We start from the raw sequence: 253,419 nt of genomic DNA on the forward strand, positions 1-253,419 counted from the left end.
TCTTCAAACAGGCAGAACTTGTTTACAACCTCAGGTCTTCTCATGTTGAATTTTGTGTTGCTCTAGCTTGTGCAGGGTAGGCACTCACTAAGGGTTTGGGATGGGTGGATGGATGGATGGATGGATGGATGGATGGATGGAAAATAAATGGACATCCTGCAACCTCTATGCTTTTGTTCTCACAAACACCACTATTTGTTGACTGCAAGCTTTGGGAAACTTGGATCAATAAAGTCAACGGAAGTCAGAGGATTGGAGAATGTGATTTTTAACAATGCTGAGAATGAGAGGCTAGATGTCAGGCAGCTTCTCATTTGGTCAGGCAGTTCAGTGGAAGATACTGAAATCTTTCCAACCAGAAACCAGAACCTGCCCTGAAGGAATGAAATTGTTAAAAAGCCAAGGTAAGTCAAGACAGGCTCAGGGGCGTGGACTTTCTCCCCAAATAGCACTTCTGTTCCCTCTTAATAAACCACTGTAGCTCTGACAATGATGGAACTTCAGAGCCTCTAAAAAGCCATTATTCACTTTCCAATAAAATAAGTAGAAAACACTGATCTCATTCTCAGTTGCAAAAAGCAGATCAAAATGAAGGATCATCTTGAATTGGGGCTTCCACACACTTCGTCATTTCTTTCTTTTTCTGGAAGTGTAACTTATTTCCAACTGGAACATTTAATTGCCTTCTAGCAACACCTTGAGTTAGGTCATGGACAAGAGAGAGTAGTCCTGGATCACAGCAATTACTGGTTTCTACAGAAACTAGGCAAAATCTTACATGTTCTCACCTCTCCTCTCTCACTTTCTCCAAATTTCAGTGAATCTAGAAGGTGATATTAGATCTTCAGGGTTGGATATCGGAGGGGTCCTTCAAATGGCAAAGCACCGGAGTTCCATTTAACAAAATTGACTTCGTTATTCTCCTTTGGAGAAGGATATTCTTCTTTAACTGCCTAGAGTGGAATGAGAAACTTAGAGTCCAAAGGCAGACTGAGTAGGCTTTGAATCCCAACTCTACCACTGTTCAGCTTTGTGACCTTGGAAGAACCAATTTCTCTTCCAGGAATCACATGTAATGGGAGAAAATAGCAGGGCTAGGAGGAAGAGATATGAGAGACCATATGTAAAAGCACATAAAACATGGTCCCTGGCACATACCAGAGACTTTATGAAAATATCTTCCCTTCCCTCTACCCGAATACCAAGTATTCCTTTCAAAACTCATGCATAAGGGGATCCCTGGGTGGCTCAGAGGTTTGGCACCTGCCTTTGGCCCAGGGCGTGATCCTGGAGTCCCGGGATCGAGTCCTGCATCAGGCTCCTGGCGTGGAGCCTGCTTCTCCCTCTGCCTGTGTCTCTGCCCCGCGCCCCTCTCATGTGTCTATCATGAATATAAAAAAAAAAAAAAAGCATAAGCCCAGACGTATGGTCAGGTATGAAGGAACAACTCTTACATTCCTAAGACAACTTTACAATAAAATGAGCTATTCTCATGATTAGGGCTTTCCATCATAACTGATCAAAGGGCAATAAGCAGTAATGCAAGCGCAGTATGACTCAGGAGCCAGTGTGCCCAGGCTACAGCTACAGACTCAGATTGGCACTTACTTTCTGTATAACCTGTGACAATTTATATAACTTCTCTTTGCCTCAACCTCCTTGCTATAATACTACAACCATCTCTATAGGACTATTGTGAGTATCCACATGAGTTACATGTGACAAGCGTAGAACAGTGCCCACGACATAGTAAATCCCATGTAAGTGTGAGTTAGGATGATATGACAGCTTTGATACACGAAGGTCTGCTTAATGGCAATGCCCACCTGTTCCTTTTTCCTGTCTTTCACAGGTTTCGTTGTTATCCTTCTGTAGCCCAGGGGTGTCAGCACACACTTGGGGTGAGGTAAAGTCTCCCCTTGGTGGAGATGGGGACAGGGCTTAATGATGCAGTGGATGGAGATCAAGTCTAAGTGAATGAGAGCAGGTATGTCCTTTGCTCAGTAGGTCTTGGGCTTCTTGAATCTAGATTTTAGGGAGCCTAGAAGTCTGAGCTATTCTCCTAAATTATTTGCTTTAAAAAAAAAAAGATTTATTTACTTATTTTAGAGATAAAAAGAGAGATAGCAAGAGACAGCAAGAGCAAGGAGGAGAGGGAGAAGCAGACTCCCCTTGAGCCAGGAGCCTGACTCGGGCCTCCATCCCAGGACCCTGAGATCACAACTTGAGCTAAAGGCACGCACTTAACTGACTAAGCCACCCAGACATCCCTAAAGTATTTGCTTTTAGTATCTACCACAAAAAATAGGTAGATGAGTAGGACAAGATGAGTGGGGCCTCAGAGTCTCAGACAGCATGCTCAATTTTGTCATTCAGAGGACCTAGCTTTGGATTGTTTCTCTCTTTTAATTTTTAAGTTAGCCAGAGTAAATGGATTTTGTCTTAAATACCAGCTCCACTCAGTAAGTAGAAGTTGCCTTATTATCAAAGGATTGAGAAAAAGTCTGAGGCTGAATTCACCAGAAAACGTGGCCATGATTGATTGGCATCATTGGCCAGGTGTGAAAGACTGGAGAGGCGAGCACTTGGGCCCGTTGGCCTAGTCTTCTTTGCTCTGTCCAGTCCCACTTCAGTGCCCTGCCTCAACCCAACTAACTGTGGCATCAGAGGTAACCAGACATTAAAAAAAAAAAAATTGTGACTCAACTTGATCTGATAGGGGCCTGTCTCTCCATAAAATAATGGCCTTATCTTATCATGCTTTACAAATTAATTTTCTCAAAATATGTATGATGTGTCCAGTATCTAGATAATCTGTGAAGAGTAATTGATATTCTTTCACCCCACGGTCTCTAACATGTCACTCATAGTCCATGACCTTCAAACCAAAGTACCAGGGAAACCATCATGGGAAGAACACAGGATGTCACATTCTTGGCCTTTATGGTGTGTGTGTGTATGTGTGTGCGTGTGTGCATGTGTGGTAGGTTCCATGCCCAGCCACCCAGATGCCTCCTGGCATTTATGTTATAAAGAGCCACAAGGCCACACTAAACCAGAGAGACAGAGAACTCTTTAGGAGCCTGCACTTTGGAAGTAGACTAGCTGGCTTCAAATACTGCGTGGCCCTTCCGCATTTCCCCACACGTGAGCAAGTCACTTAACCTCTCTGCACCTTGATTTTCTCAGACAGCAGGTAATGGAAGAACAAGAGTGCTTTCCTCACAGAGTTTTGAGCATCAGGTTAAATATAAAAAACTCTTGGACCAGTGCCTAGTGTATAGTAAGCACCCATCAGTGACAGCTGCTATTAGTCTGAGGAATACAAGCTAAAGGGATTTTTCTCTGCCTGCCATAACTTGATAAAAAACTTATATGACTGGGAAAGAAGAAAAGTATTAGAAAAGCTGTAATGGAACTAGATGCTGATGGAATCTTGGAAAGAGAGTGCCTCATCCTAACACCCTCCTCCATTTGGAATTAGAACACCCCCTCCCCCAACTGACTCAGCACCACCTCCTCCCCCAACTGAGTCAGCATCACTCCCTCTCCCATCTAGAATTATCACCACTCCCTCCCACATCTGGAGTCAGCACCAAGGGTGAGAAAGGGGCTTACAATAGAACACAGAAGGGAAAAAATAGGGAAAGATCTCAGAAAGACTTGTGTTCCCTTCCAGACACTTGTGTTCACTCCCCAAGTTGGGCATCCAGGAAAGGAAGTGTGTCCCTAGAGTTGACCTCCCCACTGAGTCAGTGAGGGGTAGGAGTAAGCTGAGACAGGGCCTGAGACCCACCTCTGGACTTCCACAGCCTGCAGGAAGTAGAAAGAGCAACCCATCCTCATTTTTCCCAGGAGCCCATGAGGGGCAGAGTTGGGAAGGAAGAGAGAGCCCTCTGGCCTACATGGTCCTCACACTCAGACCAAAGAGATGAGAGTTGGCCTTTGCCAGACTGTAGAAAATTCATCAGTGGTGTTTTGTGTGTGACTTGTGGGTCTCTGGGAGGTTGGAGGTTGGAATCTGAATGGAGTTTGGGGCAGTTGGGAGAATTAATGGGTTTAGAAATTTGGAGGGAGTCTGTAATTTGAGGGGCTGTTGGATTTGGTTCGGTTTGGTGGATATCAACACTCAATTTAGAAAACGGGTTCGAATATGGGGGATTTCACAATGGTGACTACTGTCACCCGAGGGAGGAGGCTCCTTCACTTTTTTCTTTGAACCATTGAACGGCTGCATCTTTTGGACTCCTTACTCCTTTACCCACAGCCCTTCTTTTTCACAAGCTTATTTTCCAAAGGCAAAAACCAGAACCTTCCCACCTCCCCCGCCGCTCTTGCTTCTGGGCTCAGAACACTGTGCAACCATCACACGGGTCAGGAGCCAGCCTGGCTGAGAGATGCCACCTGAGAACAGAGTGCTCCTGGCCTCCCTAGGGCACCTGCTCTTCTCCTACGCCTCCACCCAGGAGACTGGGCACAGGGGCATGAGGAAAAGAAAGCCCACTACCAACTTCAGTGTTCCTACCATCAGCTGCATGCTCTGGAACTGGCCAGGCTAGGGTTCGGGGACCTCAGTTTCTTTATCTGTGACATGAACATATCAGACCCCCTTTGTGGCAGCTTCTTGGGACCTCTAACAGCCCTTGATTCATCGTCATCCTACTCAACGGCACTTCACCTTCTCTTTGCTGCCTCCCACCTCCTGTCCCTTTGACTCCCACTCATCCATGTCACTGGCACTGGGAGTGACCCATGGCCCATCCCTGACAAAGCAGTTTGCCAAACTGGACTCTAGAGAAGCATTCCTGCTGGCTGCTACAGCCTCCCGCCGGCTCCTGCTGGCTCCTGCTGCCAATCAGCAGTGGCGGTGGCATTTGCACAAGGACATTTTTAGAATGAGCCCTGGGCAGAGAGCGATAGGATTGCATAATCACTTCGTTTGGATGAAGGAGAAAGGGGGAAAGAAGCAAGGAGATCTTGGCACAGACGCAGGGTTTTAATGAATTGAGGTAGGAACGCTCAGGGTGGAGAGTCAAGACAAGATACAGGGCCTGGCAAATTTCTCATTTGCCGTGGAAATACGTCTGGGAGCTTCGATGCCCAAACAGGACCGATCATTTCGACTGGATCAACTCATCAGTTCAGTTAGACAGCTGGTCAATTCAATTAACTATTTAATTGTATGGTGGTTTGTTTGGGTATTTTTTTTTTAATCTAACTCATTTAGCCACTGAATGGCTGGTTATTTTCCTAAATCAACTTGTAAACAAGTATATTGGTATCTTTCAAGGGTCTGCTCAAAAGTCATTGTCACTCAGGTTCCAACAGTTAAAAGTGAAAATTTCTGAAACTCCCTCCTGTAAGCTCCTATAATACTAAGTACCTCTCTTTTTTTTTTCTTTTTTTTTTTTTCTAAGTACCTCTCTTGTCACGTATCTTTTCACTCTTAGAATTTAACTCTCTTCTCAGACTAGAAGTTCCTCTACAGTGAGATCCAGATCCAATTCATATCTGTCCCCTTGGCAGTGATGTTTTAATGCCAAGAACATGGACACATTTAATAAATGTTGATGAGTGAGTGCATGAAAAGTACCATGTCAGCATAGTGTGTATCTCTTTAGAAAACTGTTGAGTGCTTATTTACTCATTCATTTATTCAACGATAAATACTGAGAAATTACTATGTGCCAGCTACTTTTCTAGGTAGTGGGGAAAACAAGCAATAAATAAAAGAGACAAGAGCCCCTTGGGCTCACATTGCACTCAACTGATAATTTTTAAACATCAAAATCCCCAAAAGCAAAGTCAGCAGGTGTCTGGGAAGAGTGCATCACGTGGCACCAGTTTGTGATTCCGGCACACACCATGAAACTCTACAACCTTCTTAAGAGAACTGCAAAGCTTGGAATGCCTGGGTGGCTTGGTGGTTGAGCACCTGCCTTCGGCTCAGGTTGTGATCCTGGGGTCCTGGGATTGAGTCCTGCAACTGGCTCTCTGTGGGGAGCCTGTTTCTCCCTCTTCCTGTGTCTCTGTGTCTCAAATAAATAAATAAATAAATAAATAAATAAATAAATAAATATTAAAAAAAAAGCTGCAAAGCTTGTCCAAACTGGTTTTATAACATCTGTCAGTTTCACATATGAGCCACACTTTCGATTCTATTCAACAGGATAATGTTTGCCATCAGCTGGGTGCAGATGACTGAACTCAGCTGGCAGTGCTGATGGCTACTATTTAGGAGAGACCAGTCCTGTGTCGGGCGCTGTGCCATTTGATCTTCATGCCAACCATGGCAGGAGCAGGAAACCAAGGCTTGGAAGAGTTGCACAACTTGCTTCAGGACCCAGCGTGTAGATGAAGGAGGCAGAATTTGAATGCCTCAAAAATGGTTTTCAAAGATGGTTTAACTCTAAAACTTGGGAAAGAAAAATGCTAGGTGTTGCTATGGTGGTTAGTGGACATTTGAAGGATTTTCATTTTTATATTCTCTCCTTTTTCACTTTAAAAATTACCCTTAAGGAACATATATTAATTTGAAATTTTAAACATAAATATTAAAGGAAAGTTTCAGCTATATGGGAATGATGCTTCTGATACGGCTTAGAGAGTAAATAGCAAACTCTAAGGAGTGTTCTGGAAATGTGTGAGCTAGTCCCTAGACTGTGAGTTAGAACTCACCCTGGGATGTCAGTCCTCTAGATGTCAGACAAATGTCTCATTTTTTAAAGTCATATCTTGACTATCTGCCCCCCTTGGGTATGCCAAGGACAAGAAAAGGCCTAGCCACTGAATCAGAGTGATGGAAGAAATGCAGAAATGGGGTTTAGGAGGAGAAGAAACAAAAATTAAAACTGGATCTAATTTCCGGTCCAATGTTCTAGAGAACAAGTATGGCGCCTTGGGAAGAGCACAAATCTTGGAGTTATAAGTGACATAGTCCTGAGACTCAGTTTTCTCATCTGTCTGATGGGAATAATAACACCATATTTCTCAGGATTAAAAACATATCTGCAGTGCCTGGTACCACTTGGTGCATCTTGGGTACTCCTTCCACTATTTTATTCCAACCCAGCATTGACACATCTGCAATAAAGAACAATGACATTGACATCTACTTCTCATATCTTCCTGATTCTTTTGTGGACATATCTATCTCCCACAACTTCTGGGGGTTTAAAAAAATAGTGGAGGGGGATTTCTGGGGGAAACTAACCCAGCACTGCTCACACCAGAAAAATCCCAAACAAAGACAAGTGACAGAAGCACTTTCTTTTCCAAAGCAAAAATACAAGGTCCTTCAGTGTGATGCATCCAGCACTCCAGACTTTGCAAAGTGGCTTTTGTGAAGAATTTCTGGGAGGAAAAAAATATATAGTCACTCACTTCTTTGACCTTAAAAGATGAAACTTAACAGTATTTCACAGGTTCAAAGGATTCTCATTTCTACTCTAGCATCTTGCCCATCTCTTCAGAAAATATAAGTGCCTGTGGAGGGTTTCAAGGAACATCTCTCCCCCAGCTTCTCTGTGTATTGCTGTGATGCTCCATAAAAGAACAAGTGGTAGAAGCCCAGAACCCAGATACAGGAGTGAGCCTGAAAGCAGCATGATAGCCAGAGATGCAACTCCCTATACCAGCATGAAGACTTTCTCCAAACCCCACTTTTTGGCCCCACTGGGATGATGCCTGGGGAATGCCCTTGTCCTTGGTCATCCTTACTTCCAGACACACCTCTCTCTTGCACTTTATCTAATAGGACAATGCCCATCCTGCAAGTTCCCCACACATTCCAAATTCAAGACACACTGGACATTTTTCTCTTTCCCCAACACTTTTGTACCTACTACCCTTCCACAAAGAAGGCTTTCTTTCTTTCTTTTTTTTAAAGATTTTATTTATTTAAGGACATCTGGATGGCTCAGCAGTTGAGCTCTGCTTTCAGCTCAGGGCATGATCCTGGGGTTCAGGGATCGAGTCCCATATCGGGCTCCCCGCGGGAGCCTGCTTCTTCCTGTACTTGTGTCTCTGTCTCTCTCTCTGTGCCTCTCATGAATAAATAAAATCTTAAAAAAAAAAAAAGCAATAGGGAGGGGCAGAAAGAAAGGAAGAAGCAGACTCTCTGCTGAGCAGGAGTGTGATGTGAGGCTCCACCCAGGACCCTGAGATCATGACCTGAGTGGAAGGCAGATGCTTAACTGACTGAGCCACCCAGGCTCCCAAGAACACTTTCTTTCTCTTCCTGGCAAACACCAGCTCCTCTTCCAAGGCCACTTCACCCATCACCTCTTCTGTGCAACCTTTCGCCAAATGCTCCAATCAAATATATGAACTCCCTACTCCAGGCTCTCACCCTGTTTTCTTAAATTCGAAATCTCATCTTTGTTGCATACCATTCTGTTTTGAGAAGAGAGGAGCAGATGAGAGCAGATGCAGGAGAATGAGGGCATTCAGGTTACTGCTATGGAAAACCTTCTCTTCTCTTCACCCTCCTCCTGTATGGAAGAGTCTGCCTCAGAAGGCTCAAGAGGCTTGACCTTCTGCCTCTGTTCTTCCCCATGGTGGTGGAGTGAGTGACAGGGTTGGAGGACTAATCCATCCAATGTCTAAAGAAGCCAGAGGTAGCCTAACAAACACCATGAACAATCACCAAGAACACCAGAGAACACCATGGTCTCTCCTTCCATCTCCTTTGGGCCAGTGAGGAGCAGATTTTTCAGTAAGGATCTCCTTTGAATACACAAATTTGCCCTCAGCTGGGCTCTTCCAAGGCCTAGGCAGGAGGAACTAGCGAGCTCATTTTGACTCTACAACTAAGCAACAACTCCCAAACTAAACTTTCTCATCAGTAAAGACAGGTTTGGTATCTCTTTATTGCCTCATTTTTTTCAACTGGTTGGGAAGTCAAGTGGGGAGAGAGAAGTGCTATATTTTGCACTGCCTGGAGAAGGTTAACAATTGCATAGACAAGCTGGGGCTACGAGATGCATGAATGAACTTATGGCACGTGTCTGTTTTGCTTGCCTTCCTAGCATTTATCCCATCACATTATATCTGCTTGCGATTGAAAACACAGGAAAGGTAATTAGGTATGAAGGCGATAAGCCCAATTTAGAATAGGACATATTTGAGTAAGCAGCTCTCATGCTCTTGAAACAGGTTCATGCTGTAGATATAGGAGACATGGGTGCAAGGGTGGTGGTTGAAGCAGCAGTGGAAAATAGCATTCTCCATATAAAAGGTGACAGAGTCCTCTCCTCCAGTTCCGAGAGCATCACTCTTCCATCTGGAAGCTTCCTGGGGTAGCTGCTGCTTTTCTGGGATTTTTCGTACATGCTGACCTTGCCTGCAAAATCCTGGAGTGGTGAGCCTGCTTCACTGGCCTCGCAAGGTAGATGTACTTTCCCCATGCTCCCTTCTCATCTCCTTTTGGTGACAGTCCCCTGATGAAATTCAAGGCCACATCCAGGACACTTTAGCCAATCTTCTCAGCAAGTCGCTGATTAATTTCAAGGCAATGCTGACCTGCACGTGGGCAGCCATCCTCCCCACAATCATGCCCTCCTCCCAAGCAGAGACATATCCATAGCCCCAGTGCTAATGGAATTCTCCAATTTTTCAAAGTTATGTAAGCCTCAGTCAGTAACAGTCACCTGGCATAAGGACAATGATTTAAGAGAAAGAAGTTATAAGAGAAAGAGATAGGACATCAGACATTAAAAAATAAAGAAAAGTCAGAAGGATGAGAGGAGAAATTGAAAGCCTGTAATTGATGGGAAATAATATAGTCAAATTAACCAAAATGAAGTATCTTCCCTGCGGCTTTGACTTTACTCCCACCTCAAACACCTTGCCACCACCACCATCCCTCCCATTTGTAGCATCTTCTGATTCTCCCACTTTAGGAGGAGCCACAATCCTCAAACCCCCTCCCTTGCTCTCATGGCAGGTGAGACTTCCACCTTGCTCCTCTAGCAAAGGAGAGGCCCATTTGGTTCACACCCTCCCTTGCAACCCCAGGAGCAGCTAATCTAATTGATGTCGATCAGAGCCCCATCCATGTTTCACCGAGGGGCAGGACCAATATGCTAGAAGTTGTCATTTAATAAATCCAGGGTGCAGCCTGCCGTTGGCATTCTTTCACTGCCTGACTCAAAATTATAGGAAGGGTGTCCCCTCTACCTTCCCTCTCCTGAGAGGAACCCCCCTACTCAAGTCTTCTTTTGAGTGGACAGTGAAGGCCTGAAATTTTCTTGGTATTACAAAGTATTTCCACAATGCTGCAGGCAGTCAGCTGGAAGTCTCCTGCATTAGAAGATCCACCTCTCCTTCCAGACAGGCTCCAAAGTCTGGATATGGGGAAGACAGAGAACCTACTCTGGCCCCAAGACCACATTCTCCCAACACGGTTGACCATGAGGCTTACTTGGCATTTTCCTGGCTCCAAAGTTATGTATTTCCTTGATCCTCATTCAACTATCATGGGTTTAGACTTGGCTGAACTACAATAGTAGGCCTCAAACTTAAGCATGCATCAAAACAACCAGCAGGGCTGCTAAAACACTGATTGCCAGACTCCAGCCGCAGAATTCCGGAGTCAGCAGGCCATGGGTGGGGCCTGAGCATGTGCGTTTCTGGTAAGTTCCCAAATTAGGCTGCTGGTACTGATGTGGGGAGCACACACTGAGAACCATTGGATTAGACACGGGAAGGGAGGAAAAGCAGCCATTATCTTTTCATTAATACTCACCACATTTGTAATTCCTCGTTCAAAGGTCTTTCTCCCCCCAAATTCCAGGAGGACAGTGACTTTGTCTATCTTGTTGGCAATTATGTCTCGAGTGCCTAGCACAAATTAGGAGCTCAGTGGTTATTTGTTCGTGAGTTAAATTGAACACCTGTCCTTATTAATGGGGACATCTCTATCATAAGAACATTTGATCCTGCCACAAAGCAGTGAGGTATTATTAACGTAGGTCTCTACTGGGAGGTGCGGAGGCTAGAGACTATAAAACTTCAGAGCGCTCCCTCACCAAAGTTGCAATTGTGCTCCTGGGCATCGCAGCCCCAGTGTGTTCATTTGCATGAAGACTCACCCTGGGTTCAAACAGGAAGAGGGTGAGAGGAACAGAAGGAGATATTTACTTGCTTAACCAGTCACATGAAAGGGTCTGAGCATCAGTGCATCCTGCTTCCAGCCCTTGGTGAGAAAACAGGCCTGGGCATTAATTGTTATGAAAGTTGATGGTGGTGATATGCCTTGTAAATTGTCTGCGGGGTTGCTAACAACCAGGAATGCCAATTGCTCATCAGCTTGTTCGGGGTACATTGGAATGCAGTTCAAGCTGTGATGCAAGAATGATCTCAGAAATAAATCAAATTTGGTGCAGGAAGCCACATCTATATTTCATGTGTCTGCTTCTGCAGGACTGCCTCGGTAATTGGTTTAAAAATATCCATGACATCTGTTGATTCTTCTACTTTTAAGTGTGAATCTTTATCTTTGTCTTTTTTGCAAAAACATTATGCCACAAAGCTGAGAAAGGGGAGAAAATGTTGCAGTAGCTACAGTTAAAGAGCCTTGGGCACTCCCAGCACTCACAGCTCAGATCGATTTGCTAGTTGGTCCAGCCTCATACAGATTCAAAGCTCCCCCAGAGTTTGGGGGAAGAATGAAATAGGCTATAAAGAAACACATGGAATGACTACCTGTGAGCACTCACTTGTACTGTGTCAATAATTTCCCAGTGCTGAAATATGAGTGTTTGTAATTTCAAGTATTCACATGCATATCCCGGAATGTACAGATCCCATTGGAAACACGCAAACAAAGCCACACCCCATCCAGCTTTCTCACTTGCAGAAGTCTTTCTGGAAAACTTCTATTGTACTCTGGCCTCAGTTAAGTCAGATGTAAAATGGAGATGACAACAGAGCCAGAAGTAGGATCAAGATCTGTCTATACCTCTAGTCTGGGCCTTGATGCACTACTGAATCTTGAGTCCATTTCTCATAGCATTTGACATTTTCCAATCATTTCTAAACGTGCCCATAGGTCTTTTAAGATAAATTTCATGCTTTTGCCAGTATTTGGAAGGGCCCTTCCACCTGAAATGCATGTTATTGTGTAAGCCCAACCTCTACCAGACGCCTGGGTGGCTCATCAGTTGAGCATCTGCCTTCGGCTCAGGACATGATCCCAGGGTCCTGGGATTGAGTCCCACATGGGGCTCCCCAGAGGGAGCCTACTTCTTCTGCCTGTGTCTCTACCTCTCTTTCACTCTGTGTCTTTCATGAATAAATATTAAAATCTTAAAAAAAAAAAAACACTTTGTGCATGTAATACCTAGAGCAGTCTCTGTTTCCGAGATGGGCAGACAAGGGTTCTCTTCCTAGCCCTTGCCACCATGGAGGATTTCCCTTAAGCTGATGACTTCCCTTCCCTGGGCCTCAGTTTCCTCCCTTGTCAGATGCGGCGATTGGATTCAGCTGAATCTAAGCTCCCTTCCAGCTCTAGCATGCTGGGAGCCCATAAAAAACAAAACAAAACAAAACAAAAAACAAAACAGGATAGAAAAGTACCTCTGGCCTCTCTCTCTTTCCCACCCCCACCCTCGAGGCCAAGGGGGTTTCGTTTACCTGGCAATAGCAGGTCCCACACTGAGAAACAATTTTTACTGGTAAAATTGTGTTGAGAACCACGAAAAAGAAGTGAATGTCAGATACACTCAAAAGTGCCAGTTCATCCAGATTCCATTTCCCCTAGAAATTGACTTAATGCCCAACAACATTTCAGTTAGTGGCTACATGTCTATTGCTTTCTCCCCAGTGAAAGCAAATAACTTTCCCTGGACTTGGTCTTAACCTACTCCAGAAAGATCTATGCAGACCCAGGCAGAGCATTTGATTGACTTTGAGAACTGTGCGTTGCTAATATTTCTTACATGCTTGTTGGCGGCAGGCAGCAGGCAGAGGAAACAGACCCTGTGGTTTCCCCGAATTAGGCTTGAGTCCTGCTGCTATTAGTCTGCTCAAGCTCTTATAACAAATAGCCATAGACTAGGTGACTTATGCAGTAGATATTTCTTTCTCATGGTTCTAGAGGCCAGAGAGCGCAAATCAAGGTGCCCGCAGATTCAGTTCCTGGGAAGAGCCCTCTTCCTGGCTTGAAGACAGGTGTCTTTTCACTGGGTCCTCACATGGCAGATCACAAGAGAGCCCTGGTCATTCTTCACATAAGTGCCTGGTCCATAGAGTTGTGCAGCAAACTTTTGTTAATGCCAATAGAGGCAAGTCAAGCAGGTCTTCAGGCAGCCATCTTGGAAGGAATCTTGAGAGTTCCTATTAGAAGATTCAGAAGGTCCAGGTGGCTCCACCTGGCTTCCTGCCTTAATGGAAACATCCACTAGAATCCCAGCTGCCCCTGTTTGCTGGCAATGTTCTTGCTTCATCAGGAAAATGAAAACAAGGCAGGATTGGCCTCTTTCCCTCCATCAATCCACTGCACCATGGTGCTCCCAGGACCAGCAGAGTGACTCATGTGTCAGCACCAGTGACGGGATTAAACCCAGCAGTAATAAAAATGTGACTAGCTCTCACACCTGCATTGAGGGGTGTTTAGAAACAAAACTCCTACGTGTTTTCCCAAGGTGCAAGTACTGCTCTTTTCTTGTTTATGTGACAAAGGGAAAAGCGCTTGTGGAGAGGAAGAAAGGAATGTGCTGGGACCTTGAGATTTACTCAGGTGATCTCAGAGGCCTCTTCAATTTGGAAATTGTTTGAATCCAATAGCACCATGCCAAATAGTTTGAGGAGCCCACTTCTTGCCCTCCCTGACTCCTATTTTCTCTGTGCCTTCTCTATAATAGAAACCCTACTGCCCAAGAAACCAGCGTCCAGCTACTGACCAAATGCTGAACTCATAGCATTGCTTTTTTTATGATATTCTATCATTGGTTTGGTCTTCAATTTATAGCTCAAGATACAAAAGCCTGGATAAAGGGGTAGCATGGCAGGGCCCACAGGTGTTGGGGCGTGGGTTGAGCATCCCATATTCTTGTACCCATTATGCTAAATCCCTACCTACAGTATTTGACTCAGCAGAGAAAAGTGCACAATGACACAAGTAGGAGATTACAACCATACCATGGAGAGAAACAGAAATGTTGAACAATGTGTCCTTAGAGAGAGGCAGAAATCTGTGTCTGACTTTCTAGTTCCCAAGTCCATGTGGCCCAATGGCACATTTTTTCCTGCCTTTGACATCCATGAACTTGCCTATCACATCCCCCTAATATCACCCCCCTTGACTCAGGTTGGCTTTAAAGACTTTATAGTTTGTCACCCAAAAAACAAATAATCCAGTCACAAAATGGGAAGAAGACATGAACAGACACTTCTCCAAAGAAGACATGGTGATGGCCAACATACAGATGAGAAAATGCTCAACATTACTCTGCATCAGGGAAATACAGATCAAAGCCACAATGAGATACCACCTCACACCAGTCAGAATGGCTAAAATCAACATCTCGGGAAACAACGGATGTCAGGGAGGATGCAAAGAGAGGGGAACCCTCTTACACTGTTGGTGGAAGTGCAAGATGGTGCAGGGCTCTCTTCCTTTCTTCCTCTCCACAAAGAATCAATTGGTGATTGATTTTTTAAAATAAAATGGAAATTTGATGGCCAACAGACACCTGAAAAAAATGTTCCACATCACTGCATCAGGGAAATACAGATCAAAGCCACAATGAGATACCTACCTGGCACCAGTCAGAATGGCTAAAATGAACAACTCAGGAAACAACAGATATTGGTAAGGATGCAGAGAAAGGGGAGCCTCTTACACTGTTGGTGGGAATTCCAGCTGGTGCAGCCACTCTAGAGAACAGTATGGAGGTTCCTCAAAAAGTTATAAATAGAGCTACCCTACAACCCACAATTGCACTACTAGGTATTTATCCAAAGGATGCAAACATAGTGATTCAAAAGGGCATCTGCACCCAAAGTTCAGTAGCAACACCCACAATAGCCAAACTATAGAAGCAGCCCACAAGTCCGTCAACAGATGAATGGATAAAGAAGATGTGGTCTACACATATAATAGAATACTACTCAGCCATCAAAAAAATGAAATCTTGCCATTTGCAATAACATGGATAGAACTAAAAGGTATTATGCTAATGAAGCAGATCTGAGGAAAAAAATATCAGATTATTTTACTCATATATGAAATTTAAGAAACAAAACAGACTAACATAGGGGAAGGGAGGGGAAAATAAAATAAACAAAATCAGAGAGGGAGACAACCATAAGAGCCTCTTAACTCTAGGAAACAGACTGAGGGTTGCTGGAGGGGAAAGGGTTGGGGGATGGGGTAACTGGGTGATGGGCATGAAGGAGGGCACATGATGGGATGAGCACTGGGTGTTATATAAGACTGATGAATCACTGACCTCTCCCTCTGAAACTAATAATACGCTGTATGTTAATTAATTGATTTTAAATTAAAAATTAAAATGAAATAACATTAAAAGACTTTTGGTTGCCAAGAACCCAAATCAGAATCACAGGGAAGCACAGAAATGACAGGAAGCACAGAATGTGTACCATGCTCTGGAAATCATGAGTCATTTTTCATTTTGCTGAAGCAATTTTGGATTCAACAGGCTTCAGTTCAACATACATTGATTGCATGCCCACGATGGACTAAATCCTTAGTTACTCAACAGACAAAAGTCTGCAAAAGAACATGGATGTCCTGGCATAGAATGTATTACTTATTTGTTTGTTCTCCTATTTGTACCTTTTGCCTCAGCCGTAACAGCCTGGAACCCACTATTGCAACACTCCCCGCCCCTGCTTATGTAGGATCCCTCAATCTCAGTACTCACCCAGGCCTGTGACCCCAGGCAGTGCCTGTTCCAAGTTCTATCTACATAAGTGCCTTCAGAGTTCGTGTAGCATCCTGGAAACTCTATAAACTCTCAGAGATGCAGCAGACCTTAGAGGACATTCATCCATCTTCCTAATGTGCAGGCTGGAAGTTGAAGACAAGTCAGGTAGAGTTACCTTCCCAAGCAAAGCCCACTGTTTGTGGGTGCCGAGCTGCATAATGGCCCAAGTCTTAAATGGAATGGGTTCTTAATAGTAGACATTCTGGATTAGTAGGAAGCCTTAGAAAGCTTTTGAACTCATGCCACAAAGTGTAGAAATTACATTGTCCCCTGGTAGCCATGGAAATCGTAACACTCAGCTATGTCCTATGAGGACATGACAATGGGTTAAGTGTTCTGTGATCCCCTAAGCTCAGTCTGAGGATGCCATGAATTCTGATTGCACCCCCACTTTGGAAGGGGACCAGTTGAATGTCAAATCTCAGAGTTCCTTAGTTTCAAGAAATTTTGAAATTCTTGTGTCATTTTTCACATATTGTAAGGTTCTCCTCAATAGCATCTCTAGCAGGTGGACATCCAAGCCCCACTGAATACCTCTGAATATAAACAGTTTGTTACTTCATGAGTCACCATATATACCCGTTAGAGAGCTCAGATGACTTTCTAGAATGAGTGAAATTTGCCTCCTTGAATATGACAGAGCAGTCCTGCTTCTTCCTCCAGCTAGGTAATATTCCTTCAGCTCTCTGAAAACCTCCCAACAATTCCACTCCTTCCCCCAACATCTTCTCAACCCACATCCCACTCCTTGGCCAGCTCCTATGTGAGAACACACTTACTCTTTTCAACCTCCTTCTCAACTTATTTGTTTTTCTCCAAGAAAAAGAAAAACACCAGACATCAGAAAATTAACTTTGGATTGCCAATGAGCATCCCAGGAGTGTAGAAAGAGCAGGTTTTATCATTTAACCTTCTCCAAGTAAATTAGTACCATTTAGTCTTCTAGACATTACATCCTTTACCTGAGTCTTCTTAATTAATTGGTGACAACTGCAATCCTGGTTGTTAAGGAAATCTATGTTTATGTGGGGCTGCATAATGGGCAAGGATGGACCTTGGGGAGGCTGTCAAGAGAGTAGAGCTATTAGAAGACAAGACAGAGATTTCCATGAGGGCACTGTGTTGAACAGAGAGAAGGGTAGGGTCAGAGTGATTAGAGTCACAATCTAGGAATGCAGGAGTAAGCAATGACTCAAAGGATGAGGGAGAATGACGTGCTGGTCCATCTGGAATACCTTCCATTTTTATCTGCTTATTTCTTCTATGATCACCCTACCCAAGTGGCCAGGTGACACAGGCTGGTCAGACATGGCACAGAAATAGGTTCCATGAGCCAAACGAGGATAGAGACCTAAAACTTAATTTAGACTCACTGCAAAAAAAACAAAAACAAAAACAAAAACAAAACAGTAATAATAAATTAAGCATTCCACCTTTCCTTGGAAGGAATGAGCTGTAATGATCATATAGTCCTATAACCAATTGTCAATGGCTCATCTTTCCAGATGTAAATAGAGACATCTGGAGAATGAAGCCAACACATGGAGGAAAGCTGAACCAGGATATGGTGGGATAGACAAATCCATGATGATCCCATAAGAGCCTCAGGATCAAAGCATTCCTGAACCCACATTTGTGAACCTTAGACACTCTAGGTATATGCAACTGTAAATTCTCATTTTCCCCAAGCCCACCTGCAGTCAAGAGTTCTGACAAATACATGGGTTGAGATAAAAATCAAACAATAGTGACAGGTTTAGGAAGAAGTCCTCAAAGAACTGGCATGAATTGGTGTACAACCTGGTGCACTCTACCAAGTCTAGGGTGGGTGGTGCTTCAATGTATCATTCTAGGACTGGAAAGTTTGGGGTTTCTAATTATCCACTGAAAATTGTCAGGTAATCTTTCAGGAAAAAGAAACTTTCTGACCAAAGAAAAGTAAAGCAGCAGAGCTTCAGATGCTCTCAGAGAGGTGAGCGCTTTCTTCCCTCAATTATTAAGATGCCATGTTGGCATGACAGCCATAGGTCTTGGGCTGATAGCTGAAGCAGTCTCCCACAGCATTCTATTGTTAGGCCCGGGGCAGACCTTAACAGGACTTCATTTCAGCCCCTTTTTATGGAAATCCATTTACTCGTTTAACAGAGATTAATTTAGAGACTTTTGTGTCTCAGGCACTGTGGACGGCATTGGGAACTAGAACTATGAAAGAGCTTAGTATAATCACCGCCCTAAGGGAGCTCACAGTCTAGTTGGAGACATAATTTAATAAGCCATTACAATGCCACTGTGGTGATAAGAGAATATCAGAGTGCCAGGAGAACACATAACAAAGCTATCTGTTTTCTATCACTGTGTATCCATTTACCATAAATTTAGTGTTTAAAAGCAACACCCAGGTATGATCCCAGAGTTCTGTAGGTCGGAAGCCCAGTGGATTGCCGAGATTCTTGACTCAGGGTTTACAGGGACAAAAATCAAAGAATCAACCAGGCACGGCTCTTATCCAGAGGACCAGAGGAAGAATCTGGTTCCAAGCTCATTCAGGTTGGCAGCAAAATTCTGTTCTGTGTGATGGTAGGACTGAGGTTCCCCTTTTCTTGCTGGCTTTCCTGGTGGGCATGGTGGACATGGAATGTTCTCCACCCCTTGAGGCCACTCTTATTCTTTCTCAGGTGGCTTTTTACATCTTCAAACAGGAAATGATACTTCGAGTCTTTGACTCTAACATCGCCCTTTGCCTTTCTCTTCGGCCACCAGCCAAAGAAAGTTCTCTACTTTTATATGATCAGATTAGGGCAACCCAGAAAATCTCCCCATTTTAAAATCAACTCCTCTAGGATTCTAATTACGTTTGTAATATCTTTTCACAGCAATACCTAGATTCATGTTTGATCGACTAACCAGGGACTGGAAATCATCAGAGTATCTTTAGAATTCTTACCACAGCAAGACACCTAACTCAGGCTGTGAGTGTCATGGAAGGCTGCCTGGAGGAAGTGGCATGTGAATTGAGTTGTAAAGAAGTAATAGGAATTAATTATAAATAAAATATAGGGACAGCGAATTTCCCAGCAAAGAATCAAGGGAGATCTAGGCACATAGAAGAATAGAGGGGAAAAAATTCAGAATGTCTGGAGTAAAGACTCAGAAGGATGAACAATGAAAGATGAGGTCAGAGGGCAAAGAAAGGAGACCATCATAAAGGTTCTAGTAAGCTCCACCTCCCAAATCTCATTCAAGTGCATCACGTTGAATGGACCTATGTTAACTGCGGGTATGTCTGAAATAAATGCTTTTCATGTTTTAGCCTCTGCAGGAGGCTGTGTAAGTAAAATGCTTCAGAGCCCAGTACACACTAGGCACTCAATAAGATGTTTGCCTTCTCTTTTCCGCCATCTTTCTGTGTTCTTGCTTCTCTTGAATCCTAATTCACCTATTCATTCTTTCAAAATATACTGATTGAGCACCTTTTCTGCCCGGAGCTGTTATGACAAAAGATACCAAGATAAATAGATAGGCACGTGTGCATCGGAGGAGGCCACAGTCCAAAGGGAAAAACTGATATGTAATGTCAACAAATAAATCACAGAGCATGCAGGTAATATTATAATGGAGGTCGTGGGGTTTGGGAAGCATTCCTTCATAATTTAATACCCAACTTGTATTGTGGATGTGGAATCTAAAATACTCAGACTTGAAGCAGAGAACAGAATGGTGCTCGCCAGGAGCTGGAGGGGAAGGGGATTGGGAAGTGATGGTTGAAGGCGACAAAGCTTCGGTAATGCAAGATTAAATCGGTTCTGGAGAGCTAACATAGTGCATAGTGCCTATAGCCAACAATGCTGTATTGTATACTTAAAATTTGCTAAGAGGATAACTGCTATGTTAAGTGTTCCTGCCAAAAAAAAAAAAAAAAAAATCCTCTCTGGACCTGAGTCTCACCTCCCTTTGCAGAGAAGCTGACAATACCTTCCTCCTAGAGTTGCCATGGGGATGATATGTGTATTTGAAATAAAGCGCTCAGCCCCCAGCTTGGCACATGGTTCAGACTTTTGGAAGTGGTTGCTGATATTATTCAAAGAACCAAAGTTTCTATACATATGTATAAGGATGCATTATGTGTAAGAAATTGCACATTTAATAGTATTCTCTGTGTTCCACAGAGACCCCTTTCTAGATGTCTGTAGACCCTTTTCTGGAGATCTTTAGCTTAACATTATCCTTTGATGGCACCTCCCATAGTAACTGGTCATATTAGACAACACTTCCCTCCCTCCACCTGCACAAATTGGTACTAAGCAAAGTCTCTCACCTTCTTCGTAGACCAATTCTTCAAATATGAGAAGCCTGCACTTGTGATGAGCTTCGCCACCTCCATCCAGAACTTTCCAGTCTTTTTCCTCTACCCTTCCTCCTCTCTTCCCTCTCATCATCTCTGGCTCTTGTTCCCTTCTTTTCTTCTTAGCGATAATCATAATCATTGATTAAGGGCTAGATACACATGCTAAGCACTTTACGTAGATAATGTTAATATTTTCCTCATGACAACCAGTCTGGTGGGTACCATAATGATCTGTGGTCTGTCAGTGTTTGGGGACCATTAAAAAAAGGCTCAGAGTGATGGGGAGGGAATCCCGAGGTCACACAGCTGACAAACAGCAGACCTGCAGTTTATACACTGACTCCTAAGTCATGTTTATCACATTTTTATTCTATTTCCTATCCTAGTATTTCAAAACTACAAGATAATGATCTTAAACTGAATGGTTTAGGTCACCCACCCCCCATAGCCCACATGGTCACAAGTGACCTTTAGCTGTAAAAACAATCAAGAGAGAATTTAACCTAGAGGATCACAAAACTTCCTGACTAGATTATCATTCCGCACCCAGAGAGGTCTCAGGACAGAACCGTCTAGGTTGGCACACAAAGGTCAAGCTCCAAGGGGCTGTGAATGTCTACTTAGTGCACTTTCAGAGCTGAGATCTCACCTGGGTGCTGCAAGATGAATCCCCCCTTCCATCTCACTCACCAGCCCTGCCTCTGACTCTTAAACCTTTATAGGACACATAGATGCCCTGGCACCTCCCATGTGCCAAGCACACTCTGGGCGTGTGTCCATATGCTGCTTTGTAACCTTGAGAAGTGGATCTTTTGATTTCCTTTTCCAATCAGCACCCTGAGGCTTCGACACTATGGCACATAGCTCTTGCAGAGCTGCACACAGAGGTGTACGCATTTCTTCAGGCAGAGGCTCACCTGTGGGTGTAGATTGTACCTTCCTTTCCCCCTGAATCCCTATCCGAGGATACAGCAGGTGCTCAATCCATGTGTGCCATGATGAAATTGGGCACACCTCTCCTCTAAAGACTCCTCTAACAACGGCCTTAAGGCACAGACAGGAAGGAATGGGTTTCATTTATAATGTCTCTAAAGATGACTGTGTCTGTTATTTATTCTTCCTGTGGCATAACATTGTAGCCATTTATCACGTGAGCCAGTTCAGTTATTAAACAGCAGGCCCAGGTACTGTGAGTTATTTGCTTCAGTGTGTCTTTCAATTCTTGAGATTTATGGGTGTGTGCTCCTGAATGCACACAACAGAAGAAGGGAGCCCTATTAAACTGTTCAGCAGTTGATTGTAGGGGTGGGGGAGCAGAGGGAGAGAGCCTGAAGTAATGGGCCTGACTCCTACCTCCACATCCTTATAGCATCCAGGTTGGACCCATCCTCACCCATGTTGAATGGAGTCAAGGAACAGGGAATGGGGTTTTAGTACTTTTAAAAGTACTATTTGCACTGGACAGACCTGAGTTCAAACTCCAGCTTCACTAGATGACCTCAGGCAAGTCACTGACTCAGGTTTATCTGAGTCATCTGTAAAAATGAGGTTGATAATCCCTTGTTCCTGGTGTCATAATGAAGATTAAATGAGATGATGTATTCAGAGCACTTAGCCTGTGTTCCTTTGAGCAAGCATTTGTTCATCATCTATAGTGTAGGTAGGTAGCCAAATGGGCAAATCTCCTTTAGCTACCTCTATTCGTCAGTTCGGCTGTCCTCAGAAAATGCCACAAAAAAAAAAAAGAAAGAAAAAGAAAAGAAAAGAAAGAAAAATGAAAAGGAAATAAAAAAAGAAAATGCCACAAATTGGGTCGTTCACACAAGAATAATCTATCTCGCACAGTTCAGGAGGCTGAAAGTTCATGCTCAAGATGCTGGCTGATTTGGTTCCTACAAATGCCACCTTCCACCACATACCCCCACCAGGTGGGGAGAGCTCTCAAGCCCCTTCTTCTTCTTATAAAGACACCAGTCTTATCGGATTAGGGCCCCACCCTTACGTCTTCATTTAACCTTAATTGCCACCCCAAAGACCTTATCTCCAAATACAGTCACACTGAATGTGAGAGCATCAATCTATGAATGGGGGAGGGGGGCACAATCCAGTCCATAGAAGCTACTCTTGAGAAAGTTGAAAATTATAGGGAACCAATCTGATATTGGAAGGAACGAGGCTTCAAGTTGGACAAGCAGTTGGCAGAGCAATGCCCTTCTTTGTCTACTTACAAACCACCTACTCAACCTAAACATCCAGCTCTGGTTTCACCTCCTCTGTGAAAACTCCCCTAACCTCTCACCTCAAAACTAAATGCCTCTTCTGAGGTTCCATTGGTATTAACTGAATGATGTCTTGCACTGTATTGTGTAACTATGTATTTACTTATTTATTTCCTTCACTACAGTATGAATGCCTCGAGGGGTAGGACTTTATCTTATTCACCTTTGTCAGCCAGGGTTATGACAGGGATTCCATAAATAGTGGATGGATGGATGGATGCATGGATGCATGGAATGCATGGGTGGATGCATGGATAAGTGGATGCATAGATGGATGGTTAAATGTCCCAACAGAATGGCCAAAGGAGATTCTAAGGCTCAAGATTCTCAGGCAGGTAGCTAGTATCAGAAAGCTCTATCAGTAAGGAATCTCTCTTACTTCCTGAATTAGGTTTTAGGGGAAAGTCCTAACATTTGAGAGTAAGGCTGGCAGAGTTTGGCAGGCAGTAAATAGTGCCAGGAAAATACTGAGGTATAAGGTAATTCACCAGAGTTGGAAAGTAGCAAAACCAAAGTAGCTGGCAGAAGCTGGAGTATGGTGAAGCCTGTGCAACCACCAGCCAAACTGTAGAGAATCAACATGAACAGTGAAAACAAGAGACATCAGGCTGGTTAAATAAACCATGACTTGTGGCAAGATTGGTCCTGGTAACTGGAATTGGAGCCCTAGGTATCAAGCTCTCAAGCTCTCAGTTACTAGAAAGAGTCCTGAGCCAACACTACCAGCCCCTGATTTACATGGTAGGCTGGATAAGACAAAGTCTTTCATATTGGCCAAGGGCTGCCTTGGCCTCCGATAAGTGAAGAAAGACTAAGCAAACTCTTCAAGGAGTTGAGGCTGAAGACATTCCCCTGCCTACATACCCTCAATGTCTGTGTTGGGCTGCTGAGACCCCCTGTGTTGGACAAGCTCAGCAGACAATGGTTGATTTGGTCTGAGATGGCTCTCTCTATGGAAAACAGAAAACTAAAGTTGGAACAACCTAAATTTGGAAGAACCAAAGAGTGAATGAAGCAAACCAGCTACCATTCACTAAGAGCCTGCTATGTCCTTGGAGTTATATTCATTGGTCCCATATAGTCTTTCATGTAACTGAATGATCAAAGCCACCCTGTGAGCTGAATATCATACTCATTTTACATTTGAGGAAATAGATTCAGAGACGTTAAGGGACTTCCCCAAAGTCAGAAAGCTAACAACTAGAGAAATTGGGGGGAAAGTCCGTTCTCTACATTATTCTGCATTGTATCTTCAGTATTGTGGGAGGCTGGGCGATACTGGCCTCCATAAAATAGTCTCATTCTAATCCACACAACCTATAAATGTTATCCTATCTGGCAAAGGGGACTTGCAGATATGATTAAGCTAAAGAACTTGAAATGAGGAGATTATCCTGAATATCTGGGTGAGCACATGACATAATCACATAATTGGGAAGGCCAAGGGCAAAAAGAAGGCTAAAGGCATAAGTGAGAAATATGACAACAAAAGCAAGAGGCTGGAGTGATTCAAGGAAGGGGTCATGAGCCAAGGAGTGCAGGAAGCCTTTGGAAGCTAAGATAGGCCAGGAAATGGGTCCTTTCCTAGAACCTCCAAAAGGAACCAGGTATGCCATTACCTTACTTTAGCCCAGGGAAGCTAATTTTGCACTTGTGGCCTCCAGAACTATAAATAATACATTTATGTTGCTTTAAGCCACAGCAGCCATAGGAAACTAACACAAAGAATAAGATAAAAAAATTGAAAGATGAATGCTAAATATTTCTAAAGAAATTCTTTAAAAAGAAAGGTGTCAACTGATTTCATAATGGAAGATGTCATAGAGAATATGACCTCCAACTTCAGCTGAAAAATAAAAAGCATAACTTACGACCTCCTTCTCCTCTTAATATGTCCATTTCACAATACATCCATTTCAACTCAATCGAGACACATTTCCCACTGAATTTTCACCTATTCTTATAAATGTCCTCAATGTTTCCAAGATGTCAGGGCCACTTATTCAAGTATGGCACAAGAAATGAAATCCATTTACCATTCTGGTTTAGGTGGTGACCAGCCAAGAAATCAGAAAGTCATTCAGTGCTCATCCACTAGCCTGGGTGAGAAGTGCATAAGAAATCCTCTTACAACCTTGGGGCACCTGGGTGGCTTAGTCGGTTAAGAGTCTGACTTTGGTCATGATTCCAGTGTCCTAGGATCGAGCCCCACATCAGGCTCCCTGCTCAGGGGGAAGTCTGCTTCTTCCTCTCCCTCTGCCCCTTCCCTCATTCTTGTGCTCTCTCTCAAATAAATAAATAAAATCTAAAAAGAAACCTTATCACAATCTTGATCCTACTTAACCCTTGCCAATAACTTTGTGAATCTGGTAGAACAGGGATTACTCTTAACCACATTTTTTTTTTTTTTTTCATGATGGGGAACCAGAGAAACCTAGTTCTCTGTTTCATGTTATACAAAGGAGCCAAAATTTAAACTCTGAGTCTATGCATTAACCTGCTCAGGTTGCCATAACAGAGTGTCTCATACTAGATGGTTTAAACAACAGAAAGTTATTTTCTTACAATTCTGAAGGCTGAAAGTTTGAGATCAAGATGAGGGCAGGGTTAGTTTGGTTTCTTCTGTGATCTCTCCCCTTGGCTTGTAGATGACCATCTCCTCTCTGTGTCTTCCCGTGGTCTTCCCTCTATAAAACTACATCTTAATTTCTTCTTATTAGGACACCAGTCAGATTGGATTAAATCACTCTAATGACCACATTTTTTTAGCTTATTATTGTGGTTTATTATAAAGGGTATAAATGAACATTCAGATAGAGAGGTACATAGTGCATAGTCTGGAAGGGACTAGAGCACAGAAGCTTCTGTCTCCATGGAGTTTAGGCAATGCCACCAGCCCAGTACATGAATGCATTCACCAACCTGGAAGTTCTCCAAATTCCTTTGTTTAGCGCTTTTATGGAGACTCCACTACATAGGCATGACGGATTAAGTCCTTGGCCGTTGGTGATTATTACAATCTCCAGCCCCTCTCCCCTCTCTGAAGGTCTGAGGGATGACATTGAAAATTTCAATCCACGAACCCTGCTTTGGTCTGGTTTCTGTGGTAACCAGTCCCCATCTGAAGCTACTTATGGGCCTGGCCAGGAATCACTTAATTAGCATTCAAGAAGACACTCCTCATTCTGGAGACTCTAAGCCTAACGACCTCATTTTAATTTAATCGCCTCTTTAGAGACCATATCTCAAATACAGTCTCATTCTGAGATACTAGGGATTAGAACTTCAACATATGAATTTTAAAGGGATGTATTTCAGCCCATAACAGTCTTTAAGGTTTTGGACCTATGTTTCTTTCTGGCTCTATCAAGTACCTCAAAGAATGGCACGGTTTACCTCTCCACAGATAACACCAAATAGCATGAGCCTTGTCAGGGTTAGCCTCCTAGAGTTCTAAATTTCTCCAACACACAGCAAAGCTTCATGGAGGAGATGGGAGGGAAGAGTCTAGGCCATCAGAGATGGAGACTACTGACTGCAATCAAGACATTCTTATGTAACAGATACAGGAAGAGCCCTCTTCTGAAACAATGAAGACTCCATTGTCTGACAAGCAATTTGAACTCACAGAAAGCAGGGATTATGCAGTGAAATCAAAAGGGATCTATTTTGGTGCCTCCTCAGTAAGGGATTGCTCTCTGCTTCCCTGACAGGTGACCTTTAAGCAAGCACAGAGCAGCCAGATTGAGAGGGCTCCTGCCCAGCAGGGACTGTGAGCGATGTGACCAACATGCCAGCCACCCCCTCCTGGGCCAGCACAGACCCCATCACGGTCAGGGGATAAACAAACATCCCTTTATGAATGCGACCCCAGCTTGTCAAGCAATTTTCCAGGTTGATGACTTTTTCAATTAAGTTTTATTCTGAACAATATTTGGAAGCGATACCTGTGGTCCCCGTAAATGAAAAACCAAATTGCTCTGGCAGATTTAGATATTTCATATGTGGACAAAAGAAAAAAAAAAGGAGGAAAAAAACCCAATATTCAAACTCTAGATGTCATAACCATTATGCTTTCAGGCAAAGACATTTTATAGTGTCCCCACACCTTCCTGACACTCTTTTTCCCCAACAGACACATAGACATGTATGTGCACACTTCCCATGATCTTAAATTTCTATTTCTGATTGTGGCAAACAACTATTTTTCTTTCTTGGGAAATTGGTCAAAGTCCTTCAGTTGAGAAAAGGGCAAAAGGCTACTTTTTTGCCAGAAGAAGGGGAAGGAGTAAACTGGAGAACTATTCTTCATCTCTCTTTGTGGCCCCCTCCCTCTGGCCACTCCTCATGAGAGCTGAAAAGAGAATCACTTCACAAGAAATAATATCTAGGGATGCCTGGGTGACTCAGTGGTTGAGCGTCTGCCTTTGGCTCAGGTCATGATCCCAGGGTCCTGGGATTGAATCCTGCATTAGACTCCCCACAGGGAACTTGCTTCTCCCTCTGCCTGTGTCTCTGTGTATCTCTTTTTCTCTCATGAATAAATAAATAAAATCGTTTTAAAAATAAAAAGGAATAATATCTATAATTTAATGAGCATTTATAATATGCCACCCCACTGCACTGTATTCTTCACAAGTACTTTCACATTCAATCTTCACAACAATTCTGTGTTGGTTGTATGGCTATTAGGCTCATTTTTCGGGTAGGAAAACTGAGATTTAGCAACTTTCCCAAAGAAGCAGAGACCATGCTAATGCTTGTGTTGGCAAAATAATACCTGTCAAAGATGTCCATGCCTTAACCTTCAATCCTGGGAACCTGTGACTATGTTCAGGGCAAAAGGAACTTTGCAGTGTGAGTAAATTAAGAATCTAAAAATAGGATGATTATCCCGATTATCTGTGGGTGGGAGGGTCAACAATAATCAAGAGCCTTTGAAACAGGAAAAAAGAAGGTGCAGAGTCAGAGGAGATGTGACAATACAAGCAGAGGGCAGAGGAGTGTGATTGCTGCCTTCAGAGCTGGCACAGGGGTCATGAACCAAGGACTGCAGGCAGAAGCAGACAGAAAAGGAAACTCATTGTCCCCAGAAGCCTCCCCAGGAAACACAGCTCTGCCAAAACTCCTGTGATGTCAGCTCCATAAGGTTCATGTTTTGTTCTAACCTCCAAAACCAAAACATAATAAAGTTATGTTATTTTTAAGTGACTATGTTTGTAGTAATCTGTTACAGAAACAACAAGAAACAAATAAAGTGCCGCCCAGCATTCTCTGCTGTCACCTAAAAGTTGAGCAAAGAAGAATCACCTTCCAGTTTTGTTTGAATCCCGTCATGTTGGGCCACCTAGATGGCTGAATTGGTTCGACTCCGGTCATGATCTCAGGGTCCTGGGATCAAACCAGAGTTAGGGTTCCTGCTCAGCAAGGAGTCTGCTTCTCCCTCCCCCTCTGCTCTGACCCCCGCTCCTGCTCTCTCCCTCTCAAATAAATAAATACATTCTTTATTAAAATAAAATATAAAATAAAATAATAAATCCTGTTGTGGTGAAGGCTCACCACATTCTTTATCTCTTTGCTCCCCTGACAGGCTCAGTGTTAGAGCGAGGTCTGCTGAACTTTTACACCAGCAGCAACAATATGAGTTATTTAGCATGGAGGAAAATGAGGGTTAATTGGGGCGAGAGATAGAAAGCCTGAAACTGCTGGACTGTTGGCTTCTTTAGGGCTGAGTCTTCCTAGACCTGCACCTGACACAGAAGAGACATCCAATTAATGTTGAACAATGGGATAAATGGATGGACAGGTACATTGGTAAATGGACAAGCAGAAAAAGTATAAAGCATTTAGCACACACCTGGTGTGCAGAGGGTGCACAAGAAATAGCTCTTGCTAGGCATTCTAGGTGATGGTTGATGGCATTAAGATCAGTGTATTAGAACTGATCATGGGGATCCCTGGGTGGCGCAGCGGTTTGGCGCCTGCCTTTGGCCCAGGGCGCGATCCTGGAGTCCCGGGATCGAATCCCACGTCGGGATCCCGGTGCATGGAGCCTGCTCCTCCCTCTGCCTGTGTCTCTGCCCCCCTCTCTCTCTCTCTGTGACTATCATAAATTAAAAAAAAAAAAAAAAGAACTGATCATATACTACAATTTCTATTATTTCTACCTCTCCACAGAGTTCCCAGGAACACAAAGATACACATAGCAAATGGGAAATTAAGTACAGTGCTATTTCACCAAGAACCGTATTGGTGCCTGGAATCCCTGTTCAGGGCTCTGGTAAAGACACAGGACTTAGGCTTGTGGAAGATGCATAAAGGATCCATTCCTTTTATGACCATCCTGCCACTCTCACCACTTTTCCTACCTCAGAGAGTAAACCTTGGAACCACACACTCTCAGGGGTGCCTGGGCGGCTCAGTCCGTTAAGTGTCTGACTTTGGCTCATTTCATGATCCCAGGGTCCTGGGATCAAACCCCATGTTGGGCTCCCTGCCCAGCAGGGGGTCTGCTTCTCTCTCTCTCCTCAGGTTCATGTGCTCTCGCTCTCTCTCTCTCTCTCTCTCTCTCAAATGATTAAATAAAATCAAAGAAAGAAAGAAAGAAAGAAAGAAAGAAAGAAAGAAAGAAAGAAAGAAAGAAAGGAGAGAAAGAAAGAAAGAAAGAAAGGAAAGAAAGAAAGAAAGAAAGAAAGAAAGAAAGAAAGAAAGAAAGAAAGAAAGAAAAAGACACTCTGAAGTGTTAAAGCAGGTGAAAATATGACCTGGTCTGTACAACCAGATTCTGGATTAACCTATGCACAGGAACCCCATGAATGGAATGGAGCAGTAGGAACCCACAGCCAGGCTTGGATTCTGGGTAAGAAGTGAAGCTGAGAGGCCTTTCCAAAGAGTGACTTCACCCAAAATAACCACAGGTCATTGTGACATCTTCTCTGCCTAATCAAATCAACTGCTTTTCCTCTGGTGAAGAGAAAGTGTAAGAGGCTTGGGAAGAGACAGGCCAGGCAAAAGAAAAGGGCAGAATTATTACTCTTGTTATCATTATGACTAGTAGTTATGATGATGGATGAATGGATGGATGGGTGAACCCTCTAATACCCATTGATCATAATAAAGAGGAAGCGAAGGCAAAATACATGGAAGGTAGATTCTCTGGGGTAGTTCTGATGAAAAGTATTCATGTGGTATAACAAACTCAAGTGTGGATCGAGCTATACCAATATAGAAAGGAGGGAGGAACTGCTATCACAGGGATACCTACCATGTGCCAGGCAATGTGTGTCATACAGGAAAAGTCTCAAAACAAAGGCTGAATGGAAAACATTATCATCCCATTTTAGAAAAGGAGTACAAGGCTCATGGATGTTGAGCCACTTGCTCAAGATCACTCAGCTAGGAATTGAAAGAACAAAGATTTAAACAGGTTTTCTAGCTCCAAAGGTTCTCCAAAGGTTCTTTCCAAGGTTCCCAACAAGTTTGGGTTATGGTGAAGTTTAGCCAATTGGGGCCAGTCAAAGCAGAACATACAATAGATAACTACTCCCTGTGTTCCCTCAACTGAGCTTCCCATTCTTCAGATATGAGCTGCTAGATTTTCTTGCGAGGAACCACTGCTTCCTGTCTCTGGCCATGTGGCTTGCCCAGAGCTGACCTCTGCCCCTGCTCTAGAGATGGTCATATCCCTTCAGCTGATCAGCCATCACATACTCCATCTCCTTGGTCACAGGACTGATGTGGTGGTGGGGGGGGGGACACGTACAATAGATGTAAATCCTAGAACATTTGTGGAAATTGTTGGAGAATCTCTCTCTCTCTCATCTCATCTCACCTTGATAGGAAGACAGGGAAGAAGCTTGGCCCCATTGGGACCAGCACTAGGGTGAGGCTGCCAGAGCAAGAAGTCAAAGTAGGAGAGAGAAAGAAGAGCTGTGAGATAGAGAAATCTCCCAATGACAATATATAAACACCTAGATCCAAGCTCAAAGCCAGCATTCCTTAGACTTTGTTTAGTTGCATGAGACAATAATTCATTTTGTTTCAGTATATTTGAATTTAGCTTTTGCCACTTACAACAAAAAGTCCTAATACAGAGTGACACTAGAAATATGATTTGGGTTATTTTGTACATTTACATTGGCTTCCAGGTGGTAACTTATGCATCAAAGAAGGAAAGGTCCAGACCTCTGGAAAAGAGTCTGGTCCTAACTGTGTAGAACATCAGGACTAGCCAAACAGGCTTAGTTTCCAGAAGCTATTCAGCCCTCACCAGAAACTGGAGTGCTGGGCTTTGAAAAGAGAGCAGATGCCAGGGCCTACAGATGGCACCATAGCCTAGAGGCAGGGAAGACAACAAAACAAAGTTCACCCCTACCATATGTGCACCACATTCACATGCAGAAAGACTTACTTCAACAGATGGTTGAACTGAGGCAGCTGGTACACTTTCTGCCCCTGTTGGGTTCAACTCATGAACTCAAGCAACCTAGGGTTGCAGATGGTGCCCAACCCCAAACCCCATGATGGAAAGACAGAGGCAGATAAAGGTAGAAGTTGAGCAGTGAGATAGCCAAACAGTAACAAGTACAGAAAGGGAAGAAAAGAGACCTTGGGGTGAGCATACCTCCAAACACCTCCACCAGTTCACAGAGGACATATTGATATTAGAAAGGAAGTAAAGAGTGTATGATAAGGAAGAGCTGAGAGTACTTTCAGGGAAATTAACAATGTTACATTCTGGAGTTTCTAGGATCTGATGATGGTGGTGGGGATGGTAGTGTTGATGATAGTAGTTAGCATAGTGGTGGTGTTGATGATGGCAATGGTGGTGATGGTGGTGTTGGTGATGCTGATGGTAGTTATCACAGTGGAGGTAGTGGTGGTGGTGGTGGTTGTCCTAGTACTAGTAGTGATGGTGATGATGGCAGAGATGGAGTGATATTCACCACATATAAAGTGTTTACTATGAGCCAGGCATTGTATTAGGCCCATTATATCATCGAATTCTTACAACAACCCAATGAAGTATGTATTATAACCCCTATTTTACTAATGTAACAGACTCAGACAGGCTATATAGTTTGTCCAAGAGCATACAGACAGCAAGTAGAAAAATAAAAAAAAACTATCACTCAAGAGCATCTGACCCCAAAACTAGAGCTTTTAACCATTATGCTTGAACTCAAATGAGGCAGAGCTCTTGGAAGCCTTCGGTCTGCTCCTCCATCCCCTATTATGTGCTTTTCACCCAGACCAGGCATAACAGTGATGCAGCACTTTGTGTTTCCCTAAGTTCATAGCAGTTTTCAGCACACTGTCCTCAATGCCTGTGGTTTCTAATCTTTGAAATAGGACAACTCCATTTTAACATCAAAGTATTTTGCTGATCCTTTTTTTTAAAAGATTTTATTTATTCATGAGAGACATAAAGAGAGAGAGGCAGAGACATAGGCAAAGGACGAAGCAGGCTCCCAAGCAGGATGCCTGATGTGGGACTCGATCCTGGGACTCCAGGATCATGCCCTGAGCTCAACCGCTGAGCCACCCAGGCGTCCCTATTTTGCTGATCCTTAAATGAGCACACTTGTCTTTTTAATATCAATGACCAAAAAAAAAAAAATTAAAAAGAGTTATTCTAACAATACACACCTTAAACTATGTGAACAATCACAACAGCATCTATTTGTATTTGAAGAGTAGCCAATTGTATGTTTTATTTAGAAACATTATTTATTGAGACCATAGTCCAGACTTATGTGTAAAGGAATAAGCCAGTAACTCAGAGTCAGAAGAACCCACTACTGACTGTCATCTCACTAGTTCCTTGGGACCTTCCTATAAAGAATATGAAAGTAAATGGTGTTGATCCATTGGGGAATGGCAGTGGGGTCCATGCTTCACCAGCTTGGTGCTGTTCAGAGAATGAGAAGCTTCTGTTTCTCCTTTCTCACCCTTGGAGCTTTTGGAGGTTCCAAATGTTTGGCTGAAATGACCAGGAATTAGGCTTCTCTTCCCACCTCATTTGCTAACAAACCATGTATGTCTGCGCTCCAGGCCCCAACCCCCATCTCAGGAGCTGTGTTTCCTTACCTGTAAAATGAGAACTTTGAGCCAAGATTCTATGGGTCCTCTCAAAGCACAACATCTGATGTTATTTATTCTTTTGTATACGGTGTATTTCCCCAATCATACTTCCTCAGAACCTCCTGCTATTTATCATCAAAAATAACCAGTATGTTAAAACTCAATAAAAACTTCAAAATGAGATTTTTCAAAATATAATATTTTACCAGAGAACTCGTCAATAATGCCACTGCCTTACTGAATCTGTAGAACTGTTCATCATCCCCTTCCAAAAACCAATGTGAGTGTGAAAGAGCAACATACTCTTTTGAAATAGTAGTTTTGACTGTTTTAAGGTTCTGGCCTAATTTGCCTCTCCATCTATAAGAAGACATTAAGTGGTCTCTAGCATGCAGGTCTCACCTAGACCCCTGTCCACAGGATCACCTCTGGAGAATGAGATGCTTCTCTTGATACAGAGCCAGATATAAATTCACAAGGTTTTCAGCTTTCCATTTTTCTTCATCAAAACCCTCAGTGATACAATCCAGATTTCATTCTTCAATCCATCCTCAACACATTGCGAGTCCGAGCTGGCAGTCAGATAGAGCAGTGCTGTTCAAAAATGGTCCACATGTTAACGACGGGAACTGAGGGTAAATATTTAGAAACATTTAAGGCAATTGGATGTCATTGCAATATCCTAGTGTGTGATCTTTTCTCTAGCAATTCCTTTTTTGTTCTAATATACAAAACTACTGGTCTGCAGAAGATGGGCATTTAAAAAATAATACAAACAAACCTAATCCTTCACTGCACGTAGTTTGAAAAGCACTGGGTGGAGGATTCACATACATAATGGTAAATGATGGAACCACTGTTGCAATGAAAAGTTCACTCACTCACAATATTCTTAGCAGCCATGACATTGGGGGGCATGCCTGGTGACAGGAGCACAGGCTTCACAGGCTGGGTGCATGGGTTCAAATCCTGGGTCTGACACTTACAAGTTAGGTAACCTGGGACAAGTTCCTTAACTATTCTTGGGTCAATGTCCATATCTGTAAAATGGGCATATTTACTGGACTTATCTCATATAGTTACTATGAAGATTGTATGAGATAAAGTACATAAACTTGACTTGGCACATGGTAAGCACTCCATGGTTGATGGTAAAGCAGAAGAGTGAAGCATTCCCCCAGATGCTAGTTTGGTGATTGAATAAATTGTACCCCTATCCCTAAAGGAAGACAATGTAAGCAAATAATTCCTATTAGTGGGGTTGGGCTGAGGGAGCAGCAATGGGTACATGAGGGAAGAAAGAAAGAAGGATAACTCTAAGACTTCAGTGGGTTTTACAGACAAGTTTTCTACCTGAATGTGGATGGAAAAGTTCAGTATAGTTTTCCAGGAACTTCCAGGGAAGGGGTAGTGAAATTCCAGGCAGAGAAAAGCGTATTCAAAGGTCCAGGGGTGGCAACATAATGGTTAGTTCTGAGACCCTCAGTAATCCAGCATGGCTGGATTGCAGGAAAGAGTCCGAAATGGTGAGTCCCTTCAGAAAAGGGACTGGGGTTCTTATGGTCCTCCCAGCTTAGCACAGTCCCTGCCCATGGTCTTGGTAAATGCTTACAGGATGAATGAGCTGAACTTCAGATGTGCCATCCTGAGGGGTTGGACTTTGCCGTGAAGTCAATGAGAAGCCATGGAAGATGAGGTGGGGGCTAGAGAGGAGACCATTGTGCCAAATTGAAAGAAGGATTAGGGATGAGGGAGGTGGGGGTTAGGGAGTCCAACCACAGCAGCATACTGAGATGAAGCTGTCATTCTCTTTGGCTCCAATTTACAGGTGAGAAAACAGACATTCAGAGAATTCACTAACTTATCCAAGGACCCATAGTTTTCACAGGGTCCAGGTTTGCTTGACTTGAGTCTCATGTCACAGACACAGACACAGACTCCTTCCTGGCCCTAGCAGCAATACTGTTTGCAGCAAGTAGAATTAGGAGCACAATGACGGGACCTAGCAAAGTTTGGCATAAAGACAATAAAATCATGCATGGCAGGGCCAGGCAGGGTGTCTAGCTCTTGGGAAGTCCTCAGTGAGTGGTAGCCGCAATGGTGACCATGAAATATAAGATGGAAGGGAGGGAAGCAGCAAGAAAAGAGGGGAGCTGATGTAGAGAAGGAGGAGGGGGCCAAAGAGTCATTGCGCAGACTGCAGGAATTTCCAGATTCATGGGCCTGGCACACACTTGGCACATCAGTGCATCTCAGGACCTTTCCCTTCCCTTTCTTGCATAGTTTGCCCAACATCCCTCCTGAGACTGAGATCCCCAGAGCAAAGAAGAAACGAGTCTGTCAAATGGTTCTTCCACCTCAGAATGACTGGACACAGACAATGGCCCCACCTACTGCATGGCCCAGGCACTGCCTCTACTCCTCCAAGGGCCTTTTCAACAAGTCTTTCCCCTAGCCACCACCTGCTGTATCCCTGCCACCCAGCTGACAATAGGCCTGCAGATGCCACTCAGAACGTCACCTCCACCACTCTCTACTGTCTCCCTGTCTCACCACCTCTGCACTTTCTCTAAAACATAAATGAAGCTGACAAATGCTTGAAAAATTCAGTTACCTCGATAGAATCCCAGATCCATGTCCGCAAGGGGAGAGTTAGGGAAAGGATGGAAGCTGTGTCCAATGGGAGGCCCCAGCTGTCTCCAGAGCCAGCTCCCAGTTTGCTAACTCACAGGTTTGCTAACCACTGGAAACCCTTTTCTGGGAAAAAGCCCTCTCACTCCCTTCCCCTGTCTTTAATTATTGAAATTCGACTCATCTCTTCAGTCCTCCTTGGCTTCCTTTTGTTTTTACGACAATGTTTCAATGTCTTTTTTTTTTTTTCAATGTCTTAATATGGCCCAGGAGGCCCTACAAGAACTTTGTATCTTGAGGGGTTCCTTGTAGATGTCACATCCAAAAAGCCGTTTCAGGATTGCCCACTTCATGGGTTTAGTACACCTATTCTACTTCAATGATTGCCATGTTTGGAATTGTTCATGCTTGTCTCTCTTCCATTAAGTGTGTAGCAGTTTCTCTGCATCATTCACTCTTCTGTGCCACACAGAGCATGGAAGCCATTCATTAATAGTTGTTGGAAGAGCAGAAGAATTAATCAATTAATTAATCAACAAATCAACAAGTAGAATACCTGTTCTAATGATGTCTCTGGCACTTACTGATTAATGTATGACTTTTGGCCAGACTCTACACACCTCTTGCCTTAGTTCTCTCAATTCAGCTAGTGATATCTACCACTAGAGACACAACAGTGAACAGAGCAAAATCCTGCCCTCAGGAACTTACATTCTAGAGTGTTTGGAAAGGACAGAAAATTAGCAAGCAATTACAATACACGGTAATTTTGCAAGCCCACAGGAGGGGCTTCTAGACCACTTTGAAATTAGGGAAGTCTTCCCAGAGAATGTGGCAAGTCAATATACAGAAGGACAAACAGTGAATGAATGCAGAGCAAGAAAATAGAGGAGGCCAAGAAGTATAGTGCTGGTCACACTGAGAAAAGTCATTGTATCATGTCAAAAGTGATCTCATTCATAAGTGAGTGCAATGGTGCAGTTAATTGGGAAAAAGACAATGAAGCAAGTGCAGTGTTAAACCTGCCCAGGTGATGGTGTCCAATGGAGTCCTTGTCTTCCTTTCTCCTCTCTCTTGCACTCACTTTCCACAAGAAGCTCCCACCAAATGCACAGTGTCTAAAAGCAACTTCTATCCTCAGGCTCAATGCTTTCCCTCATGGCTGGGTGGGCTAAAAATCAGGAAGATAATGGCAGTCCCCCTCCACCTGGTCTCACTTCGCCTGAGCATAAGTTTCTGTTTCCTCTCATTGGCCCTCCATGATCTTCATCCCTGGTGACTGCTTAAGACAATGATCCAACAGACAATGATCCCAGGGCAATGATCTCCTTTGGTGGTAGAGGTAGATCACCAAATGTGCATTTAAATTTTTTTAATTTTATTTAAATTTAGTTAATTAACCTATAATGGGTTATTAGTTTCAGAGGTAGAGTTCAGTGATTCAACAGTTGCAAATGACACAGTGTTCACCACATATCATGCCCTTCCTAATGCCCATCACCCAGTTACTCCATCCTCCCACCCTCTCCCCTCCAGCAACTCTCAGTCTGTTTCCTGGAGTTAAGAATCTCTTATGGGGGATCCCTGGGTGGCTCATCAGTTTGGTGCCTGCCTTCAGCTCAGGGCATGATCCTGGAGTTCTGGGATCGAGTCCCGCATCAGGCTCCCTGCATGGAGCCTGCTTCTCCCTCTGCTTGTGTCTCTGCCTCTCTCCCTCTCTCTCTCTATCTCTATCTCTGTGTGTGTGTTTGTCTCATGAATAAATAAATAAAATCTTTTAAAAAAGAATCTCTTATGGTGTCTCCCTCTCTGATTTTGTTTTATTTTATTTTCCCCTCCCTTCCCCTATGTTCATCTGTTTTGTTTCTTAAACTCCACATATGAGTGAAATCATATATTTGTCTCTGACTTATTTCGCTTAATATAATATCCCCTAGTTCCATCCAAGTCGTTGCAAATGGCAAGACTTCATCTTTTTGATGGCTGAGTAATATTCCATTGTATATAGACCACATTTTCTTTATCCATTCATCTGTTGATGGACATCTGGACTATTTCCACAGTTTGGCTATTGTGAACATTGCTGCTATAAACATTGGGGTGCAGGTGCCCCTTTGAATCAGTATGTTTGTATCCTTTGGATAAATACCTAGAAGTGCAATTACTGGGTCATAGTGTAGCTCTATTTTTAACTTTTTGAGGAACCTCCATACTGTTCTCTAGAGTGGCTGTACCAACTGGCATTCTCACCAACAGTGTAAGGGGCTCCCCTTTCTCTGCATCCTCACCAATATCTGTTGTTTCCTGAGTTGTTCATTTTAGCCATGCTGACTGGTGCGAGGTAGGTATCTCATTGTGGCTTTGATCTGTATTTCCCTTATGCAGAGTGATGTGGAGCATTTTTTCAGGTGTCTGTTGACCATCAAATTTCCATTTTATTTTAAAAAATCACTTTGGCAACAGCATGAGAAATGGATTGGAGGAAGCAAGCTGAGCATAGGGAAACCAATTAGGAGGATGTTAAAGCAGTCCAGCAACTGATGGTGGTGACCTAAATTCAAGTAACAGCAATAAGGATAGAGATACTAGTGAAGTAGAACTGGTGGGACTCGGTAACTAAGCAAATGCAGACCCATGTGGAAGAAGTTCAAGGATGACTCCTGGTTAAGGTTCTGGCAACCAGCAAACTCTGGGCTAACAACTCAGAGTTTGGCGATGCCACTCACTGAGATGGAAGAGAAGAGCAGAAGCAGAGTGGAGAAAGATGATGAGTCCTGTGCCCCTTTTACCACACCTCAGGTGCCTTGGGATTTATTACAGATCAGTTAACGAAGATAGGAACTGATGCGTTTTGTATAAAGTTGAAAAGAAGAAACTTATAAGTGTGAATAATTAGAGGCCATTTTGAAGCAGGACATCTTTAGTTGCAAAAAAACTATATTTAGGATTGAAAGTGCAAAAAATTGGGACACCTGGGTGGCTCAGTGGTTGAGCGGCTGCCTTCAGCTCAGGGAATGATCCCAGAGTCCCAGGATTGAGTCCTGCATTGGGCTCCCTGCATGGAGCCTGCTTCTCTATGTCTCTGCCTCTGTGTGTGTGTGTGTGTGTGTGTGTGTGTGTGATAAATAAATAAATAAATAAATAAATAAATAAATAAATAAATAAATAAAAAAAATCTTTAAAAAAAAAAAGGAAAGGCAAAAAGTCTTCAGGTCACAGGGGCAAGAGCAGTAAGGAGAAAAGATGAGACTGTGACAGAATTTTGAAAATTTCGGTGGGTAGAAACAAACAATGGATGAGGAACTTATGACCAGGCTCACTATCTAATCAAAGCCACAGCTGTGGGAATGAGGAAGCTGTGTTTGAGAAGCAGTGACTCAAAGAAATGTATTAAAAATTGTTTGCAGCTCTAGTCCAGAGTGCTGAAATTGGTGAAGAAATCGCAATATTGTGTGGACATCAATTCTGGGAATGGAAGTTGTACACATTGGGCATCATTATCTTCCTTAGGGGGTTTAGTACAAAGAACATGCATTTTGGAGTCAGATAAGCTTGTGCTCACATCCTGGGACCACTACTAATGAATGAGCTTTATGGTGTTAGGCATATGAAATAACTTCAGTCTCAAATTCCCTGTGTGAAAATGAGAAAAAGCAATACTTGCAATTTTGTGAGAAATAAATGAGATGGTACACAGTAAACAATATAGGTTCATTTTTTGCTGGTACTCTTTTTGAGTCTGTGTCCATCTACTGACCCAATAAAATATCTGAACATACCACGCTATGCAGAGCTGATACCAATGTCAGTTAACCCTATAGGAGTTCTTCAAGCTTGGGGTTGTAAAAAGAAACCTCCATTAATAAATCTGTAGATACAGACCAAATTGTAACCTTGAGCATGAACATATTGAATATGCTTTAAAAATTGCAAATAATATACAAGGGTCACAGCCAGGTGAGCGTGGTACATGAATCACTTGCTGGCTCTCCCTCACAAGTGGGGAGACCTATACCCTTAGCCATTAGCAGGATGCCTTCTGCCCCAGGTCCACATCCATTTCTGCTGCCCCTGCCCTGATTCTCCCTCTATCCTTCCAGGTCCAGGTGTCAACATCAACTTCAACTGTGTCAGACTCAATACTGAAATTTGCAAGCTTTCTGCAATCGTAGAATTAAACAATATTCCACTGCTCTTGCTTACACTGTAATATTTAAGTGAAATGTTGCCTTGCTTCTCATTAGTATATTCTTTCCTTTTTTCTCTTTTTAAAAATGTATGAATGTCTTTAATTTATTCCTTTGTATCCTCATACCTATTCATATTCACCTGATCACCCTCCCCATGGGCAACTATTCTAAAATTCTTCAGCACATTCTTTTGCATATATGTTTCATTCATGGATCATGTGGCAATGCATATTTTTTATTCTTCTGCTTCTCCCTGGATGGCCATCACTAGCCTATGAGCATCTCAATGATGGGCTCATGCCTTACTTATCTTTGTCTCTCCATGGTTTAGAACAATCTTCCACGTGGTAATTTCAAAAAAAATGCATATGGATTCAAATTCTACAATGTTTCAGAGACTTAAAGATTGCAGGCATACCTTGGAAATATTGGGGGTTTGGTTCTAGACCCCTGTAGTAAAGTGAGTCAAATGAATTTTCTGGTTTCCCAGGGCACATAAAAATCAGGTTTATGTGATTTAGCTTATTGTAGGTAAGTAAGTGTGTTTTTCATTATGTCTGAAAAACCAATGTACCAACCTTAATTTAAAAATACTGACCGTGATGGAGTGCCTGCGTGTCTCAGTCAGCTAAGCATTCAACTCCTGATTCCAGCTCAAGTCATGATCTCCGGGTCTTAAGATTAAGCCGGTGTGGAGCTCCACACTCAGCAGGGAGTCTACTAGAGATTCTTTCTCTCCCCACTCCCTCTGCCCCTTCCCCAGCTCATTCACTCTCTCTCTATCTCTCTGTCTTTCTAAAATAAATAAATATGGTCTTAAAAATACTAACCATCATCTGCGCTTTTAGTGAATCATAATCACGGAAGACGGATTACCATAACAAATATAACAATAATGAAAAGTTTGAAGTGCTGGGAGCATTATCAAAACGTGACACAGAGACAGGAAGCCAGCAAATGCTGTTGGAGAAATGGTGCCAATATACTTGCTTGACTCAGGGCTGCCACAATCCCTCAATTTGTAAAAATAACAACAAAAAACCCACACACACATACAGTATCTGCAAAGGAAGGTACAGTAAAAGGAAGTATGCCTGTACACATGTGAAAGGTTCACAGCCCAATTCAAGTGATTTCCATCTGTGGATGACTTATGTAAACTCAGTAGAAACTCAATGTAAACAATCAATCTGGGCTCTGAGGCAGGTGGCTGGATCTTTTCAAAAAGGTGGGGAGGGGTAGTATTATTATAGGAAATTGCATGTAACAGAGCTGCAACTTCAAAAGTAGAAAGTTATCAAGGATCCCTAGATTGAGGGTATGAGCTACTCTTTTTAACTCTCAAGGACCACAGGATGGATAAGTATGCATCTGTGAGTGTGTGTGGAAGTGAGGGGTTATATGTGGGGTACATGGGCTTGATATTCCTCCAGTAGACATTGCTGTGACCATACAGGTTGTAAACACTGACAAGCATCCAGACTAGTTGATAAATAGCCTCCCTCGAACCTCACCATGCTAGCCCACAGCCCCCTCTCTATCCCCTAGGCTCTTTCTAAGCTTTTGGGCCTTCCTGTAATTCCGTGGTTGAAGAGTGATCCTGTTTGCATAGGTGCTCCAGGACCTGCACAGGTACCTGTCTTCCTGGCTGCTGGCTATTTTGTTTTCATTTTTTGTCAAAAATCAATAAAACTTTTATTTGCTTCCATTCCTTGGCCATTAGCAGAAAACTGGAAAAAGCAAACATGTTTTGTGTTTACAAGGATGAACAGCCTCTTTACCCAGAGAAGATGAAAGCCAAGAAAGCAGACCAATTTGTTCCCGTGATGTAAAGCCGAACAGAAGCTACACCAAGGGTCTGGTGCCTGGATTTTACAGGACACAGGAACCAGGGTGGCTACTTATTTAAAAATTTTCAAAAAACAAGATCCATATTAGGCACAACTTTTTTATGTTTTTTTTTTCTCTTTAAATCAGTAAAAGACTGCATTCGTCTTTTGTTTAGTTTGCTTTTGTATAGATACAATTAAATTATGACACTGCTACCCACCCAAACTCATTTGCATGAAGTTTTACACCATACATACTAATTGTAGTAAAGTTACCCCTCCCTGTTCCCAGGAGTAAAAACCACTCTGGAGGCACCTGGCTGGATCAGTCCACAGAGCATGCAACCCTTCATCTCAGGGTTGTGAGTTCAAGCTCTATATTGGGTGTGGAGCCTACTCAAAAAAAAAACTACTCTGAAAGATAATTTTCACTGAAATCTAACCAAACTTCATACCTGAACTGTGACAAGACTATAAATGATATGAAAAATAGGTTGTTGCGGTTGTTGCTTCTTTCAGACAGGTGTGTGTGTGTGTGTGTGCGCGTGTGTGTGTGATGGTGTCTGTGTGACTCTCCCTCATTTCCTCTGCTTCTTTATACAAGAGGATTCCATTCTCCAGAATAAGGCTTCAGGTGCTTGTTCTAGATTGTTCAGGATCATCATGACTTCCCCATGCCTTCTCCACTTCCTGACCCACACATTTCAGCTCCTAACTACCTGCCAGGTTCAAATTCCTGGTGGCAGACACCACATTCACTTTTCCAGCCAAAGTCACTTTGCTGACTTAGCCACCTTGACCAGGCTGCCACGGTGCCAGGGGAGAGGGAACTAAAGGTCCAGGCTCCTTGGAAGGTATGGGGAGGGTACTGATCTGCACAGGATGGACAGTTTTTGTAGGAATTCATTCTGAATTAATTTGTGGGGGTTCATGCAAGGTCTGGAACATGGTGAAGAGTTGATAAATCCTTTCTGAATCTGATTTTGTGAGAAGCTAGAAATTAGACCAGTGCCTCCAGTTACAACCCACCTGTGACATCGAGCATCATTCTGGATCTTACACAGCAGAAAGGAAAGGTAGGGTTTGTGCTTTATGGAGCTCTTATGAGGCTGAGATGAGAAAGGCTGTGTACATGGTAGTGAAGACACTGGATCTGGGAGTCCATCAGACCTGCTCCTCCACTCCAGAGGCCTGGGGGCCAATCACTCCATGGCTTACATCAGAAACCTCCCCCAAATTGGAGATGGAGTTATTGGAAACTGAAACAACCAAATCTGAGGAAAGCTCTGATATGGGCTGGACAGGGCCTCCCAGCTGGAGATGCTCCTGGGGCTTTCCTTTCAGAGCATTGTCAGCAGATGTGCTTTACGTGCTGGCTTCACATTCCCATGAGGAAGCATCTGCTTGGTTCAGCTTTGGCTCCTCTCTTCCCTAAACCAGCCATAGCCCAGGGACATGGGCTGGGGAGGGGCGGGTTAGGGGCAGCCTTGAGCCCTGGGACAATCGCACTAGGGGCAGATGGCACCAAGCATTTAGCTCACTCCCTGACACACATAATAGGCATTCGATATAATATTTTTTTGCATAATAGTGCTTTGCAAAGTGTGAGGAGCTTGTTTCCCTGTCTGCTCTCATTTTGCTGACCTTGCACCACATTCCACTGGGGAAGGAGAAGTACAAGAAATGGCCCTGCCCCCAGGGATCTTACAGTCTTCAGGAGAAAAACATCAATACATAATCAAGGGTTTGATTTTATGATACAGATCCCAAGTGTCAAAAGAGATAGTGGAACACCTTCCAAAAAAAAAAAAAAAAAAAAAAAGAAAGAAAAAAGAAAAGGTGGTGGTAAATGAAAGAAAATTCTAGGAGACAAACAGGAGTTTTGTAAGAAAAATAATTTGGAAAAAATCAATTTTGAGGCTAGACTGGAAAGTGATTTTCTGTTCCATTTCCTTAGCAGTCTCATACCCATAACAAAAATAGACTTATTTATAATGCCATTGATTGCCTTGTGTATAGAACTAAGAATATAAAATAGAAGGGGGGTACATTCCATTTTGACAAATGCGGAAATAACAAGGAAAATGTACTGAACATTCCTCCACTGCTCCCTCTGGATCTTTTCTGTTCTCTCTGACTCCCTGCCTTGCCAAACAATTTCGTTTTATCCCCACGAATGAAGCCATTTACATGATTTGAGTTTGGCTTTGTTTGTGTATTACTGAGAAATGTCTTATACCTCCACCATCAATTATCTTGAACAATATCATGAGGATATGGAAAAGAAATGTATGAAAAATGCATTGCAAACACACACACACAAACACACACTCCACGATCAGACTATAATAATAAGAGATAAATTAACATTCCCACTCAACTAATTCAGGCTCTTTGCCTGTGTATAAAATGGAAATAGAAACATCTCCTAATAGGATGATAGGGCTGTGCTCAGATTATGCGCCAGCCCGTGGATTTTTGCTAGGACTCTGCCTCTTACCTGCACCTCATATTGTCTCCTGCAGGCATTTCAATATTGCCACATCCTGATTTCCTGCAGCGAGGTGATTTCATGACGAAAGGCCCTGCAGTGCAGCAAGACCAATGGTAACGTGGACATGATATCTTCAAAAGAGGTGGTTGTTGTATAGCTCAGAGGCTGGAGGGGTGTGTGTGTGTGTGTGTGTGTGTGTGCTCACGCAAACGTGTGTGTTATGCTAAGGCTTATTTAAAGCTCTTTATTCAAAGAGCTAGCTTGTCCAGGAAGAATAATTCTGACCGGGTCTTTGCTTGGTTCTACCAAAATAAAACAGCCCACATTTTTCATGCATTATCCTAGGCATTTTATCCTAGGCATTTTATGCCCGTTAAATCCTCAAAACAACTCGAGAAAGTATGTATGATTATTATCACCGTTTTACAGATGAGAAAACTAAGAGATTAGGAAACCAGAGAGGTTAAGGAACTCACTCACATAAAACAGCTGGCACATTCTGAAGACAGGATTTGAACTCCAGAGCTCCTACCCTTAATCCATTTGCTCTGCTGGGAGATGACATTTTGGTGTACCGTCTACACATATGCAGCAGAACCCAAGAGATGATTGTGAAAAAGCTCACTTAAAATACAGTCATAAATTGAAACACTCAATTTCAGATCCTGGCTCCAGACAAAATGGCTACAGAGATCAGCTTGATGTGAAACTTTTCTTCCCTTCGGCCCTGCTTCTTATTAATGAACTTTCACTCCACTTATGCCAAGGAACCCCCTGCTGTAGGGGTAGAAAAGCCATAGTGTTCTGTAGAGGACTGGCCTCCTTTAGGGTATCCTGGCCCTTTGTGAGTGCCATGATTATTGCTATTATATGGTCATGTTGTGTTTATCCTGTGCCAGGCTCTATTCTAAGTATTTCACACGAATTATGCTATTGAAACCATGCCACAACCCCATGTGGATTACCATTACTGTCTTTGTGTTACAGTTGACACACCAACACTTGGGAGTTCAAGGCTGAAATGACATCTTGCATGAAAAGCCCACTCCTCGGTACCTGTGCATAAGAAGCACCTGAAAACGTTAGCAAGTATTATTTCCACCACCAGCATTTGTTATTATTGCTTTTTTTTTTTTTTTTTTTTTTTTTTTTTTACTATTCCTTTAACTGATCTCTACATAGCTTATGGGGCATATGGTTCAGATTAGAACTCAGACCCAAGTGCTTCCAACTTATGCTCTTTACCAGCCCATAATGTCTGTATCTAGAAATCAGCAACTCAAACCGTGAAAGACCTGAGAGCCAGTACATCTGAAGAGTGGTTAACAGCCCACTGGACCTCCACAGTGGCTCAGCGGCATCTAGATGGGACTCAGGGAAGTTAAAATAATATTCTACATTTTCTCTTCCTCACTGGAGCCACTAGTTGAAATTCGGGAAAGGCACTTTGCACTCCACTTAGGGTGCATTGTTGCAATCCATCCCCTGAAATGGGATTTCCTGTATTTTTGTCCTTGGGAGTCTTTTTATGTTTTTTTAAGATTTTAGTTTAAGCAACCTCTACACCCAACATGGGGCTTGAACTCACAACCCCAAGATCAAGAGGCTCATGCTCTACTGACTCAGGTGCCCCTGTCCTTGAGTATTTTTTTTAAGAGAGTTTATTTGAAAGAAAGAGGGAATGAGTGGGGAGAAGGGCAGAGGGAGAAGCAGACTCCCAGCTGAACAGGGACCCGACTCAGGATTCGATCCTAGGACCCCGAGATCATGACGTGAGTTGAAGGCAGATGCTTAACCGACTGAGCCACCCAGGTGCCTCTGTCCTTGGGAATCTTAAAGCAGAAGATATATAACCATTATCAGAGATTCTGGGAAGAATTGCTGTAATGTCATAGCCCAGTTGACTTCAACTTCACCACACAACTTTGAAATTCTACAATTTATAAAGGCCTCTGTGCCGCCTCATAAACTCCCATTCCTTGTCCCAACTCAGATACCAAGCCACTCGCCTTTTCTTTTATCCCTTTTCCATTCCCTCTTTTTCAAGATTCAGGATCTCAGAACTTATTCAGTAAGTTAATGTTGCTAATGTATCCAGGTTCAAGTGAATCAACCTGTTATTCCTTCTAGGGAAAATAAGCCAAACAACCAAAACTCAGAATTGAACACATAAAACATGTTTATTAAAGAACATTAGAAAATATAAGGAAGAGCAGCCTGGGTGGCTCAGCTGTTTAGTGCCGCCTTCAGCCCAGGGCCTGATCCTGGGGACCAGGGATCGAGTCCCACGTCAGGCTCCCTGCATGGAGCCTGCTTCTCCCTCTTCCTGTGTCTCTGCCTCTCTCTCTCTCTCTCTTTGTGTGTGTGTGTGTGTGTGTCATGAATAAATAAATAACATCTTAAAAAAAAGAAAACCCTTTAAAAAAAGAAAATATAAGGAAAATGAGAAAAAGATAATTCACCCATAATACCCATTGATGGGTGGTTGCATAGTTCTCTGGTCCTTTTTTTTTTTTAACTTTTTCAATTTAAAGGATAAATTCTTAAAATTCAGAAAAGGCTCTAAACATAAGCATATTCTGTAAAGTGACAGATTGGAAATTACACATATTTTCAGGGTAGTATACCAACTACCGAGCACTGTACTCTGTGGCAAGCTTTGAATCAGTTAGTAGGAAGACAACCAAATAAATCAAGATCCCTTCCATTAATATGCCCACCGTCTAGTGCAGGAGACCAACAATACAGAGCCTAATAAGGCATGCAGATAAGAAGGGTTATGGTAACAGTAAGCATGTATGGGGTCATTAGGGCTTCTAAAAAGAATAATGGCCACTAAATAATGGTCATCACAGTAACTATCAGCAATCAAAATTTTTACATTTATTTTAGCTGATTGCAACCTTAAAACAACCTTGGGAGTTGGTAAGCATTTTTATTTTTACCTCCACTTTTAAACAGAAACAGAGAAATGCAAGGAAAGACCATGGGCTTTGTAGCCAACCAGACTCACACCCGCCTCTAGATTCCAGCTCTGACCTGACCTGGTTACTTAACATATTCAACTACCTTTTCAGAGTTTTGCTCTCAGATTTAGATATCTCAGAGATATCAATAACGTGCCCCATGCATGGGTAAGCACTCCCTCAAATGCAGCTTTTATGACTGACCAAAGCTCAGAATAAGACAGTGACTTGCCCAAGGTCACACAAGCAGTGACCAGAGCAGGCACTGTGAAGCCTCTGATGCTAATCCTGTCCCCCCCTGGACTGTGCCAATTATAGAGCTTAGACAATCATCTATTGTTGGCAATGGCAGTGCCAGAAATAGAACAGGGCGGTGTGTGTACCTATATCTATATATTTATATAGATACATTTAACATATTTTTCTTTTTTTTCTCTCAAGTATCCAGGAAAAAAAAAAAGGTTAAATCAAAGTTGTCTGATATTTTTTTCCAGTAAAAATCTGCAGCCCAAACCCCCAGCCCATGATGTCAACACCAGAGACTACAATTAGAAGCGGGAATTAAAACCGGGGAGAAATCCATCCTAAAACTGCGAAGCCTGCAAAGTTGCTCCTAGGACACAGCCCAGTTGCCTTCCTGCCTAAGACTCCAACCTCCTACAGACCTGGGCTGGAGAGCCCACCTGGGACCTCTTAAGATAACAGTTTAGCATCTGTTTCAGTTTGGTGGGTAACAAGTTCCTTCTACAGAAGATGTTCATCTTCCTTAGCACCTCTTTAAAACAAAGCAGAAGTGATAGAGAAAACAATGAACAGTGATGGAGAGAAACCTCCGTGTGGACCGGGGAACTGTTTCCCGACCATGAGTCAGCAGGGTAACAGTGTTGTATATCGTGAAGGCACAATGCTGGAAGGATCCACAGCATCTGACAACAACCATACAATCTGGAACTGCAGGGCACCTTAGAGCAGTCATTTAAAAAAAGGTTTTTAGGGGCACCTGGGTGACTCAGTGGTTGAGAGTCTGCCTTTGGCTCAGGTCGTGATCCCGGGGTCCTGGGATCTAGTCCTGCATCTACCTCTGCCTGCCACTCTCCCTGCTTGTGCTATCCCTCTCTCCTCTCTCTCTCTCTCTCTCCCTCTCCCTCTCTCTCAATATACACATATAATAAATATAACAAAACTTTTATGAAATAATTTCTCTCTTTACTATATGTGATGCATTCTAATATTGTCTATTTTAACCTATCCTATTCTTTTTCACTTCCCAATAAGCTATTTCCTCAAGATGCTAATGGATCACAATGGATCACAGTTAATGGTCACTGCTTGTGTGACTGGAGAGGTGGGTGTTGGGGAGATCTGCTTTGGAGAACATCTCATCCAATCCCCTAATGCAATGCCCGTGGCAACTCCTGATTCGCACCAGCATGAGGTAATCTTTAAGAATGTCAAAGTCAGTTTACAGATAATGATACAGCAACAATAAAAATATCCACCTACCGTTTTGAGCACTTAATATGGATGAGGCCCTATGCTTGCTCTCGCAATCTATATGCTGTTCTGTCCCCACAACAACCCTTTATATGGTTCTAGCATCACCTCCATTTTGCAGATGAGGAAACAGAGGCCTCCACCAAACCCTAATAATTTGTCACACACCATTGTCTAATCCATTTGGAGTTCAGTTGTTTGCAGTTGAATGGGGCAGAGGGCAGGTACTGGGCATCGAGGCTGCTGTGATTTTGCCCTGCTTTTTTTTTTAAGATTTTTTATTTATTTGAGAGAGAGAGAGACAGAGAGAGAGAGAGAGACAGAGAGAGCACAAGCAGAGGGAGAGGGAGAGGGAGAAGCAGACTTGCTGCTGAGCTGGGAGCCGGCTCGATCCCATAACCTGGACCTCATAAACTGGACCTTAACCAACTAAGCCACTGAGGTGCCCCTTGCTCTGCTTTCTGTACAGGAAGCATGCAGACCCCAGAATAGCCCAAATGCCAACACTGATCCAAACAAAGCATCTCTTGTCTCCATGCACCTCTCTCATCTGTTCTCAGCCTATTGACTTTTATTGTCAAGGTCAGAAGTGCTACAGCAGCTCTAGGCATCATAATCCCACTTGACTTGCACCTAAAGCAGAAAAGGAAGAGAGGAAAAAGGAGTTTTTCTTCAATAGTCTTGAGGTGGAAAACTCTTTTCTGAAAGACCTCAAAAATTCTTCTGTCTACATCTCCCTGGCTGGATCCCAGGCAGGAGCTCACCTTGGACCACTCGCTGCTGTAACTGCTGTGTCCTCTCAGGCAGACATACTGCTGTTCATACAAAATCATAATTCTATCAGTAAAGAAAGGGCCATGGCTGTTGGGGAGGCAGTAACAATGTCTGCTACGTTGGCTGTTTAGGATCTGGATCTTGCTCACTGCTCCAGCCACATCTCTCCCCTCTTCCTCCCAAGGCTGAATTCCCACTCAAACTGTACTGAACTTTTTGTTTTAGCACTTTTAGCATGCCTTGTCTTGCTAATCTTTGGTCCTTCATTGTACTTTTTTCCTTTGCCTTGAAACATCCATTAGCTCACCCCCATCTCTTATGCCTTGCTAATAACTGCTACCTTTCTTTAAGGTCTTGGGCAAAGCATCCTCTTCTTCAGGAAACCGTGCTTGAGAAAAGTCTGGGTCAGATGCCTCACCTTCCTGTTCTCTCTGCTTGGCTGAAATTGACTGAGTTCAGGGGCCAAGTCTTATGCTTTCATTCCCTACCTGGTTTTTGATAAATGTTTATTGAATAAATGAGTAAAAGTCACTGTTATTAAGTAGAAAGGGCACTCTTTTCTTTTTAAAATTTTATTTTTGAGTAATCTCTACACTCAACATGGGGCTCGAACTCACAACCCCAGGATCAAGAGTCATGCATTCTACTGAGTGAGCCAGGTGCCCCCAAGGACACTGGATTTTAGTATCATCTGTTTTGAGTATGTGCCAGAAACTTTATCAGACATTCATACATCACATAACAAAATTGCAGAATGTATTCATCCCAATTATACTCTGTTAGAAAATAAGATGCAAAGGAATCAAGTTACATGTTCAAGGCCATGTAACTTGGGAATGACAGAGACAGAATTCAAAGCCTGTCCTGATTCTAGAGCCCAAGGATTTTCCACTCTGTTACACTGCTGCCCATTGAAAAAATGCATTAGCTCTGAGTCTCTTCCAGCCCTAGCTTCTGGTAGGAGGGGGTGACAAATACATACATATATTTTAAAGAGGGGAAGAGACAGGGGAGGAACAGAGGGAGGGGCAGAGAAGGAATCCTAAGCAAACTCCATGCCCAGTAGTGCAGAGCCCAACGAGGGGCTCCAAATCACAACCCTGAGATCATGACCTGAGCCAAAATCAAGAGTTGGACAAGGACACCTGGGTGGCTCAGTGGTTGAGTGCCTGCCTTTGGCCCAGGGCATAATCCTGGAGTCCCGGGATCGAGTCCCACATAGGGCTCCCTGCATGGAGCCTGCTTTTCTCTCTGCCTGTGTCTCTGCTTCTTTCTCTCTCTCTCTCTCTCTCTTTCTCTGTCTCTCATGAATAAATAAATAAAATCTTTTAAAAAAAAAGAGTTGGACACTTAACTGACTGAGCCACCCAGGCACCCCTACAAATATTTTTTATAAAGGATCGGACAGTAAATATCTTAGGCTTTGAGGGACAGAGAGCCTCCACCACAGCTAATCAATTCTGTTGTTGTAGCTCAAAAGCAGCCATAGAGAATGCATAAACACAAAGGAGCCTGGTTGCATACCAGTAAAAATATGTTTACAAAAACAAGTAACAGCCAAATTTGATTCCCAGGCTGTAATTTGGAGACCGCCCCCCTACCCCCGACCTGGAGCAATTTAGTTCCTCCTACTTAGCTTTGGATTCTTCAACAGTAAACTGGATGTTTGGATTTTATACAACTAACGTGACTTTTTACTCTGAAACTCAATCATTAATTATTGTTCTGAATCCCAGAAAAATGTCCTGTTACACTCATTTCATTAGGGAAAGGAAGGATAAATGTAAGGGTTTACTCAATTCAAATATGAACAACAACAACAAAAAAAATATGTGTGCTCCAAAAAAAAATATTTTAAAAGAATCAAATAAAAAGTTAGCCAATATAAACCAAAGGCACAAAGAAAGGAAGCTTAGCTACCTGAATGCTCTCCTGTGGGAATTGTTTGCCTTAGCATTTCTACTCAATCAAATAATCTAACACTTTGAAAATACAATCGTTTCATTTTTAGCCTCTACCATCCCTAAGAACATAAGTGCCAGAATTATTCTCATCTTAAATATTGACTCTTGATTTTAGAAGTTTGTAGTTCCTACATCCAGAAGTAACTGTGAATAGAGTTGACAGGGAAGCAGAAGAGACCCCATGAAAGGAAAAACTGTTTTTCTTCTTTGTTTCTTTTCTTGCTTCTCTTCTTGCTCAAACCAGCACCTTCAGGACACCCTGTAATGCTAATAGAGTATGTCCTTCTTGTAAGGGACAAGGGGAAAGTAATTTCTCTAGAATAGATGACCTCTAAGGAAGGACCAGATGAGAAGGACCTGCCAAAGTCACCATGTGTGCATTCCAGACCACCAGAGCTGCTCATCTCAACACCAAGGCCCCCTGGCTCCACGGAGTAACACCTGGGCCCTTGTCTTTGTTCTAACAGACTCCTGGATGCCTGAGAGGACATGTATACCAGACCATCATCCTTGATAAAAGCCCCAGACCCAGAATAAAGACGAATTCATGCTCTGTTCCTTTCCAAGTCTCCCAGATGGTCTCTCTGTATCTTCACTAAACTCTGCTTTCACCTCCTGCTGGCTCACATTCGGTTTCCAACCTGCATGAAGCCAAGGACCCCCTTGGCTGGTCCTGTGGGACCCCCTCTGGGTCCTCAGACTCTGCTTGCCAGCATTTGAGTTACTCATTATAAATCTTTAGAAATTCTTTAATAGATATTTACTCATATCAGAAGACTATTCTAAGTATTAAAGAAGATAATGTGCCTGGCACAAAACCTGACAGAAAGCAGGTGTTTCATCCATTGTCATTATTGGTTTGGTTACTAATATTAGCAGTTATTTTCACCTAATACTGATTCCAGAGGCAATGCCTTATTCATTAGAGGAGTGGTCCTTAACTGGAGGCAAGTTTGCCTTCTGAGGGCTATTGGGCTCTATCTGGAGACATTTTTGGTTATTGCAACCAGGGTTGCTTCTGGCATCAGGGTGTAGAGACCAGAGATACTGCTGAACATCCTCCGATGTACAGAATCGCTGCCCACAGCAAAGAATCACCACTATTATCATAGTAGTGAAGAGAGCCCAGCACAGTTTCAAACCTAACACAGTAGGTTGTCAGTAAATGTTGGTGTTTGAAGGAATAAATAAATGAATCAGTGGATGGATAAAGACAGTCCCATTGAGCAGCCTGGGTGGCTCAGCGGTTTGGCACTGCCTTCAGCCCAGGGTGTGATCCTGGACACCGGGGATCAAGTCCTATGTTGGGCTCCCTGCATGGAGCCTGCTTCTCCCTCTACCTTCTCTGCCTCTCTCTCTCTCTCTCTCTCTCTCTCTCTGTGAATCTCATGAATAAATAGATGAATCTGAAAAAAAAAAAAGACAGTCCCATCATGACAATATTTTGCTTCTGCCTCATACTTTGCTGAAGAGGACTGCTCTATGGACCCCATAACATTGAATTGATACATACATTAGATTCAATGCCTAATGTCAGCTGTGACTCCATGTGTATTGTTCAAAGTTAAACCTCCAGTGCATGGTGTAATGATGACACAATATCTTGGTTGAAGGTCACCTGGGTGGCTCAGTAGGTTGAGCATCCAATTCTTGGTTTCAGCTTCAGGTCATAATCTCAGGGCTGTGAGGTTGAGCCTCACATCAGGCTCCACCCTCAGCAGGGAATCTGCTTGAGATTCTTTTCCTCTGTCCTTCCACCTCCCCTAACCCATTCACACATATTCTCTCTCTCTTTCAAATAAATAGATAAATCATTAAAAAATACGTATCTCAATTGATGCTCGATAAATGGTAGCCAAAGAATAATTGAAGGTAGTCTCTTATGCCTATTGTACGAAATTCATTCATTCAACCATTACTTACTGAGCCTTGCTTTGTCCCACCTCTGTCCTTGAGGCTGTATGATAGGGATCTCCTTCTCACCCTCCATCCCATCCCCATTCCACACCCCCTAAAGAGTAGGATTGCATAGTAACAAAAAATTTCATGTTGCTCTCAGTTTTTCCCCAAACAGGAAAAAAAAAATGTGTGTTGCAAACCCCAGCAGCACAGTGCAGTCCTGCTTGCTCCACATTGATAGGTTATGTGCATTATTAGGGGGGAGGAATAATACGTGGAGATAATTGTGCTGGAGGAGCTGAGGCAGAAAATGCAGGAATGGCAGCTGAACGAGTAAGCACGCAATACCTGGGGAATTCGCTGAGGCTCGGAAAGGCAGGGGAGACTTCAGGACCCCAGGAGATGAAATGAGTGTTGTTGGTAGGTAGAAGAAGCAGTTCCTACAGGAGGCTTTTTGCTTTCTGTTTGTGTTTGTGTTTTTGTCTTAAGCCATTTCCTTAAAGGAAGAGAAACATTTAGAGGAACATCAATTTTAAAAATCTCCCATCTGGGAGATCCTGTCTTTGCAGGAAATATTAACCTTAGATTCATTAACCCTTAGCTGCCTATAGATGTACTGGAATCCATGGTAAGGAGGAAAACTTTTCCCTTTTTCCCTTCTAGGTTCTTTGGTCTAATAGTTAAATTGACACAAGACAGATTAACAGGAGGAAAACAAACTTAATTTTGCGCATACAGAAGCTCGTGGAAAAATGAGAGTCAAAGAAGTGACCAAAACAGGCTGCTTTTATGCCTTTTAGACAAAGACACAATTATTCTTGAAGATTTGACAAAATACAAGGGTTGGGCCTTGCGGTAGCATGCTAATGAAAAAGTAATGATGTTCATTTATACACCCTTCCCAGCCTCAAATTCCCTGTCTCAGGTGGTAAGAGTGATCTCTCCCCTCTTGGTATGGGGATGATACTTTCACAGGAGAGATTTTAAGGGACAAAGGAAGTCAGAGTGTCCTTGTATCTTTTATTTCTTAAGTAACTTTAATTCAAAATAATCAATGTGCCAAGGTGGAATATTTGGGAGTGGCCTAGTCTCTCCTTCACCATAAATCCTTGAGAGTTTATGTAAAGTTATTTTCCAGACCTGTTTTTCACTGGACATCTGTTATCTGATTCATCATCCAAAGAGAAGTTAGTAACCACGTAACCACTGCTCTAGAACTGCTAATTATAGCAATGAATGGTTTTGACTACTTAATGTGTGCTAAGTACTGGAGTAAGAATAGGACACATATTTTCTCTTTTAATTGGAAAATAACTCTGTGAAATAGGCTCTTCTACTGTCCCTATGTTCTGGGTGAGGGGCAAAGGCCTGAGAAGCTCCCTGGATCAGTCTGTAGGGGCCAGACTCCAACCTCAGTGCTTCAAACCCCATGTCCCACTGCTGCCCTACCCACAGCCCACTGGTGCCATGGCTGCCACGGCTGAATCTCATCGGATAACTATCTATGTGGCTTTGGGTGAATTATTTACTGCCTCTTATCCTCAGATTCTTCGCCTCTAAATAAAGTTAGTAGGGGCAACTGGATGGCTCAGTAAGTTGAGCGTTCAAATCTTGGTTATGCCTCAGATCATGATCTTGGAGTCCTGAGATCCAGTCCTGCATCAAGCTCTGCACTCAGCAGGGAATCTGCTTTAGATTTCTCTTCCTCTCCTTCTCCCTCTGCCCCTCCACTGCTTGCACACACTCTCTCTTTCTGTCTCTCTCAAATAAATTAATAAATCTTAGAAAAATAATAGATAAATAAATGAAATATAGTTAGTAATAATAGTCATTCCATAAGATTACCATGAAGACTATATATAAAGAGTTCAGCAGAGTGTGTGTTACATATAAAACAGGTAATAGTTGGTAACTACAATTATATACTCCCACTATTTAGTTTCCTACTACAGAAGGAAATAAGGAAGCACCTTGGCCTATTAATTATTTGGAATTAAAGTTACTTACTTAAGAAATAGCAGATACAAGAAGGACACTCTGACTTCCTTTGTCTCTTAAAAGCAGGAAATAAGTCTCCTAAGGGGAGGTATCCTCTCCATACCAAGACAGTGGAGAGTATCTCACTGCCTGCGACAGGGAATTGGAGGCCAGGAAGGTTGTATAAATGGACATTGTTACTTCTTCATTAATTCGCTCCCCTTACAGATAAGAAAACCAGAACCTAAAGAGAGACATGACTTTCCCAAGGTGACAAGGCCAGATGATCACCATTCCAGGATAGGTGATCCTCAAGCCTCCTACTGCAAACAAGATGTGAGATCTGCTATACTCCATCTCATGCAGCGTCAGAGGGGCCCCTCTGCCCTCACCTGCCCAACCTGACAAGGGCAGTGCAGAAGTAAGCAAATCCAAGGGCAGTAGGAAAAGATGATGTGCAATCCAAACTTCACCATAGACATTTGCAAGCCTTTTTTAAAATGACATTAAATAGCTGCATTCCTGGCTTTTTAATTTGTTCACTGTGTGGTGATATGAATGAAATAATAAAAAGGGAGAGAAGTTGGGGTTAAGTCTTTTTGTAAGAAAAATGCTGATGAAGTCATGACCTAAATCATCCTCTCCACAAAATAGCATGAAAAGACCAAGTAGTCATGGGTTTTGAAGTTCGACAAATTCTAGCTCCAAACTGAGCAAGCTGTGTGACCTTGTGTTTCAGCCTTGCTGACTCTCATGACATGCAAGTTTAAAATGAGGTGAAATGCAGTATGTTCACTACACTGGAATTAAACAAATTTTAATCACATTTATTCAGAAAAATAAATGAGGTGAAATGCCCACAAGGATGATGGCAGGAGAGTCGAATGAGATCATAGGACATTTTGAAAACAGTTAAAGACAGGCTCTGAAGTTCAACAGGCATGAATTCAAATCCTAAGTCTGACATTTATAAGCTTTGTAATTGAGCAAGGTACCACACCTCTGCAAACCTACTCCTCCTCCTCTCTGAGATAACAATAATATTAATAACTACATCACAGAGCTGTTATAAAGATTGGGAGCTGCTAAGAATGCAGAGAACCTGGTAAATTGCCTGGCAAAAATGTAGGTGTTCAATAAATGCTGACTATGTGTACTAAGTCCCTCACAACTTTTTACTGAGCAGAGACTGCTGCTGACTACTTCTGAATGGACCTGTGGATTCATTTGCCCAACATACATTGAGTAACTACCATATGCCAAGTTTTGTGCCAGACTTCTCACACCACCTTTAAAAGATTGGAGCTAATGCTTGAAAAGGAAAAGAAAACAACACAGGATGAAAGGGGACATAAAAAGCATCATAAATATTTAAAGAACTATGACATGGTTTAGTTTTCATCTCAACATCTCCAAAGAGGAAAATGAGGATCAAGTCATGAAAAATTAGGAGATGAAATATATTTGTTTCTCCTATGATTTTCCTGCTGATCAGATCCATTAATACTCAGACTGTTAATCTTAAAAGACAGTGAGCTTCCCATTATCAGAAATAACATGATTTCTTTGCCCTCCATTCCGTGCCAATGGACAGATTGGGTTTCCAAATATGTCACACCATGTCATGTGTTTCTCTGTGACTCGGACAGTCTGTTCCCTTTCCCTAGAAAGATCTTCCCTTACCATGTATACTTCTGCTAGTCAATGCTTAAAGTTCTCGAGATCCTTCTCCAAAGTTATCCTATCTGCTGTGATGCTGTAAGAAGTTGTGCAATCTCGACAAGAACATTGTTTTAACTTTTATAATCTATGCCATCCTTATCTGGCTGCTTTGGGGGCCAGAACTATGTCTCACAATTTTGTGTCCTTTTAGAGGCTGACACTCTGCCTGCACATAAAATCCTCAATCAATAAATGCTGAAATGATAATCAGGAAATCACTGTATCTTGAAAATATTGGAGAGGAAATGTTTTAAAGATTTGTTGATTGATTGGTTGGTTGATTGATTTGGTGTAGGGAAGGAGTAGAGGGAGAGGAAGAGAGAATCTCAAGCAGATGCTGCACTGATTGTGTAGGCCAGTGCAGGACTCAAACCTATGACCCCAAGATCATGATCTGAACTGAAACCAAGAGTCTCACACTTAAGTGACTATGTCACCTAGGTGCCCCAGATGTGCTTTAAATTATTTTACATCACCTCTATTTATGGTCCATGTCAGTAGGATAGACCAGCCCTGTGCTGAGAAACCTACAATCCAAAATCTCAGATGTTGATCGCTGTTAATTTCTCACTCATCCAGAGTTATCCATAGGCTGTAGGCTGGGTAATTCTCCAGGGCACCTGTGCTCCACGCTGTGACCCAGTGATCAAGGATGCTCCATGTTGTGACTTCACCATCCCAAATCAAGGCCTCCATGAGCACTATAGCAGCAAAAGAAAGATGGGAAAATGTCAAAGGTGCTTTTTCCTGCAGTGTTCAAAAAGTATCACACTTCACTTCCACTCACACTCCTGGCCAGAACCAATTCCATGACCTGACCTAACCTCAAGGAAAACGAAAATAGAATTTTCCATAGGCCTAGAACGAGAACTAAGAAACAGGATTTGTTGAATCCATAAGTATCATCTCTGCCACATGGTCATTGAGAGGAAGTATAAAATATTTTTAGAGTGTTATTAATGTTTACTGCTCTTAAAAAAATAGTCTTAGAGCCATTCCAAATATTTACTGAATTAATGCAAATTGCAGAATAGCCATGTACCTAACTAAATCTTAGGTAGGAAATAAAAGTTATATTAGATAGGGCACTTGGGTGGCTCAGTCGGTTAAGTGTCTGACTCTTGATCCCTGCTTAGCTCTTGACCTCAGTGAGGGTCATGAGTTCATGAATTATTTTTATTTAAAAATAAAGCTATATTAGAGAAAAAATTTATAAAATATTAATACAAAAGTGTTGCAAAATAATATACACAGTATGTCTTCAATTTTGTCAAAGAGTGATATACGTTCACAGAAGAAAAAAAAAAAAAAACACCTGGGATAGACATCAATGAGTTAAATCTGGTTATCTCCGAAAGATGGTATTACATGTGTTTCCATTTTCTTCCTTGAGCTTTTTTGTACTTCCTATTTTTCTTACAAGAAAGAATTATTACTTTTGTTATCAGGAAAAAAAGGAGTTTTTCCTTCTAATTTACCAAAGTAATGTACCTGCTGAGCCAAGAAACTATTAAATCACTCAAGAGTGGAATTCTCTTTTAGTGCTTTTTGTCTGGGTACTCCTGGGGATTCATGAAATCCGCCCAAAAGGAGCAGGGCTTTTGCCTTCTCCTGAAATGAAACATCTAAAAATAATATCCTGCAGAGTTTAGACTTCACAGGTGAGAAACATCAACCCTAAATTTAAGAAGAAAAATCACTAGGTTGTGAAAGTGTACAAGCACGGTCTGTGCCAGGTGCTGGGTGAGGGTGGCCGGAACAAGCAGAAGCCCTGCAATGGCTGAGGAGGTCATCAAACCCATCCAGTAGGACATGTGGAGAGGTTTGCAAAAGGTCAGTAGCTTGGGTGCACTTGAGACAAGGAACAAGAATACAGGAGAAGGTGGAAGAGAAATAGGGAAAGAGAAGGAGGAGGAGGCATGAAGAAGAACGGGAAGAGGGAATCAGTGATAGAATGTGGGCAAGGGGTCAAAGGAGAGTGGAGAGAGGAGAGAAGAGGACAAAGGGGAGGAGGCAGAGCTTAATAGTTTGGGTTTTTGCAGAATTTTTTGAGGTTTTTTTTTCATTGGAGAGAGAGTACGCATGCACATATATATGCACACATGCACAGGTGTGCAAACGCGTGCAGAAGTTAGAGAGGAAGAGGGAGAAAGAGAATCCCAAGTAGGCTCCACTCCCAACACGGAACCCAGCCCAGGGCTCAATCTCATGAGATTGGGATCATGACCTGAGGTGAAATCAAGTGTCCAATGCTTGGCTGACTGAGCCACACAGGCGCCTCTGGTTTGGGTTTTTGAAGTCCACTATATCTCGCTCCAGATCTTGTCCTCTGCCTATTACCTGTGACTCTTTCAACACTCTCTCTTCTTCTCATATTTAATTTATTTTATTTACTTGGTTTTAATGCACACAACACATGAACATAAAAAGTCTGATGGTTTCACACAGCTAACAACAGTCCAGCTGCCCTATCTCTAATCCCATCCCTGAAGGAAACCACTTTCAACTTGCTGGGCATTTACTTCTGTATTTCCAAAGGATAGGCCACATTGAAAGTTCTTCTTTTCTTAATTTATTTTAAAGATTTTATTTTAATTTTGTTTTTTTAGATTTATTTTATTTTATTTTTAAGTAATTGCCACATCCAACGTGAGGCTTGAACCAACAACCCAAAAATCGAGGGTTGCATGCTCCACAGACTGAACCAACCAGGCATCCTTGAAAGTTCTTAACTCCTCTTGTTTGATACATGATCTACTGACTTCCTACTAGGGAAGGTGACAATTTCTCTCCTCTTGTATGGCCAGCCTCTGCTTCCCTGCCCCATCCTTCTGACACCCCCAAACACAGAGACACTCACTTCTGTCCCATCTATGTCTCTACTTTTGGTTAAATTAGCATTCTGTTTAATATCATAATGCAATTATAAATAAAGAAGCACCTGGCTGGCTTAGTCAGCAGAACATTTGACTCTTGATCTTGAAATCATGAGTTTGAGCCCCAAAATGGACATAGAGCTCACTTAAATATATATATATATACACACATATGTTAACATATATTTTAACATATATATGTATTTTTAACATATATATGTTATTCTTTTTTTAGATTTTATTTTTAAGTAATCTCTATACCCAATGTCGGGCTCAAACTCACAACCCCAAGATCAAGAGTTGCATATACCTCAATTGAGCCAGCCAGCAGGCTGCAAAAAGTATATATACTGTACAGTTACACTTTCATGGTTATTTGATTTTTTTCTCATTTTTCATATGCTTGATTTTGTGTACTAATGTCTAATTATTCAGGTCTAAACACTGACAAAAATATATTCATCTTTCAATGGTTCTAACACATCCAATGATCTAGAAGCTTCTTCTTCCCTTGGAGCCATTGTTGTGAAAGCCCTCTCTTCTCCCTGGTCCAACGTAGAGAAATCACTTTCCAGGCCTGTTACCGAACCATCGTTCTGGAACAGCCCCTCATCACCAACCTGGGGATTCTCTTTGCTTCTGTTCATTGTTGAGTCCTGTTTGCTCAATGGCATCTTTTTAAAGCTTAGGTTACACCCTCATTTGGGAGAAGCATAAATTGTGCTTCCACTCTTATTTGAGGGAAGCATCCTCAAATTGTATCCTGAAAAAGAGTCATACAAGGCAACTTTCTCAGATCTTGGATATCCCAAAATGCCTTTTTTCCTACTCTTCTTAATTGGTAGTATTGCTGGGGGGAAGAAATTCTAAACAGAAAACTGTTCTTTCTGAGAATGTTTTTCTTATTTATTTATTTATTTATTTGTTTGTTTGTTTATTTATTTTTATTGGAGTTCAATTTGCCAACATATAGCATAACACCCAGTGCTCATCCCATCAAGTGCCCTCCTCAGTGCCCATCACCCAGTCACCCCCACCTCCCTTTCCACCACCCCTTGTTCGCTTCCCAGAGTTAGGAGTCTCTCATGTTCTGTCTCCCTCTCTGATATTTCCCACTCATTTTCTGAGAATTTTTTGAGAATGCTTTTAAAAAGACGCATTTATTTATTTTAGAGAGACAGAGTGTGGAAAGGGGCAGAGGGAGAGGGAGAGAGAGACGCTCAAGCAGACTCCCCACTCAGCATGGAGCCTGACGCTGGGCTTAATCCCAGGACCCTGAGATCATGATCTGGGCCAAAGTCAAGAGTGGGACACTTAATCAACTGAGCCACCCAGGGACCCCAAGAAATTTTTGAAAATATTACAGCATAGGGAGTTTAGTCAATGGTATTGTAATCATACTGTGTGGTGAAAAAGAAAAAGAAAGAAAGAAAGAAGAAAGAAGAAAGAAGAAAGAAAGAAAGAAAGAAAGAAAGAAAGAAAGAAAGAAAGAAAGAAAGAAAAGAAAGAAAGAAAGAACACATTATCCAATTAGCTACTAACTATTGTTTCTGAGGTTGAAAACCCTAACATCCTTCTGATTCCTCACTCTTCCTTTATTCAAACGTTTTGGGGGCTTTTGTCTATTTATTTTCTGTATAACTTATAGAAGCTTTTAGGTTCTCTTAATAGTCCAGACCCTCTTCAGTCTGAGAATGTTTACTCGTCCTTTCTGGGAAACTTACTAAACATTTCTTGGGTAAATGCCTCATCTCTATCTCATTTCCTATTCTAAACTTTCCGTCATTCATATTTGGGACTTGCTGGCCTAAATGCACTTATTTTCGTGTCTCTCCTAATTTCCCCTCATTTGCTTTTTATTCTAGTTTCTGGAAAATACCTTCAACTTTATTTTGCCATCTTATTCTCAGAGTTTTTATTTCAGATTTCCTATTTTAACTTCCAGGGCAACTTTTCATTTTTTGTTCCTTTTCAAACCTATTGTTCTTATTTCATGGTTGCATTGATTTACCTATTTCTCTGAGATTTTTACATATAACTTGTGGTTCTTTTAAATTTTCTCTGCTCCCTGAATTGACCATTTCCTCCAAGTTTCATTTTTCTGCTTGCATCTCTTTCAGTGTTAGCTTTTCTTCAAACCTGGTGATCCTTGGCTGTTCATTTACATGAAGAAGGAGGCACTAAAGGTAACTGGGCAGAGCCTACTGGGTGGTGGCTTTCAATAGGGTGATGGAGCAGTGCCTGGGATTTTCACTTGGAACCCTCAGCTATCCCTGTGTCCAGGTTATTGTGGCAGAGATACAGTTTTCCCAGAGATAAATTCCCCAATCTCCTGTCTAAGAGATTAAATAAACCCAGCTGTCAGCATTCTCACTGCCAAGTGGAAAGTGGATTGAGTTCTCACTGTTTAGGATGAAAACTTTCATATAATTCCACTTGCATCAGCATCCTTGGATTCAGCAGGTCTGATATTCCAGAGTTAAATCTTTCTGGTTAAATACCTCCAGAGAGTTTATCGCCAACCATTTTTTGCTGGAAAGGGGGAACTATAACAATACTAAATAGAAAAAAAGAGGGAGAGAGAAAAGAAAGAAAGAAGAAAGAAAGAAAGAAAGAAAGAAGAAAGAGAAAAGAGAAGAAGAAAAGAAAAAAAAGAAAGAAAGAAAAGAAAAGAAAAGAAAAGAAAAGAAAAGAAAAGAAAAGAAAAGAAAAGAAAAGAAAAGAAAAAAGAGGGCAGCCCCAGTGGCTCAGCAGTTTAGTGCCACCTTCCACCGGGCTGTGATCCTGGCGACTCAAATCGAGCCCCACGTTGGGCTCCCTGCATGCAGCCTGCTTCTCCCTGTACCTGTGTCTCTGCCTCTCTCTCTCTCTTTCTGTGTGTGTGTGTGTGTGTGTGTGTGTGTGTGTGTGTGTGTGTCTCATGAATAAATAAATAAAATATCTTTAAAAAAAAAAGAAGGAAAATACTTTTAACCAATCTTGTTTTCCTGAGGTCTCACTCACATGTGGCATAAAATAGGTTGGATGGTAAAATCTTACACCTGAGTTGGATAATCAGGCTTTGGCCACCCCTTGCCACAAACTCCTAATGTGTGTTTCAAACACAAGCATGTTTCTTGCCTCTGAATCTGGCACTCAGGATTCAGCAAGGAGCACCTGTCCCCATGGCCCCATGAATAGTCCACTGAGTCAAAGCACCAAACTGTGGTTTCTATTAGCATGAAGTTTGGAAACTGAGCAGAAGGAAATGTCTGCTACCTCTGTGCCTGGAGATCAGGGATCCTTAGCAGGCAAGAGACACAGAGATTGATATAATGTGGGTGTCTCCAACATTCTTAGAGGAGGTATGATAAAAATCCACTGACCTAGCTCTGCAATGACCAGTCAAATGGACAGTTATATTAGGAGGAATGTGCTCTTTCTCCAGAACAATAGAAAAATAAATCCCTTAGTAAAAGCCCCAGGAAAGCTTATTACTTTCATAAAATATTTTTTTTCTTTCCTTTCCAATGCTTGGTAAAGATTAAAAACAGAAGACAAATTGCACTGCATTGCTTGTTTTTATGTGTGTGAACCAAAAAATTCTGTAAAGATTCAATTAAAAAAATCAATAAAGTTTCTGAAAGAACTATGAAATCTAAAGTTTCTCAGTATAGAACCATAATGAGGGGGAATGGGGGGAGAGACACAGAAGGCTTGCAGAATCACTAATTAAAGAAATCGGCTAAAATGGAATCATATTTCCCTGAAATGGTTCTGAATCATCAAGTCTGGGGGCTGAAGAAGGGACACAAGAGATCATTTTGTCATCTTCCAATTCAAACACTAAACCAGAAAAATCCTTGTCTGTTCTTTTCCATAAACCTCCAGAGAAGGAAAAAAAAATTTTTTTCACTCTCCCTCGACATTAACAGCCAGTCAGTGAGTCACTGAGTTAATAACCACCGAGCATTTATTTCACATCCAGTTCGATATTAATTGGAAAGAACCTATCTTTGGTCAGGTTCAACACATTTAGGTTGAAATGCCATTTGTTGGAAATTCCTATTACCAGTCAATGGACTACATACTTTCCCAAGTATTAACTCATTTACTCGGCACAACTATTCTGTGAAGCAGTCACCACTATTGTTCTTTTCTTATGAATAAGAAACAGATCTCTTAGAAAGCTAAGCAATCTCAAACCTAGTACGTGAAAGCCAGCTTTTATGATTCGATCTTTTATGTTTCTTCCACCTTATGACATGCCTGCCTTATATTCCAGTTTATTCTCAGAAGGTGGCCTTTTTTAAAAAAATAAGTTCTATGCTCAACTTGGGGCTCGAACTCACAGCCCCAAGTTTCAGAGTCCCTTGTTTTACCAACCAAGCCAGCCAGACCCCCCTAAACTTGCCTTCTTGAAACAAAAGAGTATGCATAGAGCAAACAAGTACAAGAATGTCTTTGTAGGACTTTGTAGATAACAGGGACACCACCCTCCACCAGCTCAGCCATTAAGAAACCATTTGACGTCTCTGAACATGTTGCTTCATTTGAAAAGAATCAAAATGATGTCTGTATTGAGCCACAGGTAGTAAATAAAATGCCACATATAAAAGTGCTAAGTAAACAGATAAAAACACTCAGTGAATATTATCTACGGTTTTCATCTTCTCTAAGGGGCCTCTCCACTCCATCTTGCTGTACTTTGTTTAAACCAGTTACTTCCCTCCACTTGACCTGGTTATTAACTGCTTGGATGTCCAGTTCTCTGACTAAATGTTAAGCTCCTTGAGAGCAGGCACCTCATTTTCTTTTTCTCCTACCCCGCAGTGCCCAGATTGACATCATGTACAGTGTAGACTTGCACAAAGGTGTGGCAAATTGACTAGAGAATAAATGGCTCTCATATACTGTTCTCCAGGCTATCCATGGCATATCCATTTTGGAAAATAGTTCAGCATTATCTGTTGACATTGAACATACACATAGACAGTAATCTAACAATTCCATTTCTGGGTGTATATGCTGCAGAAATGCCTACATATACACAGGAAAAAAGTACACTCTGGCAGCACTGTTCATAATCGCCAAAAGCTCAACACGAATCAAATGCCCATCTCTAGTTGAGTGGCTAAACTGCCATGTTTGTTAATGAAATATTGCACAGCAGTGAGAATAAGTGAACTATAATTACATGTAACAATATGGATGAACCTCATTGACATAATGTGGAATGATGGAAACTAGACACAAAAGAGACCATACTATACAATTCTAGTTACATAAAGCCAATATCAATCGATGTTATTTAGAAGCCAGGATGATGCTTATTCTTTGCGAGGAGTAATAACTGAGAGAGCTCCAGGGAGCTTTGAGGTGCTTTCCAGATTCTGTTCCTTCATCTTCGTGATGTTTACATGGGCCCCACTCAACTAATAAAATAACTGATAAAAATTTCACACTTTTCTGTTTTAAGTGTTTTATAGCAACAAAAAAGGTCTGAGAAATGAATAAATAGAAAAATAAGTCCACGAAGGTGTCAAAAAACAATGGAACACAGTACAAATAGGATTCCATAAAGGTAAGATGCTTGAAGAGACCCAGAATGGTATATATGAGACCTCCATAATCTAGCTGTTGCCTACTTTTCTCACCTCATGTCTGCAATCTGTCCCATATGCTGTGTCCAGCCACATATAATTATTCAGAGGCAGTTTGATTGCATTCACTGCCAATTCACAGCAGATTCTTCAGTCACCTTGCATTGCCTGACCCATTAGAATATGATGCTAAATTCACCCAGGATATGTCTGCTAAAGAATTAGGTCCAAATGTTAGCATAAACCTATTTACTTCCTTTCAAACTATGTGGATTTACTTTTCCTCTTATGAGTAACTCAAGAAACAAAAGAACCCTAACCACTTAAATCACTCACTAAAGGAATTGTTTTTTGTTTTTGTTTTCGTTTTTTTTTTTTTTTTGAGAGAGAGAGAGAGAGAAAGAGAGAGAGCAGGAGGGGGGCAGGGGGAAAAGGAGAGAGAGAGTCTTAAGCAGGCTCTACACCCAGCGTGGAGCCCAACTCAGGGCTTGATCACCATCCTGAGATCATGACCTGAGCCAAAATGGAGAATCAGACACTTAACCCACCAAGCCATCTAGGTACCCAAGAACTGTATTATTTTTAACTAAAGACTGTTGTTACAACAAAAATATTAAACACACAGCAAATAGATATCCCACTTGTCATGGATTGCTGGGGTCTCACCCAAGTGGCCCAGGTCCATCTGTACAGGACTTAACACATCTGCCATCTATTTCCTCAAAATGCAGCATGAAAGGAAACGCAGAAGCCAGGGCTCTAATGGCAGGCTAATATATGTATTTATGTCCCCTAACACCAACAACTCCAACCACTGTCTTTAAATCTTTTATGTTATTTCTGCAAACTTGGATGACCATCATACAAAGTGACCCCTACGATTCTTTGATCAGGTGAAATGTATGATATCATATTCTTTCATTTGCTAGCAGGAAAGGAAGAGCTCATTAATTAGACACCTAAGAAAGACTTGCATTGGCAGCTACCATCTGCAAAGTTGACTGATTGCTTTTGTGGACTTGTAAGATTATAGTAGAAATCAAATGATCTAAGATGTCTAGGGCAAAACTTCACGGGAGGGTGCTTCCTTTGTTTTGCTTTTCGTGAGCATCTCCACCTTATTTTCTTGGCCTGGAAACTGTGACCAGTACTCTAGTCGCAAAGACTAAATTATTAGGACCTAAAGGAGAATAGCACTGTTCTCCAGGGGGGTTTTGGCAACTCTTGTATGTTTATGTGAGTGCACTCTCTCAAGTCCTTTTCTCTTGCTCTCTGATCAAATTCCTATCACTCAAGCTTTTCCTTATAAAAGAGGTTTCCTAGACCATCTCAGAAAGTTCTAGGGGCTCTAGATTTGTGATACCATTGTACTTTGCACATAATTAGATTAAAGCCAGTTAACTCTGATTTTTAGCTACCTGCCCATATCTTTCTGCCCCTACAAAAATCTCCATGTCTCATACGTAAAGGATGATTATCACAACATACCTGTTACTTGCTGTATGCACTAAGCGTTCCAAAAATGTCTGTTGAATTATCCTTCTTGTTGAAGAGAAATTCTCATCAAGAGAAATCAAAAACCTTAGCAAAGTCAAAATACACTGTTTCAATTTTTCTATCACTCTGTCACAGAAAGAAAACAGACTAGTTTGATATATCGATTCTTATAAAGCTCTGCTGTTTTTCACCCCAAACCTTGTGCTCTTATGGCTGCTTAGGAATTGATTTCTGGTGATATATTCAGTTTGGTTTTTTGTTTCACAGTATGACACATTGATGGATCCATATCACGCCACACTATCCCCTCTCTCCTTTCATGGAAATGGACTTTAAATTGCCTTTTTCACTCACTTTGACCACCTCCTCAAATCTTCATGATTCATTTACAATCATTGCTAGTGATTGTAATGTTCCAACTAGACCTCAAGTAAATGCAACTTTGCTGATTAAAATGCATCTCACTTGCTCAAAATGTAACTTAGGTTTCCCCAAGCCATACCAGCATTGTGGTTAAAAACATGATCGTCTTGAGGTGCTTGTGTGGCTCAGTCTGTTAAGCATCTGACTCTTGTTTTTAGCTTAGGTCATGATTTCTTGAGTCATGACCTCTTGGGATCCAGCCCCAAGGAGGACTCTGTACTCAGCGGGAACTTTGCCTGAGGATTCTCCTCCTGCCCCTACCCCCTCACTCTTTCTCTCTAAAATAAATAAATAAGTCTTTAAAAAACAACACAAAAACACGATTGTCCTAACACTAATAAAATAGAATATTACTCACAAATTATTATAAGACTCTATCTGATTCAAACTACTCCCCACACCAGATTCCTGGGGGTCACTGAGGACATGAGGTCCTGAGGTCCTGAGGTCATGAACAACCTGAGTGGCAGCCATGGGCACTGTTCAGAATGACCTGGCACTCCTATATAAACCATTGTATTCCAGATAAAATCCTTTGTCCAAACTCTGCGTTTGCTCAGAATGATGTCTTCTCCCAAAAGACTCCTAGTCCATAGTGACAACAGAATGCTCATGGGCATGTTCAAATGAGCTTTAGATATGACCAGTTATATCTGCATCATGAGTGACTACAGTTTGCAATCAGCATGAGGCTCCCTTCATGTTACATAAAGAGAACTAGCAGCTATACTCTATGTTGTGTCTTCCTGTTTTCCCATGCTTGTAGGTTTCTCTATCCATAGATTCTAGATAATGTTTAAAATTGTTCTGTTTCTGGGACTTCTGTGACCTGGTCAGCTCAATTAGATTCAGTAAGAATTTACTGAGTACCATCTGTATGCCAGGCATTTGCCAGCCCTAGGAATGCAGTGATAAATAAAACAGGAACCCTGTACTCTAGGGTTTTCTAGCCAATTAGAAAGAAATATTTATCATGTGGACTGATAATTTTTATGAAAGTGGTTAAGTACAGATGCCATGAGAGCAAAAAGGGGAAGAGCTTTTGTCAGCTGGGGGTCAGAGGAGGCTCTCAAATGGAATAATGCCTAATTTTAGTGCTAAAGGACAAATACGCACCACCTGAATCAAGATGGAAACTCCTGAGGGTGAGAAGAATATCATGAACTAAGATGCAGAGCATGCAGGCTACAGGATTCTTGGGGAAACTCCAAGTAGTTGTGTATTACTGGATAACAGGTGAAGGATTAGGGAAGGGTAGTAGTAGGAGGTTGTATCTATTTGTGGCTGCTAAAGCTTATGACCATATCTTTATATTTAGTGCAACCCCCAGCTCCAAATCATGAGGATTTGCATCTTCTCTATGGGGTTTGCCAAAAGAAAATGTAACAATCCTAACCACCTGTCACTTAGATAAAAGAAGAGGCATTCTTTCAATTAGTAGAATACTTGTAATGAGAGCACACTAGGCATTTAGCAAAGATAATTTCTGCCATAGATTCTTCTATCATTGGTGACCCCTACCTTCCAAGGTCTTCTATTTATGATTTCTGAAGGTCATTCATGGTTGACCATCTATGCCTCAAAATATCCCAAAGAAAGGGAATTTAGAGGCTGGTATTCTCTTGGTGAGTTGACATACCAGTCCCCCATCTTTGACCCAAGTGACTTGAATAGCTGTTATGTTTGGTCTAAGTTTTCATATGTTGAAAACTGGAGGGCTAGCACTCGAAGCGAATGGGCCATTTACTAATTTGCTAGTCCAAATATGTAGTACAATACAAACAAGAGGGGTGGGAATGTATTAGGATTGGCTAAACACTGCAACACAAAACACGTCAATGGATTGACACAATAATTACTTTTTTTTACTCACCTTATAGCCCAATGTGGTAGACAGGAAGCCCTGTTCCACACTGTCATTTATGTATTCAGGCTTCACTCATCTTGTGACACAACCATCTTCAACAACTAGTCTTCAGAATTTCCACAAAAGAAAAAGAGAAGATAGAATAGGGAAGGTATATAGCTAGGCATAGCATATATCCCTTTTGCATGCATTCTGACATGTGGACCTCGGTCACATAGTCTCAGTTTAACTGCAAGGGAAACATGGAAATATGGTCTTCCTGTATACCCACCAAAAAAAAAAAAAGAAAGAAAGAAAGAAAAGAAAAGAAACTGCTCAGGCTAAACACATAGCATTGTTTCAAACACCTTAAGGGCAAAGAATGAATCAAAGTTGACCACTGTGAAGTTGCTCACTGATGCAAGGAAGCAAAGGGAAAACATGGAATTATTATCCCATTATATCTTTATATTGAACTCTATTCTACTTTCATGGAGATAAAGGCAGGATGAACACACCATCCTAGGCATAGAGAATGGTAGATGACAAGCTTTTATATTTCTGTGTGGGGATATTTACGTTTGTGAGCTCATTATTTGAAAGAGGTCTTCCAAGCTGTTGGGGGAAACTAGAGAATGGAGTATAGAACTTTCTAAGCTCTAAGATTTTGTGAGTTTTACTAACAAATACCATTGCCTGAGAAATAGCCTTTAATATTTTCCTTTCTGACTCTATATTTTTAAGACTGTTGGCAATTACTTTCCATCTAACAAGATTCACATCCATAAGAACACTTGGCAACACCCATCTCCAAGGGCTCTGCAGCATTGGCCATGGTCTCAAGAGAATCAAATTAAATTCAGGAGAAGAATGTACCTTTTTATCATCCAGGATCAAATATCTACATGACAGAGCCCATGTAACATTTACACATAGATCTAAAACATTAGCATCTTGGGGAAAATGGCAGAAAACTATGAAGGTCATTTTGATTCATTACATCAGATTCTTCCAAAGCTTCACAGACATTTGAGCTAATTCCACAGTTTTTATGTTTACCATTTCACTGACTCACTATATTTTGTAGAGATAGCTTTTCTTTAATACCCCAAAAAAATCACAAAACATCTAGAAGCATTAGATATTATACAAAATATAAAGCAATAGTATAGTTTGTGGAGAGTAATTCTATCTCAAGAAATGCATTTATAATGCTGGTTTGGGAGTGGTATTAAAACTCACCTTACAGTCATCATTTTGCATAGGAATTTTGGATCTCAACATTTCTTCTCTTTTCGGCTTCCTGCTTCTACCTTTTGTTAATTATGATCATGAAAATTAATATTTTGACAAACAGGATAATTAACATGTCATTTTCTTACAGTGTTGGCACAGGGATCAAGTGAGACAACATACACATAATCATCTTTGAAAGAATAAAATGTGGCAGTTGTTCTATCACTTGACCCTGTGCCAGCAGAGTGGGCCTCTCTTCACTGCCCTGTGTGCATCAGTCCATGACATCCCTGTCCCCTTGGACTGTATCTATCATGGAATCAGAACTCTGGGATAGAAATGTGTTTGTCATTGGTTGGGGAAAGGAGTACTGTAATAATACAGTGATCATGCGTGATAGATGCGATAGGCACCAGGTAGGGCATCAAAACCAATCCATACCCCATCTGAAGACAGAGAAAGAGGTATCAAAGTCTTCTATCCTTAGACAGGAAGACATTGACTACTTGTCAGTCTACTTTCTTAATTAGGCCCATAGGCTGACAAGGAGACTTTCACTTCTGTCCCAGCTCCAGAAATGTTGGAGAGAATACATCTGATCTGGTCAATCTCTTTCCTTTTACCCCTAGGTGGTTGTGAGATTAGAAAGCCCAATATGTTTTAGAACAGAGCTACCTATTTTCTAACTTTTTCTTTCACTATCTTTTTTGTTTGTTCCCCTGAAAATGGGTTGTGAGACAAAATTAACAATTCTTCATACACTTGGATGGATAAGGGTACAGATCCAATCCAGAGGCAGGTCCTTACATTTAGCTCTGGAAGGAAGTGGGGGACAGAGAAAGAGATTTGAAGGAACTGATTCTCATGATTATAGAGGCTGAGAAGTCCCATGTTCTGCAGTCAGCAAGTGGAAATGCAAGATGCCAATTGTATACTTCCAGTTCGAGTCGAAAGGCATGAGGACCAGGAAAGCCAATGGTGTAAGTTCCAATCTGAGTCTGAATCCAATACCAGGAAAAAAAACAACACCTCACCTCAGAGACAGGAAGAAATAATTCTTTCTGTTTCCCCCTCCTTTTTTAATATTTATTTATTTATTTATTCATGACAGACACAGAAAGGCAGAGACATAGGCAGAGGGAGAAGTGAGCTCCCTGCAGGGAGCCCAATGTGGGATTCAATCCCAGGACCCCTGGGTGCCTCTGTTTTTTCTCTTTTTGTTCTCTCCAGGATTTTGATTTGCTCAGCCCACAGATTTAAGTGTTATTCTCATCCAGACATATCCTCAAACACTACCCAGAACAGTGTTTAACCCACTGTGTGGACCTCCACTGGCCCAGTCAAGATGGCACCCAAAGTCACAATCTCTAATCCTTTGCTAGAGAGTTCTTTGTCTTGTATGTTTAAAGCTAATGGTGAGATCATTGTTTGGCTCCTCATCTCCTCACTACTGGTTAGAACCCAAAGAGGAGAGGTGGTAAGGAGCCAGCTGCAGCAAGCAGAGTGGGACCCTGTGCTGGAGAGCCTCAGTGATCACCCATGAGCAGAGCCAGGAAGGGCAGGTACTGGTAAACCAACTGCCATGTAGTCCTTTCAACTCTACAAACATAATCACATACCTAGAAAAGCAGGTAAATAAGATAATAAGATTATGTCTAGGGGCACCTGCATGGATCAGTCAGTTAAGTATCTGCCTTTGGCTCAGGTCATGATCCCGAGCTCCCAGGATTGAGCCCTACATCAGGCTCCCTGCTCAGCAGGGAGTGTGCATCTCCCTCTCCTCCTTGCTTTGCTCTCCCTTGCTATCTCTGTCTCTCTCTCTCTCAAATAAATATATAAAATCTTTTTTAAAAAAATATTATGTCTAGAACATTATTGGGAGGTGAATGGTACTAAGAGATGTGACTATAGGACAAGAGAACTTAACCCTTGGCACTTTCAGGGGCTATCCAGATGATCCTCCCAATGTATTGGCTTCTCAGTTCCTTGAAATTCTCTCCCGATGATTCCATCCCAACTCCATTTCTCAATCCTGAAAGCTCATCCTCAACCTCATCATCACCCATAATGGCAACTCTGGTTATTTCATGCCTCCACCCTCCGACCACCACCTGCTAACTTCCACTCATTCATTCAATCCCCCTTCCCCCTACTCTGCAGTGTTCACTCCACTGACCCTCCCATTGACTTTCATCCCTTAACATTCTAACCCCCCAGGCAACTTCAATGCTTCAGAACATTAGCATCATCCTGTGGTCCCCTTCAATCCCTTGACACTCCCTCACTTCACCTTCCTCGATAGAAAAAACACAACCTGGTTCAAATCAACCCCTCACCCACTCACACTTGCCCTTGTGCAGCTGGACATGCCTTAAAGAAAAAAACCTCAACCTCTGTCCTTTTAAATCTATGACCAGGAACTCAAGAGGGCCCTTCACATTGCTCAGCAATTATCTTACACTTCCCTGGTCTATTCACTCCTCCGCACTCCTAGAGCACAATTGTGAAACTCCTCTCACCAGATCTTTGTCATCGCCTCTCCTAAGCTCATTTTCAGTGGATAAGCTTGCTTTCTATGTTGAGTAAATGGAAGTAATCAGATGAGAATCCCCACACCCTCGCACCCATCTGCATCTCCCTCTAGTGGGTGATCATGGATGGACTTCCCAAGATCCTTTCTCTTTTTTTTTTTTTAATATTTTATTTATTTATTCATGAGAGACAGAGAGAGGCAGAGGGAGAAAGAAGCAGGCTCCATGCAGGGAGCCCGACGTGGGACTCGATCCTGGGACTCCAGGATCACGCCCTGGGCTGAGGGCAGATGCTCAACCGCTGAGCCACCCAGGTGTCCTCCCAAGATCCTTTCTAAGGCAGTCTTCCTCTTGCACTCTGGAGCTTATCCCTCTCACCTGCCCTACAGCATTGCTCTATTTCTCTCTCCCGCCAGTTCTCCCTCCATCCTAGACCACTGCCATCAGCAGACACACCTGACAATGTTTCTCCCACCTTATTTCATCAACCTTCTCTCTTCTCTAGACCCTTAACCCTGGAGCTAGTGCTCTATGCCCTTGCTCTTTCTCTTATAGCAAATCTCTTTTAAAATATGGGCAGCCTGAGTGGCTCAGGGGTTTACCACCACCTTTGGCCCAGGGCGTGATCTTGGAGACCCAGGATCAAGTCCCACATCAGGCTCCCTGCATGGAGCCTGCTTCTCTCTCTGCCTCTGTGTGTGTGTGAATCTCATGAATGAATAAATAAATAAAATCTTTTAAAAAATAAAATGTTCATCATAGGGGTACCTGGGTGGCTCAGTCGGTTGGATGTCTGTCTTCCACTCAGGTCATGATCTCAGGGTCCTGGGATCAAGTCCCATGTCAGGCTCCCTGCTCAGCAGGAAGTCTGCTTCTCCTGTTTCCTCTGTTCCCCACCCCCCCACACACCTCCCACTTGTGCGCTCATTCTCCCTTTCTCTCTGTTAAATAAATAAAATCTTTAAAAATAAATAAAATAAAATGTTCATTATATTTGCTGCTTCCACTTTCTCTCCTTTAATCCATTCCTGTCAAGATTTCAACCCCCTCCCTCATCAAAAATGTCTTTCCACAGCCACACAAAGATACTTGCATTGTTAATCCAATGGTCAGTTTTCAGCCTTTTTACCAGACCCAGCAGCATCAGTTGACATAGTTGGTTACCTTTTCCTGCTTGACTCTGATGCCTCTTTCTTCATTTGGCTTCCAGGACACCACACCCTTTTGCATTTCTGTCTCAGTCTTCTTTGCTCATTGTTCCCTACCTCTTTTTCCTGGAGTGGCCTTGCGCTGGGATCTTGGTCTCCTTCTCTCCTCTGTCTATGCTCATTTCCACCTGATCCTCATCTTGTCTTGTGGTTTTCAATGCCAACTATATGCCAATAGTTCACAAGTGCATATCTCCAGCCCAAGCCTGTTTTCTGAACACTGGACTTTGTATATTCAACTTCACATCTCTGCTCATTCGTATAAAAGATTCTTAACCCAACATGTCTAAAACTCAACTCCTAATCTTTCCTATCCCCCCAACAAACTTGCTTTCCATTCAGAGACTTCTTTATCTCAACCAATGGCAACCCCACCATCATGGCTCTCCCTTCAAAATATATACAACATTGGATCACTTCTCACTACTCCATCACAGCCATCCTGGTCTGTACCACCATCTCCTCAACACCTGAATGGCTGTAATAGGCTCCCAACTCATCTTCTGCTACCTTTGTTTCCCTACAGTCTATTCTCAACACAGGAAGCAGAGGGATCCTTTTTAAACTTAAGTCAGACTAAATCTCTATCCTGCTCAAAATCTACTATGGGCCTTAACTTTGGAATTCCTAGGAATTTCTTACTATAGCTTTCTGCAAGACCCTTCATGATGTGGGCCTCTGTCTCTCCCTTGGTTTTGTTTGCCCTCTCTCTATTCCAGCCACCATAGCATCTTTGCTCTTCTTTAGATATTCCAGACTTACTCCCACCTTAGAACCTCTGCAGTAGCTGTTCCCTCCATCTGGACTATTTCTCCCTAGATAAGCCCATGGCTCACTCTCTCACCCCCACATGTCTTTATTCCAATGCCACCTTCTTGGTGAGGCCTACCATAAACACCTCTCCAAAATGGCATTCACCTCTCTTAAATTCCCTACTCCCTCACCATATTCTGCACTTTCTTTTTTCTATAGCACTACTACCAAACATCCGGTAAAATTTATTTATTATGTTTATAATTTATTTTGTTTCCCTCGCCCTGGAATATAAGCTTTCAAAGAAAAATTATGGTAATAGCTTTTGTTCACTGATGGATTCTAAGCATTCAAAACTGAGCCTGACACATATTAGATAGTCAGTCAATATTTGTTGAATGCAAGAAGGAACTCACAGATGCACGAATAAAAATAAATAGAAACTGGTGGGTAATGGGAATAGCAGTGAGGCAGGAAGAAGCCTGTGGAGAAAGGTGTCCAGGGAGAAATGCCTTAGGAGTGCAGAAGCCAAAAGACTTTTAAGAACAAGGGTGCATAAAATTAATTTTTCTATCATTTTTTCACTGCACTATTGCCCTCTTTTGGTGGTTAAAAAAAAGGCATGAGTTCTTTAACACTTTTCTTGAGAGGTGGGGGAGGTTTGTGGGTGCTCCTACCAATAGGGTTTGGCAACTGTGAGGGACCTATGGGACCTCTGAGGCTACATCACACAAGGTCTTGCCCTTTCTGACTGGTCTCTCAAGTGCTTGTTCTGGAGACATTCCGTCTTGGAATCCAGCCACCCTGAGTGAGAAGTACTAGGCAGGGCAGAGGCCATGGGTAAGTGTCCCAGTGGACAGTCCCAGCTGGGCACAGCTTTCAAGTTACACACAGATGATTCAGAGCCTCTGAACCCCACTCTGTTGAGAGAGTCACCCTGAGTTGAGGCCTCACATATCGAGGAATAGAGAAGCCCTCTCCACAGTGCACTGTTTGCATTACTGATTTTTTTTAAAGTGAGCATAATAAAATTATTGCTGTTTCATATCATTAAGTTCCAAATGGCTCATTACATGGCAATAGTAACTGGGACAGCCCCCATCCTCCAGAGACAAACACATGACCAGTGTGACTGGGATGTAAGTTTTTGGAAAAGAATCGGTGAAGGTAGTAAGTAAAGAACCACCTAGAAGGTGAAATTAATTTAGAGGTAAGAGTCTGCCAGGAGCCAAACCTGAGGGGCAGCTGTGACCAGAGTACAGGTCTCTAGAAAGTAGCAGAAAATATGAGGAAAGCAAAGAATTGCCCCCAGATGGTGAGGTTGGTAGGGGCTTGAGGCCACTGATGGCTGGTGACCACAGCCTGGGTTCCAGGAGGAAAGTAGAGGGTTTTCTATGTTCGTGCTGATTCTACATTAGTTATCAACTAGGACCCAAGTGCAGGATGTCAGAGATCACCCCAGAAATCCACTGTGTCCACTGGGTGACCTTATGTCTCTCACTGTAAATCAGGGATTCTTTCCCCCACTCTTCTCTCTGCTCTGTCTCTACATCTAATCCCGACAGCAAAAGAGCAGAAGCAATCAAGTGACAGCTTTGAAGGCAGCTCTCTGGGTCTGATTATCCATCATAGAACAGGCCACCACCCAATTTCCAAACAACCAGTGATCCCTCATTGCTTCGGAATGCCACCAAGCCCTGCCCAATATCATGGCCCCAACATTACCGGTTTTCTCTCCTACCACTTTAATGCCCATTGCCTTTCTCCTTCTACCCACACATATTTGTTTCCTCTGCCAGCAATACCCTGCGCCCCACTTACCTCATTCTGTAATGTAGTCATCTGTGAAGGAATGTTCTCGGCAATGAGCACTAAAATCCTAGTGTTAACCCACTCACAGAAACCTCAATTCTCAGACTTTTTTTTCTGCTTTATTCTGAAGTAAAAGCAGGGAAAAGGATGAAAGCAAACCCATATCAGGGAAATTGTTTCTAATAAGTGTTTCCTTGATTCTTCTCCAAGAGCAGTTTATGTTGAACAATTTCCTGCCTCCTGTGGGGCTACACTGGCCAATCCCTCTCTCCCACCCCTTCTTCCTTGAGCAGTTCCTCAAAATGAGTCACAGTAACCAAGGAAAAGGTTGATATCACAATTATCGGGGCACATGTTTGTCCTTTTTACCCTAACCTTGACACTTGCCCAGGTAACACACACGTGAAAGGAGCACACACATGCACATGCACATGTACACGCATGTATGCACACACACATGACAGTGTGACATTATCGTCCTTGATATATGATGTATTGATTGTTGTTGTTTATTGTCTGCTTCTTCCCCTCCTGTCACCAAATGGCAAGCTCCCTGGGACTTCAGGGATTTGCCTGCTGTTGCATATCTAGTGCATAGTATTCAACACATACTAGATTCTCAACAAACATTAATGAATGAATGAATGATGAATGGATGGATGGATGAATGAATGGATGGATGGATAGATGACTGAATGGAAGAAACAATTCACTAAATTTATAATAGTAGGAATGTTGCTACTTATTAATTATACAATCTTAAGTAGGACCTAAGTCTTCTAATGAATAATGATGGGTGAGTGAGTGGATGAATGGATGATGGAAGAACCCACTTGAGTCATAATAAGTAGAAGTTCTGCTATTTCCTAACTTCATGGTCTTAGGTCAGAACTTAAACTTCTCTGGGCCTTAGTATTTTCATCCATGAAGAGTGCACAGTGGCATTTTAAAAGGAAAAAAAGTTATGGAAGAACTAACTCTACTCATACCTCCATGCCCTGCTCCATCACTGTGGAGCCATCATCACTGTGGAGACTACCTGTTTCTCCAACAGCATTTGACACTCCTTTAGATTCCATCTATGCTTCTGTGTCCTTATCACCGATGATCACTGAGCTCTAAGAATGTGCATGGAGAAGAACAGAATTTAAGGACTAAGAGGAGATATCCCCAGAAGGCTAATGGGGGTCAAGGAAAAAGCTAAAAATGTACCAGGCAGCATTAGAAGGCCTTTCTGAGAAAAGGAAGAAAATTCACAAGAAGAAAGGAAAATAGAGAAGGCAATAAGGAGAGAAAAGCAGTACATGGAGCCTTGACCTTTTGAAATCAGAAAATTATCTGCATGAGAGTGGCAGATTTTTAAAATATTTTTAAAGATTTATTTATTTATTTATTTATTTATTTATTTATTTATTTATGAGAGAGAGAGAGAAAGTGTGCAAGCACATGAGCAAGGAGGGGGCAGAGAGAAGGAAAGAATCTCAAGCAGACTCCCTGCTGAGCAGAGAGCCCAACATGGGGCTCAGTCCCAGGACCCTGAGATCATGACCTGAGCCAACTTCAAGATTTGGATGCTTAACCAACTCAGTCACTTAAGCGCCCATAAAGTGGTAGCCTTTTTAGTGCAAGGAAGGCACAGGGTGAGGGAAGAAGAAAGCCCCATGGACATTAGATCCCCATGCAAAGGATGGGAAGGTCATAGGGTCATTCATTACAACAAGAGCACAGGAGGGGATGCTTCTGTCATTGATCTTCCTGTGTTCCAGCAGAAATACCAGCATTTACTTACTACATGAGCAAACTATCCAGGATGCCAGAGGCAGGTCTCAGGACTCAGCACAGCATGGAAGCAGAGGGACCCTATCCACCCAGCACCGATACCGCAGTTGAAGAGGAACAGTGCCACCCAGTGCTCTGTAGCTTACACCTGGCTAGCTCTTAACATACTTTATGACTGGAAGAATTTGAGAATCTCTTTTAGCTAAAACATATTTGGGGCTGAAGTGTAAACAGTTGATTCTTTGCCAAGTATAAATGATACAGTCATTCGTTTTATGCCTTGAGAGAGGAAGAATGGATTGGAAAAGAAAAAAAGAGGGTAAGAGGGTGTTGAGAGTTCCAATTACGGATCAGGATATAGCCCTGCAGAGACTGTAAAGAGAGGCAGACAACACTGAAAGGAGATCTCAGAGGCTTCTAATTTTGCAGAGGGCTGTCATTCAATCCGGCAAGGTTAGACGGAGAGTATGTAGTGAGCTACCCATTGTGCTAAGGCTTTGAGGGTGCCAGGGGGAGAGGCCTGCCGAAACACCCATAATAAGAGTAAACAAACAAGGTCTGTGGGAACAGAGAAGGGAGCAATTAACTTGACATGTATACTAGAATAAGGTGCCAGGCAACCAGGGTCCTATTCAGCTCTACCATTCCCTCGCTGTGGGCCCTAAGACAAGTTACCTTAAATCTCACTGAGCCTCAGTTTCCTCTGTGAAAATGACAACGGTAATATTGACCATACCACATTGCAAGGATTAAAAAATGTAATTGAAAGAACCTAACGCAATGCCTAACACCTACAGCTATTCACTAAATCTGAACTCCTATTACAGAGGAGACTTCACGGAAGGTTTTATTGGAAAGTGACTTTTGAGCTAGATCTCAAAGAAGTAAGAGTTCCATTTTCTTGGCTGAAGAACTCTTATCCCCCTTAATTGAGGAAGTGACTCAAGATGGATGTCCTTGAAGCAGTGAGGGCAGATCAATGCGGGTACCCCTCCCGCCAGCCAGATACATGATTTCCTGCACGAGGTCTGTGGGAGACAGCTGTCACAGGCAGATCACCCAGACCTCCCACCGAAGAACAAGCAAGTTACCCCTAGCTGGAGACAGCAAACTTTCTGTGGCCAATCACCCTCCTCTGCAGAGCCATGGCTTGAGAAGGGAGCCTCCAGTCTGAGGCTCTGTCCCAGAAGGCCTTCCCAGACTGCGGCTGAAAACTGCAGGTCAGGGAGGTGTGTATTACAGACACCATTCTGGCACTTTCTGAAGGCGATCTGCTCTCTACTGGATGGAGAAGGCATCGTTACTGCAGAAGATCAATCTGATTCTGTGCCAAAGATGCTTGCTCTCAATTAGCACCTGTGCTTTCCTAGCTGGGGTGCAACACACATTCAAGTATTTCTCAGCTCTAACACTGGAATTTGCAGGTTCTTCCACAGTCACAGGAACACTCCAGGTAAGAGGAAATAGGTACGTGTTGTGAAAATGTGAACAGGCTTCCTTCCCTACCCGCAGCCAAGAGCTGGAAACCCGGTTCTTCGCATCTCTGTCTTGCTCTCAGCGCCACCTACAGTTCCATAAAGGTGCTTTCTTTTCCTACCTGGGAGATCTTTTCCCCAGTACAAAACTGATGCTCTTTCACAACCAAGAGAAAGAGAGATCCGCACGCACTGTCCTCCGCATCAGAATATGCCAGAAGAAGTGAAAGTGACACTTTAAATCTAAGAGGCATTTTATTTCTAGTTAGGAGGGCAGGAAGAGACATCAGAGTAAAGAAACACATTTGTGAACATATGGAAGTTACATTTAACCTGATATGAAAACAATTGAGCCGAGCAATAATGTTCACCTCGTGTTATTAGGGTGCTGCTAATACTGCACAGCTGAAGGGGATACAAATTTTGCCCTCACAGAGCCAATTTCAAGACAGACAATTAAATACAGAGTGATTATGTGATCAAATTATAAAGAGCATGGGAAGGAGGCCTCAAGAAGACAGATCTATCAGAGTCTGAGAATGGGGTCGGGGACTCTCTGAGTAGAGGGCTTAAAAAGCTAGATGGATGGGGCACCTGGGTGGCTCAATGGTTGAGCATCTACACCTTTGGCTCAGGGTGTGATCCCGGGGTCCTGGGATCCAGTCCCACATCAGGCTTACTGCAGGGGGCCTGCTTCTCCCTCTGCCTGTGCTTCTGCCTCTCTCTGTGTCTCTCATGAATAAATAAGTAAAATATTAAAAAAAAAAGCTGGATGGGTAAAGACAAAAAGAGGGGAGGGAAGAAGTGTTCATTTTGTGGGGATTAATAGGTATATTTACGGGTGTCAACCAAACCAGAGGACATCGGGGAGCTCCCCTAATTCACTGGTGGAGGAGGAGCCCCAGCTGTACAGCCTGTGTTCTATCCCCCCACACCCCAGTCAGGGCTGAGTGGACTAGGGAGCAGCACATTACCCAGCCTGAGCTGGGAAGGTAGAATTGAGACTTCGAGGTTTCCGATTGGGAAGAAAGGTGACATCTAACTTGGAGAGTTAGGTGGAGAAGCCATGATTTGCTGTGCAGGTAAAGCAGAAGAGGAAAAAAGTCTTCTCTCTCTTGGGTTATTGTTTTTTCTTCCAAATTTTTTTATTGAAATTCTAGCTATCTCCTGGGTTATTGTCAGAGCCTCCCAACAGGTACCCTTGCCTCCTTGGCCTCTTCTACAGCACTGGGCGATTCTATCCCGACTTTAACCAGATTCCCTCAGTTCTCCCCTTAACTGTGTCATAGCTTCAGCCCCAGAGTAGAAGCCAAAGTACCTAAAACAATTCAAGAAACTTTACGTGACCTCCTCCAGAATCACCACTACGTCTCCCCTCTAATCTGCTGACTCATCTCCCCCATTTCTCACACTGCTCCTCCTCCCTGGCCTCCTTGCTGTTGCTCTAAATGCTGCCTCACAGCCTTGGTGTTTGCTCTTCTCTCATCCTAGAATTTCTGACTGGAGAGGTCCATGTAACTCACTCATTCGCCTCCTTGAAGGTTTGCTCAAATGCCAACTTTTTAGTGAGATACCTCTTGACTCCTCAACTAAAAATTAAAACACTCTATAATGTTCCCTCCCCCTGTCCCTGCTTTATCGTTCATTCATGGAACTTACCACCGTCTGACATACTATAGACTCCCCTTATTTAGACTGTATACTATCCGGCTTTGCCCCCATCGCCAACAACAACTGTTGTTAGAACATGGGAAAGAGATTTTAAATAATTGCTTAGCTGATTAATTAATTAGTGGAGTAGATGGGTGCGTGGAGAAAGCTCTGGTTGGGTCCTAATTGCTTTCCTAGCTCCTAATTCACCTGCTCCTGACTCCACCTGCCATGGTGTCCTAGGAAAATCTCTGCCACCTTATGACAAATTCTTCTTTTGTTGCTAAAATAATCTCAGTTGATTTTTGTCATATGTGCAAACTAAAAAGTCCTACAATGAGAGAATAGTCTGAAGTTGCTCTATCTGAAGTAAGTTTTCCTTTAAATATCCTGAAGCCTTGCTCCCTTACTTCACCTACGTCTCTGGTCGAGTGTCTCTGAATTGCAGAGGTCTTCTCTGACCACCTTACCTAAAATAGCAATCTCCTAGGGGTGGGGGCGGGGATGGGGTAACTGGCTGATAGACATTAAGGAGGGCACTTGATGTAATGAGCACCAGGTATGATATACAGCTCATGAATCACTAAATTCTACCCCTGAAATTAATAATACATCATATGTTAACTAACTTGAACTTTTTTAAAGATTTTATTTATTTATTCATGAACGACACACACACAGAGAGGCAGAGACATAGGCAGAGGGAGAAGCAGGGTCCATGCAGGGAACCTGACGTGGGACTCGATCCCAGGACTCCAGGATCATGCCCTGGGCTGAAGGCAGGAGCTCAACCACTGAGCCACCCAAGTGTCCCACTAATTTAAACTTAAATAAAACAAAGTGAACAAATAATAAAACAGCAATCTTCTAGAATAGATCTCAAGAGTTCATGCCACAAAAAAAGGTAACTATATGAGCTGATGGATCTGTTAATTAGCTTGATTGTAATAATCAGGGTACATGTATATCAAAACATCATATTGTATGACCTAAATATATACAGTTTTTGTCTATCAAAAATAAAATAAAAATAAAACTGGTAAATAAAATAAAATGGCACTCTTCTGTCTCCCCCTCATAGTCTATTCCAACCCACATTATACTTACCTTCATAGCACATGTGGCTAGCCTGATAATATATTTATTTATTTACTGCTCCCTCCACTGGAAGGTAAACTCCAGGAAAATAGGGACACATAGGGCTTTTACCACTGGATCCTCAGTGTTTAGAATCATCTAGCAGACAGCTCACACTCGGTAACTGTATGCTCACCTATTCCACAAATGCCTTTAAAATGCCCATCACTGGGGCACCTGAGTGGCTCAGTGGTTGAGCTTCTGCTTTGGTTCAGGGTGTGATCCTGGGGTCCTAGAATCAAGTCCCACATCGTGCTCCCATGGGGAGCCTGCTTCTCTCTCTGCCTATATCTCTGCCTCTGTCTGTGTCTCTCATGAATAAATAAATAAAATCTTTAAAAAATAAATAAAATAAAATAAAATAAAATAAAATAAAATAAAATGCCAATCACTGTGTTACAGGTACTATGGAAGCACATGCCCTGCAGGAACCTACATCCTAATGGTAGATTTTTGTTAGCTATGAAATGAATGCACTTAGAGGTGAGAAACATATGGAGCGTATGTTAAAGTGTTGCTGGACCTGAAAGTTGAGATGAGAACTAAACTTTGGGACCACTTGGAGGTCCTAGTGGGTTATAGAAGACTTTGGTTGGTTGCTTCCCTAGCATCTACCTCCCACACCCAACAAAAGAATACAGATTTTCAAAAAAAAAAAAAAAAAAAAGAATACAGATTTTACCCCTGGCAAACTACCCTACATCCAGTTTCAGCAACACTGTTTGGACAGCTCTAGGGGCCGTATCTAAATAGACATAAGCAATCAGCATGTGACCCGTTGGCCACCAACATTGATTTTCAGAAGAGCATGTGACTCAGTTCAGTAAGGCTGAACTTACTGGTAAGTAAGAACTTACTTACTAGTAAGGCTGGAAGAAATATTTGTTGAAGTTTTGGGGCAAGAAATGTCTTTTTTCCATAAGAACTACAAGAAAAGTAATTTCTCTTCCTGTGGATACCAGGTTGAAGCTGAATGTTTCAGAACTCTTGCAGCAAACATTGCTTCCATAAGCTAAAGAATGAACAATACAAGGTGGCATATGGAGGACAAAGCAACATACAGAAAATGGCAGAGTTCAGAGAATTGCCCTGATGATATCATAAACCCCTGGATCAGATGGTCTGAAGCACAAATTCTGACCTTTTCTGTCTTATAAGCCAATAAACTCCTTTTATGGATTAAGCCGATTTTTATATTTGCCAAACCAGAAAAGGAATACATGCTTGTAGAAACATGAGAAATAGTAGAGATACATAAGACAAAGCTGAGCAGCTTCTCTTATATTCCCTTCCACTCCATCCTCTGAAATATTAACAGATGGGTGTTGCTATGGGTTGAACTGTGTCTCCCCCAAAAAAACCATATGTTGAAGTCGTAACTCCCAGTATCTCAGAGTGTGACTATATTTAATGATAGGATCTTTTAAAAGATAATTAAGTTAAAGGTCGCCTGGGTGGCCCAGTCCGTTAAGCATCCAACTTTTGATTTAGGTTCAGGTCATGATCTCAGAGTCATAAGATCAAGCCCCAGGTCAGGCTCCATGCTCAGTGTAGAGTCTGCTTGAGGTTTTCCTCTCCCTCTGCCTCTCCCCACCCATAAATTAATAAATTAATAAATAACAGGGTAAGTTAAAATGAGGCCATTGGGTCAGCCCAAAACCAATGAGGTTGATGTCTTTATAAGAAAGGAGATTGGGACAAACACACACACAGAGGGAAGACCATGTGAAGATATAGAGAGAAGACAACCATCTGCAAGGCAAAGAAAGAAGACTCTGAAGAGACCAATTCTGTCAACACCTTGGTCTCAGACTTCTGGCTTCCAGAATTGTGAGAAAATGAATTTATGTTGTTTAAGCCACTTAGTATATGGTACTTTATTACAGCAGTGGTAGCAGCTAATACACATTTGTATCTTTCCACAGCTTTCTCCTTGCTTCCATCTAGACTTACAATGTATCTACACATAATTATAGTTTCTGCTTTTGTTTTTATCAAAAGAGTCATGCTGTACTCATTATTCTGCAACCTGTTTTTCTCACAAAAAACATGGGTATTGCTAAATATCAGCTGAGACCAATCCATCTGTATCTGTTTCCTAATTTTTAAGTGCATGTACATGTATGTAAATATAGTTTTATACAAATGCAATCATATACCTAAGGTGTTTGAAGGAGGAAATTTGTTTGTTTTTCTGTTTGGTTTGCTTGGGTTTTTTTTTGTTTTTTTTTTTTTGGTACTGTTTTCTTACTTTCTCTTTTTTTTCTGGGACTTGTCTCTTTCCTTTTCCCTCAGACCCAAGATAAACCAAATTAACAACTTTAAGTGTGTCCCGGAAACCATGCTTTTCTCCGAGCCTTGTAATCTTTTCATTGCCTAACTCCTATCATCCCAACCCAACTGCACAACCCCTAGGACATGATGGCTATAGCACAACCCCTAGGACCTAGGACCTGATGGCTATAACGCAACCCCTAGGACCTGATGGCTCTAACACAAAAGTGTGGTTTCATCCCAGCCCATGAGTGGTTCACTTCAAATGGTTCATGGAGGATCCCATTATTCCTAAGGACTCAGGGGTTGAAATGAGAGCCTTGGCTGTGGATGTTGCCCAAAGCCTGGAGTGGAAAAAAGATGGCTGACACCAAGAGATCTTTGAGATGATTGTATTTGTTAGCACACAAGAGACACCTGCTGGAGACTCTCAGGATTGTTTGGAAGAGCAAAAGAATGCCGTGGCTCCTGGACATCCTGTGGTAACTGGAAAGCCCTTCAAAAACTCTTTTGTTCTCCCCAGTTGAACTCCTCCTGCTTGACAATTGCATTTAGGTGATAGTAGAGAAATGATGCCACTAGAATAGTAGTCTTTGAAAACAGCTCAGATGCACTGGTGATTATCAGCTGATGCTGGTTGTGTGTGTGTGTGTGTGTGTGTGTGTGTGTGTGTGTGTAAACATGACTTATCTCTGTTAATAGCAAAATTGCACAACAAAATTCTTGTGCCCTTAGAGATCAGTAAAACATAAGAATAAGATGAGAAGTTCCCATTTATCTTCCTTTTAAAGAGTTAAGTTATTGAACTAGTTCTTCACTTTGCTCAAGGTGATCTGCCTTCAGTAGGGCAAAGGCAACACAAATCAGAAAGATTCCAGATCCAACAAAGCACTGTGAAGAAAAGGGTGGAATTTCACATAGGATGGCCCCCACATATATGCCATTCAGAAACCAGCTTTGTGGCTGCTGAGCTCACACTATTTTATGTCACACATCAGCACACCATCAGCCAGTCTGTATCCTACCATGGGTTTTATTTTATCCAGAAACATTCCACCTCTTTCTTCAGCTGTTAGGCAAATGCTCCTTTGGGCTCAAACACACTTGAAATATCATGTATTTAAGAAATGGAGTGTTTAAAAAAAAAAAAGAAACGGAGTGTTTTACAAATAGATAAAACAAACTTCAAAAGAAATCCTGAGTAAAAAATATGTACAGGTTATGCATGTGAAGTGTAAGCGGAGGGGAAAAAAATCAGTATTAATCCTCTCAAACCATGAGTACAAATTAGAATCATAATAAAATATGTTTGGGGACACCTGGGTGGCTTACTGGTTGAGCTTCTGCCTTCATCTCAGGGCATGATCCCAGGGTCCTGGGATCAAGTCCCACATCGGGCTCCCTCTGCCTATGTCTCCGCCTCTCTCTCTTTCTCTGTGTCTCTCATGAATTAATAAACAAATCCTTAAAAATGTATATATATATATATATAGTCAATAAAACAGCAAAATAAAAGTTAATGCAGTGTTGGTGAATATGTAGGGAAACTGGATTGTCATACACAGCTGATGACAGGGTAAATTACTATAAGCTTTTTGAAAAGCAACTTGATCATAAACAACTTAAACATACGACTACTTTTGACTCACAACGCTATGTTAATGGATATTAATTCTGATATACAAGTATTTTATTGTCTTAGAAAGCTGCTCATAAAACATGAGGTTTTGAAAGCGTGAGTGAAAGAACCTTATTATGTTAGAGAAAAATATCTGTGTATGTGCATGCATGCCCACATGACACATGCCTAAAGAAAATTCTGGAAGAATGTACATAAATTTTAACAGCAGTTATTTTATACCTTCCATCTTTTTCCTTTTTCCTCAGCCATCTTCTGACCTCATCTCCTGCACCTCATCAGCACTCCAGCCATACCAGCCTCCTCACCACTCTAGAATATACGAGGACAGTTTTGTCTTGGTGATGTTCCATCGATTTGTTAGCCGGGAACCCTTTCCCTTTGGATATTCACTTGGTTCCCACCCTCACACTCTTCAAGGCTTTGCTGAAATGCCCCCTTCTCAATAAGGCTTTCCTCTATCCCACAAGTTAAAACTGAAACCACCCCCAATCCAGAGCCCCATATCCTTTTCCTGCTTTCCCTCCATGGAACTTCCCACCATGTAACTTGCTAGACATTTCACTCATGATTTATTATGCCTTGTTCGAAGCCAGCTGATCCCAAGGATAGAAATTTGTTTTCTGTGCTGAATCCTCAATCCTTTGAATAGTGCCTGGCACACACTAGGTTCTAAATACAGGGGAAATGAAGGAATGTGCTTGGTGATTCACAGACAGTGTTATAAAGCTTCACAACCATTCTGGGAGGCAGGCACTCAGTACTCCATTTTATAGGGGACCAAACCAAACCTTAGAGGTAAAAATGTCATTTGGCAAACAAACAATAAGATCAGGGTACAAACCCACAATTACTAGACCTCAAAGCCAAACTTCTTATCACTATGGCTACCTCACCACCATCTTCCCTCCAAAAAAGGCTGGTGGGATTCAGATCATTCTAGCGCCTATTGCACCTTTTATTTATTTATTTTTTAAATTGTGAGAGAGAAAGCGCGTGCGCATGCACACACACACACACACACAAGCAGAGGGGGAGGGACAGGAGGAGAGAGAGAATCTTAAGCAGTCTCCACCCCCAGCACAGAGACAGCATGGAGCCCAGCACAGAGCTCAATCTCACAACTCTGAGATCATGACCTGAGCTAAAATCAAGAGTCTGGCACTTAACCAGCTGAGCCACCAAGGCACTCCAATTATTGTACCTTTTAAAATGTTGCTAGACCCATTGGTAGGTAACCATGGAAGCCAAAATAAGTAAGATAATAGGCTAAAGACTGAGTTAATTGGTAGACCAGTAATTCACCTTGTCAGAGTCCCAGGATTCCTGTTCTGGATGTCTTTAGACATGTCATGCCCTCAGCCTGAACAAAACACTTGGCTTTGAAGTTTAGATATACCTGAGCCCTGGCCTCCCAGTTGTCATCCGTTATCTGTGTGTGAAGCAACTTGTCAGCCCTCTGGGTTTCAAAGTCCTCATCTGCAAAAGGAGATGTATGTCCCCTACTTGCAAGATTAACTGAAAAAGTATGCATTAGGTGCCTACCACAGCGCCTGGTGCTTAGGAGCAAACATGTAATAAATGTTCCCCTTATGTATGCAGCAAGGAACAGCCCAGAGCAGCGTTGGATTTTTTGAGCCTATGGTCAAGCAGCTGGCTAGTGTGTTCAGTATCGCCTCTCAGATGAAGAATGTGTTGGGAATAGGTCAATAAAAATTTCTGGTGCTTTTTTGTGTGTGCCTCAGTAGCAGAATCTTGATAAATTATAACTATTTGCACAAAACTGGATTGCACAAATTAGATATCTTTGTCCATTCTTTGCTTCAACCTTATGCTGAGGTAATATTATTATTACAAAGTGTGAGGGCATTATACTATAATATACTATAGTATATTATAATATACTATATTATAATATACTAATATACTATATATATATTATACTATATATATAGTATATATAGTATACTAATATACTATATATTATAATATACTAATATACTATATATACTATAGTATACTATATATAATATAGTATACTATACTCAGGCTCTTTTCATCTATTACTTACTTAAGTAGATAGTAAAATACTTCTGCAAATAAAGATAAAATATTACAATGTTAGGAAAGTGCTCTCTTTCTTCTTCTTCTTCTTCTTCTTCTTCTTCTTCTTCTTCTTCTTCTTCTTCTTCTTCTCCTTTCTTTTTCTTCCTCTTCTTCTTCTTCTTTCTTCTTCTTCTTCTTTCTTCTTCTGTTACAGCACTCATCAGTATCTGAAGCTGTCTTATTTATTAAATGCTTAACTATTCATTACTTTTCTCACCTACTAGACTATGAGCTCCCTGAGGGCAAAGAGCACATCCAGTTGCATTTTTACTCCTCTTCCTCTAGTTCCTAGAACAGTATCTGGACCATAATTGGTGTTCAATAAATACTTGTCAAAAGAGAAATGTAAAAGGAGAATATGCTTTTCTGAAAAGATTTGACCAGCCTGAGCCTGAGGAGCCATCTGTGAGGCCAAGCTAATATGCTTTTTTGAAAAATTATGTTATTGGACTTCTATTAAAATCCTGAACATATGCTTTTCTGGAAAATTACTTGTCTAATGGAAATATATTACAATTCCAACTTTTATTCTGAGCAACTGACACTGTTTCTGGGTGATGTGGACTCCTCTCCCCCCTACCCCATTTCATCCCCCCCGATGTGGAGAACAAAAGCAAAAGCAATATAGAAAAAAATATTAAACTTCCTTGTAACTTACAGCCCACTGACAAGTCCTTAAGACAAGCAGAGTGACCTTCCTCCAGGAAGCCAACTGCCTCAATACTTTGTTAGAGGGAAAAGACAACTGTAACTTGACACTAGCCTGATCCCCAGGATCCTGTAAATCTACTTTAATATATAAAAATTCTTTTGGAGACTTCCTTTATCTCTACCTTTCCCCACCAAGATATAAGTTAGCAATCATCCTCCAGACATACGACCAACTGATATACATCTGAAGCGTATCATTTCTAAGGTTTTACTAGACAGTAGTAAATGACCTTATCCTAACAACAACCAATCCCTCCAGGACCTAGAAACTTTACTTCCAAATTCCTTAGAGACATATCCTATCCCTAACCCCCTCCCAACTTGAAAGTATATAATCAATCACCTGTCACAACGCCAGTGTGGGTCTTTCTGCCCATAGGTTCTGTCCTGTGCTTTAATAAAACCACCTTTTTACATCAAAGATATCTCAAAAATTCTTTCTTGACCACTTACTCCTGGATCCCAAATTTCACATCATCCACCGAGTCTCCTTCTAGACAGAGGAACACTAGAGAATGGAAGAAAATATTTTTAAAGTATTCCTGAATCTCAACATCCTCAGCAAGTGCTCTTATTCTTTTACTAAATTCTTGCAGATTTCCATTGTTAAAACATGGTCAGATTTCACTGTTGTTCAAGGCTCGCAGCAAGATTACAAATAAATAGACAGTCTAAAAATATCTTTGTACATGGTTTGGAGAGAGATCTTCCAGAGTATCCTTTGAGATATCATTCAGATAAAAAATGCTGTGAGGCTGTGCTCTCATTATTGTGGCTTTATTCTTTCTTCTCATTCACATGAAGGTGAGAACATATTGATGACAAAGATGCCTGTAGGCTTTTGTTCTTCTATAAAGATGCTCCCATTGAGTTCAACAGCTTTCAGAGAATCATTACAAGACATTGTGTTGTTTAACTTCCCGCATCACACAAGGGCAATAAAGGGTTTTCAACACCTTTTTAATATTCCAACCATCTCTCATAGCCTATGCAAGCTGTATCGAATACATTAAAAAAATCGTCCTAATGCATACAAAAATGTTTAAGAAGAAAAACATAGTAAATGGCAGGGGGAGATAAAAATTGCTAAAGGCTCCCTTTATTGTTGCCTATAAAGTTTTAATCAGACGCAATTTGTTGAGCCTGGAATGGGAAGAGAATAATGAGCTTCTATTTTTGGAAGTTATGATCATCAGAAATTCTGACAATACTGATTTACTGCAAGGCATAAAAAAGGCATGGCCTCAGCTGGCAGGGCTGAAGTGCATCTAGTTCCAATCTCTGTGCAAAAGGGATTAGTGCTTGACAAATACACCAAATCTCGCATTCGAGAGCTCATGACTATCTAATCTATAAGAACTCAGATATGGATTTCCTGTTTTTTCCTCATCTTCTCTGGCGTTTCAAAAATTTTAAAAATTGCTCATCGATACAATGGGGAAGAGTCTCCAAGGACATGTAGTCCACATCTTCCTTTCAACCAGTGGGGATATTGAGGCAAAGAAAAGTTTTCTCAAGTTCAATAAACAGAATGGACCCACCAGATGGCAAGGAGCCATTCTACTGTTATTTTTTTTCATTTTTAAAACAATAGAATAAATAAGCAAGTTTAGGAAATCAAATTCTACATCCTACTTAGTAGGCAAGTTTCATCCATGTGTTCACAAAGACTTTTACAACTGTCATGAGAAAGATGGTCATTTTCAATAAAATTGTTATGGCTTGATCATGAGAGTGGATGTGGAGGCAGAAGATAGAAGTCACAGACTTCTAGGAATCTGATTTGGGTAATCCAACATGAGTCAATGCCTTATGAGCTCCATTAGCCCAAGAAAGAAGGCAGGATCTCATTACCACAGCCTCCTTTTTCAGCTAGATTCAGCCATGGGACCTAATAACCTCTACCAATCAGATGCACCAGGACAAGATGTCTATTCAAAAGTGAGCAATAGAAGGAGTCTACCAGGACATGGAATTTCTTTTTGCAGAGAGACTTGGGAGTGAAGTAGTGGAAGTTTAAGAATATAGAGGCTGGCATCCTGCGTTTGAGCCCAGGCAAGATATCAGTAGGTTCTACACTATGAACCTTGCACTGTGGCTTGGACCCTGTTCCTGAATACCTAACTTTCAAGCCTGATTTTCTGGCTTCACTGGGGAATCTCTTTACTACCTGTCACTTTTTTTTTTTAAGATTTTATTTATTTATTTGTGAGAGACACAGAGAGAGAGAGAGGCGGAGACACAGGCAGAGGAAGCAGGCTCCATGCAGGGTTTCCAGGATCACGCCCTGGGCTGAAGGCGGCGCTAAACTGCTAAGCCACTGGGGCTGCCAAACTCCCTGTCATTTTAACACACTTTCTTTGCTGGAGTGGAAGGGGAGCTAGTCTCCAGAGATGGCTCCTCTGTGAGCCTCATCTCATGGTGTCATCCTTCCCTTGAATCTGGGCTAGCCCTGTGACTCCACTCATACCAAAATGTGATGGAGTGGTACTCTGTGACTCTAATGGTAAGTCACTAGAATCCTTCTGCCTTTGCCACTCAGATGGCTTGCTCTTGGGGAAGCCAGGTTTGGAAACTGGCTGCCCCCCTGTTAGAAGCTTAAGCCATGTGGAGAGGCAGTATGGTGTCAGGACAAATCAAAAGAAGAGGTGAGACTCTTTCTGCTGAAAATAAAGAATGTCTCTCTCCTCAGCCTTGGATAATTTACTTTAGAAAACCTGTAATTATAAGTACTGGCTTCCTCTCTTTGGAGTGTATATAAACCCCTTTGAAAACTAGATGGGTCTTTTGTCAGGTGTATGACCCATCAAGGACCTGGGATCCTTTACTTTGAAATGTAAACCTCAAGTGAGATAGCACCTCCCCTGTCCCAGTCCCCAACCCCTGCTCTCTCTCTCCTTTCCTTTCTCTCCCTGCCTCCCTCTCTCTCTCTGTTTGTTTTCGACAGTGGGAACCTAGCTTGATTAGGTACCTTTCTCCAAGTTGCAAAATAATCTCCCATCATAAAGACATCAGAAGTTTGTTATTCCTCTGGATAAAACCAATTAGCCAACACAGATGGTCACCCTCATTACCATGTAAAGTTAGGACGAAATGTTTGTGACAAGTAGTGCCATCAAATCCTCTGACCTGAGGACTAGCTATTTGTTATCTTGAGAATGGGTATGTAACAGGTTGTGACTGCTTGGCCATATAAAAGGGTGCAATTTCTCTTTGCCATCTCTTAGCAGAGTGCCTCAAATATGCACCTCATTCTGGTTTAGTGCTTACTGAACAATAAAACTGGTTTTTCTTATTCTTATTATTATTTTACTACCTCTGCAGAGAGGGTTTCTGGGTTAGAAGATTTTGTTTTTAATTGTGTTTCCCACGAGTAGACACTGGGTTGTCAGCCCAGCTGAGGTCCCAGATGACAACCAGTACCAGCTGCCAGCCATGGGAATGAGCCATCCTGGATGTCCAGCCCAGTAAGCCCTCAGATGACTGCAGCCCTGGCCAATATCTGATCATAATTACATGAGGGATCAAGCCAGACCCGCTAGTTGAGCCAGTCAATCAGAGAACCATGAGAAGTTAACAATGATTTATTGTTTTAAGTCACTAAGTTTGGGGGGAATACATTCTACAGCAAGAGATCACCAAGACGGGGCAGCCTGGGTGGCTCAGCAGTTTAGCGCCTTTGGCCCAGGGCGTGATCCTGGGGTCCTGGGATCGAGTCTCCCATGGGTCCCTGCAGGGAGCCTGCTTCTCCCTCTGCCTGTGTCCCTGCCTCTCTGTGTGTGTGTTTCTCATTAATAAATAAATAAAATATTTTTAAGAGATAACCAAAACGAATGACTCTTGTTCTTGGAAAGTAAGAACTGACTAGTACTAGAACCTCTTCTTCTATGCGGTGAGTGTCTTGGAAGATTAGGGTCCATTCTGTCTCTGAAATTCCCTCTTGAACCTGGTGTTACTTTTTGCATAGAGAGGTTACTGATACCCATCCCTGCTTAAATCATTTTTTGGACAGTGGGGGTTTCAGTAAAGTAAAAACAACAAATCAGAGGCAATACATGCCAATCCAAATAAATTGAATATTTTTATCTAACAACTGCTTCTAAAAACCATTTTCTTCTGTTTATATACTCCACAGATAATTTCCCTGCAGTTTAAAGCCAATACACCCCAAATTATATGCGGACAATTATATGCAGACCAAGACTTTCTCATTTGTTCAGAACCATTTCCAAGCTTTGACCTTGGTTCACTGGGCATTTCATTCCAATGTTTACTTGAGGGGACACCATGTTGGGTTCTGTGCCTACTTTTTTTCCCATTTCAATGCTATAATTGAAAGCTCTCTATTTGTTGACCACAGGGACCTCTTTCACAATACACTGTCAGGATTGGAACCAAATAGTTAGGCAGAAAGAATACTATCTGCAGGGACCCATTGTTCCATTTCTGTGGAGCATCAGCCTCTGTGGAGCCACCTTTGGGTTATGTTTCTACAGATGCATGCTGTCTCTGCCACCTTGACTTTCCACACCTCTGACATATTACTGACTCTCAGGTTTTTTGGTAAAAACAATCCAGATGCTGTCTTTCTGCTTTTTCCAGGATTGATAAATGCCTTTTAGTTGCAATTTAAATTGAATTTTGGAAACTTTAGGCTGGTTTCCTTAGTTGATCTGAAACTTCCTAACATGATTCATCTTCCACACAGAGACTCAGCAAGCAGAGGTTCACAGCTACCAATTTCCCCTTCTTTCCCCCATCCATTTTTAAAAAATTTTTAGAATTATTTTACTTATTTATTTGAGAGAAAGAGAGAGTGCACAAGTAGGGTGAGCAACAGGCATAAGGAGAGGGAGAAGCAGTCTCCTTGCTGAGCAGGGAGCCTGATGGGGGACTTCATCCTAGGACCCTGGGATCATGACCTGAGCCAACAGCAGATGCTTACCCAACTGAGCCACCCAGGATCCCCACCCCTACCCATTTTTTAAAGCCTCATGGCATGAATCAGCAGACCATCCATTTATAGAGAAAGGGTTGTGTAAAGATGTCATAAATGACAACCAGACCACAAAGTCTGTTGCAGGTGACCAGCTCCTATCTGATGGGCTGAAATCTCTCATTTGCCTCTGTTTCCATAGAGCCTGGGATAACCATGTAAAGACGGGAAGTAAAAAGGTTCTCAAGCAATTTGGAAAAGTCTGTTGAAAGAGTGAGTTCCGAAGCATACATCCATGGTTTCAGCAATTTCATCTTCAAAAAGACAAACTATTAGTATGCACCTCCCAGGGCAGCAGAGAAGCCTAAAAAGAGTAAGAATGTAGGCAATGCCCTGAGTATTGTGTTGGCTCCTCACAAAGCAATAAATCAATCAGTGTCACCTTTGATTATTGTCTCATCCAGGGCAGTACTGTGAGCAATGCATTCTGTTGGAGGCACTGTGCAAGAGAGACTTTGCAAGATGTAGAGCTACGAAAAGAGAAGAAAAGGGAAGAGGAGCAAGAGGAGGAGGAAAAGCAGCAGAAGGGAAGGAAAAGGAGAAGACGAATGAAGAGAGGAAATGACCAGAATGATGAAGGGCCTTGACATAATGTCAGATGAGAATTCTACAGAAAATAAGACATCACACCTGGAGAACATAAAGCACAAAGATCATGAAAACCAAAATGCCTCCTGGTTGAGGAAACAGATCTTTGATCGTTTAGCAATTGCATACTTAATGCTGATCTTGTGCCCCGCATACTCAGTCATAAATACAGGTACAGTAACTGCCTACATGGAGCTCATAGTTGAAAGGAGGAGAAATCAATCAAATAATAATGAAAACACGTTTGATGTCCTGTTGTCTTTTGCACATTTAGAGTCCCTTGAATTCCATGGCACGAATTTTTCCTTATACTAAAGCAAAAGGTTACTTCTGAGTAAGAGGAAGGTAAATTAGACATCATTGGTATTTTCTGCTTTATACTTTTCTGTATTTTCCAGATTTTCTATAATTGGCATGTATGTCTTTTAAAAATATATCTTTTTCATTAGACAGATTGTATTTTACTCTCCAGCTGGAATCTTTGGAACCTGCAAAGATTTTTGGTTCCTGTGATCAAAAACTATTTTCTACTACTCTGCATCATTATAACAGCATTTGGGAATTGTAGTTGGTTTATGTGAGATTATACTAAAGTTATTAACATCATATGTCTTAATATGACTGGGGAAATGTGCTTTATTTAATTGTTAGCACAATTATAAAACAAGTAAAGCAGGTCAGATTATGTGAGGAACAATTTTATTGAATATCAGGATAAATAACCGGAGGGGGGGGCGGGGGCTATTCTGAAAAGATTTGCAATTAAATTTAAGGCAATTTTAAAACTGACTTATTAAAAGTGTAAACTCTGGCACCTGTTTCGTTTAGTTTAGTTTAGTAAAATTGTATTAGCTTAACTCTGTGGCGAATGAACAACCATAACAACAAAATCAATGACATTTTTTTCTCTTCTTTTCCTCCGCAGCTCATTCTTCATGCTGTGTGTGTTTGTCTGAATCATCGCATGGTCCCTTATGTTCATACTTCTGTATCTCACCAAGCTTGCCTTGTCTGATACCATGTAGAAGTGTATAAACTTCGATGGTTTTGGACAATTAGTTTGCAACTTAGCTTAATAGCAAAATAGGGAATTCCCTTTGCCACATTTCATGAATCACTTATAGGGTTTTTGGCCAGCTAATCCCCTCTTAAGGAGAATAGATTCCTCTTCATTTTGCTGTTAAATATCTATTCCTGTAGACTTCTTTCCTCTCCACTTCATGTCTTCTTCATTTCCAAATTGCACAGGTAAAAATGCTCTCTCTCTCTCCTTGATAATGATCATTAATTGCCAAACTCAAGGACTTAGTCCTTTCCCCATTAAAGACTTCTGTAAGTTAGAGATTGCCATCATCCTTAAAAGAGCAAGATTGCCCATTGGAGAGGAAAGCTTCACATGTTTAGAAGAGCCAGACCTGAAAGCCCTAACCTTTGTCCTTCTGAACTTCATCTTCCTCCTTGAGAGAGACGATCACTTCAGAGAGATCCAATGGTACCTAGTGTGTTTCCACCTGGAGGTGATCATTTTTTAACAATCTCTTTCTCAATATGACAAAAATGCTTTTACTAATAATCTAATAATCAATGAAATCAAATTTTGATTTTTTTAAACCTTTAATGTAAGGGACACCTGGCTGGCTTAGTCAGTAGACCATACAACTCTTGATCTTGGGGCTGTGAGTTTGAGCCCCATGTTGCATGTAGAGATTATTTAAAAATAAAACCTTTAGGGCACCTGAGTGGCTCAGTTGGTTAAGTGTCTGAATCTTGAGTTCAGCTCAGGTCTTGATCTCAGAGTCCTGAGATCAAGCTCTGTGTTGGGCTCCACCCTCATTGGGGTATCTGCTTGAGATGCTCTCTTCCTCTGTCCCTCCCTTCACCATACGTGCATTAAATAAATAAATAAATAAATAAATAAATAAATAAATCTTAAAGAAGATCTGAAATAAAGCAAATAATTTTAAAAGAATCTTTAAAATTAAAATATCATTCAAAATCAGTAAAATAGTTCAGATACAAACTGAAATGTGCACTTCCAAACACTATTATGTAGCAGAGCCTGCAATTCACTATTTTAAAATTTCAATGCAAATAAAAACTCTAAATTGTTCACTTAGATTTGAAGTCCCTCAAGTTATATTTCTTAGTTTTCATGGTCATGGTGGTATCATTCATTTTAGTTTCACTCTTTGATTGCAGAGATGTGTTATACCACAAGATTTGGAGGTGAGAATTGAACCAGAAGCTAGCTCAAATAATCAGAATCACTCTGAACCTACTCTCAGAATGAACATGTGTAAGTGTGTCCATATGTGTGGCAGTCCATTTCTATAACTGGTAGTTCTTGAAAGTATTCCATATTGATTATGTTTATTAAGGAATATGCGATTAAAATGTGCTAATTACATATAAATTATTAGAACTCACAGTAACCACAGAAATTGATTAGAACTTAGACCAACAAAAAATTTTTTTAGAGAATATGTTATCACTGACATTGTTTATAATAGCTGGCACATGATAATTAAAAAAGCAAACACACTTTTTTTTTTTTTGAGAGAGAGAGAAAACTTGTTTGCATGCACTCAAGTGGGGGTAGATATTGCTGATCCCACTTGAGTGAGAGAGAGAGAATCCTAAGAAGACTCCTCCCAGTGTGGAGCCTAGTGCTGGGTTGGATCTCATGACCCTAAGATCATGACCCAAGCCAAAACCAAGGGTTGGAAGCTTAACCAACCAAGCCACCCCAGGTGCCCCCCTCCTTTTTTTTTTTTTAGCAGACACTTTTAATTAATATATTTTTTATTGTTGTCAAGTCCTCTACAAAGAATGCCTTCTTTTATAACTGGCATCTGCGATGAACCATACCTACCCACTGCTTTTGGTAAGCCAAGGAAGAGGTCTTTTCCAGACCCTCTATCTAATAAGCATTCCCCTAATCCCATTTCTTTTTATCACAGGACACTATTTGCTTTACAGCACTTAACACAATTCATAATTAGATATTTGCTCATGTACTTAACCTACTGTCTACCCTACGACACTGCAATCACCATGAATTAACAATGGTTGGTTGTGTCTATCCCAGCACCCATTGGATGCTTGGCATACAGCAAATACTGAATACATTTTTCAAAAATAAATGAACGCATGCAAGAATGAATAAGTTAAAGTCTTGTTCATTTAGCAGTGGCAAGGGGGATGACATGATGTAATATGGGATTCTAACTTATCCAAAAATAAAGCAGTCTTGTGGCATGACTTGGTGTGCCCTGGCCAATATTCTCACCCTATTTAAAATCACAATATATTGAAGTATACAAATCAAATGTCCATGTGGTAAGAAATATAACCATCCAGAAGGCCAGGAGTTTGTACTGGCCTTAACAGTGCATTCTTTCTTATAGTAAATATAGATAAGAAATCAAACCAAGATTTCTCAATGAACCACAGGACTGCGGCCAAGATAATTAGGTATGTGCTTCAAACAGTACAGTGACTAATTTAGAAAAAGTCCCTAAACGTTGGGAGAAGGGAAGGAATGGATAGATGAGAGCAATGCCTCATCTTCACAAAAGAAGACACAGAGTATTTGAATCTTTGAGCCTGGGTCCCCCTTCCCTAAGACCATTTTATATGAATCTACCAGACATGCCTCTTTGATTCCTCTCTTTCTATATAACATTGCTAGGATTCCTGGGTGGCTCAGCAGTTGAGTGTCTGCCTTCAGCTCAGGGCGTGGTCCCAGAGTCCCAGGATTGAGTCCCACATCAGGTTCCCCACAGGGAGCCTGCTTTTCCCTCTGTCTGTGCCTCTGCCTCTCTCTCTGTGTCTCTCATGAATAAATAAATAAAATCTTTAAATATATAATCTTTAAATATAAATATATAAAATCTTTAAATGTATATATGTATATTTATCATTGCTGATCATTTCCTATGCTGGCTAAAACTCTCTTGTAACTTAATGTAACAGAATGACTACACTCCGTGGGGTCAGATAGAACTGATATAGGACCCTGGCCCTGATACCTCCATGCCTGTTTCTTATCTCATAGGGTGCTATGATAATTCAGTGACATATTAGCCTCCTAGATTAGTCTATTTTGAGAAGTAGTGGCTTGCCTTATAATAATCATCTTAGGTGTGCCCACAGGTGTGATCCTCAGCAGTGAGATGTGTACTGTCCATCTAGGGTAAATTAACTGCATTGATCCTCCCAACTAATGGCCTCTATATATGCATCACCTTTGCCCTATAACATTGTAGTTTGTGTCACTCTGAGGATGGTCTCCATCACAAGACTTGTTTTGACTAATTAAGTAGTAGTAAACTGGACTCATGCCAAGACTTGAGAAAGTGTTTGCACCTTGGTACTTTCTCAGAACCCTGTCACTGTTATGTGAATAAGCCTAAGCTAGCCTATTTGGAGGATGAGAGACCATGTGGATGAGATCCAAATATCTTAGAAAAGGCCATTCATTCTTAAACCAGCCAGTTTGCTGGTAACCCAACGGCTGATCACTTACGCATAGATGCATCTAGCCAAATTCAGTCAAACTTAGCCCAGATAAGAAGAACCATCCAGTTGACACAAAAACTCATGAGAATATGCATGGCTATTGTTTTAAGCCTCTGAGGTTTGGGGTGGTTTGCTGTGTAGTATTACTGCAGCAAACATAACTAATGTACCATCTGTGTAGCAGCTACAGTTGATTGAAACAAGAGGTATACCTGACTCAAACCACACCAATCATATTGTCTTGGGAATTTAGGACTAGAATGAACAGAGAAGAGTTCAATTTGGGTTGCTGGCATTTTTTAGTATAGCAAATAATAAAATTTGAGGTCTGTGGAATGGCCATCTGTAGTTGTGTGAACTACATAGCAAAATAATCAGTCTGCAGAAGATAGGCAAGAGACAGCCATGAGGAAGATACACTATTTCCAATGTTCCTGATTACTTTAATTTTAATTCCAAGTCATTTTGAGCTTGCTGCATCCTGCCCTTATATTCTCATAATAAAGTCCCTCCTTGTGTGTGTGTGTGTGTTTAAACTACATTCAAATGCTTTCTGATACTGTATTGAGCAGGTATTTAGTTGAGCAGTAGTTCTAAGATCCACAATTTCATCAATTACATGATAGGTATATTTGCTTTTCCTATAGTTAGCCCGATAAAGCTTTTTTTTTTTTTTTTTCACCCAATGTGGGGCTTGAACTCATGACCCTGAGATCAAGAGTCACATGCTCTACCTATTGAGACATATAGGCACCCCGGCTCAATAAAACTTTTGTCTTAAATATACCTTACATATATAATTTCATGCATCGCATTTCTTCAATTGTAAAATGTCATCAATTGCAAGATAAACTATGATTTAATCACAGTGTTTTAGGGAGAAACAAGAAACTCAATAAATGTATTTTAAAAATCGATCAATAGAGCATATATTCACCCATATAATTACAGTGTACTTTCTCATTAATTTCACAATCTAAGTTTGACTTTAAGCCTTCTTCATATTCAGCACCCAAAGGTTCTTCTGAATCACATTTGTCTCTCAACAGCTATGTGGTTAATCATGAAGACATACTGGTTTTCATGAACTTGATCTCAGCCTCCATTGCTACCTTTGCTTCGATGGTAGTATTTTGAGGCTAATCAAAGCATACACGAGTTTTAGCTATATTTGTTATCTGATTAAGTTCATAATGATGAGACAACAAAAGACAAGCTGAAGGCAAAAGGCAAACTGACATTCCACATACCCCTCCCCAAAGTATGACTGCCCAAGAACAAAGGAAGGAAAAAAAAAAACAAAAAAAAAAACAAATGGTCAGCTGATAAAGATCACAGTTATAAAGGACATGAAACTCCGTCAGTTTGTTTTCAGGCATCCAAGAACAAAGACCAGTGCTTAGGTGTCTGTCTCTGTGTCCTGAAGCCAGGGGTCTTGATGAGTCAGTGGTTTTGGAAAGTTCATGGGGACCCCACCCAGTCACCTCTTTAATGTTATCTACTATGCTAGAAGACTCCAAAGACATCATTTACTCCTTGACCTTGATAAGGAGGACATGATCTGTTCTATAAGGCATGTATAAGGCAGAGGCCTAAGTCCTAGCAAGAACAGAAGCATGAAAGGGAACAGAAAAAGCAGCTTTTCTGTGGAGTCTCTTTAAATTCCCTGTGTCAGGTGGAAGCACAGGTAAGAGAGCCTAGGCTTGCCACTCGTGACTGGTGTCTGCACCTGGGGTTGGCAGGCTATCTGGAGGACTGAGCTCTTAATCCATGGAAACTGTCACTCTCTCCAGGTACTGTCTGAACTGAGTTGAATTGTAGGACACCCAGTTGGTGTCCAGAGAATAGCTTGTTGATGTGAGGAAAATTTCCCATGCCCTGCCCCATCCTCCCACATCCCCTCCCTCCAAAGTGGTACCTAAAATGCTAGGTACTAGCTAATTCTGGCTCTCGTATTTATTTTACTTACTTATTTACATATATATATATATTTTTAAGTAGGCTTCATGCCCAGCACAGGGATTGAATTCACAACACCAAGATCAAGACCTGAGCTGAGATCAAGAGTCAGATACTCAACCAACTGAGCCACCCAGATGTCCCTAATTCTTGCTCTTTGAAAATCCAAAGACCCAAAAAGGCCTACAGACCACTCAAAGTGTTACTCAAAATATAATCCCTTTATTCTCCAATAAAATATGTTACACAACATTCTGGTGTTACCCAACTGGTTTCAGCCACCTGCTTGTGATATTTTTTTCTTTCCCTCCTTCCTCCCTCCCTTCATTCCTTCCTTCCTTTTGTCTTTCCTTTCCATTATTTCAAAACAGGAATACCACTCCACTCCCTCATTTCATTGGATATAAATAGGGTTTGGCTGTAACTGGGTTTCTGCTTGGAAGACATAAATTCTGGCTTTACTTCTAACTACCCCTCCCCCCATTCAAGATTCAAGGTAAGCAAGAACAGCAGTGCTATTACCTAACTGCAACTCTGTTGCCTTAGTTGAGACAAATTGCATTGGCAGATATTTCTGCCTCTCTCACTCTCAGCTACATAAAAGTCTGGGATGACACAATTTATGGACAAAGATTTCTCATAGGAACTTCACAAGTATTTCAGGTTTCATTGGATGCAATGTTTTAAAACTTATTTTAAGGACGCCTGAGTAGCTCAGGGATTGAGCGTCTGCCCTTGGCTCACAGTGTGATCCTGATCCAGGATCCCCTGAGTCCTGCATCGGGCTCCCTGCCGGGGCCCTGCTTGTCCCTCTGCCTATGTCTCTGTGTCTCTCATGAAAAAAATAAATCTTAAAAAAAAGTATTTTAACTTATTTGAAGACAATATTGTACTGTCACCATTTATTGCCACCTTCTCAAACAAGAGGAAATCCGACAACTATATGGTGTTCACTTACCTCTGTTTTGACTTCGAACTTTCTAATTGATTCTTTCTGGCTTATCTCTTGACTTAGGCAAAAGACCTTATGGACAAAGTATCTTGTGATGAGAACCAGAACTACTCCCTGAAAAGGAAAGGACTTCTCTGATACAGCAAGACTCCATGTGACCCCAAGACAATGATTGACTTGACTTCCACCGCTCACCTGCAGGTCCTCACAGACCTTTGTCCCACATTTTCCTTCTATAAACCTGAAAGTATTTTCGGTACTGTGGAGACAGTCTTTGAGATGTTAGTCCAATGTCTTCCTGGTGTTGGCCTCGCTGACGTAAATCCCCTTCTTGTTGCACCACCATCATCTCTCTGTCTTTGGATTTTGTTAGTGCCCAAATGTGGTGTTTGGGAACCCAGGAGCGAGGTGTTTTGCATTCTCACAGGAGGGCTACAACTGCAAATCAGTTTCCAGTCTCTAAAAGGAGAATCGGTACAAAGCCTATTGACTTTCTTATGAGTCTTTGAAACAGTTGGAAAACGTAATTCCTCTTCTGAAGCATTTCACAATTCTTTCCAAAAGGCAAACTGGAAAGAGACAACAATTGTTGCTAGCTGCACCACCATCTCCTATCCAGCCCTCTGATCTGCTTGTCAGTTGACTCTTTGTACTATCTGTAGTCAGAAATCTGGGTTTGGGGGCCAACAAACCTGAGTTCAAATTCCAGGGCCACTCACCTGACTTTAATCTAAACTCCTATTAAAACAATAGGGCTATTCATCTGCTCAGTTTTTGTGACGATAATGTCAGAAAATGCATGGAAGGTACTTAGCATGCTACTTGGCACAAATTAAGATCTTGATAAATTATACTTCCTATAATGATTTTTTTAAAGATTTATTTATTTGAGAGAGAAAAGGAGAGAATGTGGGGTGGGAGAGAGAGAGAGAGAGACAGAGAGGGAGAGAGAGAGGCTCTCAAGCAGACTCCTTGACGAGCACAGAGCCAAGGTAGGTCTCGATCTCATGACCCTGGGGTCATGACCTGAGCTGAAATCAAGAGTTGGATGCTTAACCGACTGACCTACCCAGGCACCCCCCCCATTAATGATTTCTATACAGTATGGATTAGTTAGATACAGTTGTAATGATAACTAGTAATAGTGATTATGGAGTACATAGATAACCACCCCTAAACTTAAAATAAGTGGCTTAAAAATAACTATTTAGCTCATGTTCCTGTGGGTTGACAACTGAGCCAGATCTCAGTGGAGCAGTCTTATGTTGGTCTTGGCTAGACTCACTCTTGAATCTTTGCTGAACTGATGGATCAATTGGTTCTGACTAATTGATGGTGGCCTCATTTGGAATGGTTGGGATGACTGGGGCCTCTCCTCCAAAAAGGAGCCCAGTCTACACATTTTCTAAGTCTCTGCTTGCACAATGTTTGTCTTTATCTTATTGGCCAAAGTTGTAAGGTCAGCCCAGATTCCAGAATGGAGAAAGTGTACTTCTTTTGGAAGGAGTCAACTGCAAGAGTGTGTATACAGCCTGGTAAAGAAATTCAAGCTATTGTTCCAATCTACCACAAAAAGCCTCTTCTGCTCTTTGATTTACATGTTTGCTTCTCATCTCTATATCCTTTACATTGATCTCCTCATTCCCCCTTTTTCTCCCTCAAATGTTTACTAAGCCCCTAATATGTTCTATATATAGGAGATACAGCAAAAAATAGTATTTAATTCCAGTTGTCATAAAAACATTGTAAAGGAGTCACTGCCGAGAATGTCACTATATTTAAAGTATTTTTTCCCTCTTAGAGCAGCTCCACTACACTCTGTGTTAAATGCTAAAGCTAGCTAGCATTTTAGTAACAATAAGAGATAATGCTTTCCTCTAATTGTTTAAAATGATAGTGTTTCTAAGGAAGGGTTTCCAGCTGTTTTGGCTGATTTAATCAAGAGCTCCTAATTACCTCAGGATTTTGCTCCCTATCCATTTGCAAGTGTCTTTACAAAGCACAGAGGAGGATGATTTTGGTTCATGGAATGTTCGGGGGATTGTGCCTTGCAGTGTTCTAGTTGGCACAGAAAGGGTAGCTAATGACCTTCTGGGTTAGAGGTTTATCCTTTTCACTTGTTCTCATGTGTGTTTGCAACTACTTTGGCTAGGACATGAGTGAGAAAATTCAGAGGGCAATGATCTCAAAACGCATGACCTTGACTGGCAGCAGAAATTGTCCAACTGACTCTGAGTTAGAGCCTCATTCACTTTGCTCAATTCTTTCCTAGGGCAATGGAGCTCAACGTGGCTGCATACAAACACCTGGAGAGCTTTTAAACTAGGTCCAGGCCCAGACCATGCTGCAGACCAACTATATCTGGATTTTGGGAGTAGGACCCAGAGATGAGTATTCTTTAAAGCTCTTCTAATGAGTCCAAAGTTCAACCAAGTTTGATAACTATTGCCTTAAGGTAATTCATAAAATATCACAACACAAGGGAATGTCTCTTGATTTTGAATTTGAGGAAAAGTCCACAGAAGTCATGGATTGTCAAAAGGTCAGGTAAGGGGGAAGGCAGGATTCAAACTCAGGTTTTCTAAATCCAGTGTCTGTGCTTTTTCTATGCCTCCTAAGAACTGGAAATCCCCAAGTCACTATTAAGCAATGGGAGAAATAAAATGGAAATGTATGACACAAAAGGCACATCATTGATGTACATATTGAACAAGAAGGAAAACTAAGCCATGAGAGCATCAGATTGCATCATGTTGGCCTATTGGGAATAATCTTTTCGGAAGAACAAATATCCTTGCAGTTAATTCCTATAAACTGTCAATTTTCTGGCAATTACCTTGGGACACTAAAATGTGTGCCAATTAAAAATGAATTGTCTCCGTGCCCGATTTAGAAATTGAAACAAATAGTGGGCTAAACTGGAAGCAGCTATTTTGGGCAATGTGGCCAAAAGCTAATGTTCCAATAGGATGCCAACGATGATCGTTCTAATATCATTTTAACTGACAGTATCAGGCAGGCATTCTTTCTGGAAGAGGGACCTAAGTGGCTCATGCCTGGGTCAGCAAGACAGGGTATGCAAGTACAAAGTGCTGGGCAGTGTGGGGACTGACAGATGGATAAAGCCCAATTCCTACCACCCCAAATGGGGCTTTAAAAGGGGAATACAGGCAGAGGGTTTGGAAGGGTGTTTGCAAGACAGAAGAAGTGGTCCAGGAGAATCTACCAGTCTTAGACCAAGTCTAAAGAAGGTGGCAGCAGAATTAGTGCTCTCAGAGAAAGAGGGAAGAGGGTGCATAGGCAGAAGGTGATCCAGAGGATTTGATAGGGAAAGGGGTCTGTATGGTAGCTCTGTTACCCAAAGCCCATGTGTAAACCAGGAAAGCACTTTGGCATGTTGTATGCCATCCTGCAATTATGATGACACAATTATTATTTCTGACTTTCAGCCGTCCTTCCCTAGAATCTCTGGCAGCTGATTTAATTTCTGGCAACAATACAAACCAAAAGACCAAGGAGACTTAAAAAAAAAAAAAAAGAACCAAACTCATTATGGGCCAGACTATCTCAGGACTTCTGGGATTTACATCTTTTTTGAGTAGTGTAAGTGGAGATGTCTGTCCTTTGGAAGCATATCCTCCTTCAGCTTACACGGGGCACTGTGCCCTTTGGATCTCCTCTATCTCTGTCTCTTTGGCTCCACACCCTCCCTCAGCAGGTTTTCTCTGACTCCTGGCTTTAGCTTCTGTCTGCAGGCCAAAGTTTCCCATGTCTCCAACCTTGAGATCCTCCATCTGTCTTCAGCCTGGTATGCCCACCTGCCTCAGAACGATTCACTCGGATGTCTCCCTTGGATGTCACTTCCAGCTTAATGTGTCAAAGAGAAACTCACATCCTCTCTTCACACCCTTCCCCTAAAACAGCATTCCCTTTCAACTTGTCTACTGCTTTCTCAGTATCATTCGTTTCCTTATTCCAGCCTTGGAGTTACATAACACTAACAGATGCCTCTCTTTTGCTCCCAAGCCAGCAGCCAACAGATCCCAGGGATTCTTCTGCTGCAGTAAGATTCAGCTCATTCCTTTTCCACAGCCACCACTAAAACCAGGCACCTGACACTCCCTACAGTGTCCATGCTAAGGACTCTCCTCCATGGTTTCTGTGTCATGCTGTCCATTCCGCCGAACCCTGCTTCTGATTATTTAATGCCACTGTCCTCATAGAGAATCTAGAATGGCATCTAATTCCAAGTTTGCAAGGTTGTTCATTACCTAGTTCTATTTTAGCTGTTTTTTTCTCACATTCACTGAATAAATACATACTTTGTTAAACAGTCATTAAATGAAAATGCTCTAGCTCCCTACTGCATGCCAGGCAGGGATACATAAATATGGATAATGGTTTGTGCCCTTTTCTGAAAAGTGCATAGTCCAGTGGTGGAATATAAACACTTGATTAAGACTCAATGGGAAAAGTGCTATCGTACAAGTAAGCTAAGATACTGTAAAAGTCTCAGGACAAAAACATGGGAGCCAGAAAGATGTTATAGATGATAAAAATACGCATCAGTGCATTGGAGGATAAGGAAGTGTTGGCCAAGTACTTGGTAGTTTGGCTTCTACCCAAAGCAAGAGAAGATCTGGTGTTTGGCCACTGTACATACTTTCCTCTCACCAGCTTCCCTGACTCGCTCTTCATTGCTTTCACCCTCCCCAGCCTCGTGAAGGGCTCCCCAGGTCTTTGCTGATTCAAATTCTGCTTTCCTCCAAGTCCACCTCTAGACTCCCTTCTCCCAAACCCTTCCTGGATCTTATCTGCGCCTTTTTCCTCTTCTCCCATCACCGCGCGTTATCATGTCTCAACCAGAGTGCTGGCATCACTCTCTAGGACAAGTTCTCAAATCAAGTATTTATTTGAAGCCACCCCTCGTGTGATCCAGTGCGTTTAGCTCAGGACCTCTGAGTCTGCTTTTCGACAGTTCCCATGTGAATCAGACACCAAAAGACCCTGAACCACTGTGAGAAACACTGTTTTGGATCTTTGTGGCTTCCTCCTGTATCTCCACGCAGGCTGTCCACAGCCCACGGGGCCTAGCAACGTGTGTCGTCTGCTCAACGCTCCAGGCTCCACCAAGTGTCTGCTCAGTTGGGTGACTATTAGGTACAAAGATTAATGACACTGAGTCAGGAAAAGCGGCTCCGTCAAGTGGATGGAACCGCCCTCAACGTGTCTGGAAGTCACCAGTGAAGCAAGAGGAAATGACATCTTCTGTGCTCTCAAAAACCGCTCAGCCTTCACCCCGAGTGACCTGAGGGCGTCTCTAACCAGGCTTCCAGAGAAGCAGAACGCACTGCAAGTTCGACAGCTTTGCAAACAAAGCCATCGTGCATGGCCTCCCAAACATCACCGAGACGCGGAAATCGCGAATGCGCCGCGAGTAAGGACCCAGGGAAACCAACGGGGACCTAAATAAAGCCCCAGGGCGTGAGCACAGAACCCGGTGCGCAGCTAGCCCGGGACACTAACCGCCTTCCCTAGTCCCCGCCCCCTGCCCCGACGGGGCGCTCCTGGGCGGAGCTCGGCCGCGGAGCGGAGGCGTGGCCTGGAGGGGCGGGGCCTGGAGGGGGCGTGGCCTGTAAGAGGCGGGGCCTCTAGGAGGCGTGGCCGGGAGGAGGACGGGCCGGGCGGAGGCGGAGCTCGGCCGCAGGGCCTGGAGGAGGCGGGGCCGGGAGGAGGCGGGGCCTGGAGGAGGCGGGGCCGGGCGGAAGCAGGGCCAGGCGGACGCAGAGCTCGGCCACAGGGAGGAGGTGGGGCCGGGCGGAGGCGGGGCCGGGCGTCGGCGACGTGCTGACGTCAGGGCGTGGGGACGCCCAACGCATCGTCCGGCGCGCAGCGGGGCCGGCGGTGGCAGCTGTCGCTGGCTTCGCTGCGTGCGGCGGACGCCCCGCGGCCGCTCCCTCCGCCCTCCGCCCTTCGCCTTTCGCCCGGTCCCGGTCCGGGTCTCGGCGGCCCGGCCATGGTGCGGTCGGCGCGTCCTGCGCGGCCCCGCTGAGCCTCGGGGCGGCGGCGAGCGCGGCTCGGGGTCACCATGCCTACCCGTGAGTGGCCGGCCGAGGGTCGTCGGGCCGGGGGTGGGGGCGGGGGTGGGGGGGCGTTGGGAGGCGGCGGCCGGCTGGGCGCGCTCTCCGCGGTGGCCCGCGGTGGTGGAGCGGGGCCGGAAGTACCCGCCACTCTCCCAAGTCCCTTTCGCTTCGGCTGAGTCTTCCTGCGGGGCGGCGTGAGCCCATTGCACGGACGGGAACACTGAGGCCCGAGCGTTTAAGGACGCGCGGCCGGTCGGTGGCTGAGCCGGAGTAACGCAGACCTGTGGGACTTCACAGTCCAAGCTCTACTCCAGCCTTTTTGCAGAGCTCGCGGTGGGGCGGGGGGGTACTTTGTGGAAATTGCTGCAAAGAGCTGCGGTCGCGTGGCCTTGTGAGCGGCTCAGGGACCAGGCATCGCCGGGTGGGACGCACGGGTGCAGGGCGTCCGGGGGCCCGGCCCGAAGCCCCTCCTCCAGGCTCGCGGTCTGGACTTCGTCCCCCCCTTCCCCCTCCCTCCGTCCACAACGCCGAAGTGAGGTGTTCTTTGGGGAACTTGTTAAAGGCGCATATGCCCCAAAGTGTGGCTGTTGGAGCACCTGCATCAGATCCACCTGGCTGCTGGTTAAAGAATGCGGTGTAGGGTTCCTCCCTAGGCCCCCCGAAGCTTGCTGGCTTGTTAATAAGCGGCCTCGGTATTATTGAGGGACCCCCCCAACACACACACACACACACCCCGCCAAAGTTTGAAAAACCCTGGATGTGGGCGACGTTTTGGGGCCCCCCCGGGCAGGGCAACACTACTAATGATCCATTGCACAAGGACCCAGAGAATTGCAGTGTGACTGTAAAACCCAGTGGCCCGTAAGTGTCTGTGCAAACTAAGGAGGCTGATGGAGCCTCGGGCGGGAGGAAGCACGATGGTGATGGATTGGAAACGGTTTTCGGTCGGGGGCTCCGGAAGCACCTGCACCCAGTACAGAGGCCCCCAGGCAGGCTCCCCTTGCTTCAGATTCGTGAACTCCTCGCCGTCCTTCCTTGGGGGGGGCGGGGAGGCCGACGGGGCGCTGCGTTTCCAGGTCAGCCTCAAACGCAGGCTTTGCCTACCGGTGGGTAAGGAGGAATTATTTCCTGATATCAGGAAGGTTTATATGTAATGCAGAGGCAAATCATAAAATGATCTTGATGGAACGAGGACTTCTAAGTGCTACCTGTGTGGGGGGAGGTGGGTTTTGTTTTCTAAACACAGTCCTGCGTGTGAGCACACGGTCTTGGATTTGTCTTCGTTAAATATGTCAGCAGTTTATGTTTTCATTGCATTCCTTTAGATGGGGTCCATGCCATTCTTCGTATTTCTGGATTCGTGCCACCTTATCCAGGAATATTTGAGATTAGCATAATCTCACTGATTTTACTGAGAAAGGAAAAGAGAGGGAATAAAGACCTAGTCCTGAAAGTTAAGGCTGCATGTGGGATTTACTGGTAAAATGTCAAGATACATATGCTAAGAAGTTAACCAAAGTTTTAGCTCTAAGATTATCTAGCTTCATGGAGTGGATTTAGGAAACTTGCTTCTTTTAAAACACATAATTTGCAATGCAAATTGGACCGTGCTGTATTTGCATAGTTATGAATGCAGATTTTTCTGACCTGATTGGAAGCAAGTGAAATGTTTGAATTATCTGTCATTATTGTTGATGTTTATTATGGTACAGTTTCCTTGGTACAGCACAAAAGTGTGGCACCAGCTGGTAGTATCCCTGTTGCAGTGCTAGTGTTCGTGTCGCTTTTTGTCTCCTTTTATGGCCAGAATCACCAAAGTTGCTGCGATAGTTGTGGACAGTAGTACTCCTCAGAAATTCTGAGAAATGTAAATTTCAACATAAGCAGAGACAACAAAATTATCACTCTCTTTGGGAACTCTTCTCCCCCTTTTGGGGGGTGTTTTTAGGAAGAAATCTCTCCAAATAAACTGATTTTTTTTTTTTTAAACCTCAGCTGAGTTCAGAGGCTCATTTGTAAGCTCAGCCAGTTAATCCTTAAGGCTTTAGTGAATTAATGTAATGATTTGATGTGGGAGATGATCACTAGGGTCTCTCAGACTCTGTAATTCTGAAAGTGACCCTTGTGCCAAGTCTTAGAATCATTCTGTTCCTGTTTTGTTGCTTATTTGGAATATTGATAGTCTCAGTCATTGAAACTGGTGTTAATAAGCAGAATCTGATGGAGCATGGTATACCCTTGAAGACTAAGAGTTGCATTATCTCATGAATGTTAACGGTAGCTTCATTGGAATTATTTTGGAGAGCCATAAACTCTTTTTTCAGAAAGCAACTACCTGGAAGGATGCCTGATGGGAAGCTGCTGCGACACAGGAACAATTCTGTGGTTATGCCACTCTATATTCAGCCAGTAGTTTGCAATGATCACTAAGCACAGATTTCAAGAGTGTTTTACTAAATGATCTTTTCAAACCTCCACATCTATAATTTGATACATAATTTATCTAAAGGCCTTTATTTCTTCTCGTTTCAAAGGACCATTAAGAAACATTTTGATCTTAAGGATTTTCAGACCCTGAATAGAATTCCAGTGGAAGAAATGTTTAAGTTTCTTAATTCAATTATTTTCTTTTTCATATCAAGAGACTGAGACCCAGTAAGTTTCTGTAACTTGGCTAAGGTCATACGTGGGATAGAATCAGGACCTGAACACTGGGCAGCCCTGGTGGCTCAGTGGTTTAGTGCTGCCTTCCGCCCAGGGCCTGATCCTAGAGACCCGGGATTGAGTCCCATGTCGGGCTACCTGCATGGAGCCTGCTTCTCCCTCTGCCTGTGTCTCTGCCCCCGCGCCCCCCCCCCCCCCGTGTCTCTTGAATAAATATATAAAATCTTTAAAAAAAAAAAAAGACCTGAACACTGATCTGCTCCCTGTAATCCTTAACCACAAGGAGCATAGTTGAAGTTTATTTTTTTTTCCCCCAGCACTAAGTTGATCCTGGTTTAGCCTCTCCCCCAACTTTTTCTCCCTGGGGTTACATGAGGACAAAAGTAAGTTTAGCCAAAACTTAAGTCAGACACGTGCGCTTATAAGAAAATCTAACATTTTTACCTTTGCTTCTGTCTTGTCAGGGGACTCTGGGCAAAGGCCGAGGATTTCACAGATGTGCTCAGTAGATACTTGGTTGTACAGGCACAGACTTCCCTTTTAGTAAACTGCTTGCGTGAAAGAGGTTCCATCACTGACAGTTTGCCTAAAAACAGGTCCAGTAAAATGTTCTCTTTTATGATCTTTGTAAATTATTGTGTATGGCCAAGGGGAACTGAAACTCTTAGTTACCCATTGTTTACTATAAATAACTATACTTTCAGTAATTTGTGGTTAAGGCTTTCTTTTCTCCCTGAGATGTTGGCATTGATATCTGATCACATTTGTTAGGTTATGATAATGTGGTCGTTCCGTGTTTGTTTTTTCCCCCACTGATGGGGCTGATTATATTTAACTTGTTTTTCAGTCCATTCTTAAGAAGGAAGTGCAAAATACTGATGAATTGTGAAGTGAAAGATGGATGCTGGTTGAAATGTTTCCCTTCAGGTGTGCATTGCAAGCAAATGACCTATTCCTGTCTTGGGAGGCTTTTGTGTTGATTAGTTCTCTACGCCCCTCCTTGCCCTCCCACCCAGTACCTATGTGTACTTGCCAGACGTACAGCTGAAGAATTCTCTTACTCACAGTGACCTTTGGCTTGACACTGGTTACTACCAGGTCTCCTCTTTCAGTCTGTTCCCACCCATGGGACATATGACATTAAAGATGGTGTAGGTGGAGGCTGGGGGAGAAACAGCCAGAATTTGGAGATCTTAACTTTAGTCAAGTGAACGTGACTAAAATTGTGTTCAAGCTGTCACAATCACAGAAGCAGTGACTGTCCTTTTCATAGGCATACCAGCCATTTCCAACGTATGGATTACATTATAAAAACTTAAAACTTGCTGTTAGTAATAGAGAATTAATTATTGAATACTGTTGTGTGCTAGGCAGTATAGTTTGTGCTTCACATGATTTAGCTTATTTCTCTTCTCTGTGGGAAGTCCTATTTGACATAGAAATGGAGAGATTGAAGCTCAGGGAAGTTAAATAACTTGCCTAATGACAGTAAATGGTGGAGTTGGGATCAGAACTAGATGGGTCTGACTTCAGAGTCCCAGGTAGGTTGGTTAGGTTTTTTTTTTTTCCTGCTGCACTGCTCTGAGCCAGGCAGGATTGAAATCTACCAGACACTATCAGTTTCTTTTAACACCATTACTTTGCTTAGCACTGTGCTTAATTATGTAATAGGTACTTGGTAAATGTTGAATAAATGAATGATTGCATCTTAACTGGAGTCACAGAAATTATTCTTTGGTTACCAATACCCGAAATAAACTTTCTTCCATTTAAAGTGTTGTAAGAGTTCTATAATTTATAATTAAATTCTTAGCAGGCTTCCCTATAACATTTGTGAGGCCTGAGACAAGAATACAAATGGAAGCTTGCAAATCATAGTCAATCAGGATTTCTCAGACTTTGCTCTGTTGATGTCTTGGATTGGCTAATTTTTTTTGTTTGGGAAGGGGAGGGCTGTTGTGTGCTTTGTGAGATGTTTAGCAGCAACTCTGACCTTTACCCACCAGAGGCTGGTAGTAAATGCCCTTGTTCCCCAAAGTCTTGTCTATGAAAACTGTCTCCAGACATTGCCAGATGCCCCTTAAGGGTCAGAATCATCCCTGGGTTGAGAATTACTGGTTTAAAGATTTAAATGTTGTAGATCAGTCTGTGCCTGCCACCGGGCCTGCTTTCATATCCAGGGTCCCTGCAGCCTACTCCCCAGAGATTGTCTTCTGAAGGCCCAGAGGAACTTGGAGGGCTGGTTGATTCACCAAGGATCTGTTGAGTCAGGGGGAGGGTCTCTCCTGACTCTGATTGGGGATTGACCCTGCCACATTCCTTCAGGGAGCCTGGGCAGCGCGTCCCCTTGGTCCATACTTCACTTTTCCATCTCCGGATTTCCCCAGTTCTGAGTACCTTGTAAAGCTGTACTACCAGAATAGAAGGGTAGGTGAGAGGAGCGAGTCCAGTGTTTTGGGGAACTCTCCATCACTGGGGTTGATTTGGAGTGAGCAGCTTGAAACAAAAATAACTTCTGCCATCCTCTGGCTGTCTAGGCAGTGGTTTTCAGTGTTGCCTCTCTGTTCCTTTCTCAGCCCACAGATCCCTCTAGAAAAAAAAACAAAACAAAAACAAAACACACACACGCACAAAACAGGCCTTTGTTTTGGGAGGCAGAGGCCCCCCCTTTTTTTTTCCGGAGTCAAATATGAAGGTCCTAGTTCTTAGGAGGAAGCTACATTTTACCCATTAACATAGCTCTGCTTTGGTATGGGGTGACCCAGTTGTCAGTTAACGGTGTTTCTGTAGGAATGAAGTGGATCACAGAGGACGAATCTCATTTTATATGCTTTGTCATGCTCTCCCTTTGCATATTTGTTTATTGCTGCCTACGATTAGGTATTATTAGATAACATGATTCCAATTTTTATTAAAGAAGGAATCACTATGCAGGTTTTTTTTTTTTTTTTTTTTGGTGCAATAAAGGTGGCTTAATTAAAGCATGGGGACAGGACCCATGAACAGAAAGAGCTGTCATGTAGATATTTTTATTGTATTTTTGAATCATACAGTCCTTCTGTATGAACAAACCAGTTGTGTTACAAGCTCCACTTTTTTCTTTTATCTTTTTTCTTTTTTCTTTTTTCTTTTTTTTTTAGATTTTATTTGTTCATGAGAGACACAGAGAGGCCGAGACATAGGCAGAGGGGAGCCCAATGCGGGACTGGATCCCAGGACCCTGGGATCACGACCTGAGCTGAAGGCAGACACCCAACCACTGAGCCACCCATGTGTCCCACAAGCTCCACTTGACTGCTTTTGAGGAGCCCCTAGGAAATGAGTAATATGTCTATATCCTATAGTGGTAATAGAAAGGTTTTTATTGGTAATGTTGAAGGAAACTGGTCCCTGGCATTCTCAGAAATGGAGAGGAGGGCACAGAAGATCCTAGAATGTCCGCATCTCTTGAAGGAGTAAAGGGTAGACTAGTAGCTATGAGCTATTTGTTGAGGCTAGGGTTTCTTAAATATTTTTGCATAATGAGCCCTGTTGAGAATCTGATGAACACAGTGATTATTGTTCCCCAGAAGATGCAAATTTTCACACAAAGTTTTGCGTCTAGTTTCAAGATAATCAAAAGCGTACTGAGATGTGTATCCCCTGGAAGAATGGAGATCACCAGAGCGGCAGTTGTTCTTTGGCCAAAGGCTTAGTAATTCAGGTTGTAGAAAAATATCCTTATTTGCCAAATGTATCATGCCATTATTTTTAAAAAATTTGGAAGAGTCTCTGGTTCTAATTTTTATTTTTTAAATTAAAAAAATGTTCATATATTTTATATACTTGTATATATTTTGTATTTGTAAATGTTTATATATATTTTAAGTACTTTTTAAAAAGATGTGTTTATTTAAGAGACAGCATGCATGGGGAGGGACAGAAAGAGGGCAACAAGCAGACTCCCCACTGAGTGGGGAGCCCTACGCAGGGCCCAATCCCAAGACCCTGAGATTGTGACCTGAGCCGAAATCAAAAGTTGGACGTTAACCAACTGAGCCACCCAGGTGCCCCATTCCAAGTACTTTTTTCTTTTACTTTATTTCTTCCTAAAGAAAGAATCTTTCTTTTACATCTTTTTATTATTTTCTCTTACCTTCTTGCTAGCCTGATGAAATCTTTTAATTATAATGTGGGTGAGTATTCAGTAAGGCTTTTCTGAATTCAGTAGATATGAAGAGTGTTAACTTAGGAACTTAAAAGAAGGAACTTAAAAAATGAAATTGAATTGAATTTTATAGCTAAAAGGAACATTTAGTGAAGTCATTAAGAAGAAGGATAAACCAAATGGGTTAAGTGTGCCATTCAGCTGGGTAATGGTGTGGTACTAGGAAGGAAGGTCATCTGAATACTGGATGGGTGTTCACAGCTACATACCTTCATACTGCCTTCATAGGAGTTAGAAGGGTATGGGATAGAAGTGTTACAAAAATCTGTTTTGAAGAATTTAAAGTTAATGTCAAATACAAAATCAATATCTGCAGTATTTATACAAGTCAGAAACAAAACACCAATCCTTCGTGGTTAAAGCTTTGACCTATGCTTATATAAGTCTAGGTACAAACAATTGGTAAAGATTTGGGGGGAAATGATTAAATGATGAATAAAGAAATGCTAATTAAAAGCCAAAAGCATTTTTGGATTGTCAGATTACCAAAGACTTTTTAATAACAGGCCAAGGTGGTGTGGTACAGTATTAAAGGCAGAAGTTTAGGAATGCCTGGGTGGTTCAGTTGGTTAAGCATCTGCCTTTGCCCTGGGTCATGGTCTTAGGATCCCGGGATGGAGCCCTGGTGGCAGCGCAGCAGCCAGCCAGTGGGTTCCTGCTCAGCGGGGAGTCTGCTCCTCCCTCTGCTTCTCCCCACCACTCCTGAGCTTGCTCTCTCAGATAAATAAATAAAATATTTTTTAAAGATTGCAGTAATTTATCGAGTGCTCGAATAATGCTTATATTCATTGACCTAGTAATTTAACTTTTGGGAATCTGTCCCTAAGAAATAACTAAAAATAGACTATAGCAAGCTATACCTCTGCACAGAGATGTTTATCACAGTAATATTTATAAAATGGTGAAAACCCAGAAACTTTAGTAGGCAATAATAGAGAAGTAGAAATTGAATGTGGAACATTAACCATTAAAAATCATACTTTTGAATGTGCTGAGGTCATGAATTGTTTTTATCTTCTTTGTAATTTGTGTTTTTCAGATTTTCTGTAGTTAGCATATATTCTATAATCAGAAAAAGATGCTTCAAGTTTTTTGCAGATTTCACAGAATTTTGTTTAAAAAGTTTAAAAAGCTGAAGTGAAACATTAAAATATTGTCCTGAACTGGCTTTTCCTTTGGCCCACGGAAAAGAATTTTGATTAATTGATCAAATAGTGTTGGCTGTATATAGGAAACCATGGCATTTGTTGTGTGATTGCTATTATCATATGCTAGGTAATGTAAACTTCTTTGAGTTACTTTGAACAGTGGTTGGTGAATAATGTTCTCGAATAGGAAGTAAAATAATGGGGCTTTTTTTTTTTTTTTAAATCATTGGCATTGTATTCTATTCTGGAAGGAGGGAGAAATAATCTGATTTATTTAGTGGTTTAATCATGAAAATCTGAAAGGTTGAGAGCTGAATCATTATGTGTGGGTTCAGTTTATTGGGAGTTTGTAGGGCTTGGGTTTTTTTTTTTTTTTTTTTGAAATGATTGTGTGTTGTAGAATGAACACAATTCTAGGAAGTATGATTATAAAATGAATGTTGGCAGCTTCTCCTATGATTAATATGTCAAACCTGTCAAAATTGTCTCATCATTTCTATTTGTCAGGTTCATTCAGTTCTTGAAATGAGCCTGCTCTCTCGCATGTGCTCTAAGGCAAACAGGAGCTACTATAATTCTTCCTCTTTCCATGTAGGCTCTTCTTTCTTTTGCATATATATTTACTGCTCTTTAGCTTCAGGTATTATGAGATAGCATGATTCTATTTTTATAAAAGAAGGAGTCACTACTCAGGTTTTTTTCATTGTACTTCTGAATGAAGAGTTTGCATTATTCTAAAATTAGGCATTACATCTTATGCTATCCAGTCTTTAGGAAGAACAGTCCTTCTAAATGTTTTTTATTTATTTTGTTTGTATCCTTATTTGGTGGGTTATTCAGCTGTACCTTTTCACTACCTGAACTCCACGGTATTCCTGCTGCGGTAGTTTTCTGGGTAATGCTAAGTGTTCTTCACACCCCTGGTATTTAATTGGTTTTTGAACAGCTGTCTTGGAAATTTGCTATAAAGTTCTTGGTGCTGTGGTTTCACTTAACTTTAAGTGGATCTCACTCCTGCTGGGCAGAGAAAATGAAATATAAGGTTGACAAGTTTGCCACTATCAATTCCTGGAGCTTGATAAACTTTGGAAAAGGTATTATGTTAGGCTAAAGGACTGGCCTAGAAATTAAAATGAGTGGCCCATTTATGAATGAATATGACTTAAGTGGATTTTTGAACTTAGTTATACGTATTTTTATTATAGCTGTTAGACATATTAAGCGGAAAATAATAATACTTCTCAGGGATATTTAGACGCAGTAGAATTTATGTATTTGTGCCTTAGAGGTAGAAATATTTCATGAACATGTGATTAGAATCAACAAGTTTTAAGGACAAGATAGTTGCCTCTTGGATTATTACCATTTGCTATATATGCTTCCAGGAGGGCTTCTGCAGAGAGGAGAGCACTCCAGGCAGATATACGGTAGCAGGGATTTGGGGTCTAAATCCTGTCTGCATGTCTGCATTTCTGCCGTCCTCTTAGCTGTGCTGTGCTGTGCTGTGCTGTGTGGACTGCAGAGGGCCAGCTTCTTCTTCAGTTCACAGCCCCAATTTGAAACCAACTTAAAGGACTTGTCTAATCCTGTCATCTTCTCCCTCGGTTCCATCCTGGTTCCTTCCTTTGGGAAGTTCTTCCAGGTGTGTCTTACTGCACCAGGTTAAGGAAATGCAGCAGTTCAGGTGCAAGAAGAGATGGTGGACATCTGTTCCAGTCAGTTCTATGTATATTACCTTTACAAAAGCTCCATTCCCTGACACAGGATATTTCTTTGTTAGTTCCTGAGAATTTCATGTTCTTGATCCACATCAGAGGGTGGCCCAAGGGGAGCTTGACATACCTTTAGAGCCAGATTTTCCCAAGTGTCTTCGGTGGATGTATGAGCAGGTGGGCTTCTCTGCCTGATTCAGCCTCAGCTGGAGTTGCTCTTGGTATTGTGGGATTCTGCATTCGATTTCAGTAGGGCAGTAATGTTGGCTGCTTTTAGACAATTTGAAATTTGTAGTCTCCGACAGTAGAAAATGCCCTCCGACAAAAATATAAGGTGTTTCAGAATCAAAACCTTAAGAACCTAATGGCAGAACCCAAAGCCATTTGGGCTGATGGCATCTCGCCTGTTCTGCTCTGATGAGCTCCAGAAATGGCGGTGTGTGCTCTCTCCTGGTAGTCCTTCAGTCATAGGTGCTGCCACTGTGCTCTTGGAGTCACTTCCAGCTTTTCTTCTGTTCCCTTTGGATTTCTCTTAGGGATTCATCATCTAGCAGGTTGTTTCATTGCCTACATGTGCCCTGCTAGGTGGGGAATCGAGAGACGACTAAAGCAGCCTCCAGCTCTAAGAATTGTACCTTCTACCTCGTGTAGAAGGGTGTGACAGATGGAGCACGCTCAGAACCCTGCTGTGGAGATTAGGGGAGATGCTGGGGGGGCGGTGGGGGAGCATGAGTGGAAGCCTGAGGAGTCATAGGGGGAGTGTGGCTTTGGGGAAGGGGTGTGAGGAGAGTCATACAGGTGGAAATAGCCAGCAGCCAGTTAAAGTATGTCCTTGGTACTGGGGAAAGTGAAGACTTTAAAGGCTGTCTGTGTGTATGTGTGTGTTTGGTGATTTTGTCTTAACGCATGTATTCAGTCCCTACTATATGTCAATTTTTATGGACACTGAAGATATGGCAAAACCTCATACTGGACATGATGGACATCATCATGGATGTCATACCTGTTCTCTTGAAGCTTAGTCTGATGAGGAAGACAAGTCAGGAGCACATAATTACACTGACCAGACAGGAAGCTTCCTAAGTACCTGTGCCTGTTTCTTTTGCCACCACACGTAGCTTTTGATACAGTGCTTGGCCCATGGTACACATTCCTTGTATATTTGTAGAATGACTCAAATGACTAAAAGGGAAGCACTGGTTGCTACAGAAACACATGCATGAGGTTGGAGGGAGAACAGTTAGAGGTTATCAAGTACAGTAGTGAGTGATGGGCTTTGGACTTGGATGGTGGCAGTGGGGTTGATTGCAGCAGACCAGCCTTCAGCAGACCTTCCTCTGTTGAGGAAGTACAGTTGATGGAATTAGTTGTATGAGGGGTGGAGGGAGGAGGAGTTGAGTTTCACTCTGAAGTTTCAGGGTTGATAATTTGGGTGAACTGCTCTGGTTTGATACGGGGACTTTCTGGAGGAAGAGTGATCAAGAAAATTAAGATGGAACGTTGAGTCCATTTCAGGCTATGATAAGTGTATGATGCCTGAAAGGACTTTCAGAGTGTATTTGTAGGAATGACATTGGGCGAAGTTACTAAAGGATAGTTTTGTAAGGACAGAAAAGAGACTGAGGGCAGATCCTTGAGGAACATGTCCTTTTAAGGATGGAATAGGCAGAGAAACCAAGAGGTAGCAGGTGTGGCATTACTAAAACAAATACCACTGCAACAAATGTGTGACAAGAACTACGTAAGACTCAGATGGCAGTCCATTTATTTATAGTAGCATTTGAAACATTCCAGTATAGCAAGAAGAAAAAAATAAAAGCTAGACAGTCTCTTACTGTTTGATCTGATGTTATGACAATAATTTATGAAGTGTTAGGAAAAAAATTTACCTTAAAACTTAGGGATCTAAGGATGATTGTGTGTCTTAACCATGGTATATGCTGTCCTGTCCTTAAGTCCTTAACTGTCTTGTACTGCTTGCCTAGCTGGGGGAAGAGATTGTCATATTATATTTGGTTGAGAGGATGTAAGTTGTTCTATAACTCCTGGGTAGACATGCTTAATTGTGCGGTTTGCAAGTAGAAATTAAGGCAGCTCTACATATGTAATCTAAAATATTTCATGTAGAACTAAACGATTAACTTATCTCTTGCTGTCTTTTTTGAAGTCTCATTATTATGTGTATTTGTGAAATAACTGAATGATTTGCTGGCGGCAGATACAATACTTAAGTAAACTTGCTGAAGAACTGTTTTATCTCACAGAAGTGAGAGGCATGGGTACCTGAGCTGGCACCTGAGCACCTCTGTTAGCTTTGTGAGCACTGGGCATGATTTTCTTGCCTTACACAGCTAATCCTCCATTTTCACCTCCTAACCCCCAATCCATTCTTTTCTGGGTATTTACTCAGTGTAGCTCAGTAAGCAGCCTCTGATAGGGTACAGCAACATGCTGGTTAAGGGCTGAACAATTATAAAAAAATTAGTTCCAGTATACTTAGCATACAGTGTTATGGTAGTTTCAGGTATACAGTATAATGACTCAGCAAATCCATGTATCACCCAGTGCTCATCAATACAAGAGCACCCCTTAATCCCAGCCGCCTATTTAACCCATCCTCCTATCCACCTCCTCATCTGTTCTCTGTGGTTAAGAGTCTCTTGGTTTGTCTCTCTTTTTTTGTTTCCCCTTTGCTCCTTTGTTTTGTTTCTTAAATTCTACATATGAGTGAAATCATGAAATATTTGTCATTCTGTGACTTCGCTGAGCATACCTAATACCCTCCAGATCTATGCATGCTGTTGCAAATGGCAAGAGTTCATTCTTTCTTTCTTTTTTTTTTTTTTTTTAATTTCATTTATTTATTCATGAAAGACACAGAGAGAGGCAGAGACAGACAGAGGCAGAAGCAGGCTCCTCATTAGGGAGCCCGATGCAGGACTTGATCTCTGGATCTGGGATCATGCCCTGAGCTGAAGGTAGATGCTCAACTGCTGAACCACCCAGGTGTCCTGATTTCATTCTTTTTATTGGCTGGATAATATACATATATATGTATATTTGTACACACACACATATATGTATATACACACATACCACATCTTCTTTCTCCATTCATTTGTTAATGGACATTTGGACTACTTCCATAGTTTGACAGTTGTCAATAATGCTACAATAAACGTAGATGTGCATAAGGGCTGAACAGTTTTGAAAGCTCTGCATCCAGTGGTTCTGAGACATTAATAAGGGGTGAATTTAATGAAGTATAGTTTGGCTGCTGAGCTTTTGTTGGAATGGCAGTTGATTCCACTACTCTTAATTTTTTTTAAAGATTTTTTTAATTTATTTATTCATGAGAGACAGAGAGAGAGAGAGAGAGAGGCAGAGACATAGGCAGAGGGAGAGGCAGGCTTCATACAGGGAGCCTGATGTGGGACTCGAACCCAGGACTCCAGGATCACGCCCTGAGTTGAAGGCAGGCGCTTAACCACTGAGCCATCCGAGCATCCCTACTCTTAATTTTTTTTACCTAAAATTGCATTGTATTTCAACCTTGCTAAACAATTTGAGTATTTCCATAAAAGATAATTTTCCATTTACTCTCTGAATTCTCAAGAGTAAGTTTCGGTAGTTGCAGTAATAAAATGAGTAGTACAGATGTATACAGATTTATAGGTGATTCTTTGTGTATAACATCACAGAGAGTTGCTGATTTTTTTCTTTTGTGCATTAATAATAATGTCTTACTTTTGAACTTGAGCAAAATTTGGTAATGCATTGAAATCTGTGGCATTAGATTTTAGTTTATAATTCATTAAAATGTATTAGAAAAGATTAGATTGCATTCTTAGAGTTTTGATTAACATAAAAATCAACCATGTATACTAACTGTGACCATAATGTGTGTGTGTAATAAACTGAAAGAGGGACACCTTGGTGCCTCAGCCAGTTAAGTGTCTGACTCTTGATTTTGGCTCAGGTCATGATCTCAGGGTCATGATTTTGCTGTCTTTAAATTTGGGATAAAAAAATAACTTAAAATATACATTCTACTTAGGCACATGATTACAGCACTACCTGTTTACTGTTTAATCAAAAAAATTAATCATTGTAATTCTACTGAAAATCTTCAGCATATGGCATAGACACTTTGGGTATTGTGAAATTTATAAGACTCAGTACTGTATATTACATGTATTTGTTCTAAAAATAATCTTGGAAGTTATAAGCATCCCCAACAGATTTAACACTTTTGTTATTCTATGACTAATGAGGAAATACACATTTGTTAAAATTTAAGTAGTTGGGGAATTTTAAAGCTGTTTTGAAATTTGCTTGATATAGTCATATCCTACTTGTGAAATATTCAGAGAATTTTTAATTAAAAATAACTCCCATCAACCTAGTTAACTGAGAAAAGTTTTAGTCATTGCTTTTGGTAGATTTTGCTCAAGTGGGTGACAGATTACTATCTTTTGATTTAAGGGTATATTTTTCTAGACTATATGCTTTAGTTTATTTAAGTAGAAATGGTATTTGTTGGTGTTTTTTTGAAAAAGAGCTTAGCTGAAAAGCTTCAGAAACCCTCATCCCTATATTTTTTCTTATCTGGATTTTCACTGTGTATAATAGGGTAGCACTAAGGTTTTAAACCTGGACCTTAGTATTACAGATAAATATTAAGATCACAATAGATACAATATAGGAAAGAACTGTTTTTTTTTTTTTTTTAAAGAACTGTTTTTTAAAAACACCTTTATTAAGGTATAATTTGCATCCCATAAAATTTACTTGTTTTAAGTGTGTAGAAAGACTTGTTTTTTTACATGAAACAAAAACCTTATGAATTACTCAAGCATTATAAATATGAATTTCCAGACGCCCTACTCTTTCTTTTTTTAAAAAAAATTTTTTAAAAAATATTTTATCTGTTTATTCGTGAGAGACACAGAGAGAGGCAGACACACAGGCAGAGGGAGAAACAGGCTCCTTGCAGGGAACCTGATGTGGGACTCGATCCTGGGACCAGGATCACACCGTGAGCCAAAGGCAGATGCTCAACTGCTGAGCTACCCAGGTGTCCCCCCCACTTTTTTTTCCTTCTAGATTTGGTTCAGTAAGACTCAGTTTGATACATATTAGGAGACTTGCTAAAATTAAAGATCTGAAATTCCAGTTCTTTTTAATTTCCTCATTGAAAAGAAGATACTTTTATCTGTGGATTTTAAATTTTACATAGTATATCTTTAAGTTTAAAAATCTGAAATCATCCAGTATCAGATTACCATAATCACAATACGGTCATATTTGTGGAGGGGAAAATTCATTGGACTTTTTTTCTCTGCCTGCTCAAACTATGATGCAGCAAAGAATTCCCCTGTTGTCATTGCAAAGGGATAGTGGGCTGTAGCTTCAAACCAGTAATTGCTTAGATAAGGGTTTGCTGCTAGAATTTTGTGGAAGGTTACAGAGAATTGCTTCCATTAGGGTCCTTATTGGTTTTGGGACACTTGTGCCAGAGTGCTGTATTGTTATAAGCAGAAACTCACAGTGCATGGTGAGTAGGAAAGCTTTTAAGGAATCCTAGGCAGCAGTTGTCATTTGGCTGCGAGTTTGTGAAGGCCTGGGGTTTTCTCCCACTTTTCCCAATGGTTGAGTGTTCCATGCTGCTCTTGCTCATCTAGTATGCTGGGGATATGCAGTAACTTTTTATGGAGGAACTCTTAAGAATGTAACAAAGCTCATTTTCTTTTTTTCATATAGGTATATTCTTAGGGGCATTTTAGAGCTCAGAGTAACTTAGAAGTAGGAAAAGAAAATAATTTCTAGAAGTGGGGTGTTTTGTAATATGACACATTCTCAGGCTGGGTGTCATTTCTCCATTCTCTGCCATCTGACTTGATTTTGGTACAGTGGTAACAATAGTGTAGTCTTTTGGCAGCTGCATAATATTTTGACTATGTTGCTTTAGTCTCCAAACAAAACAGATTTTTTGTTTTGTTTTGTTTTTAAGCAATCTCACGAAGACAATGTAGTGCATAAACGTTAAGAGCACAGGCTCTTCTTAACTGGATCCAGCGTTTTTAGTTGTGTGACTTTGGACTTTTACCTTTCTGATTCCCTGTGTGTTATTTGTCAATGTATGATTCCTTATAAGGTGGTTGTGAGCATAAAGGAAGATAAAACCAAGAGTATAATAGATAACATATTCAAGATAACAAATATAACATATTTGTTGAATGCATTCTGAAAGAATCAGACTGACTTAAGGAATAAGAGCAGTGTATTCCTGGGGTAGATTAGCCATTTGGTTAGGTCTTCTGGTTTTCTACTATATTTTGTACCATATCCATGAAATCAGAATTTGTGTCTTATGGAACTTGTGTTTAGTATTTGCTATTTTGTTAGTATAGCCTACTACTGCTATAACAAAGTAGCACAAACTGAGTGGCCTAAACAAATTTTTTGGCTCACTGGAGGGTAGAAGTCTGAAATCAAAGTGTTGGCAGGATCTTCCTGAGGGCTGTGAGGGGGGTGTGTTCCAGGCCTTTCTCCCTGGCTTGTAGATGACCATCCTCATATATCCATATGGAATTCCCCCTGTATGCATGTTTATCTCTGGACTTCACCTCTTTTGCAAGATACCAGTCTTACGAGATGAGGGCCCACTCTGACAACTTGATTCTAACTGAATTATCTCTGCAAGACTCTGTCTCTAAATAAAGTCACATTCTGAGACATCGGGATTTAGGACTTAAACATAGTAATTTAGGGGAAGGTACACTGAACAGACCTCTAATAGATGTGTTTGAGACATAAAAGTGAAACTTTTTTGGTTAAAGTGTTTCCATTTTAAAAACTATGCTTATTAAACCTGTAAACTAATGGCATGGTCACTTTCATTTACCTAAACTTTTTTTTTTTTTAAGATTTTATTTATTCATGAGAGATACAGAGAAGGGGGCAGAGATATAGGCAGAGGGAGAAGCAGGCCTGATGCAAGGCTTGATCCCAGGACCCATGGGTCACGACCTGAGCCAAAGGCAGATGCGCAACCACTGAGCCACCTAAGTGCCTTAATTTACCTAAACTTGAGTTACACCTTGCACGTAAAGAAAATTGGTAGGATTGAGCAAAAATTCTTTCCATATCTCCATCATTTTGTATGCTTTATTTTGGATGGGGAAAGAATCTTTGAGTTTGAATGACAGGAATATCAAGGAATAAATTACATTCCTGGGGGCTGACTTCAAGTCATTTTGGCATTTGAGTTGATTTCAGGAATGATACATATCTGGTAACTATAGAACTCACTGGTCTACAGGCTATATGAAATTTTATTTGTTAGTTTCCCAAGGCTGCTGTAACAAGTTACCAGAAACTGGATGGTTTAGGATGGCAGAGAATTCTCACAGTGCTGAAAGTTAGAAATTTGAAATCAAGGTATGGGCAGGGCCCTGCTCCCCCTGAGGTTCTGAAGAAGAACCTTTTCTTCCTGGTCTAGCTCTTGTGTTGCTGGCAGTCTTGAGTTCTTAGTTTGTGCAATATTGCTGATTTCTTACTGTCTTCTCCTGGGCTTCCCTATATGTCTCCATCTGTCTCTTTGTAAGATGTCAGCCATTGATCAAGGGCCTGCCCTTATCCAATATGACTTTGTTTTAACTTGATTAGCTGTGCAAAAACTGTTCCCAAATAAGGTCACATTCGTAGGTACTCAGGTTAGGACTAGCGTATTCTTCTGAGCAACAGAGTTCATTCCACAGAACCTGTTCATTGTTTTAAAAAGTTAGTTTTACTTTTAACTTCCCTCTTTAATCCTCTAAGTATTCCTGACTAATAAATGGACAATTTTGTTACCACAGGTTAATAATGTACTGGAACCTGACAACTCAAGAGAACACTCCGTCTGCCCTGATTACTAACCCATTGCCTTGGTTTTCTAGGTGCAGAGTGAGGCTTCATTTTTTACTCTTTCTGTTTTAATAGTTTGTTGCAAATTCAAGTTCCTTTTGTTTCATGCTTTATCAATTCAGTGTGATGAGTTATGTTTGAAATGGTTGAACCTACTAATTTATAACCTGTAGATTTTATTTCCAGGAGTCTTGTAATTGGAATGCATATTACTTCACTACTGGACACATATCATCTATACCACTTTTTTTCTTTTTTTTTTAAAGATAGACTATTCTGCATAGATAGAATGGCATGAACAAATGCATGGGAAGAAAAAGTTTGGGGCTTGACTTCAGAGCTGTGAGTATTCACAGTTTCATTGTGAAAGATACTAATGATTAATTCGGGAAGTAAGACTGAAAAAGGTGAAAACTGTGCCAGGTTTTCCTTTAAGACCAGCCTGGCAAAGAAGCAGAAATAAATTGGAGAGATCTCTATTTTGGCAAAAGTACAAGTGACTTCAGTTTTTAAATCTTTAAATAAATATGTGTGTATATAGCTAAAATAGGCTATTAAATCATATACATTTTATAAAATAAGTGATTTCAGTTTTTGTAGGTATAAACTGACAGAACTATCTTACAAATTATCTAATTGTGGAGACTGTATTAATCATCTTTTCTATCATATTCTCAATATATTTCTGACATAAGTGAAATATTTCATACTTATTCTTTCTGTGTTCATTTTGCCTTATAAATTTCACAGCCTTTTTAAAAAAGCATATGGAAAATGTCAGGAATTTTTTTTTTCTTTTCACTTTCACAAACTGGAAATGCCACATTCAGATAACTTCTGAGGAGGAATAAAGGCTGTTTTTGTGAGTCTAGATTTGAACCAAAAATTCAGTGGACTTTCTTGTTACCTGCATGGCAAATTAATTTATAAAGAAAGTATTAAAGCATGAAAATGAGGGAAAAAATGGCATTGTACATCATCAGCTAGCTAAGGTCAGCTAATTAACCTTTGCCAGTGGGTAGTGTGGGAAGAACTATATCCTCCAAATCAGGGGAGCCTAGGTGGCTCAGTCAGTTAGGTGTCTGGCTCTTGATTTCCATTCTGGTCATGATCTCAGGGTCAGAGATCAAGCCTTTCAGAGTCCGCTTTGGATGTTCTCTCTCCCTGTCCCTCTGTCTCCACCCCTCCCCAACACCCCCGTCCCCCAACTGTACACATGCTCTCTCTCTCTCAAATACAATCCTAAAAAAAAAAAAAAAATGGAAATCAGTGTCCTCTGACTTACAGGAAGTGGGGATGGTAGCCCACCTAGGTCAATGAAATAGACTTTGAAACTGTCATTGGTAGATTTAGTAGGTTTGTTCTTTCTTTGCGTAATTAAAAATCTAAAGCCTGAAACACAGTGAACATTTTGACATTTAGCTTTTAAGTCCCTGTTGATCTGCTTTACTGTCGATGGCATATCCTGCTAACAGTTGCTCATTTAGATACTCCTTCTTAGGTCATTAAAAGAACATTTAATAGATTGTTTCTCATGAGGACTAGTGTAGAGGTTATTTATTACCAGAGTTTGCTATTAGCTTTTTTTTTTTTTTTATAATTAGCTTTTTATACCAGAGGAATCATTTCCAGATCCTACCATCAATAATTTAATATACTCAGAAATGATACTCATTTACATCTAATTAACAAACTAAAGTTATTTTAATATAAATCTGAAAATCTGATTATATTTTTTAAACTTTATTATTTTGTGCTGTGTAGCACATTAAATGCTTGTAGGTTTAAGACAACTGTCTTAAACCAGATTTTAGTTAGATCTCCATACCATACTTTGTCCTTGAATTTTGCATTTTCCCTCATAGCTATGAATGTAGCTATCTTAAAAATGTTCACTAAGTAATTTTTTTAATCCTTTGACATAGTCAGTAGATGAAACTTATAATTATAGATTCATAATGCCATTTCCCTGATCACAGATTTAGGGTAGGTCATATTTTGTACAAAGTGAAACTTCTCCTCCACGTCTCAAAGATCTAGAGTTTCGAGGAGAGAAAACTATATATTAATATGTGCATTTGTACAGCTTCTGCTAGTCATCATTCTTGTTGGCTTTTTTCTCCTAGGTCCCAAAGCTGAAATCGGCTGGGTTAGTCATTCTGCTACTCTAGGACAGCCTTTGTTTTTCTCAGCCTTTCTGGAATACCATTACCTCTGTTCATTTTCTTCCTGTTGAAAGGCCAGCTCATAGCTCAGCTCTTTCGCAATGAGAAGCTTTTCCTAATCATTTCAGCTCACAAAAATCTTTTCTTCTGATCTCTAAGGAATCATCTGCTTACTTTGTGTTCATGCTTGGCTAAGCTCACTGTTCTCATCCTCTAAGAAGCAATCTTAGACTTTTCTTGTTGGAATTTATTTTCTCATTTCTCTTATTTTTATTAATACTGTTTGCATGTGTGTCTTTTACCCTTTCAAACATATGAGTCCTTGTTAAGTAATATTTTCCACTGTAGATACTTTTAGAGGTCTTTTACCCTTTCAAACATATGAGTCCTTGTTAAGTAATATTTTCCACTGTAGATACTTTTTAGAGGTCTTTTTTGTACCTCTGCAATACTTTTTATATGGTACTTTTCAAATAATTGTATTCATTAATGTTTGTTTGCATTTAAGACAGAAAGCCATGTATGTTTAGAGTGATGAAAGGTTAATCTAATCTCTAGTTTGAGTCTTGACAGCACCTGGCAGACGATCCTGTTTGGAAGCTCTCAGAGAATTGTCAATAATTTTTCCCATTTCAAACGAACAAGGGGTGGTGGAAAGAGAGGTGGGGGGGGGGTGGGGATGACTGGGTGACAGGCACTGAGGGGGGCACTTGATGGGATGAGCACTGGGTGTTATGCTATATGTTGGCAAATTGAACTCTAGTAAAAAAATTTTTTTAAAAAATAATTTTTCCCATTTCTATCCTAAATTCTGTTCTTTCTGAGCATCCCATAATACCATCATTTTTTACATGGTGTCCTTTTAGTATTTGAGTAATACCTGATATTTTAACATTTACTGTGTGACATTCTGTGCTAAGCATTTTTTTTAACTAAAGGAAGGTTTTTGTTAAGTGTTATGAATTGCATTAGCACCCATCAGGTATACCATACCACAGTCCATCTACAGTTAGTCAAACCACAGCAGTTCATTTATGCAGAATCCATGAAGAATCGCAAAACTCTCTTCAGTTAACGGTAAAATACCTACTTAGCTCTTGGAGGCAGCTATTGCATTGTACCTTCTTCCTTTCTTTCTTTCTTTCTTTCTTTCTTTCTTTCTTTCTTTCTTTCTTTCTTTCTTTCTTTTTTTTTTAAAGATTTTATTTATTCATGAGAGACGCAGAAAGAGAGAGAGGCAGAGACACAGGAAGAGGGAAAAGCAAGCCTCCTGTAAGGAGCCTGATGTGGGACTCGATCCTGGATCCCAGGATCACGCCCTGAGCCAAAGGCAGACTCTCAACCGCTGAGCGTCCCTGTACCCCATTTCTGAGCACTAAAATGTGAAGGAAGAGCATCCTGAGAATTACATAGAAATGATTATTAGGAAACTTGGATTTGATTTCCAAGTTCGTAAAATAGAAAACACAAAACCATAAAAATGATACATATATACTTTTACAAAAATATGAATGGAAAAGTTCTAAAGAATAATATGTTTTCTGTAGCAGAAGGAACTGTATGTATTTACAATTTTATTTATGTATTTTTAATTTATCTATCAAAGATTTTATTTATCTGAGAGGGACAGAGAGAGAGCATGCACACATGAGCGGGGGAGGAAGAAGCAGACTCCCTGCTGAGCAGGAAGCCTGACCTGAGGCTTGATCCCAGGACCCCAGGATCACCTGAGCCTAACGCAGCCGCTTAACTGAGCCACCCAGGCGCCCCAAGTTTAATTTTTTTAATGTAATCTCTGCTCCCAGTGTAGGGCTTGAACTCAAAACCTTGAGAGCAAGAGTCGCATGCTCCACTGACTGAGCCAGCTAAGTGCCCCTATGGCCACAGGAACTTTAAAACAAACACAATTTCCAAATCCTCTCTCCTTCCCCAGATTTTGCTAATAAGGCACGAAACAGAGTAATGTATACAGTGAACATACCAGGGTAATGTTGATGCAGCATGGCGTAAAAGTTATGCGTGCATTAGAAATCATGAAATGTACAGAGTGGAGCATTAGTTCAAATACTCTGATAGCTGTTTCAGAGGCTTAGTTTGTTGTTCTCAGATTGCAGTATATTAGTCACAGAGTTTCAGAATGTATTATGTTGATTTTACAGGCCAATAACTGTCTCTTCTGTGATTTCAAGTTTATTTAACTTCCTTGTAAATATGTATTATTATCTATATATAGTTAAGATCAACAGACTGTGCTACTGGTTGTTTTAATGTTATGGTATCACATTTTAACAGTAATGAAATTTAAGAAAGAAGAAAAATTTATTTATTTTTTTATATGATCATGAAATCAAAGCCTTAAAGCCTTATTGTGACAAAATAATGGAAGATGAAGTATTATGGCATACACATGGTGCCAAATACTAAAAATTCTACTGAAGCTAAATACCTGCCTGCTGCCAAAATTTACTTTCTGTATAGCTCAAGAAATACAACCGATTTTTTGTGATAACCAACATTAAATGTTTATGTATTTTAAGTGTGGGTCAAATGCTCTTTTTCTGTTACAGTATTTTGACTATAACTGATGTAATCTAAAAAAGATTTTTTGATTCTGATATATCAGAGAGGACTCCAGATTTCCAAGATTTCATTTTGTTTTCACAGAGAGGAAAAATGTGTATCACTGTAGGCTTGCTTTCTAGACATTTCTAAATTCTTACCTTTGAGCATCTTTCACCCTCTGAGTCTTTCAAAAATGAGTCAACCACAGCCCTGTCCTTGAGGAGGTTACAGACCTTCAAGAGAAATAGATTAGTGGTTAACTATGGTTAAACACAGAGTGGTGGTTGTGGTGGCAGAGGAGAGTGGGCTGTGCCCAGCATCCGGTGGTCATCAAGGACAACTTCCTTGATAAATATTGCCAGACAGGGGCTGGGGTGAATGGGTTAATAGGGGAAAGTAATGAGAGTGAGGCCTGTCCTCTTCTTCATACATGTTAGTTTACTCATGCTTTTGAAGATGCAACATGCAGAACATAGCCTTTTCTACATCCAAGCTATAGATTTGTTAGATGAGCTAAATTCAGATGTCGGTGGCAATGATTAGAAATCTTCTAGGTTTGTGTTTCCCTAACATGAAGTTTCTGACCCTGACAATGTTCTCACACCCTGGATTGAAACATACTGTATGAAAAGTTTAATATTCTTACTTTAGATGAATACTTGGTACCATTGTGGCTTTAGACACAGAAGTAAATGTGGTCAACCAAAATCAATATGACATTATTTGGTTATAGGTGATCTTGCATATACTCATACAAACAAAATGGCTTTTAGTGAGACTTTAGTGAGACTCCTAGTCTTAGGAGCCAGGATAGGTGTATTAAGAAGTACTCACAAATTGGGGCACCTGACTGGCTCAGTTGCTAGAACGTGTGACTTTTCAGCTTAGAGTTGTAAGTTCGAGCCCCATGTTGGGTATAGAGATTACTTAAAAATAGAAAATCTTATAAAAACCCTCACAAATCTTCAGTTAGTTTATAGTTAGTGGTTGGTGTTTATTGATTTGTATTTTCTGATCTCTACTTAACCAGAAATTGAATTTTCATATGTTCATTATTGCAACAAAAAGGAAAAGGGAGCTCTACTCAGCTCTTAGGAAATTTGAACTACTACGACACATGGGAATAACTGAGAGAACAGATAATGGATGTGAGATTACAAAGCTGTGAGAGCCTTATCAGCACCTGGCCTTTTAGAACTTCCTGTTCATCATAATTTCCTGAACATTACTGACAGTACTTCCGTAACCACAATCTTAAAATTGTCTTTGATGATGAAAAATACAGTGCGACAACTAGAATTTTTTTTTTTTAAAGATTTTATTTATTTATTCATAGACACACAGAGAGAGGCAGAGGGAGAGGGAGAAGCAGGCTCCATGCAGGGAGCCCGATGTGGGAGTCGATCCCAGGTCTCCAGGATCACACCCCAGGCTGCAGGCGGCACCAAACCGCTGCACCACCGGGGCTGCCCGACAACTAGAATTTTTGAATTTACCTTTCCAGATTGAGAACTTCTTGAATGCACCTCTTGCATTTCTGGCACCTTACATGTAGAAGGAACCTTATAAGCCTAATCTGATGAGTTGAATAGTCATGAAAAAGTTAAAATGCTCTTTGAATAGTTTGTCTTTGAAAAACTCCTCAAATGTGGAACTTCTGTTAAACTGTATCTGTTACTAGAATTAAGACCAGTGCCGAATTCTTGATTTTATTAGAAGAAATCTCTGCTTTTTTTTTTATACTTGAACATTGAACACCAAGTGCCAAATAAAGGGTAGGGATCGGCAGACATAAAATTTTCTTCTGATTGTTATTTTAGTAGAACCGTTGTTTTTTGATTATCTCATTTTAACCAATTATTTTATCCTTCATTATTTACTCAAATTATAGAACATAATCTAGTTCTAGATTTTGGGTAAAATATTTGTATCTGACTAAAAACTAGTTAAAACAGTAGTGAAATATTACTAGATCCTTGTGAGGGATATTTTGTATTATCTGTTATTTTTTTTTTTAATTTAAAAAAAATTTTTTTTTTAAATTTATTTATGATAGTCACAGAGAGGGAGAGAGAGGCAGAGACACAGGCAGAGGGAGAAGCAGGCTCCATACACCGGGAGCCCGATGTGGGACTCGATCCCGGGTCTCCGGGATCGCACCCCGGGCCAAAGGCAGGCGCCAAACCGCTGCACCACCCAGGGATCCCCTTATCTGTTATTTTTAATAAGAACCTACAATCATAAACTATGTGAACAGTCTTTTTTCCCCTCCATATCAACTGTAGCGTCTCTTGAATACTGATTCTCAGTCTGGATATTCTGAAACTGCCACAGCTGTGATTTATTTTTGGTTAAAATATTTAATCCATCATGAAATTTTAATTGACATTACCATTAAATCTGAGATTTGTTTTTAAAAATGATCTTAATTTCTTTTTTTGGAGTGTTGTTTGAAGTCCTTATTTCTTTTATCTATGTAATTGGTATTTTTGTAGAAGGTACAACATTTGGAAAGCCCCTTTGTTTTTCTAACACTTTAAAAAAAAGGATTAATTTGTTTATTCTGTAGATAGTGTGTGCAGGCAGGGGGTGGGGCAGAGGGAGGGGAGAGACTCTCAAGCAGACCCCCTTCTGAGGGTAGGGCTCCATATGACCCTGAGATCATGACCTGTGCCAAAATCAAGAATTGGACACTTAGCTGCTGAGCCACCCAGGCTCCCCTCTAACTCTATTCTTTTTTTTTTTTTTTTTTTTTTTTAATTTATGATAGTCACACACAGAGAGAGGCAGAGACACAGGCAGAGGGAGAAGCAGGCTCCATGCACTGGGAGCCCGATGTAGGATTCGAACCCGGGTCTCCAGGATCGCGCCCTGGGCCAAAGGCAGGCGCCAAACCGCTGCGCCACCCAGGGATCCCTCTAACTCTATTCTTTTATAGTTTTTACCCATTTTGTTTTCTTTTTGTTTTGTTTTTCTTTTTTCTTTTTCTTTTTTTTCCTACTTCCTCCTCTGCTGATCATCCCTTACATGTTTACTTTCCCCAGGGTTCTCTCTAACTCCTTCCTGTTTTCTTTGCTGACTCCAGCTAGCTGCTTTGCTATCACTTACATGTTTTTAGTCCTTAAGTTTGTATTTTTGGTGTAGATCACCTGCCTACGGTGGAATCTCCTACTTTTACGATTTTACCTCGTTGAGCTTTGACAAAACAGAATTTTTTTCCGATACCCTCCTCCCACCTCAAAATATATCTTCCTCTGTTTCTTGTTGGTCAGTGGCTCCACCATCCAACCATTTCTCCAAACTGTCCCATCTCCTTGTTATTTTGACTCCTTTGTTCATTTGATTTCCTGGTCTGCTTCCTCCAGGTTTGTCTAGCCTTCTATGAGGTTGCAGCGCTTTATACATGTTTGCAAATGAATACCACACTCTTGTTTAAACCTCAGAACTTTAACATATATGGCTTCTGTCGCCTGGAAGGATAATCTTCTCTTGGCCTAATTCCTAGTTTTTCTTTAAGACTTAGTCATTACTTCTTGCAAGAAGGTTAGGCGTTGCAGTACTGTTCTCCCAGAGTGTCCTGGTGTGCTGTAGCTGTTATCACACAGACTTAAGAGTTCTCTCTGTGATTATCTTCCACGACCAGGTCATCAGCTGCTGAAGGCCAGAGACTGTGGCCTGTATTCATATGCTCTGCATTTAGCCTAGGTCATGGTAGGCCTCTTATTAAAAAGCTTGCTAAAAGAATAAATGTGATTGGTTGGGTATATGAGTTTTTCCCAATCAGATGTGCATCTGAGGCATATGTGTGTGTTGATTTTAAGAGGATTGCAATGCATCCTTGTCCCCTTCTGAGTTTGGAACCAACTGAGAGAAATCTAAAAACCAATCTAATGCCAGACAAAATATTAGCTTTGTTGCTAATAAAGCTGGGTCGGAGAATGTGACTTGACTTTTGTCAAGGACTACTTGTCCTCCAAATCTAGACTTTTCAGCAGTGTGTCTAAGGGACATCCCAGGTTGGCAGAGCAGACATACTTACCCAGACTTCTTCAAGGAGGACATCCTGACTCCCAACTTCTTGGTAACCCCATTGTGCCATATAGAGACCGGCTTCCGACCCAAATATGCTTATCACATAGAAGCAGAAAGAGTGACTTGCAGAATGCAGACCTGAAAAAGAAACCCTTAAGAGTTCATTTGTTCTTTCATTCAACAAATAGATATTGAGCACTCACTGTGTTCTGTGTTCTCGGCATTGTGTAAGGAAGTGCAGAGGATACAGATTGGGGGCTTATGTCTTAGGGCATGCTTAATTCCTTCATCCTGACTCACCAGTATAATAAGTCATTCTCATAACAGAAGTCTTCTCTAGAAAAGGTGGGGATAGAAGAATAGAGTCATTTTTCCAAATGTATAGCTATTTCTCCACCTGTTGCATGTAAAATAATTCTGAGGACTATGATAATTTTAAAGACACAGTGGCATGAAATACAGAAAAGCATACCAGACAGTCTTTTAGGAAATGGAAAGATTTCAAAGGTCTTGTTATGTTTTACAAAAAATTTGCAAAGCCTGATCATGATCGTTTGTTTTCCTTTGCTTGCAATACTTAGGATCTTAAAGTTCATTTAGTATGTCACCCTGATTTATTTCTAGCATGAGTCTGCCAAGTATTCGTTTATATGAGTTACTTAGAAAATCTAGTCCACAGGGAGCTATGGTGGCAGCATTTCAAAGTAATGAGGAAGTTCTAGAGATCTCAGCCTCAGCACCAGCTCATTGTTGGCAGTAATAGGTCTTTATCACGTCAGCAGCATCTTCTGTGAAATGGTTTCCGAATGCCCTCACATTTATCATTTCTGTCAGTGTGTTTAGTGCTTTATATGATTCATGTATTGTAATGTATTAGATGGTCATAGCGCGCAGCCTGTATTATAACTTTCTGTCCGTTGCATAACTTAAATAAGGACAGTGTCCCAAGTACCTAAAGGACACGATAAGAAAAAGTCATATACTTCTTTAATTCATTGTACAAAGCAAGTGGTTCTCTAGAGCAGTGATTCTCAAATTTGAATGTGCATGAGGGTCATAGTAGGAAGCCAGGGTGATTTTTGGAAATAGAAATTCCTGGTATCCCATACCTAGAGATGGACTCAGAAGGTCGTGGGTAGGGCTAGAGAGTATTCAGTTAAAAAAATACTCCAGGAGACTGCTCTTCAGATGATTTATAAAGCACTCTAAGAAAAGCATTGACTGTACTATGGAAACACTGTTTTTTGTAGGATTTCTTATGAAGTAACCTCATGAGGAGAATAAACACATTGACACAGTAGAAGGCTTGCACGTATTGACTTCACAGGAAATTGAGGATAATGGTAATTGATTTCTGGTGTGATAGTGTTTATGGTGGAAAAAATCAGCATAATTGGGTATATATAATTCTACTCAGAGACTGAGGGTGAATTCAGTCACTTGCTGTTATTATGATTTTGTTTGCATCTGTCTTTTGTTTTTAGAGAAAGAATCCTTGTATTTTATAACACTGATTTCTTATAATCCTGCATTTATTTGTAGGTCTTGATGTTAGGAGCCAATTTTGTGAGTTAACACATCTCACAATGCCTAGCTTAGTATGTTGACTATTGTAGGCATTTTATAAAACATTTAATTATAAATGTCCAGGGAGTTTATCAGTTAACGAGCTTTATACAAAAATTATTACAAGTGATAATCAATATATTAAGGTAATTATCATATACTAGAAAAATTAAAGCTAGGTACGCTGTATTTTTTTTACTCTATTATTTTTATTATCAGTCTTTTGTTTCTTTTTTTTTCTTTTACCTTTATCTTCCTTGGCTGAATTCTTGCCTTTTCCTCATTTTGTAGCTATAATAGAAAATCTGATTACTTTGTTAGTGCCCTTAGGTATATCCCAGTACTCACTCTAAGAGCACAAGTAGGGAAACTGCAGGTCCTGGTTTGCCTGGAAGGGTCTGGGTCTCTACTGCTGGTCCGAGCATAATTATTAGCATCTTCAGTCAATCTAAAGATACTCAAGTACTCAACACTCCTGGACCCTAAAAGCATCTGAATCAGTGATTTGCAAATTGAGTCCTTGCCTTCACTTCTCCATAGGGGTCCTTCAGCACCTCTGCAGGCTTATCTTTGTGGTGTTAAAATCATGCTTCTTCCTGTGTTTTGATTTCTTTTTTTAAAAATTTTTAAATTTTTTATTGGAGTTCGATTTGCCAACATATAGCATAACACCCAGTGCTCATCCTGTCAAATTCCCGCCTCAGTGCCTGTCACCCAATCACCCCATCCCCCCTCCCACCTCCCCTTCCACTACCCCTTGTTTGTTTCTTTCATGTTCTGTCTCCCTCTCTGATACTTCCCACTCATTTTCTCTCCTTTCCCCTTAAATCCCTTTCACTACTTTTTATATTCCCCGAATGAATGAAACCATATGTTTGTCCTTCTTTGACTGACTGACTTCACTCAGCATAATAACCCTGCAATTTTATCCACGTTGAAGCAAATGGTGGGTATTTTGATTTCTAATTTGAGGATCCTAGACCCCCACTTTCCAGGATCCTTTTGTAAGAAACACTAGTAGCATCCTTATTTTTAATGAGAATTTTGTTTTTATGTGAAATTTTTAATTTGCTTTAATCTTATTTTTGAACTATAGAAGGTTTTGGCTATTTCAAAAACATTTTTTGCCCTTTCAAAATGGTTTCTAAATGGGTGGGACTTCCTGGGCCATTTGTTTATGTGTAGGCATTGACAAAATAAAAACAGTTTTCAAAAAGGCATAAAAAAAACAATATTCCATGGTGTTCGTGAATACTTCTTCATACTAAGGGTTCTTAACAAGAAATTCTAACTAAAGGAAAGTTTTAATATCAGTTTCTTTTGTCTTCTACCAAATTAAAGGAACTTGCCGCTAGTCCTTTAGGTATACATAGATCTCCATTTCTGTTTATCTTTGAAGAATACCGTTTCTCCTTACGGTAAGATGCTCCTGTACTTTTTGGCTAGCTTTGTGGTATATATACACCAAGATTTGCTCTGAAAAGTGGAAAATAAATTTTTGAAGGAAAGCTCCAGCAATCGATTTGTTGAAATATACTCCAGAGATGAAAACTGTCAGAACCCATAATGACTTGGCCACATGTTTCCCTAGTTGGGTATTCAGTCTCCTTTTGAGGATTAGGGTTTTGTTGTTGCTCTTGTTGTTTTGGGGTCAGCTAGAGTCTTTGTTAGACTATAGTTTAAGACTCTTAAAACACATCAGTGCTTAGGATTTTACTTTCTCAGTTCCATTATAAATTCTACACAGTCTAATTTGTCTTTTGCCCTTTCTCTATTTTTCTGGCTTCTAATCATAATTTTTTAATTTATCTTTAACCACTCTATAATTCTCCCCTCCCCTGAAACCTATTAATTGTACAAAGTAAGTATTTATGCAACAGAACCATGGTTTGCATGAGGAAGGTTGTTGCTCACATACTTTTGGTTCTTTTTAAAACATTTATATGTTTTAAAAGAGAAAACGTGATTCTTTTTATAATTTTTTTTTAAAGCAGTCTCTTTGCCCAGTGTGGAGCCAACATGGGGCTTAATTCACAACTCTGAGATCAAGACCTGAGCTGAGATCAAGAATTGAATGCTTGACTGAGCCACCCTGGTGCCAGTCTTTTTCTAATCTTAGCAGTACTACCAACAATATCATAGAAGACATTTAGTATTTTATATGTTAAATAAGGGAATCACATACCATTTTAGTTTTTAATTCTAACTCATCTAATTACTTACCTCTGGAAATTGAGACACAAGAGTGCTGTACCCTCCTTCCAAGACTGCCATCTAAGCACATTTGAAGAAGGCCTGTGGCAGGCAGGGTCCAGGGATACATACGGTCTTAGAAGTGGAGATGAACCACATGTTACATCCTAACCGTGGTGGAGACAGGTATGAGTACTTTTCTTACCTGGTTGCAGCTCTGGTTTCTGTCATCCATTGGATCCTTTCTTATTTCTTGTTTAAGCCAACATCAGATGAAATGGAGAATTGTATTTTCTGGTTTTAGTATTTGTGGTAATTTCGTTCTATATGGTGGCTCCAGGTTTTCAAATGGAATCTTGTAGGATTATATTTTCTAAAACCCAGGATTATTCAATATTGTTTCTCTTTTAGATAACTCTGCTGAGTAATATTTAATTTTTTTCAGTTAAGTATGATAGTATACTATAAACTTAAATCTAAGTTTAAATCTATAAATTGACTAGGGAGAATGTCTATTATTTTTTTTCTTTAAAAATTGTGATAGTGGAGAGAAAACAAATGTGGAGTATAGACAATCATTTGTTGACTCAAAAAAAGCTTTTTGCAAAACCCTGTGGATAGTATATATCTCTATGTAGGTTTGAAAGTATATCAGAAATTTGTCTGCATTGTGCCTGTTGTATAGCCAAGTATTGCCATGTAATGGAAAGAGCAACTTTTTTTACTTTTTTTTATTTTTATTTTTTTAGATTTTTATTTATTGATTGATGAGAGACAGAGAGGCAGAGACACAGGCAGAGGGGGAAGCACACTCCCCGTGGGGATCCTGATGTGGGACTGGATCCTAGGACCCCGGGATCATGCCCTGAGCCAAAGGCAGATGCTCAACCACTGAGCCACCAGGCATCCCGAGCATCTTTTTAAAATAGAATTGAGCTTTAGTTCCATTTATTGCCTTTGTTGTCCTCTTTTTCCATGAGGTTTATGTGCCTGGGAATAAAGAACAAGTAGTGAAATTGAGAACGAAAGGAGAGAAGGTATAGAATTACAAGTGGAAAGAATCGTGTAATAAAATATTCCTCTAATGGATTAAAATCCTCTTAAAAGGAACACTTTCCTGAAGATAAGACTATTTTATTCCCGTTTCTTTGACCCCATATCTAATTAGTCACCAAACTCTTGATGCTTCCTTTGTGCCACCTCCCACGTTTCTTCCTTTTTAAGCTGTGGGCCATTAGAAAATGCATTTTGGTTTTTCCATGTGTCATCCTCCATAGTGATGTTTGCATTGTTCCGTCTGACTATAATTGTCTCTCCCTGTCCCGAGTTTATCTTTATAGTTCAGTGTATTTGTTCTTCATGGGAGCTCTCAGCTCAAGTTCAGTGTCCTTCATAAAATCTCTCTTCACTTGAGCTAGAAGTGCTTCTCTTTCTTTTGAACTTCTATGAGTGACCCTTATAGATTGGATATCCCTTGTCCTTAGATGTTTTCCAAATCTTATTTCAAAATCAGTTTTTAAACCTTTGTCTTTTTACAAAATTACCTTTTTAATCCCCTGTAGTTCTTTACATAGTGGCTGTATACATGTTGAAGGGCAGGAATAACATCCATAATATAGGCTTTATGTATAGCATATACATGTATGTTTATGTGTCTATGTACATTTCTATATTAAGTTTTTGGTACTTGGGAGGGGTATGTATGAGTGGGACTGTAGTATTACTGAGTGTTTTTAGTTATTATTCTAACATTAACTGAATAAGTAACTTGACTTTTAATTTTAACCTTGGAGAAAATATATGTGTTGCTGACTTTTAATAGGGTTCTGGATACCATAGAGCTACAGTTTTTGGAGTGATGAATTTGTAAAATCTTCTGAGAGAGTAACAGTCTGTCCCTTTTCACCTTGATTATGGATGGCCGCCACTAGGTCTAAAAATAAAACACGAATTGTTTAAAGTGATTTAGTGGACATTGTCATCTGTTTGTCGAAGAAATCTTGTTCTGACATGTAGTGTTTTGTGGTGGACAGCGTACTTTCTTGATGATTATTTTGAATCTTATAACACATACCAGAGTAGATAATAAATTTATTTAATCTGTTAGTGAACTTTGGGTCTTCATTTAATGAAGGAACATTTTTTTAAAAAAGATTTTATTTATTTATTCATGAGAGACAGAGAGAGAGAGAGAGAGAGACAGGCAGAGGGAGAAGCAGGCTCCATGCAGGGAGCTGGATGCGGGACAGGATCCCGGGACTCCAGGATCACGCCCTGGGCTGAAGGCAGGCGCTAAACCACTGAGCCACCCTGGGATCCCTCTCAGTGAAGGAACATTTTAATAAATGTCTCCTATATGCCAGACACGCACAACAATGAATAAGGTATATGGACTTTATATCTGGTGGTAAAGGCAGGCATGTATATAAATAAGTATAATAAATTGCAGATATACAGTGAAGGCATAAATGACCTAAATCCTATGATCATAGCCATTCCCATTTAAAAGTATGAAATTTAGTAAGCCCTAAAAATGCCAGTGAATTCCCAGTATATTATTTGAAAGAATTAATTGAGATAATATAATTGCTGTGTAGAAGATACAGATACCATTATATTCTGCTTCTATAGATCACAAAACAAACCTATTTTAAAGTCAGTTGGTCCTCATAATAGGATCCAAGCATTCTTTAACTTCAATGACAATGTTAGTAGTAACTTATTTTTGTTTTAGAGGATAGCTTTATCCAAGTTCCCAGTGCTATGTTGGTGTTTAATAATAGAGACAGTAATTAATAGTTAAACAATGGAGGCTTTAGTAATTTCCAGTTAGATTTAACTTGTCATTGAAAGTATAAGTAGCTTATTTTAAAAGGAGTCTCTATTAATCATCGAAATCCCCCAAACTCGCAGAGCTGCATAGGAAGACAAATGTCATCGCAAACCAGAAATGCTCATCAGTTACGCAGAATTCTCCCAGAACCTTCATGGGCTCATGTGCCTGATTCATCCTTCTGTCATTTCAGCTCTGAGGTTTTCTGTGCAGCTACTCAGGTCCTACTGTGAATGCCTCTGTGGGTCAGGGTGGGTTGGAAATTCATTTTAACACCTCACCATCGAAGAAGAAGAAGGTTGCCAGAGGTCAATACAGTCATACCTGTGTGTGATGAGGACCAGGAGACATTGGTGAATCCTCATAAGAATGATGGTAGGGGAACTCAGAAGAAATTCTTGGAGTGTCTTTAAAAGAAGTGGTTAATTCAGCAGTATGCACAATTTGCTTAAAAATGTATTACATGGCTTCTACATTGTAGGTCCTGCATACGTATATCGATTTATTAGTACCCCTCACCCTGAGAAGTAGGTAGAGTGGTTGTACTCAGCCCATTAATCAGAGTGCTCCATGGGCCTGCCTGTACACTACTGGAATAGGCAGCTTGGTACTTTTGGGGGGTCAGTTTTTTTGTTTCCATCTGTGCCCGTATTCCATTTTTCTGTAGTTACCACTTTGGGACTTCCTGTTTCTACTGGCATATCATAAGCAAAATTCTGAATTCCACCTGCTTCAGGAGAATAGAGGACTCCCTTCTTATGTACTAGAATTAAATGGTAACGGAAGAATTCCTGTTTGTTGTTCAGACTTGCCAGTTGCATGAGGCATGCTGTGATATGCTTAGTCCTTTCGAAAGAGAAAGTTGGGAATGGGTCAAAAATAGCATGGTTTAGGGCTCAGATGAGGAGTTTGTTGGAAGGGATTAGAAGAAAGGATGAGGAGGAATTGAAAGAATGTTTTAAGGAAAAAAGGTAAGTAGCTTTATTCTCCTATTAAACTGTAAAAATCTGCTTTTATTAGACTAGCAACTAGCTAGACCAACTAGCTTTGGTCTTGGCAGCAGAATTTGATATGGATATATTATCAGGTTCTTGATAGCTTTACACTTGATGTCAGCAACTAGATAGATAAGTTACAGTCCATTAGTATCCTCTACTAATTAATTACAAGTGAAGTGAACCAAAGGTACTTGCTGAGCAGTAGGGAAAGGATCCAAAAGCAGGAAGATCGACTAGAAAATACTCTCCTACAACATGAAAGACTACATTCAAGTTCCTGCAGCAGAACTCGACAAGCCTTATGAATTGACTTCAACAAGGGAGTCAACCCCTTTTCTGTGGCTGAGTAGGTCCAGTTATTTCATTTTACTTGTTCTTGTGATGTTTATGAGTTTAGTATTCTCTTCTTTAAGTAGTTAATAATGTTTCTTTCATGATTACTGATGCCACAGTCATTTTAACCTTATGTTATCATCAATATGTGATCGCTTTATAGAAATCTCAATAAACTGAAAAATTTTAATTCTGGTTTCATGTATCTTCTCTAAATAGGTAGCTTTTCATGTATAGTAAGTAGTCAAGAAGGTATTTCTGTTTCATTTTGGGTCTTCTGGAAAAGGTCACTGTGATCATTACTTCCCTGTATGTCGTGCATTCCTAGTCTGGGAGACAGACTCAGTCTTCCAGTTGTGGTCATTTGTCACAGTTTGTGGAGAGCTAAAATGTTTAGTGTAGAAATTGTCTAGTACTTGCATAGTGTGGCATTTACCCTTTGAAGTCGTCTGGGCTGGACTCTGCTCAGCTGTGCTCCTTAGCAACTGGGTGATACTGGACAGATGGCCTCTCTAAGCATGTACCCTTTTAACCCCATACTGACTGTTTGGCGATTTCCTGTTTACTCATGTTTCTGTGAGTAGACCTGAGCTTTCTGAAAGTAGGAGCTGGATATGGTGTGTATTAACAAGTTCACATCTTTTCTAAAACCTCTTTAAACCAATATATAATATCCAAAAGTGTCAATGTGAGGAAACCTAATAGCTCTTAATCTTTTCTTATTGAAAATAACATAATTTTCCATTTTGATGGGGAACTTGAAGCAGTGAGACTTGTTTTTCAGTCCCTTTGCAGTGGTAGCAATTCGAGCGTGCTATATTTGGCCTTGCATTAGTGTTAGCAGAGTATTTGTCTTAATCTTCTTATCAGGTTGCAAGCTTTTTTCATCATTGCATTACCTAGCTTGGTGCTCTGTATAATAACCACTCAGTACATATTTGATTTTATTTCATTAATATTTATCTGAAGTATTTTTATATTGGTTCTGATAGAGAAATACTATTTTAATTGCTTACTGGGCTTCTACCTCCCTCTCCTCCCCGCTTCTTTTCCTGTAATAATAGGACCAGTGTTTTTGTTTTTGGATTCAAAAAAGAGTTCAGGTGTTTTGGTGTTCGTTAATCTGAAAAATTCCCCAGTGGACTCTGGAATTTTTTTTCTTCTGTTAAAGTAGAAAACATCCTGAACAATGGATGGCATTTTATACTACCAGCACGTGGTGCCAACTATATATTGCTGACATTAATTCACTATTTTTAAAATAAGTTTATAGACTCAAGGGCAGGGATCTTGTCTTTTACAGTTTCTTATGTCTGTGGCATCTAGCATGGTCTTAGGCATGTAGTAGGTACAAATTAAGTATTTGGGTATTGACTGATTTGACCACTAGTCTGTGTGGTGTTGTGGGAGGAACATGGGGTTACAGAATTAGACACCAGACTCTCACCCAGACTTGCTGTTGAGTAAGTTACTGAGTCACTTCTGCTGCACTTCTCACGCCTGTAAAGTAATGGGAATAGTACTTCACCTGTTTTCTAGAAGTCTTATTATATATGCACAGTGCTCTGTGATCACTAAAGATGCTGCACACATCTTAAGTCTGTCTTGTTTTTATCACTTTATTAACTCTGTTCCCCTGCACATCTGGACTCAACCTTACTTGTTTTACCCATTGCTGGGTGCTCAGTTGACATTTGGTATATGACTGTGTGCGTAAGTGATGTGTACTTAATGAGTAAAATGAGATCTGGAGAAGTTGTCTCTTGTCATAAGCTTACTCAATGAGATAGTAGAAGTGTGCTTAGATCCGACTTCTCTTAACTTCCAGCTCAAGCAGTCTTACGTACCATGTTTTGGTTTCTAAATACATGCAAATGCACACTTACACAGAGACACACATACCCCAGTTTCATGGAAATAATTTTATAAGACTCCAGACCAGCATTCCTTTTACTAGTTTGAAGGAGAAGAAAACTGATCCCTCTCACTAACATGGGGTTCTTTCCAGATAGCTGATGTGCTTTACCCAAGACCATGTAGCCACTTAAGGGAAAAAATCGAAATGAACCCAGGTATTTTGGATCCCAATCCATTGCTCTTTCCAAGATACCAACTGAAACTTTACAGAGCAGCCTTTGAGCATTTTTGAAATTCCTGGACTTTGCTTTGAGGTTGTTTCCCCTTCTAGCGTAGTTCCTTATATGATGAATTCAGTAGATACACGTATTAATTGTTTTCACCAGCCATGCTGGGTGCAGACTGTCTTTCAAGATTGCTGTGGCTGGGGCTGTGAGTGGATTGGGCCAGGCATGGGAGTGTGGGATTGGAGGGTGCAGAAGCTGGTTGGACACAAGATTAGAAAGTAAGGGGGTACAGATTATATATTTGCTTTATAGGGTGAACTTGGTAGGGGTGTGTGTGTGTGTGTGTGTGTGTGTACGTGTGTGTGTACACACACACGCACACACATACCCCTAAATGATTTGATTTGAAACTTTGGAATAATTCATTAATATATACTCACTTTGGCCTGTGTCTTTGGGGAGGGGAGAGGACATTTTTCATTTTAGTACTGGAATTCGCATTCCTGTTCTCTGTTACTACCAGTTTGCAGTTTTTATTTGAAGTAACTAAGTAATATTCAGAAACGTGAATTTCGGGGTCAATTTACAATATGAGTAATCTTTGTACTTTGTGATTTTATTCTTTTTTCAACAGGAGTGTGTTGCTGCTGTTCTGCTTTGCGTCCTCGCTACAAACGCCTGGTGGACAACATATTCCCTGAAGATCCAAAAGTAATTTGATCTACATCTACTGATCCTTCTCTTTGCTGACCCATCCTTCCCCCCTGCTGACCTCCCTAAGGTTTCCCTAATTTCATTTCTCTACTTTTACCCCTAAATCTCATCATGTACACTGCTATTTTTATATTTATCTTTTTCCCCACCTTACTTTTAAATGACCCATGCTTGCTTGTCTAATTTTCAGATCCTTTTCATAGATTAATGTACATTTGGAATGATGGACAGATGGTATTCTCTTGTCTAGAGAGTTCCTATATTTAATACTTTTCAAAAATTTATGAGCTAGTGCCAGGTTATTTGTACGAAAGGCTAAGAATATAACTGTGAACACTGACATGGTTTTCTGCTCTTACCGAGCTCACAGACAAGGAAATTGGCGATTACAGTATTGTGTGAAAGAAGCTGTGATAGAGAGATGAAGTACCCCGCACTCCTGGAGTAGGTCAGAATGGCGCCTAATGTAGGCCTGGAGAACACAGGGCTGAAGGAAATGAAATCTAAGCTAAGGTCTGAAGAGTAAATAGTTTGTCCACACGGTTTTCAGAAGAGAATTGAGAGGTACAGGAATATTCCAGGCAGTTTGTTCTCTTTTTACTTAAATGCTTTTAAATTTTTATACTGGTTGCTTTATTGTGGAAGATTACTGTTTTCAGAGCAGCTGGATTTGAATGATTTTGTTTGATACTGCCCTAAATTTTCCAAGATTCCTTTAGTCTAGTGTTAAATGGATATGAACAACAACAACAAAAAATACTAGATAGGTTTGATTGCCTTATTTTATCTTTTTTTTTTTTTTTAAGATTTTATTTATTCATGAGAGACACAGAGAGAGAGAGGCAGAGACACAGGCAGAGGGAGAAGCAGGGAGCCCGATGTGGGACTCGATCCCCGGCCTCCAGGACCACGCCCTGGGCCGAAGGCAGGTGCTGATAAACCTCTGAGCCACCCAGGGATCCCTGATTGCCTTATTTTAAATTGTAGCCAGGACAGATGCCTGACTAGCTTAGTCCACAGAACATGTGATTTTTGGTCTCAGGGTTATGGTTATAGGTTCAAGTCTCATGTTAGGTATAGAGATTACATGAAAATTTAAAAAGTGTTTACAAAAAAATAAATATAGCCAATTATAGAAACCTTATTGTTATCTTAACATTAATTTATATATTTCATGATATATGAAATATCTCATTTTTAATCAAATTTGATCTAAATGTTCAGCCATTTAAAAGAGGTTAATCTTACATACTATTGGCTGCCAGATACCTGGATAATTTGTCGCAGATAAAAGCCCTAAGGTATGGTACCTGCCTTTAGTAGCTTTCCATCCATTAACTGATGTAAAGCAACTGCATACTAAGTATTAAATCACAATGCATAAGTCAGTAAGCAAAATGTTAAGTAAAACAGGTGGTAAAGTTTTTGCCTTTAAAGCAGAGAGGTTTTACTATGGATGGCATTCTTTGGGATGCATTCTCAGAGGAAATGAGATTTGTTGAGCTTTGAAGGATGTGTGCCATCTGGAGAAGTGAGATTAGTCTCTTTGTTGCAAGTGAGGGGTCTCAAGAGAAAAGGCAAAAGGGTGCAGGAGAAAGCAAGGGGTACATTTGAGATCAAGAACCTTTGAAAAAGGTTTATATAGCCTCATTGTAGAGAGTGATGGGTAGTAATCTTGACCACAATTTCTGATTTGAAATTCTAGTCATGTCATTTAATAGACTGAATATTCAGATCATTGCCCTGAGGAATCTGGGACACATGGTTACTGAAGATAAGGTGGAGACCAGACTTTGGAGGAATGTGAATGACAGACAAAGCTTCTGCTTTATCTATTTTAACTACTAGGCAGTGAGAGAGTTTTGAACACTTGTGACCATGAGAGTGATGACCCGTAGATTAGATTACATTAGTGATGACAGGTAGAGAATGGTTGTAGAAAGAATCTTTATTTTTGTCAGGTACTGATTGATTGAATGCCAAGCATTTGGATAAGATTTGTTTAAATGGAGATTTATAAAATGATTTTTAAAAAGTTTACGTGAACCTTGGCATACGTGTGGTAATCATACCCATTTGGCTTTATTCATTTTAATTTATCGACCACCAACAAAAAAATATTGTGGTATAACCAAAACAGATCAGGCAGTGGGTGCCCAGAGTGCAGAGGTCTACATATTCTAGTCCCTGCCTTGAAAGAGTGATCCCGTGAAGGGGACAAATAACCAGACCATTTCTTATAATTACTAGCCTTGTGATCTTGGACAGGTGCCTCAGTTTCTCATCATGAAATGGAAATTATAAATAGTATCTATTTCATAATATTCTCATGAGTATTAAATGAGTTAATATAATTCTTTGCTTACCTGTTCTTCCCTAGTGTCTATGACAGTGCCTGGCACATGGTTAGCACTTGATGAGTATTCATTTAATGAGTGAAAAACAGTACAATAAAATAGAATAGGATAAGTACATTGAGCTAAAGAAACGTATAGTAAGAGCCTTGCACCCAAGCTTTGAAGGACATTTGGGAGGGTGCATTGAAGGCCTTTTGGAGGACATTGAGATCTGCAGGATGAGGAGGAGTTATCCAGGTGAGTTAGAGAAGCATCCCCAGGCAGCATTGAGTTGAGTGAGAGAAGTTATGCACAGATGAGTCAAACTATGATTCCTTCAGTGCATGCTGCTTTTTATAATGTTGAAAAGCAGAGCAGTGGTTGCCTTGGGAGGAAGAGATGAACTGCAAAGAATATGAGGAATCCTTAGCAAATAATGGAAATATTTGCATCTTGTATGTATGTATGTATTTATTTATTTAAATATTTTATTTATTTATTCATGAGAGACACAGAGAGAGAAAGGCAGAGACACAGGCAGAGGGAGAAGCAGGCTCCATACAAGGAGCCAGATGTGGGACTTGATCCTGGATCTCCAGGATCACACCTTGGGCTGAAGGCAGCGTTAAACCACTGAACCACCCGGGCTGCCCTGTATTTTGTTTTTTAGTGGTGGTTTTATAGATACACAACTGTCATAGTTCAAAACATGTACTTGGATATAGTTTATTGTATATTAATTATTCTTCAACAAAATTAGTAAGGTATAAAAAAATGGATTAGAGAAGTTGTATTCAACTGATGATGTGTAGGAACCAATACAAAAGGAGAGGTTAAAAAAAACAGGAAAGAGAGAGGCTAAACTATTGGAGCCATGAAAGGCAAATAGTAAGAACATAGGCAAACTGATTTCTCCAAGATGAGTCCTCCAAAAATAGGGCACTTTCACTTTGCATGTGGCATGGTTTCTTAATTCAGCTTCTTTTGACCTTTTGATCCAGTTAATTATTTGCTGTTGGGTTAGCCTATGCATTTTGGGATGTTTATTGGCATGCCGAGCCTGTACCACAGATGCCAGTACACCCACCATCCAGCTGTGACAACCCAAAATGTTTCCAGACACTGCCCTGAGATAGGAAGTCACCCTGGTTGAAAACCACTGGTCTAGAGGGCACTGAGAAAACAGGGGTATTTTGCCAGTAAATTCTAATCCGATGATTTCCATCTTCTCTGAGAGGAAGAAGAGCTCATTTGATGTCAGAGAGGGTAGAAAGGTGGCAAAGTAGCAAGTTTGAGGAAAACCAAGTAGGTAAAAATAGGAGGGACTGGTGATGGAGCAGTGGCAAAACAGAACATCGAGGGGCCAGCTGAAAATGCAGATTGTAAAATTTTTAGTTGTAGAGTCACCATTTAATATAATTTCTATCTGCCTTCCCATGTCCTCCACCAGTCCTAAACAACATTTAGTTATATGAACTATATATGACCAACATATAATAGATGATGTAGATTGATCATTGATTTATTGTCTGAGAGTGAGGAGTACGCCTGTCACCTTTTAGAGGGCAGACAAATGAGAGTTTGCCAGTTCCATACCAGGGGCCTCTTGTTTTCTTTAATAGTGGCTGAGCAGAGATTCATGCAGTTCTTAATACTTTCTCATTTATTAATTAAAAGAAGGCTTTATAATGATAATCAAGTTTTGAGTCATTTTAACATGTTCACTGTTGTATATGTAAAGGAGTAAAATAGGCTTAACAGCATAGTATAAGATTTCAAATTGAAATAAATCTGTTTGAAATCTTTTCAGTAAAATTCATTCCATTCCCTACATATTGCAGTTAGTTGAGCTGTTTCTCTATTTAGGAAAGTGTTAGAATAATTCATTGCATGTGAAGGTATATTTAAATATTCTGCCTAAGTGGGGGCATTTTTTTAACTTTCTGAAAATTGTATATCCAGAATGGTAAATATTTACAGTAAGGAGGTTATAGCCAGAAAGGTTTAGCATAACTAATGGATTAATCGTGAATCCAAAAAGGGGACATGTGAATGAAGCAAACAACACTTAGGAGTACAAAAAATAACTTTGTTGTTCTTATTTTTAGGATGGCCTTGTTAAAGCAGACATGGAGAAATTGACATTTTATGCAGTATCTGCTCCAGAGAAACTGGATCGAATTGGTTCTTACTTAGCAGAAAGGTTGAGCAGGGATGTTGTCAGACATCGTTCTGGGTAAGGAAACTAATTGCTGCTTAATACTGTATCTCTGAGAACTCCTCCTAGGCTAAATCATTCTATGTATTGTTTTGTCATCTAGTCATGCAAAGATAACATGTAGAGGATAAAACCCTGTAATATTTTATGAGGATATGTGTAATGCCATAGATATTTGCAGCTTTTATTACTTTCCTGATGGTCATGTTTGTTTTTTTTTGTTTGTTTTTTTTTGATGGTCATGTTTTAAGAATAGACACATGCAAGCTAATAGAGTTGCCTTTAGCTTAAGCATCCATAAGTTTTTGGTATTTTAATATTTCTTTAATGGAAATAGTAGAAATTGACTCCTTTAGTGTATTTTTACCTATCAGTAGTAGAATAATAAAAGAGAACATTAGGCTCAGATATTAAGGTCCAGAGAATGTAAGTGTGCTAATTTGGAACTGTGCTAGCTATATACTTACCTATAAATAAAGGTCTGCCATCTTAATCCATTCTCTATGCTTAACAGTAGTAACTTGGATAATTTGGGTTATAAATAGTTTTCCATATTCATTTTATGATTCTAGTTTTCTTAGAGTAGTCCATTCTTCGAGTGATACTGGTTTTCTATGCTTCTCTATTGTTACCTTTTAGAACATTTTAGCAATCTAGAATTATTGAAACAAAGTTATCTAAAGTCAATTTTAATTTTTAGTGTAAGCTTTAAATCTGATGAATTGTAAGGTTAAATTTATTAGATGTTTCCTTATGATACTCTATTGTTGCTGGTGATGTTTTATATTCAGATTTACAAACAGATTATATTGGAAACTTTAGACACATTGCTTTTTTTTTTTAATTTTTTTATTTATTTATGATAGTCACAGAGAGAGAGAGAGAGAGAGAGAGAGAGGCAGAGACACAGGCAGAGGAAGAAGCAGGCTCCATGCACCGGGAGCCCAATGTGGGATTCGATCCCGGGTCTCCAGGATCGCGCCCCGGGCCAAAGGCAGGCGCTAAACCACTGCGCCACCCAGGAATCCCAGACACATTGCTTATAGTAACTATTTTGGGTCAGATACAAAGATAGATGGTTAGAAGTCTGGAAATTAGAAGATGTCCATGTTTCCAAAGAAAAACATACACAAAGCTAATGTTAAGGAAGCTCTGAAGAGTTTGGAAAGGAGAAGAAAATGGAGTAGTACAGCATAATTTTTGTACACTTCAGCATGAGGGTTATTATATAATCTGTGATCATTAGTGTTTGTGAGAAATAAGATTTTACTTGGGAACTACTAAATTTGCCTTTCTCTGTTCTGCGCATTTGCATATAATTATTCCAATGAAAAGCACCTAGGAGAATTTAGAGAGCTAGAAATGCTTTGACATTATTTTTTTCTTACACTTAGGTATGTTTTAATTGCTATGGAGGCGTTGGACCAACTTCTTATGGCTTGCCATTCTCAAAGCATTAAGCCATTTGTAGAAAGCTTTCTTCATATGGTAGCAAAGCTGCTAGAATCCGGGGAACCAAAGCTTCAAGTTCTTGGAACAAATTCTGTGAGTAAAACTGTTCTCTAACTTTCAGGTTAATTAGCGTATCTAGACTTGATTTCTTCTTAGAATGTTTTTACCTGATAAAATGCTCTTGTGAGGGACATGTGGACAGACAACGCAGATGTGGGTGGTTAGAACACTGTTCCTAGGGGTGTCTGGCTGATGGAGTCAGTGGAGTGTGCAACTTGATCTCGAGGTTGTGTATTCGAGCCCCACTTGGGGTATATATAGAGGTTATTTAAAGATAAGATCTTAAAAAAAAAGAATAGTCTCTAGTTTTTTCTGTTGCTCCTTGTGAAATATGTGATACTAACCAATCGTAAGGAGCATCAGGAAATCTGTTGGCCATAAAGTAAGTTCTTCAAACTCAGAGGCAATATGATCTTCTATAAATGATCATTTGGTCTCTGTTGTTACTTGCGACTTTCAATAAGTGAAAAGTGAATAAAGTTTCCCCTTCTAAAAATTTTCCAGAACATTTAAAATTTTAATGGTCATTTAAAAAACTTCTGATTTATTTAAAAGTAATATGCTTATTATAGCACATTAGGAAAATCAAAACAATATGAAAGAGTAAACAAGACTCCTGAAATTCCAATATCTAGAAGTAATCTTTCAATATTTTTCTTTTTTCAATATATATTAGAAAGTGGGAAACAAATTATAGGTAAACCTCTGTGTGTTTTTTTCCCCATTTACATTTTTGAGCATTCCCTGATACAATTTAAGGTTTATTTTCATGAAAACAGGGATACTTGGTGTAATATTTTCTGAAACTTTACATGGTCAGTGTGTAGTATGGGAATCCTGACAATTGGAGTCCAGTCAAATCCCTGCACTCTAATGCCAGTCCCACCACTTATTAAAGTGTCACTTTGGACAAATGATTTCACCTCTTGAACTTCAGTGTTCCTATCTATAAACTGAGGATAATGATACATTCCTTACAGGGCCATTGGAATGATTAAATCATGTCAAAACACGTAGCACAGAATATGGGACACAATAGGTAATGAATGTCAGTTTAATGTCAACCAAGTGTAGTATTTGTGACCTTTTTCTAGATAACATGGATCATATAAAATTATTTAAAAACTGAGAACTTAGCTCTGGTGGAATTAATTTAAATTGTTTTGGTATCATAATTTCATTTTCTCACATTGATTCTATCCTTATTTCAGTTTAGTTTTCAGGAAAAAATTGGTAAATTTGGTTGAATCCTTCTTTTGGGTATAGCCTTTCAAGCTGTCAGCCATATCCTAGCAGGTGTTTACATATATTTAAATATGCATGTAAAATATGTTGCTTTGGGCTGTACACAGAAGTAACATATCACTGAATGAATGGAAAGCTAATGAACAAAGAAAATACATAATAAGGAGCCTTAGGGCCAGGTCTGTGACATAGGTAGGGTATTTGAAACTTCCCAAATGTGTGGATATTTCTTTTTTGTTTCTAGAAAGGAGTTAGAATGTATTTTATCATCTCAGTATTTTCTTCTCTGTTGAGTGTACATTTCCTTCAGTTTATGTTCCCTTTCCATGTCCCATCTTATTGGTATGAATATTACTCATTCGTGTGTTAAGTCACAGTTGTCATGGAAGATTTGCTGCTCATGATTAAAGAATAAAATTTTCTGCAGGTTTGGACCTGAGGGTATCACTGAAGCATAGTCAGTATCTAGGAAATGGAGAAGAGCTTTAGAGTAAGACCTTTGCTTCTAGAGAGTGGGATCACTCACTCAAAAGAAACTGAATTAAAGTGTTAAAGTTAATATTTATAATGCTATATTCTTGATTTTCTCAAGTTTATTAAAAAATTCCTTTTATCTATATGTGGCATTTGTGGTATGTGTTTCATTTGCAGCTTATTTGATAGTTCTTGTTAATGTACCAAATAATAGATGAAAGTAAATGTGTTTCATACGTTCAAAAAGGCACTAACATGTTTATATTGGTTTTTGTTTTTTTTTTTTTAGTTTGTCAAATTTGCAAATATTGAAGAAGACACACCATCCTATCACAGACGTTATGACTTCTTTGTATCTCGCTTCAGTGCCATGTGTCATTCCTGTCATAGTGATCCAGAAATACGAACAGAGTATGTATTATTTTACTGTTATGACTTATTATTTTTAACTAGCTTTTAGTGGGCAAGCTATAGTGTTAGTTTACACAAATCAAAACAAATGGAGAACGATATTTTAAGACGGTGAAAGAAAGCTGAGAAGTGATTTACTAATTGTTTTCAGATACAAACACGCTGGCATGCCATAGGTATAATGAATTTTCCTCAGTTTAGTATTGGCCATATAGAGTTAATGGTGTTATTCCTTTTTTATGAGTGTAGAGCCTTAGAAGGAAGAGATAACTGTAACTATCTTACTAATTTCCTCTTTTTTCCAGTTACCATTAAAAATCTTTTTTTTCTCTCCCTAAAGGACATTTTTAAAATGTTTTATAAAATTTGTCTCTGTTATGGGACACCTGGGTGGATCAGTTGGTTGAGTGTCCGACTCTTGATTTCAGCTCTTGTCATGACCTTGGGGTCCAGGGATTGGCAGGATAGGGCTCTCTGTGCTCAGCAGGGAGTCTGCTTAAGGTTCTCCTTGTCCTTCTGCTTCCTCCAACCCCTCACCAGTTCACAGGCTCACACACGCTCGCTCTCTCTCAAATGAATCTTAAAAAAAAAAAAAAAGGGGGGGGGATCCCTGGGTGGCTCAGTGGTTTAGCGCCTGCCTTCAGCCCAGGGCATGATCCTGGGAGACCCGGGATCAAGTCCCACATCAGGCTTCCTGCCGGGAGTCTGCTTTTCCCTCCACCTGTGTCTCTGTCTCCCATGAATAAATAAATAAAATCCCATGAATAAATAAATAAAATCTTTAAAAAAAAAATTGTCCCTGTTCTCAGAGGCTGACATTAACTTTTTAATGGGGCAAAAAGGTATAAAGATTACTTAAAGAAAAGGATATTTTGTTTTTTTGTTTTTTTTTAAGATTGACAGTTTTGTTTTCTTTTAAAATACAGTAGATATGCAGAATATAGTATTTTTTTGTTTAGTATTATGAAGAGTAGTAAACTATACACAGGTGTTTCTCAAATTTTGGTTGAAGTGAGTTTCACATATAAACCATTGTAGGTGAAAAGTGTGATATCCACAGTATTTATGAAAGGACATATTTAATAAGCTCAAAATTTAGGGGTATATGGGTGGCTCAGTCAGTTAAGTGGCCAACTCTTATTTCTACTCAGGTCATGCATCATCTCAGGGTCCTAGCATCAAGCCACAGATTGGGCTCCACACTCAGTGGGGAGTCTCCTTGGGATTCTCTCTCTCCTTCCCCTCCCCCCAAATAAATAAATAAACCTTTAAAAAAAAGTTCAAAATTAATTACTTAAGATGTCTTATTTTTAGGTATGTACTGCCCCCTAGTGAAAGATCTTGTCTTTTGAACATATTTTCACCCAATGTTTTTGACTAATGTTTACAAAAAGAAACTTGAAATTTTTCTAAATATAAATGAAAAAGCCTTATGGTACTTTTTCCCAATTTTGGGTCTTTCCAGAATTATATGATATATGAATTCCAAAATGGCATTTTGTTTGAATCGCTATGAAACAAATCAATGAGTGAGCTAAAATGCTTTTAATATACAGGGTTCAATTTTTTTTCTCTGCTTTGTTGTAAGTAAAAGTCCTTTTGATTTTCTTCTAGCATATTAATACTCCTTTTTTAGATTCTTAGTTACTTATCATTCCCTTTATTTTCAGCAAAACTGTATCAAATAGAATTCAGGGGGCTAGTAAACAGGGCTGAAAACTTAAGATCTTCTTAACATATTTACCCTGCAGAAATGGTTTCCACCTATAAAGTTGTATGTGATAATTTTAAGTTCTATTTTCCTAAGCAGCCTTTAGTTATGGTAGCACTTATCATTAGCATCATAATGATAGCGGGAACACCCAACACTTACTAATTACTGTGTGCCAGTTTATTTTATTTAATACTTCATTGGCTAACCACTGTACATAAATTAACTCATTAACTCCTTTAAGTCCTTAGAACATTCCTGTGCTTTAGGCAAGACAAATTCTATTTTACTGATGAGGAAACTATAAAATTCCTTTAAAGTCATGACTAGAATATATTGGTTAGGCCAGATCCTGATCTGAATTGGGTGCCAGCTGTGTATCTGTAGTAGCTATAGATCGTTCCATCACCATCTGTTGCCCTCCCATTTAGGCTTCTGTGTCACCACGAGGTATCAGCGCCCCCTCCTTGTTTGTTTGTGTGCTCCGTGCCATCTCATGCTTGGTCCTTTCATCACCGAAGGAGTAACAGCAGGCTAACCAAGCAGACACCACAACAGTAATATTAGGCTTGCCTGCTTGTGATAACTGTACGAGAGTCTCTCAAGTGACATGTATAGACACAGCTTCCAGATAGGCAAAATCTGTCTTTATGTCTCCTGTTCACTTTCTTACCTGTTCATTATCCTGTTATCCTGTTCTCCGTTGCCATTCCTGAATGCCTATGTTATGTCCTCATGGGTTTGTAAAGCACGGTCACCCCCTTCCCCATATCTTTCATTCTTCAAAACCTGTAACTATTAGAAGACTATGCGGGGTAAGCTGAATAAACCTCTGTTGGTGAATATTTCCAGTAGTAGCAAAAAAGGCGGTAAATGATAATCAAGGGCAGGAGAGGTTCTCTCCCTGTGTGGATAGATTTTCAGCCATACATATATGTGATATATGTATACGTGTGTGTGTATGTGTGTGTGTGTGTATGTATATATATATATATATATATATATATATATATACATACACACATACGTGTGTGTATGTTTAAAAATGGCTGAGGTTATCTGTACTCCCATTTTGATAGTTCTCATTTGTCACAATACCTTTATGGGAACCTGTTTAGTCTTCCATCCGTGTGGACTGTGGGAAGTGAGAGGCCTTTGGAGAGAAACAGTGAAAAAGAGGAAGCACTGAAGGGTGTTGAGGAAGAGTGAAATCCTGTTTCCACTCACTTCTGAGACTCCTGGGCAAGACATGGAGAGAATCTAGTTCATACTGGTTTGAATTATTATCATCCCCTTAGGAAAATTTAATGCTTTTGATTAAATTCTTTTTTATTGAAAAATAATAATAGACTTGATATTATTATATTTTATGGCCCCTTTAAACTTTAAAATGCTGATTTTTAAAAGATGGTATTCAAAGTAAATCTTGGGATGCCTGGCTGGCTTAGTCAGTATAGCATAGAGTTCTTGATCTTGGGGTCTTGAGGTTGAGCCCTGCATCAGCTGGGGGGAATGGGGTGGGTAGTGATTACATTAAAAATTAAAAAACAAAAACATAAAGTAAATCTCTTTTGGAACTGCCATATCTCTGTCTTAGATTTTTGAGATTTTAATTTCTTAGATTTATTCTGTTATTTTCATTTTGTTGACTTGAAATAACAATATTTATTTGGCATCCATTCTCTTAGCTAAACAGTCAGACTTGTTTAATCTTTCTTAGGACTTATTTTTTTCTTTTTTATAGAATCCGAATTGCTGGAATCAGAGGTATTCAAGGAGTGGTTCGCAAAACAGTTAATGATGAACTCCGGGCTACCATTTGGGAACCCCAGCATATGGATAAAATAGTTCCATCCCTCTTGTTTAACATGCAGAAGATAGAAGAGGTTGACAGGTATTGGATAAAGATATTAGGGTTGAGGGTGGTTACTTTTGTATATGTGTATTTGTGTTTGCTTGTCAGGATAAGCAAGTTTTGTCTTTAGTATTGTATAAATAGTGGTCTCGTAAACTTGAATGAGTTTAAATATGTGCCCTTTCTGAAAAAATTATTCATTTCTAGGCTTAGTAGACAACATATTCTTACTCATACATGTAAGGTTTTATTTCTTTTAGAATAAATTTATACTTGCTGCTTGTTATTGAGCATCCAAATGCTGTTTGAATTAATACTAAAAGTAGCAAATGTGTGAAACAAATTATAGCTGAACATCTGTTATTCTTTAGAGATCCTGGATGCTTTTTCTTAGGCAATTAGAAGTAACCAAAAGAATACTGATAATAATGATTGCTTTGTCATTTTTATAAACAAAAGGTTAGACTGTGTTTCTTATTCTTAAGTATTTTGGGAAAAAAGGAAAACATTTTAACATTTCTTGAGTCAAGTCTGTTCTTTTAGTTGTTAGAACTGGTGCTAGAGTTCTTGCATGCAGCTTTCTTCATTTCCCTTTTCCCCCCCAGTCGTACAGGTCCTCCTCCTTCCCCTTCTGCAACTGACAAAGAAGAGAATCCCGCTGTGCTGGCTGAAAACTGTTTCAGAGAACTGCTGGGTCGAGCGACTTTTGGGAACATGAATAATGCTGTTAGACCAGTTTTTGCGTAAGGAGTTGGCATTTTCCTGGTTATTTGTGGCTGGGCCATACTGATTCTGTGTTCCTTTACTTAACAGAGGACACTTTTTGTGAGCATGCGTGCATTACTACTGGAAAGTGTAGTAGCATTGTAGGGAGAGTACAGGAGTGAACCCAACATCATGTGTTTGAGCGCTGTTCAACCACTACACCAGCTTTTTCCCCTTAAAAATGAAATACAATCATGTGCTTGATAGTATGAGTATCATTTATCGTGAATTTCTACTGCCAGCATTTAAAATGCATATGCACAGTAAAATATTAACAGTGTCCTAGTGTGATACATCTTGTTTAGTAACTTCTATGGTCATTTCCTTCTAGTCCCTGGCTTCTGTTTCTTGACTGGCTTTCTCCACTGGCCAGACTACCTTAGTGCATGTTCACTTCTCTAAATTTTGCCTTATATCTGTGACTGGTCAGAGCAGGAGTATTGACTGTCTTATTGGTATATCTGTTTCCCCCTCAGGGAAAATATATTTGTGAACTTTGAGTTTCTCCACAGAGATATTATCTCTTAAGACTTGTTGTCAAGCTTCTTTTGGTGTTCTAACTCAATTATCAGATAATACATCTACTGCATAATATTTTGTAATTTCTGGCCATTTTTGCTGATTTTTATTAATCATTTGCCCATCATTTTCCCTTCCTGACTGTAATAAAGTCTTAATAGCATATATAAAGTTGTCTAACATCCCAGAATTCTTTATATAAGGCAGATATTTGGGTTTAAAGTTGAGCTTTAGTTATAAGAGTCTATAAACCACAAAATTATATTAAAATTACGAGAATCATTAGGTATCCAAAAAAATCTGTGATTTCCCCCACTGCCCAAAAAAGAAAAATTGAAATCTGTTTAATGACTGGGCTTATGGAAATGCTAGTAAGGAAATAATCAAAATTATGTCAGATATAACTAAAGGTAACTAAAGATTTATTGTTTAGTGTCCAGACCTGCTGATTTAATATTAGAATTCCAGTTTTTATCGTAATACTTTTATTAATTGAGAGGTAATATATAAGGCCTTTAAAATCTAGAGAGTGATCCTGGAAGAAAAAGACTATTAAATTAACTGTACTTGAGGTGGGTAACCTGAAGTGGGCTATGTTTTTTATTGTGTAGAACTTGATGGCCTTAAATCTTGATCATGTGTTAGTTAATTAAGTTGTTAATTAAATATTTAATTATATATTTGCTAGTTAATGAGCTAATTAAATATTAAATGCCCTAAGTAAGATACCAGGTATTTTGGAGACTATATACACAAATAAAGCTTTCCTAGTCCTCAGCAAACTTCTGGTGGATGATTGACATCCACAGTAATTTTAATACAATATGTAGGTTATAAGAAAGGGCCAAAATGTGCTGTAGCAGTTCAAAACAAAGAATTCACGTTGAATTGGGGTTATTGGGGGTGATCTTTTTTGATACTTAGGTGGATAAGCAGATTTTAGCTGGTTGAGATGCATGAGGAGAGGCAGAGACGTGGATTTTGAGAAACAGATTAGTTGATACCATTAACTGGAGTATCAGAGTTGAAAGGTTAGTGTAAAATGACAGATAGTTCAAGCCACACTTTAGGGATCTTATAGTTTTATATTTAAATCTGTATGGAATTCGTGCTTTTAGCTCAAAGATGTGAAATGACCATAATTGTCCTTTGAGAAAGTTAATCAGATGAGCTATGAGGATGGATTTGAGCCAGGGCCAGTATGTTACGAGGTTACTGTAATAAAACTCTGGACAAGGTGGAAGAATCAAAAGTAAATGGTACCATGTTTGAAGAGGTAAATAAAGTTCAGTTTTCTGCCTCTTTAGCAAAGTGGTTTTGAACTTTATAGAAGAGTCATGATACATTTTTAACTTCAGGGGCATTTTACAGCTTCTTTTAATGATAAATGACTCATTTTAGGAGGTTTTGACTTTAACCCTGCAGTTTTTTGTTTGTTTTTTTTTTTTAGGAAAAACAGTATTTCTTTATGTACTATTCTTAAATACTTAAAAATGTATCCTGCTATATTCACTGTTTATTAAAAATGTGATATTCAAAATTTCTGTTAAATTATTTTCCTTACTAGATCAAATAATAATTGAAATAAAAAACCTGCTTGACTGTCAAACTAAAGCATTTTTTTGGAAGTAATTTCCCAGATCAGTTTTCCTTACTTACGAACTATTTTTTGTAGTCATTCATTAACTAGAAATAAATTGCCCGTTAGGAAACGAATCTTTCTTACTACTGGAAGATTTCTATGAGGTACTAATTTTGCAAAGTATGCTACACTGTTGTCATTTTTACTCTTACTTAAAAAAAATTACTTAATATATCATTGAAATACTGTTTTTTTTTGTTTTGTTTTTTTTAAGATTTTATTTATCTATGAGAAACACACAGAGAGAGAGAGGCAGAGGGAGAAGCAGGCTCCATGCAGGGAGCCCGATGTGGGACTCGATCCCGGGACTCCAGGATCATGCCCTGCACTGAAGGCAGGCACTCAACCACTGAGCCACCTAGGCATCCCGAAATACTATTCTTACTGCATACTTTTTTTATATACCTAAAAAGTTAATTTAGCATTGAAAAAAAAAATTATTAGTATAAAGATAAATGATTTTAATAATTCCTATGTAAAATAGTTTTGCCTTTTCTTTCTACTTCCTTTTCTTTTTTTTTTTTTTTTCTCTTAAGTATGCTCCATGGCCAGTGTGAAGCCTACATGGGGCTTGAACTCACAACCCTGAGATCAAGATCTGAATATTCAACCGGCTGAGCCACTCAGGTGCCACTATGGCTATTTTTATATGCAGAGATTTTTAACTTTATATAGTTTAAGGTTTTTCTTTTTCTCTTCTTTCTTTCTTTCTTTCTTTCTTTCTTTCTTTCTTTCTTTCTTTCTTTCTTTCTTTCTTTCTTTCTTTCTTTCTCTTTCTTCCTTCCTTCCTTCCTTCCTTCCTTCCTTCCTTCCTTCCTTCCTTCTTTCTTTCTTTCTTTCTTTCTTTCTTTCTTTCTTTCTTTCTTTCTTTCTTTCTTTCTTTCTTTCTTTCTTTCTTTCTTTCTTTCTTTCTTTCTTTCTTTCTTTCTTTCTTTCTTTCTTTCTTTCTTTCTTTCTTTCTTTCTTTCTTTCTTTCTTTCTTTCATTTTTAAATAGACTATTCATGAGAGAGACAGAGAGGCAGAGACATAGGCAGAGGGAGAAGCAGGCTCCCTGCAGGGAGCCTGATACGGGACTGGATCCCAGGACCCAGGATCACTACCCGAGCCAAAGGCAGACACTCAACCTCTGAGCCACCCAGGTGTCCCAGTATTTCTTTTTAAATTATTAACCTTAGGATTGCCTATTTCATGTTTTGCAAATTATGGTTGTGATTTTTTTTAACCGGACTACGTTCAGCTCAAGATTTTTGAGAAGTTTAATAGATTAGGGTTAAAGTGCCATATATTTAGAGATGTATCTTGGTGTAGGGTATGGTCACTCAGTTATCACAATTACTTTTTGAATGTTTTGAACCTAGAAAATTTAGTCTTTTTTTCTTTCTTAAGATTTTATTTATTTGAGAGAGAGCGCGACAGTGTTGTAGGCATACAGAAGCTGAGGGAGGGAGAAGCAGACTTCCCACTGAGCAAGAAGACTGACGCAGGGCTCAATCCCAGGACCCTGAGATCGTGACCTGAGCCTGAGCCGAAGGCAGATGCTTAGCTAACTGAGCCACCCAGGCGCTTCTTAGCCTTGACTTTTTAGAGCAGACGTAACATTGCTCATTGAATACTAGGGCAGAAATTTTGGGTGCTAGGGTAGCAGGGAAAAAGAGATAAGGATTGAAATTAAAGTTGATGTTGTACATTGTGAACACTGTGCTTGGTGATTTTGTTAGCTTTATCTCATTTAATTTGCACAGTGCAGTTATCCTGTTAAGTGGAGGGTATTGTCATTCATGTTTTACAAATGAAAGGCTATGGCCCATAGCTCTGAACTTTGAAGTTCTTTGCATTGATTGATTCTGTACTTGTAAAGATTTTATAAGAAAATTTAAAAATTAAAATTTGACATTTGGAGACAAAATTAGACATTTGGATATAGAATATCAATAGCTGTGATAAAAGGTAAAAGCTTTTCATGTTTCTTAAAGCTTTGCACCAGAGTCAACAGAGTGAACTGGTATGTTTGACCTTTGGTTGTCTAGAAGTAGCTTAAAGTGAGAAACTGGACATTTCTTTGAAGTCACATTTTTTATTTTATGAATTATTGAAAATTTTGCATGCCATTATATGATGTGTCCATAATTTTTGCATATATAAAAATAAGGCATTTTCTTTTTTCTTCAAGTCTGAGTGAAATTGTTCTTCTACTGAAAGGAATAGTAAGGTGAAAATTTTATATTTCATCTGACCCCTTAGTCTGACTATGCTTATAGATCTTTTACTAGTGTCCATACTGTTGGAATTGAAATATTTTTCATTCGAACTGAATATATTCTGTCCCAGTTCTTGTTTTAGAAGTTTTAGAATTGATTAAGTAGGGCAGCCCCAGTGGCGCAGTGGTTAAGCGCTGCCTGAAGCCCGGGGTGTGATCCTGGAGACCGAGGATCGAGTCCCACGTTGGGCTCCCTACATGGAGCCCGCTTCTCCCTCTGCCTGTATCTCTGCCTGTGTGTGTGTGTGTGTGTGTGTGTGTGTGTGTGTGTGTGTGATGAATAAATAAATAAAATCTTTAAAAAAAAGAAGTGATTAAGTGGAAATTTTTTACTTTCAAAGATCTCACCCAGTTGCATTTGTGACTCTACATTTTCTTTGTTACGCATCAGTGACTCCTCAAAGTAAAACTCCCCACCTGTTTTGCAAAGATAGTAAGAGTAGTAAATTGTGTATGTATAAGTCCAGGACAGTGGTTTTCAGAAGTTAATTATGCTTAAAAATCTCAGGGATGTGTAAGATCTTTGGTCCCATCGTTCTTAGGCCTGGGGCCTAGTAGAGAGCCCTGAAATCTGCCTGTTGTGTTTTTTTAGCCAAGGTGATTTTGATGCATGTGGTCTGAGAAACATGATTTGAGAATCACTGATCTTATAAATTTGAAATTATTTTCCTCTCCCTCTCCCTTTCCCTTTACTACTAAACTTGCAGAAAAAATAGGATCTAGTTGCTGCTTGGTTCCATTGCAGTTTGACTTCTGCTCATGCCAATAGGTTGGGGCTCTTCTTACAAAAGTAACCAGTACACTGGACCTGTAACATTGCTTTGCTTTTCTCCTCCAGAGATAGGAGCAGCGTGTTACTTCTGTGTATTAGATAGCCTAAAGCAACATTGTGACAAATTAGTTACAAATTTAAATATATATAAACACCTGCCAGCATATAGACCAATGGCTTGAAAGGCTATAACCAAAAGAATGATTCAACCAAATTTACCAATTCTTTCCTTGAAAACTAAACTGAAATAAGGATAGAATCAACGTGAGAAAATGAAATTACAATACCAAAACAATTTAAAATTAATTCCACCAAAGCTAAGTTCTTGATTTTAAATGCTAATTTTATATGATTTATTTTGTCTAGAAAGGGCCCAAGATACTACACCTGGTTGAGATTAAGCTGACATTTGTTACCTGTTCTGTGCCATACACTGTGCTACATGTTTTCACATGACTTCTTGTTTAATCATCCCAACAGCCCTGTAAGGAATGTGTCATTACCCCCAATTTACAGATAGGAACACTGAAATTCTAGAGGTGAAACCACTTATGTAAAGTGATAGTTCATAAGTGGCATCTAAATGCAGGGGTTTGACCCCAATTTTCAAGATTCCTATACCAGTGGTAAAACATGGAGCATGACGTTTGCTGAGGTTTTTTTTTTTTTTTTTAAATAGAAAACTTTTATTGGCTTCAGAAAATTCTCACTTATCTCTAGTTTGCTGTCAATTTCTAAAATCACAAGCTTTTTTTTTTTTTTTAAGATTTTATTTATTTATTCATGAGAGACGTAGAAAGAGAGAGGCAGAGGCAGAGGGAGAAGCAGGCTCCATGCAGGGAACTTGATGTGGGACTTGATTCCGAGTCTCAGCTCAGGATCACATCTCCTGGACTGAAGGCGGTGCTAAACTGCTGAGCCACCCAGGCTGCCCTTGTAATTTTTCTGCTTCGAATGGTTCTTAGGAAATATAACATTCATTTTTATATAATATTTAAAGTTTAACATTCAGTTTTTTGGTGTAAAGTTTAATATTTTCTTTTTCTTCTTTAGGAATAAAAGGTTAAATGCTTTTGTCTTAATAGCTACTTTTGGCTAGAATATTTTTCAGTTTCACAAATTAGATATTGTATTAGTGTATGTGTGTGTTTTAACTTGTATGTTTGGTTCTGTTGCTCAGCATTCCTTTTTGCCTTTCTGTTTTTTATTCTGGAATCATTTTTTTCCCTCCTTCTAAAGTAAATCCTCTAGAAATTGCTTTATCGCATGTCTTCATTTTATCCACATTGAAAGTTTTGCTTAGCAAATAATACTAAGCTGAATTAGCAGATCAGTACTCTGAGGGTATTATCCTATTCTCTGGCTTCTCTTGTTGCTCTTGGTGAGTTACCTGGGAATCTAGTTCTGTTTCCTTTAGAGGTGAGTTGTTGTCCCTCTTGGACCTTGTCTTTATCTTGATGAGATTCCTGAACCTGAGGATTAGGGGTTTGATCGTTGGTTGGCTGTTTTTAATTAGAAAAAATCTCAGTCCAAAAAAAAAAAAAAAGAAAGAAAAAATCTCAGTCATTGGCTCCTCAAATGGAGCTTATTCTCATTAGATCTTTGTCCTTCTGAAACTCTGGCTAGAGGCGTCTTGGGTCTTCTCCCTCCTGACCAAGCTCTTAAGCTCTCCTAACACATTGTTTTTATTCCTTTGCTTTTCTCTGCTACATTCTAGGATAAATTTTACATATTGTTTGGGGTGCTAGAGGAAGAATGTAATAAAAAAAAGGAACACTTAAAGTAATTTTCTTGTTAATTACAGGCATTTAGACCATCACAAACTATGGGATCCCAATGAATTTGCAGTTCACTGCTTTAAAATTATAATGTATTCCATTCAGGTAAGGATTGGTTTAAGTATTTATCATATTTATATAAGTAATTTTGATTTTGTGTCAATAAACATATCAGAGTTCTAGAACACTGTAAAATGTACACGTTCTTAATTTAGTTTTTTGTCTCATTTTATTTACCACTTATTTTCTTATTTGCCAAGATGAAAAGATACTTAATAAAAAGAAGTAAAAGATCTCGTGATGCTGTTTATTGTTCATTTATTTGAATATATTTATTGTGTTTATATTTCACTGATAAACTGATATTGGAATTGAAATTTATTACAGTAGCATATAGCTGATAATAATTAGTATTTATTGAGTTTTTACTGTGTGATAGTGCGTGTGTTAACTCCTCTAGCCTTAATAGAACCTCATGATGAGATACTCTTATCTACTACAGAGGACCACAACTTGGTTCTCCTGGAAACCTGAACAGACCCAGGTGGCTCTTAATTCAAGTGGAGATTTTAAGTCCTTTTTTTTTTTTTTTTTTTTTTAAACACATTCTATATTTTTTATGCCCTGAAAAGTCATCGTTCAATCAAAGGAGATAAGATAGTAAGAAAGCAGCATGGCTTTTACTATAGGTCATACCAGGATTCACATCCTAGATGTGCGGTTTACTGGTTGTGTGAACTTGGGCAAATTATTCAGTCCCTCTGAGTTCTAGTTTTCTCATTTCTGAAAAGAAAACTTTAATGCATGCATTGAATGGATCATTTATATTTTTAAAATAGAAATACCATTTTATCAAGTGCCAGTTGTACTAGGTACTGTGTACATAACTTACTTGCTCTCTTGTTTTGAATCCTCATTTTTTATAATAGATACTGTGATTATTCTCCTTTTGCAGATCAGGAAACTGATGTTTAGAGAGGTCAGGTATGGCACTAAAGGGAACACAGGTAGAATGCGAAATCACGGTTCAGATTCTGGTCATTCTGTTCCACAAGGTTTGGTCTAAACCAACCAGTAAGTTAAAGTTAGCATACCATAATGTGGGTTTTTGATAAGTGGTAGTTACTATAAAGCTGCTTTGGATGTAGTAGGATAATATCAAAAATTTATATTTCTAGTTTTATTGAGTCATAATTGACATACAACATTGTGTGGCTTTAAGATGTACAACATATGATTGGATATATGTATATATTGTAAAATGATTACTGTAGTAGTTTATTAAAGATCTGTCACCTTACAAGTCTTTTGCACAAAATAAAGTGATAAAGTCAAAGAATCAATAAATACTTACTGATTAAAGATTAAGAAACTCCTGGTCCACAGCATTTCTCTGGACATAGCTTTAAGTACAGCATGTTTTATAAGTCCATTGATCACAGGTTAAATAGTAGTACCCAGTAGAATGAGAATTTCTGTTTAGTAAGACTTATCTTGATACAATTAAAACTTGTAATAAATTTGTTTTAATTGCTGTTTACCATAAAATTGTTTATGGGAATCATTCTGAAGTAACATTTCTTCCTCTCTCAGCACAGTAAGCTAGCTAGCCTGACCAGGATTTATATCCCTAAGGGGTTACATAGACATAATTTCAGGTAGTTTCAAATATAATAGGGCATTTGTGGTAAAGGGAAAATATTTAAAGCTCATCCTTTGTGCTAAATTGATTTGTTGAAGGTAATAAGGTGTTGTGTTTAAGAGCTGGGCCCTGAGGTTGGGTTAGGATTCACAGCTAGGCCCTCCCTTAGAGTTTCTGCGTGATCTTTTACAAATTACTGAACTTAAAATTAAAAACCTGCCTCATTTGCACTGGGAAGTGTACAGTGGAACTGCTGGTGTGGATAAAATGTGATACTACATATACAGTGGGTAGAACAGTGCCTGGCATCTGCTTCTGAATCAAATGTGTTCTTCTGTTGTCATTTTTGTTTGTTTAATGTTGCAGTAACATATTATTCCAGGAGTCACCAATTAAAGAGTAAGTAATAATGGCTAAATTGAACACGTTTCCTGTAGTAGATACAATTTTAGGTTCCTTTCACAAATGAATTCATGTGTCACAACGATTCTACAAAATAACTGTTTTTATTTTCTAAATATTGTAGATGAGGAAAACTGAGGTTTAGAGAAGTTAAGTAATTCTCTCTTAAGCTGTACGCTATTAAGCTATTAAATGATGCAGCCCAAATTTGAATTTGGGCAAATCTGACTCCAGGGCTTATATTCAAATAACCACCCTATTATGTTGCTTCTTAAAGGCTACACATCCAACAATATTGCTCTAAACTTCAGTGTGAGGGTGAGTTTTACCATAGGTACACAATAGCTCAGTAAAACTGCGTGAGGAACTTTCAGTGTTTAGTATAATTAACATCATTGTAGTTTTGTTCCTATCACTCCATACACTTTTCATCCAAGGTGGAATTCTTGAGCTCTTGTGGACAGGTGCTATGCTTTGCTTAGGATAGCCCTGCTTTATGTAGTTATTAATACTCACTCTCTGAAGTGTCCTGGTTTAGACAATAAGTCAAATTGCCATTGTATTTGTAAGACAGACCCTACCGTGAGGCTCATGCATGAGAAGCATACAGCTTTCTTGGCAAGAAGTTCCGTTTCAGGTTTTGTGTACGTGTGTGTCTGTCTGTCTGGGATTCATCTCTTTTTATGTTACAGAAAGTAAATGTGAAAATGTTTACCTTGGGTTGTTATAAAAGTAGATGTATTGTGATAAATACCAGAAATACTTGATGGCAAATTTGGTTATGTTGATAGAGGTGGAGGGAGATTCTTTTTGCTTTTGAGCAGAGTAGCCATTATGTGTTGGACACTGCTTTTGACATAAAACAACCCATTCCAAAGGCTAGAAAAGTCACCAGTGTCAAAACAGAGCGGTGGGGCCTGAGGGCAAGCAAACACAGACATGGAGATTCAGGGCCATAGCCCATTTTGTTTGTTTTTGTTTTTTTACAGCCTAGTAGTAGACCCACTCGTGACTTCTGGGTGTAGTTACTAGTTTAAAAAAAAAAAAAAAAAAACAACCACCACCAAAACTTTGCTACTCTCTTAAAAAAAACAAGAAGTAAGAAAATATTCATTGTAGTAAACATTTTCTAGCTATCTTATTTTAGATTTAGGCCTCAATATCGTTCATTGTGATTGATCAAATTTATTTATGATAAAATTGCCTTTGTAAAATTGCAAATCTTCCAATATTTCCTTGATTTAAATTTAATCAGGTATACACTGATAACATTTTCATTTTCATTTTCATATTGGCTTTTGATGAGATGGGAGTTTTGACTGTTTAGCATTGTTAGGTATCCATAATGAGAAATAATATTTATCTAGTTTGGGTAAGAGAGAAGTGCTGTAAATATCATAATCTGTTTATTTTAAATATTTGTCCTATTATCAAATTATAAGAGTATATAAATGTTCTTTGAAATTACAGAGAAGTGTGAAGAGAATAAAAACTTGGTATGAATCCTGGGCACTGTCAATATTTAGGTGTATATAATTCTAGTCCTATATATTGTTTTAAAGAACTGATTAAATTTCATTAATCATAGTATTTTGCAACTTTTTTCATACAGGGTATTATAAATGTTTTCTAGTATCCCAGTTTATTCTTGAAAAGTGTGTTTTTTAATGGCTACATATTTTTCTGTGACATGAGTATACGTCTCCGGCAGTTGGACATTTAAGGGACATATGATTTTCCCTTCTTAGGAATTCTATCAGTATGCATATAACTATTCGTACATCTTTGTGTACTGTTTTGCTTCTTTTAGGCTCAGTATTCTCACCATGTAATTCAGGAGATCCTAGGACACCTTGATGCTCGTAAAAAAGATTCTCCACGGGTTCGAGCAGGTATCATCCAGGTTCTATTAGAGGCTGTTGCCATTGCTGCTAAGGGTTCCATAGGTGAGTGTCAGCAAACAAAACAAAACAAAAAAACCTAAAACAAAAAAATTAATGCAGTAATCTATTGTAGATTTTTTTTCAGTAGATACAGCAGTGTATAGAAAACTCTTTAAAAATACTTTAATGTTTTTAAATGTGCTATAATTTCTCTTGAAATTTTGGGCTCCCTTGATGACTCTCAGACTTCTTTAATGCACACTTAAGCCTTTCCTCTATATCAGTCTCCCCTTCCTCCTTTTTTCTTTTCTTTTTTTTTTTTTTTTTAATTTTATTCATTTATTCATTAGAGACACAGAGAGAGAGGGGCAGAGACATAGGCAGAGAGAGAAGCAGGTTCCCTGCGGGGAGCCCGATGCGGGACTCAGTCCCAGGACCCTGGGGATCATGACCTGAGCTGAAGGCAGATGCTCAACCACTGAGCCACCCAGGGGTCCCCCTCCTTTTTTCTAATAAAGAACTTGAAAACCAGTTATGTACTAGACATTTGGGAGGATATAGATCCAAATGTTATTATTTCTATCAAATGCTGTAATTCAGGGCAGAATTTGCTTGCATATCATAAGAAAACCAGAGTGCAAACCAGGCATGGAAAGCGGGTTGGTAAGAGCAAAATAATACATCGCTTATTTGGCTAGAATGTGTGGTAGTGTGGAGGAATTGGTTTTGAGTGTATAATACTGGAAAAGCTCACATTAGTGTTCATTTCCAGGACCCACAGTGCTGGAAGTCTTTAACACCCTCCTGAAGCATCTGCGTCTCAGTGTTGAATTTGAAGCAAATGATTTACAGGGGGGATCTGTAGGCAGTGCCAGCTTAAACTCAAGTTCCAAAGACAATGATGAGAAGATTGTGCAGAATGCTATCATCCAAACAATAGGTGAGTACATTTCACTTTTAAAAACTTTATGTAAAACAGTGATTAAAAAGCTCTCACTGAAGGATATTTGTCTCTAACAGTGCATTAATCAAAAGTGAATTGTAGCTTTAGACTTTTAAAAAACTTACATTCCAAAAATAAACATAATAGGACAAAGAACACTGTATATCCTTCACCCAGATTCATCTGTTAATCCTGTATGCCATTTATTTTATCATTTATGTTGTTTCTTTTCCTCCTTCCCTCTCTCCATTTCCCCATGTGTGCATGTATGTATATTTGTGTGTACATATATATACATTATACACACACACACACACAGATACATACATACATCCTCATTTATCCCTAAACCACTAAGACACTAAGTGCATATGCATCATGGTCTCTTACCATAGAGTATTTTTCCAAAGAATAAGATTCTTTCTTATGTAACCAGAATATACTTACCAACATCCATGAATTTAACATTGACATAGTACATGAATCAGACTTCCATATTGTAGTTTTGTCATTTGACCTAATACTTTTTTTTTTAGAGCATCTTTTTCCTTATGTCCAGGATTCAGTCTAGGATCATAAATTGCATTTAGTTGTAATACTTAAGTTCCTTTAGTCTTAAGTTCTTTTCAGTTATGATACAGTTTTGTTTTTTTATAAATTTATTTTTTATTGGTGTTCAATTTGCCAACATATAGAATAACACCCAGTGCTCATCCTGTCAAGTACTGATACGGGGGTTTTTAAGAGCATACCACCCCCATCCAAAAATTTTTCCTCTTTTGGGTTTGGTGTTTGCTCATTCCTTGGCTGAATGCTACATAAGGGATAAGGTTCTTGGATGATTGCGTACAGAGAGGTACACAGTGTACTTTTGCTTCTCATTGGTGATGTGAATTTTGATCCAAGTGTTCTGTTTCTCTGTTGTACGGTTTCAGTTTTTATCCTTATAAACAATAAGCCATCTTTGAGGATGTGCTTTTAGACCATGTGGATATTCTGCTCTTCACCCAAACCTCCCCATGAATTTAGTAACCATTCATAATTTTTACCTGAACCTGTCTTTACTGTCATGTTGCAAATGGATGGTTTTCAAATTCCGCACTCCCTCCACAGCTGTCAGGTGGCACTCAGTGTTCTGCGGTGAGCAGGAATCCCTTTTTCTTCCCTGTGTATGTATGTAGGAATGCGGGTATTTATATCTTTATTATTGGCATGAGCTTATGGATTTATATTTTCATGCTTCATAATTCATTCTGTATTTATTGTTTTATTTTGGTGCTGAAATTGTCTTAGATTTGGCCAGTTGGAACTCCCATCTTCCATGTCTTTGTAACTTTTCCCCATTTCTTTTGAGCATAGCCTTACTGGTTTAAGCTGTTTCAGGCTCATTTTATATTTCCTGCTGCAGCCATGGAATCCGTCATTTCTCAAAGTGCTGTGGTTTATTTTACTGGGGACTGATATTAGAAACCAAGTTATGGGTACCGATGCCTTTGGCTTTAATTTCATTTTTTTTTTTTTCTTAAAAACATGACTAAAGTACAGTAAAAGTGTAAAGAACTTCCTTTAAAAAAAAATTTTTTTGGGGGGGGAAATAGAGTGATCTGACTGTATTAAAGTAAAATATAAATTTAATTCAAATTTAAGTAAGCACACTCCTATTCTCCTTTAACCTTCCCCTCCTAATATCTTTAGAATACCCAGATCACGTTTTAGTGTCACTACGTGATTTCTGTAATAATTTCAAAATTGAGTTGTATCCCTGGGGTTTAGTGCCTAATTTCTAATGGTTGCTAATAGTTTCTGCTAAAAATAAAGTCATATTTTATTTTGGAGCCCAGTTTATATCTTTTATCTGGATAATTTTTCTGTATGGGGGCTACTTATTTAAGTAGTCCTTTGGAATATGTAATATAAAGTTTCTTTTTTATCTTCTTTCTGAAGTTTTATGGATATGCATATATGCATTATGCATCCAGCATTCAGCACTTACATATTGAATGTGTATGTAGCAGGCCCCATACTAGGATTTTGTGATGCAGGTAGTTTATCTGCTTAGTGCTATACCTCTATTTTACCTAGCTATGATCTTATGTGTGCAGAAATTATCCTCATGAGGGCAAAGGCCCAGGTGTGTCTTATTCAGCACAGTAAAACATAATAGGTGCTTAAGATTTTGGAGTGAAAATACAAAACATAATGAAGTCCAGTATTACCATGGAATCTCAGTATAGCAGAGATATTTTTGGTATTCTTAAACCAATTAGATCAGTGTATAGTAAATGGTAAATGTAACTTTTATGGTGATTCTTAAATTTATTTGGATTTATGGATTTTCTGTGATATTTTAAGATAATAAATCAGCTATTCCTGTCTTCACAGAATTAAATTGCTTTAGTGAATTCCAGTGAATTCACTGTTGGTCTTTCACTCCAGAATATTTATTTTTTCAAGTATTTTATTATAAAATATATATGCAGTAAACTCAAGCAATATTTCTGTGACATAACACATTCAAAATAACATGTGGAAATTAAAATGAGAGAAAAGAAGTGCAGTGTGGCACAGTGAGTAAGATTTTTGTTTAATCGGATTTCTGATTTCCTCAATATTTTCTTTTAGAAGTTTTCAATACTTAGATAGTTACCAGGTTGTGTGGATATTGCTGTTGGACTAGGGAGCAGGGCTGCTGTGCCTTTGGCACTTGAAGATATGAGGCTGGCGGCCAAATTCTTTTTTTTTTTTTTTTTTTTACAGTGATCAAGAACCTAGCTCCCTGCAGTGTTCTTTCCAGTTGGGGATTAGGTGGGGCTCCTCAGCACTTCCACCCAGTGGTTCAAACACAAATAGTGGTCTCAGAAAATTAATTCCTTTCAGGACTCTCCTCACAGTTGATTATGTTGGAAACTTGATGCCCTCATGGTAATGACTGGGTTGCTTGGAACAGAAAATCCGTGTCTAGTTTTGCATGGTGATTAGCAACATATCTAATTGGGTTCTTGGAAAGTTAAAAGTACCTTACAGGGAGGAAAGAGAGAATAATGATAACATAGGCTTTGGAAATGAATAGCCCACACCTCAGGCCTTACTGTTAGCTGTGTAGTTGTTTTTTTTTTTTAAGATTTTATTTATTTATTCATGAGAAACACAGAGAGAGAGAGAGAGAGAGAGAGAGAGATAGGCAGAGGGAGAAGCAGGCTCTACGCAGGGAGCCTGACATGGGACTCGATCCTGGGTCTCCAGGATCACTTCCTGGGCTGAAGGTAACACTAAACCGCTGAACCCTCAGGGCTGCCAGCTGTCTAGTTTTTTGGTTTGAGTTCTTACCCTCTCTAATCCTTATTCCCACAAGTGGTAACTGAGGTTAATAAGAAGTAGTTCCTAGACTCATATGGTTGTTGTGAGGATCCAAATACAAAATAGTTTCTTAACACCATAGATAATGCTCCTGAAGTGTTAGAATAATATACTTTATGTGGATTGCACAATGTTAAGATCATGAGATTTTTGCTTGCTGAAGTGTGTGATAATAGGAAATGACTTTTATCCCCAGATCTAATCAGATGATAAATAGAACAATTTTAGTTTGCATAGATTATTCATTCCTATAATAATAGCTGAAGAGTTAAATTGAAAAACTAATTTATTCTTAAATAAGCATTGAAAATGAGGTTTTTGTAATGATTATGTTGCATTTTGAGAAATGAACAAAACCAGCATGATTCAGTACCTGTTCTCATTTTTCAATGAAACAACAAAGTTTGAAGTTTGAGTAAGTGATAATTAAATGTTTTAAGTCTTCTAGACTAAGAAGTAAAAAACTACAGCAAATACATTTAATATCCACAAGATGTAAGAGTACATGAGAAAAATGACAAGTAAATAACATTTTGTGGGATTTTGTGTGTGTGTGTGTGTGTGTTAGTTGAATTATATATATTGAATTAACCCACTGGGTAGATTGTAAACCTGGCTCATTGTAATGATATTCTACAGCATTTTAGCAATTGTAGGAAGCCAAAGTATTGTGACCTAATTTTTGACTTCTTCACCAAAATTTGGCCTCATTACTGACTTTCTTACCAGAACAAGAATTTAGGCTCACAATATATGAACAAGAGTTTCTTAAGAAACACTACCAGAGGTTTTTTTTTCTGTTTTCTAAAAGTCCAACTCAAATTGATGATGGTTTACCATCATAAACCATATGCAAAATACTTTTTTAGACATTTACTGTTTTATGTGTTAGTCTGTTATACACATCTTACACTATACATGAGTAAATGATTTTGAACAAAAGAAATTAGAGTACCTTAAAAGTTTTTTTTTTTTTTAATTTTTAAAATTTTAATGCAGTTCAAATCAGTGTGCCAAGTTCATTTCAGCTCCTTCACCCCAAACCTGGGGGCAGGGACTGCTTCAGTTTCTCTTTGTGATGGCTGAGGTATAAAGGTGTCTGCTGTATTGAACTTTACATTTCATGTTATCTTTACTTTTCTTGATCTTGATGGATATGGCATCCTTTTGCCTGGCCATGAGCAGAAAGTCCTTGATTTCTTCAATTCCGTGAGGCATGGCTACGATGGGCACAGGGGAGCACACGGCCAGCAGAGCAAGTGACAAGAAGGGAGAACAGAAAAGGACTTTAGAGTAATATATATGACTTAAAGACATTGTTTTACCACATATTGAAAGCTTTGGTTAAAATGTATTATGATTTTGTGTTATGGAAAAATAACTGTTTTAATTAGTAAAATTTATCTTAACTTTATCTTAATATTTTCATAGGATTTTTTGGAAGTAACCTACCAGATTATCAGAGGTCAGAAATCATGATGTTCATTATGGGGAAAGTACCTGTTTTTGGAACATCAACCCATACTTTGGATATCAGTCAACTAGGGTATGCGTATGTAGTTTTCCCTATGTTCTCAAACTATAAATTTTAATATCATCTTGGGCTAAATTTCATCTTAATGTTATAAAATGTTTTTTTTTTAAATCATTCATCATAAAAATCCTATGGAAAACATTATTTTTGTGGCACTAGATTGCTAAGCAGTTGTTTTTGTTTGTTTGTTTTTAAAGATTTATTTATTTATTCATTCAGGGAGAGCGAAGAGAGAGGCAGAGACACAGGCAGAGGGAGAAGCAGGCTCCACGCAGGAAGCCCGATGTGGGACTCAATCCTGGGTCTCCAGGATCACACCCCGGGCTGTAGGCAGCACTAAACTGCTGTACCACCAGGGCTGCCCAGATTGCTAAGCAGTTGTATTACCATTGCCTGATTTTACACAATCAGTTTTCAGAATCAGTTTTCAGTATATCATAAATTCTCAAATTTTCTGTCTTACATTAACTAGATTGAAGGTTAATTTATCCTGGACGTTGTCTATATACATACATAATATGTGGTACGGCTTCAAGTTTCTTATAAAGATTTTAAAGATGAATGTCAGTTTTGTCAAATGTTGACTTATTCTTTGAATTCTAGAACTGAAAGTGATTTTTAAAGATCATATTTTTTGGCTTCATTTTATAGTTTGATTTGATTTTACAACATGCTAAAGCTTTAGTTTGGAGATATTTGTGAGTTTTTAATTTAATAAAGAAATGATAGTCTTATTTAATTTATATTTCTTTGACCACTAATTAGATAACCTTTTTCCATTTGTTAGCTTTTTAAAAATTATCTGTTCGTAACTGCTTATTGATACATGTTAAATAGATATTATGTTTGCCATTTATATTCATGGTAAGTATATTCTCAAATTTGCAGTGTCTTTTAATTGGGGTTGTTTCATTGTGTGTTCATGTAATCGATTGAATTATTGAATTTTCACATCATTTGTACTGTTTTGAGAGCCAATAGCTTTTTAATTTTTTGTCTGAATTTTTTGTTTTCTACATAGAACTCTTTAATTCATATGAAATTGATGAGTATAAAGTGAGTCATGACTTTAGCTGGTTTGGAAACAATGTATTTAATCAAAATGAATAGAGTTTTAAAATTAGGTAATATAAGTAAATGAAATAATGTCAATTTGAATTACTACTAATAAGATAATACCAGTATTTTGTGTATCTTAGGGATTTGGGAACCAGGCGGATTCAGATAATGTTGCTGAGATCTTTACTTATGGTAAGGCCTTTAAAATAAGTGAAGAATACACTTAACATCGTTGAAGAGGTTGAAAAAATAGCTTCACATTATCCACTTTTCTCTTATATTATAAAATACTGCTTATGGTTAGTTTTTTCCTATGGCTTATATACTTAAATTTTTATTGTATTACTGTTTATTCCTCACATCTCCTGTCATCTTATTTATCTTCATAATGATAAAACATACAGAAGATAGCAAGTATTGTGTTTTTATACACACGAAGATGCCTGGGCTCATTGACTTGGAGTAGGAGGAGTGAAAGAGGTTCTCCAAGGACAATAAGCTGAAGACTAGAACTTGGATGTGAAACCACGTTCTTTGTACAAATCATGCTATTTTCTTCATATACTCACCAAATAATGATTTCTCATTTGGAAAATAATTCAACTATGAAGAGCTAAAAAGTAACAGCATATTTAAAATGTGATGACCTCTAGTTATGATTATTTTCATCTTTTTTAAAAAGATTTTTTAATTCATTTGAGAGAGAGAGCAAGAGCATGAGTCAGAGGGTCAAAAGGAGACAGAGAAGCAGGCTCCCTGCTGAGCAGGAACACCACCCCACCCCCATGTGGGGCACTATTCCAGGACCCTGGGATCATGACTTGAACGGAAGGCAGATGCTTAACCAACTGAGCCCTGTGTGCCCCTTATTTTCATCTTTGATTTAACTCTATCTAGTATAATGCCAAGAACAAAGTAGGAGCTGATTATTTGGAATGTGTGTCCTTTCCAAATCTTTTTTTTTTTTTTTTTTTTAAGATTTTATTTATTTATTCATGATAGACAGAGGCAGAGACACAGAAAGCAGGCTCCATGCCAGGAGCCTGATGCGGGACTCGATCCCCGGACTCCAGGATCGCGCCCTGGGCCAAAGGCAGGCGCCAAACCGCTGAGCCACCCAGGGATTCCCCCCTTTCCAAATCTTTATCTTTTAAATTTGTTTTAGGAAATCTTTACATGATCCCTCCCCGCTTTTTTTAAAGATTTTATTTATTCATGAGACACAGAGAGAGAGGCAGAGACACAGGCAGAAGGAGAAGCAAGCTCCCTGCAGGGAGCCTGATATGGAACTCAATCCCAGGACCCTGGGACCACACCCTGAGCCAAAGGCAGACGCTCAACCGCTGAGCCACCCAGGTGTCCTGATCCCTTTTTTTAAATAAATATTTTATTGCTAGGGATTTGTACAGAAATATCTCTTGTGTTTCATTTTTAACTCTGGTTATGGTACTTGCCATATAGAAGTTTTAAATCTAATATAGCCAGATCTGTCAATCCTTTTGTATGTGTTTTGTGCTTTTTTATTTGTATCTTGTTTAAGAACTTTTGCCTACTCTTAAAATATGAACACATTTTGTTTATTTTTTTTAACAGAAGTTTTTAAAATTTGACTTCCCATAGCTAGGTATTTGAAGTTTATTTTTGTATGTGGTGTGAGACTTGAATATGTTTTTAATTCTTCTAGGCGAGCAACAGTTGTCCTACCAAATTCCTTGCCCATTTGTAAAATCACCTCCATCCTGTAATAAGTGCCCAAATACAAATGCTCATAATCATTTGTAATCCTGAATATAAATAGAGACTTCCCACCTGAAATTTCTTTGTTTCTAAGCCTTTTAATTAAACAAATACCCTGAGTAAATCATCTTGTCTCTAATCCTAATTGTACCAGAGTCACCTGAATGGATGTCTGTATGGTATAGTTAAAATGTTTCATAGCATTTTAAAGAGCATTCAGTATGTGCTCTTTAAAAGCTTTAAATTCAGAAGATAGGCATACGTTCAGAAATGTCAAATCAAGTAATAAAATACATCTTTCCAAAATAAAAATGTATTCCTGTTAACCTAAACTGCTTATTTTAAAATAAAAGAATAATTTGACAATTTAAAATTACCATTCATACCTGTACTATTTGCTACCTAATAATACCTTGTATCCACTTAGTACTGACTACCATCTCACAGATTCTTGACCATTCTGAGCCTGTTTTCTGTTACAAAATGGGGATACATATCGATGCCTCTGTCATAGAGATGTGGTGAAGAGGAAATTAATACTCATACAGTGCTTAGACTTGTGTTTGGCACATGGTAAATATGTGCTTTTATTAATTTTATTATTCTTATTATGATGTTTTTATAAAGTCACTAAAGTCCTCATTACTTTTTTTTAAGATCCATTTATTTTAGAGAGAGAGCACAGTGGGAGGGGGCAGGAGAGGAAGAAGAGACTCTTTCTTAATCAGATTCCATGCTGAGCATGGAGCTTGATCACATGACCCTGAGATCATGACCTGAGCAGAAACCAGGAGTCCGACACCTATGTTACCCAGGCACCCCAAAATCCTCATTACCTTATAAATATCCTTTTTGTTTTTCATTCAGACTATGTTCATACTTGCTGTTTCCCTAAATTTATGGATTTTATAAAACAGTTTAAAAAATTTTACCGAAGGACTCATGACAAAGGTTTTTTGTTTCTGTTTTTCTTCCCAATAATCAGGTAACCTCTGGATACAAAGCAAAAACAATTGTTACTGCACTGCCTGGATCTTTTCTGGATCCTTTGTTATCACCATCCCTCATGGAAGACTATGAACTGAGACAGTTAGTCTTGGAAGTAATGCATAATCTCATGGATCGCCATGACAATAGGGCAAAACTTCGAGGGATCAGGTATTGGGCCATTTTGAAATAGGCTTAATGATAATGTTTTTTAAATTCCCACATTAATATATTCAAGTATTATGATTTTTTAAATTTCAGATTTTTAGTTTTTTTTTAAAGATTTTATTTATTTGTTCGTGAGAGACACAAAGAGAGAGGCAGAGACATAGGCAGAGGAAGAAGCAGGCCCAATGTAGTACTGGAGCCCAATGTAGTACTGGATCCCAGAGTCCATGGCCTGAGCTGGAGGAGGCAGATGCTCAACCACTGAGCCACCCAGGCATCCCTCAGATTTTTAAGTTTTATTCAAAGTTTCATTTAATTGGTATTGAGACAATTTAATTATTATATTTTGGTTAATATGTTCAAAGGTCTTTTAATGTACTTTCAGAGATCTCATCTAGTAGTCACTAGTTACATGAATTTTATTTTGGTTTTGCTTTAAACTTAGGAATGACAAGGAGTCAAGATGAATTTATGAAATTCCCCTACTTATCTGGTAATTCAATAGTATCATTACATATAGGATTACTTCAAATGCTCATTGAAATGTGTTAAATATAAATAGTTCAAATTCCTAAGTATAATTATAATTTGCCTAAGAAGACATGATATGTACTAAATGTATTGTTCATTAAAAATTATATATTGTCTCTAGAATAATACCAGATGTAGCTGACCTAAAGATAAAAAGAGAAAAAATTTGTAGACAAGACACAAGTTTCATGAAAAAGGTAAGATTATTTTCTTAAAAATAATGCATGATAGAAGTTATAGCTGTTTGAATTGTTAGTTTTATATTGATCTGTGACCTTGAAAAGAAGCCATTGGATTTTGGAGTTGGAAATCTCAAGCTACCATCTTTAGCTTTCCATATTACCATAACATTCTTGATGGTGTCTCTTCCGGCCTGTGTTTAAGCATTGGTGGATGCTGCAATAGTTCTAAATTCTTGCTTTGAGTAAAATGTTTTCCTGTAATTTCTGTCTGCACTCTTCTCCACCCTAGGCACACACACTGATTCCACTTTTAATGGCTTCATGTTTTTGAAAATACTTATCACCAGTGAATAAATAAATATAATGAGTGTTTTATGTTTTTTTACAGTGTATTTGGCTTTGTTCTGTGCATTATTTGGGATATAAAGATCAGATAGGCAGATCTCTGCCCTTAAAAGTAATATGTACCTAGATTACCATTATGGTCAGTTGAATTTGATATGTCTGTTGGCAAGTAGCTGAATTTAGAAAATCACAACACCTAAAGTTATTTAGCATATTGTATAATCTTTCTGCATATTCTTCATTCAAAGCTTAAGCACTTAGTATTTGCCAGATTCTTTTTTTTTTTTTTTTTAAGATTTTATTTATTTGTGAGAGACACAGAGAGAGAGACAGAGACATAGGCAGAGGGAGAAGCAGGATCCTCATACAGAGCCTGATGTGGGACTCGATCCCCAAACTGGGATCACGCCCTGAGCCAAAGCCTCAACCATTGAGCCACCAAGGTGTCCCTATTTGCCAGATTCCGAGCTCAACTTTGAGATGCACAGCAGTATCTATGACACACTTGCCAACTGGCCTCATGATAATCCCAGTCTTGGTAGATAAGTGAGCCTGGGTCTTTAGAGGTGCAGGGAACAACAAGCAGAGAGCCCTATAGGAAGATAGGTGCAGATATCTATAATCCATGTTCTTTGGCTCATTTCTAAACCATGCTTTGTCCCTGTCAGTATCTTTTATTTTGCTCTATTACTATTGATTTGTGTGTTTCAAGTTAATGTCCCTACAGTTTAGGAAATTTATTTGAAAATTGAATTATAAAATAACAGTTACTGAATTAATGTAAGTAAAATAATTCTTTAAAGTTGGCTATATTGTGTATGAAAACAGTAGCTAATAAATAGGGCCAGAGGCATTAGCTCTTTCCAACTTCTGCTTTTTCAATATTTCCTTATTTATCCAGTTAATGAAAGAAGTTGTTTCTCATAACGGAAGAACTTTTAATCATGAGTAATAGAATGGATTTTGAAAACTCACTAACATTTAGGCTTTGACTTTATATAATGACATTAAGGAGAATTTGGGGACTATATTCATTTTATTTTATCTGGTATGACAGTGATAGAAATAATCCTTCTTTTTCCTTAATTTGCTAGCCAACTAATTTTGAAAGGTTCCAGTTGAACCAAAAGATTAGACTTGAAATTTTGAAGTTGTTCCCTGAATTAGTTATCCTTCGATTTTATAATTTAAAATAACTGGTTAAGCATTTGTTACTGTTGGTATATAACACTTCTTTTTAGTATATTTTTCTTTTGGTGCAATCTGTTCATTTTTTTAAATCAAATTTTATTTTTACTGTTGGACACCCTTTTTCATTTACCTTCCAATTTATCCTGTCAGTCAAAATGCTGTTTGGTTTTCTTAGGCAACTTTAACTGGCACCTTATGGAAATTTCAACAAAGACCTAAAGAAAAAAAAATTGGAGTTCTGTAGTCGGGGGATGATGGACTGCCCTTTGGATATTACTACCCAGCCTAAAACCACTCCATCAGAATGTTTTAGGGACATATTAGGCATTGGGTCTGTGTTTGAAAAACTGGCCTGGGGCAGGAAGCCCTTACAGTTTACACTGGGAGGTGCTCCTTTACCTCTTACTTCCTAATGAACTGTACTTCTAGGTACAAGGAAAAGCTGTTGCTACTCAGTATCTGGTGTCTCATATGGCAGGGCTACTCTCTGAAAGTTGTGATCCTAACAGAATTCACCATGTGAAAGGGTTCTTGTTAACCAGCTGAAAGAGCAATTCAGGGAATTACTTTGCAAAAAAAGTACCAGTTGTTATGAAATACAAAGTGTATGGGCATTATTTAATTATTCTGAAGTGAACCAACAGTGTAGGCCCCCACATGCCCGGCTTGTCCACTGCTCCATGTCTTTCACAGCAGGTAGTAAACCCTGTTCTTTTATGAAAATAGACTCCTTGCTTTGTTTTCTTTACAGTTTGCCACCTAATTGTCCACCTATAGATTCCTAAACAATACAGTGTAGCTTTGTTAGTTTTTTGCATTTTGTGTGAAAGGAACCATATGATGCATATTCTTTTATGTTTTCTTTCATTTAGCTCTATTTTAGTAAAATTCATTCATCTGTGTAGCTGTATAGTATTGCATAACACGAATATACCACAAGTTATCTGTTTTCCCGCTGAGGACATTTGAATTGTTTCTGGTTTGGGGTTGTTACAGAAAGGGCTGCTATGAATGTTCTTGTCCATGTAGTATACCACATGTAACTCTTGTTTCTCTAAGGCCTATAGGAGAGGCTTTGTTGAATAATAGGTTCTTCAGATTTTTTTTTTTTTAAGATTTTATTTATCCACTCATGAGAGACACAGAAAGAGAGGCAGAGACACAGGCAGAGGGAGGAGAAGCAGGCACTGTGCAAGGAGCCCAATGTGGCACTCGATCCCGTGAATCTGGGATCAGGCCCTGAGCCAAAGGCAGACACCCAGCCGCTAAGCCATCCAAGTGTCCCAGGTTCTTCAGATTTATTGGACAATGTCAAACCACCTTGTGAAGTCATCACACTGATTTACACTATTAATTTAGTACATAATGTTAGATTTTAATGTTATCTAATAACTAGGTATTCGGTAATGCTATCTAATACGATGGGTAGGTAACAGGTACAAAATCTACTTGAATTAAAGGAACCTAACATCTAAACTCTCCTATGTGCAAGCTTTAATGTTATTATTTCGGAATCCCAGGATTCAAGCATAGGGTTGGAGAGGGCCCAATACATAGACCATTGTTACAGACCCAAGTATAGAACTATTTGAAAGAAGCAGATCCTGGATTCAGAAGACTGTTGGTCTTGTTTAGTTCGCTTTCTTTAAAGTGAACATCAGATGAACCTGCTGAGAAACGGGCTGGAGTGTTAAGCTAAAGTCCACTTATGGACTTTAAGTGTTAAGCTAAAGTCACTCCACTTATGAGTGAATAGTCTGCATATTAGAATCACCTAGGGATATTTGTGCTTTAAAAATACCTGGGCTTCACTGCTAACCAGCTAAATCATATTGGGGACAGTGGCGAGGGTAGAAGCATGGTGGTCATTCCAATTTCTCAGTGATTGTAGCTTACAATTAGTGTTGAGAACCAATGCAGCAAGTTGAGTTAATTACCACATAGTAATTAACCACAGAAAGTCATAGTGACTTTAAGTGGGGAGCACACTCTTATTTCTGTTAGCTCTCATTTAGCAGTTGGACCTACCTAGGAATGCTTTAAGATAGGAAAAAATTTTCTGTTCTGTATTAGCATATTTAGATTAGTTTGGTTTAGGGGGAAACCTTTTGCAGTCCCTGGAATGTTTCTGTAACCTCTCCCTTGTATAAGGCTTTAGGCTTATACACTAATACACTAATAAGTGTATACACTTACACACTCCACACCAAAGTGTAGCAGAACCTGCAGATGCTCTTCCTTGGACAGCTCCTAACCCACCTCATAGGAGATTGCCTCCAAAGGCAAGAAAGTGTTAAGTACTTTTCTCCTTAGCCAAATTTATTATTTTTTTAATCATTGCCTAGGCTGTATTGCAGAAGTATTTCCCATAACTCTGGCAGCCCTTTCAGCCTTTTCCCGAATCAGTCTATAATTTGCTTTTATCTTTTCAAATTAGCTCTAAAAGCATTTCATTGTTTACACTGGAACTCTTTCTTAGTTGCTATTTTAATTTCTGGTTCATGCTTCAACTCTTACCTTAGTTTATAGTTGTATATTAGCATATTTGTTGATGTTGATAATTGTAATACAATTTGACCATCTGATTAATTAGCTTAAGTTTCTCTTCCATGTTAAGTCCTGTAATAAGAACTACTTTGTTATGTGCCTATGAAATCTATAGTACTTTTAAGCGAAATTATCTTTTTCCTCTGTCACTTCCCTTTTCAGAATGGGCAGCAGCTCTATCGGCACATATATTTGGGCTGTAAAGAGGAGGACAATGTTCAGAAAAACTATGAGCTACTTTATACTTCTCTTGCTCTTATAACTATTGAATTAGCCAATGAAGAAGTAGTTATTGATCTCATTCGATTGGCCATTGCTTTACAGGTATGCTTTCATACTCTTACAATGAAGAAAAAAAATTTTTTTTCTATGAACAAGACACCATCTTTAAAGTGGTGTTGCCTAAATCCAAGGACATGAATTTTAAAAGGAGGTGTGTAGTTTTAAATTGATAATTCTCCAGGTTGTGCTCATATGCATTCTTTTAACAAAGATTGAATGAACATCAGCTGTGTGCCAGATTTGCTCAGAGCCTTGGGAATACTGTGAAGAGGAGGCATCATGGCCCCTCTGCCCATACTCTCAGTCTAGTGGGGAAGAAGTCATTACACAGGCATTACTTATGTAGCTGTCTCACTGGAGTGTGTAAAGGACAGCGTGCAATAGGAATATGTGTCGAATATATATTTTAATGTAAGATATATGTGTGTATTTGTGTACCCCTCCTCCACCCCCTGGAAGACTCCTAAGAAAGCAATTTGAGAGATTGAACTCTCCTGTAAATGGGCATTTATTCTCCTTCCAGAATTCTCTAAAAAATAACTTCTTAAAAGGTAACATTTTTATTAGCACTCCAAACAACCTGCATTTTTTTCTGTATAACTATAGAGAAAACACTAATGGAGCATAAGACCTTGATCTGTTAGCTGCGTTTGTTTTTTATTAAAGGATAGTGCGATTATCAATGAGGATAATTTGCCCATGTTCCATCGCTGTGGGATCATGGCACTGGTTGCGGCATACCTCAACTTTGTGAGTCAGATGATAGCTGTCCCTGCATTTTGCCAGCATGTTAGCAAGGTAAGATGTTTGGAAAGGTCCTTCATCTTGATTTTTATATAAAAATGGCTGATTTTCTTCCACTGCTGATTATTGTTAATTTTGATGATTATATGTCAAATTATAAAGGTAATGCTATAAAAGTATGCATCACCTTTTCAGTAGTGGCTTAATTGAAACTAAAACTACAGCTAGTGTTTATATTTTCTTTGAGGCCTGCTGCTTTATTAGAATTTTTTTGGATAGTGGTCAAGTAGAATGCGTGGTTTTCTTCTAGAATGTCATGTACATTCTTACATAATTGTTTTCCTTTTAAGCCATCATGAATCTTAGTATCTATATCATTTCTAGTTATATTGTTTTATACTATTTTAGTCACTGTTTTAAACCAGTCTACTCAAGCCGAATCTCAAAGGTTGAATTATTGAAGAAAACATTTTATTAGAAATTTGTCTCGTGCAGTTTTTCAGCAGTAACTCATGAAATGGCTACCTGCACAATTTAATATGCATTTCAGAGTTCCTAATTTATGTGACAGAGAAAGTCCACTTGATCTTTGTTGTTTAAGGATACTAGTCAAGGAGAGCCTCATTTTTCTGAAATTGGAAGCACATCTCCCAGTCCATGGTAAAATGGAGGCTTTAGTGCATTCTAAGAAAAAAAACTCGTTTGTTCATTTGACAGCTGCCCTTGGAGATACACATATTACAGAAGCAGAGTGCCCCCTCTGGTTGCTCACAGTGAGTTGGAGTCCCACCTCAGAAGTGCCTTGAGATCTCACACATGCACTGCAGAAGGTGGCTCCAGAGGGTAAGGGTATCAATGGCCTTTGACTCTGCCAAGGACTTTCCAGCATAGTGGCACTCAAGAAAATTACATGTTCTTTATCCTTTGGTAGTAGGTTCAATCAAATATAACACATCATTGTTTTTTACTATATGTACTATTTTATTGTCACAATTTTGTTACCTTCTGAATTTTTAAAATAATAAATGTGTAAATAAAATGAACTCTGCATATGGGCTCTAAACATAGCTTAAATTCCAAAATAAAGTGCTGGTATTTTTAAAAATGTTTAATTTCTCCGTTTTTGGTTTTCCAAATTTTCAGAGCCAGGTCCTAAGGAATAAGGTTATTGATTTGTTTTGTTTTGTTTTTTTGGATATGTTTCAGGTCATTGAGATTCGAACTATGGAAGCCCCTTATTTTCTACCAGAGCATATTTTCAGAGATAAGTGCATGTATGTTAATGCTTTACATTTTAAGGAAGGAACACTGACTTGAGAAACCATCAGTGATGATTATAAAGGAGTAAACTGTTGTTAGATTATTTTCATATATTAAGTATTTCTGTCATTTAATGTATCTGACTTCTTTCTTTGCTATAAAAGTTCTTGTGTAGACTCATCCACACACAGAATTGATCTTTGATGAAAAAATTTATCTTTTTTTAGTATGGAGATATAATTCTTAAATGTAGCATGTTCTCATATATAAATAAGCATTTCTTTAAGAGAATATAATATCCTCTTGAAGACTTTCAATAATAGCTAGCAGTACTCAAAATTGTGGGACAGAGAATATACTAAGGAAAATCTGTATTATACCCTACATTCTACTTTGCTCTTCAAATAAGAACATATATGTGAACAATACTTTATTCAGATCTTGGGACTGTAAAAGCAGTGTAGTATTGAGAGCATCAGCATAAGATAGTATCAGATGGATTGAGAAGAAAGTAGATCTTTATGTGATTGGTCAGGTGCTTCCTGTCACTTCACTGGCTGATATGTGTCTCATTAGCAATCACTGAACTGCAGTTTGATTTTCTTGTCTCAGTTTTAATTAGCATGAAGGTTAAAGCTGAATTTAGTCCTCTTCATCATTTAATGTGTGAATGCCCACAGAATAATTAAGATTGACTTCTCCATTGGAATGTTACTGGAGAAGAAATCACAGCAGAATGCTTAACATATGGGACCCGTACCATGTGTTTTTATAGTCAGATTGGTCACCAAAAATACGCTGATTTTTCTGTTACTAATTACAGTTTTAAGATGTGTTTATATTTATATTTAGGCTTTGATCTAGCATGCTTGTGTTAACTTATTTTTGCTCAGTGATTTAAATAATACTGAATGACTTTGTTTTGATCAACCTGACAGGCTTCCAAAATCTTTAGAGAAGCATGACAAAAATTTATACTTTTTGACCAACAAGATTGCAGAATCACTAGGTGGAAGCGGCTATAGTGTTGAGAGATTGTCAGTACCATATGTACCACAAGTAACAGGTAAGAGGAGGGTAATTGGAACTCTAACTCTGGTGATTATATTTTGGGAATTTTCCCATTAACCCAGTTAGCAATGAAGATTCATTGTTTATGCTTACTTGACCACAGTTTATCAATTGCTTAAGAGCTTTTTCACTTTAAAATTTTGCCCTGAAAAACCTTTAGTAAATCACTTTAAATACATACAATTTTATCATGAACAAATTGAGTCCTTCCTTAAGTGATAGTTTTATACTTAATATATTCTTGTACTTCAAACAGAGAAGCCCATGGAAATCTTTCTTCATTAACCTGTATTGTGTTTGCCTTATGGAAACGTGTGTAAATTGTTTAATGATTTTGTGACTGCTGTGCTGAATGAGTCAGGTAGCTCCTGTCTTGAAAGAGTACTGTGTAATCTGTAAAAGGCCTGCAGACCTTTTAAGTTAAGAATACGTTCTCCTCTGTGCACCATGTATTTCTTTCCTTTCTTTTCATTGCCTCAAATAATTCTGTTGTTTTTAAGGCAAAACTGCATGGTGTCTTGCATTCATTGTTAACAACTAAAATCGGAGTATCTCTGTCCTATGTCTTCATTGTCATTTGATGGTCAAGTATTAGTATTATAAGTATTAAATTTGGTAGAAAACCTAGTTCTTGCTTTGGGGACCTCTCTGTTCTATATGGGAACTGTTTGATTTGAGTTAGGTAGTTTTCTGGATTAGTCACTAAAAATAGCACAACCTTTGTAAATAGCTTTTTTTATAACGTGTATTTAAAACATACATGTTTATTACAATGATAGTTGATAATCCCCTGAGACATTAATGGATGCTTTTGCATTTTATTTGACATTCTATTATATGAAAGATTCTATACCTCATGAGTTCCTTGGGGACTTAAAGTGCTAAGAACAAAACAGTAGTACAGTTTTGTAATTTAAAACTTTTTTTTTAAAAAAAAACCTTAAAAATATTTCATTCTTATAATTTGGATTTAGCTCTCTTTCCTTCAGGCAAAAAGCCTCATAAACCCAGGCACAAGCACAAAGGTAAATAAATCCAAGTGTCAGTTTGACATGCCCTTCCCTCACCTGTCCTCTAGGAAAATAGCTTAATAAAATTTGCCTTTTAGAAATGGAGCCAGTAGCCCATATATTTTATGTAGTTATAAGTTCAGTGATTAGTTCCCTTTACCTTCCCAGTAGCCATAGTGTATTTTCACCCTTGTTTCCTTTTACCCTGTTCCTTTAACTCTTTAACAGATTGGACCCTTAACAAGTAACAATTTTTAATGAAAATTATGGTACTTTTTATTTTTGTAACAGATGGTGTGCTCTCCCTTTAATGGAGAATGGTATTCCCATTCTTAATGCCTCTTTATCATTGACTGGAAGAATTCTGAATATTTCAGTATATATTTAATTATATAACTGCATAGAAATCCCTCACTATGAGTAAGACTTTTTTCTTTTTAAAGGTTTTATTTATTCATGAGAGACTAGAGAGAGAGAGAGAAGCAGACACATAGGCAGAGGGAGAAGCAGACTCCCTGCAGGTAGCCTGATGTGGGACCTGATCCCCAAACCCCAGGATCACGCCTTGAGCCAAAGGCAGCTGCTCAACCACTGAGCCATTCAGGCATCCCTGAATAAGATTTTTCTTTTTCTTTTTCTTTTAGATTTTTCTGATTTATAAAAATTTCGGTAGTTTACAACCAGTCTGTGGCATATCCATCCTGCTTAATGCAGAAAGAGTCCAAGGGGGGGCAGCCCAGGTGGCTCAGTGGTTTAGCGCCACCTTTGGCCAGGGTGTGATCCTGGCGACTCAGATCAAGTCCCGTGTCGGGCTCCCTGCATGGAGCCTGCTTCTCCCTCTGCCTGTGTCTCTGCCTCTCTGTCTCTCTCTCTCTCTCTCTGTGTCTCATGAATAAATAAAATATTAAAAAAAAATTAAAGAGTCCAAAGATGCAGTGATACTTTATAGTATAATCAATTGGTTATTAAAATTTCCTTTTGCTGTGTAACCATCAGATAGTCATTTAAAAAAATACGGGATTTAAGGATATATCAAAAGAAAAAGCAAAACGTATTTGGTTTGTTGTATATCATGCATATACTTGTCATTATTAAAATATTAGCAGCCATTTAGTATGCACTGACTCTGTGCCAGTCACTGAGATAAGTACTTACATTCATTTTCTCATTTAATCCTTAAAATAGTTTGGTGAAGAAGGTAGCATTATCTTTGTTTGCAAATGAGAATAATGAAGTGGAAATTAAATAATTTGAATAGGTAACACTGCTCTTTTATGTACATAAAGATTGTTCAGGGATCCCTGGGTGGCGCAGCGGTTTGGCGCCTGCCTTTGGCCCAGGGCGTGATCCTGGAGACCTGGGATCGAATCCCACGTCAGGCTCCTGGTACATGGAGCCTGCTTCTCCCTCTGCCTATGTCTCTGCCTCTCTCTCTCTCTCTCTCTCTCTCTCTGTGTGTGACTATCATAAATAAATAAAATTAAAAAAAAAAAAAAAGATTGTTCAGTCATCCCTACTGATAATATTTTTTTTTTCATGTATTCCACAAACCTTGACTGAGTGCCTATACTATATGCCAAACATTGTTGTGGTTTTTCAGGGTGGAAAGATGTTACGGATTAAAATCTGGTGGAGAAGGCAGACACATGGTTGAATATAGTGGTAATTGGTTCTAAAGAAAGAAGAATGGTCTACGTAAAGTTTATTGAACTGTTGGTGATTGATATATAATAAGTGGTCCATAAATGTTAGGTGGCTATAGCATTTTTCTTTTATCCCAAATCAACCCAGAACTTGAGTGAGTAGTGTATGTCTAGGAATGTGCTAAATACTCCTTCATGAAGGGGTACAGTAATAACCCTCAGCTAGGTCAGTCAGAGGTGCCAGTGGCTGTAGTAAACTCGTATAATGAAGTATTTATGAGTATTTACAGTTCCAGCTTCTATACAGACAGAAATAAGAATGAACAGGATAGGTAGAAGTCTCTACTTTGACAGAACTGATGATAGTCTTTCTCAACCGGGTTCCTCATTGAGACCACAGAACACAGAAGATTATTTGAGTGACTATTTTCTCAGTTCCCCCAAGATGGCATTTTACCAGTTTTATTCCAGATATTAGGAAAGAAGCAAACCCATTATACAGTTTATCTCGAACAGGATAAATAACTGGACAGTTAAAGCATACCTTTAGGGCTATAATCAGAGAAGTTCCCAGGAGGCAGCTATGACGGCATTTGGTCTAGGTTTGGTGAGCCAGAGATGTCTTTCAAAGGGAACAATTCCGAGGCTGAGCCTGAAATAGGCATTAGGCAAGTGTTTCCTGCAGAAGTGACATCATGTGTGAAAGAATGGACGTAGGCAAGAACATGATTCTTCAGGGAATTAGTAGGAAATTAGTCTACTTGTACTGAACTGGAAAAGTAGGGTTGGGAATTATAAAAGCAGGTTGAATAGTTTGCACTATTGTGCAAGCAGTGGGGAGTCATGGAGTGATTTTAAACAGGGTTAGGCATTGTACAAGTATTACTCTGGTGGTAGTTTAGCAGATTGCAGACAGGTCACCCATTTAGAATGCTCTTCAATAATCTCCAGGAGAGATGACCCTGGCCTGCACCAAGTGAGAATACAGAGAAGTGGGTGAATTCTAGAAACACAAGAAAGAATTTATAAGCATGTGATTGGTCTGAGGGGATCATGAGAAAATCAAAGATTTGTCTGGGTTTCTGTTGTGGCTCTTTGGAATGATGGCCTACCACTACGGGTGAAGGCAGAGAGTATTTTCTGCTTCATTTGCTTTATTATTTGGAGAGTTGGGTGCTATGACTCGGTTTAAGTGAAGAAAAAGATACACATTTCAGATCTAATTGTCAAATGTTTTAGATCTTGGATGATAGAAGAAGGATGGAGTTTTATTAACACAAATGAATAGGAAAAAGTGGCTAGTTTAGGGGATCTGTCTCTTGTTGAGTATCTTTGACTAGTGAGCAACCAAATAGGGGGCCCTGTAAGCAGTTAAGAGCCAGGGATGGGTTTTGTGCGGGAGTTGGGAGGTTACAATGAGAATTATGAAATTAGCAGTATAGGGGATATTTACAGAAGCATGCAGAAAGGATGATTTCTCAGAGTGGAGAGAAGAGAGAATAGACTGGCATGGCTCTACCTTAGCTCTGTGGCTTGTCGACTACTCTGATCTGTGAAGCAGGGACTGTAACTAAGCCTTTTGGCTTAAATTGGATAGATACATGAAAATACCTTTGTATTTTTTATTTGTATTTTTAAAGTACTTTTGAAAAAATACTGCATATTAAGAGGAGTAATTTATTCATCTTTCAGTTGGCATTCTGAATTCTGAATTTAATCTATAGGTTAAAATAGGACAAAATAATACAAGAATACGTCTACTTTACCAAAACCTCCATTATTTACTAACCAGTATCTTCCTATAAAAGTATTTTCATGTATATATTCATCTCTCCTGGTAAAGGTTTTGTTTTAAATTTTGTTTTAAGTAAAAGCAATTGTCTTTTGTATTACATTGACTTTTTATTCCATGATGACAGTAATTTTGGTTTTTTTTTCTGTAAATATTCATGAGCTCTAGATAGAATTTTTAGTTTTTCTACAGAACCAAAAAATTATATCTGAGTAGTGTTAGCATTAAATCATGGCATTTTGAATTCTGTGTAGATAAATTACTTGTGAAATTTCATTTTACCCTAGTTAGATTTTTAATTGAATCTGAGTGGTTTAGCAGCCCTAATTGTATTTCTGATTTATTAAATACAGTGAGGTCAGTTCCTGTATCTCATTTTTTTATGTAGCCATGGAAAATTCTGTTGAGAACAATTTAATGTAGTTCTGCGCCATACTTGTATTCACACAGTTTCCTCTGTTCCTTAGCAGTGCACTTATGTACATCAAGTATAGATACACCAAGTGGCAGCAGAATATCACTGAAGGAAGTTAGGCATAGCTCTTTCTAAGAATTGCTTCAAAACTACAAGTTCTAGTTTGAAACAACGAGAAGAGGAGATGGTCACCAGTGTGAATAGCAGATACAGGAAGTGGAGCAGGAGGAGGGATAGGAAAGGGGTGAAGTCACAGCAAGCAGTGTCTGGGATTTACCCCAGCCAGTCTTGACAGGAAACAGGAGTCTCCCCAGAGGGTGTAAATATCAGACACTGAGATGGTGACAGGGCAACTCTTAAGAGCCAGCAGGATGGTGTAGTCCACGGAGGCTATGGTGAGGCTGCATTTCAGTAGGCTTGGAAAAACAGGTCAAGAACAGACAAGGCAGCCCGTGAGGACCAGGGGCATTATCTTTGTAAGCTCCATTTTAGAAACCTTACTTTCGTGTAAACATACATGATATTTGATTACAGTGGTACCTGGGCTTTTCTGCAGTCACCTGTAAGCAGGTGATTGTATAGGTCAAAAGAAAAAAGTTCTGAGAATATAACGTTAGAGTTTCCCATTACATTTTATTTTCTTCCCTTTAAAAAATGTTAATCTTACATATGCACCCTCTGAACTATGTTCACATTGATTTTTGCCACCCAGTGATCCTTTCCCTGCCCTCCTGCCTCTCGTCCTCTTTTATTTTTATCCTAGACTTAAAGCTGACTTTTCTATGCTACCCATCAGCCTTTGTATGTTAACCTAGAAATCCTTTTATGGGGTTCTTTGCGAGAAACAAATTCCTTATTTTGAATTCTGGTGAGACCTCGACAGTTGACCAGCTGAGAGGGTAAAAGCAAGTCAGCAGTAATGACCACATACTACTTTGTAGCAGTTTCCATTGATGCCATTATGTTTGGTAATTTATATCAAAGTAAATGATCATGAGATTAAAACAAAGAATACAGTGTCCAGGTCCTAGTACTAACCACAAGCAAGAGATAGAGTATTTTCAGTCAGAAAACCATAGCAGAACCATCTGGATACTGTGTCACAGTTGACTATGTATTCATTCATCCGTACCTCCAGCCCTCTTCCAGTAGAACCCGAGTGAATCCTGCATGGTGATCCAAACCAGAGAGTCTGCCACTGGATTTCTACTGTATTTGCCCAATGAGGCATTTATTTACATATCCTAGTACAAGCCCTGGCAGTAATGATGGAAGGGTGGTAGAAGAAGAATCAATCAACTCATAATAGATTTGTGTAGCCAAAAGAAAGAGGGATAAGTAGAAATAACTGGAGTAATATTTGAGATTTTAAGGAAGTGATGTAATGTTCATCTAGGCCTTGAAAGATATGAGAATATGTATTGTATAGTGGGAGGATGTCAGGAAGGCAGGTAATGAAGGATCTCCAGTAGGGGATTCCGTTTGTAGAAAAACATGGGAGGCAGAGAGGCCAAAGCGTGCTCAGAGAAGGGAAAAAAGCACCTTTTACTTGAACACTGGATAAATCAGGAAGCAGTTGAAGTTACTGTTGGTAAGATCTGACCAGAGACCTCAGGATGACTTTTTAATTCACCGAGAAGTAGGTACCTTGACGGAATGAGGTGATATTGTCTGTGCTGTGGTATATGAACATTGCCAATTTTATATTTATTGCAGTGAAAAAGAAACTAAAAATATATGAAAATGAGGAGCATGTCCATGCTCCTAAATCTGTGTGGGTGCATGTAGGAGAAGTGAGTAGGTGTCTCTTGAAAGGAGGCTTTTTGGAGTAGGATCTCCCAGGCTTCTCCTTGTGTTCCTGCTTGGGGATCACTGCTGCGAGCTGACTGGACCTCCCCAACAGAAGTTTGTGATTCTGCTTTGGTGAAGGTTCATTGACTAGTAGAACTCATTCCGTTTTAGTGCATATTTCAATATAAGTGTAAACATTTCACTCAAAAAAAAAAAAAAAAAAAAAAAAGCAGTGAGGCTGTTATCAGTGTCAGGATGGATTAGGTCAGTGATTCTTATCTGAGGGTGATTTTGCCCATGCCAGGGAACATTTGTGAATCCTAGAGACATTTTTAGTTATCATCACTGTGGGGCCAGGAGAGGTAGGGGTAGCCCTACTGGCTTCTAGTGGGTAGAAGCTCAACATCCTGCATTACACAGACAACCCCTCACCACAAGAATTATCTGGCACAAAATGTCAGTAGTGCCAAGGTTAAACCCTGGACTAAGCTAAGTCGTGATAACAAACAATGATAGGTTCTTAATGGTATAAAGCAGTAAATTTTTTGCTCAAACTAACTGCATAACTTCATAGCCTCCATATCTAGAATCCAACCTGATCGGGCAGCTGCTCTCTGCAATACTGCTTGTATTTTATTGGCCAGAACTAGTTACATAGCCTCTCTAAACCACAGGGAAGCTGGAATTGCAGTCCTACTCTCTGCTTAGAAGAGGGTGAACTACCATATTTGATCACCAGCATTAATTACTACCATGGAAGTCTCCCGTGGAGTTGAAGAGTGGTCAGTGAGAAACCTGTTTCTTCATCTGTGCTGGCCTTCTTGTAGTTCTTCATTCTTAACTCTTTCTGTAGAATAACATCACAGTATGTATAAAATAGGATTAGAATGGTGGGGTATTGCCAGATTATGAAGTGACTGTCAGACTCTGGACCTAAGCTTCCCAGCTATTGTTGGGAACATTCTATGTGTGTCTGGATATTGATTGCCTTAGCCCTCTAGGAGCTGGGTGGGGCCTGGGGCAGTCTGAGCCCACAGTGTGAGCAGCCTCTTCCATTTTTCTCTGACATGTACTAAACCTAATTTCAAAAGCTTGGGAAACTGCATTACTCAGTGGGCTGTATTTTAAAATTATAATTAAGACTAAAAATGATTTACTTTGAAGACATCACTATAAGAAATGTAAATGGGAGAGAGCAGTGACATGAGATAGATGCAGAATTTTAATGGTGGCACTCTTGAAAATAAATAGGACAGTGTGAAATAAACATGATTTATTAGAGGTGTTAAAATTGGGTTTAGAACTTGTCGAATAAAATTACTAATAGAAAGTTGGAAATACTGACCTGGAGCTCAGAAGAGAAAGTATACTTACCTAGTTCTGGCTATGGTTGAATAAACCTCTAATCCTTTATATTGGAATATACAAAGTGGCTTCCTATTTTCCAATGAAACCATGACTATTAGATGTTCTCCTAGCACCCAGTGCTTCCCCATTGTACTTCATTATTTGTGTAGCTATTGGCTTATTTTGGGTCTTCTCTGTTAGACTATATGCTGGTTTGAACTATATTCGGCAGTCTGTCCCTAACACCTAACATGGTGTCTAATCACCTAATAGGTTTGTTGAACGACAAAGGCGAAAATTGGAGTAGAAAAAAAATGTATGGATGGAGATTGTAATAAATTCAATTGCCCATGAAATGCTTAAGCGCAAAATGAACCAAGGAATACCTGGTGAACTTACTGGTTAGGAAGACACCCTGTTTCAGAAGAGTGGTTGAAGGCAGGATTATAACTGCTGGGGTTAAGAGTGGTAGGTAGTGACGGATTAGAACAGTTGGTGCAGACCAGACAAGTGAGCAAGTTTGCAGAAGTGGAGAGAAAGTAGATTAGCTAAAGCAAATGAAGAGCAAGTTTTCCCAGACAGGTAGTTGACTTCAGTGAAGGGTCAGGAGCCGTAGAATTGAGTGGCTGGAAAAGGGGGGTGGGGCAAGAGCTATTGACTGAAGCATCAGATCCTTTCAGTCCAGTCTGGTGCATGGTAAACACTTGCACATATGGGTTCCTTCACTTAGTGCACACCTTTCACTGTTTGGGGGAGAAATGAGAGATAATCAGGGCAGTATTTGTGAGTGTTTAGTAAAAATGAAATATATTCCATTTAGATTATATAATTCCTCCTTTCAGTGTTGGCCTTTTTGTTGTTGTTGTTGTTGTTTTTATTAAACTATTGGGGGAAGGGAATTTTGCTGTTCTGAATGCTCCTTTTTGGAAAGTAAAACTAATAACCTAGTTCACCCCATCAATTTTACATTTTTAATTTGATGAAATATAAAAGTCTGAGAACACAGTGCTTTATGTGTTTAGAGCAAAAGAGGACAAACTTTTAATTTTCTGAAATTTTCTGAAATCTGAAATTTTCTGAAATCTGAAATAGGTGAAGTTCATAGATGATGTCCCATATCTAACTATCCAGTAATGGGGGAAAAAACTTTTTGACTTTATTATTTTATTTATTTATTTGTTTATTTTTAACATTTTGATTTTAGATGAAGATCGACTTTCTAGAAGAAAAAGTATTGTGGACACTGTATCCATTCAGGTGGATATTTTACCCAACAGCATTCCTTCTGATGATGTGGTAAGTCGCTGAAAGTGTATGGCAAGGTACTTTCTTGAGATAGATATTACTTTAAAAGAATTTTTTCCCCCTCTATAGTTTGAAACAGGAACAAATATAACTAAATTATCCCCCAAATCAACAGTGCTATTAGTAGATATTAATCTGATTTAGCTTTTAGCTTATTTCTTACATATTTTACTGAACTCATGTTGGCTCTCAGTAAAGATACATAAACTTAATATCGTGTATTATGAGGTTGTTAGTTTTTACATTGTAACTTAGTGTAATAAAAGGAACTGTGTGAAACAACTAAGTTTTTTTTAATCAGTAAGAAATAAGGCCTGTTAATAAATTAGGAGGCTCTCCAAATCCTATTTTTAAAGATTTATGAAACAAATTATGAGAATAAAGGAAATTGTACAATCTCATGTGAAGGCAAATACTTTATAGAAGGCTTCAAAGCCTCATCTGGGAGGGCATATTTTTTTTTTATCATCTGATAGTAACTATAATGAATTTAATGTAGGCTATACTGTATCAGTGCCCTACATACCCTTTAAGAACTGTGACTTATTTGAAATGTCAGAGATTTGATGCTCTCCTCCTGTTTGAATAGAGCATAAAACTGTACCCTCCCTAGTTTTAGGAAGAAAAACCAGCCAGCATTGTCTAGGACTAAACTCCACATGGATCAACCAGAGAATTTTTTGATAGTCGAGTAAAAATGCTGAAATGCCAGCATGTCAAGTCAGCCTCTTCCTTGGGGATTTATCTGCTGTTTGCCTACCTAGGTATTTCATGACTTCTCATGGTACAGTATAAATAGTTAACAGATTATCCATTTAAGAAAAGGGAAAGGAATTTGCCTGAATTCATGCTGTCACAGCCCACCTCACACCCCCCCCCCCCCCCCCCCCCCGGCCAATCCCTGTCAATTAATCTTCAAGAATTATAGCTTTTTGGTGGCCAGGCTCCAGCCATCTAGTTTACATCTTTTTTGCTGTTCCACTCCCTACTAAATAGAACCAGTCAGTTTCACTAAGAAATTATCAGCAGAGTGTCAAGATCATTTAAGAGGCAGTTAGTGTTCATTTTGAGGTATGGTGGGTATAGTTTCTTGCCAGTTTAAAGCTCAAGAAAAATCATCCTCCCTAAATACATCTGTTGAAAGCCATTTTAATGTATATACTTTTTACTAGTCAGGAGGGTATTGTGCTACCTTTGTATTTTAATGATAATGAATTTGCTCTTTCTTTTGGGGGTCGGGGGGAATTAATCTAAAGCCGTAGCTTACACACTTTATCAGGAGTGCAGTAAATATTATTGAGTAGTACTCCATTCTTCTTTTGGCAACCATTGTTATTTAAAAATATATATATATAGCACTTCAAGTTATTGCAAAGAAGTCAGTCTAATTTGAGAAAAATGAAGTGAAGAAAACATTTGTATACAGACTTACTATAGAAAGATTCTCAGACATTTTGCAATTAAAAGTCCATTAATGTATTTTTTAACTTGTCAAAGACCCTGTTTTCTCTTTGCTATAAGTTCTACGTCAGATATGCTGCCTACCAAGCATTTGAAAAATTAAGTACAGTTTATTATAAGAGTCACTTGAGCACATTGAAGTTTCAAACTCAGTTACCATTATGGAATCTGATATTGCATATTAGTAATGATAGTTCAAAAAACAGAAGACAATATAACATTACTTTCTAGGCTACAACTAATTAATAGCATGGGCAGGAGAAATTCACATCAGTTAAGTGTTCACCAGTTAATGGTATAACAAAATATCAAACTGTGAATAAATATATTTGCTAACAATCAAAGAGAAAATTGTTCATTGAAGAAAACATTCCTCTTGTATTTGATCAAAATTATTTGAAATTTTATATGCATAATCCCAGTTAGTCCTCAAATATCCACTGCTTTTAGAGCTTAAATTTAAAAAAAAAAAAAAAAAAGTCAGATTGCTTAGATGAGATCATAGCAAACTAATATTTTCCCTAGATATACCTCAAATTGTTACTGTAGTCTGTTGAAATACTTGGTCCACTTGAGGTATGTCAGTACTGATATTTGCAATTCAAACCTTAGCCCACCATGATCACTCCATGAATTTTCTAAAAGTTGACATATATATACAGAAAGAGATGGATAGGTAGATACCTAAATTAAGACATTCAAGAAGATAAATGGCTAAAATGGATAGAAATGCCTCTGCTTCCACAGATAAGATTATCAGCTTTACTAATAGCATAAAGCACGATTGACGTGATTCTTTGATCTCTGGTGCTCTCAGCATTATGGGCATGATTGATACACATAATGGATATGAGTAAAACCTGAAATCCCCACTTGATTCTTCTAATAGGTAATCGTCAATGCTTGATTATTTGGGGGAATGGATGGAGGATATAAAAATTACATTTTGAGTGCATATGGAATTTTTCTTTGTACAAAAGTAAGTCCCAGTTGGCTAAAAAGAATTGTCATTTATTCTAGGACAAATAGAATCTTGTCTTTATACATATGTACTCCCTGCCTTTTCCCAAATACAAGTAAAGAAACTTGCACGTGTGCTAACGAAACAAGTCTAGCCTAATATTAGAAACTGCTGTGCTAGGTGTTGTAAAATTAGTAAGATACAGTGAAAATAACATAACTACTAGTCTGATTGGAAAAATATAATCAGATTTTATGTAGGCTCAGGGGGGTTGTACAGCCTAGGTTAGAGTTGCACATGTTGAGTAAGGCAAAAGTTCTCAAGAGTCGAAGGAATGTTGAAGCTCCTAGAGGCTGATATCTTTGCACCATTTCTCCCGAACATACAACTGGTGTTCTGGAGAGGCAAACAGACTGTAGTTTGTTTGGGCACCAAGTAAAGAAGGTGGCTTGTATTTACACTGTATGAAAAATATGAATCATTAAACAGTTGGTCCTTTTTCCTTTTTAAATGGGATTCATAAAAGGAAAGGGGGAAACGAGATGGAAGCCAAATTATAGAAAATTTTGTCACCCACCTGAGGGCTTGTGTGTGATTTGGTAGGAAGTTAGGGAAACATCGAGATTTGGGCAGTGTTGTTAGCAGCACTATGATTTTATGAAAGGAGTCTCAGAAGCGTGGCCAAATGAAATCAGGAAGAGGAGACTGGAGCTAGAGAAGCCAGCTTATAGATCCTTTTAATAATCTATGGTTGGATAAGGAGGACCCACAGTAGCCAGGCTGGAGATAAGGAAGGGGGCAGGAGAGCAGTAGCTTGTTTGAGAGTGGGATGGGCATGGCGAAGAAGTTTCAAAAAGGGAGTCTGAGAAAGAAGGTTAAAAACAAAAAAGCAGAGGGACAGAGTGACTGCATTGTGATCATCCGAATTAGGGAAAAGAAGAACCAGTAGAGAAGAGTTCTTGGAATAAAGTACTTTAACTTTCCACTTCCCTGAGATTGGAATGGGTCATAAATTAACACTTAACATGTGACAAGAAGGCTGGCCTCATGGTTCTTCTGTGTCCTTTTCCCTGTAATATAATTGTTTTGCAGGAGTCTCTAAACTCCTTAACCACATATACGAACGACAGTGGGTTTTTGTCATTGAGGTACTAGATTGCTTCTAGGTACAAATAATTAATGAGCCAGAGCCTAATCCTGTATATCTGCTCCAAATATCTAGAACAAGGCAACTGAAGATTCCCGAGTTTAATCTGACTTCAACTAGAAATATGCACCCTCAGTAGAAAAACTGAGGTAGTGGAACTCTTGCTGCTTTGATTTCCAGCTAAAGCCTTTGCATTACAGAGAAGCTAAGGTGCAAAAGCATGAAGTCTTGCTTTCGTTAGTCTTGCTGCCTTAGACTTAGCAAAAGAAGCTCATGAGCTAAAATTAGGGCTGACCAGAGGCCCAGGCAAGTACTCAGGTATCATTTTTTAACTTCTATTCAGAGACACTATAGTAACTTGGGTATATTATTCCCCCTGAAAATGTGCTGGTGCCATAAAAAGTATTACTTTTTATCATAAAGCAGTTGATTCCATGCCTTTTATATATCTCAAAGCAAGAAAGGGGAGAACCTCTTATTAAAGGGTGTTTCTGGAAAATAGGTCTTGGTGGTTGACCTTCAAAGATCCAGAATATGATTAAGATGTTGATTATCTATACTCATTGAATGCTTATCAAAGTAGTGATGATTCTTTTTTTATTTAGTTTTTTTATTTTTATTTTTATTTTTTTTTAAGATTTTATTTATTTATTCATGAGAGACACAGAGAGAGAGAGAGCAAGGCAGAGACACAGGCAGAGGGAGAAGCAGGCTCCATGCAGAAGCCTGATGTGGGACTCCATCCCGGGACTCCAGGATCATGCCCTGGACTGAAGGCAGGCGCTAAACCGCTGAGCCACCCAGGGATCCCCCCCCCCCCTTTTTTTTTTTTTTTTAAGTAGTGAGGATTCTTGCTTTTAAACCATTTTAAGTTTTCAGTTTATTTTTAATTTGTAAACTGTATATGGCACCAAAATTAATAGAGGGTGTAGAGTACTTAGTTTACATATTTTCCCTGCCTTGAATATCTCCAAGCACTGTTCACTTAGGGAAGCCTGGTACAGTCAGGGGGACTCAGATCTTGTTGCACACCCATGACGGGATGGACGTCTGTAATGCAGTGGTGGTTGGGTTGCCTCCAGGAAGCTGCCAGCCTGGCATTAATCACTGCAGTCAGGCCACTGTTAAAACCAAGGGAGAAATGGAGAGTTTTTGATATTAGGGAATATAGTCACAAATCCAGCCAGCACAAAGAAGAGAAACAATTGCAAAAGTTCTTAGATGACTTGTAACCAGGTGAAGCTGTTACTTATATTGACCTTTCTTAACTCTTTGTTTTACTTAAAATCACTTTTCTCTAGGTTAGTAACACTGAAGAAATCACCTTTGAAGCATTGAAGAAAGCAATTGGTGAGATTTTTGTTAACTCTCCTAATGATTTGCTAGCTTCTCGCTTATGAAGTGTCAAATAAACAGAAGCTGCATGGTGTTTCTGCATCGATCTGTAATTGATTTACTCAGCTACGTTTTTTAGACTTTTATGCTTGCCCTGTCTTATCATAGGTGGTTCTTTTTCTTTCTGTAGAGTGACTTTCCTAGAATTGTGAAAGCATGTCAGTGTATTTTATGCCACACTTACTTGGTGGCCAACATGCAGGCTGCACGAACTTAGGAGAAACAGCATATTTCCTTTTGTAGGAAATGGGAGGATGAAAATTCTGAATAATTCTAAGTGAATTAAGTAGAGTAACTTTTAACAGGCACAAAGTAATGTAATTATAAGCGTGTTTCTAATGGGGTAGGAGAAAGGAGCTGGCTGAGATTGTTAGCAGATAGGCATAATAGAGGACCATGTTACATCTTGCTGTTTTATCAGTGAGAACATTGGAGCAGAGAAATGAACAAACTCTTCTGAGATCATGTAGCTAGTAAATGATGATGCCGGATTTCATACCCACATCTAATTGACTAATCTTTTCACTTTGCATAAAGAATGATTTTTTTTTTCTCCTTTGGCCCTTATGGAAATAAATTTTACATGGTTTGCCTGTTTTTAAAATTTTTTAAATGGTTCTTTCAATTAAGTACTAATATAAATTACTACTAGGTTAGTGATATCTTGTCCTCAATTCATTTCTAATTGGTAAAGCTATATAGAGTGGAAATAGACTCTCATTTTTTTTTTCAGAGATGTTAGAATAAGAAAATCAGTATCAAGGAAAGTAGAGTGCTCTAGCACACATCATGCATAAAAGAAAATCTAATCTTTTTCAGCTTAATTCATTAGAGGATTTAAAAAAAAATTTGTAATACAACATCAAATTTACCAAAATAAAATTAATTGAATTCAGTAAGCAATTTTGAGTACCCTTATATAATGTACAGGATATTTTGAGATATTTGAAGATGAATAGGACATGTCGTGGGGTGCGTAGTTGGCTCAGTTGGTAGAGCTCATGACTCTTTTTCGTTCCCCCTTTGTCTTAATTTAAATTCAAGTTGCCAACATATAACACCCAGTGCTCATCCATCAAGAGCCCTCCTCAGAAGCACATGACTCTTAATATTAGGGTTGTGAGTTCAAGCCCCATGTTGGGCATGGAGTCTACTTAAAAATAACAGCAACAAGATAGAACATGTCAAGAAATCTACAGTCTAGGACAGTGGTTCTCACGGTATGTCTTGGACCTCTGGATAGCCTATAGTGGCTCTTTCAAGGGATCCTTCAAGCAAAAAAATTTCATCATAACATTAAGATACTATTAGCCTTATACTGCATCAATTAACATGAATGAAGGAGGCAGTGGTATCACACTAGACCAAGAGTCATCATGTCATATTCTTCACCACACACACATATTTATTTTTAAATGATATTTTATTTCATTTGTATATGTTCTTAATTAATATAAATTATTTTATTAAATCTCAACCCATGGGTACATCTCTGGGAAATACACATAAAGCACTTCTTTGCCTTGATTTGTAAGCTGAACTAGTTGACTTTTTTTTAAAGATTTATGTATTTGAGAGAGAGAGAGAGAAAGGTGTATAGAAGCCGGGGGGTGGGGGACAAACAGGGAGAGAACCTCAGGTAGACTCCCTGCTAAGCAGGGAACCCAACACAGGGCTTAATCTCATGACCTGAGTTGAAAAGTCAGATGGTTAACCCACTGAGCCACCCAGGTGCCCCTGAACTAGTTGATTTTTTAAGGAACGCCGTTTTTAGTTCAAAAAGAAAAAGAAAAGACTAACAGAAAACCTATGGTATTTGGTAGGCATTTTCTGGAAAATAAATGAAGCTGTGACTTTAAGGGAAAAAACAAACCATCCTCACTGTTTTTGCTTCTAATGATAAAATTAGCACTTTGAACAAAATTAAAATTTTAAAACTTTTGTTCACCACTATGAGTTTGACAGCACCCAGGTATTTAAAGATGCTTCTAATGAGATCAGTGGTGGTAACTAACAAATATGATTTTAAAAATACTGTGTAATGAGTCATGTCTACATTTAGACAACCTGCATAAATCACTGGATCAGTATTCCAATTAGCAATAATCACGCCTCGGATAAACCTCATTGGCTATGATACTGCCACTGCTCAAAGCTTGGATCAGTATTTCAGATGACCATTGCATGATGTTACAGAATCATGCATGAAGATTATTCAAAGTGTAAAATTGACCAGTAGATTTTAACCATAACCAGTTACACAATGTTTATTAGGAAGATTTTTTAAAATAGAAAGTTTAATTTTTTTTAATTTTAATTTTTTTTAAAGATTTCATTTATTTATTCATGAGAGACACACAGAGACACAGAGAGAGAGGCAGAGACATAGGCCAAGGGAGAAGCAGGTCCCGTGCAGGGAACCTGATGTAGGACTTGATCCCAGGTCTCTGGGATCGTGACCTGAGCCAAAGGCTGACGCTTAACTGCTGAGCCACCCAGGTGTCCCTATTAGGAAGATTTCAAATTTCATATTGTAACAAACTTTTAAGAAAACTACCATTTCTCAAATTTTGTTGTAGTGTCCAAAAAAGATACCCATAGTTCTGTGAAAGGCTATTAGAATACTTTTTCCCAGTATCTGTCTCTCTGATGCTAGATTCTCTTTATATACTTCAACCAAAATAACACTGACAGTGGGTTGGATACATTTGCAGCTAGAATCCAGCTGCCTTCTGTTAAGCCAAGACATGGAAGAGATTTGCAAAAATATAAAACAATACCACTCTCCTCCTGGAATTTATTTCACTTTGGAAAGTATGGTCATGTTTTCATTAAATGTTATTTATGGTACCATATAATGGTTTCATAATTGTTTTTAAATGAATTAAGTATTCTTAAGGTTTCTCAGTTTTGTATTGTAATCTAAAACTATTAATGGATATGAAAATTTGGCTTTCTTACAACTTTGAAGGATGTAAAGGACTCTTGAAACCAAAAACCTTGAGAACGGCCTAATGCGTGGCAAATAGATTTGGTGCCTGCAGGTCAAATTTAGTTCAAAGTATCTTCAGAAAGAGTGCACAGATCAGGGTGCATCTGCCTCATCTCACCCACGTACCCTTATTTTCTACTGCTTTTACATGACCTAATTTAAACACTTCGGTGTCCTGCCTGGCCTCAGGCACATTTGAGCTGCTTGCCCTGGTCTAGTGAAAAACAGAGTGGTGATAATAATTCTCTGTCATTCAGAAGTGTATAAATTCTTCAGTTTTGTTAACCTGCCACAGTTTTAGAGGAAAAATCGACCTCTGTTTCCTTTCTACCTGCTATTTCTATTTCCGCTTTTTAAAACTAACCGATTGTGACCTATAGATTATCCGCCTCAAAAGCAGCCTGAGTTAAAGAACATTGAACACAAGTGCATTCATCCTATGAAATTCTCAACCAGGAAAAAAACAAAACAGCTAAAGAATTGCTGGGGGGTTACAGTAGACCATTACCAATAAGCCATAAATTAACCCTATTTCCATATTCTTTTTTTTTTTTTAAGATTTCATTTGTTTATTAGAGCCAAGCAGGGGGAAGGGCAAAAGAAGAGGGAGGAGCAGGCTCCCCATTGAGCAGGGAGCTGGACGCGGGGTTCGGGGCTCAACCCTAGGACCCAAGAGATCATGACCTAAGCCGAAGACGGATGCTTAACTGACTGAACCACCCAGGATCATATTCTGAAGCAGATGTTCACACTTATATTAGTAGTATCAAGATAGGCATTTATCTTACTGTCTCACAAACTTTGGTCAGGCCTCACATCATAAAACACGTCTTTTTAAACTGTCAACAAGTGCAAAAGGCTAAAACAGTAAGGTTCCAAATGACTCTATTTCCACTATGACATTCAGTATCAGCAGACTTTTTTTTTTTTATTAAATTTATTTTTTATTGGTGTTCAATTTACTAACATACAGAATAACCCCCAGTGCCCGTCACCCATTCACTCCCACCCCCCGCCCTCCTCCCCTTCTACCACCCCTAGTTCGTTTCCCAGAGTTAGCAGTCTTTACGTTCTGTCTCCCTTTCTGATATTTCCCCCACATTTCTTCTCCCTTCCCTTATATTCCCTTTCACTATTATTTATATTCCCCAAATGAATGAGAACATACAATGTTTGTCCTTCTCCGACTGACTTACTTCACTCAGCATAATACCCTCCAGTTCCATCCACGTTGAAGCAAATGGTGGGTATTTGTCATTTCTAATAGCTGAGTAATATTCCATTGTATACATAAACCACATCTTCTTTATCCATTCATCTTTCGTTGGACACCGAGGCTCCTTCCACAGTTTGGCTATCGTGGCCATTGCTGCTATAAACATCAGGGTGCAGGTGTCCCGGCGTTTCATTGCATTTGTATCTTTGGGGTAAATCCCCAACAGTGCAATTGCTGAGTCGTAGGGCAGGTATATTTTTAACTGTTTGAGGAACCTCCACACAGTTTTCCAGAGTGGCTGCACCAGTTCACATTCCCACCAACAGTGTAAGAGGGTTCCCTTTTCTCCGCATCCTCTCCAACATTTGTTGTTTCCTGCCTTGTTAATTTGCCCCATTCTCACTGGGGTGAGGTGGTATCTCATTGTGGTTTTGATTTGTATTTCCCTGATGGCAAGTGATGCAGAGCATTTTCTCATATGCATGTTGGCCATGTCTATGTCTTCCTCTGTGAGATTTCTGTTCATGTCTTTTGCCCATTTCATGATTGGATTGTTTGTTTCTTTGGTGTTGAGTTTAATAAGTTCTTTATAGATCTTGGAAACTAGCCCTTTATCTGATATGTCATTTGCAAATATCTTCTCCCATTCTGTAGGTTGTCTTTGAGTTTTGTTGACTGTATCCTTTGCTGTGCAGTATCAGCAGACTTTTAATTTAGTGTCTCATGTACAAGGGCATGAATATTTATAAAAGAATTATCCTTCAGGTAGGGCCCTGACGTTGTTTGGTTTATAGCAGGGTGTCCTGCTCCTGCTTTTTTGGGGAAGAGAGAGGTAGTCTTTAAGAAAGGAACTTGTACGATATAGCTTTACCTTAGATTAAAAAAAAAAATTTTTGTGTATCTGCTCTCTAGTGTTACAGACATTTCAAGGATGTTTGGTCTTTTGCTTTTTTCCTTTTAAAACTAGTCTTATAAATTACCTTTATTTTTGATTTATAGATTATTTGCTTTTATGGTCATTGGCAAGGTTCTGTGAAAATCTGTATTCTCTTTAATGGGTCTTTGTAAACATTTATATAGATACCAGTGGAATGGAAGAACAGGAAAAGGAAAAGAGGCGTCTTGTGATAGAGAAATTCCAGAAAGCACCTTTTGAAGAAATAGCAGCACAATGTGAATCCAAAGTGAGTAAGCCACAGGGTAAAAGGGATGGAGGAGGAGTTTTATTTTGTGAACATTTTCTTAGTCATTAGGTGGTAGGTTCCATGCTTTATGCAGATCCACAGAACACAAGGTAATGAATGTATCAGGTAGGGACTGAAAACCCTGACAGCCGCTAGGAGGCCTCAGTGATATCTGTGTGTAGTACAAGCTGATGGAATGCCAGATCCCAAACTGAATGGTGAAGATTATTGTTGCCCTGATACTTTCTGGGCAGTAGTTTTCAGGGACTTAACTGTGAGTGTTTTGTTTTATGTGTCTCTTGGTTTGTTTCTACCAGTGAGACTAGGAAATGGATGAAAGAGGAACTTTACATTAAATTCCAGTGTATGGGACAGAAGAAACCAAAACATGAAAGTACTTTGTACCATCAGCTTCATGGTTTCACTTATGGCTTTCCTCTGTAGACTGTGTTTGTATTAGCACAGATGGGTATTAGGGAAATAAAGAAATCCATTCTTAATTTTTTTTCTCCATTGTAGGCAAATTTGCTTCATGATAGACTTGCTCAAATATTGGAACTCACCATACGGTAAGGATTTTATTACTACAACAGCAATAAAATAACAAAATAGAAATTATTAAACCCCTATATAGATTTGTGGTTGATTATATTTTTAGGTAATAGTGCTTTTCAGTTAGGCAAACACAAGATCACAGAGGTGCTTCCGTCTTGGTGTCATTCTGTTCCCTGGACAGACCTCGATAGGATTGCTTCTAGTGTCTTCTAGCTGTCCTAGCTTTCCTTTTTAGATCATTCCTTCCTTTAGCCTGCTGCCATAAGGAAATCTGGGTAACTTGGAAGTCTCACATTCTAATGATATGTTTAACCAGGTAATTTGTCATATTTAACCATTTTGACCTACAAAAAACTGCAGTTTTATATGGTTCAACCTCACCATTGTCTCCAGGGCAGGACTAATTGTCCCTATGCATACGGCTCGCTTGAATCATTAAATTTTCCTCAGTCATACCTATTTCGGTCCTATTGTAACTTTATGTCCCAAACATAAGGTATCTGACATACTTGATCATGGCATTACCTGCTTGTATCTGGTGGTTCTTAAGTAGAGAAGCACGGGAGAGAGACAATGACAGGTTCCCTATAGGGAAAGCACTTACACAGGTCCCTCTGCCGACCTCCGTGTGGACGCTGGCCTGTCTGAGGGAGCACAGTGGATGAGCTGTAGTTCAAAGCTATGCTTTTGGAGGTTTTTTAATACATCAACTGTGTCTTTTATATATTTAACTTGATTAGCTAAGTCTGTGTTGCTTCAGCCCCAGTATTCTGTAAATAGGAAAGTCAGGTACATGCTATAGTCCACTTGCTTTTTTAGTTCAGCCTTTTTTCTGCTGTCCTGTACAAAGCATGTTTTCATCAGTATCACCTCTTATTCTAGGCGTTTCCCCCTCTGTTCCTGCCACCCCCACTAAGCTAACAATTACTCATTTAAAAATTTTTGGAACAGAAAATCAGACTATAGTATGCGATATGTGATATACCTTAGAATCAGATAAAATTGATGGCTGTGAGCATTTAGTTATTTGATGCCTGTTAATTATAATAGTAATGGTCTATTTTGTAATTGATCTTATGCAACATGTTTTATATGTTACTTTTGCTAATTCTCACCACACCCTTGAAAAGATAAGTAGGTGCTTCTCCAGCCCCCTCACCCCCTGCTTCCAGGTAAAAACAGAGGCTTTATTTAGAGAAATAACTGGCTGGAGGTCACCTGGCTACTGAGTGGAAAAATCAAAATTCAAATCCATAACTGTTCTTAAAAGGAATATTGCTAGAACCCCACCATATTACATTTAATCACATCGTCATAGCTCTGTGGATTTAGTATTTTAGGATAAAAATTATGGCTAATCCTCTTTTATTGATATTGCAAATACTACTAATAACATTTATTGAGCACTTACTACTAACTGTTAGTATTTATTGAATACTTACATTGTTCTAGGCTTTATATTAAGTGCATTATTTCATTTAATATTTATAACAAAAACTTAAAAAAGGTAGTGATTAATTTTACTTGACGAATGTAGAAACTAAGGAACACAGAAGTCAGGTGACTTATCCAAGGTCACCTAGTTGGAAGGAGTAGTTCTGGATCACTTACATCATATGAAGAAGTCTTTTGTTCTTGTTGGATGGATTTCTTCTTGTTCATTTCCCTGCTCTCCCTAACAGACAGAAGGCAGGGTTTGTGCCCTTGAGAAACAGAAGAGTCTTATACTTCAGTCTCCATTGTTCTTTCATTCCCTTGGACCTGCAATAAAGAAAGTAATAAGAAATGCAGAGAAGCAGGAAAATATAGTAAGAGTAGGCAGCCCCACAGATGATCCAGTTACTGGAATTAGTAGACAAGGACAGAAAAATACATACACACACGTACATTAAAGAACTTCAAGGAAGAGAGTCACATGTTTTAGGAGAGAAGAGGAAACTAAAAAAAAACAAGGTCATAATGCAAGAACAGAGTGACACAGTGTGTGAAGGGAAGAATTTCAGAGGATAAGCCTAATGGTATATTGGGACGCTACAGAAGAACACTCTACATTGCTCGTGGGAATGTAAAATGTGTACTTTGTGAAACTTTAGCAATTTCTTACAAAGTTAAACACATACCTGCTCTTGATCCTGTAATCCCATTTCTCAGTATTTACCCAGAGAAATAAAAACTTATGTTCACAGAAAGATACAGACATGAATGTTGTAGCAGCTTTTTTTATAATTTCCAAATGTCCATTAACAGGAGAGTAGATAGACAATAGACAAATAATGATATTCTTAATATAGTGAAATAATATTCAATAAACAGGAACACTTTTTTATGCTAAAAAAATAAACACATTGAACAAAAGACATAAAAGAGTATAGCTTGTATGGACAATTCTTTACAGGCTGTATGTATAACTGTGAAATTCAGGAACAAGCAACTCTAATCGTCAGCAGGAGAGATCAGAACACAGTTGTTGGATGTGGGGATGTGAGAGTAGTGAGAAATTAACTAGGGACACAAAGGAACTTTTTGAATAGCGAACATGTTCATGATCTGTATTGGGATGTGATTATGCAAGTGTATATACATTTGTCGATTCTTGTTGAACAGTATACTTAAAATCTATGCATTTAACTCTGAAAACTATCCCTCAGTAAAAAAAAAAAAAAAAAAAGAGAGAGGTATTACAAATACTGAAATGGGGATTGCAAAATAATTATTAGTTACAGAAGTAAAATAATATGTCAGGAAAGTAGAAACAACTAAATAGCTTAAGAACAGTTTACAGTTAGATAATTATATGAAATTAATATTTGTGCATACATTATTTAAATTCATTACTATACGAATGGTAATGAAAATGTATTCCCATATATTCATAACTATAAAACACTAACTCAAAGAACTATTTATGACTTACATGAAATAATCCTGTCTCTGAAATATGCATAAAAATACTTCATAAATGAAAACTCATACCTTTGAATAGAAAGTATTTTAAAGGCACCAGTTCTCTGCAGATGAATCTTTAGTTTTAGTCAAAATCTTCACAGTTTTTGTTTTTTTTTTATACTTGAACAAATGATGCTAAAGACAGTGTGTAGAAAATCCAATAGAAAACAGTCAAGAAAGTGTCATGGAAAGAAAAACAGGGAGCCTTGCTGGGTAGGAAAGCATGATAGATCTTTGGTATCTACAGTAGGATGGACTTGTGTATAGTTAGGTAGACTAAAGGAGAATTTGAAATATAAATGTCCATGGTTTTCAGGGAAAAGAGCAGGTATTATGTGCAGTAAATCTTGTTTGGACAACTACTAAAGACTTGACAAAGGAGGGAGGGTGGAGGATTCTTCACTATTTTTACCAAAATAGAAAATTTTAACTCTGTTTAGGAAACTATGTGGAAATACTAGAATTTATATAGGAATATTTTTTGTGATTTTAGTCTAGGGAAAGTATTCCTTAGCATATTACAAAGCTGAAAGTCATAAGAGAATGGTATGGATTTTTTGGTACGGTTTTTTTCGGCAAGACAAAACTCAAAACACAAGGTTCAGATTCAAATAGTACAGTTGTGGAAAAGCATTTGTATCATACAAAAAAAAATTAGTTTCCCATACTGATAAGATAAAAACATTGGAGTACAAATATAGGAAGTGGACTCAAATAGACAATTTGTTTTAAAAGAAACAGAGTGGATACTAAATCTTTTGTAGATATCTTAGTGATATATACTACTAGTGGTAACCCCAAAATTAAAAATGAGTGGTTCCCCTTTTGCCTGCCAGATTGGCAAAGATTAAAGAAAAAAAGAGAACAAGTGCACTCCGGTGTTGAAAGTATAAATTGCTAGTAATCTGGCAATATGTATCAAAGTCAAAATTGTGAGTATACTTCAAGAAATTCTGTTTGTAAGACTATAAACCTGGAGACAATAAGGATAAAAATGATAGGTGCATATATCCAGTGGACTAGATCAATGAACAGTATGAAATACTATGCTGTCAGCAAAAAGGATACTATGTGTACACATGAAAGATATCTCTGCTAATGAAACAGAGCAAGCTTACCTGAATGGATGTAGTGTAATCCTACTATAAGAAATTGTACACACACATATTCAAAAGAAAATGTCTGGTTTAGATTTAAGAACAGCTTGATAGTACTACAGTCCTTTCCTCCATAGCCTTGTAGCTAACCAGCAACGATAACGATGCAAGGTGTGTCTCACTCTGCTGTGTGCAGGTAGGTAAGAGAATGCTCTGTGAAATGAACGACTTCCAATGTATCTGTTGACAGTGACTTGTTCTCTTACAGCCCTCCTCCCAGTCCATCAGGAACGCTGACCATTACTTCTGGGCATGCCCAGTACCAGTCTGTCCCAGTCTATGAGATGAAGTTTCCAGATCTGTGTGTGTACTGAGTGGCTTGCTCATGAAGACCTCAGCATAGGAGCCTAAAAATTAAGGCCACACCGAGTTTTCAGGGTTTACTTAATGCGTGTTAACATACTTCTGGAGAATAATGGTGAGACTTCTCTTTAACCACATGCTTGGCGCATACCACATTAGAAATGGTGGAACCGAATGTGATGTGGAGTGCTTTTGAAGATGGATTTCTGTCCTGATAATTTCTTTTGCGGTTCCCGTTGGCTTTTGAAGTTCGACATGTATTGATCTCCCATTATTCCATAGTTAAACAGTGTATTTTAAACTTTTCACAAACATGTAATTTTTAAAAATTTGCCTTCAGAGGGTTGAAGATGTATGAAGTGTCTACTGTATTTCTTCAACATCTACACAACCGCTTAGAAATAGAAGTGCTTTTGTGTTCAGTTATCTGCAAAAGCAAATACATGCAAATATATTGCTAATCTTGGGGCTGAAAAAGTGTTCTGTGGCTTGTTGTCCCCATGTTTTAGATGTTGTGAATATATAACAACATGTGATAGACATTCCTCAACTTGTTTATGGTAATACTCCTAGAATATGACCAACCCTACAATCGCCATACTTAAAAGTGTCTAGTTCTTGTAATACTGTGTTTTCTGCCAAGGGTTTAAGCATTCTACTTGAGAGAAGCTTAGAGCTTACTCTTGGCACACCAAACTGTGCAATATTTTTTTACATCATGAGATGTATTAGTTTACAAACTATACTTTGAAATTATAGTAGTATTTTGCTGTGGCTCCATTAATTAAATGAGATCTATATTTAGTGTAGGGAAAAAAAAGACATTTAAAACAGCTACTAGTTCACCTGTGAAGAGTGTGTATGTTTTGATTTCTATCAGAAGCACATTATTTACATTTTTATATTGTGCATTGTTTAAAATCTTCATAGTCAAAAAATTCTCCAAATGGACTTTTAATTTGTAAATTTCAACTGTTAACCCATAATGCATCTGTTTAGGATTTGTTCTATTACATTTGAAAAGAGTGCCTATGGCTTTAGCAGGCAAGCTAAGGATCCTCAGTGTAAGCTTCTGTTGATTTAAGCTATCAAGATTACATGTGTACTCTACACGTGTGCTCACAGGCCCTTAGTGTTTTCTTAAAATTATGTGCATTTTAGTGAATTCCATCACACAGCAAAAATGAACAACTTTCTTTGCAACTCTTAGAAAATTCTCGTAGGACATTTTTATAGAATAACCTGTTTATAATTATATTGCCTTTTCAGATTCAATTTCTTTTTACAAAGAACAAATATACATATCAAAATTTGTAGTTCAGAAACTACTTTTGTTTTTGTTTGAAAAATTACAGTGAGAATGGCAGGTTATAAGTTTGTGTTTATGATTATTGTGTACCTTTACAACAGAAAAAAGTCAGGAAGTGAGAAAAGAACAAGCGTACCCCATATGTTTTGAATAAACAAGTACAGTATCTTGAAAAATCTTGCAGAAGATCCTGGTCATTTAAACCCATAAAATGGTACTCAGCCCTCCTGGGCAGTGTTAAATGTAGGTAAGCAAGAATAATAGTGGAGATGTTGAATGGCCTTCTTGCAGCTGTCAGTATAACTTTGCCTCTTGATCAGGTAAAAAGTTTCATCATATGATCGGCCAAGTTTTAATTTTTATTTCCCTTTTTTTCTTCTGTATTTTTAAAGAAATCTGTTATTTTTTTGTGCATTAAAAAAAATCTAAGCAGGGGGACATGCAAAAACAATCATCATCCACTTGGATGTCATTTTATAGATTAACACTGTGTGCTTTTGTATGGAAAAAATATATATAATTTAATAGTATAAGTAAAGGAGATCTATATTCATTTGCACTCATGTAAAACAAACTTTGCTCTACAAAATGTCAAGTTTCTGTGCTTTAAAAAAATGCATGTATTGCATGTAAAGGAAAACCATTTGAATTAATGTTTATCACACCTTTCTCTCAGTCTGTTTGTAAACTGTTGTTGTGGGGTTTTTTTCTTGTTCTTGTTTTTAAATCACAGTAGACGTCTGTATATCCTAGATTACTGAGCTGGTCTTGTTAATGATTCCCCAGAAGTGGAGCTTTTCTTTGATTTGTCCTTTCCAGGAGATCGCAGGAAATCCTGCCAGGTAATGGGTGTACTATATTAGAGCCAATTTGGAGACTGAAAGTTTAGGGTTTGTTGAAGTTCATTGTATGGCTATATTTTTGTAGATATTTAAAACTTAATAATAAAACTGTTATCATTCTCTTTTTGCGTATACACTTGCTTCATTTTTTTCCTTGACATTAATTAGCTAACATAAACATTCCTTATATTTGTGTTGCCTTTGACTGCTTATGTAGAGTTTATCATTGGAGTTCGTCTGAATACACACACACACACACATGTGCACACATAACACCCTTCATGCTCCTGAACTCATTAGCTTTTAGAATAATACCACACTTTACCAGCACTTAACATCTGTCTTCATCCTGTCTGAAAATGGAACTCATTTGTCTTTCTCATGCCAATATATGTAATGTATCAAAGTGAGGTTTTTTTTTGAAATGTAAAAATTCACTTTGCAATTCGTGTAAGCAAGAAAACAAAATCAGATCATTTCTGTAGAAGTAGATATTTGTAAGAACTATTACACTTACTAAATTAAGTTTAATATTTTGCTTTAGTTAAAAATGAAGAGCTTTTATAAAAACCAAGCTGCCATGTGGATGCGTCTTCACATAGTGGAAGAATCAGAACGGTAACTGCCATCATGACGAGATGCAGTGAAGGTGGAGCTCATAGTTTGACCAGGGAAAGCACAGGTGCCACCTCTGCATCCATCTCAACCACCCCCTATTGAATACATCATACAGAACCTCTCTCAAAAAAACAAAACAACGGCTCTAGTTCCCTCTGCCACCCTGGTTTGCTTATTCTACTTCCAGGAAGCTGTGGTATAGACGGAGCAGTCTGTATTATGTGCTTTGTCACATGCTTTCTTTCCAGCCTTAACTGGTCAGATCCTATCAGCTGTTCTGATAAATACTGATTTCAGGCACTAAGTTCATATGAATGAAAAGGTAGAGCCAAAGTAGAGCATCACATGCTGCCTCCTATTTCTATAAAATTTGACTTTCCCTTGTGCTTTGGGTCACAGGCTCTGCCTTTGGAGAACTTGGGCTAGGACAAAGGCTTACACTCGAGGATTATTCTGGGCTGCGATCCCAGAAAATCCAGCCAGGGCCTGGAACTGTGAAATGCAAGGAGAAAAGGCTCATTAAGACGATTCATGTATGAATTGTCCATTGCTGTAGGTGACTGGACGTTCTCATAAGGAGGTTCGTGAACTCAGAACTGGCCACCCAGGCGATGAAAGCTGGGGAAGCGTGTATCCTTTCATCCTCAAGGGGAGCCTGTGGGCAGCAACATTTCTGGGTTGAGTGTTTGTGTGTGCTTGAGCCTTGAGTGATTTCCCAGGGTGCCCCATGCTTCCTTCCCAGAGAAGTCCTGTGTCAGAACACAAGAGGAACAGAAGTTTGGAAGGCAGACCTTGTCTGATCCACCTCTATAAACGAGGCAGGTCAAGGCCCGTGTGGAACTGGTTATCACAGCAGTGTGTGGAGTAAAGTCCGATGATGTAGAGTCAGGTAAACAATGCCCAGCAGAGCACCATCTAGTTGGGCAATTAAGGACAAGACTAAAGGTAGGAGCATCAGATTTACAATTTCACACTACAGTCATCTTGCTTAATGAGTCGAGGGATTTTTAAAGGTGGGAGATTTTAGGGCATGTTTGTATGCTCATTAGAGTGATACAATAGAAGAGGATAAATTGGTTTAAGAAGGAAATACTGGGGTGCCTGGGTGGTTCAGTTAAGCATCCAGCTCTTGATTTTGACTCAGGTCATAAATGAGGGTCATGAAATCAAGCCCCACATCAGGCTCTGCACCAAGTGCAGAACTTGCTTAAGATTCTGCAGCGCCCCCTACCCCCATGCATGAGTGCTCTCTAAAAAAAAAGAAAGAAATATATACAGGAGTCAAACCCTAGAGAATACAGTAGAGCATTATACACAGAGCCTAGTTGGAGGGATTGACCTTTGATCCGAATAAGGAACACTTTCTTGTAACAAGAGGGAAGAGAGAGACGGTAATTTTGTAACTTTGGCAGCAGGAAGACAAAGCCATTGCCCCTGGGAACCTTCAATTTTCTCAGTTGGAGTATTAGCTGAGACCACTGTTGCTAGACAATTCTCCATGTGTCTGTGTGGTGTGAGCATGCAGACACTAACAGCCTTTATTCTGGACTGTGTTCTCAAGAATGTGTTCTAGCAAACGGATTCTACTCTAGGAAGGTAGGAATGGTGTCGCCCCTTGGAGCCAAGGGCAGACCTGCTTACTATCCCATATAATGTGTTTGGGGCGCCTGGGTGGCTGAGTCGGTTAAGCATCTGACTCTTGGTCAGCTTGGGTCTTCATCTCAGGGTCGTGAGTTCCTAGGATCCCAGCATGGAGCTTGTTTAAAAAAAAAAAAAAAAAAAAAAGTGTTAAAAAATTTAAAAATTTTTTAAAAAAGTGTTCTGGGATCAAGCAGGCTAACAGCCAGTGTGCCGTTTCGGGTTCCTGAACTAACTCCCTGCCTTGCCTCAGGGCTGGAGGGACCCATGTAAATGCTGACACTCTGCCTACTGCCATTACTAGACAATAAAGTCCTTAGTCTCTGACCCTGGGGTGGGGGTGGGGGTCTCATGTGCTCTGGCGGCTTCCGTGAAATGCTGAGGAACTTAGAAGTTGCAAGGAAGGTGAGTCTCAGACCCTTCACAGTCCTGCAGGATCGTGAGCTGAGTGCAAGCGGGAGGAGCGGGGGTCTGACGAGAGGAGGTAGAGCGCGGAACAGTTGGAAAGCAGAAAAATCAACTTTTTAAGAAGAGGGTGGGCATCCGCAGGAGGTTCTGTGGTTGGGAACCAGAGTGAAGCGGGTCGGCTCGGCCGCTGTCTTGCTCGAGCACCACCTGGCCGCACGGCAAGGCGTGGAGAAGGCACGGTCACCGCACCCGTGGCCGGCCTGGCCCTGGGACTGCCAGTGGGGTGGGCAGCTGGGCCCCAGCTCCGGGCTGCGGGAAGCGGGAGCCGGCCGTCGCCCTCTGCCGCTGGCCGCACGTGGGCTGGCCGCCGGCTGCTACTCCTGCGGGTCTGCCCGCGGCTTCCCCTGGGCCTGGAGCCTGCTTTGCGCCCGTGTGCAGGCCCAGAGGGAGGACATCGGGGTGGGGGGCGGGGGCGGGGGCGGAGGCTGATCTGATAGAGGTCCCAGGCTCTCTCCCTTCCAGTTGTAACCCTTCGCTGACTGCCTCTCCTGTCCTCTGTCTCCCGTCTCCGCACAGGCTTTCCCTCACTTGCCAACTAAACTTGATCTCAAGAAAAAAAAATAAAATAAAAAAATTTAAAAAATAACCTTGCCCTCAAGTTTTTGTCGGGGGGCTCACTTCTGGGAAAGCAGAAGTTCTGTTATAGTACCTGGTGAAAAAGGTACCGATGTGCTGGATTCCATCAAAAAGGGCTCATCACACAAATCCCCTGGAAGGCAGGAAAGGAAGGATGGCAGCTAGTGGCTTGGCATCCCCACCTTTTAGTTTTTGTTTTTGTTTTTGTTTTTAAGATTTTATTTATTTATTCATGAGAGAGAGAGAAGCAGAGACACAGGCAGAGGGAGAAGCAGGCTCCATGCCGGGAGCCCGACATGGGACTCGATCCCGGGACTCCAGGATCACACCCTGGGCCAAAGGCAGGCGCTAAACCGCTGAGCCACCCAGGGTCCCCCCTCACAACCTTTTAGTTTCTTAACCTTGTTGCCAACTTGAGAATATTTTCCTGCCACGAGGAGGTCAGCGACACCAACCTCCAGCGGCTCTGCTCTCCCATCTGGCTGAGGAGCCAGCAGGGACTCTCACCATCTCACTCCCAGACACACGGTTTATGGAGCTCGAGAACCAAAGATGTGATGGGAACCAAGGAGTTTGTGTTCCTCCCGGATATCGAGGGAGATGCTGGTAACAGGCGGCCTTCCACCTGCTAACACCGGAGCACCTCTAACAGTAGGTGCGTGGGTGGATGGAGGGATGGATACCATTTGTTTATTACAATTACCCTGATCTTAATCTGCCTCTGTCAGCAAGGACATTTAAACCCCCAGAACTTCCAGCCACTGGGATAAACCTTATTAAAAAATATATATATATGGACGCCTCGGTGGCTCAGCAGTTGAGCGCCTGCCTTCCATCCAGGGCATGATCCTGGAGTCCCGGGATCAAGTCCCACATCAGGCTCCCTGCATGGAGCCTGCTTCTCCCTTTGCCTGTGTCTCTGCCTCTCCCTGTGTGTCTCTCGTGAATAAATAAATAAAATCTTAAATAATAAAAAGTCCAGGATCCAAGACAAGGGTGAGCAGTAATTCTCCGTGGGGTGGTGGCTATGGCACATGGCCACTTGTAATAACTGGAATGGCAAGTGTGTTTTTTAGGGGCACGGACCAAAAAGAGCTGTCATTTCACCCCTTGGCATACGTCCTCGGGTTATTGGTAACTCGCAGGTGATCTCCTATGCTTGATTAAAATACTCTTTTTTTTTTTTTTTTTGTCCTAATAGAAGAAAGAGTAGCTTTCAGTGATTATGGAGTGGAGATCATTAATTTTGCTCCGTGGCGCTGTCATCTTACATTTGACATCTACTCGCGCTCCCGTATCTACAGCATTTCTTCCAAACAAAACCAAAACCAACACTGATTGGAGGATTTATTGAGCTCCCGGGGCGTGCTGGAGGAGGCCTAGAGCCTCCCCTGGTCTGCCTTCTCCGAGTGCACGTGTGAGCTGGCACACGTCGCGGTGCACGGGGCTGCCCGGCTCTTTGCCCTCTGAGCCTTTGCTGAGGACGGGAGGATGGAGGACGGGGATGAAGGATGAGAGGACGGAGGATGGGGACAGGGACGGAGGCCCGAGGAGCTTACAGGAACCAGAGGAACCTACTGTGGGTGTGCGGGCGGCTCTCCATAGGGGTCTATCTGGGGCCATGCGGTCGCCTGGTCCCCACAGCACCAAGCAACTTGCCCAGGAATCTCCTGGTCCTCCTCCGGCCCTCTGGGTCGGGCACGGCCTCCTCGCTGTTCTCCTCGGAGCTGGAGCCGGGGGAGGCGGTGGTGGGCGCTCCGTGCAGGTGCTCCCCGCACGACGGCCGGCGGCCCTGGCACGCTCGTTTGCCGGCTGACCCGAGGCTCAGGTTAAAGGCGGCAGAGGCCATGCACTCGGCCGCCGTCTGGTCACAGGCACACAGCAGCTGCGCACACAGGCTCCGCCCCACACCTGGGAGGCAAGAGCAGAGGAGCGGCAGTGACGGGGGCACACGGCCAGCCTGACTGTCCCCTCCCTGCATCTTGGGGCCTCGTGACGTCCAGCAGCCGTGATCTCCCCCTGGGAACTGTCCCACGTTCTCCGCCTGGGGAACTTGTACCTATGTGTCAGGACTCCCCCTGACTTCCCAGCTCCCCCCGGAAGCCCCCGGAGCCCCCGGGTAAGGGGAGTATCTTCTCGCAGGCTCCCACCAAATCCCACCTATGGCCCTTCTGTCCCAGCAGGTTGAATGGTCTGCGTCGACCTCCCCCTCCGGCAGGCTGGAGAACCCTGGCGGCACAGCCCGTGTGTTCCGAGCGCTCACGTCCATCCCTGACCCCCATTTCCGGAGTTGGCACCCGGAGCATATTTGCTGCACGGAACCGCTACACCTCCCTTCTCCTCCTCCGTCAGAGGGAACTGCCTCCTTCCCCATCTACTGAACTTTGCCGGATGAGATGTGGGATGCCCAGTGCGACGGGAGTTTCCGATAAATATGTTCAAGTGAGTATGTCCCTTTGGGGTATACTTATACCACGCAATTATTTGTTGTCCGTCCGGCATTCAAGTTAGTGTATTTTTATTTGCGAGACCTGGCAACCTTCCCAACTTCTCGGATGTCTCGGTTGCGTGCAGAGGGGGTGGGAGGGATACCATCCGTGTGGCTCAGATGAAGTGATGTGTTTCCAGGTTCTTGGACACAGATCTGCCTTCTGCAAATATCATTCCTTACCTACAGTTTTCAATGAAGCTAAGGATGGTATTTGTTCTAACTTTTCTCCCCTCGTCTGGTCCTACCACGAAATGTTCATAGACCAGATTTTCTTTTTTTTCTCAACATGCAGACCCTCTCAACTTCCTCCACTGGCCTGCACACCAGCCCCAGACACACGTGTTGCATTCCAACATGAAGAAGCAAAAGGAGGAGGAGGAGGAGGGGACAAAGGCAGGACCCAGAGCACAGTGGACACACACACACACACACACACACACACACGAGCCCACTCCCCCCCGGGGAAATTCTGGGCCTAGTGTCAGGACAGCACAGAGCACGCTCTGCCCTCCTTTCTCATTTGCCGCATCTGGGAAGGGACACCGCTCAGAGCTCACGGGGGGTGGGGGGGGGCTCCGCTGGGTCCTGGGAGCCCCACAGGAGTTCAGACTCCCAGGGTAGTGCTCCTGCACTCAGCAAGGATGCAGCGTGGGCGAAGGAGCCTTCCTCAGCTGAGCAAGTGACACCTCGAGGCACCATGACATCTGACGCTGACAAGAATCTGATCCTGGCACCCAGGCTCTAAGCTCCCACCCATCTCCTCGTGTCCCTGGTGGACGAACCTCAGGTGACCCTCTGGTACCTGTCTAGCTCCCACCTCACCTGGCGCCACAGCCGTCCCCACCCCCACCTTCTGTTCCCAGCCGCCTGGGAGCCCCCCCAACTGCCTTGATTTTCCTCTTTTCCCTTCTCTTGGACCGTCCACACCCAGCGCGGCCATCTGGGAGCCCGACAGCCTCTTGTAAGACCCCTCCTCGCCGCCTCTCCTGACTCTGCTCAGCTCCCCACCCCAGCGCCCTGCTCTGCGAGCTCAGACACCCTCGGCGGCCCCCAGGGCACACCCACCTGCGGGGCGCACCTGCCAGCCAGGGATGAGCAGTCACCTGCTGTCTGTGTCTGTGTCTGTGTCTGCACCACACACCCGCAGGGCTGTGAGGAGCTGTGTCTGCCCTTTGCCTGCCCAGCCCCTGGGAAAGGTGTGTGGGATAGATGGGGGAGTGCGCACCACGTGGCCACGGGGTCCCGGGACGCGGCAGGTACACCTGGTCCCACCCGCAAGGAGGCAGGGAGGCCCACGCCACTGCTGAGGGAGGGCAGGGGAAGGATGGGGGCCTCCCTGGAGGCAAAACGAGATAGGGAACAAGGCCTCACACGGCTCTGTGACACACTCCAGGGAGCACGGCCTTGAACCCGCAAAGTCCGGAGCAAATAGACGCGGAAAGCAGGCCCTGGGGTGTGTGAGAGCGAGGCTGGCTCATGGGGGGCCGGGGCTCAGACGCCCGCTGAGGCTCCCAGCACAGGGAGGAGCGGGGCTCCGCAGGGGGCTCCCTTGGGAGAAGGCTTCTGCTTCTTCGGAAAAGAACCACATGCCCTGAGCCCCCGGCCCAAGGCCTCGGTGCTGGTGGGAGGTCACGCAGAGTTCCTGGCCTCCGCTGAGCCTGGCCCCTGCCGCCTGCCCTGTGAAGGGAGGACTCGGGGCCTCCTCCCAGGTCCGTGGGAGGATGAACTCTGCTCACACACCTTGAGCACTCAGGCCGGCCCGAGGCAGGCACCCCATCAGCTCGGGCCCTTCCCGTTTTCTGTTCCTACCCAGCCCTGACTTTCGGAGGCTGACAGAGCCTCTTAAACTTGCATGTCCTCAGCGGGCCTCACAGTTAGGGAGGGTGTTAAATCCCGTTACAGACGGGCAAGCATCGGGAGGCATGAGGCCTCCGTGAGGCGGCCTGGGCGAGGGGGAGCGCGCCGTGCTCGGGCCCTCAGCACTTACACTTGGCTGTACCGTCCACGCACTCCACCAGCGACCCAGGAAGCCTCTCGGACAGGCAGCCCAGCCTTGTCACCTGCTCCACGCAGCAGTGGTGGGAGAAACAGCACCTGAGACCAAGGAAAAACCCAGCTACCCCAGGGCCTCCTTCAGGGGCTGCTTCTGCCACAATCCCTCCAGCGGTGAGCTTGCACAGTGGGGCCGGATGGCCGTGAGTGGCGAAGGGAGAAAGGCCTAGGGAGGCGGGTGGCTGGGGGAAGGACACAGTCGGCCAGACCCTATCTGACCTGCAGGTGACATGCCCGTGTGCCTGCCATCACCTAGCCCGTGTATTAACTATAGCGAGCCTATCTTTTCCTTGTTTCCAGCATCCACTCAAGTGGCTGATTGTCCTTCAGCAACCCCACCATCCCAAGGGCCCTACGCCTTTTGAGCGCAGAGCCCACCGGCCAGGGGCCAGGACAGTCCCCACGTGCGGTCAGGCTTCACGCCTTATCAACTCCACCCTCGGAATAGTCCTGCAGTTCCCGTCTAGGTTGGCTCCCCCTCTGTTTTGACCGCTGCAATTATAGCGTTGGTGGTCTTTTTGTGGAATGGCCCATCTTGGGCACCGTGCAGCTCCTCTTGGGCACTGGCAGTTTGTTTCGATCTGCTTTGTTCAGTTCAGGTCTAACCATTTGTGCGTCTCCACCACCAAGCACAGTGCCTGGCGCAGAGCAAAAGCTCAAGAAATGTGGGCTGAATGGATACATGAATGAATGAATGAATTCATCAATGCATAGGTTCACTGAAAATTCTTCCAGGAGTGGCAGATATAAAATTTAGTAGTTATACTTAAAAGCTATTGGGGAACCTGGGTGGCTCAGTTGGTTAAAGATCTGACTCTTGGTTTCAGCTCTAGTCCTGATCTCAGGCTCGTGGAGTTGAGCCCCATGTCCGGCTCTGTGCTCAACACCAAGTCTGCTTCAGACTCTCTCTCCCTCTCTCTTTAAAAATAGATAAAAAATTCTTAAAAAAAAAAAAAAAAAAAAAAACGTTATCAAGAGGCTAAGTTCCACGTGGCCACCTGCAGGGCAAACTGAGTGGAGGTGCCAATTTGCCATGTTGGTTGTTGCAAAATAGGCAGATTTGGGGTCTTCTGAAGGGCTTCATGGGTGGACTCTGGGGCAGCTGGGTGGTACTTGTGGTAGAGCTAAAGGAGCTCTAGACCCCATATCGATGGGTCAGGGTCGCTCTGGCTCTGCCCCTTCATAGCCCAATGCCCACAGACGAGTCCGGGCCTCTGCTGCCTGTGACGGTGCCAGCCACCCGGAGTGAGCCACTGCTCTCAGCGAAGCCTCAGGCCGTGGCCAGCAGAGAGGAGGGCTATCACCCCTTCCTGAGGCAGCATGGGCACCTGCCACCCTCGCCTGTGCCTACCTGTCCAGGGCATCCCTCGGCTCGCCTTGTCCTTCTTGCCCACAGTAACAGCCATAAGATTCAAATTCTTCTGGGCATCGGGATGTCAGACAAAAGAGCATCTCTGCAAACTGAGGCATCACCCGTGTGTCATCTGCACCTCCTGGATGCAGGAAGGTGAACCTGTCACAGGCTAATGAGAAACAGGGCTATCAGGAGAGCGGCGTACAGGGGGATAGTGCTCACACAAGCGTGCAGTGATCCGGATGGGTACTGGTCATCCGAGGAACACTGTGTCTTTGTTTCCCATTGTCATTCTTCTGGGAAGATGGCTACAGGCCGGTCCCCCTACCCCATCCCACCCCCCTCTGGCATGATTTGTCTTTCAGAGGGAAGTCTTCCTTGCCAGGCTTCTACGGCTCTGCCCAGACTCTTGGTTAAACCTCCCTGAGGGGTGGGGGGCTAGTCAGGACTGAAGGGGCTCTTAGACCGTGTGTGATTCCTGAATGGAGTGATTGTGACCCACTGAGGTGCCAGCAGCACCCGGCGTCCTGGGAGGCATCCCGGCTGTCCTCTCGGGCATCCTGGCTCCATCAGGTTAGCACACTCTGCCGTCAGAGCTCTGATTTTCTTTCTTTGCCTCTGCCCTTTCCTCCTGCACCCTCCTCCCCACCCGATTCCCCTCCCCCTCTGCCTGCACCTTTGGCCAAGTCCTTCTTGCAGGTGTGAGGCCTCTGGTGGGTTCTCTGGGGAGGACGAGAGAGAAGAGGGAGGGAGGGAAAGCCTGGGGGTTTCCTTCTTTCCAACAACTTAGTGTGGACGGTGCCAAGCTGTCACCCTGGGGGCCAGTTCGAGGGGTGGGAGCACTAGGCCGGCAGGCCCCTGTCCCTGACTCGGCAGTTGGGTGGCCACAGGCACGTCAGGTGCCTTCTATGTCTCACGAGCCACCTGGCAAGGAGTGTTCTAGTCGCACCAACACGAAGAGGTCACAGTGTGATGCCATGGCCTGAAGGCCTTTGTTACTGTCCCATCCAGAGTGTCTCAGGGCCAAGAGAGAGCAGATGCTCCTCTGCCTGTCCCCGCTCACCTTTTCCCGTTGTCTCCTCTAGGCCACTTTTGTTAGATGACGCAGCTAAGCCCAAAGACTTCAAGCCGGCGGGGGCCAAGGTTACTCCTTTTGTCGAGACAACGATGTCTACAGATCCTGAAAATGCACAACGTTATGGCTCATATTCAGCAAGCAGTTCAGGAAGAGATTTGCCAATGGACACACGGTCAAGCCCACATGGAGGCAGATATTTCAGAAGAACAGAGTGTTAGGTGGGTGTCCTCAGCCTGGGCTTACAGATGTCAGGGCTGAGTATCAGGGACCCACAAATGTTACATGAGAATTTCCAGATACTCTGATACAGTGAAGGAAACAATCCACTCAACTGAAAGCCTACGGAATGGGAGATGTGTGCACATGACATATCTGGTCAAGGGTTAGTACCCAAAATGTGTAAAGAACTTATCGAGCTCAACACCCCAAAACCAAATAATCCAGGTAAGAAATGGGCAGAAGACATGAGCAGACATTTTCCCAAAGAAGACATCCACATGGCCAACGGACACATGGAAAGGTGCTCAACATCACGCATCATGAGGGAAATAGAGATCGAAACCACAATGCACTGGTCAGAATGGCTAAAATTAACAGCACAGGAAACAACAGATGTCGATGAGGATGCAGAGAAAGGGGAGCCCTCTCACACTGCTGGTGGGAATGCCAGTTGGTGCAACCACTCTGGAAAACAGTATGGAGCTTCCTCAAGAAGTTAAAAATAGAGCTACCCTATGACCCAGCAATTGCACTACTAGGTATTTATACAAAGGATACAAAAATACACATTTGAAGGGTACATGCACCCCGATGTTTATAGCAGCAATGTCCACAATAGCCAAACTATGGAAAGAACCCAGATGTCCATCCACTGATGAATGGATAAGGAAGATGTCACACACTCACATGCATGTGCGCACGCACCTACACACACACACACACACACACACACGTTACTCAGGCATGAAAAAAGATGAAATCTTGCCAATCACAATGACATGACTGGAACTAGTGTGTATTATACTCAGTGAAATAAGTCAGTCAAAAAAGGACAAATACTACATGATCTCACTCATATATGGAATTTAAGAAATAAAATACATGAACATAGGGGAGGAGAAAAGAAAGAAAAAGAAAAGAGAGGAAAGCGGGATCCCTGGGTGGCGCAGCGGTTTGGCGCCTGCCTTTGGCCCGGGGCGCGATCCTGGAGACTCGGGATCGAATCCCATGTCGGGCTCCTGGTGCATGGAGCCTGCTTCTCCCTCTGCCTGTGTCTCTGCCTCTCTCTCTCTCTCTCTCTGACTATCATGAATAAATAAAAAAAAATTAAAAAAAAAAAGAAAGAAAAGAGAGGAAAGCAAACCATAGGAGACTCTTAACTATAAAGAACCCATGGACGGGGTGGGGATGGGCTAGATGGGGGATGGGCACTTGTTAGATGAGTCCTGGGTGTTATACGTTAAGTGACAAGTCACTGAACTCTACTCCTGAAACCAGTATTACACTATATGTTAACTGACTAGAATTTAAATAAAAGATGAAACAAAAATACATACATAGAATGTATTGTGCTAAAAAAATTAAGTAAATAAATGGAACATAAATATAACGAAAAAACCCCACACAAATACTCCGTGATAAACTTAAATCGGACAGGAGCCCAGGCTAGACCAGCTGCATGACATCTCTCGACGGGCACTGTCCGAGCCCGCCAGGCCTCTGTGTACGTCATGTGTCCTACCACGCGCCCGCCAAGTGGAGGCCTAGCATGGTGTTCACGGATGAAGGGATAAGACTGGTAGAGAAATGAAGCCAACTCCTGGCACTTAGTAACAGAGGCAAGTACACCCACCTCAACTCCCCAGAATCCTGGAAGACCTTCTCATCATAGTCTGAATGAAGTGCCAGGTCCTCATTGAGGCGGGTGATCTGGCCCTGCCTCCCGCACACAGGCTCCCCGGCACGGTCGGTCCATGTCTCCCTTTGCTGTGCATCGGCTGTCTCTGTTCTCTTGGCCAGAGGCAGCGACATCTCCAGCCCAGTCTGGTCCAGCCAGAGGGAGCTTTGTAGGCTCTGCTCTGCCATCTTGCAGACCCAGAGCACTGGGGGAGGCCTGGGCATCTTGGGAGGCCTCTTGACTTGCAGTCTCTTCCCAAACCTACCATATTGGTTTGCATCATGCATCTGGGCTTCTGGGTCTTTGCTCAATGCTCTGTTTGCTGGGGCTTGGGAGGAGGGCTTTCATAGAATCATCCCCTCGGTCTCTAAGAGTTTAAGTCTTTAAGATTTTACTTATTGATTTGACAGAGAACACAAACAGGGGAGCATCAGGAAGAGGGAGAGGGAGAAACAGACTGTCCACTGAGCAAGAAGCCCGATGTGGGGCTCAATCCCAGGACCCTGGGATCATGACCTGAGCCTAAAGCACATGCTTAATTGACTGAGCCACCCAAGGGCCCTGTTGGCTTGCTCTTAAATAGCAGTATGCAGTATCACCCATGGGATATGTATATGAGGGTAAGTTGTTTCAATTTTTCTCTAGGGCAGTTAGGCCACATATGGATACATACATATTGTATGGGTACATACAATGAATGTGCCCCTTGTGCAGTAATTCAACTTCTAGGCATTTGCTGTGACAAATTAATCAGAAGTGGAAGGGTATAAAATGTCTATTATTTATAAGAACAAATGTTAGAAACAACTGGCTAAATGCATTATGGCATTCCACATATTCCACACCAGAAACTATGGTACAGCCCCTAAAAACCCTGTGTGGAAAGATATTTCCTGTCAGGGGAATATCTTATTTTTTGAGTGATACAGCTCAGACCCCAAAGCCGTGATGCCAATTTTAATATAATTAAAATTCATTTTAATTATATTCATGGATATGCTCATGCAGGTGGGAGACATTAGAAGAAAGCACCTTCAGATACTAAAAGCGGCTAACTTTATAACACGGAAGTACGAGTGGTTTAAATAGAAAAGAAAACACAGTTTTCTATATTTTTCTAAATGCATCTCTTTATCAGATAGGCTTCCATTTCTTCCTACTAATGAATCCAACTTTTAATTTCATTTGTCTACTTTGGAGGGGGTGGTATAAAAGTGAATTGGTCCCAATGATTCTTCCATGTTTTATTTTTTAATTTTTATTATTTTTTAAATAAATATTATTTATTTATTCATGAGAGACACAGAGAGAGGCAGAGACACAGACACAGGGAGAAGCAGGCACCATGCCAGGATCCCGATGTGGGGCTCGATCCCAGGACTCCTGGGATCACACCCTGAGCCAAACGCAGACGCTCAACCGCTGAGCCACCCAGGCGTCCCTGATTCTCCATGTTTTAGAACAAACCTGATCTCATACCCGTTTAGGGACAACCATTATTCGCAGGTGGGAGAAGCCAGGGGTGCTTACCTGGAGGGGATGTCGCGGTTTCTGTGCCTTTTTCATCTCGACCTGCTTCTGCCCACAAAAGAAGAGAGATGCAGTGAGTGTTGACTCCAGCCTGTCCCACCTTGGTATCTGGGAGCAGTTCCCATCCCACAGGCACAGGAGGCAACATGGTCATTGCTCTGCCCCTTGTTGCTTCCCAGGGGAGATGGTGATGACAGGGTCACTGCCAATTCAAAAAGATTGCCCTCCCCAGACAGACGCACTGGCAAAGGCAGCTGCAGCCTGCTGGGCTAGAAGCGGGTGTAGCTTTGAAATACTTTAGGAAAGCAGATCTCTCTCTCTCTCTCTCTCTCTCTCTCTCTCTCTCTTCAAATCACATATTTTTGAACAAAGAAAACCAAGACAAAATTGTGGATTCTAGTTCCCTGTTCTGTGGCTCTCAGAAGACTTCTGAACCCTGGTTCTCAGTAAAATGAGTTTGTGGCTGTTTAATTATTACTAGGCTCCTATTGTGCTATAGACTGAACATCTGTCTGCCCCAAATTCATGTGTTGAAACCTAATCCCCAGTGGGATGGTCTTGGGGCTTTTGGGGGTGATTAGGTCATGAGGGTGGAGCCTTCATGAATGGAATTAGTGCCCTTATGAAAGACACCCCCAAGGAGCCTCCTGGCTCCTTCCACCATGTGGGAACACAGCTAGAAGGCGGCTGTCTATGAACCAGGAAGTGGACCTCAGCCAACTTGACCATGTTGGTGTCTTGAGCTTGGACTTCCAGCCTTTAGAACCATGAGAGATGAATTTTGTTGTTCACAGGCGACCCAGTCTGTGATATGTTGTTGTAGCGGGCAGAACGGACGAAGACATACAACATGCCCAGATACAAGATTAAGTGCTTGGCTTGTGCCAACTCCACCACAAGCCCACGAATTAGTACCATGCTCGCCCTCATTCAGAGATGAGAAAGCAAGTGGACGCACCGAAAACACAGGTCACTGGCCCTAGGTCATGGAGCTAGGAAGCGGCAATGCAAGCCCGGACCCAAAGCTGGCTGCCCTAACCTCTGAGCTCCCTGCTGCTTCACTTCGGGCTGTACCACGGAGAGGAGCGATGCTAACTCCCACCACGCTTGGGGAAGGAAGGAACTGCCTTAACCTCAATGGGTCAAAGATCAAGATCACGATGCTGTTATGTGGAAGTCGGGCTTACAACTTTACTGATGATGTGGACCCGCAAAACGTGATCCAGCAAAGAACCAGAACCTCAAAGGTTCTAAGCCGGGCAGATGGTTCTCTTCAAAGTGAAATGCGCAGGTTCAGAACAGAATCCTATGCTGAGGTTGTAACCCCAGGCAAACGACTGCCTCTTGGACTGCGTCCTTCATCTGCCAAATGGGCCTCCTAGGACCGGGGCGGGGGCATCTCAGAGGATATATGGAGGGGCTCAGGAACATGCCAGCACACTGAGGTCCTCCGTGGTGTCCCTGCCTGTTCATCAAGGAATCCGTTTGTCTATTGTTCATCCTTAGTAACTGGTAAATGGTTATCATGAGTGATTAATACGTATTAATAAAGAATCCATGGTTCTTAATCACCACAAGCAAAGTAAATGGCTAGGTCACTTCTTCCGATGACAGCCTGGCCTATGTATGTTTTTGGGTACGAGGCTGTTCCCCACGAGTCACTACCATATCATGGGGACAAAATGAATCTTGCAGCCTGAGGCCGGGTTCAAAACCAGTCCAGCAGGTCTCCTGCTGAACCACCTGTAACTTTTCACCTCCCAGAGCCTGGGTGTCCTACATCATCTGAAAAATGGGTATCCTGTTATCTTCTGAGCCCTGTCTAAGAGCAATCGTCAGAACTGAACGTGTTTATGTAGAAGGTGTGTCTCCATTGGATCCCATGCTGCCCTCCTGTCGCGTCTCCTTGGCTTACTTGTCCTGGAGGGACTGGTTGGTGGGTCAGCTGTGGTCTCAATAGCCACTGTGGAAAGAAACCACTCAACCTCAATTGCCCACCCATCTCAGCACATAAGCCAGGCAGGGATCACCTGTGATCAAGACAGTTTTGGGGCTGGGAGACCCAGGAGAGAAAGCCCATGGTGGCCTGATCAGGAACATTGACACACTGGTTCCCCATTCAGGGGACAAAGGGCCAGATTAGCATCAGGCCTGTGTTTAGGTAGTGCAACCTCTCTTTGGAAGGAAGGGCCATTATGTCCCCTGCTAGAGTGGGTCCTTGGGCATCGCAGCATAAGAGGAAGTTCAGTCTAGCGGTAAAGACAAATGCCATGGAGGCCTTGCCAGCCGGCTCCCAATCTTGGACAATTTCTCTCTCTAACTCAATCTACCATCTCAATGCGGAGGTTATGGCAATGATTTCACAGCCTTGTGTGAGCAAGAAATGAGATCATGTATTTTAAGCAAGTTGTCCAGTGTCCAACATGTGGCTTAAGAGGGCATTGCTATTTTTTTACAGCCACACCAGAATTTCTGAAGACGATGCTGGTTCAGAGTCTTCCCATGCTCTTCTCCTTTAATCCCCTGCCACCCTGAAGGACAGGTATAACCATCCAGCGGCTGGTAAACCATGGCCCAGCCCTCGGCCTGTTTTTGTAAATAATGTTTCACTTGAACACAGGCACACCCACCCAGTCTCTGGCTGTTGTCCTGCTACGATGGCAGACTTGGGTCATTGTGACAGAGACTGTATGATCCAGAAAGCCTAAAATATTTATTCTCTGGCTTTTTATAGAAGAAAAATTGCCAATCCCTGCTTTCCAAAATGAAGAAATTGAAGCTTCGAGAGGTCGAGCCATGCTTCCAGAGTCATCCAACTGAAACACGGAGGAGTCTGGCTTCCATCCTGAAGCTGCCTGATTTCAAAGCATGATCGTTTCATTCCATGATGGTGAGAACAATCACTAGCACTATACCTTTTTCTTTCATAATTAGTGTTTGTCCTACCTTCAGGCTGCCTCCCTTTCTGGTGGACGTTTATGGGCACTGCTGGGTCATGGGTGTGGATGTGTGTGTGTTGGAGGACAAATGTGTGAGTGTACACACTTTCTTTCTCCAGTTAGACTAGATTCCTTAAGAAGCTTATTCTTTGCCCCGTTCCCATGGCCAAGCCACAAAATGATGATGGTTCAGGCTGAAGAGAGTGGAAAATATGCCAACGTAGGGTTATTTTGTTATTGTCTTGTGGGCATGTCCTCAGTTGAGAATGAAAGTGGCCACTGTCAATCATGTGGGAATTGTTGCTGTGCGGGCAGGGCACATGGTGAAGCTTTGGCTTGGCATAGGTGCCACTTCTTTTTCTAGACCTGGAACACAAGACACAGGCTGACTGTGAGCTGTTGGGGATGTGATGCCCTTGGACATGGAGGACAGCCAGAGATGAGCTGCACCGTGAGCATCTGCTTCTGTTCTCATAGCAGCAGCAGCAGAGGACAGATATACACAAACTTCCAGGGAGGTGGTTGTGCAGAGCGATCTCCCTGAGGCATGGGGTTGCCAAACTTGGCAAATAAAAATACAGGATGCCCAGTTAAATTTAGATTTCACATGAAAATAAAATAGAAACCACCTGCAAAAAAATAAATAAATAAAATAGATTTCACATGAACAACCGATCACTTTTCAGTATAAGTATAGCCCACACCAATTCTGGGACATACTTATACTTAAAAAGTATTTGCTGTTCATCTGAAATTCAACATCAGATGGTTGAGGGTGAAGGTCCTGCATCTGACAGTTCTACTGAGGTGGAAATAAGGGTGTGGGAGAAAGCAGAGCACGTAGAGAAGAGCTTTAGGAGTCAGGAGAAACTGAGAGTGGCTCTGGAATGATCTCGAGGTGGTATCAGTGCAAACCCAGGAAGGGGACATTTTAGGGGAGCTAATTGCAGCAAGTAGGTAGATGGTACGATCAAAACGTGGGTACTTGGGTTATACATCAGTCTTCTTGTGCTCACCTTCTCCTGAAAGGACCTTTGCACTGGTGTCTGTGGGCTCTGTGGGAACCACTGAAAAACAAAGTCCCCAGATCAGTGGCTGATGGAACACAGTGACTATACCACATGCTACGGGTCTCAAAGGGACCCAGCAGTCTGGGACTGCTGGAGCACAGGAGGAGGGGGCTGTGAGAGGTGTTGGCAGCCAAGGGCTGTTCGTTCTATCCCAGGCTTCCCCTGCCTCTCATGCATCTCCCAGGGCGTGGGGTGCCCAGCAAGGCCCTGGCTCAGGAAAGACTCCAGCCCATGCTGGGTTCTGACCAGGAAGGTGACACCTGCAGACCCAGGCTGGGCAATGAAAGCCCCACAGACCCCAAAGACTTGTGGCTCTGCAATATGGCAATCTTTCTTGGGAAGACCTCTGTTCCAAAGGGAGGCCGATGACTCAGAAAAACGAGCTCTGGACTCAGAAGATACATAGAGGTAGAAGGCGCACATATACATACTCATACTCATGCATGTACGAACACGTGCACCAACCCACACCTGTGCAACATGCTCCTTTAACCAATGCCACAGCACTGGGGAGGAGACCCCAGCCCCAGGAAAGGGGGGGTTGCTTTGCCAAAGGGCACCTACAACTTCCCGTTGGGTCTGAGAGATCGTGCGAACTTTTGTGACAAGGAATGACAGACAGAAGCTGAACCCTCGCTTTTTGCATAGGATGCGTGTTTTAGGGTAGGAATTATCATTTGCAGAAAAGATACTGCCCTCTGAGAAGCCACCATCTGGGTCCAGGCTGCCCTTTCTGCTGAAGGTTCTGGAAGGCAGAGGAAGGAGCCAGCTGGTTGGCTCGCGGGTGGCCTCAGTGGCCAGGAGCTCACCCAGCTGAGATAGGCCTTTCTCTGTCAGAGCGTTAGGCTTTGTCCTGGTCACACCACACACCAGGGCCCTCACCGAAGAGCAAGCGAGAAGGAACTGGTGTCTGCCTCTCGACTGGATTCAGCACACACCTGTCCATGTGGCAAAGAACAACATCTGCCCGAGGGGCATCTGCTGCTGGATGTTTGAACTGGGTCTATCAGAAGTAATGGCATCCCCTGGCCAGGGAAAGGTGGGGACATCTCCAGTGCCATGGGTTACTCCTGCAGGCCCAGGGGAGGGGGTGTAGCTGTCGGCTCCATCCGTAGTTTGGCCCTTGGGATCCAAAGAAAAGCAGCTTCCCTAGAAGGCCTTACCTCTGGGTGGAAGCGTTGTCAGCTCTTCCGTGCTAGCTGTCTCTGCAAAGAAACACATTGGAAAGTTAGTTGACAGCAGCGGGTTTGGAGAGCATCAGAAGGAGCTGGACTTGCGTCTGAAGATACACCACTGCTACTGCTCCCATAGCAGCTCCCGAACCCGACCGTCAGCCTCACCGCGGGTGCTCCCACCTGGAGGCTGAGCCAGACAGAATGAAGTGTCCAGATGGTTCAGGGAAGAGTTGATACTGGACCGAGCCAAGCATTCTATGGCAGCCTTGTTGCAGGTACACAGCAGGTGCTCACAAGGGTCCCCGGACTCTGCACAGAGCAAGGGCAGAGCAGATTGGAAAATCTCATTTGGAATCCCAGGGTAATGCAAGCTCCTGACCCCGATCTGCCCGCCGAGGCCCTGCTCCTCCTGCAGGTGTCCTATTGTCCACATCGGCTCCGTGAGCTTCGGCTACATAGGCCCAACCTGGGAGGCATGGCCACCCACCTCTCATACACCCAACCAGTTGGGCATTCTATCAGCTCGACTTTTGACTTTTGACCCTTTAGAGCATGACCACATATCCCCACCTCCACGCCCCTACCCTACACTGAGCCCCCCCTCAGCTCATGCCTGGGTTATGTCCCTGGCCTCCTCCCCCTGCTTCCCTATCTACTGTCATCGAGGAGCCAGAACAAGGCTTTCAAGACTCAGGGCGAGCCATGTCTTTCGGGGGGATTCAGAACCCTCCGACGACTTCCCAATCGACCTCAAAGCTGCTGCCCTCTTCCTTCTCAGGGCTCGTCTCTTTCCTCCCTATCACCCCCTTTCTGACTGACTGGCCTGCCTCCCCCACATGCAGGGCTCCTCGAGCCTGGGGGTGAGCCCACCTCCCAGACAGCCACGAGTGGCTTCCTTCTCTGCCCCCAACACCTCAGTCTTTGCTCCATGGGTGTCTCCTCCCAGCCAGCCCTCCCTGGGCCTTGCCCCTGGTTCATTTCCCTCCACGGCTCTGGTCACTGCCTAACACACTCTGGCACTTTGATATTTTCAAGGTCTGGTGGCCATGAGGAGATTTCAGAAGGTCAAAATATCCCCAACATCTGGACGATTGCTTTGCACTAGGTGCTCAGTATGCATCTGGTGAATGAATGGATGGATGATGGATGAATGGATGGATGGATGGATGGATGGATGTTTTCCATGTTCACTGTGTAGTGACTTATGCCCATGCCTCTCCTTACTCCTCTCCCCATGCACCACACTGCAGCCAGTCCTTGCTACCTGGACTTTGGGTGGGGTTAGTTGAAACCTGGGCTCAAATCCTGACTCTATCACTTAGCAGCTTATATGACTTTGGGCAAGTTATTTAATTTGAGCTTTCCTGCCTTCTCTGAAAACTGGGAATATCTCATAAGATGGTTGGGACAGAGGCACCTGAGTGGCTCAGTGGTTGAGCATCTGTCCTTGGCTCAGGTCATGATCCCGGGGTCCTGGGATTGAGTCCCACATCGGGCTTCCTGTATGGAACCTGCTTCTCCCTCTGCCTGTGTTTCTGCCTCTCTCTCTGTAGGTTTCTCATGAATCAATAAATAAAATCTTAAAAACCAAAGATTGTCGGGATGATTGCATCTGCTGGCCATAAAGCCTTTGGTACATAATAGGTGCTCATAGAGGGAGGCTCAAACAGAGCACCCCAAGGTGACATGTACCTCTTCCCTCTGTGCCTTTGCCTATTCTAATTCTTCCATCAGGGTTGCCCAGAGACACAAAATAAAATCCCTGGAGTCACACAGTGAGTAGGGTGGAGAGCTGAGATCTGCATTGACACATGTCTGATTCTTACAAACAGCAGCAACCCCAAACCTAATTCATCCCTCCCTGCCTCTCTTCCACTTCCAACACTGACTTCTTAACTTAGGCCAGGCCCTGTGTTAACTGTTTTACATTTAGCCATGTTTACACGTAACACATGCACCACTGTTTTACACTGAAGCATTTATTTTTTTTTTTTAAGATTTTACTTATTCATGAGAGACGCAGAGAGAAATAGAGGTAGAGATATAGGCAGAGGGAGAAGCAGGCTGCCTGCAGGGACCCGGGTGTGGGACTCGACTCCAGGTCTCCAGGAACCTGGCTAAAGGCAGGCGCTAAACCACTGAGCCACCTAGGCATCCCTGAAGCATTCATTCATTTATTTATTTTTTACAAATCTCTGAAGCAAGTTTTCTCTTCCCCATGTAGAGTTTCCGACATGTGGATTAGCTGCCCTCCAACCACACAACGGGTCAGTAGCAAGCCATCTGCCCCCACAAGCTCCCAGGATTGCTACAGTATAAAATTGTAAATCAAATAACCTGCCAATCAAATATTCTTTCATTTCAAAAAGCATTTATTGTGCATCTACTCCATGCAAAGTACAGATGCCACAGATCTAGCCCTTGTGGGGTTCGGAGCATAGCTGATAATGTCCTCAGTGGTGGTGACGATGAGGGGGACCCCTGGGAGCCCTGGGTCTGGTCCAGGCCTGGGATTCCTGGACTGTCATTGCTATTTCTCAGCCCAGCCCCCGGGGACACCTGGGGATGCTCACCACACGTGATGCTCTTGCTGACACAGTTGACATCTATGCTGAGCTTGGCTGGGTCTTGGGGACAGTCCTTCTCAGCGGCCTCCTCGTAGCATCTTCGGTGCTGGAAGCAGCAGCTGGGGCAGGTGGGGGGAGGTCAAGGTGAGAACATGGGGGAGGGTGAAGAGAGGGGAACTGTTGTGTCTCTGGATGATCCCTGGCAGTGACCTGTTTCAAATAGTGCTCTCTCTCACACACACATGCACACGCACACACGCACACACACTATTTGAGTTCTATTACCTACACGGCAGATGGCTATTATCCTTATGAGCCTTTACACACGTGGGGATTGAGACACATAGGGTTCAGGAACTTGCCAAGGTCAAAGTCGATCACAGAGCGAGGCTGACACTAACATGGGAATCAGGAAACTTTTGCAGTGCACGCAGGTGGTCAGTGGAGACCGAGGTAAAGAATAAAAAAATATACAGGCAGGTGATGGCCTTGGGCAAGTTACTAAGTTTCTCAAGCTACCTACTCAAGAATTTTGGCAGATTTAAGAAAACATCTGCTGCATTCGGGTTCACCCTTTCTCTTTGTGAACGTCACCAGGCTGCCCCCGGGAGGCAGTTTGCTCATGATCCCAAAGGTAGGAAAACGCCCTTCTGATCAGAGGCAACTCACACCCTCTCGTGGAGATGTGGAAATGGGAGAGATCTATTGCTTGATGCCAGAGCCATTATTCCTGAACCACCAAGGATCTATTGCTTTTTATTTAATTAATTAACTAATTAACTTGAAAAGCAGTTGAAGGCGGACTATCTAGTCAGTTAATTTGCTGAGTTCCTACTATGTGCCCAGTGCTGTGGCTCATGCTGGGGGTGCAAAGAAATAACACGGTGCAGACCCACCCCCCTTGAGCGCATGGGGCGGATACCGTGTGCACCCACTGGCCCATGTGGCAGGTGCAGGACAGGGGAGCGCAGGTGTTTGGGGAGCAGGGAGGTTAACCTGGTGCCTTGGGGGCAGGGTGTCCTAATGGAGAAACGTCCAGGCCATCCGAACTATTCCAAAGGGGAGTCCTTCCCACTTCGATGAGAGCGCACCCTCCATCACACTGCTCCGGGCACAGGTATCAGACCAGTGAGGTAGGGACTCCGGGGGTCAGTGAGGTAGGGATGGATTCCGGGGCACAGGGAGATGCAGGTTCAATTCCCCGCTTTCCTACTACTACTGCCGCTGCTGCCGTCACTATGGCTGCAATGACTGTCACTACTACCACTAGTACAGTGCTAGTAGCAGTACTACGAGCAGTACTAGTCCTACAGCTCTCCTAGTATTGCTGCTACAGCTGCCAGCGCTCCTGCTGCTGCGGCTGTTACTACTACTGGTACTATTCATGCTACTACAGCTACCATGACAACTGTTGCCACGGCCGTGGCTACTATTACTTCCACGGCATTACTAACATTGCTACTATTGCTGCTAATACTGCTGCTGCTGTGGCTGTTACGACCATTGCTGCGTTAGTGTTCATACTACTACACCTACACCTACACCAGCAAGTGTTACTGTGGCCATTGCTACTATTTCTTCTACAGCATTACTAATATTGCTACTGACGCTGCTGCTGACATCGCTATTACTGCTATTACTACTACCCTTGGTATTAATACTACGACGGCTACTAGGACAACTGTTACTACCCCTATTGTTACTACTATTACGACGACGATGACGACGATAGCCCTACTGTGACTGCCGCCACGATGGCGACTCCCGCTGTCACCACTACCGCTATAGCCCTACTCTTCCTGTCACTGCTGCTACCGATCACCAGTACTCTCAGTAAGTAAACTCAATAAACCGGACGGAGTCCCAGTCACGTACCGTGTCCTTGCTCACTTAATCTTAAATGATAATTCTATGAAGAAGGTATCACCGTAATGTGTGGCTTCTACCAAATTTTCCCAGCTGACCCTCCCCGCCGCCAGTATCTCTTAGGCAGATCCTTGTTACCGCTCGATGCATCTCAGGTTTTCAATTGTGTCGCCCGTCTCCTGTGCGAAGGTGGGTATCTCGTGTTCCTTTCCTCCCCCGTGTGCAGGGGGGCCACACATCTTTACCGGCCCCTCGTACCTCCTTCACATTCCCCGCTAGCTGTTTACCTCTTCGAAGCAGGGATAGCATTCTGCTTATATTAAGCCCAGAGTTCAAATGCTACTGGTGCATGTTTGTGGAAAATTAAACAGATGCCTTCAGAGTTGCTTTACCCCTGGTGGCCAGGACGGTCTGAAAAATGAATAACTCTCTTATGCTTATGGGTCACCTGGGAGCTCATCTAAAATTCGGACTTCCAGGGTCTAGCTAAAGGTATTCCGAGTCAGTAGGTCTGGGATGGGTCCCTAGAATCTGCATTTAAGCAAGCATTCAGCTGGTTCTGATACCAGTGGGCCCAACTTCGAGAAATACCACGCTGCAGCTTTGCATATCAGACATACCCAGGCTCTTGACAACCCCCAGGAAGTGGGGCGATCACAGAATATGCTGCAATTTAAGGCTGAGGCTACCTGTTTCCCTGCAGGTCAGGAGAACCAAGACATGTCCTGGCAGCTTTCCACATCTGTGCTCTGCCCAAGCAGCAGCCAGGCCTCCGACAGCTGCCCATCACCCCCCCCTGCCCAGGTGTGGCTCACCTGTCAGCCTCATCCACGGGGGCCCCCTCCATCTCGAACCTGCACGCACAGCCATAGTCTTCGAAGTCCCGGGGGCAGAGACCAGCCACACACTTCATGCCACTCACGAACTGGAGCAGCGCGGGGAAATTGGTGAAGACAGCCTGCAGCCAGGTGAAGTGGGAGCCCAGGCAGTCTGCGGATGGCACAGCGGGAGGGGACAGCCGTGCAGGGACTGGGAACCAGGGTTGGGGAAAGAGGCCCTGGGCCCGGGGTTCCCCACACCTCAGCAGCCTACTGAGCCCCTACTGTGTACTCGCAACTGTTCCAGACAATTGCAGGGAGGCGGGTTTATAAGCTGTGGTCCCTGTTGGTTGCCCCCCTGAGAAACGGTCATTTAAATCCTCCTCCCTCACCAATAAAGCTGAAAGGGACTCAGTGAAGCTGAGCCTCATCCCTAAGTCCCTGGAGATGTTTGACACTTGCTCATTCTCAGTTGGTCGTGCTAATCCCAGCTTCCGTGACAGTGAGTGACCTGGGGCTGAGCATGTGACCCAGATCCGGAAGTCATTTAGAGGCTTTTGGGAATTATTTCTTTCATAACACAAATCAAAGGCATGTAAGAGGTCCTTTTGATCTACATCTTCCTCCTTCCTTGAATATGGGTAAGGATGTGCTGGCTGGGACTACAGCAACCACTTTGGCACCATGAGGCCCCATGTCTGAAGTTGAAAAGCCAGTAGGTTTAGTTATAGCAGCGGAGGAGGAATGAGCCCGCTGGGCCTCTGATACCCGTGTTGAGCTACTGCAGCAATCCTGATGCTTTCAGCATCTGTGACATAGTTAAATGTCTCTGTTATTTAAGTCCCTATGAGTCTGCTGAATGGATCCCAAATGATAGAGTCCCCAGCCCTGGAGAACTGTAATCCAGGGGGAAGAGAAGGGATACAGACACTAATAATTTGGGGACCCTACTATGTGCCACAAACTGTGCCGCATGCTTCAAACAGCACAATGGTTTAGGGTCATAGTGAGTCTAGAAAGCATTCACTTGGTCCATCACCCCATAAACTTCATGTTCATCCTGCAAGGCCGATACTATTCTGTGACTTGTATTTCGCAGATAAAGAAACTGAAGGTCAGAGATATGCCCGAGGTACCAACCAGGGGCAACGATTTACCCTACACAGGAACGCTCTTGTGAACAAAAGTGGCAAGAGAACAATTTCCAGTTCCCTCTTCTGGGCCTTTCTGACTGGAGGACCATTAAGTGCTAACGGGGTGACCCCCAAACCCTGATTCTAATGCAGAGGGTCACACGTTGGGGAGCTTGGGGAGGTCGTGGAGTGGTCTGTGAGGACAAGTGTCACCCAGACTGTTCTAGTTTTTCCTGCCCCATTCAAACCTCCTTTTCCGTGTCTTGTTTCCACAAAGCCTAACCAGAAAAATGAAGACATAATTCTGTACTGAAGGAAAAACCGACTCTAAGGTTTGTGTGTGTGTGTTTATATAAATATGCATATTCACTCAAAAACTTACCAAGCACCTGAGCTTGGGCGCATACCTGCCTTCAGTGCTGTTCTCTGGGCAGCACGGTCTAATCCAATAGCATCTCAGAGCTTCTTGCTCCCGTCAGTCCTATGATAGTCTCATTTGGGGGCTACTTTTAGAAAGCTATGGACCATCATGGTGCCCGGCAGTTGACAGTCACATGATAGTTATGTAACTGGTAAGTGGAATACTTGGCACTGTTCAGAATTCTTAGGCTTTATTATATTTCATTATATGCATTTACTGGCTGGGGAGAGAAAATCCAACAACTTTGGTGTTGGAGGCTAAGCTCTGGACACAGAGGGAGCTTCCACCTTGTGACCTGGACATGGCACATAATTCCTGTCACTTCCTCTCCTGTGCAACGGGGTTGCTTTCTCTTCCCAGCCAGGTTGTGGTGTGGTCAAGGCTAAGGAAATAAGGACTAGGAAGGCACCTGGCCACTTGGTGACTCACCCTGCAATAAAAGACACCATGGCTCTTGTTGGACCTGGATCGCAGAGCTCAGAGCTTGCTGGGTTGGCAGGAGCGTGGAGCCCAGAGAGCAGAGCCCGAGGTCCTGGTAATCTGCTTGGATTTCCACACTCACCCCATGCCCTGACACCTGGTGGATGGAAGCGCTTTGGTTTTGGTATTTAACTTACCAAAAATGTCTGCCACATTTTCCACATTTTTAAACACCCCGTGGAAGGCTGTGATATCTAAGTGGAAGGCAGAGAAAGCAAGTCAGAGAGCTGTTGGTTTCTCCCCTTCCCCTGCCCTGTTGCCTGGCCCTGCCCCACCCCTGTGAAGAGCAAGGAAAACCCTTTCTCTTCCTCTAAGGATAGATTTGACCTTGGGCTAACTTTCTAGGAACACAGGTTACCATGGAGACCCAATAAGATGAGCCGGGAGCTGTGTTACCAAGCAACATTGCCCAGTGGTACAGAACACCCTGGATGGTAAGGTGTGTCTGGACTTGGCAGGGACCACAGCTGAACTGTAAATACCTGGCAGGAAGTCGTCCCCTGGGGGCTTCCCTCAGGGTGACACCTCTTGCAGGGGAAGCATGCCTTTTCTGGGCATCCCAGAAATTATACCTATGAAATTGTTGCTAGAGGTAGTAATTCCAATAGAGACTAAAGCTTCTAGGCCAGGGCAGGTCCTGGGGGCTGCTCCATGTGAGCCCCACCCCCCTGTCCCAGAGCTGCTCCCTGGGGGCTCCAGGCAGATGTGCAGATCACACCGGGGCCACACTTGTTGGGGAGGTATGGCTGGCATGGCCTGATGGCGCACAGGGCTTCCTGGCCTTGATCCTTCCAAGTGCCAGGTGTGGCCTATGAATCTTAACATCCACCAGAAGTTCTCCTTGGGCCACGAATCGCACTTCCCATGGAGGTTATGGCATTGCGAGGGAGGTCAGGCGATCATTTGGGTCTGGGTGGGACTGATCACTTTGCTTGCATGGACTCAAGCACAGACAACTCGGTTGACTCAGGTCGCCTCTCTGCAAGTGGGGAGATGAACCCTAATTTCGGGGCTTAGGTGACCAGCTGGGTCGCTGTGCATCATGTTCTTCAGCAGTACCCAGACAGGAAGCTGCTTAAGAAATCTTCATGGTCTATCACCAGGAAAACATCTCCTTCCCAAGGGAACAATTATGGGTCCTCCTCTCTTATAAGCAGAGCACTGGAATGCATTGTCTTTCTCTTTTTGCCTTGCCTTCTAGGAGGCTCCGAGCTCAATTTGAAGCTAAAAAACCACATTTACTTCTATCCCTCTTTCAGCTGCCCTTCGTGTTTTGATGGAAGTCATAATACTTTGTCACTTGGGGGGTGGGGAGTTAGACACAGGAGAGACTGCATAGGGAGAGGGCTTTCAAGTCTTATTTGAATCACTCTGCCTACAAGAGCCACAGCAGTGAGCAGTATATTTCGAAGGGGTCATCCTCCCTGCCAATATCCTAGACAACTCTCTACCCGGCTAGGTCGCCCAAGGAAAGTTCAAAGGATCCTTACTGATATTTTTTGAGAGTCCTGGAGGCAGCTCCCGTGGAAGGTGTGGGGTGTCCAGAGGGTGGGCCCCTACAATCGAGGAGGAGAGCAGGGTGAGCAGGAGCAGCAGCCAGGAGGTGAGGGGACGCAGGTAAATTCAATTCCACGTGTATTTTTCTAGGACCTGCCACGTGCCGGGTCTCTGATGACAATAAGGTGGCGCCAGTGTTTTAAAGAGTAGCCTTCTGGTGGAGGATAGAGAGGTTTGGGGACTTTAATTTAATTTTAGATCGCATGCTTGTTTGGAGTGCCTTGAGATGAAAGATTGGTGGAAATAAGCGCGGGCAAGGAAAGGCCCCCAGGTCCCCGGGAGCCTGGAGTCAAGGACAGGGCTTTCCCACACCATCAGCAAGCAAAATAGCCAGTGGCTCGTAGGGATCCATGAGCGCTGAGACGCAGCCCCCGACCCTGCATCTATCCTCAGTGGAGACACGGGGAGAGGACGCAAGGTTTGAACTGCAGGAGATATTCCAGCAAGGAGCCAGTGGGACCTGGTCCTGCTCCAGCCTTGGTCACTGGCTGGGCTCCGTCCCCAGGGGCCCTGAATGCTCATTACGAAGTAGGGTGTCTGCAGGGAATCAGGAGGGGTCGGGCCGAGGATGGTGTGATATTAGATGAACTTGAACCTGCAATTCTGACAGATGGGAGCCCCTGGTCAGTTAAGCATCTGCCTCACCTTTGGGTCTTGGTCCCAGGATCTTGGGATCAAGGCCCTTGACGGGCTCCCTGCTCAGTGGGGCGTCTGCTTCTCCTTGCTCTCTCTCCCTCTGCTCATACTCCCTCCACCCCACCCCGTCTCTCATTCATGCACTCTCTCTCAAATAAATAAATAAAATCTTAAAAAAAAATAAAAGATCTGATATCACAGGTAAAGAAGCGTGTGAATAGTAGAATAAATGGCCCTGGCAGGTGTGCCGTGGACATGCCAATGTTACGGCAGCCATGCATCGTTATTATTACTACTATTATCACCGACTTGTGCCTCTCCCTGCCCTCTTGCCCCTCCACACCAGCACGTGGTTGCATCGCTTGGACCTCACCTCCTCACCAGCCTCCTCCTCTTTGCCATGGACTTATCTCAGGGACACTGATGACTTTAGCAGGTGCTTGTCTGTGGGAGGGGAGCCTCCCACCCTATGAGCCTCGTGGGCTCGCCCTGGGTCTGGGCAGCCCCAGGCCTCCTCTGTCAGGCCCTCCAGGGATGGGTCGGAGGGGGGGCGGCCGCCCTCCTCTGCACGGCCCCGGCCCTTCCCCGCAGGCCTCCCTCCCAGCCGACGTGCTCCGGGGCTGTGGGCAGGGGCAGCCCCTCTGGCCCTCTGATCGCTCACTATTCAACACAGGGCGATGGGCCCACCGAGGCACGTTCCCTCCTGCCCGAGAGCCATGGGCTGCATGGGGAAGTGCCCTGCAGATGTCCCGAAGGTGGGGAGACCCAGGTCCTCCTTCGGCTCCAGGTGAGCCCCATCACAGAGCCCAGTAATGGCTCTGGCACTTTCCATATTTGGTGTCATTGCCTCCGGAGCGATCTCATTAGCAGACCAGCCCACAGCTAAGAATGTCTGCTGCCCACTTGGGCACCAGCAGGGAGATATTGCTTGGTCCTCCATCGGCTCTTCCCTGGTATCGCCTAGGCCCCCTGGCAGGTGGAGAAGCAGTGGACAAGTGTGCGTCCCCACGCCCCTCACTCCTACTCACATCAGGGTGTCGACACCCACCCATCTCATTAGCAGCTAAAGAAGCCGCCCTGGTTTTTACATTGTTTATCCCAGAGGTCTGAGTTGGCTCGTTCACAGAGTCCAGAGATGACGGGGAGCCCTGGCCCGGGAGGACCGCTGCTCTAAGGGAAGGGAACTAGCATTCCTACCATTCCGGGCTTGCTCTTGCAGGCATCCTCTGAAATCCAGGGCTGGGCCCAGTACCGCGGGGCACATCCTTGTCATTGCCATTTTATGGATAAGGAAGCCGAGACCCAGGGAGGAAGCTCTAGCTTCTTCTGCCCCGGCACCTAAGGCTTCCCTCCCTCTGCCCTTGCCAAGCTCTCCCAAACCATCTCCCTCTTCGGACCTAACTTAATGCTTCTGGGATGCTTATCATTTCCCAGACACCAAACTACTTCTTGCCATCCTGGCTTTGCTTGTGCCATGCCCTGAGCCTGGGGAGCCTGCCCCCTTTTTGCATTACTGACCCTCACGTTTTGGGATTCTGTGCAGAGTTCGAGAAGCCCTACCGGGACCCCACTGTGGGTGGGGTTAGGGGCACCTGCCGGGGCTCCTGTCATGCTGGGACATCCTTCTCTCACTGCACTTATGACCTCGTGTGGCAATGATCTGTTTATGTGACCCTTTCACCCACTAAACTAGAAATGTGTTGAGGGTAAGCACGCTGACCCACTGAGTAGGGTGCAGTAGATGTCTCTCTGATGAACAAAGAGCATAGAGTGGCTGAACTTTACCATCAAACAGCCAGTGTATCAGCCAATGAGTGATGGCCCAGTAGAAGCACAGAACCCTAGCCTCGTAACATTTCAGTGAAACTGGGAGACGTTGTCTTGAGATAGTGGAAAGATGAGGTCTACCGGCGGCTATGAGTGGTATTTCCCAGTACCAAGTACTCTACCCAGAAGATCAACCAGGAAGGCACCAAACCCCCCCTTGGCCCAGCCCCCTTTCCCAGAGGTTCTAGAAGTTGGACATGCAGAGATCCATGGGGAGTGAGAACAAATTTCCCTGCGTGATGTGGGCCAGTGTAGAGCTCTCCGATAAAGGGAGCGTGTGGTGTAGACCGAAGGTCCAAGGGTGTCTCCCTCTCCTAACACAGACCTGACCACCATCCCACCGCCCAGCTCCTGCAAGAGCCAGCTGTCAGTGATGAGAAGAGCACCTGCCCTGGGTGTGCTGAGGAGGCAAAGATAGAGGCCGCTCTTACTCCTGGCATGAGGACAAAGAAACACCCCGGAGAGAGAGGAGCCAGGTAGGGCACAGAGACTCTCCACATTGTCCACACACCCAAAGCCTTGCCTTGAAATATGAGTCAGAGAGCACTGGGGCCTCAGAAATACGGGGCAGGGCTTGCACTGGCTCCCAGCCGGTGACTCAGCAGGTATACTGCAGTGGACCCCTTCCTGGGGGACATGGGGCTCTTCTGATGGACTCCCCCCTGGTGGCCTCGCCAAGTGCTCCTCAGACCCAGCAGTGATCAAGGACGCCCTGCCTTCACTGGCACACATCTGGTCTCTCCCCCTTCCTGGTTGCTGTCTCATATTTTCCCCCAGATGTGTGTCCTCTAATGACTTCTCCAGTCCCAGCATCTATTTCTCAGAGGACCCAGACTAAGACACCACTCTCACCTCTTTGAGACCAGGCAGACAAGCAGAGAGGCCTCAGAAACAGACCTTTCCCCCTATAGTGCCTGGATCAAGAGCTGGTGAATTTGTTGGGTGGGCAGTGTTAGCTCTGTGGTGGTCATACCCTCACCCCTGCGACGTTGAGTCTGCAGGTGAGGTACATTTAACTCCATAAATAAATAAATAAATAAATAAATAAATAAATAAATAAATAAAAATCCACACACACATACATGTTTGCACTTAAATTTTCTACGGTGATAATTTTTGGACTCTAGGTGTTTGTATCTGAGAATAAAACCTCCCAGGACAGATGCACAAATGCTTGTGACAGTTTAGAATAACAATTTTATAGAGAAATTTTATACATAAATAAAACATTTAAAGAGATGTGTAGAAGGTGTTTGGGGGGCAGTGCTGAAGGGGTCATTTTGGTCAAAAGCAAATTCAATGTATTGGAAAAGAAGAAGGACAGAGAAGAGAGTAAGTTTGAAAAATTAGAAGAACAGGTTTTGGTGGGTAAGATCTCATTTTAAAGAGTAGGGAAGAAATTGAAAAGCTGCAGGCTATTTCACAGCCTTATCGTCCAAAAGCAGGCAAGTCGAGACCATAGTTGGCATCTGATCAAGACAGTCGAGGTAAAGGTGTCCCACCTGCGCTATCCCTGAGAACCCAAGTCACGACAAAATGGCTTTAATGAGGAAAAAATCATCCACAAAGGAACTAAATAATCAATAGAAGCCCAACAACTCCTGGAAGTGGGTGTCCACCCTGTCCTGCAGGGAAGGTCTGGAGTCTTCTGTGACGTGCAGTGATTTCTGCTCACAAGCTTCCGGGGACCATGTAAACCTCCGTAAATCTGCTAACTCAGGTCATGGTCACAATAAATTTCAGTAATCCTGGTGGATTCACTGTGGCTCACCCCACTCTCGTGTTCAGCACAGAGAGGGGCACTCAGCGTGTTGGTCCCAAGTTGATGTGAACAGAAGGAGAGAAGGGGAGAATGTCTGGATAAATGAGTGGTGTCAGTCGCTACAGAGTCTGGGCAGTGGTAGGAAGGGAAGACGCGAGCTGGGGTGTTGGAGAGTGGCACCAGGAATGGAAAGAGGAAGGAGCCAGAAGTCTCAGATACGAAGCCCCTACTCTGCGCAAACTTGAGACAACTACCCCGGCTGCCAAGGAGCCTGCTCAGATGTCTCCAGGCTCCTACAGGTGCGGGCCCCTACAGCGTGGGGTGGAGGTGTTTGCCTCTACACCAGACACACCTACGCAGGGGAAAGGGAGCTGCTGCATGTCAAGAAGACTGACACGCTCGCTCGGAGGAAACCAGCCAGACCTGGGACGGTGATCCATGAGCAAAGGGAAGAGGACATGCGCTCTCAGGTGGAGGCGTGATTGCCGACTGGCCACCTGCCTTTAGCTGTCCTTGGATCTCCACCTCATGGCCCATCCCATCCACCCTTCATGCCCTGGGTGGGGGGGAGGGCTCAAAACATCAGCTGAACTAGCCCGTAGCTTATCATTACTGTGTGATTCCCATCACTCCTAGGCAAGGGGATAAAAGTAATAATAAGCAAATCAGATGATGTTTGCCAACAGTCCCCAGTGTTCATAGTGATGATATGCCAAACCAGACAGCATAAAATACTGTCACTCACCGCCACGCGAGGCCGTCAGCATACTCAGGAGGAGAAGCACGATCATAGCGGGAGGCCAAAGGCTGGGGGCTGAGGTATCAACTGGAACAGCCTCCTGGGAGAGAAGTCAGCGGAATACGATGAGGATTCTTTCAGAGATCCCAGGAAATAAGAACCACCAGGAGCTTTGTCCCACGGTGCCGTGCCGTTAGCAGGAGAGAGTCCCCGAAGTGTTTCTGTCCCCGCTTTGCTACCAACTAGCATTTAAGTAATCAGGAGACCATGTTCTCTCTATGAGATTCAGTTCATCCATCTGTAAGGTGGAAACCTAACCGGGCTCTCCTTGCGGACACAGATCTGGTCCTGTTGTGTTAGTCATTTTCCCGTGCTCGTTGATTGTGTGTCAGGCACGTTTGCAAGGATCCAGGGATGCAAAGTGAGGGGAAAACGCTCCTTATCTGTGAGCTGTTCACAGACTAGTGGGGAAGGGAGATGGTCTAACAAGTACTATGGCTTGACTTTTGTAGGGTGAACTGTAGATAACCCACCCGTTGGACTAGCAGGGTGCCCACTACACCTGCAGCGGTCTGACTCCAGCCTTCCTACCATCACCTGACACAGGTGCACATTTGGCGACCGCATGGTGGCGCTGCCTGCTAGCAAACAGTGCTTTCCCGCAGGGGCTCCACCTTCCTTTCCAGTGGCTTCAAAGCGCTTTGAATACTTGGTTTCAGTCCCCGGTGTTCAAGACAGTGCTTCCGGGGACTGCCATGGTGGTGGTGGTGGTGGGGTGGGGGTGGGGTTGGAAGGCAAGGGGGCAAGGTCCAAGCACCTACCACCTCTCAGCCGTCGCTGCCCTGTGATCGGAGCAGCTCCGCAAATATTTAACTTGGGGAGGCGCTTAATGCACTCAAGGAGGTCAACCATGTATTTAATAGGGAAGGAAAAGCATTAAAGACCTGAGAGATTTTTAGAATAATTTTAGCTCCCCGGGGAATATAACTCCATAAAGAATGTCAGAGGCTTGGCTGACTTGTGCATATTCTGCTGTGAAACAGGGACTTGTGCATATTCTGCTGTGAAGCAGGTTTTTTAGAGCCAAGTATGAATGATAATACAGTCTGATCGGGCCACCTCAGTTGACACACACGGCTGCTGGACAGGGTTGTACATGTTGCGCACTGTGCAAAGTTGTTGCACTGAGGGGCATGCAAGGGCTGAAATGCAACCAGTGCTCAACCCCCAAGGTTGCCCTCTGCAGGGCTGCATCAACCTGGGGGAAGGAGGACTCTGCAGTTTGTTCTTCCAGAGGCAGAGCCTGCCCCATGTTCTGGTGGCCCTGCAAATGTGCCGGGGTCACAGTGGGCCACTCTACCTTGTGGGCAGGGAAGGTGTCCCGGAGGAGAAGACATTTGTAGGTCGTAGGATCACTACTCTGAACCTTCCCCAGGGCCTAGCACAGCCTCTGGTGGCTGCAAAATAAATGTTGAATGAATGCAGAGGACAGAATGTGAGTTCTTGGAGGTTCTCGCTCAGCTCAATCATTTTCTTACACTCTGGTTATTATCTTTTTTTTTTAATTTTATCCATTCATTTGACAGAGGGGGGGGCACAAGGAGGAGGAGGGGCAAGCAGAGGGAGAGGGAGATGCAGGCTCCCCGCTGAGCAGAGAGATGATGGAGGGCTCGAACCCAGGACCCCAGGATCAAGACCTGAGCCCAAGACAGGCACCGAACCGACTGAGCCACCCAGGTGCCCTCTGGTTATTCTCTGATGGGCATAATGCTCTGCTTTCACCTTTTGCAGTCGCATCAATTCCGACAGCAAGTTAACATTAGAGGTTAGGAGGGCTCTCTGATTGTTCTGCAGAGATTTAGACCCGAGTGACTCGATCAAGGCCGTGGAACCAGACTGAAAATGTAGGGCGAGCTCCGGGACGTCTCCAGATGGAGAGTGGCTGCCCTGGAAACTCCACGGGGGAGCGGTTGATGGCATTCCAGGGGGTCCTACTCACTCAAGTCATGCCCACAAGACTTCAGCCCATGTCACCACCTGGCACCAAGTCCTATTTGCTATTGTCCCCCAGCACACAATGAGGGAATGCTGGGATGCCTGAGCTCGGAGAAGGTGCTGGAACCATCCTGTGCAAACTCATTTTGCAGATGAGATCAGTGAGCCTAAGAGACTGGCAAGTTATGGTCAAAACGTGCCACTTCCCAGGTCCAGAGCTCATTCTGATAACAGTACTGCTTCCGAGGCTATTGTAAGGACCGAATGAGCTCACCCACCCAGGGTGCTGACAACAGTGCCTGATGGACAGAGGTGGCTCGGAAACATTCGTCATTGCAGCCACTGTGTCTGGCACACAGTAAGGGCACCATAGACAGCAGCCGTTACAATAGAGCCCTCCCCCCCCAAAAAAATAAATAATAAAAAAAACAATAGAGGCCCCCATACCCCATTCGGGTGGAAGCCCCTGTCTGGTGAAATGAAGGAGGGTGGTCAGTTTTGTGCAGAGGATGCTCCTCTTTTGTTCCTGCAAACTCATTTCAGGGAGGCCCTCCCCTGGGTTGTCCTGACGCACGGAGAAGACAGGCTGAGGGTGACGCGTATTGGAATTGCAAATATGTTGATTGGATTTTCAAGCATGTATTTATTAGAAGGCAAATGAGCAAGAGTGACCTTAATACCGATCAAATCTTGACTCGGCTCTGATTTTTTTTTTTTTTTTTTAAGTAGGTTATGGGGAGGGAGGGTCATTGTTGAGTGGGACAGGGCTTCAGCTGGGAAGATGAGAAGGTTCTGGAGGTGGACGCTGGTGGTGGTTGCACCGTACTAGATGCTAGGGAACCGCATACTTACAAGCCGTCCAAATGGTAAATTTTACAGTATGTGTATTTCACCACAACTAAAAGCGAAGTAAGTCATACGCTCTTGAACCTTGCTCCTTTAAACACTGCCTTTCATTTATGGGGTCATTCTTTGTGTCAGGTGCACCACTGAGCATGCGCCGTAGACTGGCTCCTCAGGACTTTTACCAGCACATCTCATTTTCCATGCGGGGAACTGAGGCTCAGAGAGGTCCCACAAGGCTGTGGCCACCTCTGCAGGGACACCACGGAGAACGGGACGAAGTTTTCAAACTGAGCCGGTTCGTCCGAAGGGCGTCTGTGCCACATGTGTGGCACCCACCCAAAACTGCCATCCTGATCAGAAACCCCGAACAAGGGACACCTGGTGGCTCAGCGATTGAGCCTCTGCCTTCAGCTCAGGGCATGATCCTGGGTCAGGGATCGAGTCCCACATCGGGCTCCCTACGGGGAGCCTGCTCTCCCTCTGCCTGTGTCTCTCATGAATAAATAAATAAAATCTTAAAAAACAAAAACAAAACAAAAAAAACAAAAACAAAACAAAAAAGCAGCCCGGCAATCATTTGCTGTACAAGTGTCATGATTTTTTGGTAACACTCGCTTGGCAGGCCCCTCAGGGTAGCCAGCCACTGGCTGCGGTGCGGTGTGATGCTGAGAACCAAGAGAGGGAAATCCGGGTGCCAGCCAGAGGAGGCAGCGCACGCTCAGCCCCGCGCCACGGCGAGGGAGACCCGCATCCAGGGCACGCACACTAACTAGGGTCTCCAGGTGGGAGGGCACAGGGCCACTGCTGACATCAGCAGCCGTCTGTTGGCCAAGCCAGGGGCCCTTGGGTGTGGGGCTGTGTCGCCCTGGAGGAAGGCCCGCCTCTTCCTAATTCACCCAAGGAGGCCTCCTGGGCGGCAGACACCTGACAGCCCTTGAGGAAGTGAGGGCTCCCCCGGGCTTGCCTTGGTCCACGTGCACTATTTGGGGTGCTGGCTCGTCAAGGCTGCCCCCTGATGACCAGTTCTGAGGCAGCGTGGGAAGCGTCTAAGAGCAAGGGCTTCCTAGCGGGCAGGCCCGGCTGGGCTCGGCCTCATGCATACTGAGCGGCCTGAGCCAGGCACCGGAGCTGCTCGGAACTCGTTTTCCTGGGCAGTAAAATGCCCAGATGGTGGTTCTTCATCATGGCATCGTGAGGGTTCACTGGGGCCCCGTGTCTGGCTCGCACTAAGTGCTCGGGAAGGCTGGCCCGTAACTGATGATGACTTGTGTTCCCACAGCAGGTGCGCTGGGGAAACACATGGGCCCACACAGGTTTGCAGGGCCCTCACTGATGTGATGCAGTGGATTTTTCTCCAGGTCTATTCGGCAGGTGCTGTCCCTCCAGCATCACTTCTCCACATCCGTACAAGGGCTCAGGGCACCTGTGGTTTCTAGCTCCATCCTGCACTAGCATCCGAGTCTCAGGTATGGCCCTGAGAGCTCCCCCCTCCCTCCCTCTCTTCTGCCATCCATAGCTCCCTTTCTCCATCCTTCCATCCACCCTTCCCCCTCTCCTCCTTCCCTCCCTCCTGCCCTCTTTGGCTCCCTACCCATCGGGAGAGAGGGGGTGCCTACCGTGAAGGTGCCACTTGGAAGCAGGTGGATGAATGATGCTCCGCTTTGAACAAGATGGTGACCGAGCCCTTTATACCCCCAAGGGAAGACCCTTAGTCACGTGATCCCCCTCCCCGTCCTCACCTGAAGAGGATGGGCTTTTGTGCAGGTTGGCAGGTGGGAGGCCTCTGAGGGGGAGGAGGACATCATAATGCTAAGACTTGGAGCAGGTGAGGCTCTATATTAAGAGGCCCATCTTGAGCCTTCCAGGAGACCCAGGGTCTAATCAGAGAACAATGGCTCCCCTGTTCCCCACCTCCCACCTCCCCTCAAAGGCCTAGAGGCCCAGGGATTGTGTCTCGGGGTCATCAGCTCCCAGAACCGATGAAAGTCACGTGGGCTCTCCCACGGGTAGAAGGGCTGGCTTTGTCTGGTTTAGTTCATTCTTCAGCAAGAGGATCTCTGGGGTGATTCTTATATGTTCTTGGCCTCAGGCCTGGGAATTTGATGCCTCTTTTCTTATGGGGTTTCCAGCCCCAGCTGTGGGGTTAGGTGAGACAGGGCTTTATACTCAGACATGCGAGGATCAGGTGCCAGCCCTGCCACTCATTAGAAGTGGGACCCTGACCTCGGGCTTGGCTCCCCCATACTTTTCATGGGGATGACCCCACTGGGACTGTGTGAACAAGGCAAGCCAAGGGCGGTGTGTGGTGAGGCTCGTGATCCTAGATGCCTCCAGAATTTCAGGTTTCCTTTCCAGAGCTTAAGAGGGAGAGCAAGCATCTACTGAGCGCTAATTAGGAGCCACATGTGTTTTTACGGGATTGGGTCCCTCTCTCCCCGAAGCTGCCCTGGTAATCCCACAATTGTGACAGCCCGCACAGCAAGGACTCCACTTCACAGACAGGACACACGGGGTCGGCATGGGGGCTTTTGTCCGAGCTCACGGTGATGGGATCGAGCTTAGCTGACAGGTCGGCCCGGTGGCGCAAGCCCTCCAAGTGGTTCACCTACCACCACCTGCTGGAGCACAGGGGCCCATCCGATGATTAACTCTGAGGGAGCTGTGTCTTTACAGAGTCCACCAGAAGGCTTCTGCAAATAATGAGTTGCCCTTGTGCATTGAAGCTTCCGTTTATAGATAATTAGTTATTGTTCGGGGTCTCGTGAGCGCTGATGATGAACGAAGCCACGCTGCCCCCATCTTTACCCACCGGCGCAGAAGACGCTTCATCTCTGAACTGCGAGGTCAACAGGCTGTGTGGCTTGGCGCCAAAACTCCTGCCTTCCCTCCCTCCCCTGCCCTCCTCCCCCCTGCCCTCTCTCCTGCCAGTTTGGTTTGTATTTCGGGCATGAATGAAACAGACAGGAATGCACCTGCGCCTTTCCCTTGCGAAGAATCCCGTTTAGTGATTGTTGCACCTGTAGCCGACTCCTCCATCAGCTCACTTACCTCGTCAGTGAACCTCTGGTGGCCACATGGGCACACAGTACCAAGAACTCTAGTGGGGGGAGGAAGCACCCCCTCAGGCCTCCTCATTGCCCTAAGCATCCTCCAAATCAGGACCTGCTCAGCTCAGAAAGGGTCAAACTTCTCCCCTTAACCTCCAGCAGACCGTGGACTCTAGTTTGCTCTTGGATCCTGTTTTCCTCCTGCCACCGCGGCTGCTGTTGTGACCCGAGAAAATCGGTCCCGTGTGGTCCTCCAAGCCTCTGTCTTTGCTGCGATGTCAGATCCCTACACGTGCCTCCGAGGTCCTCCATATGTGGGCTTTCAAAAGTTAGCCACGCTCGGCCGTCATCGTCGTGGCGTGGGATGGGTGGGCCCACTTGGGCTTTCCCCCCAAGTGAGGGGCCAGGGGTTCGGGCCGAGTCATTAGTCCCACCTTCCCTGATGGTAGATTTCTCTTTGGGAAACTTCTGGGATCCTTCTCTGCCAAAGAGCCTTCGTTACTACCAACGTTATCCATTAGAGAAGGTCCCCTCAGATTAACCCACACCTGATGAATGGTGCTGTTTTCTCCATTCCAATCCAGACACCGGTCCCTTTGTACCAGCAGATTTCCTGTGTCCTCCTCAGCTTTGCAAACTAGAGGGTCCTCTGCAGGCCTCAAGAGTCATGACAACAGGGATTCCCCAGCTTGACATTTGCATAACTTTGAGGCTCTCTCAAGAGTCCTGGAGAGTAAAAAGAAATCTGTGTGTGATCAGAGAGGGAAGTGCCTGGCTGCTTCTCTCTCCAATTTCAAGTTCTTACCTTTCCAAGAGCCTTGTGATTCACAGGGAGTCAGAGCAAGGGCACTCAAGTGTCTTCCAATGGGGGAAAAAATAGGTTCTACTTAGATTGCAAATGGAAAGTGAATTTTCTTACCAGGAGGTAGGCACAGATCACAAAGGTGGGGCTCTGATGTCAGAGCAGACATCTCATCACTAACATGAGAAAGTGGAGCAGGAGATCCAGGCACAGGAACGAGGAACTATGGGGTCGGCACAGGGCCATTGGAAAGAGCAAGCCTGCTTGGCAATGGTCTGCACGGAGACTTGGCATTCACAGGGGTGTTGGGACTAATGCAGACTTGGAAAAAGTTAAGAGGGGCCTGAATTAATAAAGGTCACACCTGCACCCGTGGGTGTGCAGGAAAGGGTTGACTCAGCAGGGCCAGGGCATGTGAACCCTGCATCTGCCAAAGAAAAGTCTTAGCTCTTAAACAGCTCCCGGGAGCTAACCTCTGAACCCTTGGAATCTCCTGCCAGATAAAAGTGTCCATCCACCTGGGCTTTGGGCCACGCTGGACAGTC

General features: G+C 41.5%; 2 protein-coding genes and 1 non-coding gene across 8 annotated transcripts; 1 reads left to right on the forward strand and 2 right to left on the reverse strand.

Annotated features, from left to right (window-relative positions):
* Positions 1-108,086: 108,086 nt before the first annotated feature.
* Positions 108,087-213,614, forward strand: EFR3A (EFR3 homolog A). Of its 6 annotated transcripts, XM_072774520.1 has the most exons (23): positions 108,094-108,252; positions 145,280-145,356; positions 149,804-149,931; positions 151,308-151,458; positions 153,434-153,555; positions 157,011-157,160; positions 157,727-157,864; positions 164,883-164,961; positions 168,711-168,846; positions 169,556-169,723; positions 174,515-174,629; positions 175,817-175,868; positions 178,399-178,571; positions 179,221-179,296; positions 183,527-183,688; positions 184,313-184,444; positions 185,597-185,664; positions 186,589-186,716; positions 195,924-196,015; positions 200,895-200,943; positions 206,277-206,380; positions 206,900-206,949; positions 211,247-213,614. In XM_072774520.1, the coding sequence occupies exons 1-23, from the start codon at positions 108,243-108,245 to the stop codon at positions 211,350-211,352; spliced, it is 2,466 nt and encodes an 821-aa protein (XP_072630621.1). In that variant the 5' UTR covers positions 108,094-108,242; the 3' UTR covers positions 211,353-213,614. The 6 variants fall into 6 exon arrangements, 4 of the variants coding, with proteins under 4 accessions (XP_072630624.1, XP_072630621.1, XP_072630622.1 ...); XR_012006838.1 differs by lacking the exons at positions 206,900-206,949; positions 211,247-213,614 and adding an exon at positions 199,669-199,911 and having other exon boundaries at positions 108,087-108,252; positions 206,277-206,366; XR_012006839.1 differs by lacking the exons at positions 206,900-206,949; positions 211,247-213,614 and adding an exon at positions 199,669-199,899 and having other exon boundaries at positions 108,087-108,252; positions 206,277-206,294.
* LOC140604381 (U4 spliceosomal RNA) lies at positions 203,001-203,145 on the reverse strand. The gene has a single exon (XR_012007289.1). It is a non-coding gene; the product is annotated as a U4 spliceosomal RNA (small nuclear RNA).
* A 4,516-nt stretch (positions 213,615-218,130) lies between the features above and the next one.
* OC90 (otoconin 90) lies at positions 218,131-242,796 on the reverse strand. Its single transcript, XM_072775696.1, has 12 exons — positions 242,544-242,796; positions 239,801-239,857; positions 237,627-237,801; positions 234,952-235,064; positions 232,559-232,687; positions 232,367-232,408; positions 231,150-231,200; positions 227,195-227,242; positions 223,753-223,869; positions 222,687-222,858; positions 221,271-221,377; positions 218,131-218,703 (listed from the first exon to the last, which is right to left on the reverse strand). The coding sequence occupies exons 1-12, from the start codon at positions 242,794-242,796 to the stop codon at positions 218,402-218,404; spliced, it is 1,566 nt and encodes a 521-aa protein (XP_072631797.1). The 3' UTR covers positions 218,131-218,401.
* Between the last annotated feature and the right edge of the window lie 10,623 nt (positions 242,797-253,419).

The sequence above is a fragment of the Canis lupus genome, chromosome 14, assembly GCF_048164855.1.
Source record: "Canis lupus baileyi chromosome 14, mCanLup2.hap1, whole genome shotgun sequence".
Taxonomy (NCBI): domain Eukaryota; kingdom Metazoa; phylum Chordata; class Mammalia; order Carnivora; family Canidae; genus Canis; species Canis lupus.

What these genes read in the sequence shown, in the direction of transcription:
- OC90 (XM_072775696.1), bottom strand. Translation starts at nt 242,796, where the DNA reads ATGGAGGACCAAGCAATATCTCCCTGCTGGTGCCCAAGTGGGCAGCAG. An exon ending in GACAACGCTTCCACCCAGAG is followed by an intron (nt 231,201 to 232,366) that starts GTAAGGCCTTCT and finishes TTTGTTTTTCAG; the next exon opens with TGGTTCCCACAGAGCCCACA. An exon ending in AGAGGAGACAACGGGAAAAG is followed by an intron (nt 222,859 to 223,752) that starts GTGAGCGGGGAC and finishes GTTTCTCATTAG; the next exon opens with CCTGTGACAGGTTCACCTTC.
- EFR3A (XM_072774520.1), top strand. An exon ending in TATTCCCTGAAGATCCAAAA is followed by an intron (nt 145,357 to 149,803) that starts GTAATTTGATCT and finishes TCTTATTTTTAG; the next exon opens with GATGGCCTTGTTAAAGCAGA. An exon ending in ATTTTCAGAGATAAGTGCAT is followed by an intron (nt 185,665 to 186,588) that starts GTATGTTAATGC and finishes TCAACCTGACAG; the next exon opens with GCTTCCAAAATCTTTAGAGA.